Source organism: Eulemur rufifrons, chromosome 2 (assembly GCF_041146395.1).
Source record: "Eulemur rufifrons isolate Redbay chromosome 2, OSU_ERuf_1, whole genome shotgun sequence".
Classification (NCBI taxonomy): domain Eukaryota; kingdom Metazoa; phylum Chordata; class Mammalia; order Primates; family Lemuridae; genus Eulemur; species Eulemur rufifrons.
In genome coordinates, this window is record NC_090984.1 from 114,610,125 (window position 1) to 114,889,957 (window position 279,833).

The following is a 279,833-nucleotide window of genomic DNA, read 5'->3' on the forward strand; positions in this document are numbered from 1 at the left end:
CAAGATCCGGGCACTTGATGTGCTCATTCCTATTGGAGTGTTGCCGCTTCCAGGCAGAGCCAGAGGATATATGTTTCTCAAACACACACACACACACACACACACACACACACCCCCCTATGTGGTTTTTAGTCTATTCCATATATGGAGGATACAATCTTCAACCACAGGGTTTATTCTAGTTTTCTTCCATAGTTGTAACTCCCTTATCCAACAGTGGCAAACCTGGGTTCTCTCTCTAATTAATATAATTAGGTATTTGATCATCACTAGTATAGCTAATCTCCCGTCTCTACCGCTACCTCCTTCCCGAATGGCTGCCTTCCTCACTCCACTCAGACTCTCTCAACTCCAGGTCATTCCGGGACACATTCCCCATGTATATGGACACGCTCCTCACCTCACTGGGCTCTGGCACTCCCTGAGGATGTCCTCCTTACCCCACTTGGACTCTGACACCTGCTTTGGGCCACCCGGGCTTCCTACCCGCTTTCCCCACCATGGACTCCTACCTCTCTCTGTCCCACCTCATGGCTTTGGGATGGAATTGTTTAGGAAGAGGGAAGAGGAGAGACTACCATTTGCTTGGATTGAAAATATTTGTTTTGTTAAAAATCCTCTGTTTATTGGGAGCACATGTATTTGACCTATTTAATAATTGAATACTAATTATGACCACCAGCATTTCCCCAATCCTTTGTCTCTGTTATTATAATAAAATTTTTAAAATAAAATGCTGATACGGTTAGGATGCCTCCTTCCTTACAGCAACATTTATTTTGCAAATGTGCAGTCGTATTTAGGCTACCACCAGCAACTTTCTTGGCAAACATTGAGCAACTCCCACCACAAAGATTAATGAGTAGAGACAAGGTCTGCACACCTACTCATTTTGTTCTTCCATTATCATGTTGTAGGACTCTGGGGAAATGATCCAGGAGACATCCACAAAACCAAAAATGGAGTTTTATAACACTGAGACTTGTTTATTCTTGTGAACAATATGATCTTCTTGACTGGGCTGTGAACTTCATGGAAGTTGTGTCTTCTATTATTTTTTGGTACCCCTCAAGGTCCTAAACACAATCCTGCATAAATGTGAGGCTCTACCTGTGCTTGTCGGCTGGCAGAGATGCGGTGGCTTCATGGTGGTATTGCGGGAGAGAAAGCATGGGTCACAAAGTCTGGGGGTGCTTGCTGGCCTTTACCTTCCTTGACATCCATGGACTACAAATTCTTCCTGCAAACACTTGTTTTCCTTGGCTTCTGAACCACGTGGTTTCTCTCCTATCTCCCTGACTGCTTCATCTCAGCTTAGCTGCCTTTGTGCCAGCCGCTTGCTCTGCCTGTCCCCAGACAGTGAACATCTATTGGGCGGCTTCATGTGCCAGGCACTGTTGTGGGTGCTGGAGATACAGCAGTGAGTAGACCAGATAAAGAGCCTGTCTTCAGGGAACTGAAAGGAAACAAGGAACGTCCTGCGTGTGTGTGCTCTAGCATGTGTGCTGCCTTGTCCCCGAATCACAGGAACAACCTCGGCTGTCCCACAAGTGTGCTGAGCGCGGGCTGGTCTTGCAGGGCACACAAAGGGTTGAGGCAGCTTCTCCCCTGCAAGGTTCTTTCCTGGAGAGAGACTTTCTAGATGCTCCTGTCTCTGGCTTGGGCTCCCCTCTCCTCTGCCAGCCTCCCACTTTGGCTACCCTGTCCTCTGTCCCCACCTGCAGCCAAATGACCTTTATAAAAGACAAGTCTCACAAGTCACTCTGCTGCTAACAACCTTTGGCAATTTCCTACTGCTCTGGGATAAATCCAAATTTCTTGACCTGCAGGAGACCCCTCCTCCCCATGAGCTGGCCTCTGCTCCTGCCACCTCCCACCTACTGTCATAGGCCCCAGCAGCAGGAAAGCTGCGTCCCTCCGCGCCTCCCTGCTGGTGCTCAGGCTGCCCCTGGACCTAGAGGGCCTTCTCCCTCCCCGCCTTCTGCTTGGACCCCTACTCTCCTGTAGACCCAGCCCCTTCTCCTCCATCCCCAGTCCCCAGCCCAGGAGCACTAAGCTCCTGGTGTTAGAGTTAACTATTTTTTTTGTCTTTCTCTGAGAGAGAGAGACACAGTGGTAATTATGTATTTAAAGTCTGTCTCCTGGGGTGGTAAACCCCTGTGAGCGTGGGCTGTCTTATTCACCACTGTATGTGCAGCTCGCTGGGCGCGGAGTAACACACGTGGGCAACGCTTTCCATGGCGCTAGCCGTGGGCCGGGCCAGGATGTGTCCTAAGGATGTTATGCATGCTCACTAATTTAACCCATGGTACTGAGATACTGTGATATATGCATAGGTTTCCTGGCATTTGGAGATTCTTTGGAATCTCCAAAGTGATACATGTCTTTTTGTATGCTAATGAGATGACGGGCGCTGGCAGCCCTTAGGTAGCTTCAGGATGGGGGCTGGTCACCAGAGAAACCAAGGCAGGATTAGATGATTGGGACTTTCAGCATCCACCACCTCTGTGGAGGGGGAAGGGGCTGAAGATTGAGTCGATCACCTGTGGCCAATGACGTCATCAATCACGCCTACTGGAGGGAGCCTCCTTGAAACCCCAAAAGGACTGTGTTTGGAGAGCTCTGGGGAGCTGAACACGGGCAGGTTCCTGGAGGGTGGCCCATGGGGATGATGCGGCTGGGGAGGGTGCGGCTGGCACACCTGGGCTGATCCCCCTGCCCTCATACCTCACCCTACAGATCTCTTCATCTGTGTCCTTGGGAATCCTTTATTATAAACCAGTAAACGTGTTTCCCTGAGTTCTGTGAGCCGCTCTAGCAAATTAATAAAACCTGGGGAGGAGGTTGTGGGAACCCCGATTTACAGCTGGCCTGTGGGAAGTGCAGGCCACAGCCTGGGGCTTGCCATTGGCGTGGAGGGCGGCGCCGCCTGGTGGGACTGAGCCCCAACCCCGCGGGAGCTGACGCTGTCTCCAGGTAGGTCGGGTCAGAGCCGAACTGGAGGACACCCCGCTGGTGTCACTGCAGAACAGTTGATTGGTTGCTAGTGGGGAGAAGTCCCCACATCCTTTTTGGTGACCAGAAGTCACAGAAGCCTTCTGAGTGATCAAGTGAGAGTATAGGAGAAACTGAGTTTGGCTTTTCCCCTATGTGCTCGGAGGCACATACTATTATTGGTCCCATTTTACAGATGAGAAAATAGGCCTAGAGGGGTTAATGAGCCCTTTCTAAGTGTAGAGCCAGGTTTGCAATCCAGACGGTCTTTCCCGGTCTGCTCCTCACCCCAATGCCCGTTGAAGAGGTGGGTGGATTGTGTGTGGACATTAGCCAGTTGTGTGGTTGGTGGGCGTGTAGACTGGGCTGCAAACACCGTCCAAGCCCCCATGCCACCCCATTTCAGAGCGCACTCTAAGGCCACCTCCCCTCTCCCTCCCCAGTGCCCTCCTTGCCCTCCTGGCAGTTAGCGCGGAGCTGGGGAGGGCCAGTGTGTCCTCCCTGAGGCGTAAGTGGGGTGAGCTCAGAGCAGCAGCCTGAGGGAGCAGCAGGGGAGAAGGCCTGGATCCTTGGGGGTCGAGCTCCGTTTCACTCCCCTCTGCACACCCAGTGAGCGCCACACCACTGGGACCAAGTAAATACTTCTCGAATGAATGAAAAAGATTCGTGAGCGACCGAAATCCTCAGAATTAGAATGACTGACTCTATTTTAGGGCAATGTTTTGTTTCTTTAAACAGGGCCCAATTTTACCTTCCTTACACATTTTAAAATTAAATTCCATTTTTATTAGATAATACGTGTTATACTATTCAAAAGGTACAGAAAGGATGAAGAGCAGAAAATCTCTGTTCCACCACGGCCACCCCGTGGCACAGTTCCAGAAGGCGCCGTCCACTCACAATACCACGGAGCAGCTGCTGCCCCTGCTCAGGCGCCAGCCCCCCACTTTCTCCTCTGCATGCGCCCCGGGGACCAAGCCCCTCTCCCTCCTTCCAGAGATGTCTGTACAGATTGGAACAGAACATGGATGTGGTCGCCTATTCAGGGTTTTCCACCTTGCCCTGTTCGATTTGCATCGTCGGGGACAACTTCAGATGAGGTATATAGAGCAGCCTTGTTGTTTCTATTGGTTATGTAGCATCCCATTGTATGGTGTAGATGCACTATGGTTTATTTAGCTGCTCTTCTGTAATATTTAACCAGTCCTCAGTGTATTCAATCAACTCCTACTAGGTTGTTTCTAAATTATTTCTATCACAAAGTGCTGCCATGAACTCATTCGTTTCGCCCACTGCTTGAACACGTCTGTAGGATACAGTCCTCGAATCGGATTGCCCGGGTAAAGCAGAGAAATGACTTTATAATGGTGGAATTTCGGTCATCTGTGATAGGCATAGATGAGCTGTTTTGACACTGAAGTTTTGGGTGTGTCAGATCCTGCCGAGGAGTCAATGTCTGTGGGGCCCCTCTCCAGCGTATTTGACGTTAGAGAATGATGTTTGTGAGTTTACTGGTTTGTTCTTTTCTAAAGAGAAAAGAGAGAGCTCACAGCAGAAAGGTAGATTTTTGGAGAGCAGCCAAGGCTAACTGATTGGCTGCCATCTCACCCATTTCTGGAGGACGACCACGCTGGGGAACAAGACACCTGGGTCACTCAGCAGTGGGGTCACCAGAGACCCGAGTGGAAAGTGTGAAAGTCCAGGATTCGGTCCCCAAAGAAACATATGGGCTGAAGAGGCTCTGGCCCTAGAATCAGCATAAGGGCAAGGTCCCTGCTAGTCCTAAAATATACTGAGGATGTGATTCCTAACACCACAAGATGGGTGGGTGTGTGGGTGGGTGGGTGGATACACACATAGATTCAAAGACACAGATAGGTGGTTACCCATAAGCAAGTATGAACTTAGATCTGCTTTATTAGGTAACTTCTTTGACCTCCTCGAGCCCCAGTTTCCTTGTCTATAATGGGATTAACAATGCCTTTTTGTGGGGCTGTAATGAGGAACCAACAGATGATGTGCATAGAGGCCCTTGCATGGTAACGGGTACACAATGGGTCCCCATATACGGTGGTAGTTGCTACCATTTATGATGAGTGGGCGTGCTCTTGTTGGTATATTGAAGGCATTTTCTTGGCAGAAGCCAATTCACGCTCTGTTTGACCCTTGCCTTCAAAGGCAAGGTCTGCATAAGGTAGGGGTCCTCAGCCTTCTTTCCCTCCCAGCATGCATGGTGGGGACATTCGGGTGCCTGGCACACTCCCAGCATGCTTGGCAGGGCAGGATTTCTGGCTACACTGAATTATCTCCAGGCCAGGAAAGGAACCTAGAATCTGCTTACATTTATATTAAAACAAGAAATAGATAAATAGAGGAAAGGAAAGGCAAATATCCCTCAGACTTTGGTCTTACGGCTACAACTTCTTTGCACAACAGCACCCAGCTTGCACCCGTTGCCTCCTAGGGTAATAATGGGTGGGGGTGAGGGCTACGGGTACCCTGGGGTGTCTCATTTCAGTGGGTTTGGGTAAACTCTTCTCTCCAGATATGAAATGGGGACATTTATCAGAGGTGTCTGGCCGCTGTTCCCCACATGGTTGTGGAACTATTCTCTCTCCAGCCTTCGCTGAGTGCCAGGCAGAGGTGCTAAGTCCTCTGCAGTGACCCTGGGGAACCACAGACACCCAGGACCTTAGCTGGTGGCTCAGCTGCTTGGCCCAGGGGGTCAGGCCTCCCAGGCCCAGGCGGGCTCTCTCGGTCCAGCGGGCAAGTGTGGGCTTGACCTGCCAAAGCAGCTGCTTTAAGCCTCAGAATCTTCCACTGGGGTATGGAATCCAACCCCACCTGACCCCTCCCAGCACCCCCAGCCCAGCAGGACTAACTGTTCTCTCCTCTGTGTCCCTGTGGCACTTTGTTCCCGAAACTATGAAAGCATTCACTGTTGGCTCTAAATACAACTCTCCCCCTTCCAAGGCAGTATATTCTTTTTATTTTGTTTGTTAGAGATTTTATGCAATCTCAAATTCTTCATTGAAATGGCCCTGGGGTTTACATGGTTTTCTGTCTATGAGATTAGAGTTGAAAATGTAAACTGATGGTTTAGAATCCTATTTGGGTCTTGTCTTTAGGTAGAAAGAGTTGTGGAAAATCAGGCCTGTCCAGAACCTTCACTGTGGACACTGCCCTTAAATCATGTTCTCATCCATTCTACAGTCAGCTAGTCATTCAACAAACGCTTACTAAACTCCCACTTTTGTGGCACTGCACTAGGCACTGGGTATATTTGGATAAGTAGGACTTGGGCTATGCCTTAGCAGCCAACACAATGTGGCTATCTAGCCCCCTAGATTTTGCCGACATACTACAACCTCTCTGGAGTATAAGAAGTTGAAGAACAGGAATTGATAGTAAGAAAATGTGTCCTCTCTTTGATTCTAACTGATGCTATTTGCTTCTGTGACTGTGCTTGCTTTTAGTTGTTTGATAAATATAGTTAATCAGAATGAAAAACAGGGATAAGAGCAAAGGTAACTCCATGATAGGCTAGGCTTCCTGGATGTGAGAAGCTAACAGCCTAGTTCTGCTTCTGTATATATGGCTTGCTGGCTTGGTGCTTAGCGTAAGTGGAGCCATGGCAGGCTTCCCTAAAGTTAAGGAAAACAAGGCCCCGGGGAGGTAACCTCAAGTTACTTCCTGATAAAGGGCTGGGGAGTCCAGGGGCCCTCCAACCAACTGAGTAGATAAAGAAGGGCAAGACATGATCAGCGCATGAACGGCTTGTGCAGGGCGTGTGTTTCCAGTATCGCTTGTAACCAAAAACTAGAAGATATGCAACAACAGCCCCCCCCACCCCCGTCGGAGACCCTCCTATTCCTGGGCCGTGGGAGCCGCTGGAGCGGCCTGGGCCGCTTGGGCCACTCTAGGATTATAAGGTGGGGGTGTATGCCCCTCTAGGTCTATTAAAGCTGGATATAGATTAGAGTCTGACAGCACAGGTGATCCCGTGGGCTGCGGGTCCTGCACCCCACTTTTCTTTACCTCCTTGGTAACTAGGGCTTGTGTCTTCTTCCTCGATGCTGGCAGGAGGGTCTTTAGCCAAGGTGGCGGATCCTGGACCAAGTCCTGCCAGACTATAATATAGGGGGCTTGGTCCGGATGGCCATGATGACCAAAGACTACCCCTTTTATCTTCTCAATAAGCTCAGCATCAAATGCCCCTTCCCGTGGCCATCCCACCCCAAAGGTCGGCCACTCTGCCTCGCAAAGGGTGATGAATTTCTTTTTCTTTACTTTTAGGGAAAGGCTGTGCGCCCTTTCCCTAACATCCTTAAAATGGCCCACAAAAATGGACAGGGGAGTCGATGGTGTCTGTCCCATACCCGTGCAGCACTCCTACGAGGAAACAGACACCGTTAGTTGGTCTGATTTGGTGCCACCAGCTGATCTGGCGTCACTGACGAGTTCCTGCTGCCTGCTCTTGTTGCCCACTGGTTTTTCTGGTTCCTTGCACAAAATGGGCAGCAGGTCTTGGCCTTGGTCAGACCCTGTTTTAGTCTTATTTCTTTCCGCGGTGGGGCCTCAGAGGACGCCCCGTTCTCCTGAGTCATGTGAGGAGAAAAAGGGTTATTAATCAAAAGGGGGCAATAAAGACGTTCAAAAGACATCGAACGACACAAAGCCACTAGAAAGGGGGGGCAGTTCGCAGCCACACAAGGAGTCCCACCAAGAGCCAGTAGAGAAGTGTGAAGGCAGCCTTTTTTAGAGGTTCCCAAGATTGAGGGGTCACAACGTACAAGCCAATACCAAGCTGTAGCGCCAACAGGGAAGGAAGCCCCCAAAGGACAACCTGTAACCAGGAGATTGTAAATCCAGAGATTGAGAGGGCCATAGAAAAAGGAGAAGTTGTTGGGCTGTTCCACTCGGCTCAGCAGACTCACCCACGAATCTCATTCACCATTAGTTGCACCTACAGACACTCCACACAGTAATCATTAATTCCAATCACACGCCTGACCTAAGAGTCCGGACTCGTTTCTTGGTCTTTCTCCCCCCACCCCAAAAAAATTGGCCAATATCACTCGAACGAAATCCACAAAGGCACAAACAGACAATACTAGATCGGTCCTGTGTTAACCATCTAAAACTCAGACAAATAGAACCAGAATTTCCGCTGAGTGGCCCCAGACTTACCCCTCTCGAGTGCCTCCCACTCTTTGGAAAAACAGAGAATCAAAGGAACAACAGAAATCAACAGAAATTTTAGCCAGCTACTCCGCTTGGACTTCCACTTCAAACAGATCCACTTGGTTTCCCTTTCCCAAATAGAATTTCCACTGAGTGACCCCGGACTTACCCCTCTTGGGTGCCTCCCACTCTTCGGAAACCAAAAGAGAAACGGAAACCTACCAGGGGCGAGGGACCTCTCCCTTCACTCCCGACCGGCGACCCACCAGCGTGTCTGCCTAGGCCTTCTGCCGGTCACTTCCCAGGGCCCAGTTACCTGCACCGTACGGATTCTCAGAGCTCCAACTCCTCCTCGGGTCCAGATTCTGTTCCGGGGGTTTCAGGATCCCGGACGAGCCCCCAAAATGTTAGAGCCGGTTCCCCTTGGCCCCAGGAACAGAGAGGCAGAGTCATTGAGGCTGCAAAAAGGCAAAGGAGTTTATTGACTAGCTCGAGCTAGGGTCCAAGTTCCAGAGCACCAACGCAGTGGCCTCTCGATGAACTAGGACCCCGCCCTGGGGTAACACACGACATACTAGTCTGCACACGATATACTAGTCTGCACACAACATACTGGCCTGCACATGACACACTAGTCTGCACACGACATACTAGTCTGCACACGACACACTAGTCTGCACCCGACATACTGGTCTGCACACGACACACTGGTCTGCACACGACATACTAGTCTGCACACAACATACTGGTCTGCACACGACACACTGGTCTGCACACGACATACTAGTCTGCACCCGACGTACTGGTCTGCACTCTATCCTCCTTTAGTTTATTTGCTCTTTTAGAAGTGGCTGATCGCGTTGGCTCCTGATTGGTTGACTCTAAGCTTCGGGCTTTTCACGCCGGCACCAGTTGTAGTTAACGTCATTTAGGGGAAGAGGAGGGTCTCCAACAGGGGGCTGGTGGGGGCTGTTGTTGCATATCTTCTAGTTTTTAGTTACAAGCGATACTGGGAACACACGCCCTGCACAAGCCGTTCATGCGCTGATCATGTCTTGCCCTTCTTATCTACTTAGTTGGTTGGAGGCCCCTGCACTCTCCAGCCCTTTATCAGGAAGTAACTTGCAGTTACCTCCCCAGGGCCTTGTTTTCCTTAACTTTAGGGAAGCCTGCCATGGCTCCACTTAAGCTAAGCACCAAGCCAGAAAGCCATATATACACAAGCAGAACTAGGCTGTTAGCTTCTCACATCCAGGAAGCCTAGCCTATCACAGAGTTACCCTTGCTCTTATACCTGTTTTTCATTCTGATTAACTATATTTATCAAACAACTAAAAGCAAGCACAGTCACAGAAGCAAATAGCATCAGTTAGAATTAAAGAGAGCACACATTTTCTTACTATCAATTCCTGTTCTTCAAAGTCAACTTATAGGACTCCTTTCTGACTGTAATTTCCTAGAGCTTTGAGACCATCTCTATGTTTTAAAATAATGTCATTAAGTTTTTAATTGTGATAAAAAATAAATTCAGCTAGGCACAGTGAAATGCACCTGTAGGACAGCAACTCAGAAGGCTGAGGCAGGAGGATCGCTTGAGCCCAGAGTTCAAGACCAGCCTGGGCAACATGGTGATACCCCGTCTCAAAAATAGATAAATAGATCAATCAATCGATCAAAAAAAAAGGTCCCAGTTTCTTAATCTGCAATATCTATTCATTTACCAAAACCTGTAAAAGGCACCGTGCCTAGAGTGGGGTGGAGGGGGGCATGAAGAAGAAAATACAAAATCTCTACCTTCTGGGACCTGAATCTAAATATTAATAACAGAAGTCACATGCGGACAGCAAATCGGCCTGCTATTTTACCTGTGATTGCCAGTGGCCTTCATTCCTTTGTTCATTCGATCATAAGTATTTCGGGTACTTACTATGTTCCCAGGTGCTCCAGAGCCTGTGGAAGAAGTCGAGGGTGTGTCCCTGCCTTTGAGGCACTGGGGAGAGGAAGGAGCTAGAGTCCAGTAGAATTTGAGGCCACCGTGGCTCCAGGCCAAGAGCCCATTAAGTATGAGCCTATAGGCTGCTTCACAAGCAGAAGATTCCCAGAGGGTTCGGAGGAATGGAAAGGCCTTTGGGGAGGGGTGGAGGACATTCCAGGATGCAGAAGCAAAGGTCCAAAGTGTTTGGAATTTTGCATTAGAAATGGAGCCAGCAGGGAATGGGGGAGAATTTTCTGCCAACAGCACCAGCCACAGGGCAGGCCCAGGAGCAGCCCAGGATGTGGTATGTGATGTGGAGTCTGCTGCCTGCAGGGAGGCTGTGCTTTCTGGCAATACTTCCTTCCCCTCTTTCCTCACCCAGATTCTCTGCAGCCCCTTCAAGGGTGGCATGATGCCCTTCTCACTCCACCTGAGGTCCTGCCTTCCCTCTGCCAGAGAGGTATGTGATTCTACAAAAGAAATTAAGCATCAGAAATACATCCAGCACGCAGGGGGTAGGTCATGCTAGATGTTAAAAACAAACAAACAAACAAACAAACAAATAAAAATTCCTGGAAATACCAGCTGTGTAGGCCCAGAAATTCCTGAGACTTCTTGCTTCTGCATGGGAAATAGAAAGAAAAAGCAGAATGATATGATATTAGCTCCAGTCACTATTTCACTGTCCAGAAGGAATCTGCACCTTGGACCAGACTCGTGTGTGGAAATCTCAGCAGATGCGTCCAGCACCACCCAGTTCTGCCTGGTCACCTCAGCTCCGTGAGAAGAACTAGACAACCACCAATGGGCTCGGATGATGAAAAGGGTTTCCCCTCCTGGGAAAAGCACTCCCAGGTTACACTGAAGTTTAATCTGATTTTGCTACAGGCCAATTCTCCCTTCCTTGGCTGGTCTTATTCTCTGGGCAGCACCCGTCTCCCCACTGTCTCCCAGGAGTGACACACAAGGCTCTAAAGGGTCCAAGAGAAAACAGTTATCAAATGTGTTATTGACCTAACTCACGGCAAAATCTCACATTAAAAAAATATTTTTCTGGTTATGGTAGAAGTGACAAAAGGAAAAACCAGCAGCACTTGTTTAAAGTATCAGAGCAAGACAGTTTTCCTTCAGTTTATTGATGTGTTTGGCCTCTGTTGCTATTTATAGGTGAATAGAGTTATCTATTGTGACATAGGCTTAAAGTCACAGTTCTCATAATTCTGCCATTGAGGCTGGGCTCAGAGGGGTGGTTCTTCTGTTGCACATGGTGTCTGCTGGGCTAGACCATCCAAGATGGCTTCTTCCTCACGTGTCTGGTGTCCACCGGGGTGGCTGCGACAGCTGAGACTGGCTGAGCATTTCTCTCTCTCTCTGAAGCCTCTCCAACAGTGGCAGCCAAATTTCTTTACATGGTAGCTCAGGACTCCAAGAGAAAGTGTTTCAAGAGGATAAGCCCTAAGGCACAAGCACATGTCAAACCTCTGCTTGCTTCACTTACTAATGTCCAGGTGGCCAAAGCAAATCACATGACCAAGGCCAGAGTCAGTGGGGAAGGGGCTACAATGGGGTGTGAATACTGGGATGCATAGTTTATATATAGAGAGAGAGACAGACAGTAGAGAGAGAGAGAGAGATAGGGCCACCAAGGTAATAGTCTGTCACAACCTGTTATACGCAGTCAGCAAGCACAAGCTTAGCTCCTGGTTGACAACTGCTTGCTAGGACCTCAGGGAGGCAGCAGAACAGAGCAGCCCCGGAGCCTGGAGTCAGCCAGCTAGGGCGTCAATCCCGGCTCAGTCCTTACTGGTTACGGACCTGTGGGTAAACTGTGACCTCTGTAAGCCTGATCTATAAAATGAAAGTAGCAGCAGAATCTTCCCTCTGGAACTGTCAGGAGGGAACCTGGGCTAACTCAGGGCAAGTGCTCAATCCACGCGACCTGCTGTTGTGGAATGCTCTGCAGAGAGAGAAGCTCATTTTCCCGAACAGCTGGAAAACTGCAGCTTGGAACTGTTTTCTGGGGCTTTAAATCAGATCGGGAATGATAAAAGGCAGTTGTTTTCTCCTGTCATTATGTCTAAAAAAAAAATTAATTTTGGGGTAAAAGGGCCCAGAGGAATCATTCAATTTCTCTCTCCAAAGAGAAGTGTCATCACCTTAGGTGGAGCCCAGGGGACGCAGGGGATGCACAGATCATACCAGACCATGACGTACCCTCACCAAGAAAATCAGGCCTCTGTGGTCCACTGCTCTCTCCAAAAAGGGACCACGGAGGCTTCTATCCTGTGTCCTGTTGCTAATGGGGACAACTTGGGGACTTTTCTATTCATCTCTAGCAGTGGAGATGAACAAAACCAAAACATAGTGCCCTGTGAAGTACATTTAATTAAAAAGAAAACAAAGAAGCTTTGTGTGCATAATACCACCCTGATTTATTGTATTGAAAATCCAATTTATTCTCACAAACAGGCTTTGGAGGTAAGAAGTGGGTGGGTGGGGAAGGGGAGGCCTCTAAGCCAGCTGTGTCCCCCTCCTCCTCGCTCCAGGTCCTTTCTGGAGCCATGCTGGCCTTGCTTGAGACCTGCGGCAGCTTCCTTGGGCTTTCAGCAGCTGGGTGGGTGGCTGGGGGTGGGGGACAGGTCCAGCGTGTCCCCATTTGGGAAATCTGATTGCAGCGTTGGCAGGCACTGTCGCATTGGAGATAATGAGTCCCAGGCACTGACTGCCACTTGGTAGTAGGAGCTGGACTTTTCCCAGCAGATGGTTGCATCTGCCTGGCTCCACGATCCTGGAGGAGGAAGGTGCTTAGGTGATGGTGCATCCGTCCTAGGGAGGCCCAGTGGATGTGGTTCAGTGATGAAGTGAGAGGAACCTGGGGTCACCTGCCCCAGGTTGAAATCCTGGCCGTGCCAAGCACCAGCTGTGTAACCCTAGGAAAGTCACTTCATCTCTCTGAGCCTAATGTTCCTCATCTATAAAATATAGATGATTACACATGCAAATTACTTAGCACAGAGAGCCTGGCACACAATAACCACTCCATAAATATTAGCTAACAACATTATTGCAGAAAAGAAAGGCCTACACGTTGATAGAACGAATCTGGCAGTTAGGAGAATTGTCCCCAGGGTTATTTTTGCAATAGAGCATAATTATGTTTTTCTTTGGGATGATCTTAATTTCAGAATATTGAGAAAAGCACAGAGAAGAAAATTAAAGTCACCCAGTCTTGCCACCTGGAGACGACCACGATTAATACATTTAGATGTGTTTCCTTCTTGTTTTTTCTCTCGTTGATTTTTTTAAAAAGGAGAGTATGTCAAACATACTGCTGTTACCTGGTATCATTCCTTTAATGATAGGTCACAAACACCTTTTAATATAATTGTTAAGGGTGGGGCGTGGTGGCTCATGCTTGTAATCCCAGCACTTTGGGAGGCGGAGAGGGGAGGCTAGCTTGAGGTCAGGAGTTAAATATTTCTTCTGTACCATAATTTTAAATGCTAATACAGGATTCCGTTGCATAAATGTACAGTAACTCCAAGCCTCGCCTCCTGAACACCAATGTGCTAAATGATTGACACATATTAACTCACAAGGTCTCTTTGGTAGGTACGATGACCACCACCTTACAGATGGGAAAACTGAGGCTGATAGATGCAAGGCCACTGCCCAGGGTCACACAGCTGGTCAGAGGCAGAATCAGGATTCCAGCCCAGCTTTGTTATCTCCAAAGCCAAAGGACTTCCCAGTCCAGAGGGTGGCTGGCCGCCCCCAGACGAGGCCGTGGCGTGCAAGTGGAGGTCTCCCCCTACAGCTCTGTTAAGACTGTGAGCCTGCTCAGTCAGGAATCTGCCCTGACAAAAGATGTGAACAGTCTCTTTCCCAAAAGGATACCCAAATGGCCAGTAGGACATATGAAAGGTACTCAACCACATTCGTCATCAGGACAATGCAAATTGAAACCACAATGTGACACCACTGTACACCTGCCAGAATGGCTAAAATGAAAAGGACAGGCAATACCAAGTACTGGAGATGCTTATGCACCACTGGCGGGAGCGGAAATTGGTACAGACACTTTGGAAAACTGCTTGGCAGTATCTATTAAAGCTGAACATGTGTGTATCTTTCAACCACAGGCATACGCCACACAGAAATGCACATATATGTACCCCAAAGTGCATGCGTTACAACGTTCGTGGCAGCACCCCTTGTAATAACCTCAAGTCGGGAACCACTCCGATGTCCATCAGCAATAGGATCGGGTAACACCTGTTGTGTGAATGTACCACGCAGCATGAGAACAAACTGACTATTGCTAAACACAACAATATGGACAAGTCTCCCAAACATATTTTTCAGTGAAAGAAGCCAGACTTAAAAGACACGTACGTAGGGTATGGTTCCATTATATGAGATCCAAGAACAGGCACACGTAATATGTGATGTTAGAAGTCAGGATAGTGGCTGTTGTTTATCTGGATGCTGGTTACAGGGTGTGTTTGTTTTGTGAAAATTCATCAAGCTAGACACTTATGCGCGCTTTTCTGGGTGTGTGCAATGCTTTGATGAAGTTAAATTAGAAGTCGGGCACAGTGGTGTGCGGCTGTAGTCCCAGCTACTTGGGAGGCTGAGGGGGGAGGATAGCTTGAACCCAGGAGTCGGAGGCCAGCCTGGGCAACATAGTGAGACCCTGTCACTTAAAAAAGAGTTATATTAGGAAAGGTCTGTCAAGAACCAACTGGCTGTACATTTGTCCCTTCTCCCACCAGGGCTCCGGCCAGCCAGCATGGTGGCCCTGCCCAACTCCCTCGCTGCAGCCTTTGAAAGGTTCTGCCAGGTCAGCCTTGGTCCTCTGCCCCTGCTGGGCCGAAGGCAGCCGGAAGAGTGGATGTTGCCTGGCCGAGGCACTGTCCCAGACTCCAGGTAAAACTGGGTGATTGTGAGTTAAAACTCGGGAGCAGCCGGATGCGGCAGCCAGGTGTCTCTGTCCCCTTGGGGCTGCAGTGCCTGGCACAGAGCCTCACTCGTGACTGTTGCTCAGAAACAAGCCTGCCCTCCCCACCGGTCCCACTCCTTCCCCCGCCCCCTGCCCCTGCCCCTGCCCCAGGTAAAATCTCTGGAATCACAGAGAAAGTCCAGGCCTGGAGAAATCCCACTGGCTCTGCCATCTGTCCACCTTGTCACCCAAGCCAGAAACCTGCCTGCACAGTATTAAGAAGAAAATAAAAATACTTGAGTTACCAACACCCAGCGACAGACACGTTATGGTGTTTTGCTCCCAGACCTTTACACTACAACCTGTGGGATAAACGGCACCACTGATGCTGCTCTGTGACACCTCTCCAGTGAGTCACACTTCCCACCATGGCGCAGACTCGCGTCATCCCTCACCTAGACCATTAGGCATCTTATCTGGTCCTTCATACACTGTTTCCTCTGCCTACATGTGCTTTTCTCCTTGTCCAACCAGCAAACTCCTATTCACACCTCAAGACCCAGCACCTCCTCCTCTGTGGGAGAGAATGGATTTCTCCCTTCTCTGTATCCCTCTACCTAGACTGCATCTGTTCTCAATGCAACCTCATCTACCACCGTTAGATTACAAGGTCCTTAAAGGTTGGGACAGTGCCTTCTCCATCACTATAGCCCCATCACCCAGCATGTGCCTGGCATGGAGGAATGGCTCAGTAAATGGTTTTGGAGTGAGTGAAGAATAGGCTTTAACCAAAGAAGTCTTTCAGTGCTACAGAAGAGTTTCTCTAAGGAAAGAGAAAGGCCTCACCCGCCGCTAGCACTGAGAGGCTCCCCAAGCATGTGTCCTCCGTCCTTTTGGGGCTGCTGGCCCCCCTCCATGGCAGAGAGGGCACCTTATTTTTTTCTTTCTGGTTTGGCTGGTTTGGGGTTGAGGGTGCAGGAAATATGACTGGTGTGAGGCAGGGGCTGCATTACACACGTGCCAATCTAATAATAACAGTTTCTGATCTGCCACCGTTGGAAGGATCCCAGCAAGGCCCCTTGCTGAAAACTGTGCTCCCTATCTGGGCGCCAGGACTGGAAATGTCAGCACTAGACACCCTCTCCTCTCTCCCCAGTCCTTCTAACAAGTGCACTGTCAGGGCCCATAGTGAGGGTCTGGAGGCCTGTGAGGTTTCCCTTGTGTCCCCAGCATGGGCTGTCCCCAGTTCCGGAAATCCGAGTTTGGTGCCTGCACAGGCAGCCTGGCCTCACTGGAGGAGTGCTCGGAGCAGCTGAAGGACATGGTGGCCTTCCTCTGGGACTGCAGCTTCTCCCTGGAGGGGGTCTTGGAGAAGGTGGGGCTCCCCAGAAGAGACCCAGCAGGTCACGGCCACATAGGTGCATACAAGGTAGGGCCACACCCGCAGCCCACAAGGGCAGGATGGCTTGAAGATGTGTAATATCTTTTATTTTCCTGTCGTGGGGAGGACGTTGGCACAGGAGGCAGAAAACTTAAGCTCTCGGCCCAGCTCAGCCACTTTCTAGCTGTGCAACCCCGGACAAGTGGTCAGTCTCTCTGAGCCAACCTTGGTCCTGCCCTAGTCCAACCTTGGACTGCCCAAGCTTGGACTACCATGAATGCCCAGTGTGGCCCTTCTTGATGGTTCATTGCAGCTGTGTAAACCCAACCCATCTGGAATTTGTCCAGCTCCTTTAACTCAGGGCATCTTGGTGAGATTTTGAAGATCCTCCCTGCTCTGGTGGGCGGTGCCTCAGGGAGAATGTGCCTGACTCTGTAAATGCCCCGGGATTTGTGGCTCAGCCTCAGCCAGGCTGTTAGCTGCTGGGGTACGTCCCTGTGCGGAAAGCTGGGTCATGTTCCTGGCTGGGGGTGGCCGTTGCTGGGTGCTGCCTCCCTGCGGGCCCCTGAGTTTGCTTCCAGCCACCTCTGGTCAAGGGGACTGAACTAGATTGCCTCATTCCACTGACCCCTTCCTGGACATTTTTGGGGTAAAGTCTGAGAATTCACTCTGCTAGATCAGTGGTCAGCAGCATAAAAAACCACCAGGCTCCAGGTTTCTCTATTTATGGAGGACTCAGATTGGAGACTTCATCTAAAATGTCCTGGTTTGGGCTCCTGCCGGAGAGGCCCCAGCTGCCTCTGATCAGAAGCGAGGCTGCCCGCAGTCTGTTGTGTACAGCGTGTGCCCGCGTGGTTTGCCGGAAGCTGGGGAAGGGTGGGGACGGTTCCCCAGCTGCTGGTGGGGGCCCATGGCAGGGTCTGGCCTTAGACTGCACCATCATTAGTAGCAGGTGGGATCTGGGAGGGTCCTGTAGCATGTGCAACGTCTCATTTTAGATGAGGAAACCGAGGTCTAGAGAGAGCAAAGGACTTGCCCAAGTCCCAAAGCCACACCGGAACCCAGAACTCCCGGCTCCCACCTGTGAAATGTCAATAAGAGAGGTGTGATGATTAAAGGATGCTTTGTACAGAGGTGACAGTGCGCGCCCATAGTAAGTGCTCGACACGGCCCTTGCCGCCTTTCCACATCGCACTGACCGATGGTTACCAAGTAGCTCCTGGGAGAGACGGCCAGGCAGCCATCTGGGATGCCACTGGCCACCGCGACGGGATGAAGGGCGCCCCCAAATGGGATGTGCCTCAGCCTCGGGGAGCGGCCAGCTCTGAGTGGCCCCAACACGGTCCCTGTCCCTGGCGCTGTTAAGCACACCGCTGGCAGGCACACCGAGGCTCCATCCTCCTGCCGCCAAGGTGGTAAAAGCAAGCCCTTTTGGTGGCGGCCAAGGCTGTCCCAGTGGATTACAGTCCCGGCCACGTCCTAAATCTTTCATAAGCCCCATTGCAGGTCCAGAAACCACTCAGGGGAGGAAAACAGAGCACCAGCGAAAGTCACACGGATCATCACGGGCAGCTGCCATTGAGTCTGGAGGAATGAGGCAGGTCAGAGGGGCCTGGGACAGGCCTCTGTCCCTCGTGTGGATTCAGGAAGCAGAGTAGACAGCAGCTCCTCCAGCGACGTTCCAGCCCAGCGTTGGGCTCCCTGCCTGCCTCTGCCTCTGATCCTCCTACAGGTTCTTCACCTGTGGTCCACGGGCCCCTTGGAGTTCATGAAACTCTCAGAGGGTCCGTGACATCCCATTGGGGAAAATATTACATTTTTATTTTCATATCTGCAAACTGAAATTTAGCATTTCCTTCAATTATGAATGTGGGCAACAAACGGCCACTGTGTCAGCAGACCCTGTGACTTTGTGGCTGCCAAAGGAAATCACAGACATTTTCAAACCATACAACAATTCTTCCTGGTATCTCAAAAATATCCTATATGTCGATCACTATTTCAAAATTACAGTGGTAGTCGATGTGCCCTCTTTTTCCTTAAGCTGCTGATGAGACACACATATTGCTGTATCACATTTTTTTCATAATTTGATAACTGCACTTGCAATATAATTGTTTTCCTGTGGAATCCTAAGCTTTTCTTTTATGCATTTAAAAACATTACTTTGATCAGGGGTCCACAGCAGCGACAGACTACTAAAGGGGTCTGTGGCACATAAAAAGTTAAGATTCCCTTTTTTATACCAATAATTACCAGCAAATTTCCCCATCTGTATGTCACATAAAAGTATAATAGAAGCTAATTTTTATAATAGCTACTGGAACCTGCTCCTTCATTCAACTTTCTTGAACTCTTGGTGTTCAGGGCTTAGATCTGTACTAATTCCATTTTTTAACATTTTTCACTTGATTTTTTTTTTTTTTTTTTTTGGCAGACAACCGTGCCTCGCGCCACCCATGCTGGCTTTTGCTGCCCTCTGGTGGTCACGGTGAGGCCCGTTCCCAAGGACGAGCTGGGAAGGTTGGTGCCGGCCAGCTGCTCCCTCGGCGGGGAGCGAGGACAGCCTGTTCACATTGGCCCAGGTCACTGTCCACTCTGGCTCAGGACTCTGACAGCCTCCCCGGGACTTGGGGCTGCGAAGCAGACAGGAACTTGCTGTGTTCCTGGGCTCCCACGGTGTGTCCTCATCTTTTCCAGGTGGTTGAGGGGGTAAAGGCCCTGGACGAGGCTCAAGGACTCTAGCAGCAGGACCAGGGTTTACAGATGCCCCTCAGGCTTAAAGGGGCCACCCTTGGCAGAATAGCCAGCCTCACCCTTTGGGATCTTTGGTAAACATAAAGCTCCTGTGAACTTCAAATGAACTTGGGGTAGCAGGAAGCAGAGGGTGGCCGCAGGGCTCATTGTCTGGAGATTTGGGCTCAAAGCGACCTTTAATCTGGAATGCTGTTGATTGGCATTTTGGGGTACGAGAAGACTTTTTTTTCAAATGTTAATTCAGACTGAAACCCATTGATCCCAGTGTATGAATCCAATCCGAGTGAATGAACAGATCCGAGGATGAGGGGCTAGAGTCCGGAAGCTGCCCAGCCTCCTGGAGGTGCCCCAAGGCTGGATGAGAGCTCGGGATTGGGCCTTGGGTTAGGGTCAGAGTTCAGGGTGCCTGAACGTACTCAGCTGCCTAACAGGCAAAATCAGACAAAACACGGCATCTGTGAAAACGCAATCAGCGACTCAGCACTGGCCACCGCGTAGATCCGAGCGCCTCTGCAACCGCGTCTGACAAACCCGATATGGCTGAGACCGAGAAATTCGATAAGTCGAAATTGAAGAAGATAAAAACGCAAGAGAAAACTCCACTGGCTTCCAAAGAAATGATCCAACAGGAGAAGGGAGCAGGCGCGTCATAATGAGGCGCAAGCAGCGCCTTCTTGTTTGACTTCCTTTAGCTGCTTAACTCTGTAAGATGCAAAGAAGTTGGATCACGTTTAAATGTCTGTGCTGCCCTTTTCACGTCGAAGAATCCAGAACTACTGACAACAAGGCTGTGCCTGCCTCTCCCCTCTGCCTGTCTGGCTGGCAGGGAGGAAGCCGGGTAGGATGACAGTGAAATCTAGAGTAAAACCAAGCTGGCCCGCAGTTTCCTGCAGGCTGTAAAATGCAGTTTAATCAGGTGCCTTTTTTTGTTGTTGTTGTTGTTCAAATGATTTTAATTATTAGAGTGCACAATCTTTTAAATATGCAAATAAAAAGTTTTAAAACGTGGGAAAAAAAAACTGCAATCAGCACTTGCTCCCTTCATCATATCAGGATGATCTCAGGACCACCCACCAGAAAGGTGTCTGCTGAATGGTTTTATCATTACTGGGGATGGGTTGGGCCCAACACGTCCCTCTTTCCTGTCCTCATCAGCACTTTGGTGGCTGGCCAGGGTTAGGACACTGTTGGTGGTCCAGCAACAGAGTTTAGGTTTGTGTAATGTGACTCAGACTGTATCAAGATAAACTCACAAATGCTGGCTTTGTTAGCAATCTGTACAGTGCAAGAACTGGGCTAAATGCACCCAAGGCTTCCAGAAATCACATCACGGAGCTTGAGATTCCATGTTCTGAAACTGTACCACTCACCATGGACCGTAAGTCATGGAGTATCTAAGTTGTTAAAGCCTTGTGAGGGTGAGGAGAAACTTCCCCTTCCCCCTGCCCAAGGTCCGCTGAAAGATCAACTCACAATTAAGGCTGATTAACAAGAGAAAGAGGTTTATTTACCTTGCACCTGGGGAGAATCACGGAGTGATTACCCAGCTTCTCAGTGGGATCCAGGTATTTTGATATGCTCCTTTTAGAGGGGTGGGGGAGATAAGGAATATAGGTGATTCAGTTTTGTAATAAGTGGTTGCTAGGTAGGATGGAGGGATGGGGGAACTGACTATAAATTAACCTGAGAGACAGGTTTTATGTTTAAAATGATTTGGGCCAGGTCTGGTTGCCTAATTAACCTGAGAGACAGGTTTTATGTTTAAAATGATTTGGGCCAGGTCTGGTTGCCTTCTTGATTTTCTTTCCTGCAAGATGATGAGATAATAGGGAAGGGAAGGGAAGGGAAGGGAAGGGAAGTCAATAATCCTCTTGATGGGTCTGTCTGGTTCTGCAGATAGAGAGAAAGCCCCTTCCAAGGGCCTGTTGATCTCTAAGGGCCTTTAATTCAAAATATTCTTTATACCAACAAGTCATATTTTGGGGTGAAATTTCCTGAGCTCCTTCCGCCTCAATTCCTGCTCCCCCTCACCTCCCCCTCAAATGCCCTTTGAAATAATCCTATGACTGGAGTATCCTTCTGGAGAAAGAACCATAAACTACTCAATGAGTTCTAATTGGATGGTACCTGCCAAGGGAATTACATTTTCTTTTCCCATCTGCAGAACTGCTGGGAATCAAGGAACTTCCCAAACCTGACTACGGGGATGCTGTGGAATGTTCCGGTGTTCCGGCCCTCCCAGCTGACCAGGAAGCTGTCAGCAGCTGCAGTAGGTTGGGGTATAACAGGGCAGTTACTCTGACCTAGAATTGAACCCGGAGGGTCTCTAGTTCTTAAAAGCTAGGCTTACAGTACAATGGTTTTTAAAATAAAGCCACAAAACCAAACACAGGACAGAGCCCTGCAGCCTGCAGTGAATACCTCTCCGGTTTCCTTCTTTCAACCCCAGGGCTGGCCTCACCAGAGCAGCTTGTCTTATAACTCAAATGTTTTGATTAAATATATTTCTGTCTGCTGAAGTCTCATAACCCATTCTAACAGTAGGATAAGCCTTTACCTTGACTTTTGGAGATATTATAGAGATATGTGCGGCCTTGAAAACAAAGATGAAGCCAAGAAACACAACCAAACGAACCATTTCCACGGTATCTGCAAGGTGATCGAAAATGATACTGTCCGCATGTTTCTTTCCAAGATGATATTACAATGAAGAGACACACGAGGGCGCCCTCACTGCTCACGGTAAGATAGGAACGTGATAGAAACATTACAAATAACAACTGTTGCAGCCCATTGTCATAGACACTGGAAAACTCTGTCCAGGTCAGCCACATTTGCACTCTAAAGCATAGAATTCAATGTTACTGTAATTTATTTTGAAAGCATTCATGAGAGTTTAGCTATCAGTATGGCCTCATGAGAGGGAAAGATTATTTTTACTATGGAGAAGGCATAGATGCCAAGATCCACAGATTCTATTGTGCGTCTAGTTAATGTGCATGTATTGAGCACCTACTATGTGCCAGGCATGGGCCCAGACCTGGGGGATACAATGCTGTACAGGATAAGATTCAGTCCTCCAGGAGCTGCGGTCATTTCTGAGTGTGTGTGGGGTGTCTGTAGGCACATCCACACTCATGCAGTAAGTATCCCCCGGCACAGTGGCCCCCGCGCTCTCTTGCCATCAGCCAGGGGGAAGCCCAGTGGGGGACATCCCACTGCCACCGGCACCCCAGCACACTCCAGCCCTTTAGTCCTGACAGTGATAGCATATTTAACTATAAATGAGAGCAAATGACATCAGTCAGGGGCAATCTCAAGTCATTTTCAGATGCCAATATTTAAAGGCCAGGTGTAGTGGCTCACGCCCATAATCCCAGCACTTTGGGAGACCAAGGCAGGAGGATCGCATGAAGCCAGGAGTTCAAGACTAGCCTGGGCAACATAGCAAGACCCCATCTCTACAAAAAATAAAAAGATAAAAACTTCACTATTTAAACTTCTCTTAGCAATAGATTATTTGCTGCATACCTCATAACTGTTGGGGACAAAACCCTATGTCACACTCTAAGCCGACTGTTCTGATGTTTACCTGGCTTTAGGGTGACCAGTTTTAGGTGCTGTCCAAAACACAGAAAAGCAATGATTACATTCATCAGATTCATTATTTCTTCCCCTTATATATCACATCTAAAAGTTGTTAATCAGATCTGTCTTTTGAAGTATCGGCTGACTCTGGCTTCCTATTAAACCTAAGAAACTTTACTGCTTCTGTGAAATCCAAGATGGTATTTACTCAACTCACGTTTACTAAACACATTAGTGCAAGGCACTCTGTGAGATTCTGAGATGCATAAGCAATGGTCGTGCTTCTGCAGGAGCACACAGCGGGGGAGAGTCAGAGTACTCAAGGATAATGATGACACTGAAGAAGGCAGAAGAGGTAAATTAAATATAATAAGCATTAAGCACTAGTGAGCCAGGCACAAGGAGATAAAAATGAGTAAGATATGGCTGGTTCAATGACACAAGCCATCATTTATTGAGGACTTACTCTGAATCAGCCACTTTGCTAAACACATTTATGTGCATTTTTCAATTTAGTCCTGACAACAGCCATATGAGGCATGTCATTATTTCATAGTTGAGGAAACAGGTTTAGACAGGAGAAAGTCACATCTCAAACACAAGTGCATTTGCCACGCTGAAGCTATTTCTTGATAACTATGCTAGAGTGTTACTCGTTGCCTGTAGTCTAGAAAGGGAGAGTCTTTTTAGGAACAGAATTAGCATAAACCAAAACAAAATGTAAGTGCTATGAGAAAAATAGAAACTATGTTCACAGAGGGAACCAAATCTAACGTTTGCTGGAAAGCCAAGCGAGATGGCTTCGTGCGTCGTAAGAGCTCAGTAGATACTTGCTGGCATCCATGGGTTAAATTGAGGGAATCGCCTAGCGCTCCAGCTGCTGTGGCTGAGGCTGTGCCTCCCTTTTCCCACGCTCAACTCATCTTTCCTTTCCTAAAATTAGAGGCAACTGTTCAAATGGAACTAGATGTAGCCATAAGCCAGCTGGTTCTGACCTTGGTGCCAACAGGCGGTATAGGGAATGCCATTGGTAGGGGTGCCATCGTGCCCATCAGCAGTGCGCTTAGAAGGGAGTGGAGGGGGCTGGATGAACCGGCTGGGCTCAGTTCCTCCTGCTGTGTGTGTTAGAGGCCCCACTGGCTTTCGCCAGCCCGCCGGGCTGCACAATTATGACCGACCTGAAGGACACAAGGGCTCCAGCCAGTCTTCTCCGCCCTGAGAGAGTCCCAGAGGTCCACCGCATTTCCCAGGATCCTCTGCACTACGGCGTCGCCTCCGCCTCAGCCGTTCAGAAGGTCAGAGAGCTGGAGGCCGTGAGCTGCACAGACCCAGGTAGGAAGCACGCACACCTTAACCACCTAGACACGTGCAGCCCTGCTGTACCGTTCGGTGAAGAGGGCAGGATGCAAAGTGTGTCCACACTGTGATTTTTTTTAGATGTTTGTCCTGTTTATGAATCCCAAAAAGGTTAGAAGTAAATGCACCAAAATGCTGACATTGATGATCTCTAGGTAGTGGTATCATGGATGATTTTTGTTTTCTTCTTTATGGCTTCTTTTTGTTATTGTTATTCTAAATTTCAACATTAAGTGTGTGAAGGCGTCTGGTGAGTTTGTTAGCTGGACATGTTGCCATCCAGAACTGAATCGGATTAGGTAGGTAAGGAAAAAAAGGAGGGTGATTCCTAGTAGGCAACTGCCACCATTTTGAAAAGTTATCTATGTATTTAGTAATGTCCCTAATCTGCCCCTTTTGTGCCCTTGCCCTGGGGTTGGGCATAGCATAGATTTTGTTTAGACTGGGCGACAGGAGTAGTGGGTGGGGGCTGGATTTTTCTTTGGGGATCCCAGTAGGACAGGACCCTGCAGCTCCAGCCTCCAGCTTGCAGCCAACCTGTGTGTTACATGTTGTGTCTCCAGGAAAGGACAGCCCTTCTGGACATGGGACAGGGCTGGTAGGATCCACCAGGGCATCTGCTGATTCCCATTAGGAAAAGGTTTGCAGAAAGCTGGTTGATGGGCTTTTAACTTCTAATCCCAGGTAGCCAGCAGAGAGCACGGTATCACCTGCTGTTGTGCATAGTAAATTCAATTCATTTGTTGGCAAACACTCATGAGAGAATGACGGCATAGACTCTACCTCAGTTTACTCATCGGTATAACAGGAATAACAATGTGCACCCCCTGTTGGGGTTGTGATAGGTAATAATAATAACTCTCAACTATCAAGTTTTATTCTGTGCCAGGCATCATGCTGAAAACATTTACATTCATTTAACAGATGAGGAAACTGAGGCATATCAGGTTAAGAAACTTGCCCAAGTCCACATACCCAGTAGGTGATTGGGGTAGAACTTGAACCCACATCGGCTGCCGTCAAAGCCCATGATTTATAAATGTTGGCTAAATTAGACCCTGATTCTAAGCAGTATATCGCAGTCTTGCCTGGTGTCTCCTGGCTCACACCTTCTTCCCTCTTCTGCACCTTCTCATGGGCCGTGTTCCTAAACCTGGGCTGTTAACCACCCTTTGCACCTTGAATGTCTGGAGAAGGGACATGTGGCCCTCCCCTCTGGCCTTTCTGCCTCCTGTTTCCCCAGCAGCTACCTGGACCAATGGTGGGCCTCCGTGGCGGACAGAGAGGTGAGGCCCACCTGCAAAGGTTGACTTTCTGGGCCATACTCCGAGGACCCAGACAGAGCTGATTAAAGGGAACAGCACCTGGGCAGGGGCCTTGCCCTGCTGGCCACCCCTGTAGCTGAGAATCCCACAGGGTTAACCAGCCCTAGAAATGTCCAATTCTGTCCCCTGGGGCTAGGAGCAAAGGTTGTCCTCCAACAGTGGGTCTGCAGTAACTAAACTTCCTACTAAGCCACCAAGCATAGCTCTTTGCTTGTTTGTTTTGCTATTAGGTTGTTCATTCATTCTGCAGAATGAATTCCTTTTCGTATAAACACACAGCAAATGTGGGCTATATGCTCACCACAGACATACCTTTCAGGACGTATGCTCGTGGCTGTGTATACGTAGAGGCTCCTACATAGTTGATCGCCGGGTGGACAGTTTTCAAAATTTCTGCAATACCTTCTCCTTCGCCGACATTCTTCCCCGGGCTGTGGCTCTCCCACTTAGCGCAGGGTCATGAGGGAAAATGAATTATTAACTCTTCCATTAGCTTAGATGAAAAACAGCAATTGGGAAGTAAATTTACCGCAGACGGGGTGCGGCTAGTGCTGAATGAAGGGCCTGCAAGGCCACCCCTAGCGCCACCCGGCAGCGCTGGTGCAGACTGTGAGTTGAGGCTTGAAGGATGCGGCTCTCGGGGAGGCAGATTGATGACCGTCAGATGCGCCGATATCACTGTTAAAAACCATCTTTAATCCTCATGAACAACAGATACTTTCGATCCCCATTGTGTTAAATAAGCAGATACGAGATTAATGACAGTGTACTAAACATTACTCACTGGGCAAATAATAGAGCCATCAGTCATTGTTGAGAGGGTGTTGGCTTGCATTTGATAGGATTTATAGTAATGGTTTCTGTCCTGATAATAAAATCATCATAAATTTATATACCGCTTTTCAGTTGGCCAAATTCTCTCTTCCCTTCTCTCCTTTGGTGCTCACTTCGCCCCATGAAATATGTTACATCCCAATTTTTTTCTTTAAAAATGTTGTTATTCTTCGCCCCTTTAATTGACAGTACTTCATGCTCATTGTAGAAGCATCAGAACATTTATAAAAGTAAAGAGGCAATAAAAATTACCAGTATCCCATTACAGTGAACTGATATTAACAATTTGGTGTTTGACCTTGAAGTCTTTTTCTTCAGTCGTGAGCCTGTGCATGCAGATGCGCACTGGACTCATGCTGGGAGACCGTTTTAGGACTTGCTTTTCTCACTTTTTTATTGCGAACATCTTTCCTTGTCATTAAGTAGTCTTCTACAACATCCTTTTTCATGTTTGCCTAAAATTCCACTTTGCTAATGTCCCACTGTTTTATTAATACCCTATTATTTGACACCATAAACAATGCTGCAGTGAACATCCTGACTACATTTGTGTACATACCCATAATTACTTTATTAGGAATACTAGATACTAGAAGTGAATTTTTGGCTTCAGTGGAATGTACGAATCTAAGATACAAATCACCCTCCAGACAGAACTCTTGTAGTTCCCACTTCCACCAGCAGGAGGTGAGAGATGTGAGAGGCTATGTCCCCGTGGTCCTCCTGCACCTGGACCACCCTCCATTCTCCGCGTAGGAAAACTGAGGCTCAGAGAGGTCGAGGGACAAGGCCAAAGTCACACAGCTACGATGTGCCAGCACCTGGGCTGGAATGTAAGTTTCCATAACAGGAATCCAAACCCTGTGTCCTTCATATTCTCCAGGCACCTCAACGGCAAGCCAGTGTCCTCTCATGTCCCTCTGGCCACTGCTGATTTTACCCACAGCTTGGGCAGAAGTTCTGAGTCACGACTCTGCCTTCACGTGGCATTGTTTTGCTCTGAGATGACCTGAGTTTGGACAAGGGCATGATGGTGCATTCCGAGAGCAGCTGCCCGCATGGCAGCCACCGGTGCAGGCGGCTGCTGTGCTCGTGTCCCCTGGGCCTGCCTGGTTCACGGGCAGCTGCAGTGGGCAACTCCCAACATGACCCCAGGTCTCTCTGCTTCTGCAGCTGAGGATGTTCTCTGCACCTCCAGAGCCCCCTCCCCGCAAGAGGGGATGGGAGCCAGCGGATAAATGCCGAATGTCCCTGTGCTGTGTGTACCCCATGGCTCCTCCGAGCATCTGTGTCAAGCAGGATTGAGCCCCATCGCCTTTGGAGGTAATCTGCTCACTCACAGTCCTTTTGTGGAATTATTCCCTTTTTTCCTCTTCTGACTTACATTTCCTGGGATCACCTCCCACTGAAATGTTTATGCCCAAGTCCTTGTCTTAGGGTCTTTTTTAGGGAATCCCCAACTAAGATGGTCCCATGTCCCTTCCTCTGTCTATACTCCCTGTATTAGTTAGGGTTTGCTAAGCTGCTGTAACGAAGCCACAAGATGCTTTGCTCAAATACCATAGAAGTTTATGCCTGTCACATAGCAGTCCAGGTGGGTCTCCTAGGGTGAGTGTTCTGGGTCCACAGGAAGGTGGGTCTGCTCTGCCCAGTCACGCGGGGACCCAGCAGCTCTGCCATCACATCACGTGACTCCCAGGGGGCTCTGGCTGCCAACATTCCAGCTGCCAGGAGAAAGGAAGGAACTTGGAGGTGCGTGTGGGAGGTGCGTGGCCAGGCCCAGAGGTGGCACGAATCACTTTTGTCACATTCCAGTAGAGAGAACCTTGTCTTGTGGGCACACCTAACTGAGGGGAGGCTGGTCGGCCACCTACCCAGCTGCCCTTAACTGTGGCGGGGAGAGAAGTCATTCTGGTACATTCTGGTGGTGAACCATTCACAGTCTCTGCCACACTCTTCAAATTGACTTCGTAAAAGAAGAGAGCAGGCCGGGTGTGGTGGCTCACACCTGTAATCCCAGCACTTTGGGAGGCCAAGGTGGGAGGATCGCTTGAGGCCAGGGGTTGAAGGCTGCAGTGAGCTATGATGGTGCCACGGCACTCTAGGCCTAGGTGACAGAGTAAGAACCTGTTTCTAAAAAAGAAAAGAAAAGAAAGAAAACCAACCAACTAAAACCCTAAATTACTCTTAGTATAAGTTTCTACTTAAACAAAATTACCCACAATTGCTTTATTTTATGATTTGATCTGATTTGATTTGGTTTGATTTGATTTTTGTAATTTCAGGCAACTGCTCAGCGCTCATCGCCACCGGGTTCCCCACCCATCTCAATCACGAGCCTCCGGAAGAGACGGACGGCCCACCAGGAGCCATCGGGCTGGCCGCCTTCCTGCAGGCCTGGAGAAGGAGGTCTCCATGATAGTTGACCAGAGGGCCTTGAACTTGCACCAAAAGCTTGTTGAAGATGCTGGTGAGCAAGGTGGGCAGTGAGATAGGCTTGGTCCATTTCCCCAAACAGGCCTTTGTGGACAGAGGCTGGAGGGATCAACGTTTGCAGTACTTCTGCCGGGCACCCAGCACAGGGCTATGTGCTCGGCGCAAAGCGTCATCCTTTGAGCTCAGAACAACTCTTTGTTGTGAACCATTTATCCCTGTTTTATAGATGAAGAGACTGAGGTTCCAAGGGGCCCAGGTTACTCACCCAGGTGGGAATGGTGAACAGGCTCCAAAGCACACGATCTTTCCAATGCACCTACTGCCCTTGCTGTGCGATGAGGAGGTGGGGAGCGACCTGCCGAGTTCTCTTAGCAACCCAGGGCAGCCCTGCACCACCAGAGCCGGGGAGGGGAGGTGGAGTATAGAGTGGTTGAATGCTCAGACAGCCGTGTTCCACCTGGTCCACATGGGAAGGGATGTACCTGGAGCACCCAGGTGGGCACTAGGGCTGTGGGTATTAAAAACACGAGGCTGTGATACACTGTCAGTGTGATGAGATCGGCCTTGGGCTCAGTGTGAACAACTGCTCCTCCCCTGGCCTCTCTCCTGCAGAAGGTGTTACTCAGGCATAAGCTGGAAGCCTGGTGAATCTCACCTGCTTCCCACCTCCCATCTCTCTGTGTCCCTCAGATGCATTCTTCAGAGAAGAACTGTTTTCCTTTTAGCATTTAAAAAGGGCTTTAACCCCAGGAAGGCATACCCTAAAGCTCCCATTATGTGGGAAGCTTCAAAAAGTCTGTATCTGGTGCATTCCTGTATGTACCAGACACAGACTTGTATTGAGCATCTACTATGTGCCAGGCACTATTTTGGGCTCTTGAAATCTGTCCTTACGACAAGCCTGCCCTCACTGAGCATGTCTTCTAGTGGAGTGCGGCAGACAATAAACAACACGAGAAACAAGTGCACAGGGTGTTAGAAGGAGATGCTGCTATGGGGAGAGATGGACCAGGCTCAGGGGATTGGAGATGGGGTGGGGGAGGGGCCGCCATTTTAAACAGGGTGGGCAGGGGAGACCTCTTGGAGAAGGTGACATTTGAGCCCAGACTTCAAGTTGATGAGGGAGTGAGGCCCGGGCTGGCCAAGGGAAGAGCGTCCTAGGCTGTGGGCTGTGGCAACGGCCAAGGTCACTGGGTTGCTATAGAGACGGGGTGGAAGCAGGAGACTGGTCAGGTTATTGCAGGTGGGAGGTGAGAGGACTTGCCGTGGGTGGTGCCACGTGGCACATCCCTTCAGCCCCCGTCTGATGTCAGCCGCAGCTGGAGAGGAAGTTCTGAGTCACTCCGACCCGACCTGAATGGGCCCCACCACAGGCCAGGGCCCTGCGGGGCCTCCTCAAAGCTGTGCGAATCCATTCCACCCCGTGGGGCAAATGGCTTCAGGCACCTCAACCCCTGGGGGACAGGGGCTGCAAGACACACAGGTCCCCGTGGAACTGAGACCCCACTGCCTAGAGCAGTGGCCCTGAAAATGCACATTCCCTCCTCTTGTCTGGCCCTCCCTCCAGCCTCACTGTCCCTGTTCCCTCCTCCTGCTTCCTGGCGCCGTCTCCCAGGAAACCACCTGCGCCCAAGTCTCAGGCTGTGGTTTTGGGGAACCCAAACAGATGAACGGCACAGGTACAAGTGGAGGTGGTGGGAGGGCGCCGGATGCTGCGGGTATTCTGTAGGCAGAGCCGGCAGGGTTTCCAGATGCACTGGGCGTGGGTAGGAGAGAGGGATCAGGACTTGCTCTAAGGCTTCTGGCCCGGGAAACAGGAAGGACAAGTTGCTGTGAACTGAGATGGGGCCCTGGGGCGGGCAGGTTTGAGGGTGAATCAAGAGTCCAAGTTTGAGGCTCGTGCACCGTTGGTGGGGTTGTACAATGGAGCAGATGCCGTGTAAAACAGCATGGCAGCTGCTCTAGAAATCAAGAAGAGAAACCACCATATGATCCAGCAATTCCACTTCTGGATGCACACCCCTAAAAGTGAAAGCGGGTCCTCAAGAGATACTTGTCCACCCATGCTCACAGCAGCGTTATTCGAAAGTGCCAAGAGGTAGGAGCAAGCCAAGTGCCCCTCGATAGATGAGTGGATAAATCAAATGTAGTGTATACATGCAAGGGAATATTATCCGTCAGGAAATTCTGACACGTGCTACAACATGGATGAACCTTGGGGACATTATGCTAAAGTGAACTAAGCCAGTCGTATTGCATGAGTCCACTTCTCTGAGGTCCCCACAGTAGTCAAATCCGTAGGAACATAAAGTAGGACAGTGGTTGCCAGAGGAGGGGGGAGGGGACACTGGGGGGTTGTTGTTTTATGGGTACAGAGGTTCCGTTTGGGAAGATGAAAAAGTTCTGCAGATGGATGGTGGTGATGTTTGCACGACAATGTGCTTAGTGCCACTGAACTCTGCATACTTAAAAATGGCTAAAATGATAAATGTTATGTAATGTGTATTTTGCCACACACACACACACACACACACACACACAACACACACCCCGTGCAGGTTTGAGCCTGCTAAGTGTGCGATGTCTGTAGACACACGGGTGGAGAAGTCACGCGGACTGTTAGTTACATGGAGCGAGTGCAGGAGGGCAGTCTGGCCAGGAAGACGGATGGGAGGGCTGTTGGCATATTGATGGAGCCAGGATGCGGGCTGAGATCACCACGGGAACAAGTGGTGACAGCAAAGGACCTAGGATTGCGTCCTGGGACTTCCCACGATAAGAGGACCAGGAGAAGGGGTGCAGCCAGCAAGGGAGATGAGAGGGAGCAGTGGCGAGAGGAAAAGCCAGGGACCGAGTTGTCATGGCGCAGAGAAAGGCGCCAAGGAGGAAGGAACAGCCAACTGTCCACCCTGCTCCCCGGCCAAAATCTCATTTCCATCCATCTTTGGTGGATGCTTTTAGCCGCCCGCTTCCCAAGAGTAGCTTTGCCCTCTCTGCTCGCCTGCCAGCTGGGCTCGGAGGCCCCACCGGCCTCCACTCGGAACTGGGGCTCGCCCACACGGGCTCCGAGCCTGGGATTTGCTGTCTTGGATTTTGCAGACCTTTCATAACATTTGGACAAAGGATGTAAAGAGATTTGGCCTTTTAGTGAAAATTATTTCAGTCTTTTTTTTTTATAGCAGAAGCCTAGGAAATGTTTTAAAGGAGAAAAGACAGAGCCATTTCTTCCCTGTCTTGAGCATAAACCAACCAAAGATCTTTCTCTGTAGCTCAGAAACGAGACTGTCATCTTGCCCTGATCCTCCTTTTCCGAGGTTCTTGTGTGTCCTTTCTCATGTCTGCCTCCCGCTTTGGGATATGTTATGTTCCCGGGCCTGTTGGACTCCCTGGCGCCCTTCTTGCTAGTATCCTAGTTCCTCGATCCAATTTGGAGGCAGTGAGAAAGAGACAGCCTCCACTTAGCAGCTCTTCTGTGCGGGCGCCCAGCCGGGGACCTGGCATGCGTCACGTCGTTGTGCCCTCGTGGCAATCCTGGGAGGTTGGCATCGCTAACGCCCATTTTGCAGAGGGGAACTGAAGCCCGCAGGGTTTACGCAGCTTGCCCAAGGTCTCATAGCTGGGAAGTGGCATGACGTTCCCACCTAGGCTTGTTTGGCTCTAAGTTGAGCCCCCGTTTCTGGGTCACCTGGCTGCTCTGTGCAGCACAGAGAGGGGCTGGGTCCCTCCCCTTGTCATGACTGTCCCCTCACCCCAATTCCCTAGCTTGTGGCTTTACATGGAGGATGTGCTTGGTGAGCATCCCTTGATGGACCGGTTACCATCTCCTGGCCTTTCCCCCTTAGACGTGGGGTGGGGCTGGGGAGAGACGGGAGGGAGCCGGTGAGGGCCCTTTAGGATCCCTGACAGTGAGTCTTGTTCCTCACCTCAGCGTGCCCCATCCGCCCACTGGGGGGCAGTGACAGCTCCGGAGGGACTCAGGGGCAGCAACATGGTGGAGAAGCTGAGGTGGGGGAGCAGCTGTCTGGCAGCTGCATTTACAGGCAGGCACGTGGTTTAACGTGGACGCCATGGCTGTGCTTACCCGTATGTGAGGGAAGCGAGGGGCTGGCGATGCAGATTGTGGGGGTGGCTGAAGCGCCCCCAAGGCCACTGCTTGGCATACTCCTGGGCCACAGAGCTGTCTGGGAGCTCCTGCAGGACCGTAAGTGACGGGCCCAAGATCACCCACCTGCCCTGAGCTGTCTGCATGGAGAAGACTTTGCCCTGGGCCAGTGAACACCCTGGAATTCTACCCTAACCTGTGGGGTAGATTGGGTAATGAAAACCAAGTTCATTTTAGCTTATTTTGGGATTTTTGTGTATTTCCCACATATTCTATAACAATGTGTATTATTTTTATAATTAGGAAAGGTGCCATTTTTAAGAGTCAAACTTATTTTTAAAATCACTGCGATACAGGTAGCCAACCCAAGGCCCAGACTCTGGGAATTTCCCTTGGCTGTTCTTGAACTTCCCTGAAGGTGTGCAGGGAGGTGGGGAATGGGGCTGACACACAGGTGGCCTTGCCCAAATTGTTTGGTCTCTCTGAGCCTCAGTTTCTCCCCTCTGTAAAATGTGGATAATAATGGTTTTTATCCCACGGAAGTGTTGTGAAGATTAAATCAGAGTGCGCGGGTCAGCTGCTTAGCAGAGGGCTGGCCTCCTGGCTCAAGGGCACGTAAATGTGTACCCAGCGCTATGGTGGCCGTGGGCCAGAACAGGCTGCTGCACCGTGTGTTATGGGCACCTTACACGCAGCATGTTCGCTAGCCCGGTCCCGCCCCCGATCCCTGCCAACCCTGCGTTTGCTCAGGACCAAAAGGAAACGTAAGTATCCTCTGTGTCAGGGCCATGGCTTGGCTAACAAAGTGTTCTGCAGATGAACCTCATTCAACAACAGCAGCGATAGTCTCCAAAGGACCTTTGGAAAAGCTGACACAAATTCCCAAAATGCAACACCAGGGCTGATGTGTCCACTCTTTGTCTTTATTTCCAAGGTGTTCTGAAGGCAGAGGTCCCAATACTAACTTACCAAGGTGGGTCAGTGGAAGCTGCCCAGGCATTTCTTTGCAAAGGCGGGAACCCCGCGTCACCCAGGTATGTATGTCCCGTCCCAGTGTAAGTGGGTGGTGGTGGGAAAGTGCATGGACGCTTAACTCTACCAACTGAGCTGGTGCACAGCCCAGCCTCAGAGAGATCGGAGCCAAGAACCAAGGAAGGCAGGGGCCTGACCGACCAGACCAACCCGTGAGGCTGGGCTGGGGGCTCTCAAGGTACACAGGGGAACTCACAGAGCATCTGTGGAAGCAGCCGGTCCCTGGCCGGCAGGGAGAGATGGCATATCTTTCCGACAGAGGGAAGAGAGAGAATTATTTTTAAAATTTAAAGAGGCTAGCAGTGTCTCAAACTGTGGGTCATGACCCCCTGGAGAGGAGTGAAATCATTCCGGTTGGGGGTAACCAGCACCACTGGAAAATGAAATAGAAATACACTGTCATTGTCTGTCTTGTGTAGTAACGGCAAGTACCTCTTAGGAAACCGCGCGCGCGCGGGTGTGTGTGTGTATGTGTGTTTCTTACTGTGTATATGGTTCAACATTTTAAAAACTACTTCTTTATTGTACATAGAGATGTGTTTCAGATCTTATAACTTGTAGTACAGTGTTTTGCAAACCTTTTTGACAATAACCCATAGTGACACATTTTGTACTGCACGCCAGCACACACCCACAACTGAAATAGAAGTTTCAAAACAACAATACTGACTCAGTGCAGTGTACTCTGATATTTTCTATTCTAGTCTGTTTCATTCTAGTCTACTCTATTCTATTCTGCTTTTCAAAAAATGCTGATCTGTCCCAATACATTTCATAACCCACTAACGAGTGTCCACTTAGAATTTTAAAATACTGCTTTAATAGGCCTTGAGGGCATAGCTGTATGACAGCTCCCAGCAGAATCTGCTATTCATAATGAGGCTCTTTACTCTCCCCAAGGAAAAGTTCGATTGTGGATCCGATATACTATTTAAAGCTGCAAGAACACATGTGGTGCATATTAGAATGTTTCTATTCCTCCAGCGGTTGGCATACAACCATTAGCAGCTCTGGCTCCTGAGGGAGGAACTGGGAAATTCTCCTGGGTGGGAGCCCCAATGCCAGGTAATGTAGGTGTTGCTCTGTTTGCTGAGTGGAGCAAAGTGAGCCGGGTCTGCTCACTTTGGGGAGAGGATTCTGTTCACCTTGGAGCAGGTGAGTTACCTCCTCCCAGGGAGCAGGCTTCCCAGGGCTGATTCTCTCCCACCGTAGCTACGTGGAGCCTTCTGGACTCAACATTCAGTAGGCCTCCACAGTGTATGCAATGGCATCCTCCTGGGGGGAGGTCCAGAAGTAGTGCTCTCCCTCCGGAACAGAGGGGGATCTTGACCTTGATCTTGACCGTAGCTCTGGCTCTAACTGCCTTTTCATCGCTGCTGGTGTAGGTTTAGAGGAAATTCGGTGCCAAGGCTCCTTCCTCCTGTTAATGCTGCTTCTCAGTGTCTGCCTTTTCCTGCGCTGGATGGACACGTAGCCCAGGAGGACGTTCTAAGACCTACGCGTGGGCTGCCCATTTGAGGCATATGTGATGCCACCACATTCTAGCGTGACCACAGGATATGGACAGGCATGTACATTTTGTTTTTTAAAAACATCTATAGAAGAAGCCCTCACAGTTAAGATTTTTTCATTATGGCAAAATATGCACAACACAAAATTTACCATCTTAACCATTATTAAGTGCGCAGTTCGGTGGCATTAAGTCCATTCACACTGTTGTACAACCGCCACCACCGTCCATCTCCAGGACTCTTTTCATCTTGCAAAACTGAAATTGTACCCAGGATACATTAACTCCCCATTTCCTCCTCAGCCCAGCCCCTGGCAACCACCATTCTACTTCTGTCTCTGTGAGTTTGACTGCTCTAGGTACCCTCACAGAAGTAGAGTCATGCAGTGTTTGTACTTTAGTGACTGCCTTATTTCACTTAGCGTAATGTCGTCAAGATTCATCCATGTTGTAAAATGTGTCAGAATTTCATTCTGTTTTAAGGCTGAATAATACTCCCTTGTGTGTACGGACCACACTGTGTTTATCCATTCATCTGTCCCTGGGCACTGGCTTGCTTCCACCTCTCAGCTATTACAAACAATGCTGCTATGAGCGTGGGTGGACGAATATCTCCTGGGGTCTTCCACTACTTTTGCACATGTACCTAGAAGTGAAATTGGTGGATCAAATTTTTGTTTAGATTTTGTAGAACTCTATCCTAGGGGAATTGAGAGAGACGTAAAAAAAAAAAGTACAATTTTCATGTTCTTAAACTGGATTATCAAAACAATATTCCTGCTAATAATACTAGCAACAGCAGCCACAACAACTAACACTCACTGAGCACGAAGTGGGTGTGGGCTCTGCGACAGGCAGCTCTTGTGCCGTTTCTCATTTAACCCTTTCAGCACTGCACGAGATAGGTGCCGCTGTTACGTCACCTTACAGCTGCAGAAAATGAGGATTAGAAAGGCTGAGCGACTTGCCCAAGGCCAGGGGCAGGAGGACCTGGAATCGGAACCCAGAGGCCAGGTTCCGTGGCCCACGTTCTGAGCACCGTGCCGACTGTGGCTCTTACTCCTCCGTTTCTAGCTAAGAAGTTTATTTTTGTGTTAGATTTATTCATTTTCTGTTTCCTTTCCTTCTCCATTTGTTTTGTGTCTATAAACCAAACAAGGTCCTGGCAGGGCAGTGGTGGACCCACGGCAGCCGACACACACAGGAGCTGGCTGCTCCGCTGGACAAAGGGCATCTGGGTGAGCACCCGCAGTGTCCCTGTCCACCACAGTCACCCTGAGCGTCAGCCTCCCTGCCCACAGCCTCTGACTCTAATAAAGGGATTACTAAGGATGCCGCTGCTGTTTCTTAAAATGATCTGATAGGCGCTGGCACAGCGTAGCTGTTCAGGCAAGTTGTGTGGCACTGAAGGAGTGGGAGAAAGAGCGACCGTGACCTCCGCACAAACACACGGAGGCATGACGCAACACGTCCTCTCCGTAAGGACCCTTCGCGCTTGCTTCCTGGCAGATTCGACCGCCTGGTGGCCATAGAGCGCGCGGGCACAGCTGCCGGCGGCAGGTCCGGCAACGCCAGGAAGGTGAACATCAAGCACTTAGTGGACCCGTCCACGATCTTTTTCTTGCTGCGAAGATTCCTGGAATCTCGTCAAAGGGTAAGTAAGGAGCTCGAGCGCCGGAGCACTGAGCGTGCGACAAGCACGTGTCACCGCAAAGTGCCTTTTTATTGACTGGTTGAACATGTGACCAGAAAGAGTGACATGGGGAGGGACCGACGTTTTCCACTCCAAAGAAAATCTGTGTTTGTTACGGTCAGTATAGACACGAATGTCACCACCATTTAGAAATCCAGCATTCCCACGAGCAAGGAAGGGAAATGACACTTCATTGAGCACATTCTATTCCCCTGACTCTAGAGTATTAATAATAAAACTAATAATAAAATAATATCAATGGTAAAATTGAGGCGCACATGTTATTTTGGTCATGTAGGATGGAATGGACCATGTGTACCGTGTATCGTTTTGTGAAGCATGTTAATTTTTAAATATATCTAATATATGATTAGTGTAGTCTTTCAATTATTAATAATGTAACAATGTGATGATTTGTGTTTGTACAGAACTTTATAATCTTCCAAGAGGCTTCACATTCATTGTATTATATAAGCCCCTTTAAAACTGCGGGCGGGAGGCGGGGAAGGCAGTATACCGTCCAACACACCGAGGCCTGGGAGGTTTCTGGGCTCCAAGCTTATTAGTGACGCTGGTGACCTTAGGAGGACAGTGCAGACTCCCCTCAGCCGGTTATCACGGAATTGCACCTTTATGGATTTCTGAAAGGCTTAGTGGAACCCCCAGGGGGAACCAACTTTCCTCCGGCTGTGGGCAGGTCTCAGACTGGGGTAATCAGGGCTTGTCTGGCATCCGGGTCTATTTGTTCTCTCCATTCAAACACTTCAGTTGTTTCCCAGACTCATTAGTCCTCTTGGCTTTTGAGGTTTCGATGAGACAATGAAAGCCTTCTGGGCTGCTTAGAAAATTTCTGCAAATCGCCCCGGCCTTTCCCAGAAGAGGCTGTGGGTGTGGTGCGCACTGTGCCTTCCAGCTTCCTGTCACTCTTGCTGGCCAGGCGGGGACCAGAGGCCTGCTGGGGGGGATTCCCAGGGTGGAGGAGGAAGCCGTCTCTGTGTCTAAAGGGGCAACCAAGATCCGAAGGCGCTGCTGGAGCAAGCCCATCCCCCACCCCAAATGGAGCCCTGATCTGTGCTGTGACGCCCCTGGGACCCCAGAGGAGGCAGGTAGAGCTGGCCATTGGTGTCTTCAAGCTGCCCCCTTTGTAGACCCCTGAACTTTTCTCTCAGCCTCAGGACCCCAAGCCGCTCCTGTGGCCTCCTACACCCCAGCGGGGCTACCCTCCGAATGTCCCTTTCCCTCCTCTGCTCCATTGAAACCCCTGTTCCTCAGGCAGCACATACGGATGCCAGGTCATGGGCACAGCACTCGGCTGAGAATCAAGACACTGGGGTTTAAGTCTCCACCTTCCGCTTACTTCCCAGGTGCTACCCGCCCCAGAAACGTGCCAGCTCTGTGCCATGAGGACAACGATACCATGGGCAGGAAGGCTGTGAGGCACAAACAAGATGAAATTCACAAAATGCTAAAAAAAAAAAATATATATATAGACAAAATACCAATGTTAGGCGGTAGCATTATTTTCCTTCATTCAATGGCCTATCAATAGATCTAGAAAACTGTTCTGGAAAAATCACCAGGTGTGAATCTAAGGTGTTTGGTCATTCACAATTGTCTGATTCTTTTGGCCAAATCTAGTCCCTGATGCTGAGGTGGGTCAGTTCTATTTCCCACTTCACCAGCCCACGATGAGTGCCAGCCTCGGAGTAACCCTCCACAGAGCCCAAGCCTTGATGGAGGCAGACGCAAAAGCTATAAGGCCCACGCAGACATCTCTCAGGGCCTGGTTTTTAATTGAAAAGATGATGTAGCAGCAAGACTATAGACATCATTAAAAGGCAGGTAGTGAAGGGTGGGGGACAGCGGCAGAAATACCATCATCTCTCCTGAACACAGTGAGCGTTTTTAGTTTTGCATGTCAGCTTCATCCTCAATACATACCCATTTTATATCATTTCTGCCCAGTAAACATGCATTTTAACACCCTGTCCCTTACTAGTACTTCCAAGCACATGTTTTTATTTTCCACACTTGCACATTTGCATGGAGGTTGAATGTAGGCACTGGAGCTGTACAACAATGTGAGCACACTTAGCACTACTGAACTGTACACTTGAAAATGGTTAAGATGGTAAATTCTGTTGTGTTTTTTGCCACAATTAAAAAAATTTTTTTAGAGAGCTTGGGTCTTGCTATGTTGCCCAGGCTGGTCTTGAACTCCTGGGCTCAAGTGATCCTTCTGCCTCAGCCTCCCAAGTAGCTGGGATTACAGATGTGTACCACTGCACCAAGCTACATTAATTTTTTTTAAGAGTACGAGCTCTAGAGGCAGCAGCCTAGTGGTAGACATCTCAGGTCTACCCCTTACTAGCTGTGTGACCTTAGGCAAGTTACTTAACCCCTCTGTGTCTCCCAGTTTTCAAATGGAGATAATAATAATACTTAACACCTCACAGGCTTGTTATAAGGACTTCAGAAGCTAGTCCATGTAAGGCATTTACAATAATGCCACACATTGTAAATACGCAATAAAAAGTGGTACTCTATCCATCGAATCTAAGATGCCATTGATGACAAAAATTACCATTAATTTATATGCCACTAAATAAGGAAAACACAGCCAATTATAACTATAAGATACTATTGGTTGTAAGTCATATCTCAATATCAGAGATGTAAATGTAACAAAAATATATCTTAAAAATCAATGAAATATGGTATTAATATTATCATATGGTCTTCACTCACCATATTTTAATATGTGCTTTGTATTTTCAAGCTACATGTCTTTGTGGGTTGGTTTTTTTGGGTTTTTTTTTACCTGAATTTTCCCCACTCCGCTACCCCTTCTCTGGTAAAATCCTACCCAGCCTACAGGCCCCTGTTAAATGACCCCTTTTCTGCGAATCTTTCCTAAACCAGTCAGAATATTGACCCCTCCCAGCCCGACAAACATAGTGAGACCCCCATCTCTACAAAAAATTTTAAAAGTTAGCCAGGCGTGGTGGTGCGCACCTATAATCCCAGCTACTCGGGAGGCCGAGGAGGGAGGATCACTTGAGGTCAGGAGTTCTAGACCAGCCTGAGCAAGAGTGAGACCCCGTCTCTATTAAAAATAGAAAAAATTAGGCAGGTGTGGTGGCGTGTGCCTATAGTTCCAGCTACTCAGGAGGCTGAGGTGGGAGGATCACTTGAGCCCAGGAGTTGGAGGCTGCAGTGAGCTATGATGACACCACTGCACTCCAGCCTGGGCGACAGAGTGAGACCCTGGCTCTAAAAACCAAACAAACGGAGAATAATAGTGCCTCCTCCTCAGTGCTCCCATGGTCCTATGCGAACATCTCAGTCACGGGCTGCCCACCCTGGGGTGGCTGTGTGTGCAGTCCCTCTCTCTCCAGGCTGGGAGCACCTCTCTTTATGATGCTCTGGCACCCGGAGCCCGGAAAGCCCTCCATCAGTTCTTCTTCAGCTGAATGGAGCACCCAAGCAGGTTTCAGGGAAGAGCCAAGGAGAGGGTCCCCAAACCGGGGATGAGGCCCTGTGGGCCTGGCTGGTAGAAGAGGAGGGAAGTCTGAAGCAGACTTAGGCGCGACCTTCAAGCACATGAAAAGGTGACACAGTGCAGCCGGGCAGACAGCGCAGACCGGCCTCCACGCAGAGCGAGGGAGGCAGGTCAGCCATGAGGGAGCCTTTCTTAATGTGGAGCATCCGGAAGGGGTTTCTCGGTGGTTGCCTGAACCTCTTTCCCTGGCGGTAATCAGTCGTGTATAACTAACGGCCTAGAGCAACGGTTCTCAGCCTCCAGCTTGCAGCAGACGCACCCCGAGCTTGTTAACACTCAGCCTCTGCCTTCCGTCCTCGCCTGATGAGTTTGTGATGCAGCAGGTCTGGGCTCTAACGAGCTCCTGTGTGATACTGGTGCCACTGGTCTGGGACCCTTCCTGGAGAGCGTTCTGCGGCCTAGAGGCAGGCCGATGGACACGTGACCTTTCCTGTTCTGTGTCGGAATCTTTGTGTTGTCCGGTGTCTCTAACTGGGAGGCCATGCTTGGCCTGTGCTCCCTACGTCCTGAATTCCCGTGAGGCGCATGGACGCTACCTGAGGAAGGCAGCTGGACCCTCCAGAGCACCTGGGGATCAGGGCTGGACTCGGGCGCTCCCATCGTCACTAAGGTAACGTGCCCCAGCGGGCCACTCCCACGGAAGCAACTGTGAGCCATTAGGCCAGCACCATGCTGCCCTTCAAAACCCAGAGGCAGAGCCCGCCCTGAAGCAAAGGTCTCCCAACTGGAGTGGGTGACCTTTGACCTACAGTGACCCTGAATCACGTGGAGGGCCTGAGACGAATGACCATTTTCCTTCTAGGTTGACTTTAGGCAAGTTGCTTAACCTTTCTGAGCCTCGTTTTCTGCACCTGTAGAATGGGGGCAGTCAGCATTGGTGTTGGATGAACCGAATGCCTGAGCCAGGGTGGGCACCCCATGGCAGTGGTGGGAGTCCTATCATCCCCTCCAAGGAGTTTACCGCCCAGTGAGGGCACCGAAACCTCGGGGGTGAGACAATTAGCCACCCTCAGGAAGGTGCCACGGGGGCCAGGCAAGGTGGGAAGAGGACCCGGTGGGTCGGAGGCTGGAGGAATAAACCGGGTAGAAAGAGAGCAATTCCAGCGGGAGGAATGGCGGGAACAGAGTCCAGGAGATGAGGACAAGCTCAGTGCTGGTCCGGGGCAGGCCGCTCTCGGGTGGAGCGCAGGAAGCAGCAGTGTGATAAACGCAGAGGAGGGCGCTGAGCCCGAATCCACAAGGAGGGCTCCACAGTCCTCCTGAACCAGTTTGCAAAATTGTTCCTGTTCGTGCATTTTTCTGGGCGAGAGTCTGTGGTTTCATCAGATTCTCCAAGTAGTCTGGGGCCATTAAAAGTCCCTGGGAAGAGGCAGATCGTGTTAGCCGGGTCCAGGAAGATCATGCCTTTCTCACTGAGGATTCTATTAAATACGTGGGAGGTGATAGGAGCCACTCGAGGCCTTTGAGCAAGGGAATGGGGGCCGGACCGCTGGCCTTTGAGCTCCTACAACTGTGCAGAGCAGCTCTCGGAAGACTTGTGCACAGTTCTAGGCACGCACTGTCGCCAGGTGGTGCAGAGGAAGGGCGTCCACGCACGCTCGTCTAACAGGCACACTCACGTATGCAAATGGGCCAGCCCCAGTGCCCGGGCCTCAGTTTCCATGGCCCTCATGCAGCAGGCCCTGCCCCCAACACTGATTCCAGACGAGCCTGGTTCCTCATCTAGTGCTCACTGAGGGGGTGGGACCTGCCCCACTTGGTGGGCCAGACTCGGGGGACACACAGCGCACCTTCTGGGGGAATTTTCCAGGGTAATTTGGGCCATGGGAAAATGAAGCCAAAGCTCCGACTTCACATCTAAATACTGGCTCAGCTGTGACTTCCCCGTGAGCAGACAGCAGGGCTCAGGGATTGGAGGGTTGGTGTCTAGGGTTGTGGGGACACGGAAAGGAAACCCAGGGACAAGGGGGGGTTCCTGAGCACCGAGAGAGCCTGAGACGGGCGGGCGGTTGCTCCAAGTCCCCCCCACCCCACCCCCCCCCCGCCACACTGCAGAGCCTCCCAGCCGCGCAGCCAGCGTCCCGCACTGCTTCTTTGCTGTTTTTCTTTTCTGTTCTCTTTCTCCTTCTGCCTATTTCTCCTTCCTGCCCCAGCCTCTGCTTCTCTCCAGCACCTCCCGGACTGGTGGTGTTGTGCCCATTTTACAGATGACGGAGCCGGTGCTGGGAGAGGCACGGTGGCTTGCCCGAGACCCCCGAGAGGCAGAGCTGAGGGCTCAGTCTGGGTTTCTCTGACTCCATACTCTGGGCTTTTCCCAACATAGCTTGGAAGTTTTCCACTTCCTGGTGATGCCAGGGTGCCAAGGGGAGGGAGGAGCTTAGGCAGGTAGTGACATTTTTTGGGGGAAATGGTCAGCCCTAGAGGGGCCCAGAGGGCCTTTGGTGCTTTCTTTGTACTTCCTGGATCTGAACTGGAAAAAAACATGCAGGGGCTGCCTCACACATGATTCCTGATTCACACAGACACAAAAGAATGAGCCCAGACAAATAAATTCACGCAGCCCAACACACACCCTCCGGAGATGGAAAATTCTCCTTTTACATTTCAACCCAGTCCTTCATAAATGTATTAATAATGCACAACCCCTATAAAGAAAATAAAAGGGGATGTTTTTAAAGCAAAAGTACCAACACATGCTTGCTGAGCCCTCCCCATGGGCCAGGCCCAGACTTGCTCTGGGAGACAATGAGTCAGACATGGCCCCACGGTAGGGAACTCAGGGTCCACCAGGGAGACGAGGAGATGACACATGACAAGTAATTTCAGGAGCCAGGATGAAAGTGCGCACACCAAGCTGCTGTGGGGGCACAGAGAATAGCACTGAGCTCAGAGAGCTCCTGGAAGGCTGCCTGGAGGAGGAGGAGCTGAGCTGGGTCTTAGAGGGCCAGTAGGATGTAGTAGGCAGGTAAGGAAGGTTGGGAAGGGCCTTCCAGGCAGCAGGACCCACATAAGCAGAGGGGCAGGGACGTGGAGCCATGCAGTGTGCAGGGAAATAACTAGAATTGTCCCACTTGAGTTCTGTGGGTCACTCCGTGGGGGTCCCTGAGTTATCCAGAGATGCTGGGCAGAACTGTGGCCTAAGCTGGTGGTGAAGCTTGACTGGGTGGGACAGAGAAATGTCCCTCATCTCTGCTCAGTGAGTTGCTTGTAAGGAGGGCCTCCTGTGCTCGGGGACAGGAGGTTGTGGCAGGAGTGGGGACCAGGCTGTGGGGACCAGGCTTCGGAGCCCAGGGCAGGGGGACACCACTGGCCAGGGCCACCTTGCTCGCTCTGGCCCTTAGGGCTCCTCACAGTGAGGGAGAGGCAGTGCCCTGGGGTTTCACTGAGGGCAAGTTCAATGGCTGGAGAGCATTCCCCAGACTCCATCAGGTGCCGAGGGCCCACCTGACGGGGGCTAGGGTGGCACGTGCAAGGTCAGGTACAGGGGGGCCTGGGGGCACAGGGGCTGGGGAGCCCAGTCTTCCTCAGCTTGGACAGGTGGCCAAGGCACTGCAGTGTGGCAGGTGACAGAGCTCTGGGCAGGGGGAGGGGGCCCCGGGAGGGACTGAAGGCCACCAAGGACGAGACCTAGAGGAGCCCACTCACGGAGCCGTCTTCCCCTCAGCCCCGCAGGGCACAGACAGGAGCCAGCCACGCCGGCTCTGCCTGCTTGCTGGTCTGGGCCAGGATCACTTTCTTCTCTGTACTTCTGTGCTTTGTGGCTATCTCCTCTTTTCTTGTGACCAAGTCCTTTTTAACAATGTCCAGCCTGCCTTGGGTGAGTGGAGCGGGTGGTTAGGAAAAGCACAGGCCGGGCTGGGCTGCCTGGTTTAAGTCGCAGCCCCACCCAGTTTAGCCTCGAGCGAGTCTCCCAACCTCAGCTTCCTCGGTGGAGGTGATCATAGACCTACCTGTTGCTGTGCAGATTAAATGAGGCCCTTTGTGTAAAGCACTTAGCATGTAGTAAGCGTAGCGAGTCTGGCGTGTAGTAAGTGTTCAACATATGCTAGCCGTCATCATCATCATCGTCATCATCATTCTTGTTACCATGAAAAGGTCCTTTCTCTTCCTCAGTCAGGCAGGGGTGAGCGTCAGGGTGGCCTTGAAGCAGGTTTTGGTGGTAGCAGCAGGTGGCCCATGCCAAGGAGAGTTAGGTGCTCAGGGCAGATGGAGGGTGAAGGCCGGAGGCAGAGTTTACCCAGCGAGCTTGGGGTGACAGAGCTGGGGCCTCCAGACACCGTGTGGTGTCACATGGGACGGTCTGTCTTTCCTTTGTGTGGCCTGGGAGGCCGACTGAGCTGTCTCCCCAGCTGCTGCCCTGCCCAGCCCGGCCCAGCCCGCCGGTCCTCCCCTGCCTCTCCCAAGGTGGGGCCGTGCTGGTACTGGGCCATCCTGACCCACAGGCAGCAGCAGCCCCGTCACTGACTGGCCTATGCCAGAGACTAAGGCCCCCAACTCTGCCGCTAAGGCCAGAAATCATCCCGGGGTCTCTTTCCCCACCCACCACAAATGAGGTCCCAAGCTCTGTCCACTCTTCCTCTCCTGGGCCTTCGCTCCTCGCCCACCCCACTGTCTCAGCCCGGACTGGTGCAGCCACCTCCCGGCACTCTGCTTCCAGCTGCTCCCCGTCGCTCTCCTCCCCCACTGCCACCACCTCCGCCCAGCCTCTTAGCAGATGGTGTGGTTCTTCTACCATTCCTGGGAATTTACAGGGAGTCACTGTTGGCCCCTGTGGCTCTTCGCAGCTGCGTGCCAGCGGGCTCCTAACCTGTTGACTGATCACGTGCTCCCTGAGGACCCCAAGGCCCTCCCTGGTGAGGGAAATCAGTGTGAGGGCTGGGAGTGGCCCATGGTGGCAGAAGCATTGCCCCATAAAGAGAGGATATGACCGACAGGGAAGAGAAGTGGGAGAATAAAGCGCAAACAAAGGGCGGGAAATGCCATTCCGGGTGGGTATCCCCCGGGCAGAGGCTGTTGGACAAAGCCAGCGTGGGAAGTGGAAAAGCTCTTGGACCTCCCCGCAGGGAAGAACATCCGCCTTGGCCCCAGGGCAGAACGGAAATGCAGGTTCTCAGGCAGGTGTGGCGAGACGGTTCCCAGCTGACATTTGCCAACACTTTCCCCATTATTGTGAAAGGTTTTCAGTGACGCCCCTCAAGGGCCCTCGCTTGGCTCGTTCCTGCTCTTTCGTCACCTTGGAACCTAGTTGCCCCTTGCGGTGGCCCAGGCTGCTATAACAAAATACCGTAGACGGGGTAGCTGGAACAACAGAAGTTTAATTCTCACAGTTGTAGAGGGGGGGAGGTCCAAATCAAGGTGCCGGCTGTCCTCCTGGCTTGCGGGTGGCCGCCTCCTTGCCACGTCCTCACAGGGCAGAGAGAGCTCTGGTCCCCCTTCCTCTCCTGATCCCATCATGAGTGCCTCACCCTCATGACCTCATCTCAGCATAATTCCCTCCCAAAGACCCCAACTTCAAGTGCCATCAGTTGAGGGTTAGGGCTTTAATATGTGAATTTTGAGGGGACACAAACATTCAGTCCGTAACACCCCTCCTCCGGAAAAATCTTCCTTGAGCCATCCCAATAACCTGGGTTGGCAGTCCCTGCTCTGTGCTGTGACCCCATGTACAGTGACTGCCTGACCGGTCATATAGACTGTGAAGCCCCTGGCGCAGGGACCATGTCACGTTCGACACTGTACTCCTGGTTCAGGGCCTGGCACATGGCAGGTACTCGATCAAACTGATGGACGGTGGAATGAATGAGCAAATGCCTGCATAGGACGGTGACAGTCCCGCTCCTATCTGCCCCGATTTCCTCTTCTACATTCCTTTGTTGATGGAGGAGGAGGAGAAGGAGGGGGAAGGTGTGTTTGACTTGCCTTATGCCAGGGACAGACACCTTAGAGGCTTAGACAAGTGGCTCTTTGGGACCTGACTTTTGGAGGGAGAGGGAAGGAGGGGGATCAAACCCTGTTTTTTTTTAACCAGCAAGTGCACCGAAGGAAGAAAGCTCTGGGCTAAAGGCCAGGAGACCCAGCCCTGTCAATAAAATCAGCCTCATTCTTTGAGCAGCTGTGTGCCAAGGACCATGCTAGGTGCATTACTTGCATTAGCTCATTTAATCCTCTTAACTCTCTACAGGAGGCATTCATTAGTCTTAGTTGTTATTATCATTAACCTCCCTGTTTTACAGATGAGGTCACCGAGGCACAGAGAAGTTAAAGCACCTGCCAGGAAAGACTCACATCAGATCCACCTGGTCCCCACCCAAACCGCCGTGCCTGCTCGGCCCTGGGCGGCAGCATCAGGATGGGGCTGCGTCCCCCCCGGCTCTGCTCCCTCCAGACACTCCCGCATCCACGCTGGCTAGTGTCCAGGAGGTGACAGCAGCAGGACTTGGCACGAGCCCCAGGTGAGGCTAACAGTGGGGTCTCAGGAGGGAGGGGGCCGTCAGGCACCATCGGGGCTGGACGGGGCCCGTGCGGGAGGAGTGCGTCTCCGGGGTCTGTTAAGAAAATGCAGGTTTCCATAAAAGCACATTATTTAGTGACATGAAGGTAACTGCCGGAAGACACAGCCCGAACTGCTCAGGTAGTTGCTTCTGGGGAGTGGGTTTGGTGAGCCACTGAGCCAGTGAGCCATTGTTTCTCGTGAGTCTTCCAGTGGTATTGGTATTTTTAACCAAAGTTTTATTTTTTAAAAGGTGAGCATGTCAAAGCAAACGCTCCTTCTCCACTTACAAACAAATATATTTCTTTCTTGTTCTACCCCCTCCACTACTTCTACTTCTGTCCTGTTTTTTTTATTTTTTTCCAGGAAGAAAAAATGTTGCGTATCCTAGTGCGGCACGGAGTCCGGTGCGGAATCTCGGGCTTCGTGGGCCTGGAGGTGGACGGGCTGCCCTTCCACGGCACCCTCGGAGTGATGACCCAGAAGCTGGCCGACGTCACCGCAGTGCGCAGGTGACCGTCCGTGTTACGTGCATGTAGAGTCCCCCCACAGTGGCCAAGCCTGCGTCTAGGGAGGAGTTCCCTGAGGGCCCCCCGCTTCTTCCCACAGGAGTCTTGGGAGCAAACACTGGCCGTGGCTGAGCAGTGAGCTCCCCAGTGGCCTGGGAAACTGCAGGCCCCTTCCTGGGACCAAGGACATTTCTCTGGGGCTTTTTTGCTCCTGTTCCTCAGGTGCTAGAGGCATTGATTCAATCCTCCTTCACCCTGGCGGCTTCAGGCCACGCACGGGGTCTGCTCTGAGGAGCTTCTTAACAGTCACTCCTGGGACACCAGTGAGCAGTTAACTGCCAGGCAGAGCACAGGAGTCAGCGTTACCAAGGCCTTGAAGAACCCCCAGACTACAGCAGCCACCCCCTCTTATCCGCAGTTTCAGTTACTCATGGTCAACTGCAGTCTCAAAATATTTAAATGGAAAATTACAGAAATAAACAACTCCTGAGTTTTAAATTGCCTGCTGTTCTGAGTATTGTGATGAAATCTCACCCCATCCTGCTTGGTCCTGCCTGGGGCGTGAATCATCCCTTTGTCCAGGGCACCCACGCTGTCCATGCTCCCCACCTATGAGTCGCTTAGTAGCTGTCCAAGTGGTCAGACCGATGGTCCTGGTGTCCCAGTGCTTATGTCCAACTAACTCTCATTTGACTTAACAGTGGCCCCAGAGCACAAGAGCGGTGACGCTGGCAGTTCTCGCACCCAAGACAAGACGTAAAGCGCTTCCTTCAGGTGAAAAGGTGAAAGTTACTGATTTAAGGAAAAAGAAAAAAATCCTACGCCGAGGTTGCTAAGACCTATGGTAAGAACGGATCTTCTGCGAAATCATGAAGAAGGAAAACAATTCATGCTAGTTTTGCTGTTGCCCTCAAACCGCAAGAGTTATGGCCACAGTGTGTGCTAAGTGCTTCGTAAAGATGGAAAAGGCATCGGTTTGTGGGGGAAAGACACGGACAGAAACATGTGCCAGCTGACAGCCAGCAGGTTTGATACTGTCCACGTTTTCAGGCACCCACTGGGGGTCTTGGAACATATCCCCTGCGGGTGAGGGGGACCACCGTAATTAAGAAATGGTAAAATGAACAAATGTGGAATGTATATTTATGAAGTTCTGGGGCTTCATGGAAGGTTTACTCACTACCACCACCAAAATATTTATATCTTTGAAATGTTTTCTTTTTCAGGCAGCATTTTGTTTACTAAGGCAGAAGATCCCCTGAAAACCCGTAAGTTTGTCCCCATCGCTGCCCCTCACCTCCCTTCACCCCTGACACTTCTTCCACCGCCTCGCCCTGCTCCCGCACCCTGGGGCTGCACACTTGGCCCCCTGCGCAGGAGGCGGCCACGCTGTGGGTGGGTCACAGAGCCCTCCTCGGCGACTCCAGCCAGCCTGCCCTTATCTCCTGCGCAAGCTTCCTCTTCACACTGCCCCCAAAATTAGAAACTGAGTCACTGCCCATTGTCCCAGTACAATGTCTTGTGCTGGCACACTGCTGAGTGACGCCTGACTCACCCAGGCAGGGACAGCGTGTCTCCCCAGCTAGGGCCCCAAGTGTGGGTCGGGCCTGCTTGTTTTCCTTCATTTCCTTAAGCGCGTCTAGTTTGAGTCTATGCGGGCGACAGCTGTGAAGAATGGAGCCCGTGGTGTGGAAACGAGCTCAATCTGCAGGGGCTGTGCTTGTGCAGGCTGCTGGCGGGGCTGACGCTCCGAGGTCAGGAGAACACAATCCTCCGTCTGTGGCCTCTCACGGCTCAGGGAAGCCACCTCAGCTCTGAGCCTCGCTGGCCCGGTCTCCTACAGTTACAGTTTTTGTCCCTGATTTGTGACTGCAGAGTTCCGTGTAGTGGGGGCCTCTGATGATGGGGGTACCCGGGCATTTTTGAGATCTTGATGCTGAGAAGAGAGAAAAAACTCACGGTGGCGAAGCTGCCGGCATTCTTCTGACTCATGTTTTTGGGGAAGACACTAATGGGCCTTTGGTTTTGCAAGAGTAACAGCAGGATCCTACTCCGGCATGGAGAAGTCTGAGGCATAACCGTGTAATAGGTTATCTTCACCGTGGGCAGAAATCTATGGGGAGATGATTAAGTTGTTTGGGAAGGAGGTTTACAACCAGGCCGAGCCCGGAGAAGGCTGAGAATAGGGGTCCTAGACTTGGTGGAGCATCCAAAGGTCCCCTGTAGGGAGAGGCAGGCCCGTGGCCCTGCAGCAGGGGCCGAGGTGCAAGGGAGGGTCAGGAGAAGGTCCCTCAGCAGGGTCCAGCCCAAGGATATCCTGGAGCTGTGATTCCCAGGATACTTGTCCATTGCACAGTACGACTCCAGCTCAGACCTTCAGTAAAGTTTTGCTCAGCTTTGCCCTTTTGTCCTAGCCTTGACTGTGCTTTGGGGAAAGGTCTGTGTCCATGTCTAGGGCAGCATGGGGGCCATGGGTGCAGCCTGGAGAAGCTGGTTACAGGGGGACAAGAGGTGACCTGCAGGAAATGGTGGGGTGGGCCAGGGTGAGAGACAGGCCTGGTGCTGAGCAGAATGGATCTGTGCGGTATAGGCGCTCCCCTGGGCGTGTCCAGGAACAGTGTGGGGAGGGGATCCTGGTTAGTAAAATATGGGCTGCTCTGTGGATATCAAGGGCAGGCTGGAGACCGTGGGCACACGGAGGCAGCAGAGGCCACACAGACCCTGCAAGAAGCAGGACTCCAAGGCAAGTGAGTCAGCTAAGGGGAGCAGGGCTCCTTAGCCCCCCAGAGGTCCTCTGGCCAAGTGCTGCCCCACACCCAGCTGGGAAAGGCATTCCTCTGGGGACGCTATTTGCCTCTCATTGCACAGGCCCTGCAGACCACTAGCCCCAACTTCATCCAGCCCACTGCACTCTGCCCACCACAGGTGTCTTCCACTGGCTCCACAGTGAAGTCTCACTCTCAGGTCAAAAACCACTGCTCTCTAGGTGGGATGGAGGCTCACCAGCAACTCACATAAGCTCAATATACGTCAGTGATGTGATGTGATGTGCTTGCCAGAAGCAAAGAAGCAGAGAGGAGAATGGTCCCTTTCTCTTCGGAACAGGTCAGACGGACTTAGTCTCACTTCAGATCTGGGCATCACGTTTGAAGAAGTGGGTTTTATTCAAATGAAGGACCACGAAGCTAAGAGCTTAAAACCTGGTTAGTAGAGGTGGCTCGAAGAGCTGTCTGTCAGAGCCTGGCCAGATGCTCACCAACTCTGCCTCCTCTTCCTGCACACATAGAAAAACTACCTTTCCAAGCCTCCCTTGCAGCTAGGTTGGGGCCATGTGACTGGGATCTGGCCAAAGGAGTATGAGTAGCAGGGATATCAACCACTTCCAGACTTGGCAAAAAAATCCCTGTGAGATTCTCTTTGTGCTGCCTCCCTTCCCTGTGTGGATGAAAAAGGAAGACCCCAAGATGACAGACCCTCTAGATGGAAGGATCATGAGTCACTGCCACTGCTTGGGAAAACAGTTTCAAGAAAGCAGCCTCTCATTGGACTTTGCATGAACAAGAGGTAAACTTTTATTGTTTTAAGGCATTGTGATTTGGGTGTTTATTTGTTGTTGCTGTATACTCTAGCCTAAGAAGTAGGATATGAAAGTTATCTTCAAATACCAGTACCTCAAGGGCCACGTGGCTTCTGTGGGTAAAGTGGTTCCACTCTGGCTCACTGGGAGTTAATATTTTCTGCCCAACCCTGAAATGACTTATCGTGGGTAGTGAGTTAGCTGTCATTGGTGGTGTTTGTAGAGAGAATGGACTATTGTTTGTGAGGGATGCAGATACTTCATGGAGAGGGAGCTGGATAGTATGACCTGTCTTGTACACCCCAGCACTGATATCTAATGTCTAACCTAGGGATGTTCTTCTGATAGCTGTTGAATTAAAGCAAATGGGATTACAATTTCGTCATTTCCACCACTGTGACTCCAGGATGAATGCTATCTGTCTTAGTCCATGTTCTGCTCCTATAACAGAATTCTATGGACTGGGTAATTTATAAAGAACAGAAGCTTATTTGGCTCACAGTTCTGGAGACTGGGAATTCCAAGAGCATGACACCAGCATCTGGTAAGTGTCACCCATGGCAGAAAGCAGAAAGGCAAGCAAGCTGGCAAGACAGAGAAAAAGGGGGCTGAACTCTCACAATGACGGACCCTCTTCCATAATGCCATTAATTCATTCATGAAGGCAGAGCCCTCATGACCTAATCATCTCTTAAAGGTCCCACCTCTCAATAGTGTTACAATGGCAGTTACATTTCAACATGAGTTTTGGAGGGGACATTCAAATCACAGCACCATCAAAGACCCCTGTCTTGTCAGATGAATTCCAGGAATGGAGGCTGCAGGGTCACCAGCTGCAAGAAGCAGGTTTTTCAGAAAAGCATTGTGCCCAGAGTTCAGAGTGTGGTTCTCTTTCGGTTGTACTAGCCAGGGGAAAGGAGCAGATGGGGATATATTTCATGCTGAAATTTTCTCCCACTCTTATCTGTCCAACCTGCAGACCAGTGTGTGCAAACAGGAAGATGAGCCCTCCTCTTACTAAGCAAGACTAATGAAGAAGAAAGGAATCTTAATGGCTTCTGTCACCTTCAGTCCAGACCAGATGGACTTTTTCTTCCACCCATTCTCTCTGGAGAGAAAAGTCTTAATCCCCAATAATGTCCTTACTTAGTGTGTTTGGAAGAAGGATCTACTCTTCCGGAACACTCCGGCCTCCAGGAGCCTGACCTCTAGAGAGATTAAGTGACCATCACCAAATTTACATTTTAATATGATGAGTTAATCCTTAGCAATAAACACAAGAGTCTGCCACAGTGGAGAAGACGCTGCAGCCTGAAGAGGATGGTCAACAAATGTGGGCCTCTCAAAACAAAACCCAACCACCGAGGCCAGCCCCGAAGAGAAGAATCCAACAGGCCTTTCTGCTTTGGGACTCTTCTCGTCTAACTAGGAGGGGAAGGTCTGACTGAGCCCTCCCTTGCTGTGGGGAGCAAGTACCCAGCAGGTACCAGGGGTCCCGTAGTCGAGGACAGAGTGACGGTCTCCAAACCACAGGACTGGGCTCTGTCCTCAAAAGGGAGGTGGCCAAAGGAAGTCCCACAGTGGACCTGCAACACCATACAGACACTTCGTGAATCTCAAGGGGAGGGAGAGCAGACCCTCCTTCACTGGGGGGCTCCGTCCTCCTTGGCCACTGTTGAGTGATCAAGTGCAAATCCCCCAAGGGCTCTGCTCGAGTTTTCTCTGAGAAGGTCAATCCCTGGACCTTCCTTGCTCCTTTGGGTGTTTCAAAGGCCCCCTAGATGCCCCCGGTGTCGGAAGACTGCAGAGTACTCGCGCTGCGGTGTTTACTTTGCTTTATTTGCAGACTGAAGTTTGCTACATGAACCCATGGCACAGTCAGCACACACAGACTTGACATAAAAGGAGGACAATACAAAAATACAGTTCTTGACAGTAAATGGAACTGCCCTCAGCTCATCCCAGTCCATGCCAGTGGAAAGGCCGGTGTCTACGGTCAAAACAGAGGGAAACACTGTGGAATGAGGCGGCATGGAGGGTTCAGACAATGCCACTGGCCCCGTAAGATCCTGGGCTGGGGCCGAGTGGGCTCTTTCTGGCTGTGTGGCCATTTCTGCCTGCTTCAAATTGGGTCACTTTCTCCAGGAAGGGGAAGAGAACCACCCCAGGTCATTGGAGGCCCTCCACAAGGATCTGGGCAGGGGCTGCCCGCCCAAAGTAAGTATAGCCCTGGGACCACAGTGACCATGCCTCCCTGCGGCACATCCAGTCTGGGCTACCTGCCTCTGGGCACCTCTGATGGACGAGTTAAGAGACACTGGGTAAAGGATCAACCTCTTGGAGGTTGGGGAGAAGAAGGAAAGGGAGATTGAGGAAGGGGTTCTGCCTGGCCCCCTCTGGCAGATTCCAGAAATGTTCCAATGTGCCAACTTCTACTCCCTACCGCTGGATCCGCCCCAGGATTAAGCACACCTAGTCTCTTGGTTCTGAGGAACTCGAATCCCCAGCCTTCGAGGACAAGCCCTGAGAAGTGAGGGCTGGCCCCACCCCACTGACCAGAAAGTCTGCAGGGCTGGCATTTCTGTGGAGGTGGGCAGGTCTCCCAGAGCACAGGCAGTTCTTGGGGTCCTTGGCATGGTCACCAGAGCAGGGGCTGTGCCTGGCATGTTGCAGAGGCACAGCCCCTTGTGGTTGAACAATAGGAAGAGGCTGAAGGACCCCACAGCCCCTCCCTGCCACTCTCCAGAGACCGTCGAAGGGACAGGAAACTTTGTTGCAAAACTGAACAGGAGAAATCCGTGTGTGTGTGTGTGTGTGTGTGTGTGTGTGTGTGTGGTGGGGAGTGGGAGGGATACCTCAATGTGGTCAGGCACAAAGTTGCAGGAGAGGTGAGCCCCTACCCAGCCTTTCAGGACAGAACAAAAGATGGCGGTCAGGACTCTGGGCTACACGTGGCGCACGCACCTAATGTCGCTCTCCAGGTGGGTGAAGTGGGACATCCGGCAGCGGAGCAGAGATGGAGAACAGAGGCCACCTCTTCTCCTTGTCACGGGAGCTATTTAAACCAGAGCAGAATTGAAGCCCAGGCCTTTGGCTGAGAGCTGCCAGAGAGTGCACCTCTGCTGTGTTTGCTCTGTTACATCCGAGAAGTCGGGGAGAACACGTGCTCCTCTCCGAGACTGCTAGACACTCCACCGCCGGTGTGGAAGGGGACAGGGCGGAGGGGAGGGGTACTGTGGTCACAGGGCCCTAGCCTCAGGGTCTTGGCACACAGCTGTCATGGAGACTGTGGTATTTTAACCGTAAACACACACACTCTCCCCCGTCCCGCCCACCCCAGGCTTTCAGGTCTGGCCCTTCTGGGAAACAAATCTAATTAGGAGGAATCTGTGTCGGGCACTTGCTTAAAGACACACTGGCTTCCGGCCCCTGTCCCGACCCCTGAGCTTCAGTGCTGACTTTTTAAGGCCCATAGACATCTCCCCAGGGAGCCCTGGGGTTTGTTTTCCCTCAGCCTTCAGGCTGGGGATCTGCTCAGCCCCCTGTGAAACCGTGATGTGGCTGGAACTAGAGTCCTCCTCTGCCTGTCACACCCTCACTGTCCTCGCTCCACTCCCAGAGCCCCAGACGCCCCCCACCTTCCTTCTCCCCATCCAATCTTCCCTTCTCACCCTGTGTGGGGCGGGGCTCCAGTGTTCATGATGACAGTACACCTTCCTGTGTCCCATCGTGGGGTAACAGCAGTGCACTTGGACAGGTATCTGTGATGACGACGGCCCTGGAAGGCCCCGGCAGGTGGACATCTAGTTGCTCACCTCACCTCCCGATGCAAAGCTGGGGGCAGCCGGCCAGCAAGCTCAGGCGCCCGGGCCAGCGGCTGCAGGCTCAGGCCTCCCCTGGCCCCAGCGTGGGGGACCCAGGCTAGGCCGAGCCACCCATGGGGGACCCCCCTCCTGCAGGCGAGCCAGCGTGGAGCTTAGTTAACAGCTCGGGCTCCTCGCCCTGGACCCCGCTCTTTCCCGAGGCCTCGGGGGCGCCCAGCGGATAGGCCTCCCGCGCCCGGCGGGTCCTGGAGCAGGTGAGGAAGGCCAGGCAGGCCCCGCGGAGGCGCGCCAAGTCCCTGTGGGTGGTCTCGCTGACGAAGCAGTACAGCACGGGGTCGGCCACGCAGTTGAAGCTGGTGAGCAGCAGCGAGAAGTGGTAGGCGTTGAAGATGCCCTTGGCGAAGTCGCAGCTGGCCTCCCAGAGGCTGCGCACCAGCAGCAGCACGTGGTAGGGCAGGAAGCAGGCCAGGAAGATGACCACGGTGCTGAGCACCAGCCGCTGGATCTGGTCCTTGCGGCTCTTCTGGGTGCCGTGGCTGCGGCGCACGGCCCTCAGGATGCCCTGGTAGGAGGCCAGCAGCAGGCAGATGGGGAAGAGGAAGCCCACCAGGAAGCGGTAGTAGTTGATGCCGCGCTGCCATGCCTCTATGGGGTAGTGCTCGAAGCAGACGCGATGCTGGTTCCCGTCCTCGATGACCTCCTTGTGCATGAGGAAGTAGACGCTGGTCAGCAGCTCCTTGGTCCAGATGACGGCGCTGACCCCCACGGCCGCCTTCAGGGTCCGGAACTGGTGGAAGCGGAAGGGGTGGGCCACGGCCAGGTAGCGGTCGATGGAGATGCAGCAGAGGAAGCCCACGCTGATGTAGATGTTCTCGTAGAGGAGGATGCCGCACACCTGGCAGGACAGGTCCCCGTGCGACCAGTGGTCGTGCTGCAGCACGTACTGCAGCCAGAAGGGGAGCGAGCAGATGTAGAAGAGGTCGGCCACTGTCAGGTTGCACAGGTACACGCCCAGCTCGTTGCGGGCCTTGATCTGCAGGTAGCCAAAGTAGAGGGACAGGCAGTTGGCCGGGAAGCCCACCACCAGCACCGTGACGTAGACCACCGGGGCCAGCGTCTGGTGGATGGTGTGGTCGATGGTGCAGTTCAGCGAGGAGTTGTCTGCAGTGCTGTTCCCCATCTTTGGGCCTGAAGGGGCCTCCGCTCTCATGGGCTGCGGGACTGGGCCGGTCTCTCCACCGCCATCCTGTCCGTAGAAGGTGCTTCGAGCCCTACCAGGGGCTGGGCATCACTGGCGAGGGGTGAGCCCCTGAAAGCCAAAGGCAGGAAAGCCTTAGAATAACAGTAGCTGCCACCTGCATAGCACCTACCGTGTGCCAGGCCCTGTCCCAAATCCTTACTCATTTCATTTAGAAGGAGAGGTAGCAGCCAACCAACTCCAGCTCAACTAGAATATCTGAACGGGTCACCATAGCAGGACGTAAAACGTGATTTGCGTCTCCCTGTCCCTTTCCCTGGCTCCCCTTATTCACTCTGTCCCTTATTTATTTTCCCGGTCCCTTGGTGCTGCAGGTAAGGCCAGGGGTTCTCAGGAGCATGAGCCCCTCCTGAACCCGGCTCCCCAAGGAAGACTCGAGGCAAAGATTAATTCCGCATGTGACAGTGACGGCACCAGCCACCCTCGTCCCCAACAGTAAGCATCACCCACATTCGCTCTACTCGAATGGATGAATTAGTCCATTAACACTGAGGCCACAGCCCCTCCCTGGGGCCTCTCCAGGCGGCATCAGAGGAGGCCCGACCTCATCCACATGCTCCTGCGCTCTGGCAGGAAACAGCCCAGCTTCCTGCAGGCACCGCCCGGCTCCTGGGGCCCATCGGCGAGCGCCACCTCTCCTCTCCTCCATGGAGCCAGGGAAGGCTGTGGACCCAGGTGAGGGCCCAGGTGAGTCTGTGTGAGACACTTACTTGTCTGAGCCTCAGTTTCCTCACTGATAAAATGGAAATGAAAACATCCCTGCCCTCGGAGGTCAGAATCGGGGCCACGGGGACTGACGGGTGTAAAAGTGCACAGGGCGCAGTACAAGGCGGTGACCCGACTCCAATCAGCGAGACACTCCTGTTGCTGAGAATGTCACAAAGAACATGCCAGCTACACAAACAAGCTACACGAGACAGAATAAAATGATTTGTCATAAGCCTACTTTATAAATTAGTGTATCAAGATGAAAAGCCTGAGCTGCTCTATGGATTTAACTCCGCTCTCTCTCAGATGAAAAACTTCCCGGTATCTAAATCAGTATTTTGCAACCCTTTTTTCATGATCACTACTTTAAGGAGCCTTTTTAGACATTTTTCCCCCCTAACCACTCCCTCCCCAACCCTGATGAAATTGTAATATCACAGATCTACTGCTTCTGTACTGTGGTCCTTTGGAGGGTGACAGGTCACTGTAATATCTAAAACTTTCTCACCCCACCCCGGCCAAGAACGGATTTTCACCCCTGTTGGGAGTGCACGGTCGGTGTGGTTGCAAATTCTCAGCAAGCGGGTCTGAATGGGGCCGTTGCTCAGTATGGGCAGATCCGCCTGCCCTGTGCACTGTCTGGACCAGAGTCAAGCTGGGACTTAGGGACCCGGAAGGGAAACCTCTCAGAGTCCATGACCAACGTCTCATCAGGCCACTAGCCACGGCCCCACCCTCCACAGTCTTCCTCCTGCCCCGGCCTTGCCCAGTGGCCGCCAGAGCCAGAAAAGTGGGCACGGCGTGCTGGGAAGGGCTTGGAGACATCCACCCAGCAGTTCCAGCCCTGGGGTTCACGGTGGATAAATCTGAGGAGTTTCCCTGAAATCACACACTCAAGCTTGTAAATATACACGTCTGTGCACTTGTCCTGGGAAAAGGGACTGTAGCTTTCATGAGTGTCTCTGAAATGGGCAAGAGATGGGTCTGGTCCACACCCACGCCCCTCTCGCCTGCAATCCAACTTCCTGTAGCTCCCTCCAAAGCACCCCAGCGACACCCCCACACCAAGCTCTCCCCCGTGTTCTCCACCCCCAGCTCTCCTCTCTGTCTCAGCTCTGTCCCCCACCCGTCCCCGCCCCAGCTCTCCCACCCGGGCCCTCATCACAGGGCAGCCACAGCAATCTTTCCACAATGCCAACCAGGCCTTCCTCTTTCTTGCTTCAAATCCTCAGAGACAACTTTTTATCACACCTAGAGTAAGATCGAAACTCCTCGCCACACCTACAAGGCCCAGTGTGATCCGGCTCCAGCTCCCCCAGCCCTGCCTGCCGCCACCACATGCCAGCCACACTGGCCAGCTCGCCGTGCCTCAGTCACCTGACCTCGGTCCTGCCTTGGGCCTTCGCGTCAGCTGCCGCCTCTTCCTGAAGTTCCTCTCTCTGCCCTCCGCCCCACCCCAACACAGCATTGCTTCTTTTTCTGCCAGATCTCGGCTGAAACGGTACCTCCTCCCGAGGCCTCCCTGCCCACCCCACCTAAAGCAGCCCCCTCCCCGGTCACCACCACATCATCTTATGTGACCGCGCTGCAGAACTCCTATCCTCATCTGATCTTTCTCCTGTTTGTTTCTTTGCTCGTGGACAGCGGAGGTCTGTCTCCTCCATGACAACATAAATTCCACTGGGACACAGGCCTCATCCCCCTGTTCGCTGCTGTGTCCCCAGCAGCTTGAACAGTGCCCGAAACATGACAGGCACACAGTTAATACTTCGTGAATGAAGAGTGAATGGACTTCTCATTTTCCAGGTGAGGACACTGAGGCTCCAAAGGGGAAATGACTTGCCCAAAGCCAGCCTAGGGAGGGGAGCGTCAGCCTCAGAAACCAGGTCTCCTTGCTGCACACCCCAGCTCCCTGCCACCTGCAGTCCCTCCCCTGTCCTCTCCAGGGCGCTGGCCTAGAATCTCAGGGATGGTGGCGCTTCTTACTGTTTTTATTGTGGTAAAATACATGTAATATAAAATTTACCATTTTAACCGTCTCTAAGTGTACAGTTTGGTGGCATTAAGTACATTCACGCTGTCGTGCAGCCACCACCACCTTCCATCTCCAGAACTTTCATCGTGCAAAATTAAAACTCTGTACCCATTAAATAATAACTCCCAGTCCCTAGCAACCACCATTCTATCACAGTTTCCGTCTTAATGAATCTGACCACTCTAGGTACTTCACGTGAATGGAATCATACAGTATGTGTCCTTTTGTGCCTGGCTTGTTTCATTTAATATACTGTCTTCAAGATTCATCCATGTTGTAGCGTGTGTCAGAATTTCTTGCCTTTTTAAGGCTGAATAATATTCTATCACATGCACAGGCTACATTGTATGTATCCCTGAGTCAGTGGACATTTGGGTTGTTTCCACCTTTTGGTTACTGTGAATAATGCCGCAGAGAACATGGAAGTGCAAAGATCTGTTCAAGTTCCCACTTTCAATTCTTTTGGCTAAAACCCAGAATTGGAATTGCTGGATCATATGGTAATTCTATTTTTAATTTTTTGAGGAACCACCATACCGTTTTCCATGGTGGCTGCACCATGTCACATTTCCAGCAGCAGCACACAGGGTGTCTTCAGTCTTGTCTGCTTGTTGACGGCGAGAGGAAGGGCAGCAGACGCCGCTGAGGCCTGTGACCCCAAAACTCCGCGCACAGCCCAGCGCGGCAGACTCCAGCCACTGGCCCTCCTCTTGCCAGCTCTCCAGTCCCCGGATTCCTAGCGCACACACGTGGGGCCAAATGCTTCACCAGCTTACACGTGAGGAGGTCCCCCACTGTCCCCTGCCCAGGATAGTTCCTGTTTCTGAATTTACTTCAGTTTTCTGCAATCCACATAAAATCCACTAGCACAAAGATAAAATCCATTCACATGCACCGGCCCCCAGGCTCCACCAAAACAGGGTAAATGAAGCCACCGTGAAAACACAACCCATCAGGTCTTGGGCATTCATTGCAAGTCCCCAGGCCTGAACCCCGCTGCTTATCCGCGGTGGGTGTACATGTGGGGGTGGGGGTGGGGGGCCACAGTTTGGAGCTTCGTCTTCCCTAGGCCAGCAGTAACCTAATTCTGGCAACTAAAGTCAGAAATATTCATGCTTGCAAAGCAAAGAAGAAACATTTACCATGTTTAGATTAAAGCACCGCATACGTTCATTTTGCAGCAAAAAGAGGGCTTTGGTACTCTAGAGCACTGGTTCCTGAACTTAGGTGCATCAGAACCCGGAGGATTTGAGAGGGATTGCTGACCCCCACCTGCAGAGTTTCACACTCATTAGATCGGAGGTGGGGCTCAAGAGTTTTCATTTCAAACAAGCTGCTGGCCCATGGCCCACACTCTGAGTAGCAAGGTACTAGGAGAGTCTAGAAGATCTAGGGTTCAGCTCCTGAGGACGTGGCCTACACGAACTTCCAAGGCACGGGCAGAGGTGGCTGGAAGGGGAACTTCAGACCCAGCAGAACCTTGTGGGCAGAACCAGAACACAGACCTTGGGTGAGCTTCAGACCGATTCAGGCTCTCAAGAAATAGTGGCTGAGGCCGGACACGGTGGCTCATGTCTGTAATCCCAGCACTCTGGGAGGCCAAGGCAGGAGGATTACTTGAGCTCAGGAGTTCCAGACCAGCCTGAGCAAGAGTGAGACCCCGTCTTTACAAAAAATAGGAAAATTAGCCAGGCGTGGTGGCATGTACCTGTAGTCCCAGCTACTCAAGAGGCTGAGGCAGGAGGATCACTTGAGCCCAGGAGTCTGAGGTTGCTGTGAGCTGGGCTGATGCCACTGCACTCTAGCGGGGGCGACAGAGCGAGACTCTGTCTTAAAAAAAAAAAAAAAAAAAGAAAGAAAGAAATAGTGACTGAACCTGTGTCAGTACTGACACCTTTTATTTGCAGAATATCTCACAGTTTACAGAGCTTTTTACTTCTGTCCTCTTGTCCTATCTTCACAAGAGCCCTGTTGTCCCCATTTTAGAGACGAGGAGACTGAGGTCCGCTGAGCTAAAGCAGCTTGTCCAGCCCAGTACCTGTAGCTTGCACTGGTCAGGCACCTGCGGAGCAGCCACATGCTCATGGTACCGGGCTGGACATGGGGGACTTGGAGATAAACAAGAAACGGCTCCCACCCTCGGGAACCCCCAAGCACGTAAGACGGGAATGCCAGATGCACGGGTGACTACCACACGAGGCAGGGTGCGGTGGGTGCTGCGGGTCTCTCTCCCCACGCACGTGGAAAGTTGGTTCGCTGTTTTTACTGCGTGTGCACTCTGTGGGATAGCGTCTCCTACGCTCCGATGACTCCCAGACCTCCCCCAGGCTGCAGGTTGACATAAGCACCTTCCGCCCACCTCACGGGACATGCTCGGCGAGGCCCACGCCGGGTCCCTCATTTTCTTTGCTCATCCACTCTGGGAAGGCGCATCCCCCGGCCCGGTCACTCACATGGGGTGGCGGGCCTGCGGGTCCCTCCCTCAGCTTCGTCCTCAGCCGTCGCTAATTACCAAGATCTACGATTTTCAACTCCTGAGTATTTCCCATGTCCACCTCCTCCTCTTCGGCCCTCTCACCGCACTCTAGACGGGTCTGGTGACGACTTTGTCCCCAGAGGCAGCACGACAGCCTCCCTCCGGGCTTCCTGTCTCCACCTCGCCGCCCTCCCAGCCACCTTCTAAACTGAATCTCACAAGTCACACCTGCTGCAAATGCTTCCCCGGCCCTCCCGTCTGTCCATCCATCCGCCCAAGGAGTCATTCACACAACAAATACTCAGAGTGTCCACGACATGGGAGGCACTAGACCCTGGCCCCTGGGGTCAAGTGGCTTTTAGTCTCACGGGGGAAGGGAGAAGATAAGCGAAACTAGTTCATAAGGGGCGCACAGGGTTCTAGGAGAGTTCACAGGAGGGGCCCTAACCCGGTCAGGAAAGGCCTTCCTGAGCAGAGACAGCGACGCCCAGGTCAGGACTGGGTGCTGCCCAGGCGGAGGGGAGTTTCCACCGAGGAGAATGTGTGCAGCTGGCCAGATGCAGGAGGGAGAGAACGGGCACCTTTGGGGTGCGGCCAGTAGCCTGGCATGGCTGGAGCTAGGTGCGAGGTGGGCGTGGCCAGAGAGGAGACACAAGAAGCTGTAGGAACTGACAGGAGGGAGGTGAGGAACAGCCAGGGACAAATCTGAGATGTTCCTTGGTGCCTGGTCCTTAAAGGCTCTCAAAAATTACTTGTTAGGCAGACGGATAGATGGGCAGAGTGGGGTGGGTGGACGGATGGGCTGATGGGTGAGAGGCAGGTGGAGAGATAGATGAGTGAAGGGTGGACAGAAGGATGAATGGGTGGTGGGTGGGTGAGTGGATAGGAAGATGGGTGGGAGGTTTTGGGGCTGGGTGCTGGATCAGTGGGAACGTCACTAATAGAAACAGGAAAGTGAAGAAGGATCACCGTGGCCTCCTCTCTGCTCAGCTGGTCCCGCTGGTCCAGGCCTTACTGCAGCCAGCTCTGTCCTCTGCCACTCCCTAAGGACAGGCACCCCCAGCTGGAAACTTGCCAGGAGTGCCCCTTCCATACCTGGTCTCCACGGGAACCTTGCTCCTCAAAAATCAAAGAACACAGTGGATGCAAAAGCGTTCTGTACATGGAAAAATGGGGATACAAGGAAGAATCAAGCCACATCTGTCGAGGGCCCTCCACGTGCCAGGCAGTTTCTGTATGTTCACTCTCTCGGTACCAGTCTCCTCAGCCCCCATTTTACAGATGGAAAAACTGAGGCTCGGAGAGATGAACCAACATGCTCAGGACTCCACAGCTGGGCCACACTTTCCTTGATGCCACACTCTGTTTATCACGATTGTCCTTGAACAACCACCCTCAATCCCCAAGCTCAGCCAAGCTCCAGTCCTCACAGATGCCCCTGCAAGGGTCACCAGGCTAGTCCCCTGCACCTGGAGGATGCTCTCCCAGGTCATATCTTTAGCACCCAGTGAGGAAAACTCACCCTGATGCACCCCGTCCGTGGTTTCTCAGGGTGGAGGGTGTTAGAAAAAAGAATTAAGAAATTCTTAATTAAGAATTAAGAAACTGAGAAAAACTACACACACAGTGACTCAACAGCTCAAAGCAAATCTTTAGACAAATACTAATCGGTGTGGAGGCCTCCAAGGACTTTAACGATCAAGAGAAATTAAGCCCCTACAGGAAGGAAAGGGCTCATTGACGTAAGCTAGGAGTCTCTTGCACGTTCCAAGCCAGAAGGCGGAGGTACCTCAGTGCTAGATTTCAGCCGGCACATAAACAATAATCTCATTCGTCACCCTGCTCTTCCGTGTGGCGCACACCACGGCACGCACACAGACGGTTACTCACGGTGCCGGGGCTGCTCCCGGGAGCCCCAAGCCCACAGAGCTGAGGAGTGTCCCGTGGGCCCAGCTTCCCTTCCCTTTAGCTGGCCAAACCTCTCCCCGCTTTAGACCAGGCTATTTCATTTCCCGAAAGTACTTTTTTATTTCCCTCTCAGCAGGGGTAGAAATCAGGCTGCATTTTCCCTTAGTCCCCATCTTCCCCCCACATAACAGCCTCACTCCAGCAAGACAGCACAGATAGCAGAATCTCATCTCCAACACCCTCGCAACTGTTTCAAAGTTCAGTCCCACCTGGGCTCATGCTGACCCTGCGCGTCAGGTGGGGCTGGTATTGCTAAGCCATTTCACAGAGCCTGAAGCCCAGAGAGGCTAAGCCAGTTGCTCAAGCTCACACAATAAGTTTGGGACGGGGGAATCGGAACCTAGAACCCAGGCATCCAGGCACCAACTTGCTGCCTTTGAGCTTTTTTGACCATAGCAAGGAAAACACTTTACACTTCGACCCGGCACGCATAGACACGCACACAGACACGCACACGCATGCATCCTTACAAAGAAACAAACTTCCCGAAAGCAATACTTACCCTAGGACTTGCCATGCACCCTGATATTTTCTGTTCTATTTCATTTTTTAAAATGCAGGTCACGAACTACTAAATTGATTTCCTGACCCACTAATGGGTCATAAATAACCAGCAGTTTGGAAATAGCTGGAGGGAGCCCGGCCCGCACTGCTCTCCTGAGCCTCCCGGGCCCCAGCAAGGCCGCGTGGTCTCTGCAGCCAGGTGCAGGCAGGAGCGGCAGCTCCGGGAATCAGGCTGGACGGAGTCCTCCGAGGGGGGAGTCTGGCACAGTCCTCCGTGACTCTGCCCGCCCCAGCTGGGCTCTGCCCGCAAACCTCAAGCAGCCGGCTTCCTGCAGCCGGGCCCCCAGCTCTCCCTCCAGCGATTTCCCGCAGACCCAGCCTCCCAGCTCCATCTAGAAAATCCCCAGCTGGAAGCTGCCCATTCCTGTGCTGAGGCAGAATCATGTGAACTCCAATCTGGTGTCAGGCTGGGCGGTTGCTGAGGAACCGCTCGCCAGCCAGAGGCGGCGTCGGGGGAGCTGCTCCCTCCTCGCATCCTCCCTGCCTCCCACACCCCCAGAGTCCATGGGCAGCCCTGGGGGGGGGATGGTAGAGCCGGAATGAGGGGCAGGGACCCTCGGAACTGGGGGGGATGCAGGAGGAGAGGCTGTGCTAATGCTCTCAGGCAAACCACCTTTGTGCACCCGCAGGGTAGCAGGAGAGGCAGCATGTTGAATCCCTGCCCCGGGGGTCTCACCTGAGCCCCTCAGGCCTCTGCCCAGTAACTAGATTACACCGCGGTCACTGCTGTAGTGTGGACACCGGCAAGAACAACAGGAAAACAGGCAGGGACAGACGGAAGCTGCCAACATCTGGGTCAGTGGGTCTCAATCCTGGCCACGTGCATGAGAAAATACCTGGGGAGTGTACAAACACCACCAATGCCAGGCCCCACCCCAGAATGATTAAATCATGCTTTCTGGAGGTGAGGTGCCAGCATCAATGCTTTTCAAAGCTCCCTGGCCGATTCTAAAGTGCAGCGAGGGTGGGGAACCACCACGTGGTGAAGGGAGGTGGGACCTGCCCTGCAGACCAACAGAGCCAGGGCAGTGGGGGCAAGCCTGCGGGCAGGGAGCAGGTAAGTATGGACGTTTCAAACCACGCGGCCCACAGCAGGGACCACGCACAGGGCTCTGGGCTCAGCGGGTCCTCTGGCTCTCAGCAGCACTCACTGAACTCCCTCCCTCGTACACTCCCAGCACAGGGGCGGAAAGGACCCCCCCGGAGGTTTCCCAGCCCAGACTCCTCAGACAGACGCAGGCCCAGAGGGGCAAAGGCTCTTGGACAGGGCCTGACAGCTAAATGGTGACAGAGCCGTGACTGAAACCTGCTGCCGACTTCAGTTGCCATGCGGTTTTGGCTTAACTATCTCCCTCCAGCGGCATCTCCTCCAAGATAGAAGATGGTGCCGGAGCCAGGAAGCCAGCAGATACTATGTGTGGGTCTCACTGGGGCTGCAAGTTCTCTCTGCTCCATTGGGTGTTCTGTGGGTCCCGTCTTCACCAAGAGTCCCCTGTCTGGGAACCACGTTGGTAGGGGTCCAAGAAAAGTCCGCTTCTGTGGGGTCTGGGCCCTCCAAGCAAATCCTACCACATGAGCATGCCTTTTAAAGACTGTCTCCTAGTCAGCTGCTTCTTGTAGGCCTAAGGTTACAGGCAAAAGGCTGCAACTTGTTATAGCATAATAGTTTGCCTTTAGACACAGATGCAAGTTGTAGAAGTGTGGCTGGCTTTCCCTGACGTCATATGGAAGGACTGGAGAGTTGTAACAGGATCAGCTTAGTGGTGACTGCCTGGCTACCCCCCAGGACACAGCACACCAGAGAGAGCACCTCTGGCCCTCTCTACGGGACAGCCCAGCTCAGCACAAACAGGCCGTCTATGCCACCACTGTCTACACCTGCAGGAACCACGGATGGCACGGTGTCCCCTCCCTCCCCCTAGCACCTTCTGGGACCAGCAACCTGCCCCAGGCTGCCCAGCCTCTCTGCAGGCAGCAGGCCCCATACCTCACCTGGAATAGGGCCCCCCTCCTCCTTCCCTGCTGGACCCTTGGGATGCAGAATGAGGTGTGAAGCTTCCTTTGGTTTTACTCAAATTGGCTAAGTCCCTGTGCGCTGTGAAGTGCCCACCTGGGAAGGGGAAAAAGAGCCCATGCTGTGTTTTACGCTGGTGCTGGGATTTTGTCTGTAACCTAAACAGGAAGGGAGGATTAGAAGTAGTAGTGACACCAAGCAGAGGCCCCATGACCTCCACCCCCCTTGTAAACTTCTCCAGGTAAACCTACAACTAAGGAAAAGTAGTTTTGTAATAGAAACATAGCGTGAGGAACAGCCCCTGGCCCCCTCCTCCCATCCAGGTTTTGTCCTTCAGACCAAAGTGGCAGAATCCTGGGAGCAGCCACCGACCAGAGGATGAGAATGCCTGAGCCCCGTGGGGCACCCCCTCCCCCTGCGCTCCTCCCGTCCTGGAAAGACACACGGGCCTAAACTAGGCCAGGCCTGCCACGTGCATTCATTTCCCGCCCCTCCTCCTCCCATCTCCCTCTCCCCAGTGACGGTAGTTGTGAAGCACCTTTGACCCCCACTGGGATGGCAGCCCTAGGAGGTTGGACTGAGCCCTGGACAGCCTTATTGTGCCCCCAACATAAGCATCTGCTTCACACATCTGGGCAGGTGGACTTTTCTGAGCTTCTCTGGAGGCTGCCTTTGAGGACAAGAGGGCCCAAGACCACCCCTGGCCTCCCAAAGATCCAGGCAGCCTGGGGGTCAGCATAGAGAAGCCCCCAGGGTCTTCCCTTGGCTGGTGGCACCATGCAAGGCCTCCAGCACAGGGCAGCAACCCCAACGTCAACTGGGGGACAATGTGGGATGGAGGTTGAGAGCAGAGGCTCTGGGCCAGACCATGGAACTCAAGTCCCCATGCTGCCCCTTTCTGGCTATGTGACCTTGAGAATCACATATCCTGCTGCCCAGTGGACTCCTGTGAGAATCAAAGAAGATGGGGCCCAGCAAGTACCTGGCACTTAGTAGGTCCTTGAAGAGTTAGTACAGATGCAATGGTGATGGTGGTGATGATGACGATGATGATAATGACCATGGCAGCATCAATCCTCAGGCTAGAAAGTCCTGCCCCCATCTGATCCACCCTAGACCGGGGAGCGGGGGGAGGGTGGGCAGGCCACCTCGGTGAGATATCTGTTACAGAGACCCACCTTATTCCCCATAGGGCAATTGGAGGTTACTCAAATTACTCTACTGATTTGAGGCTAGTCGGGGTAGAGGCCTTAGAGGCTCCGCAGGGGCTTTGACAAATACAAGAGGTGTCTGTAATCAGTCATCTGCAGTTTGACTGCAGGGACCTTTACTGATGTGTCTAAAAGGCGGTCCTGGTCTTCCACTTCAGCACACCCTGACATCCAAGGAGCAAAGGTCACCTGGGCACCTGGGGGTGCTGCGTTGTTGCAGGTTCAAAAGGGGCCAGGTCTGAATTAAGGATGGCTCTGCAGGAAGCTTCAACAACCAAGAGGAGGACGGCAGAGAACTTAGCAAACTGTCTGGCACCAAGGCCCTTGTAGGTTAGAGAAGAGCCTGGAGCAACTGAGTTCGAAGAGCCGTCATCACCACTTCCTGGGCATGTCCTCTGAACCAGGTGCTGTGCTGAGTCCCTTCCAAATAATTTCTGGTTTTTTTTTCTTTTAATTCCTTTCCAGAGACAGGGTCTGGAGTGCAGTGGCTACTCACAGGTGCCAGGACTGTGCACTACAGCCCTGAGCTCCTGGGCGCAGGCAGTCCTCCTGGCTCAGCCTCACAATAGTAGGGACTACAAGCACGTGCCACCACCTAAGAACTTGTTTCAACCCTCTCATCAAGCCCATGTGGCAGGGATTATCCTTGTTTTATAAATGAGGCAAATGATACCCAAAGGTTACCGGCCACTTGCCCAGGTCACACAGCTGGTAAACAGCAGGGCTCTGATTTGAAACTAGGGCAATTTGACTCCAAAGACAGGGCTCTTGACCACTGTGTTAGTGTCCTATTGCTACTGTAACCAATTGCCACAAATTTAGTGGCTGAAAACAATCTTACAGTTCGGAAGATCAAAAGTCTGATGTGGGTCTTGCTGTGCGAAAATCAAACTGTCTGCAAGGCTGCTTTCCCGCTGGGGGTCGGGGGGAAATCTGTTTCCTTGCCTTTTCCAGCTTCTGGAGGCTTCCAGCATTCCTCGTGGTACCCTTCCATCTTCAAAGCCAGCAGTGGCAGATTGACTCCTTCTCACATCGCACGGCTCTGGCCTGTGCTCCCGTCACCGCGTCACCTCTGACTCTGACCCTCCTGCCTCCCTCCTCCACTTTTCAGGACCTTGTGATAACGTTGGACAATCTCCTTACTTTAAGGCCAGCTGAGCGGCAACCTCGATTCCACCCGCTACCTTAATCCCCCCTGCCACATAAGGCGACACAGTCTCAGGTTCTGGGAGTTAGGAATTGGGCGTCTTTGGGGGGATTATTCTGCCTGGCACACCCACCCTGTTACACTGAGACCCTGTACAGCAGCACTTGCCAAGGGTCAGCGTGCGCTCTCGTTAAAGTGCAGGAATCTCGTTAAAGTGCAGGAACCTCGTTAAAGTGCAGCTTCCGTGCAGCGGGTCTGCGGTGGGGCCTGAGATTCCGCACGTCTGACAGGCTCCCAGGCCTGAGCGATGCCCACCTTTATCTCTGTGTCACAGCAGCTAGCGTAGAGTTGCACAAGTGTTTGGACTAAACAAATACTTGATAACTGAAGGAAGGGGTGTGGGGAGGAAGGAAGGAAGGAAGGAAGGAGGAAGGGAGGAAGGAAGGAAGGAGGGAGGAAGGAGGGAAGGAAGGAGGGAGGAAGGAAGGAAATAGGACAATGCTCTCCACTCCTATTTCAACCAGGACGAAGTCTAGTAAGAAGAGAGAAAAGAGCAATAAATCCGAAGCCACACGCACCAACCAGCCATGAGCTGGGAGGGGGGTTGAGACGGAGCCTCCATGCAGGGGAGGGCTGTGAGCCGCGTCCTGGTCGGGGGGGCGGGCAGAAGGCTGAAGGGTGCAGGGAGGGAGGAGGCCCCGCGGGCCCTTGGCACATCCCGTGCTGTGAGGCCCCACTTGTGGCCCACCCTTTTCCCAGCCTCTATTCTCCCGAAATGTCCCTTATCCACCACCCCCACGTGTTTCTCCCCATTCCTCAGGGCAGTGTGCCTCATGAGCCTCAGGACAGCTGTGCCAGTATCCCCTGGGTGCCTGTTAAATGCAGAGTCCCAGGCCCTGCCCTGGACTCACTGAATCAGAGTCACTTAGGGATGAGATCCTACAGGCTGCATTTTTAGCAATTCCCCGGGTTTTTCGGACACACACCAAAGCTGGAGAAGGACTGTTTTAAGGCCCCGTTCAGATACCACCTCATCCACACAGCCCTCCCCCACGCCCAGAGGGAGAGCCTGTCTCCCTCCAGCGTGCTCCCACAGGATTAACTTGACCTTGATCCTTCCCTGGGTCCTTCTCATCTTCCTGGCCGACTGGAGACTTCTAAATGGTGATACCTTGTGTTTTATCACTGAGGCTGTCAGAGAGCTGGGACCGGGGCTCCTCACACAGAAAGAAGGTGGCCGGTGAGTTCCAAATGGCGAATGGGTGCTGAGCAAGGAGACATGGTGGGTGGGGGGGGTTGCTCACGTGCCCTGAGCTGCCACTATGTGCGAGGCGCTGTGCTTTCCATGGGTTGCCTTGGTCGTTGTCCCAGCAACCTGCCAGGTAAATGCTATCATCCCAGCTTCCCCGCTGAAGAGAACTTAGGGCTGCCCAAGGCCAAGGGTCACGCTGGCAAGTGGCAGCACTGGGCTTCAGGTCGAGGTCGGATTCGTTGTATTTTAACAATTACCCACGTAATGCGTGGGAATTTGCACGATTCTGTTAATGCCCATCTCCCCCTGTAGGCAGAAAGCTGCATGAGGAGGGAGGAACTGGGTCTGTTTCGTTCTCCCCTGGGGAAAATGCACACCAAAAACATGCAAACGTTGGAATGAATAAATGAATATATATTCCATTTCTTCCTGCAGCCTTCCTGGAAGGCCAGCGGGGCTGAAATTGAAGTGAGAAATTAACCAACTGGGGAGACAGGATATGGATGAGGCAACAGGAAGAGGGTGGGTCTGGACTCTCAGGGCGTGGGTGGGTGGCCGGGGGAGGGGATGCATGACCACAGAAGCCTGCTGTTGAAAGAGGGACTTCAGCCAGGAGAGTCTGTGCTCTGAAAGGGTCTGAGCTGTCCGGGCATCCTTCCTGTTTGAGGCCCGCAGCACAGACTGCAGGCCTGAAGATTGCCATGGCAACCCCTGGGTCTGCCACCCCCACCTGCCTCCGGAGTGCTCCAACCCATCAATTAATAGCCTAATAATGTATGACAACAGTCACTCCAAACACCCAGGCAGCAGCCCTCTTGAAAAACAAACAGACTTCTCCAGGGAATTAAGAGCCACAGAGATGCTCATTACACTCAACCCGGGGCCACCTGCTAAAATTTATTTTCCTGAATCCAAATTGCTCTCTCCCTGACTTCTCTCTCCTCTTTTAAAGGCTTGGGGTTGACAGAGCGGGAGCCTCAGAGGTTCCAGGGAAACAGTCGCTAGAGAGGCCACCACATAGGATGCCTGCTCCCTCAGCCCTGAATCGGACCCCAAGAAACTGATTCTGACCAAAACAGACCGTGCTAAGACCCTAGTCATGGATATCCGTATGTCTGCTGGTCCTCCCCTGGGAGAAACACTTCATGTTCTGCAAACGATTAATGGATTCATCACCATGGCACCCACAGGGGAAAAAATGAGAAAGCGAAAGAGAAGACTTTCAAGTTGTGGTAGATCTAAGATGGTTGCAAACTGTTTGATATTCTTCTCATTGAGAGGTAGGGGCGTAAGTCCCCTCCCTTTGAATCTAGGTAGGCTGCGTGACTACCTAACCAACGGAATACAGCGGAAGCAACACTCTCCAGGCCTGAAGAGACTGGCCGTTCCCCTTTCTTAGGATACTTGCACTTGAAACCTGAGTGCCATACTGTGAGGAAGCCCAAGCTGCCTTGTGGCAAGGCCCACACTGAAAGGAGCTGAGACCCGGGCCAACAGCCCTTGCTGAGCTCCTCGCTGACAGCCAGGTCAACTCGACTACCACGTACAAGTATGGGGTCTTGGAAGAGGATCCTCCAGCCCCCGTTGGGCCATCTCGGCTGATGCTGTAAACAGCAGAGATAAACCATCCCCACCAAGCTCTGCCCAAATCGCAGATTTGTGAGCAAAATAAATGGGTGTTATTTTAAGCAAATATCTTTTAATGTGGTTTGTTATGCTGCAACAGACAACTGGAACATAAGTATTATTATCCCCCCAAATCACTTTAGGGCCTATCATGTGCTGGATTCATTCATATGATTATTTGATTTTAACTTGTATAACAATTCTGCGAGGCGGGCATTATCTACACTTTCCCCGTGAGACACTAGGGCTCAGAAAGTTAAAACATCTTGTTTGAGGCCAGCCAGCTAGGAAGGATGACATAGGAATACTGATGCTCATGTTCATTGCTCCACCACCACCATCATCATCCTTATTGCTGCTGACATCGAGTGCTCAATCCTTCCAGAGTCCTCTGTCAGCCAGCCCCTCTGCAAGGCCCACCCCCACCCCAAACACCACCAACCTCTGGACGCCTCCACACTTATAGTTGTTGCCTTGAACCTGTTTTCCATTCTTTGTTTCCTATTAGATAGGTCTTCTCTCCCTACAGTGAGCACTTTACCCAGAAGAATGCAACATAACAGTAACAACAAGAGTGCTCACAGCTGACATCTGGGGGCATTGCAAGGCCTTCAAGGAAAGAGCTTTACCTGCATGGTCTTATAGCCACCCTAGGAAGTAAGCTCTACAGTTATGCCCATTTCACAGAAGGAGAACTGAGGCTTAAAAAGAGGTGATTTGCCCAAAGTAATGGTTCTAAAAGAGGGAAAAGCTGGGATTTGAACACAGGCCGTCTGGTCCTGGAGCTGGGCTCTCAAGTGAAAATACTCCAGTTGGTACAGACTGTGGCATCTATTGCCCAGCCGGGCTTCCATGTTAAGCCCAAGAATTCTCTTCCCTCCCTCCGTCTTCTGGAAGCTTATCCGTGTGCGTGGGGTGGGGGTGAGGGCAGGGGGAGTGACGCGGAACATAACCACATCATCTCAGATCTGCAGTTTCAAACCATTCTCACATCTTTTTCCTCCTCACACCCCTCTGTGAGGTGACCATGGCTAGTATTCCGTATCTCCCTTGTACAGAGAGGCCCAGCCACAGCAAGCGACCTGACCAAAGCCACACAGCGTCCGGCTCCAAGGCAGGGCTCTCTCCTCTGCCCACTGCTAAATCTGCTGCCTGTGCCCTCTCGCCAGGGCCACCGCAGTCACTGCTCTGCGGCTGGAGGACTACCGGCCGCTGCTGACTCTGTTGGACCATTTGATTGCCAGAGTGGGGGGCCCGGCAACCAGCGACCCCACCCGCCTCCCCTGGTGGCAGGGGGGCCGCCTGGGTCTCAGTGCCCCGGGCGTGACAAGCTGTCTTTCGCGAAGAGGGTCCACGGAGATGCGAGGGGAGGAAAGGAGAGACCCAAACGGCATCTTAGGGTCGCCTGTGCCCCGAGCTCCGGGAGATGACGGGTTAGCTGTCTTACACTTTTTGGGGGTGGGAGTAAATTACCAGGTGGCCACGGAGCCAGCCCAGGGGGTGGCTGCTAAACCGAGCGGCGACCACAGGCGGAGACACCCCAGCCGGGAGAGGGACTGGGACGAGCCGGCGCTCGCGGGCGGACAGACAGACAGACAGACACCCGGCGGTCCTGGCGGCTGCGGCGACTGTCCGCCCGCGCCACGCCCCGGCTGCGCCCGCCTCCGCCGCATGTGCCTCGCGCGCGCTCCCGCTCCCGCACTGGCGCTCGCCCTGCGCGCACACGCGGCGGCCGCGCGCCCGTCCTCTAGTCGCGCGCTCCGGAGCAGGCTGCCAGAGCCCAGGACGCTGGGCGGCCCGCACGCCGTTTTCCCAGCCTGGCGCGCCTGGGACCCACGACCGTGACGAGAGGAAGGGGCTTGGCCCGCGGGGGACACGTACCTGCGGGCGCCGGTCTGGGGCGCCAGCCGCTGTTACCCCGCGCGGTGCCGGGCTCCCTCCTGCTGCCTGCGCGCACGCGGCTGGCTGGCGGGGGTGGCCTGGGGACGCCCACGGGTCCCTTCCTCCTCCGGAACTCAGGGCCACGTTGTTCCCCGATTCCCCCAGCCCCACCCCACCCCTGTCGGACACACCCAGCCCTGCCCCTTCATGCCCAACCTTTCACTGACCACAGGCGCCTGCCAGGAAGAGCTGCGGTGGCTAAGTGGGGGCGCGTGCTTGTCTTGGAGGTACAGCACCCTCACCCCCACGATCCTGTCCTGGGGACGGGCTCTGGAGCACTGCGTGGGGCTCATGGTGGGCCTGGCTGTAAAAGGACAAGGGTCCTTCTCCAGCCACATCCATTCCCAGGGGCCCTGGCTGTCAGCAGCCTCTCCCCACAACCTCAAGTTGAGAAGCTGGGAGAAGAGTCCATGGAGTGGCCTTTCTGTCCCTTTCACTGCAGTGTCCCCAGCACGGGCACATCAGTAGCCAGGCAGTAAATGCAGTGTGGTGTTGCCGCTCCGGGCCCTCTCCACCTGCCCAGACCCCAGCAGGGGCCAGCCCAGCGGGGGCCAGCCCAGCGGGGGCTGTGCACTTAGGTTTGCTGCCTTCAGGGGCCCTGCCCTGGTGCGCCCCAGAGCCTGAGTGTGTCTGCAGCAGGGACAGCACGAAGACCTCCTACTGATTTTGTTGAGAATTCAAGGGGGCCTTGGTGCCCTCTGCCCCCACGTGCCCACTTTTTATACGTGGGGGAATGGGGCACAGAGAGGTCAAATAACTTGCCACATACGTAGTAAATAGAGGCCTTGGGATTCGAATCCAGGCAGCTGGGTCCAGAGCCCTCATTGCCATCTACGTCCTGTCCCAAGCGGCCCTTAGCTGTTCCCTCGGCTCCTTCTGCTCTTTCACACCTGCATAGCTTGGCTCCTGTGGCCTCTCCACTCAGAAGACCTCCTGTCCCCCGTCTCTTGAACTCCTGCCCCAGCTTTAAGAAACAAAAGCCACTTCCCTTATGGAGAATTCTTGGTTGCCCCAAGCAATGTGTGCTGAGCCCCCTCTGTGCTCCCTGGGCCCCCTCGCCAGCGTTCTTTGCCCACCGGGGTTGCTGGCACACAGCTGTCTCTGCATGGCTACTGCTCTCAGCCCAGTGCTCTGCTCAGGGTCCAGCGCCCCCATTCCTGTTCCTGAGATGAATGTCTGGAACTGTCACTGCAGGAGTCTGCAGAAGCTTGGGCAGTTGGTTGCGAGGACAGATGGCTGGTGGTTAGGGATGGAGGACAGTTGGAATCACAGGCAGGGGAGGTAGAGAGGGAGAGAGAGAGATCAACCATCTCACCTTCTGCTAGCCCCTCTGGGGGACCTGGCGTCTAGGCGAGTCTCTGGAAGGAAATGGACAGTGGGTAAGAGGACAGAAGGTTTGCTGGCAGGGGAGGCAGGGGAGGAGGGCGAGGCAGGGGGAGGCAGGGGATTTTGCTTTTCCTGCTGGACACCAGCCTGGCAACCTCCCGACAGGCTCTTTCAGAGGCTGGATCAGCCTCCTCTGCTGGGCCTCATTTTGAAATCCCTCCTTCATGCAGAGTCTTCACAAATGAAGTTTCCTGGATTAACCATTCATGCCATAAAAATGCACATCTGTTTCTAAGAATTGCCAAACTGAATGTAGTTGTTAAGAGTTTGGCTTTGAAAGCCAGAATGTGGGAGTTTGAATCCCAGCTCTACCACCTACGAGCAGTGTTACCTTGGACAAGTCTGTTAGCCTCTCTGTGCCCACTTACTCATCTGTGAAATGGGGACATGACAACAAAAGGGGGCTAAGATGATTCCATTAGTTAAATCAAATAAAGCCCTTAGCTCAATGCCCAGCACATATTAGGGTTCAATACATGTTGGCTGTTATTATCATTGTTGTATTAATACATTCCAATTAACCTCTAATATAGAGCTCTTGTCTTTCGAATGCTTACTGTGTCTTCAGTGTGTATGTGTGATCTCCTTTCATCCCAACAAGTAGTTTTATTCTCCCCATTTCACAGATCAAGAAACTGAGGTTCTGTAAATTGCCCAAGGCCCCTCAATTCCCAAGTGAATGAGCCAGTGCTTGAATGGAGTTCTGACCCTGAAGCTGCATCTTCCAACGATCTTGTCCCCTCCCTCTGGGAAAGAAGTGGATGTTTTGAAGCCCATTGTCAGTCGCTGGATCCAGGATTCCGACTCTCAAGAACACAGAGCACACCTTGTGGAAAGTTCATCCCAGAGTGAACCCTGCCAGGGCCACCACACTGCACAATTCCAGGGGGCCACACATGCCGTAACCTGTCAGTTGGTGTCCCCTGGAGTTGGTGCGGTGTGGCAGCACTTGCTGGCCCTGTCTCCCGCCTTTCTTTTTCTATCCCACAGTCTCTGTTTACAGGTGCCCGGACGTATCTAGTACCTTTCACAGACTAAATACTGTTAAATTAAAACAAGCTCCCTGTTGACTCGTGTATAACATTTTAGAGACAGACAGCAGGGCTCTTATTCCAGTGACTTAAAGATCTGGGACCGGTTAGTGGAATACAGATTTGGCATTTCTGGCCATGCTCTCCCTAAGAAATTGCTAGATTTAGAGAAGCATAGAAATTCATCACACTGCCTGCAAAGGCATCTTTTGGATGGACTTTGCTGTGTTTCTTGGTGTCAAGATGTCCAGTCCTTGGCAGGGACAGCAGAATTTGTTGTTTTGTAAATAAAAGCTGGCCTTATAAACAACAAGCAGCTCACTAAAGTAAAATGAAGCATACGTCGTCTTCCTGAGCCTAGAGAATGGGAAATTATGGCCCACGCTCTTGGAACGCTGATTTCAAATGCTGCACTAATAACTGTCTTTCTTGCCCACAGACATTAGCTCCCACATTGGGCTGGGCTCCAGAGACAGGGTCAGAAATTGTCTACTCCTGGTGCAAGGGACATCTGCATCCATTTCTTCCTTTCCAGTCTCTTGTGGGTCGTCTTGACATCTCGTCTAAAGGCAGAGTCTTTATGCAGAGCATGAGGACGATTCATTGTATTCTCCCAGTGTCAGACCCAGGGTGGCACACTGCAGGCTGTCCAGAAAATAGCGGCCAAAGGAACGTGTGAAAGTAGTTACTACACCAGAAGTGCGCTGTGCACTTTTTATTTGCCCGTCCACATTTAGTCCCCGCGCCCCTGCTCTGAGGATCGCATCGCACGGCTTCCTGCCCTCCGGCTTCTGCTGGGCGTGGCCAATGGGGAGCACTAATCGGAGATCAGAGGATAGGAGGAGAGCGAGGACTGGGTGGTATATATCTCCTCTGCCCCTGTCACTTCAGGTTGTCTGCCTCCCTCGGCTGGAGACGTCAGCTCCTGCCAGAGTCCCTCTCCTGCACGTCTCTCCCCTTCCTCCTGCAGGCTTAGGGACAGTGACGGCTCCCCAGGCATGCCAGTCCCAGGGTGCCGCACCATCCCATCAGTTCCCTCAGCGCTGTCCACACCTTTGTATCAATTACATGCTGAAAGTGCCATCTGTTTCCCGCGGAGACTCTGACTGATACAGAAGCACACGTGGCAGAAGCGCTGCGCTGCAAACACACTGATGGAGGACTGTGTGCGTTTTTAAGGATGTGCACTGATGATCTACTTCAAAAACTGTTTTTGCAGTTCATCCTTCCAATTAGCACAGCTGGCCAGCCTCAGAGGCAATCTCTCTTTCTCCCCCAAAGTACAGAATGAGTCCCCACTTCCCCCCTCGGTTCCAGTGCCAGCTCCTCTCTGTCCCTGTGCAGCCCCAAGCCTCCCTGCCCTGTGTGTTGTCACCGTCACCGTGAGCTTCGTTGGGCAGAGCACCCAGTTCTGGTTCAGGTGGACAACTTTCCCTCTGAGAAACACTCACCATCGCTGAGTCAGGTGCCTCGCAGGCAGGAAGAGGCTGGCTTTTCTGAGAATTATTGTTTCTGGCAACCACCACACGCCAGCAGGCTCAGGCCTGAGCTGATTAATCGGAGTCGATCCTGCTCCCGCTCAGATAATCCGAGGGCTCTCAGACAAACCGTGACTAATGGGACACCTGAAGGCAGGAAATTCTGAGGCCAGTGGGGAGTCAGCTCAAGCCCAAGTGACGTGTGAGCACACACTGTGGGACTGGGGAAGCCGAGTCATGTCCCTGGCTGGACTTTGGACCCAGGAGGAGGCCTTCAGGTTGGGCTTGCTCAGGCCCAGGCAGAGGGAGGAGTATGGGGGACTTTGGCATCGGGACGCTGGGTTTGAATCCCAGACCTGTCCCTTTCTGGCTATGAGAGCTCTGGCAAGTTATGCAGCCTCCCTGAACCTCAGTTTATTCTTCTTTAAAATGAGGCTAATAATGAAGATTGATACAAGAATCACATATAAAGATGTGCTCAAGAAATCTGGTTGTCACAGAGACTGGGAGCCCAGCCTGGCAGGTGTAAAAAGAACAGGTTATGCTGGGAAGGCACAAAGTGGGCTTTGCTGACTGGGGCCGTTCAGCCAGCCTTGGGCAGCCTCTGCTGTGGTTCTCTGCTTATGGGGAATAGATCAATCCTGGCTCCTCCACCTACTGGCTGTGTGACCTCTAGCAAGTTACATGACCTCTCTGTTCCTCAGTTTCCTTATATGTAAAATGGGGATAACTGTAACTACCAGGGTGGTTGTATTAAATGAGTTAATCAGTATAAAACTGTTAGATCTACACCTGGCCCTAGTGAGTGCTCAATAAATGTTAAACCATCCCCTCTTCTCCCACTGCCTATGGAAGGCTTGTGTGTTCCACTCCGGTTTAAGTGTCCAGAACTCTTTGTGATGGGGCTGGGTAAACGGTGACTGATTTGCTTTGCTTTGCCTCCCATGGGACTCATATTACTTGGGTGTGTGGATGCCGGGGTAGGACAGAGAGGGATTTCAGTGGTATTGGCACACAGGTACTTTTCCAGACTTAACTGCCTGGAGCCCCTAAAAAAATCATTAGAAGCTCCCCCTCCCGCCTTCCTGGGTAATGGCTCAGGTGCCTATAACGGGGCGTGGGTGGTAGGCTGGGGAGAAAGGGCTACAATGAGAGACGATTGGCAAAGAACTTGTAACCTACACGGGGGCCTCACCTAGAAAATTCTCCCCGTGAGCTGGCCTTTGGACCTTGCTTGGCCTGCTCCCAGGCCGTCGGCGCCCGTCTTCGGAGCAGTAATGGTGCCCAAGAAACAGTGTAGCCTACAGGCCAGGAAGGTGCAACCTGGAGCCCCACTGCCTGGGTTCACATCCCACCTCCGCCACTTGCCAGGTGATTTCACCTCGCGGTTCCTCATCTGAAAATGAACATCATAGCAATAGCATCTACCTCAGAGTGTCGTACAGTGTGCTTGGAACAGTAAATGTCAGCTATTATTAGCATATGAGGGACAGCCATTGTGGTAGGCAGAACAGTGAGCCCCCAAAGATGTCCACATCCTAACTCCTGGAACCTGTGACTATGTCACCTTACACGGCAAAAGGGACTTTGCAAATGTGATTAAATTAGGGATTTTGAGATGTAATCATAAGGATGGAGATGCAGCCAGGGAAAGACCCACCCAGCCACTGTCGCTTGGAAGGTGGGAGGGGCCGCGAGCCAGGAAATGCAGCAGCCTCCGAAGCTGTCTCCCCAGAGCCTCCGCAGACCTCAGCCCTGCTGACACCTTGATTCTAGCCCCAGGAGACCCATTTCTGACCTTTGACACCCCAAAACAATATATCTGCGCTGTTCTAGATGCTAAGTTTGCGGTAATTTGCTCCACAGCAACAGGAAACTAATTTAGCTGCTGAGACTCAACACAGCTGCAGCCTTGGAGGATGAACAAGCTTGAGTCACCCACGGTGCTTCTTGAGCACCTGTGGCTTTTGTGTCACCCACAGTCCTTGCCCTCTGGAGGTGTGGGGGACACACCGGACCATAGAACCGAGTGTGCCCCAAACATGGGCACTGCCCGTGGTGGAATATCCAGAGGCCAGAGAGCTCAGCGTGGGTCACTGGGTTAAAATAGGCCACCCGGAGAAGCGGGACCCGTAGGGCCCCTCAGCAGGGCCATGAAGGATGGAGGCGTGGATTTGCGTGATGGGGGAGGAGGGCAGGGAGAAGGAAAGAAGCGTTACTGGAAGGGGCTGGCAGGACCAAAGTCAAGGAAGCTCACTGTTAAAAGTTTATACTCTGGCATGGAAGACAATAAGCCATTACAATAAAACATGACAAATGTTATAGCAGAAGTACAGCTTTTTAAATGGGCATAGCAGAGTGGGCTTCCTGGAGGAAGTGATCCTTCAGTTGATACCGGATAAACCATAGGTTTGTTTATATCACTCCAGGCTCTGTGTGATGCTATGCATATGGCAGGTGCCGACTGAAGGAGTTTAGTGAGCATTTTTGTTATTCCTTGTCCAACTCCTTCTTAATCGGTCTTGTTACGCTAAGGAGAAAGCCTCAGTGGGTGCCAGCATGTCTTTAAGGCCACTCCAATTCCTGCTCATCTCCCTTTGTAACCTGACGCGCCAGCCTCAGGTGTGTTCTGCAGGCAACAGGTGCTAGTTAAAGTTCAATAGCACTGCGGGGCCTTCCTTGTTTTTATTTGCTTAATTACCTTCCTTCTGTGGCCGGGGAGACCGGTTTTCCATTTCTGCGAGTGGAATATAATTTACTTTTAAAAATATGGTCAGGTGCAGTGGCTCATACCTATAATCCTGACACTTTGGGAGGTGGAGGTGGGAGGATCACTTGAGGCCAGGAGTTGGAGACCAGCCTGAGCAAGAGCGAGACCCCGTCTCTATAAAAAGTAGAAAAATTGTCCAGACGTGGTGCTGCGCACCTGTAGTCCCAGCTATTTGGGAGGCTGAGGCAGGAGGATCGCTTGAGCCCAGGAGTTAGAGGCTGCAGTGAGCTATGATCATGCCACTGCACTCTATGTGGGGTGACAGTGAGACCCTGTCTCAATCAATCAATCAATCAATCAAAACAATGTATTTGTGCAATGGAACCAAGAATGGGGTTTTTCCTGTTGTCCTGGAATTGACCTCTGGGTCTGGGTGAAGATAAAGAGGCACTAGGTCCTTCTCAGTCGTGGGGCCTGACCTCTCCTTCAGGACCTCACCGACACCAGCCGCCTCCTGCCCAATCCCCCACACTCAGCACCAGGGAGCAGGTGTGGGGACTGGCGCAGGGGAGAGCAGTTGAGAGGCCGTGGGAGTCTCTGGGAGTGGGAGTGGGGCTGCCGTCTTTCCAGGGTGGGCTCCCATCCTCTTTGTCCTCAGCCCGGAGCCCCAAGGGTCCATCTGAAGTAAGAGAATTGTACCCCAGGGGCCTGGAACGTGCTGAACACCGCCCAGGCAGTCCTGAGGAGCGCAGGAGGGACTCTGAAACTAGTGATGGTAGGACATAAGAAAGTTTCAAGTTTGCATCCCCTGAATACAGGTTCCTCAATAATCGAGTTTCCAAAGTAAAATGTTCGAAGAAAATCAGTATGTTTGTAATAGAAATGGAACTTGAGTGCTGAGGTTTTTGAAACTCTGCTTTAGAAGGGAAACCCAGGATAAACAGAGCAATGATAACAATTATGGTTGGAGGATAATGGGCAGGGAGGGGCAGTCAGGGAAGCCTCCTTGGAAGAGGTGATTCTAAACTGAAGCCCGCAAGGAGACTAGGAGGTGTCCTGGGACTACTCCCAGTGACCAGTGTGTATGGTGCTGTGCATACAGAAGGGGTCCTTTGAATGTTGACGGTGGGGGCTTAGGGATTCTCATCGGTCCAGGGGCGTATTGCTGGGCGCCAGGTGCCCCTCAGTTTCATTCTGATCACCTTGGGCAGGAAGCAGAAGCAGTGCAGACCGCCCACTGGCTACTGCTCTGAATTGCAGCCTGTCTCCTGTCCAGAGTGTGAGTTCTGTGGGCAGGGACCTACTCTCTCCCACTCAGGCCAAAGCCCAGCAGGCGGCCTTTTTGCAGAATGAATGAATGGATGGATGATGGAATGTATGGAGGGATAAACTGAGACAGCTAAACAAAATAAGGCATGAGCAGTGCCTGGTAGCAGGCCGGCACTCAGTAAACATTAGTGTGCCCCTCCCTCCTCTGCCTGGGCCAGGGAAGCCGCTGAGCTCACAACCTCCAGCCTGGGACCGGGTCCTTGGCTGCTTCCCTGGGCTCTTCCCTGTGCCAGAGCTGCAGCTGTGAAGGCTCAAGGCATGTCCCCAGGGCACCTGGACAGTGTTGGACTTTGGAGATCTGTCCCCCTACCCGCCCCCCACCGCCAGGAACCCTCTGGCCTTCTGTCCCCCAAACGCCACTCTGGCATACACTCTGGGTGACAGGTCCTGGGCACCAAAAACCTGACCAATTTGTATCCTAGAACGACAGGGACCTACCTCCTATCCCTTCTCCTCCTCCACTTCCCCCAAAGGCCTTTATTCCAGAGACTGGATTTTGAATTTTCCGCCCTAGGAGCTGTCCCGGAGCCGGGACCGGCCTTGCTGAAGGTCAGCGGTCCCTGCGCTACCGGCCGGCGGTCCCGGCTGCACCCCTGCCCGGGCGCACTCACCTCTCGCGTCCTGGGCGTCTGCTGGGTCGGCCGGCGGGAGGGAGCGGCCGCGGGGCGGGGCGGGGCGGCGCCGGTCGGTGCCCAGGGAGGCGGCGGAGGCTGCGGGGCCGCCTGGCCGCCCGGATGCGGGGACAGAGAACAGGCCCCGCGGGGCACTCGCGCGGAGGGCGCAGGGGCCGGCACTCCCCCACCCAAAGGACCTGGTGGGGCGCGGCTTCCAGAACGGCTCTTTAGGGCTCTTGCCCTCCAGCGGGGGGAGCACAGAGGGGCCCAGAGGTTTCCTGCCCTGTTTCCAGCGGGCAGGGCTGGCTGAATCCCTCCCCCCGTTTGTCTGCGGTCTCTTTGGGGGAGGGGAGAGGAGAAGCAGGTGGCTGGTTTTGCCGCTGCCAGCTCTCCGAGAGATGTGACACCATGAACTTAACCTCAGGGGGCTGGACCCCAAAGCCGGATCTCGGAAAGGGGCCGTTTCTGAGCTGTGCGGCTCTGACGGGGAGGGGGGGGACCACAGCCCCACCTCACGGGTGCAGAGGCGCTGGGCTTGCCCCCTAGCCCTGGGGTCCGTCAGACCCCCCTGGCTGGCTCTGCTCTACTCCCTGGAGAAGGGCAAGGAGAGAGGGTGGGAAGAGAGAGACAAGCCTTGAACAGTTTTCCTCCAGGCACACCTGTGTGCCCTGGTGGGGAAAAAACCATGGGTCTCAAATCCAGGCTCTCAGGAGGCTGAGTTCGGGCCACCTGCTGGGCCGGCCTCACCGGACCTTAGAATGGGGTCCTTTTGTCTATCCCTCCCACCCTGGTGCCCTGTCTCTTAGGCCACTCCTGGGGCTGGGAGGGCAGAAATAAGAGGGAAACCAGGAACGAAACCTCCAGCACCCACACGTCTGCACCTACCAAGATCAATTAGGATGGTCAGAGCCACGCAGCTCCCAACTTCTCCCCACTGTCCTCCTTTGGCCACGTCTTCTCAATTGTTCTGTCCCTTCCTCGTTGGCCCAGCCCAAGCAGCGGTGCTCCCAGTGCTGTGCGGGAGCGTGGCCTGTACTGGCTTGTGAGAGCAGATGGATGAATTTCCAGGAATTTTGCAAGCCAGTTGTTAAGCACTGCTGTCATTAAAACTTATGTAAACCTACAACTAAATAATTTACATTAAAAACAAAGGCAATAAGTACTCAAAACTCACCATTTCCTCATTATCGAACTATCACCTATGCTTTCAGGTAATTTGCACCTATGTATCTGCAGCGGTGACACCGTGTCATGGTGCCACTGCGCATCTCTCCCTACTCCGTGTGTAGTGACGTGCTCGGTGCTGGCAGCGTGAAGCTGGCCACAGCGAGAGTATAATTTCCACCACATAAATTGGCAAATGTTACAAATCAGGGCTCGGCTGACATTTTCTTCATTGTCTAGAATCTCTAGATGTAGTTGAGAGTGATGGAGAAAATGTCTTGGGTGAATATTATGGTCTGTAAATTATATCTCACTTTTTAAAAAAATGTGTCACGTCCGCAGCCATTACAACGAGAACAGCAGGAAAAATTGAGGAAATAGTCGTCCAGCACTCAGAAACTACTACCTGATTAAGCAAAGTCACGTCGTCGGTGAATGAAGCTGGGACTTGTTTCCCTTTCGTCTTACATGTTAACGTAAAAGGAAACATCAGCCAGCATTCACGCTGCAGCCACACTCACTGGTCAGTTGCACTCGAAGGTTGGCTACAAATATACAAGTTTGGTAAAAAAAAAAAAAAAAAAAATCAGTGAAAGCTTTCTGTGAGAATCAATTGGCATTATGAATTTTACAACAAAGTATTGTGTATCATTTGTAAATTGCTATACATCTTTCATTTCTGTAAAATTTATACACACACACACTTCTCTCCTCCCCCTCCAGAGGTCGGTTGGTAAACATTTGGCTGGAGGCTCCCCGAGGGCTGTCCTCTGCTCTAATTTTCTTAGTGTTCTCCCCAGGGTGAGCCCTCTTGTCCCACAGATGAGCCCAGAGCTTTCTCTTGGCACGAGTATCCAGCTGCCACTTGGGTATGTCCCAGACACCAGGTCACACACCACACGGGAGCAGAGGGTGGGGCCCTGGAACGGTCCACCACAGGACCCATGGGACTGCCCACGGGGGACTGTCGCTGGGGACTGCCTGTGGCTGTGACACACGGTCTCAGAGCTGAAACCAGCTGGTGGAGTAGCAGGGCGTCCTCCAGATGTGGGACACGACGGCGTGGTGAGGCGGGGCACAGGCAGGCCAGGCTTGCTGGGGCAGGGAGGGGAGGCGAAGGCTGGGCAGTGTGAGTTCGAGCTGCCTTTGGGACATCCACCTTGGAGACTCAGACCTGGAGTTTGGAGGAGAGGCTGGGGCTAGAGATACAAATTGGGAGCCTTCTGGGAACAGATGGTGATTAAAGTTGTGGATGTGTCCCGGCTTGTCTACGGCATAGCGTGGTCAGATTGAGGTGAGCCCCGGAGAGAGGACCGAGTTGGCAAAGGGCTGGGTGTGGCTAGTGCAGGGGTGAGGATTCCCAAAAAGGTCACTTGAGATGAGTGCACCTACCCAAGAAGTGACAATGAGGCCTGAGAAGTGGCCTTTGGATTACTGACATGTGGGCCATTGGGGACCTTAGCAGGAACTCTCCTGCTGGACCAGGGGGACCAAAGGCCAGCTAGAGCCTAACTGGCCAAGAGTTGACCTAGGATAAAAAGTCCCTGGCAAAGAGGGAGCCAGATTCCAGCACATTCTCATGCTTGGGAGGTGGCCTATGAAACACGGGACGCAGCGGGAAGGCCCGAAGCTCAGGCTTCCACGACTGGGACAGATGGTCCCAAGCAGCAGGGCAGATGCGCTGGGGCTGTTGGGTGGGGTGGCCTGACCCTCAGGAGGCTGGGCTAGAGGTCATGTCTATGGGTGGTCAGTGCACAGGGAGAGACAGAGGTTGGGGTCGGGCCCCAAGGGGTTTATGGAGGGAAAAGCAATAGCTGAGGTGGAACCCAGGCTGAGCACACAGGCGGCTGTCCATGGGGAGAAACGAGTGAGGCACTGTCCAGTGCTGAGAGCTGTCCCCAGGGAGAGTCACGGGACAGAGGCTGAGAGTTCCAGGGAGTGACTGGCCAGGTGTCAAGTCCTGCAATGGCCGCACAGTATGAAGACTGCAGGTGGCCGCCACTCGGTCCAGCCCAAAGCAGTGAGGATGGCAGTTCCCACTGAGTGGCCAGATACAAAGACAGATTGCAGAGACTCAGGAAAGCCAGGCAAGGAGGCAAGAGTCTTAAAATAAGTTTGGTGAGGAAGGAAGGGGACAGCAGGTGGACAGAAACACCACCAAAGCCTTTGATCATGTGTGGATATTTATTTGCCTGCCTTCTTTCTTCTCTTCCTCCTTCCATCCCTTGGATCTAAGCACCCCACATTTACTCGCCGAGTAGCTGGTGGAAAATCAGAAGGAACCCTCAAGCTGAGCTGCTGTCACGACATGAGGTGGATCCCCAAATGGGGTTCAGTCTTTGCTAACTTAAAATAAATGCAGGCTGGGCACGGTGGCTCACGCGTGTAATCCTAACACTCTCGGAGGCCAAGGAGGGAGGATCGCTTGAAGTCAGGAGTTCGAGACCAGCCTAAGCAAGAGCGAGACCTTGTCTCTAAAAAAAAAAAAAAAAAAAAAAACAAAAAAAACCCAAAAAGTTAGCCAGGCGAGCTGGCGTGTGCCTATGGTCCCAACTACTTGGGAGGCTGAGGCAGGAGGATAGCTGGAGCCCAGTTTGAGGTTGCAGTGAGCTACGATGATGTGACTGCACTCTAGCTGGGGTGACAGAGCAAGACTCTATGTCAAAAAAAAAGCAACTCTGGGGTGCAGGGAAGGCGCTGTGTAATAAACAGGAAATCTCTGCGGTCCACATTTGTGCCTGGTTAGCTGGGTAACAGCTTCCCATACCTAGCGGCAAAGCAAGCGGAGGATTCCAATGGCTGAGGAAGAGCCCTGGGCAGGGGGGTACAGGGAGCCCCGAGTCCCCAGCAGCCCACTTGATGCCACTATCAGTGTGCAGTGAGGAAAACCAGGACTCGCTTCTCTTCCATTCCATTTTATTACAATCCTGTCCTTGTGTTCCGGAATGGCTAATACACAACCCAAACCACTCCTAAAATGGATCTTGTTAACATTCAAAAGTCTCCCGTTTCTTTCTCAGTATATTAAATCCAAAGGGGAAAAAAAAAAAAAATCTTAAAAAAAAAAAAAATCAATAGGTTTAGTTCACCCCAGGAAAAGCACCGTCACGACAGGAAACTAAATGTGTCAGGAATCTGACCGAACACAGAGCAGCAGGTAAGACTCCCGACGGAAAACAACATAAATAGACCCCCCAAGTATACATATATCACAGGAGTGTGTACATATGTATGTAATATATTAAAAGAAATTTGGTTTCTACACCCAGAAGTTATTCAGCAATAATAAATCAACATCCCATCTGAGCCGGGGGACGTCAGTGCCACGGTCCCCTCTGTGCACTATGTACACTTGCCGGGGGGGGAGGGCGGGCGGGGGCTTCTCTCCGCCCTGACCCCCCGGCTGGCAGATCCAGTGTTTGTGGATCTGGGAAGAAGGTGCCTGTGTGGCCCCCAGAGCCCACCGTGCAGAGCCCAGGAGCCAGCTGGAGGAGAGAGGCAGATGCCCAGGGCCACCCTTGGCCTCGGGGTAAAGGGAAGTGCTTGGGACCTCAGGAATGGGACAGCCACATTCCTGGTTCTTAACAGCAGGCCTGACCCTGGGGTCTGCCCACGGCCCTTAAGCTTTGTAGTTTGGCCGGTATGGGCTTCTCCTAGCATCAAATGGCTTTGGGAGAAGAGGGAGTGGGGTTTGCAGACCCACCAGGGCTTAGCCTTGTGAGCCTGTGTGTGTGTGTGTGTGTGTGTGTGTGTGTATGTGTGTGTGCATATGCTTTCATGGAGGTCAGGAAGTTGCAAACAAGTGTTTCTACTGGGGCACACTCGAATAGTGTCTGCGTTCGGGTAAGTCAGTTTTGTCATCGCATTCCAAGTGGTCCCCATGCCAAAGTGGATTTGTTCAAAAGATACCAGCTGCTGGAAGCTGCAGATACAGAAGACACGTTACACACCTGGGAGTGTGATCCCCTCAGGGCTTGGCACAGTGTTTTCGTTAACAAAACAAAAAGGGAAATGTGTGGGAACCCCTTTCCTCATTCCGAACCCTTCCCAGGCACCGCAGGCGCATGCAGGAGAAGAGGCCGTTGGAATCGGAGGGCGTGTCAGTAGTGTGACGACGCGGGAGCTGTCAGTCTACGAAATGAGTCACACGCAGCCATACTCGTACCACACCGTCTGCTGGTCCCCACCTGGCTCCGGGGACGCCGGCGTGCTCTTTGAGCTGCTGCCCCGACTGCAGTCCTCGGGGCCCCGGCTGGCGTGGGGAGCCGAGTCGGGGGACCTACCTGGGCTCTTGGCCAGGAGCCCCTCGATGTAGCTGTGCCCAGGGCCCCCGTCTCCCTCTGCGAGGCTGAGCCCTGCCCGGACAGGGGTGATGGCGGCCATCTCCCCAGAGTGTGGGGGCGTTTTGGGCTTGGTCCTGGCAGCTGGGGCTGCAGCAGGTGAGAAGTGCTGGGAGCTGCTGCCACCGCCGCCGCCTACAGTAGCGATGGCTGGGACGGTGGCGGACTGCTGCAGCGGGGCCAGCCTCTCCTCCTTCGGCGGAGCCAGTGAGAAGCGCCTGGTGTCCAGTGGCCGGCTGCGGGGGCCTGGCCCTTGAGAGGAGCTGCCAGCCTTTCCCACCAGTGGGGTCCGCTCCCGGGCCAGGCTGTGGGAGCCGGGGGCTGTGGAGCTTTGCAGGGTGTGGCTGCCTGTCTCTCTGCCCCCTGAGACCTCAGAGACCCCCGGCTTCTGAGGGGACTCCTGTTTGCAGGCCTCTGGCCCGCTGGCCCGGAGGAGGTCAGCCGACGCCAGGCTGAAGGCCCGGCTCAGGGAAGCACTCCGGCCAGGGGGCGTGTGGGAAGCTGGGGACATCGTGGCTTGCCGGGGTCTGCCCAGAGACAGGCTCTGGGGAGGCTGGGCCTGTCTCAGGGGCACACTGGGTGGGGCCTCGGCCTCAGCCGGTCTGAAGTTTGGCTTCACACACTGCCCGGGCTTCAGCAGCCTCCCCTCAGGGGTGCTGGCTGCCATCTTGATGGTGGGGGCCACAAGGCTGGTGGGCATCTTGGCCCCTTCTTTCCTGGTCGGTGGTCCCGGCTGGCCTCCGATGGCCGGTGGGTCACTGGCCTTTCGGAAGTAGTCACTCAGCAGGTCATCCCGGCAGCTGGGAGAGTCCTATGGAGAAGGGAGAGGAGGGAATGAGGGGGCCGGGAGGTGGTCCTCGGCGCTCCCTCGCACCCAGGACATCCCTGCGGAGCCCACACCGCCAGGACTGGATTTCTGTTCCCGCGTGGTCTGAGGCACACACGTCACCCCCACTGCACACACCAGCTCCAGTCAGGACGTGAGGGTGGCCAGGGCAGTACGTGAACCACCAGGAAAGACCCCCAGATGCCCCAAGGCAGCCCCCTAACTTCCCAAACAAGGAAACAGACCCGAGAGCGAAGTGACTCCCCACCAAGCTGACAACTTCACGGGAAGGTCGGCTCTGGAAGCCCGACCACAACCGTCTGCTTCAATCTGCCTCTCTGTTTCCACCAAGCAGAGCAGGGGCTAGAAATCTGATGCTGTGAACCGGGCCTTCCTACCCCGGTCACTCCGACGTGCTCGGGGACGTCCCAAGACTTCCCCTCGGGCCGCCGAGAGAAAGAGAAACAAGAGCAGCTCCTGAGAAGCTGGAAGCCCACTGCACCCAGACCTTTCTCCTGGTCCGAGAAAGGGAAGAGAGAGGCGGAATGCGGCTGGGGGAGCCGGGGAGGTAGAGGGTCCAAGGTGGGGACGGTGGGCGGCACGGAGAAGGGAAGCACACTGCACGGTCCAGCCCACCACCTGTCCCCGACAAGCTGTCGCCTGCTGAGCCTCCCCTGCCCAGGCGGCAGGCAGAGTCATGGAGGCAAATGTCTACGAGGCTGCTCCGGTAGCTGCAGCCTGCTGCAGGCTAGGGCTTCTTCTGAGGCTGACGGACACAGAAAGAGGAGGAAGGGAAGTGAGTTCATGTGGGACATGGGGGTTGGAGGCGTCAGTCTGGAGCTCAGGAGCCACCTGCACCTGCCAATACTCCTGCCGCGTGAAAACATACGGACGTGCTGCAACTCAGCAGAGATGCAACCTGTGGCTGTGTGCTAGTCTGATGCTCCAGATCGTGGGTGGCCAAGACCCTTGTGGGGCGCTGGCCACAAGCTCTGCCAGCTCACTTCCCGGATCTGGAGGAAAGCAGCCAGCTGGCGGTGACTGCCAGCAAGTGTTCTTGTTGTCCTCCCACGTCCAAGCCAGCCTTGCACCTAAGCCGCTCCTCCCCTGCCCCGTCCCTTTCCAGGACTCCCGTCCCAAGCCAGGGGGAGACTGAGAGAGAGAGGAGAGACCTGCATCCACTCACGTGGGTCGGGGAGCTCCGGTTGCTCTCCTCCAGGAACTCCTCCAAGGTGACCATCTCGCTGCTGGGGGAGGCAGAGCAGGGCCGCACCCCCGCATGGGAAGGGGCCGCACCCCTCTTCTGGGCACCCTCCTGGGGGAGAGGGCCATTCCGGGGTGGGGGGTACTCATGGCGGCCAAGTGTGCTGCGTCCTGGGGTGCTGGTGTCCCGGGGCAGAGTGGCCGGGTCCCTGCTGGGGATCAGGTCTTCGCTGCTGAAGCTCTCAGACCGTCCGTGGAGCTGGTCGGAGGAACCTGGGGTCAGGGCAGGTGACACAGAGGAGCACGCATCAGTCTCAACCGCCTTCTTGGGGGCTTCCCTGGTGGGCTGCCTCTGGCTCTTGTACAACAGAGAGAAAACCCTACCCCAAGCCCTGGGCTCACTCCTTTCAGGGGCTGTGATTCTGGATGTTAAAGGACCTTTTGGAATCCTTTTGAGTTTCTCACTGGCTTTTAAAAACTAAAAAAATGTGAGATAAAAGTAGAAAGCTTCCGTTAATTTATCAATGACTGTAAGGCACAGCACTCGTTAGCTCTCATTCATTCATGTATTAGAAGTTTATTCAGCACCTACCATGTGCTAGATGATCTTCTAGGGGCCAGTCACATGGAAGCTAATAAAAAAATCTTTTTAAGTCGGCACACACTCTTTTCAAATGCTCAGGGAACATTCACGAACAGACCAGATTCTGTACCAAAACAAACTAAAAATTTTCAAAGACCCAAAATCCTCTATATTAGTTCTCTAACCACAGTGGAATGCAACTGCCGTTACCATCCCCACCCACAGATCAGGTGACTGAGACTCGGAGGGCCTGTGCTCAGAGCCGGTCAGTGGGGAGAAGGGATGTGAACCCCAATCTATTGTAACTCCCAGGCCTGTGCTCAACACCACACTATGTGGCTCACAAACTCATCATAATGCACTTGAAAGTCTTATTAATTTAGGTATTTTTAAAATTACAAGAATACTCTGAGCCCAGAGCCAAACACCCAAATACATTTTTAAAAGTCCAGAGAAAAAGACTTGCCTTTTAAGTTAAGAGGTGAGCTGTTGCTGGATGTGTTTCTACTGCTCTCCAGACTGCTCGGCCGGGACGCTGAAAGGAAGTGGCAACGTGTAAGGGACAGGGCCACCCCAGCTGTGGCCCAGATCAAACCATCTCATCTGAGCAGAATCGTGTGCCAAAGCCATTCTGCACCAAGGCTACAGCCAATGTCGCAAGGAGGGAAGAACTCTGGGATTCTCTACACACTGTGATGAGAAGTTTAGCTTCACTGAAGAGTGCCAGGCACAGTATACCGCAGGGTACCAAGAAACGACAACCTTGGTTATCTATTTTTATTAGGTCTAGGGTTTTGCTGTTTAAAACAATCTTGCTAACAACGGAAATCTCACCCAGAATTCCAGCATAAAGAACAGACCAAACAAAGGGGCTGCTCTGGGTAAACCAGAGGTTGGGGTGGGGTGAGGCCCACTCCTATTACCGCACAGAGCTTTCCGGAACACGTGAGACCAGCCCCTGCCGAGGCCACGGGAGCAGAGATGAGGGGCTGTTCAGGGCAGCTCGTGCACACGTGTACTTGTATGCAAGCATGCGCCTGTGCACGGGGAGGGGGTCACGTGAGGGGAATCCACGGGGAGTGGGTGCTGGGGACCCTGGGAGGAAGGGAGCACTCGCTTCTCCCGGCTCTTTGCTGTTCTTCAGCTCCTTTGCGTCACTCGCCTCAGAGGGAAAAATCAAGGTTGACAGTGCCAAGTGCCAGGGAACCCAGCCCTCCTGGCCACCGTGGGTGCCTGCCTCAGTGTGTCTGTGCCACGCGCCTTGCTGCAGACTCGCAGGAAGGCTGCCACCACCCCTGCGAGGGGCAAGCCATCCCTTCCGGTGCCCGCAGGGCTCTCCTAGGCCATTCTCCCAGCAGCCTGCCCCGTGTCAGAGTATCTCGTAAGCAAACGTGCCTCCTGCTGGACTATGGACTGTCGGGGACAGGGACAGTGTTTCAGCCATCTCTGTGTCTCCCTAGCACACAGCAGATGCTGAGCTGAACAGCAGCCCGGAGAGCCTGCAGGGACACCAGGAGGTCCCCTGCCTGCTGTGACCCCCGGGAAAGCTTGCTTGGGTTTCCTGGTTCCCACGTGCTGGTGAGCTCTGCAAACAGCAGGCAGCTAGAAACGCTGGCTCGTTAGCACAGTGTCTGGGGATGAGCCAACACGCACTTGGTGTTCATGAAAAGTGTGAAAGCTGAGAGAAGGGAGAATTTGCAACAAACAAATGCACATCGCTCTTTCGAAAGGAAATCAGTTTCAGTACAAGGAAACGGTGACAGCAATCAGTGGGCCCCAAGAGCACCTTTGTTTATTCAAGTTCTGCATCAGAAATCGCTTTCCCTTCTCTCTCTTGATAAGACAGGCTCAGGAATCTGAACATTTGTGAAGAAAACCCCTTGGTCAGCTGACCGATCACAGCCAGAGCTACTCGGTGATACTGTCCCCGAGCAGAGGTGGCGCATTCTTGCTGTTGTGTCATCCTGTGTTCTGCAAGCGGCATACAGCTACGTGGGGCCCCGGCGTCAAACTGTCCCTATGAACTGTAGATGCCTACATCTGTATGAATGAGTGTCCGTATCATGGAACTTTTTGGACAACAGAAAGGACAGAGGATAATGCCGACTCCTGCACTTACTGACCACTTGAGAAGCAAGCAGGATTCAATGTAACTTTGAGAGTTTTTGTTTTAGGATTATTTTCCCATCCTTCTAGGGTTGCTTTTCAAAAATTAAAATAAACCAAAGCAGCTTTTAATTTTTGAGAAGTCTGGTATCGTTGACTGTTTCCCATCTGCAGAAATGTACAATATGCCTAAATCAAATGACAAGCGCTTCTAACAGCTTCTAAGACTAAATACAACTTACTATGGGCAACTGAAACCCAAGCGAGGACAGGGGGAGACTTTCTGGAAATGAATGCTCCCTTGCTTGGGCCACCAGAACTTCTCGGCAAACCTGGAGGGATGCTTGAAAGCAAAGGGTGGGGGGAAGGTAGGAGCGGTCAGAGCTTCCAAAACTGCTTGGGAGGTAGTGAGTTCCCCACCACTGGAGGTATGTAAGGCGAAACCACATGCTCAGGCCCCTGGGGTGGGCAAGGAAGAATGGGTCCCCGCCTCTTCCCACCTTCACCTATTTTGTGCTGGGCTTCCACATACGACTTGGCTTGAAGGAAATGTACGACTGATAAAATCAAGGCTGAGAACCCAAGCCAAAAGGCATAGCACCCGAGCACTCACCGTACTGCCTGTGGTTGCCGAACTCGAGCTCCGGGGACGGTTCGCAGAGGTTGTCATCTGAATTACAGCCTGCAGTGAAAACAAGGCCGGCGAGTCAGGGTTCCAGGACATGCACCGTCCACAGGGAAACCCCGGGCCAGCTCCTGGGGATCAGGGAGGGGACTCGGACCTTTGGGACCTGCCTCTCCCATCCCTCTGCGTTTCTCCTGCTGGGACAACCCTAACACTCTGGACTCCCATCCCTTTTAACTTTAATCACACTTCGCCTGTACACTGACTGTGACCAAGACCAAGACCAAGACCAAGACTGACGGTGAATTCTGGCCTAAGGGTGACATGAAAGGACTGAATATTTAGGACCCTGGGGAGCCCCTTCCGATCTCAAAGCCCAGCCCTGAAAGACTTCTTAGGGGTCATGTTGTCTTCAGGTGGCAGGAGGAAGGAAAACAAAGAGAAAGACGTGGAATCCGAATCCACCACGAGGGGACAGGCTGATTCCCGAGAGACTAAACCCTGCACCCGCCGCTCCCAACCAGAAGCAGACCCGGGAATCCCAGGGCCATCAATGAACCCGCCTTCCCTGAGGACTGGAAAATGCTCGTGCCTCAACCCTACCGGATACTATCTGAGAGTAGACCCTGGGCCCTCTCCAAAATGACAGTGGGGTCTCCATGCTGAAGGTAGTTTATGCTCCCGCCAGCTAGGAATATCTGGAGCTCGAAGGTCCCCAGGGCAGGGGCCCTGTCTGTGTTGCTTTGTTTTGTTTTGCTGGTCACACCAAGGTTAGGCACACCCAGGGCTTCAAGACTGGGTGGTGTTATTATGAAAAATACCCCTTCTTGCTCTCTCAGACTTCCAAGGCCCAGAGGCAGTAACTTTCAATTCCTTAGCCGTTTCTTTGCATATTTTCATATCTCTTAAATTATAAGCGGAATGTCTTTTTTCCGTTTTAAGCATTTTCTTTTCCTTTCTGTGCGCATATTTTAAATTTCCAAATGCTTCCCCTTCCCACTGCTCCTTTTTATAGCACCCTGTTCTCGTTTCATGGGTGCGACAGTTTCTCTCATCTCTGACGATATGAAGGACAGGCATCTTGAAAGTTCTCATCTCTGCGCCCAATGTCTGTAACTCCAGTTGCCGTCTGCAGCCGTTTTGATCTCTGGTGTTAGAGACTCTTCCTGAGGGGTCTGGGAATCCTTGAACTTCCCTAGGTGTCACCTGGCAAGATCTGACCGAGCCATTCTGGGAATCGCTCTGGGAAGCTAATGCGATTGCTCAAAGAATAGTTTCATCTTGTGCGGAAAGGTGTGAACACGCCTGGCTCTGGCATGCAGGAGACAAAGGAGTTTGCGAAGCCTTCACTGATCGCACTTGTTTTCAGTGTAGGACACCCGTTCAGCTGTGTCAGTGCACACCCAGCTTACAGTCTAAGTCATCCTCTCTAGAGAAAAAATCCTCCGAACTTCTACCAAGGAGGGGTGCGGGCAGTTGCCTGGTTTTGGCCCAAACTCTGGTTCTCAACCTAGCTTCACCTCCCATCTGAAGCCACTCGGTGCCACCACTTCCTGAATGCTGCTGGTGGGTTCCGAAGCTTTTCCCATTACAACCGGGCCTCCAGATGGTAAGTCATTTGTCCAGAGTCACTCGGCTGGGAAGCAGAGCCAAGGTTCGAACCTGTGTCTGTGACGCCAAAGCCTGTAGACAGCATAACCACTCTGCTCACTACCCCCTCCTGGCTTGAGAGGGGCAGACCCCATCCCTCCAGCCTCTGACAGCCTGGGGTCTTCAGGAAGGACATAGACCCCGATGCTCACCCTTCTGGAGGAGCCCAGGACTCACCTTTGGTGCGGCCTGGGTGCCGGGCGAGGGGCGTGGAGCTGGAAGGGATGGTGGTGGGGGCTGAGGCTGAGCAGGTCCGGGAGCCCAGCTCCGAGGGCCAGGACTTCGTGGCCGGGTCAGCGGAAGCATCTATGTGGTCAAGGCTGCCTCCGCGCGGGGACCCTCGCTTTGGCTTTAGATCCCCAGGGCCTGGGGCAGAAGAGGACATTTAGAAATGAGGCTGCCAAACCCTGTGCCCAGGCTGGGCCACCACACGAAGGCTCAGAAGCGGGGGCAGCAGGGCACGAGGACCACAGAGACAAAAGCTGAGCTGCCACAGCTCCTGGGCCACGATTTAAATGGGGGGGTGGGTGGGGAGGCTGACTCCAGGCCTAGGTCAGAGGCCCCAGGAGGCCACCTCTGGCTCTAATGATGGGTCACACTGCCAGCCATGAAAGGCTGGGAGAAAACAAGGGGAGAACTCAAGCAGATAAACAAAGTATTGAGAAGAGTCCACCCAACACACTAGCCATGGGGCACACCGCCCATGGAACAGTGTACAGGACACCAATCCCTGACCTACAAAGATCCTAACAGATGTCTTCCCAGGGCCACTACAACCCGTAGCCAAGGATCTGAGGGTTCCCCCAACTGGCTTTACTTGGGGCTTCAAATAGATGTTTACTGTCAACCTCACAATATACAGTTTTTTAAATAGAGAAGCCTTCATCTTTGCATGGTGAAACTGCCTGCAAGATGATTTTCACCGCGTATCTTGTGCTTTTCTGCAATCTCTAATTTTTCTACCATGAACATAAACTCTTGTCACTACTAAATGAAATCATAAATAAAAACATTAAAAAAAACCCCAAACTAGGATGGGCCGTCCAAGCACAAGATACAAATTAACATGGTTGGCGTTCCTAAGAGCTGGCAAAGCATTCTGCAAAACGTCCCAGTCCACGTGCCCCAAGGGCCCTGGACCCAGAGCCAGGACTCGGCTCCTCCACACATCTGCCCCATCTGCCCTCCCCGGTCCGGGCTCACTGAGCGCTTTTAAGTGCCCAGATCTTACGATGTGAAATCAAGGGGACGTTTGGATTCTGAAAGATAACCTTGATGAGAAGCAAGATTCAAGTCTGGTGGGATGGATCGGGAAGGTGAAGTTTAAATGAGGATCCAGAGGGGAGGCAGAGATGAGCGGACGGTTAGCACGAGCAGCAGACAGAGAAACGCATGGAAGCCAGGGGCCTGGAGGACCCGGGACCGCGGCAGAGCACGGTTCCAGAGCGAGGTGATGAGACGCAGGCAGCGGCATGTTAACCAACTTTAACATTTTTACAGTCATGTTTTATTCTTAGGGTTACCTTGTTCTTATGGTGATGCTCATTTTCCACTTATAGTACTGATAATCATCTTTCCTTTTAAAATAAATGTAACTGCAAACTATGAGTCAACTTAAGGGAACATATGGAAGTAATCACCCAGGTTGTGTACGGCTATGGCAAAAATCAAGAAGATGGCACAGGAATGGCTGAAGACGGGAAAGACTGCAGTAGGTCGTGACCTTGTTGGCCAGGATTTTTCCCTGCTCTGGTCGTGACTTGTGTGCTGACGTTCTTTCTGTCCCCTACGGTTTTAACTTCAGCATCTGGGATGTGAGAGAACCACAGCACAGTCATAAAACTTCATTCTGGGCTGAACTCAGGCTGGGCAAAATCAATCCAATTATTCAAAATGCCTGAACGGAGCAATCAATCCTTCAAAACACAGAACACATTCAAAAGGGCCTTCTTAGCAAAGCCAACAACTCAGTGCTCCGACAAAGGAAGAGAAGGAAAGGGCAGTGGTTTTAAATTTAGCTGCTTTAAAAATAAGTCTTCAAAAGGAAAACCTTCCTGGACAGAGGCTGTATGTTTTAGGAAGCGCAGCAGCCACTGACCGGCTCTGCTGGACACACAGGCAGGACATAAGCTTGCAGGTGCGAGAGAGGGGTGGACGCACACGGCCGCTTGACTTACTTAGTGCGGGAATCCCGGCCCAAGGACATGCACACGTATATCCTGAGGCTCCCCTACAACTGTGCTGCACTGAAGAAACGGTCCAGGGAGTGTGAGAACTCATCTTCTACTGTGAAATCAGAATCCACGCTGGCTACTTTAAGCTTGGAATTGGGGCAGGAGGAGAGTCCACTAGGGGCCAACTGGCCTTGAGGTATTGCCTTTTTTTTTTTGTTTGTATGAATTTCAGAAATGAAGACGGATGCATGATGCAGACACATGATAAAGGAAAGGGATTAGAAATCTCCAATGTCTGAGAAAGAGACAGGCTCGTTAGGAGAGGATGGGATGTCGGAGGAAGACCAGAACCGCAGGCGCTTAGAGAGAGCTGGGTGGGTCGTTGGAGACTTGTCTTTGTCCTTGCTTTTGCTTCTCAAAAAGGGACTCTTTTTGCGCTGGCACGCTAAATTGTTATCACCCGGATAACCCAAAAAGGAAGGAAGAAAAAAAAAAACAACAAATGAATGAAATGAGCAGTGATTACAAATGAATCTAAATTAGATAAACATACTTAGGAAATCAGAATCCTGTCTGGCCCAGGAAAGATGAAAACCACACCCAACACGCAGACCAGAACCAGGGCTTGGTGAACCATTTATGCTCTAGCTCAGTTTAATTCAGAGGCATCTTAACGCCAACGATTTACTTATTCAGCACGTGAGGACAATTATATACTGCCTAAGGGGCTAAGGGCTTAGACGATTTTTCAATTTCAGTATGTTAAATTATTAAATAAGAATGCTTATTAATTTAGGACCCGGCTTCTCTTACTCATCCGTTCTAATGATGGGGTCCCTGCCAACTCAGCCCACACGCTGCTCCTGTTTCCGCTCCCGAGACCTTGGAAACACCTAGTGATACGTTTCTGGCCCGCTGTAATGAAATACTCTACCCAAAGTGTTCACTAATAATTTTTATATTTCTAAAATAATCTTTTTGGGCAGGATGAATTTTAAAATGATTAAAATATCTCGTTTTCACACCAAAAACTCCTCATTGCCAAGAAGAATCACTTCCTTTTACATCCCCTTTACATCCTTCATGTTACAATGCTTTAAATTGCAGACTCTTAACAAAGCAGACATGGGTCTAACTTGCTGAACACGTTTTATACTAACATTAACCGGCCTAACCAATTTCCGATCTAGGATTAAAGTGGACGACAGAATCTCCGTTATTTCTCCCTCCACAGCACCACCTGGTGGCCGTAGCTCACACCACACAATAATTCAATGCTGGTGTCCCCGTTCAGCATCTTCAGGGACCAAAACAGCTGTAACTGGAGGACGTGCACGTTGTTAAGAGCTCGTGCTCCAGAGTCTGAGCAGACTGCCCTGGATCCCACCTGCTAATGTCAGCAAGCGTTTAACACACTGACGGCCACACTAGAAAAAAAAGTTTTTCCTTGGGGCCACGGTGTTTTATTACAAAAAGAGAATAAAAACTTCGAAAACAAAACGACCCTTTCTAGTTTTTTATTGTTTTCTGTGCACGAGTTACGTGCAACTTGAAAACCAGTTCACACAGTTGCCACGTGAAAAGACGTGAGTTGCATCCGCTTCACAAGCCCCCGGGGTCAAAACTAGCGTGAGTTAAATACAACTCACGGGGCAGTTAAGTCAAGCCTCACTTTCTCAACCCTAGCAGGGGACAGTGACCACGCCTCTCTCACAGGATAGTTAGGATTCAATGAGACAGATAAAGCCTAGAAAGTAGTCAAAAGGGGGCTGAGCCCAGAGAGTGGTCACAACATGGTGGCCACTGCCAAAACCGTCACTGGGCTGGTCCTTCACGGCCCAGCTCGACGGTCTGCACCAGTCAAGCATTCTTTTCTCTGTGAGATCTCCTAACTCAAGTAGACTAATCATGGTTAATTAAACTTACAGAGTACTACAAGTTGCGATGATAAACACCAAAAAATTAAACTAGTCTATCCAGTATGAAACCCTGAGCCAACTGAATCCCTCTAGATAAAAAAAAACCAGTTGAGTTTCATTATCATTCACTTGCACGTGAGCCCTCTACCCAATCTCATCCCCATAAGGAATGAGAGTGCGTGCGTCAGTCCCCGATGTCCGTGCGTGTGCATGTTTTTTTTTTTTGTGGATCTGAAAGTAACACAAGAGGTACTTGTAAGCAATGAATGTGACCCATGTCACACTTGTCCTCAGTCCTCAGTGCCACACCCTCAGCCCCGAGAGCTCATGGGTCTCAGGCACAGGCTGGATCTTCGGAAAGTCCTGGCATCCTGCATTAAGATTTAAATTACTCAGAGTGCAGGCCTGGCATAAATAATCCCCCCAAAAAATGATACTTAAAAGTAAACTTGAAAATTTAACAATGTTTGAGGTAGCTGCTATGTTTACTCGGTGCCAAGACACATTTTTTCTATACCTTAATATCTCTGGAATCAGAATGCAGCTTTGATGTTGTCTTACAGTCGCCACCGGCTGGCTAGCAACTGTGACAAAAATGTCTTTGTCACAACCAATTTATCTTGCTCATATTTTTCTTTAACGTTTATGTGCAGAAATCTGTGGAGTCTTTTAGAAGAGCTCTTTTGACAAGAGCATAATAAAAATTCTAAGTGGTAGGCTCTGCATCATTTGCCTGCCAGGGGGGGTTTTCTTAGTGGTATATAAAGTTAATTGTGCAGCTCATCTGACTTCTGAGATTTCCTAAAATACAGCACATACGACCAGAAATCCTCTTATTTTAGAACCTCTGGCGAACTCTGAGTGGCAGCGCTAAGGGGAAAGGTACACCGTGTCCCATGGCTGACAGGATGGGAAGCCAGGATTAAGCGGGAGAAGCAAACCTAACGTATCTTTCAAAGTGAGGACAGATTAGAACCACCCGAGGGCTTTCTGAAGATCTTACATGCACGGAGAGCTCGTTAAGTGCACCTGGGGTCTCCCCACAGAAACTGCTTACTATTCATCTCCCACACACGAGGGAGCCCGGAAGCACACGCCACCACTCGTCTCTGTGGCACCTGCACGAATATCAGCTTTGGATATTCAAACACCTACCGCAGCTTCCAGGAGAAATGCTGTTTCTGTTCTAAAATAAAGGAAGTGTTACAGGACACAACAGTCACAATCTTGACATGGGTTTCTTGCTACTTGGTCCACAGCACCCCTAAGCAGAAGGCACGTGCACACGTCCCCTTCCGTCCAGTGAACGGGTCCTCTGGGACACCCGTTCCCTGGCCTGGCCACAGTGGCTCGGCCACTCCTACCTTTGCCCACAGGCCCGCTGTGGGTGTCGCGCTCTTCTGCACAGTTCAAGCCCGCTGGGGGGGTATCGGGGTTCTCCGGCTGTGATCTGGGAGGCTGAGAGGTCGACGGTGAGGTGGGGTCTGAGGACTCCAGCTGCCAGGGGGGGCTGTCTGCGGTCGACTTCAACCGTTCTCTTGAACCCTCTTTCTTTGGTTTGATGAGTTTGACTAACGCTTTGGCTCCAATCCAGTGGTTCTTCCTAGTTAGAAATACATTTTCAGAAGGACACACCCAAGCACCCACACCCCACCCCTGGCAGGTGACCAGCTCCCTAACGTAGGCTGGGATTTCTGTCACCAGCCCAGGAAGGTTAATTTGAGGTTCAGGACGAGGGTGCCCCGACCTCATCGTATTCGGCGATCAAGAGGCGGAACTGAATTCTCAGGCACCGGGCCAGGAATGGTAGAAGCGGGTGCATCGTGGCAGAAACCCACACTAGTCTCCCGGGATGAAGGACGTGGTGCTGTGCTTAATTTACCTGGCAATTTTTTGGTCAAAAAGCCATTTTCAGGAATAAAGTTGGGAATCTCCTCATGTTTTGCTAAAGTTACTAGTAAGTGAAATAGCTGGCATTCTTTGACGACTCCCTGGCACTAATCCGGGAGAGGGGTAGAGGGCAGAGGAGAGTAGGCTGTTTGATTTAAAATCAGTAAATCGAAAGGGTAAGCAACAAAGCCACCGCCAGCCGGAACACGGTGGCATCCTGACGCAGCATGGAGAGAGACACGCCTGGGTTCTCACTCTGTCTCCGAACCCAAACAGCGCCCTGTTTGTACAAATCCCACCAGTTTCTCACCTCAGCCTCAATTTCCCTACATGTCAAATAGAAGATTGAGACTGAGGCTGTGAAATTCTGGGGTTCTGTGATTTCAACAGAGGGACCTCGAGGGATCTTGGTCATTTCAACTTCAAGGCTGCACTGAGCTAGGACAATCTGCAGGGATGACTTCTGGGGCTCCAGCACTAGGCAATGGGCAGTACTGCTAGACGGAGCCGGCCCCCCAGCTCGGGGGCTGCTGCTCTCCGGAAAAGAGACCATGTTTGTGAAGCCTCCCTGAGGTTCTGTGAATCCAGAGGAATTGGCAGAAGGCCAAAAGGTTCCCACGTCTGAAGACCGTGGGGCCAGGCCAGGCGTCCTGGCCATGTTTCCTTTCCAAAACAGGAATGTGGTTGTCCATGTCATGTTAAATCTTGAGCTAGAACCCTGACAAGGCGACCCTGCCATCCTGCTTTCACAGCTCCAGGACCACAGATGCTCTGTTCCCTTAAAAGGGCTCATGGCTAAATTAAGCCTACGTGTCATCAGGGTCACCTGGCGTTTGCCACCCATTTCAGAGGACAAGCTGGAGCACAGAGGCAGGGCTCAAAGGAAGTCTAAACCCCTTCTGATGTGCGAGAGATCTGCACACAGACGACCTGCAACACAGCGGCAGGTACAGGCCCTGCTTCCATGGCTGAGTGTGCGCCCCACTCATGGAAAAGGAAGCTTTTCTGTTCCCTCTTTATGTCACTGAACTTAAATCAACTCACTTCTTTGGAGCAGGATCATAGAACTTGTACTGATCCATGATTTTTTCTTCCAGTTTTTCCTTGTGTCTCCGTAAGGCATTTAGTTTGTCTCTGTGAACAGAAGGGAAAGAACAGCTGTCAATCCAGTTTTAAATAAAACAAGTCACTTACTGGTCGACGCAGCCTGGGCCCGTATTTTTCTGGGATTCAGACGTGAGGGTGCTCGTCCACACCGTGGTCACCGAGTGTGGAACACGGAAGCATCTGCCTGCATCGAGGGAGCCCTACGACCCTGCGATTCACTCAAGCGCCAGGACCCAGCCGTAAGGGAGTTCAAGGCAGCAAACCTCTAATATCGGAAAACTCAAGCTCAGAAGCACCAAGGATTCCCCAGCCAGGTCATTCAGGACGTGGGACACTCCCGGGGTCAGGCGGAAGCTACTCCGGGAGCGGGGGTGGGGGTGGGTGCAGAATGACACTCTCTGGGCATGCAGGTCGAACAAGTCAGTTCAGCAAAGTCAGACCTCTGATTTGAGCCCATTCCAACTCAGAAGCAAACGCAAAAGCTTTCAGGGGCCAAGCAGAGAAGATACCGAGCAAAACGGTGCCAGAGAGGCCAGAGGCAGTGGTGGGGACCGCAGCAAACTTCAGCCCACCAGTGCCAGCCAGAAGCCCAGGCGATGAGACAAAATCTCCTGACTTCTAAATGTTGGAAACCAGTTCACATTTTAAAAAAACACAGCAAGGGACCAAAGAGATGCCTTTTGAAACCTGAGAGCCACAAGGCACCTTACCGGAAAATTCTGTCTTTCCTGACATGAAGGGAAAGCTTTTGTTCGGGCTCAGGGAGTCTCGGGCTGTGTGTGCTCCTGCCCACCCCTGCCTCATCACCTGCGTGGTCTCAGCAGCTCCGAGCCCTGGTTTCCCTGTCTGAAAACAAGACCTTAGACAAGAGGCCGAGCTTCCTTGTTCTCAAAGCTGCTGAGGTTCTGGAGGCTTTCTAGAGGGTTCACCGTGAAGTGAGCTCCTGTGGAAAGTAACCCCAGCCACGCTCTGCTTCCAGACCCCTCGATGCCGCCCGGATCCTGGTGTCCTGTCCTCACAGCCGCGCTGCTGGGCCTCACGCTTTCATGGCCACGTTGGCCCCATAGACCCACACGAACTCACGGGGCCCGGAGCAGGTTCCAGGAAGCTCGCCAGCCTGCCGGCCTGGGGCAGACACTCTCTAATGCAAAACGTCATCAAATAATCCCCCTGGGTACCAGGCTCCTACTCCTTCCAGTCAGCACCTGCCCGACCTGGGCTGGTGCTGGGCTCAGCGGGATTACAGAGGGCCAACTTCAGGCAACCGTCATCTCCACCCCGCAATTGTAGCGCGGTTTCACACACAAACTATCCTTCGGTAGGTGGTGAGCTGCCGCCAGATGAGCAGATGAAGCCAGGAGGTGATGGGGAGCGGCGTTTCACCAGGGGAGCAGGGACGGCACACGGCACTCAGGTGCCCATGTCCCTCCACAGACGTGTCCCAGCTTGCCCTCCCCACACTCGCGCCAGCACCCCGGGGCCTCCCGGGATGCCCATCCCAGCCACTCCTGAGCACGTGGACGGACGGTCCAACCACCGCAGCATGGAGTGGTGAAAACCACCCTGGATTCTTGAACCACGAGTTTCCAGCTCCAGGGTTCTTCTACTTGTCCTATATTTCTGGCAACTTCCTAGGCCCTGCTAGACCACCATCCCTTCCCAAACGTCCCGACGAACCCAAAGTTTATAACGAGACATGGAGGCCATGCACAGCCCAGCGCCCACCTCCTGTTCCAGCCTTCTCTCCAGATGCCCCCTGCACACTCCCTGCACCCAGACTGCCGCCTACACCCCAGCTCCCAGCCCCACTGCCCCAACTTCCCATCCCTTGCACGCCTCCCCTCACCCCGTGTAGCAGCAGAACTCAACACCCCCCCCAAGCCTCCGTGTAGCCCTTCATGTCTGGCTGGTATTGGACAAAGCTCTGTTCACACCCTGCTACCCCTGTGGTTCCCGGCTACCAGGGAACTGGTTCTGTGCACTTGCAGGGCCTGGGCTTAAACTGGCACTTCCCAAACGCCAGCGGAGTGAGGACAAGCAGGGCACACCAAACCCTCTCCAAGGGAACACAGGTGAGGTGATGAAACACAGGCTTACGGCTCTCATTCTTAGCCTTCAGTCTGAATTCTCTCCCAGAGATACTTCTTTGTGGTGCTGTCGTATTTTTAAAAGTGAACTTAATTCCAAAAGCAGAAAAAGAAGCTTCTAGTAGTGGACAGTGCCTTTGAAAAAGCAAACCAAAACCAATGACCACCACTTTCAGAAGTGGAGGACGTTCCAAGAAGCCAGGGGAAGTCTGCCTTGGTGAGTGGTCTGTGCCCGGGACTGCTCTTTGCCCACCACGTCCAGGCCTTTGGTGTGGGGCAAGGGAAGCCAGGCCCGCCAGAGACTGCGGGTTCCCTGCTGTGACAGCTGGGGAGAGGGGCCCCCTTACATGTACTGCTTCTGCTCCTCGTGGTACTGCTCCTTGTTCTCCATGTTCTGCTCCAGAAGCTTCTGGTTCTGCTGGCTCAGCAGCTGGATCTGGCTCAAGAGGTGATGATTTTCTTCCTCCAAGTTCCCCTTGAGACGGGAGAGCAGCTAAAACACAGACCAACAGCATCTCAAACACCGCTGGGAACCTACACAGCTTCCCAAGGAAGGAAAGGGCCAAGTGCACAGAGACGTTCACCCCAGTGTTATCTACACTAGTGACAACTTGAAAGCACCGAAGTAGCCAGTAGTGTGGGAATGACTGAGTTCCCGCCACCACTGCACCGTCCAGTCCTGGTGCCCCTGACGACAGGAGGCTACCGAGCACTTAAAACGCAGCGAGTCTGAACGAGGCTGTACCGCAAGTGCAAGACGCACAGCAGATTTTGAAGGCCAAATGCGAACATCATTATATACAATTCATGTACACACAGGGAGAGGAAGTAGAAGGAAAAAGGAGGTGAGACGATGACATTTTATTCACTAAAAATATTTCTATGACTGTCATCGCTGCATTACTTGGGCAACGAGTAAAGTAAACAACGTAATAAAAATGCTACTTTCTGCAGCGTAGAGAACTGCACGAGGCCTGGGAGGAAAGCACCACGTGGCAAGTCAGCCGTCGGCGGGATGAAACACCAGCCCCGGACCTCTCTGCTTTGGCCCCGGAAACACCCCGTGTGGCCACAGGTCCCAGGGATCCAAGCACCGCTGGGCCCCTCCCTTCAGCCTGAGTCCACGCCTGCGAGGGCCACGTGCATCCCAACAGCGAGGGGGCAGCTGCTCTGTCACCTCATTAGACATTCGGCAACAAACAAACCCAATTCGTGACACACGGACCTCCCAGAAAGAGGTGGGGGCGGGAGAGGCGGAGAGCACAGCTCAAAGCCAAGCACACCTGTCCTTCACTCCAGTCACCCAGCTCAGCTCCGTGATGGGCTGAACTGTGTCCCCGAAATTCATATGCTGAAGCCCTAACCCCGGGTCCCTCAGAGTGCGACTGTATTTGGAGCTGGGGCCTATCGACAGGCGATTAACTTAAAATGGTGCCGCCGTGAGGGTGGGCCCTGATCCGCCCAACTGGAGTCCTTTAAGAAGGACATGCGGACACACAGAGACACGGGGGCTGAGCCCACAAAGACCACGAGAGGACACGGTGAAAAGGTGGCTGTCTTTCAGCCCAGACACCCATCGGGACTCAGCACCGCCTGGCTGGGCCCCAGGCTGTCACCCTGGGGGACCTGTTCCCAGTCCCCTGAGGCTCCGCCCCGGCCCAGGCCTCACCTCGCAGTGGTTGTCCAGCTTGGTCAGCGAGATGTCCATGCTCTGGTGCTGCTCCTTCAGCTCGTCGAACCGGGCCTGCCAGCGGTTCAGCTCCAGCTGCGAGTTGTTCAGCGAGGTTTTCAGCTCCTTGGTGTGGGCGTGCAGCTCCTCATACTCCCCCTTCAGCTGGTGGTGCAGGAAGTTGACCCTGGGGGTGGACAGCCAAGGGCAAAGGGGCTGAAGAGGCTTGAAAGAGATAATGGCAAGGACACTGGGGCTTGGCCCCAGCTCCGACAGTGGCAGGCTGTGCAACCTTATATAAAATCACAACCTCTCTGGGCCTCAGTTTTTGTCACATGTAAAATGACGGTGTTGAACAAAATTGCTGGTTTACAAACTGTGTTCTTTAGGGTTCCATGAGGTACCCCTGATGCCAGCACACTGGGCCTGGGGGAGACCGAGCAGGCAGGCTCGGACACCTGTATCAACAGAGCGTCATTGCCACCATCTCTTCTACGATATAGCTTTGGCATCTCTGCGTACTTGGAAAAAAGGGTTCTGCTGTTAAAAAAATTTTTTAAACACTGGACCAGAACATTTTTATGCTAAAATTCTGTCTCTGCCAAGCTCTTCTTTCCAATTCCAAGCCCCTTTCTAATTTCAACTCCTGGATAAATAAAATATGACACAGTGGGTATTATGTAAACCTACCAAAATTATCATCAGGATGATAACTATTATCTAACTGGCGTTTCTCAGATTTTATTCAGAAAGCTGAAATTACCAGAGGCTTGTGGACTCGATTTAACACAGATGTGTCTTACTTGGCCTGTATAATTCTATTTTTTAAAAACCAATTATTTTGCCAACATTTAAAAATTTGCAAGTTTCACATCAACATCCAAATAACCCAGGTTCTCTTAAAAAAATAGAAAACCGAAGGCTGACCTGGCAGCCCCGGGCCTGCCTCCCGCTGGCAACTGCCCTGCAGCCGGCTCTCGCCTGCCCGGTTAGACGGTACGTGGTCTGCGTTTTACAGTCCGTGGTCCGTCGCCGGCACTGTCACCTACGTGCTTTACCTGCCTGGTCACTGGAGGCATCTGAGTTTGGAACCTCCAGTGTGCAGTGACATGAGGATGTGGGAGGAAGAAGAGCTTTATACGGTGAAGCCTTTGGAATGAGACAAGACCTGGATTCTATCCTGACTCTGCCATTAACTGGGAACACTGACCTCAAAAAAGTTATTAAATCTCTCTGAACCTGTTTCCTCATCTTAAAAATAAAAGGCAAAAAGAGAAAAAAAAAAGCGGGGGGAAGATAATAATAGTACTGTCAATTCTCATTATTGACGGTAGTCATGTTCTATAAAGTCACCAAAATCACTGACTTAGTGAATACAGAACCATCATGCCTCAGGGAAAACACAGGGGTAGGTTCTTGGGAGCCTCTGGTCGACTGATCAGTACGAAACTTTGCTTTGTGTGCGTTTCTGTTTAAAGACACCCTATGTAATAGACAGCCGACAGCACTGCAACTCATGCCTGAACAAAGCTTATCTAACACACGTGTTTTCTCCGTAAGGCGCATCACATATGCTTGGGAACACTAGACGGCACTTAAGTACCATGCCTGGGGGTCGTTTTAAACAGCAAAAGCACAAAATATGAAAACGAGGCACTGAAGAGATTTCGAAAAGGACATTTGTCTGCAGCAGGAGAACCGAGACAAGAAGGCAGAGCATCGCCCTGCTCGACCTCAGCTGGGAACGCGGCCGGCTGGAGACGAATACTTCACCGCTCTGTGCGCGTCCACCAAAGCCCCGTGAGTACTGATCTCGGTGTTACAAGTTAGCAAGCAGGTAATTCACAAATGGAGATCTGTGAATCGTGAGGATCGGCTGCACCTTCCTCGTGAGAATGTTGTGGGCTTAGTCAAGTAATGGACACACCTGTGCCTGACGCAGCTGACAGTGTAAGGGCGGGAGGGGAGACCCACCAAACTTAGACAATGCACTATCCTCGCATCCCAGCAACCAGCTAGAGTTACCCTTTACTTTACTACCCAGCTATTAACATGACATGGTTTGTAAAAGGACACGACAGCCAGGAATCACTTGACCTTCTCCTAGTGGTTGCTAAGCGAGACTGGTCTGCACAGGACCCTGGGCACCAAATGCCGCTGCACTCGGGGCTGGGCAGGGTCGCCGTGGCGCCGGCACCTACCTGTCCAGCTCCCCGCGCAGCCTCTGGTTCTCGCCCGCAGCGATGACATTTGTCCTCTGCTCCTGCTGCAGGGCCTCCCGCTCGGCAGTCAAGACCTTCTCCAGCTCCTCCAGCTCCGCCTTGCGCTTCAGCATGTCGCCGTGCCTGCCGGAGGGAAACACACCGCTGGGAGTCCGGCCTGGGCCTTCTTTTCCTACAGGAAACTCACACCCCACAAGACCTGGATGACTCCTCTGAGAAAGTGGATTCCTCTGGAGGTTTCTCTGCAGAAGGGACAGGGACAGAGACAGGGCAGAGCGCAGGTGGGGATGGCAGCTGGATGGCAGAGAGTCAGGGAGCCGCTGCTGGGAGTGTGTCCGGGCCAGCACCCGGCCCTGGGGCCGAGGATCTTCTTCCTCTGGCCGGATCCGTCGCCACAGTCCCCTCGACACCCTGTCACAGCAGTGTCTTCCTTCAGCCACCTGGCAATGCGATGACTATATTTTCTGAGCTCCACGCCCTTCTCTCTTAGGGAGTTATCAACAAGCTACTAGGTGGTTCACTAAACACAAAGAGATCTAAAAGAAACCACAATATAAACAGCCGAATTCCACTCGCATAACAGATAATCTCTCCTCCCTCCCCTGGGAGCTGGTGTCTGCTTGTTCTCAGCTGCCCTTCCCGAGGGACAGAGGTAGGGACAGAGGCTTGCCCAAGAGCTGCTAGCGGCTATCACCCCGCAGCCCTCACCTTCTCCTACAGCTTTAACCCTCCCCTCCCCTCCCCTCCAGGCTTTAACTTTCTCCTCCAGACTCATCTCTGCAGGCCGCACAGCCGGCTCTGGAGGGCAGCAGAGCACAAGGACAGAGTCCAGACCCCTCCTCCTCCTCCCACTGTGCTGGAGCCTTGTGTGTTCAGGGATGACCCGGGTCTCCTCCCAGTCCCAGGGGTGCACAGAGACTGCAAGTGGAGAAGGGTCTGAGGCACAACCCTAGATCTTCCCTGTTCAGGCAAATATCTCTCTAGAGTCCCCTTCCTTTCTGAGGGTTTCACACTCAGAGACAGTCTGACAGAGACCGGCCAGTGCTCCAGGGAACCCATCCTTTATCTCCAGAACTCTACCCTGCCACAGCCCCCATCTCAGCTGTCCTTCTACCATCTGCCCGGAGCCCAGACTCATGGGGAACCAAACTTGGAAACCTGCTCAGGCAGCTGCTAAAAGACACATGTCTGTGTGGCCTTTTGCCATCACCATGGCGAAGCACACGGCTTTCAGAGTGATGACCTTTCTTATCCGGGCTAATGATTCTGGAAAAAATCATCCAAGTTTGACAAATAAGGGCCACGGGCAGCTCATTAAGTTTCCCCATCTCCTGTTCCCTTGCTGCAACATCTCAGAGAGGCACATTGACCAGGCACATCTCTAACCACTGGTAACCACCCAACTGTAAGGCAGAAACTTCACTAGTCTTGCTCACCACCGAATCAATCCCCCGTACAAAGAATAATGCACAGGGAATATCTGTTAGAGGAATGAATGGGTGAGCTTGTCCAATTTAAGAGTCAAATGAAGAGAATACAGAGCTATCACCCCTGTGCTCCAAATCCCTGCACTATTAAACCCGTAGCCTGCTGCAGACAGACCAAGGGGCTGCCACTCATCTGTCCAACCAGCAAAAATACTAAGTAACTACTCCATGCTGCAATGAGCAAGGAAGGGCAAGGAAAACACCACCTGTGAAAACCTTAACAAACGGACGTTAAGAATACACTAAGACACTGTTACAATATAACAGGACACTAAGAGTAAGATGCTTCTGTAAGTGCCTGCTGAGAGGTGGGCGTTGCGCCAGTATCAGACTCATGTGAATACTTTTTGCTCCACTTCATTAGTAAACTGTGTGCACCCCTACCATGTCTAGACACAGTACCATGCATACAGCAGATATGCAATAAACATGGCATGAATACAGGATGGATGGAGAAGGGAGAGATGGAAGGAGCAGAGTCTTACAGGTGCAGATGCCTCCGCAGCCCCTGAAGGACAGAGATCTGGATGGGGACAGGAGCTGGAGAGCTCTAGACAGGGACAAAAGGGAAGCACGTGATGGGTGAATAAATGAATGTCACCACCACTCACATGCCTGTGAGCATCATGAGCGCCATGCAAGGATCTTCTAGCTCCCTACAGTGGAAACGTCCTGCCTGCTCCCACCGTGAACCAACGTTTGCGTCGTCATCTTGCTGAGGCTAGATCAGCGGAAATGCCGTCAGCAGGGCCATTCACAAGCACGGAAAGTGTATCTCCTGCCCTCTGCTCTACTTCAGGTATTTGAGAGCCTCTCTTCAGATGCGCCTCTCTCTTAGGCATTAGATTCAGGTGCATGTCACATCCTTGCTCAGACTCTGTGGAGCAGCATCCTGTCCTCGCCCTCCCTGGATCCTGCCGCACCTGCCCAGGTGCCTGGGACCATCAGTGGTTTGCACAGGGCAGGAGCTCAGCTGATGTTGCTGACTTAATAGATACAACACCCAAACCTGTGCTGTCAAGAGTGCAAAGTTAAGATTTGTGCATTTTACCTCAAAAAAAAAAAAAAAAAAAAAAAAAAGAAGGAGTGTGGGTTGGAGACTGGAGAGTGGGAGGCGCAGATGAAACAGGGTGGAAGGACATAGATGACTGTGTGACTGTGGGTGCTGGGGGACAGGTTCACAGGGGTTTCACTACATTACTCGGTTTGCTTTCCATATGTTCAAAATTTTCCATAATTAAAGGTTAAAAATTTTAATAAAGAAAGCCAGGCTCTTACACAGAAGAGGCAGCCAGGGAAGCTAGACAAGCACATCCCTGCAAACTGGTGGCCACAGAGAATTTGCTCCTTCTTTCTGCTTTTGGGGGAAAAGGAGAGAGGAGAGAATCCCTCCTAGGGCCCCAGAGGCCACGAGGGGCTTCCCCAGCAGGGAGGGGCTTCCCCAGCAAGGAGGAGCCGCGGCACCCCTTCCCCCCTCAGTCTCCAGCTGCACAAACTCCAAGTTGCTGAAGGTGACGTTTTATTTCCTTCCCTTTGGGAAAGCTCAGGTGCCCTAACAATGGGAAGCAGTGGGCCAAGAGGAAATGCAGGGTGGGGGAAGGGGGAAGCCCCAGTCTTTCGCATCTGCGGGCCCAGGCCCCACCCACCTCCCGGGCCCCGCCCACTCTAGCCCCACCCACCTCCCCAAGCCACACCTCTCCCTCCCCAGGCCTCACCTCTCCCCCAGCTCCTTGTGTTCCAGCTCCAGGTTCCGGTGCAGCGTCTTCAGGCAGCTGTGCTGGCGGATGAGGGCCTCGTACTCTGCGGACTGCCGCTCGTGCAGTGCGCCCAGGTGCTCGTGGTCCTGGAGCAGGGCCTCGTAGGCCACCGTCAGCTGCTCCTGCTGCTTCTGCAGGTTCTCGTTCTCGTTCTCCTTGGCCGTCTGCTGGTTCTGCAGCAGCGTGTACTGTGCGGTGAGCGCAGCGCTCTGGGAGCTCAGGGTGGAGTTCTCCACCTGCAAGAGGGAGACGACCGCGGGCCTCACGGAGTGCAGACCCACGGGAGCCCAGGTCCCCACAGGCAGTGAGCAGGGCCAGGGAGCAGGTCAGGCGCCCCAGGCAGAGGAGAAAACAACGCGGACCCCCGGGCAGGCAAGACCCAGGAGGGCCGAGGACAGCAGTACCAGAACTTAAGGACCTGCCCTGGGAAGGGGTGGAGTATCAGATGGTGCTGCGGGCCTAAGCCACTCTACAAATGTGAGCTTTGGGGGTAAACTATTGTATGTCCTTTCTCTGGGTTACCTCCTAGTGTGCCCTCTTTGTATTTAAAGGCCTATTTTTCTAGAACAAGTAGACAGAACATCTGTAAAGATACAGACTGCCTGAAGAACACTATTGATAACATAAGTCATATTTACAGAACGCTCCATCCAATAACATCCAAAATCACCAGAAAATTGAAGAGAAGGGAATACGTCCCACATTATTCTACGAAGCCAGAATTATCATGATATTAAAACCAGACACGGACTTTACAAGAAGAAATAAACAAACCAGTATCTTATTTTCTTGTTTTAATGATCAGATCCCAAGCTCTGTGCCAAATAGTTTCCTGTTCATTATCCCTGTAAGTTACGTATCTTCAAACTCTTCTCAGAAACTGCATGAATAAAGGATAAATTCATCTTCCCACAATCTATTCATCATAAACAAGAACCAGCATCTGTCCTGGGTGGCACAGACGCTGGTTTGCTGGCCGCTCCCAACGGTCCAGCAGCCACTTCAGAGCCCACATCCCTCCGAGGGATTAAAAATTCACATGTGCTTAAAAAAAGCTCTGCCAGGTTCAGTGCAAAGAAACCTGGCTAATTCTGTTTAACCCAATTTATTTGATCCCCACACCTCTTTTCCAAGTCATTCCTAATTACATTTCAGGGAACAGACTTTGGGAAACATGGACAAGAATGCAAGGGAAGGCAGAGAAATGAAGCTTTGCACCCGTGCAGCAACACGCTCCATCACTGAAGATGCCTCGTAAACCATCACCACCTTCTCAGATCACTGTTTAGGAGCCTATTATAATAACAACAAAACAAAGCCCCAGATTTCCCCCATACGTTGTTTTGCTGCTGCTTAGGAGAAGTCCTGGTGCCCTCACTGGTCTCTCAGAGCCGCAGACAAATGTCTGCACGGGGCTCTGACCTGCTGGCCCTGGAGCCACGCGCTCACCTGCAGCTTGGCCGTCTGTGTCTGCAGCGTGGTGTTGTGCTCCTGCAGGAAGGCGCTCTGCTTCTGCAGCGTCAGGATCTGACTGCTGAAGGCCACGTTCTGGGTCTCCAAGTGCTGGAGCTGCTCCTTGAGCAGCTGCTTCTCAGCCTGCAGAGCTGCGTTCTAGAAGACGGGGAAGCATGAGCCAATCAACTGGCTGGGAAGATGCTCACTGGTCACAGGTCCTTGGCTTATAACGAACCCCCAAGAGTCGACACTTTGGGGGCCAAAGCCAGGGTCCACCGGGTAAAGGAAATACCATTTTCCCTCAACAGAATTTTTTTAAAAAAGACCACACACCATGGGAGACACTGCATTGCACCTGAGTACACGAGTGGGAGGCCAAGGCACGCTGGCGTTAAAGCCACTTCTTCCTTTCTCTCTTTAATGCTTTTCTTTGTTTTCTGCTGAACACCTGAGAGTGCATTTCAGGGAGCCAAATCCATCTCCCCGTGACAACAACCCCAAGTCTCTCACAGGACAGAAAGGCAAAGCCTTAGTCCATAGGTTCGCCCTACTTAGGAGTGACAGCAGTACAATAAGGAGCTTTGTGTTACAAGAGACTAACAAAAACCACGTAAAGTATGCCAAACACTGGGCTAGGGGTCGGGACCCTCGGGCCAGTCTTGTACTATCCCTTATTAGCACAAGACTTTGGGTCAAGTCTCTTAAATTCTAATCTGCCAAATAATGAAAATCATCCCTAAGGACTTCGTAAAGTCACTTGAGAGTCAGATAAAACCAGAGGTATAGACGTGCATTAGCAAACTTTTTCTGAAAGGACCAGACAGTAAATACTTTTGGGTTTGCCAGCCATGTGGTCTCTGCCTCAACCCCTAACACCGTCCCATGGGCAGGCAGACGGCAACGCCCTGCGTGGGAGACGGCGAGTTTGCCCCTGGTGTCGGAAACACCGAAGGCACCTCAAGTGAGGAGGAGGCTATCGGACCTTCCAGGACAACTCAAGAGGTGTCCGGCTAGATCTGGACAAACCTCAACGGACTCTGACGTCCTGCGTTCTTTACAGTAACGACGCGTTGTCAGTGGGACCACTCACAGGTCTCCCCCCGAGCCACTGCAGCCGGGGCAGCCCACTCACGTTCCGCTCCAGCTCGATGGCCCGGTCCTTCACTCGGAGCAGCTCCATCGTGGCTTCCTTGTGGCTGGGCCCCCAGGTCTCCTTCCCCTGGCTGCCTGCGCCCGTCTTCCCCACGGGGTGTTTGAAAGAGTTCTGCAGGTGCTTCCCCTCTTCCTGGCTCTGCCTGAGGGTCTCACACTCCTTCTTCAGCTGCAGGGCACGGCACCAAGAAAGCAGACTTCAGGCAGGAGGAAGCCTGGCTCAGGGCCCCGAGGGTGGCCCATGCCAGCCACTCCCCTGCCCTTGCGTGTGACACGCCACACACATTCATTTTGCTTTTGCGGGGAGGAGACATAAGCTCTGTCCTCCATGTTTCCCCTTCCCTTCCAGAGATGACAGGGCAGGGGCCTGTGACCCATTCCTGCCACATCCCTACTTTAGCCACGTGACTTGTCTTGCCCTCCTGGGCCTCAACTGTCCATTCCATAAAACGGAGATGAGGCCGAGGAACCGGGACCAGGGGAGGCTGAGGAACAGGGACCAGGTGATCGTGTACCTTCTAAAGCCTCTGTCGGCACTAGAACTGCTTTGTTCCAGATTCCTACTCATTCCTGCAGCCAGGAAACGTGGCCCATGTTCACAAAGGGGGAATGGAAGAGTATGTGTATAAGAGGGGAGTGTGTACACACACAGAGAGCACGTATGTGTATGTATGGAGTGTGTATGTGTGCAGAGAGCAAGCGTGTGTGAAGAGCATGCACATATATATGCGTGGAGAACACATGCAACAATGTGTGGAAAGCACCCATCTATATGTGTGAAAAGTGTATGCACATATGTGGAGAGCACATGTGCATGCGTGTGTCCAGGAGCAGACATGTGCACATCTTCATCAGCACCTGGGCACTGTCTATCCCACTTGAGGGGCCTGTGACCTCTGCAGGCTGCTGCTCGGTGCCTGTGGCTTGGTTTTGCATGGGGCTCTCAAGGGGTGTCCCCAGACCCCACTTGGTGCCGCTCTGAGCCACTGCCTCCTCCCCCCGCAGGCCTCTGGCTCTCACTCTGGCTCTGTCCTGCCCGGACGCATGTGATTCTGATGGCGGCTCATCCCCGCCTGCCCCAGGAAATCTGCCACACAGGCCAGGGGCTGGATGGGGTGAGGCAGAGACCCGGCAGCTCAGGCCCGACGCTCACCTCCACGGCGGCAGCTCTTACCGTCTGGAGCTCGTTCTGTAACTGGTGGTTCAGGCTCACTTTCTCTTCCATCTGCGCTTCCAAGAACACAATCTTTTCTTCTTTCATGGCCAATGTTGTTTTCAAGGCTGATTCATTTCTGCCTTCCAAAATCTTGTATTTTCTGAAAAATGCAAAGGCATAATAGTATCATTTATCTGCCTCTTCACCCGCAAGCTCCCAGTCTCCTGACTGCCAGCACCTCTCTCCTTCCATAAAGCCGGTCTCCTTCACCACCCTGCAGATTCGGTCGAGAAACTGGGAGCCCAAACCCCGCTGTCCATCGCCCTCCCCAGGGCTCCCCGAGTAGACACACCTGTGACACCTTCGAACACAACACCACTGATATGGTTTTCCAGTCACTGTCTTAGGGGGTATTATCATATCACGGCCATTTTACAGGTGGGGAAACTGAGTCTCAGGTTAAGCAATCTGCCCAAGGCCACAGTGCTAGCTAAGTGGTAAGTCCACGGCCTTTCCACCAAAAAGGTATCCCATTATCAGGTGTGTGCGTCTTGTTGGTCACAATCCTGGAAAAGTCCAAGATACTAAATGTCCTTGAAAAATGAGGTGATTTAAGGAAGCATTGCAGGGAAACGCTGCAATCGTCAAACTTTTTACAAAATTAAGAAGCCTTTTTATCAGACAAAAATCTCTTTCCACACCTGCCTGAGGGCCTCAAGGAACAAGACCTAGAATATAAAGGACATCGGCTTAAGGAACTACACTGAGGACAGTGCCAAGTTGCGGAGGGTAAGTGGAGGTCTCAGGCCGAGGCCCGGAGCCTGCAGGCCACACAGCAGCGGGAAGAGCTCCCGCGGCAGAGGGGACGCCCTCACGTGTCACCGTTGCTGTTGTCGTCCTGCAGCAGCAGCTCCTTGCTGAGGCCGACCTTCTCCAGCTCCTGGCCCAGTTTGTCCAGCTCCCCGCTCAGCTGCTGGCTCTTCAACTTCTCCAGCACCAGGTCCTGCAACGACAGTGGGACAGGTGTGTGGGATGGGAGCACAGCAGAAACACGGCAGAGAAGGGGAAAGATTTTATTTCAAACTCTGGCTTTGGTCTCCTTTTCGGAACCTGGGTGTTGAACTCACGCAGGTGCTTCCCTTCCTCCATCCCACTCTCCTTCAGCCCCCTCTGCAGCTCTCCAGCCAGTGACCACTCTGCCGGGTGTCACAGCTACTCACATGCATGCTCTTCCCTCCTGCCGAATCGTAGGACCTGCAGTGGCCGTGTGACAGAGGCAGTGAGGCTCACCACCTGCTCCCCCAAATTTTCTAGCCACCCTGTGTCAGCTGAAGCTGGGTGACCAGTTCCGGCCAAGAGGCTGTGGGTGGGAGTGACGTGGGGCACTTGCCGGCTAAAGCACAGCAGAGCACGTGTGTGACATTCCAGCTGCCTTTTCACCTGCAACAACCACCGCCTAGGCCTGGTGTTGAGCTGGTGCAGCTGTGAGATCAAACGGCCTGGACTGCCGATGGCGACACAGAGGACAGACCCAGCGGAGAGTCCCCTGGCCTCCGGTGAGTGAGAGGTGAGCCTTTGCTGTGCTAAGCCACGGGGATCCTGGGGTTGTCGGTTACCGCAGCACAACCCAACCCAGGCTTACAGAGACAGGGCCCTGACGTGTATTCATAGCCGAGATCTCTCCCCCACGGCTCACTGACTTGCTGGCAGTCAGTCAGACATCTTTGTCAAACGTAGAGTCCACTCTGCATTCGCCAAGGCTGATCTGGCACACAGCACCCCACACTGGGAGCGGCTGTGTCTCTGAGCTCTGCCCGCACAGTGTGATCTTCCTCGCAGAGGAGCCAGAGGAGGACTCTGCCAGGGGGTGGCCGAGCCACAGGATGGCAGAAGCCGGGCACTGGAACGTGGCCTTAAGCACAACAATTTAGGTACCCGCTTCTGCCACGTGGGCTTCTCTCGGTGTGGGAAAGCCCCCCACTAAATTCCTGCATGCGTGAGACTAAACTTGTGCCAGGCCACTCAGATGCTGAAGTCACCTCCTAGAGCAGCTATTCACCCTAACATACTGAACAACACTTGGGTGACCTGTGCAAAGGATACCAGGGCAAAGTAGGAGAATTTTAAATCCGTCAAGAGATCCTGTAATTCCATTCCTAGGAATATATTCTAAGAAAACTGTTTGATATATTCATGACAGTGTATGTGTACGCAAGGATGTCCAGTGTTATTTAACAGTGGAAAATACTGGAAAGCACCGAAATGTCCAAAAAATAATCATAGTAAACCTACAGGATCAAGCATCTTGAAGCCATTGAGTAACTGTGGCTTTAAAACCTATTTAATAAGACATAATAGATAAAAACCAGAGCAGCTCCCCAGTGTACACAGCACATCAAGTGTGTCTGCTCACACACACACAGGGGGGGATAGTGGAACGAAACAAGCCCAACCCCAGGAGCGACTCTCTCTGGGCAGTAGGGCCGGAATTCGTGGTTTTCCCTGGGCTCTCAGACCTTTAGGTGTTGCTCTGAGAATCCGGGAGGCATTTGAGGAACACAGAGTCCCACTTCCACCCTGGAACCCTGCCCACCCGCCACCCCCCGATAGAGGGGCCGCCTGCGCCCGCTCACCTCCCGCAGGGTGGTCAGCGTCCTCGTGTGCACGATGACCTGCTTGGTGAGGTCCCTGTTGTCCTTCTCCAGCTCCTTCAGCTTGCCGGCCGCGTCCCTGCAGCGGGCCAGCTCGCGGTCCAGCGCGCGGCTCTCCTTCTCGGCGGCGGACAGCTTGGCGGTGCTGTCGTCCAGCACCGCGTCCTTCAGCTCCACCTGCTGCCACAGCCGCTTGGCCTCCTTCTCCAGCAGCTTCTTGTCCTTCTCGAGCTGGGCCACCTCCTGCTCCAGGGCCTTCTTGTCCCTCTCGGCCCGCTCCAGCTGCACGCCGGTCAGCCGGAGGGCCTCCAGGTCCCGCCGCAGCGCCTGGTGCTCGGCCTCCAGCTCGCCCAGCTCGCTCTCCAGCGCCTGCGACTTGCGGCCGCTGCTCTCCAGGCTCTGCTGCAGCCGCAGGTTCTCGGCACTCACGCTCTGGTAGCTGAGCTCCAGGCGCTCCGACTTCTTGCCCAGCGCCTTCAGCAGCTCCACATTCTTCCTCAGCTCCTCCTTCTCGCGCTCCAGCTGCTGGTTCTCCCTCTCGATCTGCGCCATCTTGGCGCTGGTAAAGCGCATGGCCTCCACCATCTTGCGCAGCTCCAGGTTCTCCGCGTCCAGCTGCTTGTTGTCGCGCTCCAGGCCCTCGAGCTGCACCGACACGTTCTGCAAGGTGTCCAGAGACTTCCGCAGCGCCCGGTTCTCCAGCTGCAGGCCCTGGCTCTCGTGCTCCAGGGCTGTGGCTTTCTCGGTGGCCGTCTGCAGGGAGGCCACCTTGCTGGTGAGCTGCGCGTTCTCCTCCTGCAGCCGCTGCAGCTCCCCCTCCAGCTTCTCCGCTCGCTGCCCCTTCTCCCTGGCCTGCTCCAGGTCCCTGTGCAGCTGCTGCTTCTCGAACTCCAGCTGGCTGAGTTTGCTGCTGGCCTCCGTCACCGTCTGGTGCAGGGCTTTGTTCTCCTTCTCCACGTCTTTCACGCGGGCCTCGCTGCTGACCTGCGACCTCTCCCGCAGCGACCACACCGTGCGGTTGAGGTGGTCCTTTTCTTGCTCAAGGTCCTTGATCTATGGGAAAACACAACAGGCAAAACCCAGGCTGCTGTGTGAACCCATTTCAGTGATGTGGGTTCACACCAGGGGACTGGAAAGTGGAGGCCTTGAACGACCGACCATCCTACCTGTGCCCAAACGCCGTCTGTATGCTCCCCAGAGGCCTGACGTAGACTCAGGTCAGCAGGCACAGACACGATCACTTAGGATGGTTTAAATCAAAATACACTCAGAGCAACCAGGATGGCTTTAAAATGTAACCTGCATCTCTCTCTCTCACTTGAAAGTTTTACCAACTTCCCTTGTACTTTTGGTCACGGGACCAGGACCCTGATAACTGAGCCCTACCCACTTCTGTGGCCTCCTCCTAGGCCACTGCCAGCCCCTTCCTCCTGCAGACACTTTGCACATGCTGTTCCCTCTGCCTGGAGTACTTTCCCCAGGACTCCAGCCCCAGCGGCTTCTTCTTATCCTCAAGGTCGGGTCCGCAAAGAAGCCTTGCGTGACAGCTCTGAGGTGGCCCTGCACTCCAGTATTCTCTCCCTCAGCACAACACACCTGAGATCGCCTCACCTGTCACCTCTGTCTTCCCAGCTGAGCGACACCTGGGCAGGGCCCTGCCTGTTCACCATGTGCAGGGCCATCCCGGCCCTCTTCTCCCATTTATCCAGGAGCGGCCAAGATCCCCAGCTCTCTCTCTCGGGGTGGGGGCGGGGGGTGGCGTGGCGGCTCCAGGGCGGCACCAGCTGTGGGGCACCCACCTGCCGGGCCCTGTCGGCCTTCAGGGCCTCCATGTCGCTCTGTAGCTGCTCCTTCTCTTTGATCAGCTCCTCGCTGAGGGTCTCCAAATCCTGGCTGCTCTGCTTCTCTCTCTCCAGCTGCGTCTGCAACTTCTCAATCTGCAGAGCCCACGGACCCGGCAGAAGTCAGTCTCGCTGAGTGAATGTTCCGAAACAAAACCAAACCCTCTCAGCCCCACACAACACTTTAACAGGCCTTTTCTCAAGGAAAACCTCCCAGCGTGGTTCTGCGGCAACCTCCTCGCCCCCTCGAACTTCTCTCCTAGAGAGGAGGCCATCGGGCACGGACCTGCCCCCAGCCTCCCTCTGCCTCTTGCGGCTGCCTGTGCTCCACGCCCAGGTCCACCACCGCTGGGCACCCGGTGGAACCTCACTCACCCATCTCCCTGTCCTCCTCCCTGAGACTCCCTGCCTTAGGAGGTGAGGTCACCCAGCTGCTCGAGTGGTCCTCCTTTCTCTTCCACCTCCACGCAAGTTTGTTACCACGCCCCGTCCTTCCTACATGCTGCACCCCCCCCAACACCCCATTGCCTCTGCCCCAGGCCAGGCCACATTTTGTCCTGCCTGGACAGCTGCCCAGGGATCTCCCCGATACCAGGCTCCTTTGCTAGAATCCACCTGTGCCCAACCCTCCCAGAGAACAGGGCCTGAGAATCTGCATTCAACATAATCCTAGTGATCCTGGGCTGCTGGGTGGGGACCATTGCTCTAAAACCATGGCACTCAAGGAGGACGATCTGGAAAGCTTTGGAAAACAGAAACTCAGGCCAACAGTTAAATCAGAACCTCTGGGGGTAGATCCAGAGACGGCCAGGTGGCCCAGGTGAGCAGCCCAGACTGACACACTGCTCTAAATCAGCTTGCTGGGGGCGGGGCCTGCACGGAGAGTTTGCAGAGCCCCTCGGGTGACACTAAGGCTCACGGTCTGAGGTAGCTCAGCCTCACTTCTCTCGTGAGGGGCCACCAGCCTTCCTGCCTCCCGGGTCTGTGCAGACTCAACCCTCCACAGGAGGGTGCAGGTGTAGAGTCCACCGGCGGGCACGGGTGGGCCCAGTGGGGTTCAGACTCTGTCCCCTGCCCCAACCTGGGGAACCCCAGGACGAGAGTGCCTCCCCCAGCCAGGCTGCGTGTGGGTCCCTCTTAAAAGTGGAGTCTCTTTTTATCTTCCCTGTATTTGCCCCATTTGTTTCCTAGCACAAGGCTTGTGCCCGGCGGGGAGCCAGGGATCGCCTCCGAGGAGCCCGCCTGGAGAGCACGGGGCAAATGCAGGAAGCAGCAGTGGTGCCCGCTCTCGCTCCCAGGGGGGCCTGCCCCTGCCCCCCAACCCCGCCCCAGGCTAGGCTGGCTCGGGGTCTGGCTTTCTCTCGTCTCCCTGCTTGCTGTTCCTTTTTTTTTTTTTGAGACAGAGTCTCTGTTGCCCGGGCTAGAGTGCCGTGGCGTCAGCCTAGCTCACAGCAACCTCAAACTCCTGGCCTCAAGCAATCCTCCTGCCTCAGCCTCCCGAGTAGCTGGGACTACAGGTGCATGCCACCACACCTGGCTAATTTTTTCTATATATTTTAAGTTGTTCAGCTAACATCTTTCTATTTTTAGCAGAGAGGGGGTCTCACTCTCACTCAGCCTGGTCTCGAACTCCTGAGCTCAAGCAATCCTCCCACCTCGTCCTCCCAGAGTGCTAAGATTACAGGCGTGAGCCACCATGCCCAGCCATTGCTGCCAATTCTTGGCCCCTTACCCTTGCTGCCCCTTCCCTCCCACCCTTACATTTCTGACTGTTGCTGCTTCTGGTCTAAAGATTAGTTTCCCAGGTCCCATCCACCACTGCCGGACCCTCATCTTTCTCCTCCTGTGGCGCTGTGCCCCCCACTCCTGTCCACCTCCAGAGGAGCCAGTGCCCCCGAGGAGCTCGCTGTGCGGAGGCGTGAGCTGGCTGCAGGCCTTCTGGCCCCGAGAGGGTTTCCCGTCCTCCCCAAAGCCCCTGGCTTGGGCTACGGGCTCCTGTGGTTCGGCTCTGGGTTCCCAGGACGCCTGGGCTGCGATGTCTCCAGATGGGCTGCTCCTGCCTCGTTGTGACAGGCCCCCAAAGTGTCACCCCTCTTCCCCTGAAAATGAGGATTCTTTCCTTCCTGACTCAAAGAATGCACTCGTATGAAATCAACACAAAGTTCCAGACACAGAGGAGTGAGACAGCTCCTCTAGGACCCATGGAGGTGCCACGAGTTAGAGGGACGATGTTTTAACTTCAGGGAACTACGGTTTCCACAGGTGTCTCAGACCTAAGCCAGCTCACAGTTTGGGTTACGCTCAGGGTGAGGCAGGAGAGCTGGGCTGGCTCCCGGGGTCCCTGTGGGGCCCAGCGGGACCTGGTGGGCTCACGGACTGAGAGACGCTAGCTGGGTGGCTATGGCTGGGGAGAGCAGCTCCAGGATGGGCTGAGCTGGCCGAGGGGCAAAGGGGCCGGAGTGTGACCCTCTGCTGGTGCTAAAGTGTTCCTCTGTCAATGCCGGGGAGCACTGTTGTGTCTCACTGTCCCTGACCTGGGCCAGGCATCAAGGACAGTAAGACAGTGCAACACGTACAGAGGGTGAAAGAAGAACCACTCTGCTGGGTTAGGCCGGATTCCAGCCAGGCCCAGGGTGGGCTGAGCAGGACAGGGAGGAGACGGGACAGCTCTTGCCTGGGAACAGTGAGTGGCCCCTCCCTTCCGGCCCTCCCAAGCCCCAGCCACCAGGGAGTCTGTGCCAAGACGTGGCCTCCCAAGGGCCACACCAGGAGAGGGCTGGTGTCAGGCCAGGGAGGCAGGAGGGTGGGACCTGAGGGATGAGGGTGTAAGGAGTCATGCTGGGTGGGCAGAGGAGGGGCCACAGCAGACGGGCCAGGGTGGCAACACGCCTGAGAGCCACCCGTGCAGCCTGCTGGGAGGGGACCCACAATGTCCCTGGGCCAGTGAGATTACACTGCAGGCTTTCCGGGGCAGAGCTGAGAGGACCTGCGGACTTGGAAATTCTCGTCTTCCTAAAGGTCAATTCTGTTTTATGTGGCCGTGGGTGGACTGCCATGCATGAAGTCACTTCCTGTGCTAGGGCCCTGTGAATCTAAGAAACCAAGACGGCCAAGGCACTTTCCCCGCGCTGCCCCGCATCAGAAGACGTGGCCTGAGATGGGGGTTTCTTTTGTCCTATAAAGAGACGACAAACCACGTGGCAGCTAAAACGCTGTAAGGCACACAATGCTCCAAAGGGACCAGAGAGAGCAGCCCAGCAAGGGAGGTCCCAGGAGGGGAACCCGAGGGACCAGCTCACAGAAGGGGGGCGAGTCCCACAGCTCACTCAGAGGTGAGGAGACAGCAGAGCAAGACCAAGGGGACCCAGGAATCCTGCCTGCAGCCCACACTCCTCCCGCAGCCTGTGATGCCTCAGGACACGACGCTGCCAGGACTCAGGGCGGGTTGGGAGACACCCGGACGCGCCCGTCCCACATGGGGCTCAGCCAGTCAGAGGGTTTCGCCTTCTCCCTTGGCTGGAATCTGTCAGCCGGTGTGTCCAGAGCCCACCATGCACCTGTGCCATCCTCGGTGTGGACCAGATGGATCCGATCCTATAGGCAACCCCCAGCATCCCAATGGCCTGACACCGAATCCTCTGAGTGAACGGGATCCTCCAACTGCAGAACAGGACTGGCTTGTAAAAAAGTCTGTCTGCTCTCCCAGATGTCTAGGTTCTACTGTGCGACCAGGAAGACCCAGTAGCTGTCCTTAAAAGCAAATACAGTTTCCCCTGGCTCTTCTTCCCCATCCCATAAACCAAGAGGAGGGACTGAGCGTGGACTTGCTTGTTTTTACCACCAGCAAGATCCTAAAATGCTCTTCAACAGTCTCTCACACACGCACAGCTCTGCGTCTGGAATTCAGAACCTCACATTAGTGCTTCCTTCCTCTCCCTTCCCTACTTCACGCCTGTCGGCAGCGCACCGCTGTCTTCACTGAGCGCTTACTCCGTGGCGACGTGTTACATACACTAGCTCCCGCCACCCTCACTCGCCCATTCGGTAATGTGACACAGGAAGAAATGCATTTCTGGTCTCTGCCCAATCTCCTGGCATGAGCTCCAAAAACCCTCGGACTCTCCAAAGTGGCAAGTGTCTTTCGTGTATGCTAGTGAGATGTCTGGGACTGGGGGTCCCTGGACAGCCTCAGGATGGGGGCTGGTTGCCAGGGGAACCAACCATGTGATTAGAGGGTTGGAACTTTCAGCCCCAGCCCCACCCCAGGGAGGAGAGAGGGGCTAGAAGTCGAGTTAGCCACTAATGGCCAGTGATTTATCAACCATGTGTAGACACACAACCCCAAGGGACAAGGTAAGAGCTTCCAGGTTGGTGACCACGCGGAGGTGCAGGGAGCGGGAGACCCAGAGCGGGTGTGGGAGCTCCCCAGGCCTGCGTGTCTGTCCACCTGGCCGCTCCCCTTACAATAATCGAGTACAGTAAGCTATTCTAGCCAACGGCGGACCCCAGGGAGGGCAGTCTGGGAACCTCTGCTTTAGTCAGTCAGAAGCACAGGTGACAACCTGGGCTTGGACCAGCATCTGAAGCGGGGGGCAGTCTTGTGGGGCTGAGCCCTCAACCTGTGGGGTCTGTGCTAACTCCAGGTAGACAGCGTGAGAAGTGAGCAAAACTGGAGGGCACCTGGTCGGTGTCCGCCGAGAATGGAGAATTGCCACACACCTACACCTGGCGTCAGAAGTGAAGCACTGAGAGCAGCGATGTGGAAGAGACAAAGCTTTTCTCTCTGCGGGCAGGTGGGTAGGTAGGTACCCCACCAACCCCACTTCACAAGAGACAACAACATGACACACGGAAGTCACGTGTCCAGTGGAGCAGGGACAAGGCCATGCTGCCTCTGACGCTCCTCCGGTGTCACTTGTGTCCCTGTTGCAATCGTGACTACACCTGGATGCTGCCCTGTCCCAGTGGCGCATCCTCCCCCACGTCCCAGCGTCCTGCCTGGACACCTTCCTGCCTGTCTGTTCCAGACAAGGACTGTGGCGGGAGGGTGGCGTCCCAGGTCTCTGTGCCTGCGCCACCCCAAGCAGGCCGAGGTTACCTTCTTGCTGAGCTGCTGGTTCTCCTTCTCCAGCTCCCCACACTTGAGGCTGCTCTCTTCCAGCGACAGGGACGCGTCCCGCAGCCCCTGGATGGTGCTCTGCAGGCTCTGGTTCTCCTTCTCCAGCTTGAGGATGCGGCTGGAGGCGCACTCGTTCAGCTCGAACACGAACGACTTCCTGGAGGCTGGAGCACAGAGGCCGGTCAGAGCCCGGCTTCCCGGGGGCCTCGGCTGCCACTCTCTGCCCCTGCGCCCAGGATCTGAGGGGCCCGGGAGGGGCTCCCCCAGGTCAGCTAGGCAGCCCCTGTGCCCCAGGGTCCCTCTGCGGCACAGCTGGGGACTGTCGGGGGGCAACCCAGAGCCCAGGAAGAAGCAGGCTCCAGCTGAGGTGCCAGAGTTCAAGACTATAGGACTTACAGGAAGCATTTGTTTACCAGGCTGCCCACCTGTCTAACTCAAGGATTTCAGAGGCTAACAGATGACGTTTGCTGTTGCTGCTCAGAGTAGTGGGCGTCTGGGCTGCTCGGCAGAGAGGGGCAAGGGACCCGACCAGTCACGTCAACTGCAGGTGACAGGAAGCTATGCTAGGACACGTGCCGAGCACCTGCCAGCCTGAATGAGAGTCTTTGCACAGAGATTTTTTTTTGTGATTTCATAATTATACTGGAGAAAAGTGACACGCATATGCAAATTGCTTAAACAACGCTAAATGAAATGAAAAAATCAGCTCAAGATAGAAAAAGGCAAGTGTCTACTCTGCTTTGAAGCAGCTCTGATGCAGATGGAGAAGGAAGTAGGTTCCTGAGTGACAGGGATGGGGGTTCTCGGCCCTCTCCTGCACAAGCAGGACGTAAGTCACAGATCGTCTTTGGGAGGGGAAAGAAAATGTATAGGAAAGGCCCCGAAGAGCGATCAAGTTGTTCCAGCCCCGACCTTTCCCATCAGCGCACGCACTCACGTCCTGCGGCCCAGCTAACCCCGCCCCGGCCTCTCACTCATGGCCCCGGGGCTGTGGGTCGCAGAGGGTGGTGGCTCTCATGGCACACACACCAATCGGGAAACAGAACGTGTGTGTTCAGATGCTCATAAGGATTGAAAGGCGTCTGTCTTCCCCTTTGAGTTTCCATCCTCCACCAAGGGCAACAGCACAGACCACCCACCAGGCCAGGACATTCTAAAGACCCAAAGCAACAGCAGGCAAGGCAGCAGTGGAGGGGCCGGTGTGTCTGTGGCCCTGACCCAGGTCCGGCGCCGATGCACACACAAACGCAGGCACTCGACATACGAAACCTGGAGGGCTTCGTCCTGACTACACTGAAGTCGAAACTAACCTCATCTAACACGCCTAACCTGAAATTAACTCCACTAATTCAGAACCCGTCACCGTTTTGGACAGCACCTCTGCAGCATTTGTGAAAAAATATTTTTTTATTATGGTGAAATCTACGTAAAATTTACCACTTTAACCATCTTTAAGTGCACAGGTCTGGGCATTAGGTACGTTCACAGGACCCTACAACCATCACCAGCGCCCATCTCTCTTTATCCTCCCAACCTGAGGCTGTGCACCCATAGAGAACAAGTTTTAAGGTTCTAGAGGTTAAACAAGGGAATTGATTACAAACCTTGTTTCCTCTTCTATAAACGTCAGTGAAGACTATGACTCCGACACAACTCAGTCTCTATTACTAAGACAACCCATGGTTCTTCACTGGGGCTTCTCATCGGCACCCCTGCAGTATAACCAGGGTAACCAGCTGTTTTAATACACTGACTGCCACACTAGAAAAAAAAATTTTTCCCTGGGACCATGGTGATTTATTACAAACACAGAATAAAAATTTCAAAAAACAAAATGATTCTTTCTAATTGAATGAAAAATCTGTTTTTTTATTGTTTTCTGTGTGCGAGTTATACGCAACTCAGTGCTAGAATCAATTTTTACACCGCACGACAACTGAGTTGTATGTGACTCACGACACACTTACTGAATTTGTTTTGGAGAACTGAGTCTTCATATGCTTCGTGAGGCCCTGGGCTCAAAACTAGCGTGAGTTAAATACAACTCACATGGCAGTTAACGTGTTAATAAGGCAACAGCAATACGAGCAGTTGCCCCCATTTTGAGCTGAAATTTAAAGAGGTTTAGTACTTGCCCTCGGTCACCCAGCTAACCAGTGGAGGAGCCAGGACTTTGTCAGGTCTTTTGACTCAAAAGTACATTCAGGCTTTGCTGGCATGACTTCATCATTAAGCCAACATTTATCAACTCCACTAGGTACTAGGGAACACTAAGAATTGACCTTAAAGGGTCACAAATTATCCTGAATAGTCTGAACTGGTGAGGCAAGTTCATTGATCAGAGACAGGCCTCGGCAGCCTGCGCCACCTCTCTGCTCCACCAGGGGGCAGCGCCCCCCTACAGACTTGGACTTCCAGAAGCCGGGAGTTTGGGGGGGTCCCAGCCCTGTGCAGCCGCCCTCAGGCCTGGCCCCATGCACGGGTACCAAAGCACAGGCAGAACTAACTTCCTACACACACTAATAGTTGAACTAACTGATTTTAGATTCAGAAGTGACAGGACCCCTTGAAGAGAAGAAATAAATATTCAGCTGCTTTCAATAACCTTTCCAACATGCTTAGGAATGTTTAGCAGAATTTTAAAAAGCCAGCCCTTAAATAAGCCAAAAGCCCTATCACACTCTGAAGTCCCGAGTAAACATTAACTTGCATTATCAGGTGCAAGGGAATGGTGAGCGTGTGCTGTTTTCAAACACAGGAACTGGCTTATTGTTGGCCGGGCGCTGAGGCTTCCTGCTCAAGGGCCGACGGCTGCCCCACCCTCCCTCCCCTCGCCTGGGCAGCGGGCAGCAGAGCAAATCCGGGCGGGCGGAGAGGAGGAGGCCTGGCAGATCAGCTGAGAAGCCGGGTCTCAGGAGCAGCAGCCACTTAGCACCCCCACCCGGGGGACAGAGAACAGGCTGCATCCATCTTGCCCAATTATGTAAATGAACAGAGGCAGTAATGCCCAGGGTCCATTTATAGTGGGGATTAGCGACCGCTGGGGACGGCTCCTGCCATTCGGGTCTTTCAGCCATCCACAGACGGCCTAAGACGTCCTCTGGGTGTCAGCAGGCTATGATCTGGAAGCTCCCGGGAGTGTCCATATGGGAACTGGGAAACCCGGCAACACTTAATTTGTGTTTAACGTCCTGACATCAAGGCTGCCAGACCCCTCGTGTTGCCCTTGGGGAGAACCGTAATGAAACAGTTCCAAATGGCACTTGAAGGAAATCATATTTACTTGAGGCGAATGGATGGGCTGACACGGAGGGTTCAGAGCCAAGGGCTCAGCCTCTCGGATGAGGAGGTGCCACGGCCAGGCTGGTCCCAGGCACCAGGCACTACCCACCGTCTGACAGGTCCGCATTCTTGGACAGCTGCTCCAGCTCCCAGCCGAGGTGGGCAGATTCGTTCATGCTCTGCTTCTGTGCAATCTCGAGGACCATGTTTTCTTCCAGCAGTTCCTCAATTCGTTTCTTATCTGTGTCCCGGTCCTAGGGCAGGAAGAGGGAAGGAGTGAGGATGCAGCTGGGGGAACCTTCTGGACAATCATGGCTCAATCCACACTATAAATGCCAGCAAAGACCCTTCTTGCAAAAGACACACATACATTCATCCTTACAGAAGAGCAATACCGAAGTCAAGTGCTGCCCCCACTCCAGCACACGGATCTTAGCAAGCCACTCCCCACAGTCAGTGCGTTATTGGCGGCAGCAGCAACAAACCCAGCAGCTAAAGCAGCAGAGAAGGGCGCGGCATAGACCTGAAACGGCCCCAATCTAAGTCGGTGGCCACCCAGCCTGCAGTACCAATTCCAGGTCGTGAAGTTTAGATTTCAGCTGCAGGTTCTCCTTCTCCAGCTCGTGGACTTTGTCGCCCCGCGTGCGAGCAGCCGTCAGCTGTTCCTCCAGCATGGCCTTGGTTTCAATTAAAATGATGTTATCTTCTCTGAGCTCCTGGTTAGCAAAAACATACAGGAGAACCATCAGATAAAGGCACCTGGGTCATTACAACGGAACTCTTAAAGCCAGCTTTTCGGCCATCTAGATTCAAACAGGCTAGAGATAAGCCCGTAAGCAGCAGGAAGTTTTGTCTCCACTTTTTATCACCTTCACCTTTTTTCATTAGGCAAGCACAGATAGACTTTCTCTGCTGTAAGAGAAAAAGATCCATGAATCAAGCTAAATTCGGGAAGGCAACACTTTCTGAACGCTTGCTACAGCCTCTAGTGCTAAAGGCTTTGACGTAACCGCATTTGGACGGACAAGTGGGCTCTGCTGACACACACAACCTCTGAGCCCCCGTTTCCTTAACAAGGGAGGGGTAGGGCTGAGTCCAGTCCTCTCAATTCAACATTCATCCCACCGATCAGGGTCCTGGGAAAAAATGGCTACTTAGACAAGATTTCATTCAATACACAGTTCCTATTTGAATATTTTACAAACATAACTCTTGGAAGAACAAAAGTTCTTGGTAGTATCCTAGAAACGGGGAGTCCTAAGATAGTTAAATTGCAGCGTAGCAAACCAAACAAATGTCAGCCCCGCAAACGTGCACGGGTCAGGGGTCCGCTGGACTCTGCTTCCGTCACAGGCAGCGGCGAAGAGGTCAGTGTGTGCCCCATGTCGCTGCTGTTCCCCTTGGTGGGGGCCCTCCTGGTTTCTCTTATCCGCTGAGCCTTTCCAAGCACCACTTGTATCTTGGAGGGACTAGATTTCCCCCAAATGCCTTTGCAGTCTACACAGAGCCCACACTGGGAATCTGCCCACTTTGTCCCGTGGGCAGAGCTTTCTAAGGTTTGTCCTACTCACAGATTACAACGGGAACTAGGCTGCGAGTTTCTGCTTATCGACTACGTGCTCGTCTTCCTATGTGGGCCAGAATCCAAGATTCTTGGTAGAGGGGAAACCACACGCTTTCCAGTCAGTGGACACGGTTTCGATCAAAGCCTGGCAGCCGGCGAAGAGCTGGCCATTAAAACTCTGGATTCACCTGTGTGCCTTCTCGCTGCCCGTCCCTAGCAGAGACCACGTCTGCTCTGTGGCTGGCCCTGCACTCAGCGACCCACTTCTGTCCATGTCACTCACTCCTCACAGCAGCCCTCAGAGGAAGGCAGGGACAGTCCTACCCTGCAGATGAAGGACTAACTCAGGAAAATTAAGGAATGAGCTCAAAGTGTCAAACCCGGTGAGGGGCAAAGCTGGGGCTTGAACTTGGGCCAGAGGGCCCCAGACCGTGTTCTCTCCACTGCCCTCAGCCCCCTGAACCATCCTCAAGGCGCTCTGTGCGAAAGAGAGGCACAGACTGCTGCTACTAATGACATCAGCCAAAGCACAACGAGGAATTTCAAGTGGAAAGAAGATCCAGCTTCCCCTCTCTGGCTGCTGCCCCCACTGTTCCCACCCGGCGTTCGGGCAGGGTCTGCCCACCAGCACTCCCCAGGATCACTACTCTCAGGCCCTGAGCAGCCACTGCACAGGCTGCCCCCTCATCCTCACAACCAACTCCTATTCAGCCTTCAAGACCCAGCCTGAGTTGCCCCCTCTGAGAAGTGCTTGGGAATTCACTCCATCCCATCTGCTGTGTCAGGTATTTGGGTTCCCAGCATCCCCTGGGCCCGCTCTGAGCAACAGCTGGCTGGTCTGTCCTCCCCCCCTCCCCGCCTCCCACTGGGAACCCCTCGGGGCAGGACTGTCCCCATTCTGCTCCCATGAGCCTCACGTAAGTGTTTGATAACACTAGTTGGCCAAATCATGCTCTAGGGTGGAGTCAAAGGTGGCACATGAGGTGGGCCTTGGCGGACTCAGAGACCTGATAGACAGGAAGGGACAAAGGTGCCAGGAGCAGAACACAGCATGGAACAGAATGATTTCTAACCACTATTCAAATATACCTCAATTTTCTGGCAGTTTCAACCGCCACTATGTATTAGGCAACAGAAATACCTCAACTTGCCTTGCACACCCCTCCACCACCTCAGCCGTGAGAAACTGGATCCGGAAGGAGCTGTGCCCAAGCCAGCCCAGGGCTCCACCAGGGGGCCGGCGTGGAGGAGCGAGAAGCCCGATTCCACACCTCTGGGCAGCTGCCCAAGGCCAGCGAGCCCCACCACGGCCCTGACCCCAGCTGAACCGGGAGGCTATTTAAAGCCCTGACCCAGCCCAGCAAACAGCTGAAGGGGCCACATTTATGATGCCACAGGCCAGACCTGAGGGCTGGTCCCCAAGTGGCTCGAGAGCTCCAGTTCTAATCCGCCACTGTGACTTGGAGTGGCAACGAGCCACATGGGCTAAGCGATTCCCAGGTCTGCTCTGAACTCGAGCCGTGGGACCTCTCAACCGCGGGTTCCTCCTTTCCAGGACACGCACGAAAACAGGGTGACACGGGCTTAGAAGACGCACGGGAAATGTCCCCTGCATAGCACTCGAGGCCCATAAACTCACCAGCTGCCGTCATCACCACCAGTTCAATCGGTGCCACCAACGAAGCACCCACTGTGTTAAAACAGACCTGCCCGTTTCTAAACTTTTGATTTGAGAGTATAGGGGACTGAACCCTAAACCAATCATCAGGTCTGTCCTGCTCACCTTAGTGTGAAGAATCTTTTCAAAACTCCTTACAAGTGATAAAGAAACACAGACAGACAACAAGTCCCAAGTTGGAACAGAAGGTCTCCCTGTGTTCAAGGTGCCCTCAGTCAGTTCCCCAAATTTCAATGTTCCCTGCTTACGACACGAGGTCTCAGTTCTGATGTGAGCTGCTGGGGGCTGGGGCTCCTCCTCACTCCACGGCCCCCCAGGACAGCGGCAGCCCATCACCCCTCCCACAAGCACCTCCATTTCTCTACTCCCCTGCACCCCCTTTGTGTCCTGCCTCCTGGTGAAGGCAGAGGCCACGGCCACTCCCTGGCGGGCAGTCGAGGTCTGGAGGGGGACAGCCACATTCCGATCCCGGTCCTCCCACTCAGCAACCGCGGCGCTGGGCAAGTTATTTATTAATCTTCCGTGTTCTCATCTGAAAAGATGAGAGGAACTAACAGTGGCTCCTAAACCTCACAGGGCCACCGAGAGGCCTAAACGCAATGATCAGTTAGAGCTTGTCACCGTCCCTGGCACGTGCAAAAAGTTTCCTGAACGCATAGCCATCACTGCTCAGGGAACCCTTGCTGCGCACACGCTCTGGGCCAGCCCACGGGTGTGTGAAGGCCCAGATGGTAAATGTTTTCAGCTCTGCAGGTTGTAAGTCTCTGTCCCAACTACTCAACTCCGAGGGGGGAACACAACAGCCGCCAGAGGTGATGAATGGGTGTGAGCTGTGTTCAGACAGAACTTTATTCATAAAAACTGGTGGTGGCCGGATCTGGCCCATGGACTGCTTTGCTGGTTCCTGAGCTAGAGAGCATGCTGGGCACAGAGGACTCGAGGGCAGTAAGGCACAGACCCTGTGCTAAAGAGCTCCTGCCGTGGGGGGGAAACAGGAAAAGACATCACCGCAACGCCCTGTGATGAGTGCTGCCTGGAAACCCCGAGGCGGCAACTGCAGGGCCGAGGTCTGCAGACCCCAACACCCCCACCCCAGACCCTGGGCCTAACCCCGCAGGCTGGAAGAGTGAACAGGAGGGGAGGGGGCTGGGACAATGAAACACCCGCGCATGGGGGACCAGACAGGGACGAGGGGCAGACAAGGGTGCAACATGGACTCTGCCCCAAGAGCGGTGCAGAGGTGCCTGAGCAGCTGCTGCAAAGTGGCAGCAGGAGAGGGGGGTGTGAGCCAGGAGACCGAGGAGCGGGCAGAACGGCCAGCCTAGATCTCTGGGGACGGCATTCCGTGGGCGGACTCTGGAGTAACACAAGCAAGGCCAGCAGGCGCGGCACGAACTCTCCAAACACCCGCCGCTGGGTGGCGCCGTGCTGGGCGCACCTGGGCCTGGTACAGCAGGGGTGGGATGGGAGAGAGAGAATCAGGTGGCCCTGAGCTCTGGCTTGAGCGCCGAGTGAGTGGATGGTGACTCCAGGCCAGGTAATACAGGCCAGCCTGGAGGGAGACAATGAAGCCGGACGTGCTGACCCCAAGACCCTCTGACCACCCAGATGGACTGAGGCCTGCAGTGCAGGGCAGACCCGGCCTGAGGGGTAGGATTTGGGACCCGTGGTCTGTGCATGGAAGCTAAAGGAAGGGGGTGGGAGGCAGGTGGGCCAGCCATGGAGGAAGCCCGAGGAGGGGTGAGGGGCGCATGGGGGTGGCCCAAGGAGGGCAGCCCCGAGGGCTGCAAGAGCAGGGTTAGAGTCAGGGGCAACCCAGGAGTGAGGAGGGCGGCGCCCAGAAAGGCAGCAGCTGGGCCCCAGCCAGGGGGGGCTGGGGGTGCTGGGGGTGCTGAGAGGCGCTCGCCGGATCTGGCAACCGCGGCACGGCACCCTCCACTCGCAGGAGAGTTTCAGTGAGTGGAGGTGCAGGCGGCAGGGGACGAAACGGGGCCACAGCAGACACTCTTGTTCTGCCTGCAAAGGGCAGCCCAGGAACCTGGCAGCTCCAGAGACTCAGAGAAAGTGGGAAGGTTTTTGTTTGTTTGTCCTACGTTAATGATGGAAGAGTCTCGAGGATCCTAAGGCACTGAACGCAAGTCACCAAGCGTGTCCCGAGCACCTCTCCTACTGGAGATGACCCGGGTCTCTGCAGGAGCCCAGGGAGCGGGTGGGAGACCCTGCCTGGGGACAAAGGGGGCCGAAGGAGTTCGAGGAGCTGGGGTCCCATCTCCCAGGCCCCATGGGCAGGACAGACCAGCCCCTCAGCAAACCTCCTCTCCCCCTTCCTGATCCTGGGAACCCCCAGTGTTATCTCAGGGGTGTGACTTTGGATTAGGGGGCAGTGTGTGTGTGTGTGTGTGTGTGTGTAAGAGAGAGAGACAGACTGACCAACCCACCCACCCAGACCCTCTGGGACTGATCATTAACCCAGCTCCTAACCGGCTTGTGCCCAGCCAACACCCCACCCACCCCACCCACCCCTCTCTGCAAAGATCTGTTCCCAGGGCTCCATCTCCTCTTTGGGGGTTCTCTCTGGAGAGGGGCTTACTGGGACGAGCTTGTTGCAAACACGCTCCTATGCCACAGGATGCCAGGGTGTGAGGGTCTGAGATGCCCAGACCACCCCCTCCTTTTACAAGCAAGACCTGCCCAACACCCAGCAAGCTGGTGTCGCAGCTAGGACTGCGCCTGGCTAGGTCTCTGCCTCTCGGGCTGTTTATTTTGAAACAGGCCCAGCCTAGAGAGCTGTGAATCTCACAGGGGCAGAGGAAGGCCGGTCCGCTCTGCTCAGGACACACAGGGCATCTACACATCTGCCCTTTGCCTGCTGCAGAAACTTTCAGCCAGTCACAAAGTACGGGAACAGAGAACCTGCCAGGCGATTTCTTTCTGCCTCCATCCTCCCCCCACGTGGCCCTGATGGCGCTGCCTGGGACTGCTGTTTGCAAAGGGAAGTCCGGGACCACCCCACGCCGCCCCCAAGCTTCCTCCTGGACCGAAGGATGCCTCCTCTGCTCTCCTTTTTGTTGTTTCAACCCTTATGTAAACTAGACTAGAAGCCACAAAAAAGCTGCCAGACGTTTAAAAACAAATCGTGTAAATTGCATCCCATGGTTTTCTAACCAAAATTAACCTGCCCTCACCCTGAAGCCTTGGTCCGTGATCTTTTCCTCCCACATGGCAGGAACCGTCTTTTGGTGAAGTGCACTGATGTCTTTTCAGGGTTAGACTGGGCAGCCTCCCAGGGAGGGCCCAGCCACCTGTCGCTGCCTCTGTACCTAGAAGAGCATCACACACGTGGCAGGTGCTCACGAACTCGAGACGGCACGAACGCAACCACCACGCTCCTCTCTGCTCTCCTGCCGTCACGCCAACAGCACCGCTTTCAATCCCAAGGAGACAAAAAACTCAGGATTCCTCCCCTGCCCCCACCCCCAAACTGCACGTCTTTCAACTGCAGAGCAACGAGCGGAACGATTCCCTCGCGCCTCCTGTGTGCCGGGCCCCTCGCACACCGTCATGTCAGAGAGCCGTCACCCGCAGAGGCTCAAGGCCCACAAAGCCAGCCTCTGGCCACGCTCCACCCACAGACAGGCCCCTCTCCAGAGGGAAGCCAGCAGGGAAGCCTGGGTTGGGGACAGCGGGGAGCGCTCTGTCCATCTGCAGCCCGGTCCTCCAGCTCGGGAGGGCAGAAGAATCAAGGAAGCAAAAGGGGAGAGATGTATGCAGATGTGCCCGCATTTACATTCTGATGACAGCCACTGTGTATGTGCATCTCTTCTGGCCACACTATAAAAACACATTTCAGTAATTCAGTATAAACATACCTTCTTGTTAATATTTTAATGCCACAGATCTGAGTCCTCTTAGAAACACTGGTGCTTTGTCTCATTTTAAATTGAGCATTAAAGGAATATAGTATTTTAATGTAACTCTGCCAACACTTTGATCTAGAAGCCTGTTGCCATTTTTGTCTTCTATGAAATTTCTGTCCAAAGAAAGGCAAGATTACATTTTTTTTTTTCAAACAGATTGAGTTGGTGTAGTGTATTCTCGGTTATCAAAATACTCCTATAGCTTTGAGGATTTTGAATTGGTAAATACGCACGATGTGTGAAAAAGCACGACGCACACGGCACCATCACAGTCACGTAGAACTGGATGTTGTGTACGCACAGAGGACCGGGAAGGACACGTCGAAGTGTCAACTGCTTGTGACTGTGGATGACTTTGTTCTTCGCTTCTTGCCTTTTTCAGTTTCCTAGAATGAACGTATTAACCCTTAAAAAATAAAGATTGTTGTAAAACCTTTGCAGGAGAGGGAGAATCGCCTAGGAGAGAGCCAGTCACAGACCGTATCTGGAGAAGATCTAGGACTTATGGGAAGCTGTTACACAGCTTTAAGCCAATTAATATTTTTAACTGTTTCACAATTAAATTGATACGGTTAACCAGGATTGAGCTTATTCAAAATGGTTAATGTCCTGTTGTCCTTTTACTTGGATCATCCCTTCCACTACCAGTATTTTATTGTGAAAAACATAAAATTTACTGAAAAGTTGAAATAACTTTATCACACACATACCACCTAGATATTCTATGATTTAACATTTTTGCTACATTTGCTTTATCATGTAGTTATCCATCCATCTAATCCCTCTGTCCATTTTATTTTTATTTTCTGGATGTGTATGCCTCATACTTGTTTTTTTTTTTTTTAATTTCAAGTTTTATCAGCTGCAGGCCAACCTCAATTCAATTCACAGATGCATTTCTTCAGGGCGCTGCTTGCTTTTAATTGCACAGAAATTATTCTTAAGGAATCTCACAGCAAATCCCTTGGAAATGTGCATCACTGTATCCTGAAAACATGGATGTGCATATAAAGCTGGGTGCACTTCTTCACTGAAACGCAAACAGGGACCCATCAAAGTCACACGTGCATTAAAACAGGGACTGACTGGCCCAGGTCCCCATCCTGGGGTGTGGGGCTCACCTCGGTCCCTGGCTGTCATCTCAAAGCAACCTGTCCCCAGGTCTCTGAGCTGCATTCTCCACTAACTCCACCCTACACCCAAGTGCTCAGGTAGGGGACTGGCTGGGGAGGTCTGTGCTCCTGCACCTGCGTCTGTGGGTATTTGAGAAGGTAGCGCCTCCGCCGCAGCACAGCAGCCGCCATCTGCCACTGCAGCAAACACAGGGCTGCCCAAAGCCAACCCCAGGCACAAGTCGCCCAGAAAGTGATTTTCTAACACCTCCCATGGGCCAGGGACTCTTCTGGACGCTGAGAACGTATCTGCAAGTAGCACAAAGCAAACTCCTGTTCCAGGGGTTGTAGTTCAGTGTCTTCAGGGAGGCAGTGGCAGAACGCTGGGCTCACGCGCCACGCAGACCTGGGTCCACGTGGCTCCCGTGAGCTTCCAAAATACACCACAATATCCCCCTCACAAAGATGCTGGTGCCTGAGGCTGGGGCACACTGCACACCTTCCATGGCTGGGTCCTGCCACCCGGAGAGCCTCGTCTCTCACTGTTCACGCTGGACACAGCAGATCCTCTGACCCTGACCCCAGGTGTCCTCCTGGCATGACGCTGTCTCGGGCTTCTAGGCCTTGGCTTCTCGCTCTGCGTGGTGGCTCTCCCTGTTTGGTTAACTCCTCCTTGCCATTTTAGGTGTCACTTTCAACATCGCCTCCCCAGGAACGGCCCCCTCCCCCCAGTGGGGCCCCCAGCACAGCACTTATGGTGCTGTGTTATAGCCTGCGCCCGCCTCTCTCACCAGACAGCAAGCCTGGGAGCTCAGCTGCCTCTTCCATTGCTGTACCCATGCTGCTCAGGTACCGTCACTGCATGAGGGACACAAAGTCACTCATACCCACAAAGGTGTCAGGCCTGGGAGAGGGACAAGGGAGGGAATCAGAAATCATTCTAAGCATCTTGTAGGGATGGAAGACAGTGTGCAAGGCTACTGCAACTACTTCAGTCCAGGGGTAAGTGTCCGCCACTGTTTATCTGAGTCCTGACAGTGTGGGCGTCAGAGAAGAGGACAACTCACTCCTGTCCACGCCGGCCTGGACTCCACCGACCAGGCCTGAGTCACCCGCTGCCTTGGCCGCTGCGTATCTGCAAACCCACGTGGGTCACCACCTGCCCCTGAGCAAATGTCTCACGCAGACGGGTAAGATTTCTCTTTCTCTTGTGATTAATAAAACGAATACAAAACTGAAGGCATTATTAACCTCATGGTAACTTTTCACTATGAAAATTATTAATCAACATGACAAATGTCGATATTACTACCAGAGGCGTGAAATTTGAGAACATGAAAAAGGGGTCCCCACACTGCACCTCTCTCATAGTCCGAGAGCTCCCCACGGCGGGGGGCACAGCCTGTCTGTTTCCAGACCCTCCGCTGCCGGCGCAGGGCGTGGCACCACGCTTGCGGGGAGATGTGTGTGCGTGATCGGGCGAGCACGCTCGGGCGAGGCCGGGAAGGAACGTGGATCCTGAGACCACCCACCACCCCAGGACAGAGTGTCGGGTGAGACTTGGGAGCTGCAGTCCACTCAGGACCCTGTTTGGGGGCTGCACGAGGTCCCCACGGAGCAGGAGGAGCGTGTGTGGGACAGTCCCTGGCCCTCCCAACTGGGGCATCTCCAGGAGGTGAGGACGACCGTTCAGGACCTGCCACATCCTGGAGCCCATCCGTGCCGGCATTTGTGCCTCTCGTTACTCGGCAGAGCCAGTGGGTCATTTCCAGACAAAGCGAGAACCGGCTCCCCCAGCAGCCCCCTGCTCAGGCCCAGGCTGCCTCTGCGCAGCACAGAAGGTAACGTGAGTCACCCTGTCGCTCACAGTCCTCAGGAGACACTCGCAGAGTGAGTCTGAGGAGCGAACGGGCCCTGGGCCACAGCCGCCTCCAGCCCACCTCGCCTGGCCCAGGGACCCGAGGGTCCAGGGGCAGCACGAGAGCACGTCAAGTGCCTCAGCCAACCGCCGTCCCCGAGCAAGCCTGCCGCACGCACCTCGGCAGCGGCCCCGCCGGACCATTCCGTGCTCCCCAGATCTGCGTCCAGTCGCCCGAGCAGCCTCCTGGCTGGCAAGAAGGGAGTTGGGGTCATCTCTTAGCATCGAACGAGTCCGCTCAGTACAGGCTGGGCTGGCATTCTGCACCCGCCCAGCTCCAGTCTCCGGAGCAGAACAAGTTTCCTCGAGCCATTTCCAAATCCCTCAGACGGGCAACTGGGACACAACTCCCAAAACCTAAGAGGGTCCCGGACGCCGCTGCTGGCATGAGGCCGTCTGGGCGGGTGGTCAACGCATCGGTCACCTCACCCAGGTCTGGGTCTCTGTTTACCTTTGACCCCTTCACCCACAACCTGGATACAATTTAACGCCTGTCAGGGCAGCTTCCACCAGCTGGGGGTTACCATGGGACCTGCCCAAACCACTCTACAGGGACTGCACAACTTTCATCTCACTTTCATCTTTAAAACCTCACAGAGCGGTATTATTCCTAATTTGTAAACAAGGAAACTGAGTCCTAAAAATTAGCCACAGAATTTTGCAAGAAATTAAAAAAAAAAAAAAAAAAAAGATACGTGCATAGAAGGTCATCACTGTGGCACAGGGTGGGAGAAGGAAAACCATAAATGGAATCCTTGCTTTCCACCAGCCAGGCACACCCCTCTGTCACCTGTCTGATGCCGTGGGACAGAGGTGGGGGAGCCTGGGAAGTCCAGGTAGGCTGGGGTGCTGGACTGTGGCCCCCAAGGCCCCCCGGGGGCAGCCGGCAGCCTCGCCGGAAGCCGTGCGGTGTGGCACCTACCTCCATGCGAGCCTTGTAGAAGTCCACGTCGTGCAGCTTCTCCTTGCAGCGCACCAGCTCCATCTCCAGCCTCTCCACGCGGTTCGCCTTCTCCCTCAGGGAATCCAGCTCGTCTCGATAGGCACGAGCAGACCGGGCGTCTGCCGCCAGCTGGATGTTCTGGAAAGTGAGCGAAGGCAGGGGTACCCAGCTTAGGGCATCCCTCTGCGGGGGAAGAAAGGCCAAGTCCCTAACATGTGGCGTCTCCAGGATGGCCGAGGACGAGCCAGATCCTGGTGGCCGCAGGGCTTGGGTGTGTGTGCCACCAGTGGGTCTCCGCACGCTATCACTAGGAAACGGTCATCCCCACGGCAGAGCTCGGGACAACGGGCTCTCGGGGCTTCGCTGGAAGCACTGACACTGCATTCCCGACCCTCCAGCCGCATCGCCGGGCACCCAGCACTGCCGGCCCTGCCACCCCTGGGCGCAGGCTTGCGCCTTCCGCTCACCTCCTGCTTGACTTTCTGCAGCTCCAGCACCAGCTGGTCCACCTCGTGTCTGGTGTCCACAAGCTGCTCCGTCTTCTCCTCCCTGCGAGAACAATCAGGAGGAAGAGCGTGGGAGGAGCTTCCTGGGCAAGCCCTCGGGAGCAGGCTCCCACTTCCCTAGACCGCAGCGGGAAAGGAAGGGACCCGGCTTCGGGTGGCGGGGAGGAGATCCGCTTACGGAGCCTGCAAAAATGTTCCCAGCTCAAAAGTTTTTCTCTTTTTAAGTTTTCAACACTCACCCTCAAATTATGTCCACCCAGGTTTCCCTCTGAGTGTGCGGGGCAGGTAAGGAGACCCCAGCCACAGCTATGCCACTCGGGTGGGCGGCGTGCGCCTGCCGATGCGAGGGCAGGTGGGTGGCTCCTGACGGGCCAAGTGACAGCCACCAGCTGCAGGAAGCTGGGGAGAACAGGCTCACCAGATGGCGTGAGGCGTCTCCTCCCTCCAGCCAACAAAACACACCATCGTGTGGTCATTCCAGTCCCCAAATGGGCTGGAGAGTGGCAGCAGTTTACTTTGTAGACGACATGTAACGTGTGGGCTGGCAGGAGCCCTAGAGACCGGGAAGAACCCTCCCTCCCTGTGCAGGCCCGGGGAGGGGAGGTAATTAGCCAGTGGTCAAAGAGTGAGCTCAGGGCAGACCCCAGCTGACTCCAGGGCCCACGTCAGAGCTGTCCCATTGGCAGCACCATGTGTGAGTGGATGGCACGCTGAAACGTGCTGGCGACACACACGTAGAAGGAGCAGCTGGGGACTCACAGCTCCTGCCTGACGCGCCGCAGCCTGGCCTTGGTGTCGGCCAGCTCCACGGCCAGGTGCTGCTTGTCCTCGCTGGAGAGGCTGCTGGTGGGGCTGGGCGTGGAGTCTGTGCTGGAGGACTTGACGGGGCTGGAGGGCTGCTGCGCCTGCAGGTAGTCCCGCTCCTGGGTCAGGTCCACGATCAGCTGCAGCCGGGCAGGAAGGGGGACAGAGAAGGAAAGGGGTCAACCAGTGTGTGCCTGGGCCTGGCACAAGTGCCCGAGCTCAAAGTGGGTGAAACCACCACCATAGAACACGAGAGGATGTCAGCTGAGACTAGCAAACCAGGAGGGAGGCAGAAGAAGGGTGATACAAATTTTCAAAAAGACGTGGCATTCTGATCTCCTCCCCAGGTGTCTCTGTGGTGACCATTCACTGTAGGAGACACAGCCAGGGAAAGTGCCCATGTCCCACCCCGACTCCTCTACAAGAACCTAACCAGCAGGACCCGGAGGCATCCAGCTGGGAGACAGAGAGAGGAAAGGAGAGCGACGGGGTCCCCTGCACCCCAGGCCCAAGCCCCTCCCCGAGAGCTGGCCCAGCAGACGCACCTCTGTGCACTCATCCCGCTGGTCAATGAGCCTCCGGAGATGAAGCACCATGTTCCTCGAGAGGGCCTCCAGCTCCTCCGGGGCCACGTCGGGCAGCTCCAGCCACTGCAGGTCAAACACGTTCTCCTGGTTGTGGGTCACCTGTGGGCACATACGGTCTGGCACTGCAGGGGCTGGCAGGAGCTCCCAGGGGCTCCCAAGAGCACCCATCTGCCCACAGCCACATGGTGGTGGCCCAGGCAGAGGTGGGTACCCGCTTCCCTTGAGCACCGCAAATGGCATCTCATTCCATCAACATCATTGACCCCTTATCGACACATCCTCTGTGGCAGGGAGACGGGTTCCCTAAGCAAGCACAGCCAAACCCTTCAGCAGAGCTCCGTTAACACAAACCACTTCTACTTTCAGAGCTGGTTCAAAAGGACACTGATTTTGTTTTTTAGCACCAGAAAGCACTTCTTACAATCATTCCCCTAAAAGATCCTGAGATGAGGTATCTTTATTGGAGCTACATCTATTTACAATAGGATAAATTTTATTGCTGAAAATAAAATCTAATATAAACAGAGCAGAAATATTAAGAATCTTATGTCGAGCTGGGCAGCATGGTGGCACGTGCCTGTTAGTCCCAGCTACTCTGGAGGCTGAGGCAGGAGGATCACCTGAGCCCGGGAGTTCGGGGCTGCAATGAGCCATGACTGGGCCACGGCTCTCCAGCTGGGCAACAGGGTGAGACCCCCATCTCCAGAAAAAAAACAAAACAAAAAAAACTTACATCAGAATGTTGGTACTCGGCAATCTTGGGGGGTTTCTGGGAACTATTCAGAATCTAGAACCACTTTCAGGGGAAGGTGTATCTCACTCCCCAGGCCATAGAAGACGGTCTGGTGTGTCCGTTTCCCTGGACGGGAGCCCACAGCCCTGTCCACACGGAGCAGCCTCTCGACTGGCCTTGCTGACCTGACCTTCTCAGTCCAGACCCCAAATCCGTGAGCTTCTATCCTCATTTTTGGAAGAAAAATATTATACTGTGGAGGCCTCAGAGGTGGAAAACAAAAACAAAGAAACCAGGACTATCTACTCACTGAAACCCACCAAAAAAAGTCCTTAAAATACTCAGAGCAGTAAATGGAGGCAGTGAATGGCTTTAAAAAAAAAAAAAAAAAAAAAACCCTCAAAAAAATAAAAAGCAAAAACAAGGCCCTTTAGTACCTCAAAAGACATCCGCTTCCTACCTCTCCCCACCTTAAAAGGACAAGTTTAGATACAGCTGATCTCTGAGAATTAGGAGAAATCTCATCCCAGGATACAGGGCACCCCAAAGGCATGGGTTTGGAGGCCAGTTCTAGGCCTGCCCTAGGCCCATCCTTTGATGTCTCGGGCCTCAGGACGGTGGTGTGGCTGGGCTTCAGGGGCTCAACCTGGCTGCACCACGGTCACCTGCGGAGCTTTTAATTAAAGCCTCGTGCCCCTCCCCGCCCCACTCTGGCTCAGTGTCTCTCATGGGGCCTGGGCGCCTGAGTTTTACAAAAGCACCCAGGGAATTCGGGAGCCCGGTCCCCACTGCCACCCACTGAATTTGACAATCATGCAGGACTCTCGGTGATGTACTTTGAAAAAAAAAAAAAAAGAAAGAAATTCTGCCAGCTGGACAGGAAAGACAGCAAATAGTGAAGAACTGGCTTGTCTTTTGCTCTAGGTAGACACACTTTCAAAACACAGAGACACGCAGGGAAACTAAAAGGCAGAATGGTTCTCAGGCTGACGGGTGGCCAGTGCTGGCTGCGAATGCTTGCTATTAATACGATACTGACTCCCCCTGACGTTGGCTTCCCTGGATCCCCTCCCCACAACAAGCCACGTCTGCCTCCTGCTTCAAATCCCGGCTCAGCACTCCCTAGCCCACAGTGCCCGGCCGGCCAGGGAAGCCCATCAGCCCACCGAAGCCCACCACCGACGTGACAAGGGGAGTTCACTGCTCAGCTGCCTCTGCCAATTACACACCAGCTCCCATGTGCTCACATCATTTCATGCATTTATCTCACCTGTCCAATTAGATGGAATGCTGAACCCATATTTCCTAAGATAATTAAAATACGCGTTTATTTTGGAGGAAGGGTGGCGTGGCGGTCAGGGAAGTACACTTCCAGGTAGGCACCTGCCCCATAGGGGAGCCACTTTTCGGCTGAGACCACCTCTGCCAATGTCACTGGCGCCTCCTGTTCTACCACCCCCTTGACCTGCAGCAGCGTGGAGCCCTCCCCACCCACCCCTGGGGCTTGAGCCTGGGCTGGGCCGGGCCTCCCAAGGCAGCCCTTCTGGGACTCTCTGGTTTTGATTCCCAAGTGGTGGCAGCTTGTTTCTCTGCCATGTCAATGACAGAAGCAGAGAATCTCTATAAAGATCAGCTGTTCAAAGCTGGGTGACATTTGCCAGAATACATTTTCAGGGCCTATAAATCAAATTCTGAGCCTAAACCACTTGACAGCTCTTAAAAATAGTCTGAGTCCATATTAGGTAAGAAGAAGGAGGCAAAAGAAGACATGATTGAGGTGTTATTTTTTTTTTTTTAATTTTTTATTTTTACCCCCATTTTATTTTAGCTGGCTGATTGATGGCTACCTTTCCAAATAGAATCGATGTGTCTGAAACCTACAATTAGCAAAATCGTTAATGGGTGATGCAGTCTTTCAACTTTTCCACTCGGGGAGGGGTTTTGCCCCCGGCTGCCACGGGGGCAGCAGTCCATGCCGGGCCACGCGCGGCCGCACACCTACCTCCTGGATGTGGGCCACGATCCCAGCCTGGGTCTCGATGTCCAGCTGTTTGATTCTCTCAATAAACTCCTCTTTCCTCTCACACTGCGGAGGGTCACATGTGTTAATGGAAGCATTTTTCAAGTGAAGGTAAACTTGAGGCCACCACAGCCACAGAAGTATAGTTTCAAAATGAACTGCCCCCACCCCTGCTTTCTCCTTTATAACCAGGACTACTTTTGTCTTTCTCCCAGCCCCGACACGGTGTTGCCAGGACCACCCATGTCAGAATCACCTGGGAAGCTTGTTTTCAAAAAGCCCATCCTTAAGCCCCCTCCCAGATGGAACATGCCAGGATGGGACCCACAACTCCTCCTTTTAAACAAGCTGTCCAGATGATTCGTAAACATGTAGAGATGGAGAATGCCTGGGTTAGGCCAGGGGGTGGCAAACTTCATCTGTAAAGGGCCGAATGGTAAATATTTCAGACTTCGCTGGCCGTTTGATCTGTCACAACCACTCAACGCTGCTGTCGTGTTCAGAAGGCAGCCACAGACAGCGTGTGAAGGCAGGCACGTGGCTGTGTTCCAATAAAACTTTATTTACAAATACAGGCGCCAACAAATATAAGCGCCAACAAACATAGGCGGCAGGTCCAATCCGGCCCATGGGCTGTAGCTTGCAGATCCTTGCTCGGTAAGTTTCTATACTGGGGACAATGTGCTCATGGTGCCCTGGCCCGACAGATCCCCACCTGGCCTCCTGTCCAGGGTGCCCTGGTAGTAGACACATCTGCCACCTAAGATGATGGCCCTCTCTCCCAGGAGCCCAGCAGCCTTCTGTCATACTGGACTGAAGGCAGCATCACTCCCACCTAAGCTAAGGGCTTGTTTCGCCCCCACAGATCCAGACACGAGATGGCCAAGGGGGCCCCTCTGCGGCCCCTGCACAATCCCCACCTGGACGGCACAGCCCAGCACCAGCAGCAGCACCTTCTTGATCTCCTCCATGCTCTTCCCTGCATCAAAAGAACAACATATTTAATTAATCCCAACTATTTATGTAATTTCACCGTTGACACACGTTTGCTCTAGGGGAAAAAAATTATTAGATAAGCTAAAAAAACAAACAAACCCACCTCTCTACCCAGTGACAGCCACTCAGGTGTACACACTCCATCTACTTTCCAGCTATGGATTTATTTATATTTTTAACCCAAAGAGAATTCTGCACGTAACTATTTGAAGCCCTCTTCCATTCAAATACATCATAAATATCTCTTCATAATTAATGAACCTTGAATCAGTACCTCTTTTTAGGTGGACGGTAAGCAAAGTGCAACAGGACAGAACAATCCCCACAGGAAATATGGAGTCGACTCTAAAATGAGGCCGTATCCAACTTTACCCTTTTCATCATGCAAACTTCCAAACAGACGAGGAAGGGCAGCATAACAAACCCCCACATACTCAGCTTCACGTCATCAACATTCTGCACATCTACCTCCCTCCTTTTCCCTGTTTTATACGTTTCATTGTTTGGGTGCAGTACTCTAAAGGGAATGCCAGAAAACACACAGACATCATTTTTGATGGTTGCATACTTACTTTGTACCAAGGCCACTAACTTATTCAAACAATCCCCTTCCAGAGGTTTAACTTTTTGATATTTCAGTCTAAGCAATGCTTCGAAGAACATCTTGGTGGTGAATTCTTTATGCATATCCTTACTTCCTTGGGGTAAACTCATCTCTCAAGCTTTTCATATCACCCAACTGCCCTGCAGACAGGTTTTAGCACTTTGCCCTGTGCAACAGGAGCTAAGGCCCATTTTCCTACTCTGACCAACACCTATCTTGTCACTCTTTCTCAGCTTTGCCAATCAGACAGGCCAAAGATCCTATTTCATCATTTAAAATTGTGTCTCTTTGATTATGTTTAAGGCTAGATGTGTCTTCATCTGCTCATCCATCTTCATCATTTGAATAAACAGTGTGATCTGGACAAGCCATACCCTGTCTTCAAGCCTCAGTTTCCACATCTATACAATGGAGGCAGCTGGCCTGGGTGATGAGCAGGGTTTCCTTTCAGGTAAAAACAAAAACAAAAAAACATTCTATGATGTTCTGCCTTTCTCATTATATCAAATATCCATTATATTTGGAGAAGGAGGGACATGCCAGAAATAGCATCGTTTTCTTGAAAGACTTACCATCTCCCATCCACACTGTGCCAAAACGCCCCAAAGTATCAACCCAAGACTGCTGGGATGAAAAAACCAAGTTCCTGTCCTATGAACTAACGCTGTGGTTCATTTCAAGTCCTGCTCCATAAGGAGCACACGAAGAACATGCAACCTCCTCCTAATACCCCTCGAGAAACAGCTAGAAACTGTTCTCCCGAGATGATGACATCATTGTCGAGTCTCACACCTAGGGCCGGAGTTCACTCAAGCAGAAACAGCTGCCCCCGCCTAGCCCGAAGGCAGGGCAGGTGGGGCTGGAGGGGCCGGTGGGCTGAACCACAGGGTCAGAGGCCACTTTCCTGCTCTCGAGAACATACCTGAGAATCAATCTACTATGGCTAAATCCTTCCTCTTGCTAATAAGTGTGGAAATTCATCAATATTTGAAAAGAAAAAATTCCCTTACGATTTTAACTTGAGGCGTTTTATTTGGCACAAGAGGCTCCAATCCATAGCATATTAATACATATCAACACAACGACTCACTTCTCTGTTAGCACCGAGCTATTGATCAGGCGCTTAGTTTTAGTTTCGAGAAAGAGGAAAGGGGAGCCCGCCTGAGCACTAACAAAGCCTCGGATCGGTCTCACCGGCAGCGCCTCCCGTCAGTACACACGTCACTGGCAACTGCCCATCGCGTGTCCTGGTGGACATAAAAGATAAGACCCTTCCCAGCCATCGAGGGCTCATCTTCCTACAGGGAGACTCACCTTCTCCAAGGCCATTTACCTGGTACTGTAACCGCCAGGGAAATGAGCCACAAGGAAGCCTTTTAAGGGCCTCAGATCAGCCCAAACAGAGAACAGAGTTAGCGCAGGAAACCTTTACGCACTCTACGCCCAGCAACGGCCCCAAAGGAGCTAATTATATCATACTTTAGAATCATGTAGACAACTCTGGTGATCCAGTTTCCCAGCCCCCAGCAGATTAAAACAGCAAGTTGGACCGGGCGCGGTGGCTCATGCCTGTAATCCTAGCACTCTGGGAGGCCGAGGCGGGTGGATCGTTTGAGCTCAGGAGTTCGAGACCAGCCTGAGCAAGAGCGAGACCCCATCTCTACTAAAAATAGAAAGAAATTATATGGACAGCTAAAAAATATATATAGAAAAAATTAGCCGGGCATGGTGGTGCATGCCTGTAGTCCCAGCTACTCGGGAGGCTGAGACAGGAGGATCGCTTGAGCTCAGGAGTTTGAGGTTGCTGTGAGCTAGGCTGACGCCACGGCACTCACTCTAGCCTGGGCAACAGAGAGAGACTCTGTCTCAAAAAAAAAAAAAAAACAGCAAGTTAAGAGTGGGAGCAAGTGCTGGAGGGGGAGGCCACGGGGCAGCGAGAACACACGCCGTGCCATGGGAGCCCTGCGCACGAGAGGGCTCAGTGACAGCGCGGAGGTTCTACCCGCTCGGCACCCTGCAATGACACACAGGGACAGCCCTGGGTCATTCATTCATTGACTTCTTCATCCATTCCAACCCCCACCAGACATCAAGAAAAAACTAAATCTGACACAGAGCACTGTGAGGAAAGCATGGATTGCTGTTCGCTAAGTTTTGTTAACAGAAGAAAAAAATGGTTTTAAAGGTAGAGAATGAAGCTTAGAAAAAATTTCATGGAAAAAAATAAATAAACTCTTCAGTGACGAACAGGTTACTAAGAAATTCACGCCCGCCCTCATTCCAAGGAAGCAGAGCTGTGCTCCTTCTCACCAGGCTGAGTGAATAAAAACATTTGCTTATAACAAACGCATCCTGTGATCTCCACCCCTACAGATTTCCACAAAAGATAAAAAAGTGTGTGTGTGGGGGGGCGTGTAGCAGAAGTTCCTTCATTTCTCATGAGACGCTGATGCCCAATTTCTTTAAGGATTTCAGTAGTAAGAACGGCTATTTTCATAAATCTACCAGATTGTAGGTTTTGAATAGTTTTAAAACATACCAGAGGACTCTCTCCTGGGTCCCTGCCAGCAAGACTGGCTCAGCGACAGAGTCAAGCAGGCCAAGAGCAAACAAACTTGCAGACAACTCCTTGCCGAGCACCTACTGTGTGCCGGGAGGCAGCGCAGTGCACCCAGCTCAGACCAACGCGGAGACTGACAAGTAAACCAGCGATTTAAAAGCTGATAAATGCTATGGGAACCTGGAAAGCGGCCAAGGATCAGGCAAGGCTTCCAAAGGGAGCTGAGCTGACCCCCACGGATGAAGAGGAGACAGACTCGGGGGTAGGGGGCAGGCAAGTGAGGGTGCTGCAGGTACAGGGAACAGCACGTGCAAAGGCCCGGAGGAAAGAGAGCCTGGTGTCTGCCGGATTACAAATGTTTTGTGGTTAAGCTTCCTCAAGTTGGTGTCCAGAGAGAGAAATGGGGAGGGGGGTGATGAAACCATGTGGATTTCCACACCAAGTGAGTCACACGCAACCTTGGGGGCGGTGGCGGAGAAACACCAGCCACCCTCCACACCCACCCACAGCTGCACCTGCTGCACGCAGGGGAACACCACGGGGATCCCACAACAGCCTGAGCCAACGGCCGAGTCTAAGACAAACCTTCCTTCACTGCCATTTCCTGGAGTCTTGATGCAAAGAAACTAGTACTCATCTCAGCCTTTCTGAACAGAAAGGGAATGCAGATAAGCTCGTCTGAGCTGTCTCTAAAGCCACCGATGTTTACAGAAAGCAGAAGGGAAACTATCTCACACATGCTGTAAGGGGAGACCTGGGGACAGAGATGTGGCTGGGCAATTAAAATACATAACCCTCTAAAATGTGCAGGTTGGAAAATTCCCTGACTTTCTAACCCTGAGTCCGTGGCAGGCCCGGTCCATCACACCCATTTTTTACTCGGCCTGGAACGAGGCCTCCGAATCCTTGTGAACCCAGCACTCTACTGACTACCAATCCATGGAAGTTGGTACATGAAGCAAAACCTATTAATATCTTCTGGCATATAATCTCTGGGGTCCCTTTGACTCTACTCTTTGGTTCTTGAAGATACAGCCAGGTGCATGTTCAGATCACACTTTCTGGATGCAGAAAATAAATGCTGTCATTTATAAGTGACTACAGAGGCATGAAGAGGGGGACTTAGGCAAAGGCAGGCAGGCATCCCTTTCCAAGAGCCCTTCCTGCCCCCACCTGCACACCTTCTGCCTTGCTGAGGTGGAAGGCACAGTGATTTCTCTGTCTTGCTAACTCAGCTCCCCACAAAAACAGAGACCCGGAACCCACAAATCACCAGCCACACTGGGCCTCACAACCTGGAAGGACTGACCCAGTTTGGCAGAGCTGATTCTGCCCTCCCCATGTGCCCTTCCCGCCTACAGACCATCCTTACTGCACAGTAACATATAATGTGCTATCATTTGATTTAACCCCCAAAACAATCCCCAAAGGACAGCTTTATTAGCTCCATCTTACACACAAGAAGAACAAGGCTTGGGGGGCTGTCACAGAACTCAGGTCTGGTCCCGAGTCACCATCACCTACCGTCTCCTAACTCCTACCATCCCCAGACTGTCATGGCTTATTTACATTTCCTTCTAACACAGAGATCTATGAGATTTAGCTTCTGACCCCAGTGTTACCGTGCAGGTATTTAACCAGTGTTTGCTGACTGACTGATTGATGGTAACTGTTAGCATCAAGTACCTGGGTAGAACAACAAAGAGAACAGCTTCAGTTTCCTCTCTTGTTAGCATATATGTATGTGTTTTTCTTAATAATTCTATATTCTGGGCTGGGTGCAGTGGCTGACGCCTGTAATCTTAGCACTTTGGGAGGCCGAGGTGGAGGATGGCTCGAGCCCAGGAGCTGAGGCTGCAGTGAGCTATGATGACACCACTGCACTCTAGCCAGGGCGACAGAGCAAGACCCTGTCTCAAAATAATAACAATGCTACATTCTCCTCTCTTCTGACTTATAAGCTAACGTGAAACACTAACTGTGCTTTCTCTGGTTTTCTATTTTGAAATGAGTCATGTCATCAGGATGATCATGGGGCTGTCCCACTGATTGGAAGGACAGTGCACTGAAAGTGTCCTGGTCTCTCCTCGATGTGCAGGCACATCCCAAGACTCACCCACGTGGGCACAGCTCCAGGGCCCTCCAGGGGGCTCTACCTACAGCAAGAGCAGCTGTTTATTATTATTTTAACAGGAAGAGTCACATTCCACAAGGCACCGCCCAGGAATGGCTGGGGCCACGGGGACCCTCCATTCTACGTGTCCCCACCCATGGGGTAGAAGGCAGGTGTCTCTATACTCTGGCTCACATCTAGGGAGCAACCCCCACGAAACTCTCATGTTACCACATGTGGCCCCCTACCAGGCATTAACATAACTAGGCATTTCCCCATTCGCTCCTTTAGTCATTCAGCAAACATTTATCAACCATGGAGTCTGTGTGAAATGGTGCAGGGGCCTCCCAAGGGCACCCTGACCAGTGTCCCTCACGTCCCAGTGTCTTTCTACGGCCTGTATCAAGTTGGCCCCACCCCCGCAGATCCCCCGGCACCATCACCGTCGTGCCTGACAGAAGACAGCTGTCCCCAGGGCGTGTAGAACAATTTAAAACCACCACCTTGAGCCCCTCAGAGCACCGTCACCCCAAAAATGACTCCTACCCCACCTGCCTGCTGAGGCTGCAGAGGTTGAGAGCTTATTCACTTCCCAGCACCGAACAACTCAAGACAACCAGAAAAGTAGAATCAACCACAAGGCTTCAGCCTGCAACCCAGAGTTTGCCCTGGGAGGAGGTGAGGTGCCAGGGCAGACAGGAGACATCTGAGAAATGGCCACCCCCAACCCCAGGTGGAAAACTCCAAACATAAAGACCTTTGACAAACAACATCTCTTCCCTCCTCCTCGGACGGCCGCGGCCGCAGAGAGCAGTCCTGCTGGAAGCCATGGCGTGGCTGCCGCAGCCAGCGGAGTGTTTCTCTGCGCCCAGACCATCGCTAAGAAGTTTACCAAACAAAGTCTGGTATCCAGGCAGATCCCGAGGGCTGCCCAGGGGCCGGCCTGGCGGCCGTGCTGTGCCGCTCGCCTGGACTTGGTGTTAGCCAAGCCTTGCACGTTCCTAGAAAAGGAAGCCCTGGCCTTTGGCTCCAGTGCCCGTAACCCCAGCCCTGCAGCAGGACTGAAGAACTCATCCTTGAATCCGACAAGCAGCGCAGGGCAAAGGAGCAGGCAGCGTTTGGTTGCTTTTCAGGACCTGCTCTCTCAAGGACGAAACAGGAAATAGAACAATCAAAATACAAGATTGGTTTTCAAAGGAAAAAGAAACTGACTTATTTCTTCCCTCCCATTCAAAGGCCCCAAGGTTTTTACAAATACAAAATTAATAAAAAATATGTATACATAAACAGGATTAGAGAATTAGGGCCAGGAGAAATAAAATAAAAACAAGAAAGGGCTGGGGAAAAAGGCACACGATGGCTCATTAAGCCTGAATGGTAGACCCCAGACTCTGCATGTCACACAGCAAGCAGGGCTCGGGGCGGGAGGGGAAGGGCCCCCTGACCTGGGAAAACACAGCCTCAGCAGCAGGGACTGCTCCCCACGAGCCCCGGTGGCCACCCAAAGGCAGAGCTGCGCAGCGTGGGCTGCCAGAGGGGAGGTTTCCACGGGAAACACACCGCAAGGACGCCCTTGGCAGGAGAGCAAGTAAATACTGAGAAGGTTAAATATTAAATTCCAAGGAGTTTCAAGAGTTCTGTCCCCCCTCCCCCCCCCCAGCCTTTGAAACCTGAACTTGAGCTGTCACAGGAGACTTCCTCCCTGCCCACCCCCACCCCGCTGCTACTCGTGGGACTCCCAGCACATTTCCACTCCCCCCAGCTCGTTCCACCTAGGCCAGCTTCCTTCGCCTTCTCTGTCGAGCATTCCTTGAGGCCATGTACAGACACCACCTCCTCCAGGCAGCCTTCCTGACCTGCCCAGGCAGAACTCGTGAGCCCCTGTGCACTGTGTGTGAAGCACGCTCTTGCCACCTTCCATCCTGGAATAGCCATCAGCCTCACACACAACTGTCTTCCTGCCCCCCCTGCCCGAATGCAGGCTGGGGGCTTCCTGAGCAGAGGCGGCCTGTTCATCTCAGCAGCGCGGTGGGCGTGTGGACAAGGAGAGCTGGAGCAGAGGCCAGGCTGAGCTCCTTCCACGAGCCTCTGGCCGAGAGGCGCCCAGCAGAGCTGAGGAAGGATGCGAGGGCATTCCAGTCTGCTGTCTGGGGAGGGCAGACAGCGGACCTTCCTCAGTCACAGTGGCAGGCGTAACAGTGTCCTGCATGTAGCTGGGAGGGAAGGACATCCACAGCATTTCCTGTGCACAGAATTCTGACTCCCCAAAGTGCTTTCTCTGCTGCTAGAAGCCTCTCTGTAATCACCCTGAGAGGGAGGAAACTTAGGACCAAGGGCCAGATCAGGCCCTGCAGGGTGTGCGGATGGGCTCCCAGGAATCTTGCTTGGCATTTATGTGAGACACGTTGGAGCAGTACAGTGACAGCGGCCAATCCTCCTGCTTGGGACCAGTGGCTAACTGTCCACCAATACAACCGTCTGCACAGTTTATGGTGTTGAATCCATCTTCTACACTAGGATGCCATGCTGTGTGTCTCTGAATGAGCTCCTCCCCTCTCTGGGCTGGGTTTCTGCACTTATACGGCTCATGCCCTTCCATTCTGAACGGCTTAGGGGATCGGCAATTTATTAACCTGGAAACCACTAGTGCACTTGGATATAAACCTTGGACGAAAAAACAATGCTCTCTTCCAGCATGACTGTCCTATGATTCATCACAGAAATTAATTTGTTAACACCCTGGCTTCCTGTCTGACAAATCTAGTCTTTATTTGTGTGTGTGGCACCGCGACAGGCCTGACTGCCGAGAAGCCAGAGCTGGAGGGAACCGGGGCCGGCCCAGCTCTCCAACACCCCCTCCTTCTACAGATGGGGCAGATGTGAGCTCTTGGTTTTCATAAGGCTTCTTGTAGAACACACTCATCAGAAAACCGCAGAAACATGTTTAACTAATGAGCACCCAGCAAGATGGCTGGGTGAAAGGCGGTTTTCAGGGGGTCATCTCCAGCCCAAGGGAGACACGTCCGTGGTGCTGGCCAGGGACTGAATCTCATTTGACCTTGATCACTGACACTTGACCTTTTTATCCACAAGATCATGTGGCTAACACCGGGGAGAGGAGGAGGAAGAGATAAAGGCAGGCCTCCCCCATCCTGCCTGCTGTTTACTGCGCACAGGCTCTAGACACTCACAATACATTGGCAACAGCAACAAAAGACTCCAGCACTCAACAGAAAGTCCACCCTGGGGGAAAGTAAGCAAGGCCATAGACAGGAAAAAATAAGTAAATTATAGAGTATAGTTGCAGGTGAGAAAAGCTTTGGAAAACAGGAGAACAGAGTGGCGGAGAGAGGATGGGGCTTGCTGCGGGAGAGGGAGGTGGGGGGGGGGCACCCCGACAGGGCAGCATCCGAGCAGGCAATTGCAGGAGCTGTGCAAGCAGGTACCCGAGGAAAGAGCACCACAGGTGGTGGCACCCGCCAGTGCACAGGCCACGGTGCAGGAAGGGGCCACACAGTGACATCATCAGCTGACTTTAGAGAGGGCGCTCGGGCTGCCATGCTGGAGCAGACTGCAGGGGCCGGAAGTGGGGAGGGGGCCCTGGTGGCTGGACTCGGGGGGCTGCATGGAGGAGGAGAGGAGAGCTCAGCTTCTGGGGTGTGCTGAAGGCAGAGCCCAGGGTAAGATCTGGCCGACAATGAAGAAAACAAAGGACCCGATGACACTCGGCCCTGAGAAGCCCGCCCACTGCCCAGCTACGGGGGAAGCCTTTTCTGCTCAGTGCTGTCACAGCAAAGTGAGGGAGGGGCTCCGGTGGGCTCCCGCCAGAGCCCAGGCTGTGCCCCGAGGAGTAGGGTCTACAATAAGGCACCAGACAGAGCCTGCCCGGGGACGTGGGTGCAGCTGAGAGACAGCAGCAAAACCACAGCACGATCAGAGAGGAAATCCTGGACGTCTAAGGCACACGTCACAGCATAAGAGGATGAGGAGTTCTGGCCAGGAGGGGCAGACACTGGGGAGAGACTTCAAAAGCAATTTAAAGTGTGTGTGTGTATATACCCCTTCTGGCCACACTGTCCAAAAAAATAGAAAATAAAGTATACGAAGTGCCGTTTCACATCCACTGCACCGTCCTTGAATTCCACCCAGCGTGGGAAATGCGAGAACATTCTTCCGTCTGACGAGTGCAGGAGGCAAGTCAGACACACAGAAAAATCTCGTCGTAGTGCAAGTTGTGACATCTCTCTTTTAGGTCACAGAAAGGGGAACAAATGCTTGGCCTCTCAGGATCTTTGGTGTCATTGTGTTGTGGGGAAGAAGATGAACCAGATGCTCTGTTGGGATCTGCAATCTGGGACCTGGTTCCACTGAGATATATTTGCCCCAAACAGAAAAATGACCCAAAACTGTAAAATGTTATAAATAACAGCATGTTGTCAGCATCCACCAAAAAGAGCACAAGTATGCCCCTCATACTCGCGTGTGACGGATTTAGTTAAAAGGCATACCACCCTAGGCACCCTGGCAACCACACAAATAAAAAAAAAAACAAAAACCCCAACTTTGTTTAAAAAGGAACACAAAAAGCTTCACACATCTATTTTTAAAATTTAAAACTGAAAGCACTATTTCATAAATACGTCTCTCTGCCTCTGGCACTTGTGTCTGGGTCTTCCGGCTGGTGGATGTCCCCTGCCGACCTCCTCTGCTCTCGGAGCCCCGGGGACCTCCGTCAAACCTGCCCATCCGTGCACCCGGCTCACATTCCCCCACCTGACATTCTGCCCTCTGTGTGCAGCCTGCTGAGGCCACTGTCTGGCACGTCAATCAGCCCTGCCTGGGGACCCCCTGAGCTGGCTGCAACAGGTGTTGTTCTCATCCTCAACTTTCCCAAAGCTCACCTCTCGTCTCTCCAACTTCTTCTTTGGAGGTGGGACAGGAACCTCTTGGATCAATGTGTACTGATTATATTCTATGCTGGGTCCCAGGGACATTTAATTTACCGGTCAACAGTTTAAAATCAGCTTCCCCATAATGTTCTAAAACTAGATTGTGTGAGGGTTGCATAACTCTCTATACCTATATGAAAAAAAACCCTGAATTATACACTTAAAATGGGTGAATTTTATAATATGCAAATTATACCTCAATAAGGCTGTTTAAAAAAAAAAAAAAAAATCACCGTCCACATCTCAACAGATGTTCCTGTCTGGTGCCAGCCCCAAGGTGGGGACCTGTGTTCTCTGCCTGTGGACAAACTCTCTGCCACGGAAGGGGCACCCAGCGGAGCAGGGGCACAGGGAGGGAGGGCTTCCGGACGGCAGTGGGGAGGGGGACATCTACTGGGACAGGCAGAGAGGGGGCGGGAAGGTGGGCAAGTTATGCAGCTGACACGGTAGCTGAAGGTGGGGGTCGGGGGAAGAATGTGCTTAATACGAGGTTGGACCATATACCTCTGCCATTTGTGTAGGTCAAAAAGGCTGAATGTTGCAACCGCCCGCAGTTCGGCCTAACACTTAATGTCTGCATGCGACACAGACAGGAGCTCAGGCTTCCAACCGCCCCTCTGCTTCCGGGCAGAGTGAACAAGGGCGTGTTACCTAAAAACCCTCAGTTTTCTCATCTGTAAATGGGGATGGCACAGCCACACATCAGAAGCACATTTTTATTTCCATTTTTTAACATACGTGCAATGCCTAGCTCACGGTGGGCTCGTCACGGGCTCAAGGAGCACATGTCCTTCTCTCCCGCTCGTCCGCCACCTCCAGAGGGGACAGAGCCGCAGACCTGACCTTGAACCACCAGCCTCTCCAGGCATCGCTCTCATCTCCCCCTTGAACAGCAGCCCCCAAATGAATCGGAAAGATGGCACAGTTCGCACAGAGAAACTGACCCCGCTTGCCTGAAGTAACCAGAAATCACAGGAGTCCCAGCTTCCCTGGAGCCCAGCACTGTGGCCAGGCTGGGCCGCATCTGGCACCCTCTGCCTTTCTCTGGGGGAGCCGGGGAACAGAGCCAGAACACGCACGGCCCAAACTCAGAGCTGGGGGGTGAGCAGAACCGAAGGCTCCCTGCCACTAATGCTCGGAGCCACCAGGCGGGCCTGGGTGGACTCTGCAGAGCCACCGTGCAAGGCGGTGAGAGCTCATGGCCCAGCCTGCTGGAAACCAACAGGAGGTCAAGGAAACCTCTCCCCTTTGGCTCACGCAGAGAAAAGGCGAACACATCAGCCAGCTGGAGCCCAGAAAGAGGGCCCTCCCCCCACTGCACAGACAAGCTGCTGCCGACGCTCTCAGGGCCATGGCACTAAAACAGAACTACTCCGCTGCGAGTCACGTCCTCGGCAGGTCTCAAGGCAACTTTAGCTACTGTCACACCTACTGGAGAAAGGACGGCCAGACTGCAGTGAGACTGGGGCGAGGAGATGTCAACAGAGGGAAGCCCAAGTCCCTTCTGCAGAAGCAGCTAATGTTTGGGACCCCCAGTCTGTTCCCATCCTAGAGGTGTGAGTCTCCCTGCCTCCCTTGACCCCTCGCCTATTCCAGGAGGTCCTAGCCCTAGGGGTCCAAAATGATCTCGAGGTCTCCACCGGAGCAAGGGAAGTCCTGGCCGTCGAGTAAGTCTGTCCCGGGGCCCGTGAGCGGAAGTCCGTAAGCCATGGGTGCAAGCAAATGCACACACTTGTGACCCCCACCCCTCAACTCTGTTTAACGCACCCAGGGAGTTACCTGACGGGTATGAACTAAGCTCTGGCTTTCTGGAAGATGCCAGGGGGACATTTCATCCGGTCTTTCAAACTCACACAGAGCATCAGAGACCAGGAGGAGCCAGCTCCTCGCCTGCCAGGAGCTCAGAGTCCAGCGGGGAGACACATAAATGACAACACACCCTGGGGAAGCTCTGTCACCGAACATGAGTGAAGCCTCCTGGGATCCCAGTGAAGACAGACGTTAGTTCCCTGAAGGGATCTTACTTTCTTGTCATCTGATTCCACATTCACTGAGGAGGTGAGAGCTGACCACACAACCCAGGCACCTGAACCCAGACCTGTCGTTTTAGGAGGAACCAGGCTGTGGCCGGATCTGCCTCCGCACACACATCTGAGGCTCAGGGAGGGTTCGTTCTTAAGGAAGAAATGTGCTCTTGGCGTGAAGCCTCAGGGTAATGAAGCCACTCTTTCAAATCTCACCGAACGATCACGTGTCGTCACCGTGCTGGCCCCAAGCTGGCAGCCGGTGCTCTCGGCCGACAGCTGCCCAAAGCCCGTGGCACTGCCCAGGCATGGGGGCGGGGGCGCGCCCACTCACCAGACAGCGGGTCTCTGCCAATCATCAAGACATTGGGCAAATTCATTACAATCAGCTGCTGGAGAACTTCCTACAGAAACAAAAGGGAAAAGATACCAGTTAGAACATGAAAAAAAAAAGAGTAACTAAGTAAATCACAGTTAATCCAGTCAGTGGATGAGTGGGTAGCCATTAAATGGTAACTATGAAGATACTATATAATAGGAAAGAATATTTAAGATACAAATATACATGACAAGTACTAATTGTACTTCTGCCTTAATTGTTATCAAATAAGAATTATGTCCGCATCGGTAGAGACCCTGGAATAAAGGAGATACACGACAGGCCAGGAGAGCAAGAATACAAGAGCTGCCTTTTTAAAGATATCCTCAACTATTTCATTGTATGGCTTGTGCAATTAAAAAAGAATAGGGAATAAAGATGAAAGAGATGCTACCGAGCCTGTGTAACCCGACGATCTGGGATGCAGGCGTTAAGCAGGGCTTTGCTACGGGTTCTCGATGAGGAGACTTCCTGGGAGAGGGGTAAGTCAGAGCCGCCTGCACAGTCAGGGTGGCGCACGGGCAACCAGCTGTCTCGTGGCCCTCACACTGAGGGGCTTTGAGAGAAGGCCCCGGCACCAGCCGCCAGTCACACACGCCCCTCTGCACGCCTTCCACCAGCCCTGCAGGCCGGCCCACCGCAGACACCTCCCAGAGCATCTCCCAGGGCAGGTGGGTCTTCCCTGTCCAAATGTGTCTTGTTCACAAACGAGATGATAAAAAAAAAAACCAATTTTACGGAAGACAAAGAAGGGGATCCTAAAAGTAGTCACTATAGAAATTCTTCACCACGAAAGCTCCTCTGGCCATTTTAGATGCATTTCCACTGAGACACTTGTTCAGGGAGTCGCTCTACTGCGTAACGTGCAGGATCTCTGTGCCCAGCACACTGCCGACCAGCACTCACGAAGAGAAGGGGGATAATTACACAACCAGCTAATCCCGCATGGCTGGGGTGAGCATCTCAGAGCCATCTCTGAATCACGAGGTTAGAACAGGAGCCTCGGCAAGCCTGGGCAGGGGCCAACACCTGCTAAGAATGTATAAAATGATTTTCTCTTTCCTCCTCGTTACCTTTCTACGGCTCCTGTCCACACTGCAAATCGGGGGGAGGGGATGCTAAACCATGAGGATCCGGAACACACGAGCCCCCCTCCACTCAGTGCCGGGGACCACCCTTCTCCATCACCCAGGGTCACATGCCGCCGTGTCAGAGACAGCTCATGCTCTCTCAAGCATGTCTCAGTTGGTAAACACCCTTCAGTGCTGGACAAAGTGAGTTGTGCAACAGCCTCAGCCCTCCTTTAGGGCTTGGAAAAAGTCAACATGAAAAAACTGTCTCTCAACTGCATGAGCTCACCAAAGGATCCCTTGGTCTCCCCACAAGCCCCACCAAACCCTGCCCCAGAGCAAAATGCGCACCACAGGTAAGACCAGCAGAATCCACTTTGCAGCTAACTCATGCAGTAAAAGGAGGGTCACCAACACGTTCGCCTCGCCTGTCTCGTAGCTCCCTCCCCTGCCGCAACACTGAACTCAGTGCTCAGACCAGCGTGGGAAGGAACTAAGTCATCACACAGTCCCGTTCAAGTTCCTGGCTGATGTCCTCCTGCCATTGTCTTGAGTTTCTGGACCACTCGGCCCTATTATCAGGACGCACAAGTTTACAAATGAGATACGGTATGTGAAATCATCTAGTTTGGTTTCTGAAATAATCTGAAGGCCACTGCAAAAATGCAAAGTGGTATTTTCATCCCAACGTTAATCTAAGCAAAATATTGCTGGAAATATTGCCAGAAAACTTACATATTCTCCTGTAAAATAGGATGTTTAATTTTGTCTAATAAGTACTAATTTTTCCACAAGAGACATGTCATTGGTGCAATTAAAAAATAATGTTGGCTGGGCATGGTGGCTCATACCTATAATCCCAGCACTTGGGGAGGCTGAGGTGGGGGCATTGTTTGAGGCCAGGAGTTTGATACCAGCCTGGGCAACATATTGAGACCTCGTTTCTACCAAAAAATGTTTAAAAATTAGCTGGGTGTGGTGGCGTGTGCCCATGGTCCTAGCTATTAATACTTGGGAGCCTAAAGTGGAAGGATTGCTTGAGCCCAGAAGTTTGAGGCTGCAGTGAGCTATGATTGTGCCACTGCACTCCAGCTGGGCAACACAGACCTTGTCTCTTTAAAAAAAAAGTTTTATGAATAATTTTTTTTAAAGTTATTCCTTTCAAAACACCATGGGTCTCCTAAAACCTAATCCTATGGCCAAAGCTGCTCCCAAGCCATTAACTGGTCCCTAAAGGACCATCCATCACATTTCCAGCAAAAACAGGTTCAGATGCCAGGACTGTCCAGTAATATAATCGAGATATATAATAATTTCAAATTTTCTAGTAATCTCCTTTACAAAAGTAAAAAGAAACAGGTGAAAATATTCTAATACACTTTAATTAAGCCAATATACATTTATCATCATTTCAACACATAATAGGTACCAAAAATTATTAAGATATTTTACATATTTTTTCATACTAAGTCTTAGAAATCAGTATGTATGTTACACTCATAGCACATCTCAATTCAGATAAATCTGCACCAGAAATACTTGATCTGCATTCATATTTCATGAAATGTGGAGTTGAAAAAGTAGAAGTGCATTCCCAGGTTGTTCCAAACACACCTGAAAGTTTTCCTACAACTGAATGGAGCATAGGTTTTTAAGTCTAAACTAATTAAAATGAAAAATTCACTTCCTCAGTCACACTAGTGTGTCTCTAGGTCCTGACAGCCACGTGTGGCTAGTGGCTACCAGGTCCCCAAGGGACCCCGCCACTGTCCCTCCGCCCTCCCTAAGGAAACCGAGCAAACGCGGTGGTGGTGACAAGGCCTCCAGGGCGACAGGCCCAGCCCTTAGCTTATCCGGGACGTGAGGAGGCTGCTGACAAGGGGACCCTCCGCCTGGCACTTGGAACAGAAAGCCGCTGTGGTGGCTGCAGCTGACACAGAGGTGTCCCATGCCAGGCTTCACGGGTGGGCGAGCTCTGCAGTGAGGGGTGATGGGCCAGTGATGTTGGATCCCAGAGGGGCCTGGTCAGGAGGGTGAGTGACCGTGCTGGGCGGTGGGGCCTCTGAGCCACCCAAAGTACAGCAAACAGGACCCAGAGCCCAGGACACCAAACACTCGTCACCACTGACACTGCTCACTGCTTCTCAGAACCCGATACAGGACCTGGCTGCAGGGAGATCACACTGCGCCCCCTGGTCCCCTCCTGTCACCAAGTGAGCCTTCCCACTTGCTGGGCCTCCAGTCTAAATGTTCCTCCCCTCCCCAAACTCCCTCACACCTCCCTCCTCCCAAGCCGGGTTCACAGTTTACTGAGTGTCTGCACCTTGCTGGTGTCGGAGGGGCATCCTGCCCCCACCCGAGGCAGAAGGACCGAGTGAGGGGCAGGCAGAGGCCTGGGCGCCTCCCTGCTCCACCTGCGCCAGGGCTTGCAGAGGAAGCTCATTCTCTGTGCTTGGTCCAGTAAGCTGTCAGGTCCCTGGGGGGGACAAGCCTCCTAACTCCTTTTCAGCCAGTCTCCATCCAGGACTCGTATCCACTCAACCACTGCAGCCGAATGTCCTGGAAGCCCTAAACCGAATCGGAGATTTCTCCCAGGACCTCCTCCCCTGGTCTGGCAACAGGAGGACTCAGCTCAAGCCCCTTGAAACGACTGCCTTAACTCCCCTCTGAGAACAAGGACGTGCACCCAACTCTTAGTAGACTGTCCATGATGCAGCAAAACTGTCAACCACAGGATATTAAATGAACGACTTGAGGCTCTTACCTGCCCCCAACCTCAAAATACAAACAAAGCTGATGGGGGTGAGTGGTAAGTTCTCTTACACTGTTTACAGTCTAGCTGCAAACCAGCGCGGGGAGTGGCAATGAAAGATGTGGCCTCTCATCCCAGTTGGGGGGACAGCAAAAAATACTCGAATGTGTAAATGGACACTTAATTGTATGCACAGCATTAAATGTACGTTGAGAACAGAAAAAACCTCAAAGGAAATACAGTACACCAAAATGACAGAATTGTGTTTATCAGAGTGACTAGGACAAGAGCAAGTTTACCCAGCATTTTCTAAATATTCTATAATATGAATTAGAGCAATTTAACCCTGTGGCATAGAGAATGTGTAGCCAGAGGCATCTATTTACCAAGTATTTCTGCTGTGAACATGACAGACCTACTTTAAAATAAAAAAGTTATCCCTTCTTTCCTCTGAGACAATTCACCAAGTCTCTCAGATGAAAAGTGAAATGGATTACTGTTTTTTTTTTTATTTTTATTTGTACCCACACAAAAGCAAACCACACCTCCAGCATCCCCTCATCAGGAAAGAACAGACGCTGTCGGGAGAACCAGGATGGCAGCAGGGCAGGGCAGAGGCCCTGGGGGGAGAGGTGACTCCCAGGCACAAGCCCCTGAAGACAGAGGTTCAGGGGTCCCAGAAAAGGTCCACCCACCACTAGGCAAAGTAAGGGCGTCACTGAAAAGGCTGAATATCCTGCCAGGGCCCGTCTCACCCCCTGAGCCTGCCCAGACAGAAAGGTAATTTTCTCTGCAGATGGAGAAACGTTAAGGTTCTGGAAAAGATTCAGGGTGGAAATACTCTTATTGTGCGTGTGTGGGAGGGGTTAGCTTCGGTTCCCACCAGAAACACCGGGATTGCTGGATCACAAACAATGATTCCATGAAGAAAAGGGAAGAATTATTTTTCTCCCCCCAAATGAAACTGAATCTCACGGTTCAATATTTTGCCAGGAAGGAAAAATAAATGCTACCAAAACCCAGGCGTCCACAGAATGACCTCCACGGGCTTTGAATGGCAGTGGCTGATGCAGAGAAATGAGAGGGGAAACCCCAGAAAAGTTTAAGACAAACACCCTGCGGAGGCTTCCAGGTATCCAGGAGGACAGGGATGCTCCCGGTTGCCAAGGTGACCGAGATGGTCCAGACAGCAAAGTGAGCCTTCCACAGAGCCAAAATAAGGCCACCAAGAATGCCGCTGTTGACCTACCTACACTCTCAAAGTTGGCGTTGTGGGAGCCCCAGCACACCCTTAGGTCTGGTCTGGGGTTCAGGCATTCACAAGACACACACTGTGTACTCTGCAGTGAGCTGAGAACTCTGCCTGGCGGAGAAGGCAGGGAGGCAGACAGTCGCAACCCAGCACAGGGAGGTCTGGGAGGGCTTCTCGGAGGTGGCAGCTTCTGAGCTGGGCCGTGGAGAATATTTAGCAGTCTAAATAGGTCAAGGACAGAGCTGGGAAATATAACTGCCATGTGTGGGCTGTAGGGAAAGCCTTTGGTTACACTGAGCATTGAAGTGAACTATCCACACTCTGCATTTCCCACTGGGGGGCCCTTCCTTGCACATCCCACCACCTGCCAGACTCTGCCTGTCCTCCAACGCTCAGCTAAAACACCGCCTCCTCCATGCAGTCACCTAATGCCTGTAATCACGTGTGATTTTTCTCTCCCCCGAACTCCTAATGCTGCATCTGCCCCTCCCGTGGCCCTTTCTACAACGTGCCTTGTCAGTCAACTCCCCACTCAGGGTGGCTAAAAGCTGCTAACAGTGACAGGTGGGAAAATAAGACAGATCAGAAAATATTCCTCAAAATGTATATTGAGTAAGATTTTAAAAAATCTCTCTTGTGGAGGAGGCGTTTTCTCTACCTCTTCCATACCAACAGGGAACCAACTTCTGAAAACCAGCTGCTCTGCTCCCCCAGGCCGGTGGTTTCGTCCTATGAAATGGACGGACGGACGGACGTCCTATGAAACAGGCGGAGTTCATTCCTATGCCTTGAAACCTGGCAAAATCTGACACCATATTGCTTAAGAGTCACAGCTTGTAGCTGTTAACAAAAGTTAAAGACATTTCAAAGCAAGAAGAAAAAATCTGAAATCTGTTTTAGAATGTTCCATTAAAACGTGTATAAGTGGAATATTGAATACAAATTTTAAAAAACATTCCAAAGTAAATTTGTAACGTTGGTTTGAATATATCATGCTTTCCAACTGTAAAATCCCAAATGTGAAAGTTTTATGAGCAAAGGAAGCAAAACAAAGTTCACTTAAAATTCCTAAACTACAGAAGTGACTTCAGACAGGAAAGGTCCCACACGTATCCCAATGTTCCCAGTGTCTACTCCAGTGCTCTACGAGAGGAGAGACGTCTAAACCCCACGGCGGTAGCATTTCCAGAAACTGCATGGCACTAGCTGTGGTTCAGGCAAGCGAGATGCTCCCGGGGAACCCACAGAGACACCCCTACAGTCAGGAGGAATAGCCCACAGATCTCCTTTGCACATGTCACAACGCTGATGCCCTCAATCCCCACCCTCCATGTGACACATCTCAAAACCTCTCCCCTGGATTCAGCCACGAGGGTCCCTGAATGCACCTCAGTAACTCGTTGGCCAAACCAAAAACTGCCTGACAACCTGGCATCAGCAACCAACTGACCTTGTGCTCTGTTACTAGAAACACCCAACCACAGAGAGGTTCCCGTCCCCTTTATCCTCCAACATTCACATGGGACGTCCAGGACGAGAATTATTAGCATTTGCAGTCTGAGGGGACCGTAGCACTATGTTGTTAATGGAGCCTAGTAGCAGGGTCCAGAGCGAGGGACCTGGGGCCAGGGCTGGAACCTCGGGTCTGGGTAGCTTCCCCACCCACCCTGTACCACACCATCTCCCCGATGCCCCAAACCAGGGTGCTTGTCACAGCAGATGCCCACCCCATCCCTTCAATACTAACTGATGATGCTCACAGCCTGCCGCCCACCCCAGGCATTCACGCCCCTCCACAGTGTCAGTCACCCCAGGTAGGGCAACAGGAGCCTGGCCCCCAAACCAAGCGCCACACACACTTTCTAGGATCCTACAGCCAGAGCACAATTTTCCAATTTAGCCGCCGAGAGGAAAAGCGAGCAATGATTTAGCCTCACCGCCCCCCCAGGCCCACGTGCTTGTAATTCCAGCAGACAAGGGGCTCCCCGTCTCTGCCACCTTCCTTCCTGGATGGGGGCAGGGAGCCCTGGTGACATGAGTGGGCCATGAAGTGCTTTCATGTTAAGGAGCTGTCACATAAAGCCGCCGATGGCTTCAATCCATCTGTTCCACCTCATTTCAATTAATCCTGGGGTCCCTGGGGCCTGAAATCAGCTCCAATCTTCACAAGCCCAGGGGCACCGGCTCCCCTAATTAGGCCACACTGTGTCTGAGTCCCCAGTGACTTAAGGCCACCAACTCGGCCCATCTGAGGTTACCACGTCATCAGAAACCCCCTCCCACGGAAGACTTCCTAACTGCCTGTCCTCATGGCTGTGTTCATGGAAACAAGCATAAGCCCGTTCTTTGTTCACAGAAAGGAAAACAAATATTTCCCCTGAGCTGACCCAGGAGGAGGAGGACTGTCGAGAAGGAACACCTGGAAACTCAAACACCACCACGTGAGGGCACAGCCACTAACCCTGCCTGTGCTTGTAACTTGCTGTGTGACCTCAGGCAAGTCGCCGTCCCTCTCTGACCACACCCTCACCTGTAACAGTCTCTTAGGGACTTCTGGCTCCTTCAGAAGAGGGAGGAGTGGCTGGAAGGGGAGACGCGTGCTGGCAAGAGGCGCACAGCACAGCCTCTCGCACGCACTCAGGGCTGCCAGCTCCGACAGGCAGGCAAGTGCACACGCGTCCGGCGGGAGGAACTCAGGGAACCCGACAGGCACAGGATGGAGGACAGTCCAAGTCCTCCAGGAGCGCCCGCCACCTTCCCTTTAGGGCTGTGTGAGGCCCGGGCTGCCCTGTGGGCAGAGCTGTCTTACCGTCAGGAAGCGCCTGTTCTGAGCCCCGGTGGCACGGGCAGGGCGTCCCCCCGGGCAAGCACTTCCGTCCGTACACGGAGCCTCAGGAGCTGTTCTGCACGGCGAATGTGGGCCTGGCCAGCGGCAGCCAGAGCTGGGTTTTGGGGACGAACTTCTGCAGTGAGGCCGCTCACAACACAGGTGCCGGGGCAGGGGCCAGGCCCACATCCTCGCACACAGACCCAGGCCAACAGCAGGGGGGCAGGGGGAATCCACATTTTAAAAGTGGAAGAGCCTCACAGGTTGCCTACAGAGCAGGGAAACTGAGGCCCGGGGTGGAAAACAATGGGGCGCAGCTCCACATTCAGGGCTGGAAAGCCAGGTCTCCTGGGACTCTGCCCTAAGGCCCTTAATGCCACACGGAGGGGCTCGTGTCTACTCAACAGTGCCCGTGAGGGCCTGCTACCACCAGGACCACACTCTAGGTGTGGGTTCCAGGGGTGGAGAAGAAGAACTTCGAGGACTGGTGGGGGGACCCTGACCACACTTCAGCACTCGGAGTGGTTCTGGGCTGCCTGTCCTCTGTGCCCCTCCAGCCCACCCCTGCTGGCTAGGACAGCATGGGCACCCGGGGCTGGCACAAGGGCCACAACTTACGGCCGTGAGGGATCTTGCTACCGTGAACCAGTGGCCATCAAGCCCGTTTCTTTGAGCTTCCTGGAAAAGTCAATATTTTTGCTGACGGATAAGCAAGAAAGGGGCAGAGAAAGTGTGCCCAGAGACGACGGCAGCTTGCGGGGTGGCTGGGATGGGAACAGCACCGGCTAGCCAGTGGGTCTGGGGGTCCAATGGGAGGACCTCACCAGTGGTGGCAGGAGCACAGCACAGCACCAGCTCCACGGGAGTAAGGCTGCCTCACGTGCCCTCCAGCCAGGGGTGGCCCTAGCCGATTTCCTGGGCGGGCACCTTCCACCCCGAGTGCCCACTGAACTCAGGGGGAGAGGCTCGGCCTTCCCCATCCCAGGAAGTGCCAGGCCAGGGGAACACCGTGCCTGTCCACCCGGTGTCCCCCCACCACTCACCCACCCAGGGCCTGTAGACACCTGCCCAGGGCAGGGCTGGGGCCACACCACACCCCGCAGCCCTCGCCTGGCTGCCTGACAGTGCCGCTGTCAGTTCCTGCACTCCCAGGCACACGTCAGTGCAGGAGCGACAGAGGGTGCCTGGGGGCCGCCTGTGGCAGGTGGCAGCCCAGACCACTGCGGCCGGGGCCTATGAGGGCAGGAAAGGCGGGGGGGGTGGCCCTAGCCAGCCCACCGCCCCGCTCCCCAACCCTAACCCAACCTCGGGACGTGAGCCCCACAGGACAAGGGATACCAACGGCCAGAGTCAGCCAGGCCTCCGAGTCCCTGTCCCCAGGGCAGGCGCCTGCAGGGCAGGGAGAGCTCCTCACAGGACAACTGCTCACTCTTTCCCTTATGCCACCGCATTCCTGGGCACCTGCTGGCTGTGTGATGCTGCGCTGGGTGGGAGGCGGAGAGTGGGGAGACAAGACCTCTGCCCTGAAATCCAGGACATGGAGACAGACAAGGAGGACAAAGCCCGAGGGGCCAGTGAGGGTGCTCAGGGTGTGCACTGTGGGGCCAGTCCCTGCCCTGGGGAGCTCACAGCCGGGGAGGGGACAGTCCCACCGGCAAGTCCGGCACCCGAGCAGACGGCTGGGAGGTATCTGAGCTGGGGGATGATCCAGGAAGCCTCCAAGGAAGAGGTGGCCGGGAGCTGAAATGGGAAAGGACGAGGAGCACATGCCGTGCAGGTAGGTGTGTGTGTGTGGGGCGGGCATGCTGGTGCAGGGGGCGCTGGGAATACAGGCACAGGGAACCGCAGGAGGTGCCCCCACCTTGTGCCTGCCATGCAAGGGCAGGAGCGACACCCCCACCGCAGTCCCAGCACGAAGGACAACTGAGAGCCAGATGTGCACGGAACCGCTGCTCCGGCAGTCTGGGCCCAGCCTGCACTTATCTAGACGGCGGCAGAAGTGGCTTTGGAGTCCCCTCGGCAGCTCCACTGCCAGCCCGATGCGGCTGGGCCTCGGCTTCGACCCCTGCCAGGGTGGGCAGGTGGGCAGGCGTCACACCTCACCTACAGGCGACCAAGCACTACACATGGCACCTGCCATCAGGCTCCAGGAGGGGTGGCTGAACCTGAGGCCTTCCCTATACTCTCGGTGGTGCTGGACACTGCTGTCCACGGGCTGAGGGACAGCACCCCTCCCTCCTGCTTCCCAGGGCAGCTCTGCAGGGGGCAACAGAGGAGGCCTACGGCCACCTGAAAGTGGACCACAGAGGAAGACAGGCCACAGCTGCCTGTGTGTGCATGAGGGGGCCCATCCTAGAGATCCCCAAGAACACAGAGACCCTACGCACCCCTGGGCTCACCCCACACCCCCTTCCCTTCTCCACCACTCGGGGTTCAAGACCCGGAAGGAGGAAGAACTTAACAGGAACATCGGTGCATAACTTCTTTTCTCTAAAAACACACATAGCTGCCCCAACTGTCTCGGGTGGTCTGGACTCCCGAGGGCGGGTGGAGACACCACGCTTAGACCTTCAGGGGCAAGTCTGGCCCCATGGCCTTTGCCCTCCTTGGCTGATTCTCATGCCTGCCTCGGGCGGAGTGGCAGAATCTGTGCGTGGGTGAACGGCAAAGGCTGGAGAAGTTCTCCAGGAACACAGAGGATGGGAAGTGCGAATCTCCAGAGTGGGTAGGTGGGTAGGGCTGTATTACCGCCTCCTGAGACCCCACTTGCCATTCCAAAAAAGTTCTACAAGAAACCAACCTACAAAAACAACAGTCGAGTAGCCGTATCGTGCAAACCGGTCACCTCTAGTTACAGGAGTCTGCAGCCAAGGGTCAGACTTCACCTAGAGCAAGAAACTCTATTACCAAGAATTTGTTCTATAGCAGGAAACTGGGGGAGGGCAACTCGAGACACAGTTTAAAAGCTGGAGAGGAGGAAGGTTGAGAAATGACAAGTTTGTAGTGACTAATATCTCAGCAGGAAGTGAAAATCTCAACAGATGTTACCAACATCGGGGCAGCTGTCTAGGTTGGGAGGTGGGCAGGGGTCGGTGGTGGCTACACAGCCCAGCCTGTCCTCGCCCCCCCCCCGCCCACCTGACGCATCCTCCTGTCCTGCAACACTTCCCTCCAACGCCTTCCCCTACCCAGAGCCTTCCTCAGCCCCTTCATTGACAAGAGTCACCTCTGCACCTGTGCCCCAGCCCCTCTCTCCCTCCTCTCCCACCGGAGTCCCGGCACGGTGCACCTGTACTCCAGGTGAGTGGGAACCTCAGCGTCTCCAGGGCAGGTGCTGCAACGTGCTCACCTTGGAATCCCCCCAGGGCTCTGTGTGTCCCGGCCCACAGTGGACGGCCACCAAGTGCTGGCCAAGCGGAACTGGCTGCGGGGAACAGGTGTCTGGTGAGAACAGAGGCCCCGGGACCTTCAACCAAACACACCCTCCCCCGTCTATACTGCAAAGAAAACTTTATTTTGAGCAGGGATCAGAGTGCCTAAGAAAGCAGAAGCTGGGCTCGTTTAAACCCTAACTCGGGAAGGTGGGCCTGGAGTCAGGTCCCCCAGCCAGCGGCCAACACAAGACCCATTTCACCCGCAGATTTTCCCACTGCTCTGGACACTGCAGGAAAGCCAGAGAGGGAAAGGCAAATAAACATGCCACAGGTATGCGCTAAAGAGAGAAACAAAGGAGAGCAGGCCCATCGAGAGTGAAAACAAAGCTATTACACACAGGTGTCAAAAGAGGGCCCTTGATGAAGTGACAGGTGAGCAAAAGCAGATGACCAGCACAGACGACTGATAGTGGCTCCCTGGAGTGCCGTGTTGAGAAGGATTCTGAGGCCAGCTCTGGGCTCAGAGGCAGGGGTGTGCCTGTGTGCATGCGCCTGTGTATTCTAAAGGACAGGGACAGAAACCATGCCCTTCAATTAGCCCAACTGGGCCCCTACTGTGTGAGGCTCTGATCTCAGGACCAAAAAAAAAAAAAAAAAAAAAAAACACAACAAAGGCCTTTTTTCCTTCCTTTCTTTTTCATTAAAGTAGGGACAAATTTCTTCAGACATGGCTAAGGTGGGCATGAGGGAAGGGCACCACAATCAAAGAACATTGTCGAAGAGGTAGGAAAATCAAGGCACACAGACCCGCCCCGGCACCTGGTCACGAGGCAGACCAGCTGCTCCGGTTCCCCCACAGGCCCAGCCGAGAGCCCACACTTCAGGCAAATGAAGGCACCCTCGCCAGCTGTTCCCGTGCCCAGGCCAAGCGGCAGGGCAGTCTGCGCCACCCCTGCCTGGGCGGCAAGGGGACTCTTCCACCCAAGCCAAAAGATGAGAGGAGACTCCACCCTGACAGCAACGGAGCACCTTCTACGTGCGAGACTCCTTTAGGCCAAGGGGTGGGGGCGGGGGGAAGCATGAACACCTCGCTCTGGTCTAATGCTTTCCAGGTGGTGTCAGTCTTCTTGTGTCCGGTGGGGCAGGTGCTTTACTGTGCCCATTATACAGAGGAATAAACTGAGATGCAGCTTGGGGTCACATGGCCAGTAACAAGGCTGGGGCTGGAAATCTCGACTCCAACCCTGGCGTCCACAGTGTTGCTGGTGAGAAGAGGCACGAACCCTCAGCGAGCCAACAGGCCGCAACCCAAGGTGTCCACAGAGGGGCCCTGCGGAGTCGGGAGGTGGGGAGGGCCCTGCAGGCTGCGATGGAGAGGAAAGGCCTCCCTGGTCGCTCACAGCCGACGCCCCAGGGAGGGGCTGACGAAAACATGCCAGGCTTCCCCACTGTGCCAGCAGAGCCACCCAACACCTAAGCGCTTCTCTTAGAGCATCTTGCAGTGAGGGTTCTGTCTCCACCTGCCTCCCCAACCTTGGCGGTGGTCCTCTGTGTTGTCTATGCCCTTGAACTGCCTCACTTTTATACCCATTCGTGTGTTCACTCGCTCACTCCCCAAGCACTGCGCCCCCAGGCTCTTGGTGGCAGTGTGCCAGGAGTCTGGGGTCTGATGGTGACTGGGGGCGGACGGGACCCCGGCCCTCCCGGAATCAGGCTCACCGTGGAGGAGGCATTATCAAGCCCCTCACTGGAGAGCTTGGAGTCGGGGATGCGGCTTGGTGGGGCACGGGGAGGCTCTAAACAAACGTTTCCCGCATGAATGCAAAGCGGAGAAGGAACGCTGGGAAGCCGGCACCAGTCGCCCACCTCCCAAGCAGGGGGGCAGAGAAGACAGATGCAGAAGAGGGGGCTGTGCTGTCAGCAGGGAGGCCCAGGAGGTCCCCTGGGCAGTCCCTCCCACCAGAGCCATGTGCCCCAGGTAAGACAGCGGCAGCCCTGACAGTGGCTTGGCCCTGGGCTGGTGCTCACGGACACCCCAGGCCTAGGGGCCTCTGTCCAACAGTCACACTGCCAAGCCCCCGAGGTTAGTGTTCCAAAGTGACTGCCACGGCCCCGCCACCCAGCCCCGGGGAAGCCAGGCTGGACACAGGGCACCCTTACAGGACTGCTCCAGGCAGGCTGGCCGCCGCTACACTGCCCCTGCGCTGCCATGGAGTGGCTCTCATCCTGCACCCACCGTGGTCTCCGTGAGAGGAGGAAAACTGAGGAGAAACAGCAGCCATGATAAAGTGCGCTCACCTGACAAGCCCACCCATCCCACCTCGGCCTGCTGCCCCTGAGGGGTGTCAGCATCAGGCCAGAATGGGGCGCCGTCAGCAGGGGCAGGGGTGTCCTGGGAGCGCCTAACTCCACTCCTGCGAGGCGATGCCACTGCTCGGGGCAGGCCACGAGATGTGCTTACTTCCCCGTAATGCAGCTCCCACGTCGTGGCCCGCTGTGAAGATGACAGCTCACGCTGATGTGTGCAGGAGTGCGTGGTACTGAGTCACTGACAGTCTATGCCACTGGGCTCCGATGTTAGCGGGCAGGGTCACTACCTCCCTGAACTGGGGAGCAGGGGGAGCTCAGGGGGGTAAGTGACATGCCGGGTCGGTGAGCGGAGCATGGGACCCAACGCCAGTTCCTGCGCACCCGCATCTCGTGCTAAACGCAGATGGTCCCAAGAAGTCCAGACACCAAGTCAAGGTTCCGCTGATGTTTAACCCACAGGGTTCATGGTACAATCACCACACACCGAGCAACGCTAAGAACCATGCAAGAGTGGGTTACAAGGAGGCACATCGCTGAGAATTACGTTCATCTGTGAGTTAACAAAGACCTGAAAAACAGCAACCTACACAAGACTCAAGTTTATTGGAAGACAGGCAGACCACCGCTGCCGTTAGAGCCCCCTGCCCAGGTTGTCTGGGACCAGTCTCTGTCTGGCTGCCCCTCCAAGGAGGCTGGGACTTCGGCCACTACCCTGCACTGCCTGAGGCAGGAAAGAGGAAGGGAGGAGGCAGGCAAACTGCCACCTGTTTCTAGGAGGCTTCCAGAGGCAGCAGGCAACCCTGCAACTTCTGTCTCACATGGCCTGGCTGGGGGGAGGCTGCGGGTTCTTTAATTAGGGAAGAACGGGAGAGTGGCACGGAACTGGGCAGTAATCTGCCACATAAGAGGAGATAAAACATGACCTCTGGCCCCATGCAGATTAGCATCTCATTAGACAGATACACGCACATGTGGAAATGATTAGCAGGCGAGGCCATATATAACAAGGCACTAATTGTGTGACACAGATAGGAAACAAGCAGTTAAGGAAGAACAGAGCCCCAAGCTGCCCGAGGTCACCGCAGCCAGCAGGTGTCTGCTGTGGGGAGACCTGAGCTGGAGAAGGCCAGGCGGTGACGAGAGAGCAGGGGGGAGGGTAACTCTAGAAAAGCAGACCCCATCCCACCCCCCAGTGAATGCCGGGACATCACAGCCTTTGCTAAACCAACTTGGGTTAATTATTAATCATGGCCCTTCGCTCCGACACACATCTTTGGTCCACACAGGGCCCACTTGCATGTAGTCACTTGCACAATGTAATAACCACCTGCAAACCCGCCACCCAGAACAAAGGCCGGGGCCTTGACAACAACCTACCACTAACCAGATGGTGCCCCCAGCCAACCCCCACCTCCTCCCACCCCAGACACCTTAACCCAAATCAGACGTACACATTCCCTTGCTCCTTTCTGTACAGCTTTATTGTATCTGTAAATATTCCTAGAGAGTAGATTCATTTTATTTGCTTTTAACTTTATAAAAGAGGAATAGTGGTGTATTTGATCTCTGGGAGCAAGCTATTTTTAACCTAACATTTATGATATTGCCAGAATTCATCTACATCATTGCATGTTGCTGTAGTTAATTTGTTTGGACAGCTGTATAATATTCCATTGTGTGATCATGCGTTAGTGTATTCATCCCTTCTCCCACTGATGGGCATCTGGGCTGTTTCCAGGTTTTTGTTATTGTGCATGGAAGTGCCCTGGACATTCCTGTACAAGTCCCCCAGAGTCCCCATGCAGGAGTTTCTCCGGGGTATACACTTCGTAATGAAATTAGTGTGGCTACGAGGTAAATGGATGTTGAGCTTTAGGCGTTAATGCCAGACTGTTTTCCCAACCAAAGACGCCAATTTGCACTCCCACCAGCAGTGGATGAGCAACACTGGAGTTCACTGTGCGCTCTGATCCTTCCCCACCCCCTCATGTGAGTGTCCCCAACACAGGGAGCAAACAGACCCATTATGACCCAGCATCATAAACCAGTGTGTGGAAGAGCCAGGTCTCGACCTGGAGCCAACCTGACTCTAAAACCCTGTGCTCCTGCCACCAACGCCTCCCACCCGACAGGGCCAGAAACCCCAAGCAGCTCTTGCCGCAGCGGAGGCCAAGGATGAGGCTGCAGTCGGAGGATTACATCAAGTCCACGCCTCCACCAGGTCAAGTTCAGGGTCAAGGGCTGAAACACAGACACTCCCACCCCAGTCCGTGTATGACTAGGCCTTGGTCATCCAGGGCGCCTAGGGACCGGGCCCACAGATGTGCCACTGCAAGGTTTACTGCCCCTGATTCATGTGCCTCCTCAAGGCAGGACAGTGACGGTGCCCACGCAGAGAAGGGACTGTGGCGGCAGGCTCGCGTCCTTTCGCTCCCAGGATGGCAGGCGGCGACGGCCTTCCATGGCCAGGCCCGGTGCGGAGAGCTGGTGCTCGGGCCTCCCACTGGAGTTCCCTGTTCACTGCCCACTTCCAGAGAGTCTGCTTGAAGCCAACATGAAAGAACTTGAACTCTGTCTCTGCCCTCAAAAGGTTTAGTTACTGGAAAAACAGGTCCACCCTGAGAACAGGATGAGAGGATTTTAGTAAAGCCAAGGGGTTTGGGGTGGAATACAGGTGTGGCGGGATATCAAAATGGGGCAAAATCGCCAGGGACTGGACGAGCCCACTGCGAGAAAGCACCTGCAGCCTGCGGGACGGGACCCTCCGAGGGCCCTCCTCCCGGGGTCTCCCCGTCCAGCTTCCCACGCGGGATCCTGAGACAGCCAGGGCCCCTTCCCCGCCGCACGGGTTTCCTCCTGTTTGTTTTGGTCTTCAAAGATGCTTAATACATGTTTGTCTAATAAAAACAAAACTCACATTACTATTTATACAAGAAACAAATAACCTTTGTAACACTGTGCAAGCCAAGATTCCAGCCATTCTGGGATGGCGGGATGTACTGCAACTTCTCAAAAACCTTACATAAAGCATCTCAGCATTCAACGAGGAGGAGGGGGAGGAAGAGGAGGAAGCAAAGACCCAAGAACAAAGTGCCGGCGTAGGAGTCAGACATGCATTCCTAAGCAGGCAAGTGAGATTGATGGAGGAGCACCAAAAATATTATATGCAAACCAATAAGTTTTCAGTAGAATCCTACGTACTTTAAAAACATTTTTATTGTGAAAAATCTCAAATGTGAACGAAAGGAGACAATGGCACACTGAGCCCCTGTATGCCCGTCCCTCCAACTCAGCAATAAGCAAGATCTGTCTGCTTCATCCATCTTTTCCCACATCTGCTGTAAAACAAAGAATTTTAAAGCCAACTCCAGCATCTTGTCATTCCACTCCTCCATCAGAACACACTGCTAAAGAATATTGGTGTTTTCTTACATAGCCACAATGACATGCTTTAAAGTGTTTTTCCCCCTATGTGCTTCTTAAAATGAAGGCCTCTGTATGTGCTTGGAGGTCTGCCCAGAAGTGGGACATGGGTGGAGGGAGGGGGGCGGGGGTGACCACGGACGGAGAAGCATGTTGGTGAGAGCTGCAGTCACAGGGGCTGGGGTGTGACTTGCACGCCCCGTGTAGGATTGTTTTCTCCCTTCCGTGACTGTAACCACTAACCACCAGCCGAGGACAATGTGAAACTGCCCACCGATCCCAGCAAGGGTACGGGAGCATTGTTGGTGGGAAAAAAATCAACCAACTCTTTTAAGTGCCAAAATGATGCCGCCTCCTGCAAAACAAAACAAAACAAAACATAACAAAACAGAAAGCTACAAACCGGGCTGTGATGCAGTGTGCGCCGTGGTCCGCCCTGTCTAACCCGCTGAGAGCTACCGCTCCCGTCACGGGAAATGTCACACCCGCATCACTCAGGGGATGCAGAGGAGACCTGGGCGGGCAGGAGCTATAGGTGCAGGGGCTTTCCTCGGACAAAGTCTCCTGTCCCCCGGATTGTCCTCTGAAGGGGACTACGACCCACCAGACCCACCACATGTCACCATAGGGCCGTGCAGGGGACAAACTCCAAATCTCTAACAAGCAGTGCACCGAGTACTGTGGCCGTGGCAGGTGTGACCAAGCAGCTGGGAAACACTGGAAGATTCCTTTGGGTCTAGGATTTTATCTTCTCTGCATTCTCTCCGACCATTCTTCTTGCTACTGAAGGAAAAGGCTTTAAAAGCTGACACACATGCAGTTGAGGGTGGCAGCTTTTGCACTTTCTGCCCCACGTGGCCAGCCCGGCTGTGAGACCCTGGAGGGGACAGCAGAATGGTCTTCTGTCCAAATCAGGCCTCTCCTGCAGACCCAGCCCACTCCTCTCCCGTCCAAGCCCGCCTCCCTCCTGGTTCCTCCACATTTTCTGAACAGCTCATTGTATCGCAACCAGTCGGATATTCTGTCCTCACGGCTTCAGGCTCTGTCTGGCCTCTCTAGCTAGGATGATGCTTTGATGTCAGGGCAGCAGAAAGAGCACTGGGTTGAGAGTGAGCAGCCTTAGCTTCTTCTGGTTCCAGACTTACCACTAAACCCAGAGACAAGTCAATTTTTCTGGGGCTCAGTTTTTTCATCTGTAAAATGGGAGACTGCAAACACTGCACCTGGCGTGTTGCTGTTGACCTCCCCCCGCCTCCACGGCAGACATTGCTAACTGGTGAAGCTCTCTTTCCCACACACCAGGGCGGGGGGCTCCTGGCCCTTCTCCACACGGGCGCTCTGCGCAGCCAAAACCCGTCAACCCGAGATTAAACCTATTGCCATTCCCTGGACTAGATGGTTTCTACTGCATCGCAGCACGTTGGAGAAGATTAAACAAAAAGTGGGAATGCAATCTCTGCAGTTTATCTAGGCTCTGAATCGGCCGGCTTCCTTAGGAATAACAGACTGCGAAGAGTTCTTCAAATCAAGGCCTGCACAGAGCTGTTCCATCTCCAGCCCAGCCTCTGCTTCCCTTCGTCCTGACGTATCCTGACTGTGAACTCCTCCAGAGCAGGGACGACGTCTGTTCACCTCTCACCCCTCCTTGGGGCCCAGGGCCAAGCTGGATCCACAGCGGGTCCTCCGGAAGCCATGCAGTAGGCAAGGCAGAGAGGACTCAGTGGAGGGAAAATACACAACCACCAAGGTTGGGGATGAAACAAAATCCGACCACAGCCTAGAAGTGGGTGCACACACCAGGAGATGCTCCCTGGGTCCCGTGGACTCTCTGGCCGCCTGCAGAAAGTTCAAGGGCAGACCGCAGCCTTCCTGGACACGTGGCACAGACACAGACGCACCCTGCAGGCCCTGTCCACACACCCGTTTTTTAAATCCTCTGCTTCAGCCGCACTCGGGGCCCAGGTGTCATGTGTGCTCTTCAACAACCAGAGGCCCAGCCCCAGAAATCTGTCAAGCCCTGGGCTATGACTGTCATCCTGATCACCCAGGAGGCCACAAGTGCTGAGGCCTGTCTGTCACTGTCCCTCCCACCACCCTCCAAGGCAGGGGTTGTTCTTCCCTCCCTGGCAGCCTCCTCTTGGAGCCGGACCCTACTGCCGGCCCCCGGGGCTCCATTCCTGTGCTGGTTCTCAGCAGCCATCGGCCCAGGGCCTCCCTGCCGGACCGCAGCCTCCAGCCTTCTCCTAGAGCCGGTTCTCCCCGCCGTCCGCCACAGACTTGGAGCCATGGAAGCTGCATCTCGCAGGAGAACGAATGAGTCACCTCGTGCCCTGGCTCTGCCAGGCCCAGAGCAGTCCCTTCCGTAGAAAGGCTCTTCTCCCAAGGACTTGGCTCAAAGCCCAGCCGGTTATGCTCAGTAGGGGGGTCCAGCCAGGAACCTCCAGGGCCATGAACAGCATGACTGGCTTTGTTTCCACCAACCTACTTTGATCGAGCCCTCCTCCCAACACCAAGGAAAGGGAAGGCCTCCCTCCTTCTGCTTGAGCACCCAAGTGTGGAGGAGCCAGGAGGAAGGCTCGGTGGGGGAGGGGCTGAGGAGACAGGGCTGATCTGCCTCCCCAGGGGTAACTTATTAAACCGCCTCGTCCTTGCTCACTGAGGATATTCAAGGGAGGTATCAGTTTACTTCGCAAAACCAGTTCTTGCTGCTCAATAGCATGGGCTTGGTGAATGGCCGGTGCGAAACCAGACACTCCTGGGAACGACGCCATTCCTGGGGAAACGGAGCACTGGGGGAAGACACAAGCGCCCCTGTGGGTTACACACCGTTTTATTGTCGGCTGCGTGCTGGGACAGGGAGCCGGGGTCTCCCGGGAAGAGGATGTAGCGCCGTAATGCGATAGCCTCAAAAGAGACGAGGCCCATTTTTCTCACCGTGAGACACAAACAGACTTATCTGTATGCAAACCTGTCTGGTAATGGGGGACGCCCTGAAACCTGCAGAAAGGCAGCGTCCCTCTATTTCCACTGCAAAGACAATTCTGCACGCGGTGTGAAGGGGTGGCCTTCTGGAGTGACACACACAGGCACCACGGCACACTGGCGCATCCCAGAAGACAACCGCAGGGTATCACAGCTGGGTACCACAGCACACTGGTGTATCCTGATCAGACATTTGGAGGACACCACATCTGAGTTCAGAGAGCTTGGTACACCCTGGGAAGACACTCCAAGGGCACCTCACCTGGATAGCACAGGACACTGGTGCATCCTGGGAAGACGTTCCTAGGGTACCGCACCTAGGTACCACGAGGACTGGTGCATCCCATGAGACTGACGTGAGAGTCAATGCATCCAAGCCACAGGGTTCATCCAAAAATCCTCAGGTGGAAACACTGGGACTTTCACTGCTGTGCTGTGACCCCCAGGCTGGCCCAGGAAGGGGAGGGGGGCCAGCCTATTCCCCCACCACACACCTTGTGCGCCCATCTGCCAGCCTCTCCTACGCCTGTGGCCGCTCCACAGTGCAGGGCCGGCTGACGAACTAGGCTTGTCAATGTGGTGCTAACAAGCCCACTGTGGTGCTGGACTCTGGGCCCTGTGTCCTCACTTCCCTCCCTCCCTCCCTGGTCACGGGCAGCCCCGAGGGTGGATCCAGGCCCACTGGTGTACCCTCGGTCACCGGAGAAGCCCAGGGCGGGACATATGGTGGCTGCTGATGCCCCAAACCCTGCCCCTCAAACCCAGAGCACGGGGGTGGCTCTTAGGGCACCACCCACCCAACACCAAAGGACAATACAGTTACTATCCTCTAAAGATAATGAACTTTTTCCTTTCTTGTTTTCTCTCAAAGCAACTTCTCCCTATGCAGCAATGCAATGTGATCCTTTAGATCACCAGGAGCCTTTTCTAATGCCCCACGTGGCAAACCCAGCATACCAATCCTTTTCTGAGACAGAGAAGCACAGCACCCTAGGTTAGTTTTGCTCTGAGGTTTAGGCTTACAGGTCTGCAGCACCCCGAGCATCAGCAGCCCAGCTGGAAAGTGCAGTCTGCTGGCCAAGGGTTTCACCTAAGAAGTCTACCAAGGAATGCCAGGCGACCACAGTCAGGGCTCCAACATGCTTTCCATCTCTCCTCCACGCCCAGAGTTCTCTTGCCAACGAGGGCTTTCGCACGAAAAGTGCCACCATGGCTGTACTCCCAACCCAGGCCTGGGGTCCACACCACCACCAGTTCCGGCCACAGCACCCAGGCACAGATCACAAAGGTGGGAATCAACACGGTGCCAGGTGTCTTGCAACGTGCCCAGCCCTCGCAGGTGGGGTTTCCAGGCCCATCTGGCCCACAGAAATCCTGTGCCTGGAGAAGGGACTCAGGTCACACAGCAGAGGGTGGCAGGGCCAGGTGTTGAAGCCAGAGCTGGGGCCCCTCCTGGGTAGTCCAGGGTGTGCTGAACAGGGGGCTGGATATTCCAGGGTTTTAAAAGCTTGGTTTTGTCCTGGGCAGGGTACAGGCTCTCTGCCTGTGGCACATCTTCACCTCCTAGGAGAACTCCACGCACGTTTTTACTTCTACACAGTAGAAAGGAAAACGCTGGACCAGCAGCAGAAGGGCCTGGGCTCTGATGTCAGCCTCACACCCACTAGCTGCGTGTGACCCTGGGCAAGCCACTAACTGTCCCCGGGCCTCATTTCCTCAGCTGTAAAATGGGAATCATTCCTGAACCTTCTACCTCATACTTTTCATAGATCCTCTGATGACTCAGTTCTCTCTCTCTCCTATGACGAACCTACAATTAAAAAAGCAGACGGCGTACCCGTGCCAGACAGCACCTGTGCATATTTGCACATACGTGCACACACACGCACTCAAGGTGGTCACAGCTCGCCCCCCGTCCTGCTTCGTGACCCTGCTCTGGGGCTCCATTCTCAGGGCCAGTCTGTTTTCTGCCCATGCAGCCTGTGTGGTACACGTTAGACATTCCGTCACGCCCACGGCACAGCGTGGGGCGTCGCTGTTCAAATGGGAGGGAAGCCCTGCCAATGCCATTAGAGGCCGGCACACTTCCTCCTCGTGCCCAGTACCAGGACAACCCCAGGGCCCTGTGATCATGGGCTGTGAACCAGCCTAGCCCCACCTTGGGGGACTGGAACCAACTAAGGCATCTCTGCCAGAGAAGGTGGCCAGAACCCACTGTAATGAGCCGCGTCTGGGTATTCGCTACTATTACTGTAAGAACGGTGGTGATTGCTAATATTTATGTACTAAGTGCCAGGCACCATTCTAAGTATTTTAAATATATTGACTTATTTATCCTCATTCCAACCTTGTTGTGATTTGTATTTTATAGACGAGCAAACTGAGGCACAAAGATGCAGAGACCAGCCCAAAGTGATACCAGCTTCTGATGCAACTGTTCACATCCAAAAATGCACGGCCCCCAACACAAGGACTTGTTCTAGGGGAAAAAAAAAAATCAACCACAGGGTTCTAAACACAAAATTTTTATGCAAAGATTATTTATTTATATTTGCTTATTTATTTTACCTCAAAATATTAAGGGGGCACAAATGCTTTTGTTACATGGATAACTTGTATAATGTTAAGTCCGGGCTTTTAATGTGCCCATCACCAGAATAGTGTTCCCTGTACCTGAGAGGTAAGTTTTTACCCCTCATCTCCTTCCTGCCTGTCCTGCTCTTGGTTTCCAATGACCTTAATATCTCTTTGTACCCGTGTGTGCCCATCGATTAGCTCCCAATTATTAGAGAGTACGTGTGGTGTTTGTTTTTCCATTCCTGAGATACTTCACTTAGAGTAATGGATTCCAGTTCCACCTAAGCTGCTACAACAGACGTTATGCGTTCAATTTTTTATGGCTGAGGAGTACTCCACAGTGTACTGGTGTATATGCCACGTTTTCTTAATCCACTCATGAATTGATGGGCACTTAGGTTGATTCCACATCTCTGCAATTGTGAATTGTGCTGCAACAAACATTCAAGTATGGGTGTCTTTGATAAAATTTCTTCTTTTCCTGTGGGTAGATACCCAGTAGTGGGACTGCTGGGTTGAATGGTAGGTCTATATTTATTTCTTTGAGGAATCTCCACACTGTTTTCTATGGTGGCTGTACTAATAATAACTTGCACTCCCACCAAGAGTGTAATAGATGCTCCTTACTTTCTACATCTATGCCAGCACCTACTGTTTTCTGACTTTTTAATAATGGCCATTCTGACACGGGTAAGGTGGTATCTCGTGGTGGTTTTAACTTGCATTTTCCTGATGATCAGTGATGTTGAGCATTTTTTCACATATTTTCTGGTCATTTGTCTATCTACTTTTGAAAAACTTCCATTCACGTCTTTTGTCCACTTTTTAATGGTGGTGTTTTTTTCTTACTGATTTGAGTTCTTTGTAGATTCTGAATATTAGCCCTTTATTGGATGTATATAGTTTGTGAATATTTTCTCCCATTCTGTAGGTTGTTTATTTATTCTGTTGATTATTTCCTTTGCTATGCAGAAGCTTTTTAATTTAATTAAGTCTCATTTATTTATTTTTGTTGTTGCTGTATTTGCCTTTGGGGTCTTAATCATAAATTCTTTGCCTAGGCTGATGTCTAAAAGAGTTTTTCCTATGTTTTCTTCAAGAGTTTTTATGGTTTCATGCCTTACATTTAAGTCTTTTATCCATCTTGAATTAATTTTTATATATGGTGAGAAACAGTGGTCCCGTTTCATTCTTTTGCATGCGGCCATCCACTTTTTCCAGTACCATTTACTGAATAGGCTTCCTTTCCCCAGTGTCTGTTGTTACTTGCTTTGTTGAACATCAGCTGGTTGTAGGTAGATGGTTTTATTTCTGGGTGCTCTATTCTGTTCCATTGGTCTATGTCTTTACTCTTACACCAGTACCATGCTATTCATATTTTGGTTACTATAGCCTTGCAGTATGATTTGAAGTCACGTAATGTGATGCCTCCAGATTTGTTCTTTTTACTTAAGATTGCTTTGGCTATTTGGGCTCTTTATTAGTTCTAAATGAAGCATAGAATTATCTTTTTCTAGATCTGTGAAATATGATGTTGGCATTTTGATGAAGATTGTGTTCAATCTTTAAATCACTTTGGGCAGTACAGTTTAATGATGCTGATTTACCAATCCATGAACATGGGATGTTTTCCCATTTGTTTGTGTCATCTATGATTTCTTTCTTCAGTGTTTTGTAGTTCTCCTTGTAGAGATCTTTGACCTCCTCAGTTAAGTATATTCCTAGGTATTTTATTTTCTTTGTAGCTACTGTAAATGGTACTGAGTCCTTGAATTGACCCTCAGCTTAACTGTTATTAGTGGATAGAAATACTATTGATTTGTGTACACAGATTTTTTTTTTAACCTGACACTTTGCTGAATTTATTTATCAATTCTAGGAGTCCTTTGGTGGAGTCTTAGGATTTTCTAGATACGAGATCTTATCATCAGCAAACAGGAATAGTTTGACCTCGTCTTTCTGAATTTGGATACCCTTTATTTCTTTCTTTTGCCTGATGGCTCCGGATAGGACTTCCAGTACTATGTTGAATAGAAGTGGTGACAGTGGGCACTTTTCTTGTTCCAGTTCTTAGGGTGAATGCTTTCAACTCTTCCCCATTCAGCATGATGTTGGCTGTGGGTTTGTTATATATGGCATTTATAATGTTGAGTTATGTTCCTTCTATGCCTAGTTTGTTCAGGGTTTTTATCACAAAAGGGTGCTGGATTTTATCAAATTATTCTTCTGTTTCTATTGAGATGATTATGGTCATTATTTTTGCTTCTGTTTACGTGGTGAACCACGTTTATTAATTTGTGTATGCTGAACCACCATCGCATCCCTGGGATGAAACCCACTTGACCATGAACTATCTTTTTGATATGCTGAATTCAGTTTGCTAGTATTTTTTTGAGGATTTTTGCATCTATATTCATAAGGGATATTGGTTTGTAGTTTTTTTGTTTTTGTTGTTTCCCTTCCTGGCTTTGGTATCAAGGTGATACTGGCTTCATGGAATGAGTTAGGGAGGATTCCCTCCTTCTTGATGTTACAGAATAATTTCTGTAGGATAGATACCAATTCTTCTGTGTAGGTCTGGTAGAATTCAGCTGTGAATCTATCTGGTTCGGGGCTTTTTTTTTGTTTGGAGATTTTTTTATTACTGCTTCAATCTTGCTGCTTATTATTGATCTGTTTAAGATTTCTGTTTCTTCCTGATTCGGGCTTGGGAGGTAATGGGTTTTCAGGAATTTATCCCTTTCCTCTATGTTTTTTAGTTTGTATACACAGAAGTTCTTGTAATGATATTCATGGCTGGTATTTTATATTTCTGCAGTATCAGTTGTAATGTCTCCTTTTTCCATTTCTGATTAAGCTTATTTCAGTCTTTTCTATTTCTCTTCTAGTCAATCTGGCTAGTGGTCTATTGATTTTGTTTATCTTTTCAAAGAATCAACTTTTTGTTTCATTGGTCCTTTATATTGTTTTTTTTGGTTTCCAGTTCATTTAGTTCTGCTCTGAGCTTTGTTATTTCTTTTCTTTTGCTGGCTTTGGGTTTGGTTTGCTCTTCTTTTTCTAGTTCCTTGAAACATGACATTAGACTGTTAATTTGTGATCTTTTTGATGTAGGCATGTAAGGCCAAAGCCTTAACTTTCCCCTTAGGACTGCTTTTATTGCATCGCACAGATTTTGATAGCTTGTGTATGCTTTGTCTTTCAGTTGAAGGAATCTTTTGATTCCCATCTTAATTTCATCATTGACCGAAGGATCACTCAGCAGCAAGTTAATTTCCATGACTTTGTACAGATTTGAGTGTTTCTCCTGGAATTGATTTCTAGTTTCTATGCCACTGTAGTCTGAGATGATACATGGTATGATTTTGATTTTTTTAATTTGTTTAAACTTACTTTGTGGTCTAAGATATGATCAATTTTGGAGACTGTCCCACGTGCTGATGAGAAGAACGTATATTCAGTAGTTTTGGGGTAGAATGTTCTATAAATGTCTGTTAGATCCATTTGTTCTAGAGTTCCATTTAAGTCCAGTGGTTCTTGAATGATTTTCTGCTTCGATGATCTGGCCAGCTCTGTTGATGGGGTTTTGAAGTCCCCAGCAATTACGATGCTATGGGAACTCCTGTGCTAGGTGCACACATATTTAGGATTGTCATATCTTCTTGTGAATTGCTTTCTTTACCATTATATAATGATCATCTTTGTCTTTTTTTTGCCTTTGTTGATTTAAAGTCTATTTTGCCTGATATAAGAATGGCTACATCTGCTCGCCTTTGGTTTCCATTTGTGGGGAATATATTTTTCCATCCCTTTACCTTGATTCTGTGTGAGTCCTGGTGAGTTAGGTGTGTTTCTTGGAGACAGCATATACTTGGGGGGTGTTTTTTCATCCGTTCATCCAGCCTGTGTCTTTTAGGTGAGGCATTAAGACCATTCACATTCAGTATTAGTATTGTTATGTGGGCTAATGTTGTGCTCACGTGATACTTTGTTTTTCCTCTTGTGCTATTGTTTCATGAGAGCTGTGCACTTTAACTTTCCACTATTTTTACATTGTGAGTACCTACTGTGCTGTTCCACATATTAACAGAATGCAGTTCTGAGTATTTCCTGTAGGGTAGGTCTAGTAGTGACAAATTCCCTTAGTGTTTGCTTGTCTGGAAAAGTATTTCTCCATCATTCATGAAATTTAGTTTTATGGGATATAAAATTCTTGGCTGGCAGCTGTTCTGTTTGAGAAGACTCAAAATGGGACCCCAATGTCTTCTGGCTCATAGGGTCTCTGCTGAGAAGTTTGCCGTTAGTCTGATAGGTTTTCCTTTGTAGGTTAGTTGCTGCTTTGGTCTTGCTGCTTGTAGAATTTTCTTCTTCCTTTTGGCTTTGGCCAGGTTGATGACCACGTGTCCTGGAGGTGTCCTATTTGCTATGAATCTTCCTGGTATTCAATGACCATCTTGTTTCTGGATATCTTTTTTTTTTTTTTTTTTTGTTGAGACAGGGTCTCACTTTGTTGCCCAGGCTAGAGTGAGTGCCGTGGCGTCAGCTTAGCTCACAGCAACCTCAGACTCCTCGGCTTAAGCGATCCTACTGCCTCAGCCTCCCGAGTAGCTGGGACTACAGGCATGCGCCACTATGCCCGGCTAATTTTTTCTATATAGATTTTTAGTTGTCCATATAATGTCTTTCTATTTTTAGTAGAGACGGGGTCTCGCTCAGGCTGGTCTCGAACTCCTGACCTTGAGCAATCCACCCGCCTCGGCCTCCCAGAGTGCTAGGATTACAGGCGTGAGCCACCGCGCCCGGCCTTGTTTCTGGATATCTGAATCTCTGGCGATACCAGGGAAGTTTTCCTCAATAATTCCCTCGAATAGGTTTTCCATGCTCTTTGCTTTTTCTTCTCCCTTGGGATACCTATAATTCATATATTGGTTCGCTTCACATAGTCTCCTATTTCTTTCAGTGATTGTACATTCTTCTTTATTCTTTTTTCTGCATCTCTGACTGACTGGGTTAATTTGAGAGCCCTGTCTTCAAGCTCTGAGATTCCTTCTTCTGCTTGGTCTTCTAGCCTGTTGTTGAAGCTTTCTGCTGCATTTTGAAATTACCTAAGTGACTCTTTCATTTCCTTAAGTTCTACTTAATACTATTCTTTCTTATGTTGTCTAGCTCTTTAGCAACTTTTTCATTTACATTTTTTCGTTAACGTCCTGAAATACTTGGCTTCTTTGTGTTGGTTTTCAACTTTTTTTCAATCCCATTCATCTTGTTTCCCATCGATGTTCTGAATTCTATTTCTGCAATTCCACAATTTCCTTTTGGTTGGGGTCCATTACTATAGATTCACTGTGATCCCTTGCGGGTGTCGAAATAGCTTGTTTTTCCATGTTGCCCGAGTTCTTCCGCTGGTTTCTCCTCATCTGAAACCCCTTCTCTCAGCTCAGGGCAGGTAGCTTTGCAGCAGATCTGTTCTCCTTTGCTGGGAGCTTTCCTACTTAATAAGCAGAAGGTGAGGTCCCTAGACGGTGCTTTTGTGACCTACTCTGGAGGACTGACACGGCAGGGGAAGGGCGGGTGCACCGAGAGCCCGTCATGCAGCTGTTCTGCGCCATCCGGTTCTCCTGTGATTGCCACAGTCCAAACTGCTGCTGGATGGTCTTTGTGTGCAGTGGTGGGTTGTTCCCCAAGCTGATGTTGGAAGCTCGGGCTGGGGGCTGGGCAAGTCCCTCTCTATGGAGGCTGGTGCTATGGGAGATTGCTCTGCCTGGGTCTCCCCAAGGTGGTGACAGTGGCAGCTGGGCAAGGCTATCTAGGCAGTGATCGTGGGTGTCAGGGCTGTAGGCATTTGCTCCAACCAGGTCCAGGTGCAATAGGGGCTTGAGAATAGCAGGTCCCTGGTGGAACACTGGATCGCACGGGCAGTTCCTGCCAGGCGGCCAGTGGGAGCCAAGGGGGCAAGACCATGGGTTCTGGCGGCAGCACTGGCACCTCAGGGGTAAAACTGTAAGGCCCAGCAGCAGCACTGGCACCTCATGGGCAGGACCGCAGGGCCCGGTGGCAGCGTTGGAGCCCCAGGGGCAGGGCCGCAGGGTCAGACAGCAGTGTGGAAACCGTGGGGCAGCACAGGCACAAGAGTAGAGCCACAGTGGCACCATGGGTACCATGGGGTCAGAGACGCAGGGCCAGGTGACAGCACAGGGGCTGTGGGGGCAGTGCTACTGGGAGTCTCCTACGGAGGTAGTCACTGCAGGGCTTCTCAGGTGGCATCCCTGGCACCAAATCCTCCATATAGGGGAGGGGTGCTTAGCTCCCAGTCACCGGAGCATGTGCTCTCCCTGCTCCCTCCCCAGCCCAGGGCAATGCAGAAGCAGCTGCAGCAAAGTTGAGCCCTGTGTAGACCAGGCACTATGGACCTGACAGCTGAGAACGGCATCAGCTGCAGCAACCCAGGAAAGGAAGCCAGCAGGTCCGTGCTGTGCCCACTCTCTTGCTGCACAGACTCCAAGCAGCTCCCTGATGAGTCCGGACGTCTATGGTATGGGGTGGGGTGGGGGGGGCTGACAGCTCAGGTCTCATTGTCTTCGGGGAGTAGGGAGCCCAGGGCTCCCTCCTCCTGTCCTTTCCCACATGTGGACGCCTCCTGCAGGTACTTTCCAGTCTTGCCAAGTGGATCACCCTGTCTCCCTCTCCTTCACTCTGAATGTCCCCTGTCACTTCTCTGATGATTCACAATGCTCTTTCCAAGAAGGCCCATGCGTAGGTGGGCAACTGTTCGATCTTCTCCTTGAGAATGGCATGTGTGGGCTGCCTCTAGTCCGCCCTCTTCTCTGATGGCACCAAGCACATTGCACTGATGAGTAAGTATGATCTGAGCATATGGAAACTGGAGACAACATGTGTCATGTTCACAAAAAGAATGACACTTTGCAGAGCCTTTACAGTTTCCACGGGCTTTGCTCACAGCGAGCTCAGACAATGCACTGAAGATAATTTAATTCCTCTGTGGAATTTGCAGTCAGAGAGTTCCAACTCCGAAGCTGGTGAAGTGTGTCCCAAGTGATGTTCCTGCAGCTCTCGGCTGAGTTTCTGCATCCACAGAACCTCTCAGGGTTGCCATGGAGAATGCCGGGCACACAGTAGGTGCTCAGGGGAGGCAGGACCTTCTCAGACACAGCTAGCGGAGATGAGTGGAGATGGGGGCAGGGGCATCCAGGCTTCTGCAACGGCCTTTCAACACAGAAGGGGTGCAAAGAGGCCAGAGGCACCTGACACTCTGGAACAACCTCTCTGGATGGGTGAAGCTTAAAACATAAGATAATTTTACCAGATGACAACCAAACCAGGGCCAATAAACCCAGGCCTAGGAAAAACTTCCAAGGTCACTAATTTCAGGGCTCATTTTCTAGCGTCACTGGGGGCTTTGGGCCAGTCAGGTTCAAAGGTGCTATGCGAACAAGGTGAGTGCCTGGGAGCGGTGCGAGTGTGTCTTCTGCTTTCACGCCACCACACTCTCCTCGAGGTTGTGTCGAGATGACCAGGCAGAGGAGGCCATGCAGGACTGGCAAACTGGCTCAGATGACAATCATGGCTCCACTGCGTCTTCTTCCAAGGCCCAGCCACCTGTGCAGCAAGCATGGTAGGAACCACACACACAGTCTAGCCAAAACCCTTCCCGGGAAGGCGCTGAGGGCTGCTGCTATGAGAACCCCCTTTCCATCTCCCCCAGGTTTCCAAAGCCAGATCCAAATGGAAAAACCCAAACTCTCGTGCCTGCTAGGTTAGGCCCTGCACAAAAGCCCTGGGAGGCGACTCGAACACGCAAGAAGAGCACAAGCAAGCTGTCGCTGCTCCAGGGGCTTTACGATGCCACGGGAAGATTCCTGGCTCACGCCTGACAGAGAAGGCGAGGAGGGGAGGGAGCCTGAGGGACAAGCCCTGAGACCTCAGGTCCTGAACTCAGCTCTGGCTGCAGGGAGGGACGAAAACCACTTACTGGCCCGTGTTTCAGTTTTCCTGCTTGCTAAAGGAGGAGCAGGCTGGACAGGATCAGTGGGTCTTAACCGTGGCTGCACATCAGAATTCTCTCATCAGAAGAGAGCTGTCCAATATAACCAATCCATGCACTCTCCCACTAGGGGGGTGTTCAGGCAATGCATTTCCAGGGCTCCGCGGTGGTTCTACTGTGCAGCTGGGAGTGCGAGCCATCACACGGGGGTGACTCAAGTCCCTTCGAGCTTTAACCTTCTCTGCTGCCAAACAGCAGAACCACACGCCCTCAGGACTTGCTCTGAAACCACCCCCATTACAGCCACCACTGGAGTCTTAAAAACACAGAGGAACAGTCGTCAAGCCTCAGGGATATCCCCAGCATGCCTCAGCCAGCAAGTGGGAGCAAATGGGGGTGTTGAGTGAGCCCTAACCAATGTACAACCAGATTTCTGTCATCCGTCACCTGGGAGCTGGGTTCCAGCCCTGTTATTAATTCAGCCAAGCCCCTCACCCCACCCCATGTAAAACGAGAGCTGCCCCTTGCAGCTCTGGGCTGCCCTAGCCCAGCTTTCCAAGGCCCTGACCCCGACCCTATAAACGCTGGGCCTCCTGCACTCTGAGGCCCAGGCAGGTACCAGGTAGCACCTGCTCTGGAAACATCCCAGGCTAAGGTGTCCACCGTAGCAACTCCAGATCCTGGCTGAAGGCCCCGCTTTTCCTGGGAGACACGAGCTACAGCAGGCGGAGCTACCCGAGCAGACGAGGATGGTGTTTGCCACGCAGGGCTTAACTCAGACGCTCATGGTAAGCCTCAAACCCGTGTGTAAACAAGAAATACACGTGGTGAGCTGTCAGCCACTTCAGCAACAAAGAAAATGTCTAAAAAAGGACCGAAACACTCAAACACGTGATGTTTCGACCAAATAAAGACTGGGATCTGTTCTGACAGTGGGCCACGACTCAGGCACGCCTGGGGAGAGAGATGTGTACTCCTCCTTCCTGGGGCTGGTGGAAGGACTTCCCCGGGTATTATAGCCCTCAGCTGTCCCCACGAAAGCCACAGATTCCCTTCCCAGGGAAGGGCCGGGCCCAGCAGGACAGTGAACTAATGAGCCACTTTAACAAGCGCTGAGGTGGCAAGATGGGGAGTATCTGTCTTCTCTCTTTTCACACAGTTTTATTCGGATGCCTATCATGTATGTGACAAAAATAGAAAGGAGAAAATAAAGCCTCCAGGTTCCCGGTTCTGCTTAGCCCAAGGCAGGACATCAGCCTGGATGCCAGCCCAGCACTAGGTCCAAGTAAAACCAAGGTACGCAGGGAACACTCCTGTCCCCCACCTGAACGAGGGTCAAATTAATTTGTTTCAAGGCCTAACTGGCCCTTACGGCCTCAGCAGCTCACAGCCAAGTGCAGTGGGGTATTTACAAATCACATGGGGGGATATAAGGTGAGAAAGAAAAAATGACCCATTCCACGCTTCCTCCAAGTCCAGATGCTAATGGAAGGAAGGGTTGTGTGGCCTGACCTCTGTTCTGCCTTCCTCCTGGCCCTCGCCGGCTCCCCCAGGGGAAAGTCACCAACTGCTCTTCTAGATGTGATTCCAAGTTCAAAGCCAAAATCACTGACCTAGAGCCAGAAGGCTTCAAGTAGAAAGGGATGCTTCAGGTAGAAAGGGATGCTTCTGTGTGTGACAGTTTAATCCTGCTTGATTTAAGCACAGACTTCTAAAAAGTCATCCTATCCTAGGACTATCCATCATCAACAGGAGTATCTTAGCTGCCGGGGCTTAAGAGAAATTGCTTCAGTGTAGAAAAACCCCTACGCTGACTCCAAGTAAAAAGGTTTTTCCTTTAAAAAAACAAAAAACCAGAAGGCTGTGCACGGTGGCTCACACCTATAATCTTAGCACTTTGGGAGGCTGAGGCAGGAGGACTGCTTAAGGCCAGGAATTCAAAACCAGCCTGAGCAACCTGGTGAGACCTTGTCTCTACAAAAAATAGAAAAATTAGCTGAATGTGGTGGTGTACACCAGCTACTTGGGAGGCTGAGGCAAGAGGATCACTTGAGCCCAGGAGTTTGAGGTTGCTGTGGGCTATGGTCGTACCAATGTACTCCAGCCCAGGTAACAGAGCAAGACCCTGTCTCAAATATAAAAAAAAAAAAGAAGAAGAAGAAAGAAAAAAAGGAAGAGAAGAAAGAGATATACTGTCTGATCTTGCTTAAGAGCCATGGTTACTTAGTCCCCCACGCGGGGCAGAGAGACGCCACTTTTAAGGCTGGAGCCAAGGTTTCACACCCGCTGCAAGTAACATCACACACGTTCTTACTAGATGCCCATTTCACTCTCTGATGCATATCTGAGCACAGCATCTGGCACACAGCCATGTGTTCCACAAAAACCTTCCATCCTCTTAACTTATGCTTTTGGCATTTCCATCTCATTATCAGACTAGAGAGGGCAGGGACCCATCTCACTCAGTGCAACACCGGAAGTGTGCCCGTAACTCTGTGCTAAATGAAGGAAACACAAGCTGGCATCTCAGCGGCACCTGTATCCTTAAAGCCTCCACTGCAGGGAACCGCTGGGAGGCAGAGGTTGCCCTGGGGTGTTCCCCATCCAACCTCCCGGCTCTCTAACTGGCCGCTCCAAATCGGCGCTACTGGACAGCAGGGGGCAAAGCCCACAGGCAACCCGCTGTGTCCCCTCGGTGATGGTCCCAAAGTCACCTTCCATGCACCATATGCAAAAAACCAACAGCTGGTCTCATTTTACTTCAGGATTCCCAGGGCCTAAGTGAATTAAAAAGGAAATAAAACAAAACCAAAAAACCAGAAATTTCCAAAGCCCAGAGAATGGGGTAGCACAGCCTGAACTCCCATCACCTGTCAGAACCAGAGTGGAGGGAACAGGAACTTCCGGAAAGAAAGGATGTGGGTTCGGTCCTCTGGCTCTGCCACTCACTGTTTTAAGATCTTGGACTTTGTGACAAGGCTCCTAAGGTCCTCGGTTTCTCTGAGCTTCCTCATTGTTGAGACGGGAATAAATGCCATCCTGTGAAGGTGAAGGCTGAACGAGGAAGGTATGTAAGGGCTCCCAGCGGCAGCCCAAGGCCTGCAGCCTTGAACACCGAGCACTTAACACAACAGCAGTCACAAGACAGAATGTTCTGGAAGCCTCAGAAGCTAACCTGTTCATCAGGTACCTGCATGTTGGGCCTCAGACCCTGGACACAGGTCTTTCCGTTCACCATCATCCTCACAGTGCAAATCCTCTCGCTGTTAAAAAAAAGCTCCAGCTGGGCTCCCTGCTTTTTTTCTTCAATTGTGATAAAATATTCATACCCTAAAACTTGCCATTTTAACCCTTTTTAAGTGTACGGTTCTGTGGCATTAAGTACATTTACACTGTTGTGCAACCATCACCACCACCCATTTCTAGAATTATTTTCACCTCGTGAAACTGAAACTCTAGTCCTTACACAATAACTCCCTGTGTCCCTGGCTTTTTAAATCGGATGATTTCCAAAATCAGGCAGCTTCCTAAAAGACTCAAAATTAAATATTCCTGAGTGTACTATGTTCCTTTTTCTCGTTTTTTAAATTTCTGCTCTACTCTGGAGTTGAAAGTCTAGTTACCCTCCTGCTTTCTAAACTCTTTCCAACCACATCTGAACGCACTCTTGGATTTCAAAGTCACATCGTGAGTTTACCTCCTCACTCCACTTGGCTGCTCCAGACCCTGCAGCGTGGCAGCCACCAGGGCCACCACTTCAGCTGCTCGCGGCTGACCCTGGTCCCACCAGCACAGCCATCTCCAGGGCTTCTAGCTCTCCCCTCCTGAGACTGTGCCTCGGAGGGGTCCAGACACACCGAGGATTATGTGACCCATAAACTTTGGCATCCATCACCCCTTCCTACCACATCCCTCCTCTCAAATCCCCAACCCAGTACACCTGGAGGTGCGGGTCAGCCGTGAACACGGAGCTCCCAGCTCCTGATATCAGCCTCCCAGAGCAGGAGAGGAACCTCAATTAGTCAGAACTAGAGGAGGGGAATCCTTTCAAAGGGAAAACAGGAAGGAGGAAGGCTTCACTGGTCACATTCCCAATTACCTTCTGTTTAAGAAGGCTGTTCGAGTTTAAAGAGACGAGATCAAAAGGCCTGTCAAAGTGGCTTTGCCCTTAGAAATTCAATTTATCTCGTCTTCTGAATTCCAGAGTCGATAACAATCCAGAGTTTCAATCAGGCGAAGCATAAAAGGAGGAACATTTTAGAGTTCACGCTGGCCCATCCCATATAAACCTGCCCCCGGGAGAGTTCTGCTGCTGCTTCCAGAAAGTGCCAGCTCCCGGGGCCACGCCACAGGGACCCAAGCAGAGCTCAGCAGGCGTCAGAGTGGCCCTGCAGCCGACACCTGTGTGCCACCCAGGAGGGGCACAGCCACCAGGGCGCCTGCCCAGAGGAACTCTGCACACCTGGCAGGACGCAGAGAAAGCAAGTCAGAGCGGAGGGGAGTGACGATGGCAATAAGGAAAGTAATAAAACCTGGGTCACAGAGTCTGTGGGCTCCACAGAGGCGGACAAAGGGAAGGTGTTGGGGCGGGAGACACTGCAGAGGCAGGACATGGGCGGTGGAGGCGGGAGGCAGCCTGGAGGGGTCTGGTATTAGCCACAGTGCACAGGCGCCGGGGAGCATGTCACACGCGCACGCGCGCTCCTGCACTCTCTCTGACTGTCACAACCCAGGGAGGTGAGTGCAGCTATTACCCCCAATTGACAAAGGAGGAAACAGCTTGGCCCCAGGTCACACCAGTGTCAGGGCCGCCTGGGAGTCCTGCGGGGACTGACTCCTGAGCAGGGAGGGGACAACAGACCCAGCTGCCTGCTGTTTTGTTTGCAAGAAGTTGGGGGCATGCGCCCAACACCCACAGGTAGGGGGACAGAGGAGGAAGAGACAGCCTGGGTGAATTTTACCTCCTCCCAAGGAAGAAACAAGGGTAAAGGCAGGAGACGAAAGAGGAGGGACAGATCTGAGCACCTCTGTCTGGCCAGGTGACCCACACCTCAGCCCCTATCTGGTTTCCTCTGAAGGTCTCGACAACCTGTTTGGGATTAACTGCCCAAGGTTATCAAAACAGCCCAGAGTTATCAGAAATCACCAGCTCTTCTTTCTTTTGGCATCTAACCTGGAGACATTTACTTCTGCAACTTAGTCCATTCGCATCTGAAAAATTCAACTTTGCAAGCTCTACTCTACAAAACCCGAAAGCCACGAACTCTCCCCCCAAAAGCGGGGAGCTAGGAGACCAACTGAGCACAGAAAGTGCCAGAACTGCTCCAGAGCCTCAGGTAGCCACAAATGCACACTTTAAAAGGATGTAAGTCTGACTCACTAGACAAGAAGATGAGCTTGTTTGGTTACTAAGTTTTGGAAAGGAGGCAAAAATTTTATTTTTGAAGTTTTAAAGTCATTAAACCTAAACCTTAGAAAGCTCAGGGGAGCCAAGCTGGCTAGACGAGGTTGAAGACAATCAATTTAATTTCCACCCCCCAGGGACTGAGCCTCCCGGTACCTGACATATGGCATTTCCATCAACAAAGCACACACCACATGAAAAGCCTACAGGTCTGCGTGAAGACAGCAGGCGACCCAGTAAGGCAGGACTCAAAGGCTCCAGCCGCCCCCCACTGCACCTCCATCCCGGTTTGCCCCCTCTTACCCCCAGTTAGGGCCCGAGTCCCTGCTGTGTGCCCGGGACAGTAAGGAAGGGAGACCCCTGACCTCCAATCAGTCAACAGTCTAGAAAGGGCAACGGGTCAGGGGCCTCGCTAGGGTCATTTTAGCCTAGAAACAGGACTCCCGGCCCCAGCCCGGTGCAATACCCAGTGCAATACCCAGTGCAATACCGTGTTCCCTGAATGTAACGACTCAGTCTCTGAATTATTTAGTCCACTGAGTTGTGGCTTATAGTGTTATGTATCTTGTTATTAACCCACGCTGACGGGAGACACGTTTCCATGCCGGTGCGGCGCGAGACAAACAGAAGAAGAGGCAGCGCCTGCGTTTAAGGAATTTCATTACTGGTGGGCAATAACATCATGAGGCTCCCTCGGTGAGATAACATGAGGAAGTCGCTCAGCACGCCGCACGCACACAGTAAGCTTGACATACAAAGATCACACAGGAGAACGACGTGCAGGGCAAGGGACAAGCACACATGTGCACACGTATTACACTAATCCAAATGAACCAGAAAGCATTACTCTTGGAGGGGCCCCGTGATAATCCGCTCAGTAACAAATGAACTCAGCGTGGTGGGGGTGGGGGGGGCAGGCTGCCCACCCCCCTCTGCCAGACGGGTGGGCACCCTGTTGTCCCCTGTCCTGCCTCGCTGAGCCCTTACACGGCTCTTACTGAAGCCTCCCTACATCCTCCCAGGCAGGCGCTATTAATAACCCTCCTTTGCAGATAAGAAAGACTCTCAGAGATGAAGTAACTCGCCCAAGGCCACAGTCTGAGGGGTGAGCTCAAAGGAACCCACTATACTCGACCTTGTGCCTCTCCAGATGGAGAGGTTTGTGGTTACTTTTCTTACTCTCTTCCTATTTTTATTTGGACTCTTCGTGTCTCCTGTCTCCCAAGTCCTCGATCTACAAGTAACTGTGCCCCCTCCGCCTGCAGAATACAGGCTAAGAAGAGTTTCCACCGGGAATGTGAGCCATCGTTATTATTGTTGACTGACTCAAAAAGCTTTCTGTTATTTCATTTGAGCCTCACAACAACCTATACGGTAATTACTACCCAGATTTTTACAGGTGAGGTTAAATGAGGCACCCTAAGTCTCACTGCCAGGAACAGGGTCACACGGTTCTAGCCCTGCAAGAGTTAAATGACCTCAGCTGACAGGGCAGTGGAGCTCTCCCTCGTTCCTGCCCTCCCACCTCCCATCCCACCTTGTTTGCCGGCCTCCGGGCCTCTGGGTAACCAAAGAGACCACCCCACAGGGCTAGCTCATCCACTTCCACCAGGCAGTGGCTAATCTCCTGGTACTCCCAGCTGGGAAAGCAAACCTGCCCGCTCCATCCCCAGCCTGGCAGGCAGGGCTGTCCCAGCTGCAGCTAACAAAGCCACACGCTACTTCTCTCTGGAGCCGCTCTGCGCCCCATCTCTTCCCAAGGAGAGTACCCCTGCATTTGGACTACCACCCTCGGACCCTAAAACTGCTGAAAACCCAGTCCCAAACCAATAGAACCCGAGCAGCGCACACACAGCAGCCTCCACTCTACCTTCTGAAACCTCTACCTCCCCCCAGGATATCTCCAACAAAGTCAGAGTCCGCTGATACAGCGTGTGGCCTCTTCGCCCTCTACAGTCCTTGGCTGAACCCACCAATCTCAGCTAAGCACTTCCTCATCCTCTCATTACTGGAAAAGGGAGACTAAAACTGTATCGTGAAGGACCAAGGCCCCGAATGCCATGGCAAAGCAGCAGAAAAATCTCTGCCTTTCCAAAAAGAACAGTTGAATAACAAAAACTGTTACTAGCCCTGGATGGGAGCCATGCAGCCGGCTTTTATGGAGAGGCGAAGCCTGCCTGGGCACGCTCTCCAGAGACTCCTTCTGACAAACCAGCTATAACATCAAACATGCTGATCTTGGCATTTAACACCAAAACCCAAGGCGTAGAAGGGAATCTTTTTTTTTTTTTCTCTCTCTCTTTTTAAAAACTTGAGAAATCCATGTCCCTCCTTTTTGTCACAAAAGGACCTGCACTCTCAGCACGCCCTGGCTCTCTGGTGTTTAGGACGCTGCCGTGAGACCAGCCGTGTGTCTAACCTGCAGCCATTCCAGCTTTGCTTGCGGCTCACGACGCCGGACACTCGGAGCACGGTTTGCAACAGGAGCCGAGCGAGGCCTAACTAGAAGTGACGCCCATGAGGACCCACGACCAGAAAGCACAGCTCACTGTCGGCCCTCGTGCGCGTAACAGGCACGGTTTCACTGTAACCCCTCTGGACGCACAAACTCAGGCCTCCTGCCCTGTGATCGGGGCGACCACCCAGCTCCCACCCCCGACCGCCTGGCTGCCCACTTGCGAGCCCCGCGCGTCCCAGGACAGGCTCCAAACACAATTCTGTTTAAACAAAGGGCTATGAAATAAGAGAAAACCGAGCAAAAGGTGGAAAAGTCAATCCTTGACACGGTGAGAGAACAGAGGAAGGCGAGGAGCCGGGGCGTGAGCAGGGCTTTGGGGGACTGTGCGTTCTGAGCCCTCAGCTCGGTGCTGTGCTGAGTGAGCAGACCAAATACTGGGCGGCAGCCACAGGGGTCTGGGTGGCACCCTCAACACCCGGGAGCTAAAGGTGACACTCCTGAGCCAACAGCTCCCTCCCTCCCCTTAAGGCAAAGAAAAGTGTGGTGCTCCCGGATGGAAGGGAAACCCCTAGCCATTCAAGGTCTGGAGGGGGAGCCCTCAGACACCAGAAAAACCTTGTCTATACACACGTGTGCACACACACACACACACACACACACTCTTTGTCTCTCTCTCTCTCTGTGTGTCTCTCTCTCCCACCCCCAATCTCTTCATCCTGGCCAAACTCCAACTCTGCTAATTGCATCAGACCCACTTTTCACCTTCCACACCCCCTGAAATTAGCCCTGAATCTCCGCTTCCTGCCCCTCTAGGGGGTGAGGGGTGAAGTCTGCGGCCAGCTGCTCCCTCCTTCCCACCCTCTGCCCAGCCCCAGAAATTTCAGAGGTGCCTGAAGCAACCCAGTCCCCTCCTCTGGGGCTCCAGGCTGGTGTGAAGCCTGAGTGACAAGGGGGGGCCCCAAGGAGGCGGCGCTCCCAGCCTGGCACGCCCGAGGCTCCCACCCTACTGTGCCTGCAGCTCCTCAGAACAGTCGGTCCCACCCACAGCGGTTATCCCCCACACGATTCTGGGAAGCTTCATGTTTAGAAAAAAGCTTCTCCAAGCAGCCAATGATCAAGAAAACTTGCAGCTTTCTGGGGCTGTTTCCTCATCTGTAAAATGGGGCCAGCAGTTTCTTCCTCAGGATGCAGATGTAACAGTGGGAAGGGACCAGGCTCTAAGGCTCCCAGCACAGGCGCCCAGCAAAGACTACTCTCCCTCTCAGCCTTCTGGTTCGGGCACAGATTTGAGTCCCAAAGTTTCTGGTTGCTACTCAACATTTTTTTGAGATGGGATCTCTCTCTTTTGCCTGGGCTAGAGTGTGGTGGTTTCGTCATAGCTCACTACAGCCTCAAACTCCTGGGCTCAAGCGATCCTCCTGCCTCGGCCTCCCAAAGTGCTAGGATTACAGGCTTGAGCCACCGCGCCCGGCCTAGGCAGCATTTCTTCTGACAACAAAAAGAGAGAAAAGAAAGGAAACCAAGTCCAACTGGCGATCTAACATCTGGCAGAAAAAAAAAACCTGCCTCCCAAGAGGTGTGGGGCTCAGAACAGCATCAGGCATCCTCGGTCGTGTGCTCCCTGGCCCACGTCGGGGCCACTGAGCTCAAAACACAAGCACCAGGAGCCAGCAGGGCAGCAGCAGCACAGGCTGGGAGTGGATGCCTTTTGGTGAGTTCGGAAAAGGGAATTCTGGGGGCCCTGAAGCTGTAGCCCCTCTCAGGCCCCTTCTGCCTGCTGGGAAGCTGCTGCAGCGCAGCTTTCCCAGCCTCAGCGCTCGCTCCAGGTGGGCACTGAGCTACTGAGTGGCGTGCAGGGTGTCCGGAGCCGTCACTGCCAACCTCGCCCCACCACCGTCCTCCCACCTGGGGGCTCCTCACTGTCTCCGGGGGGAGCCCCCTGTGCTCTGCCCACCCTAATCCTGGGAGCCACACCGACATCCTTACCTGGTTATGTGATCTCGAGCCAAGCCCCCAACGACGACTCCTAGGGTCTGCAACCCCAGCCTGTCCCCCAGACCCACCTGCCCACAAGGCCGACCGACACCAAGCAGGCCTGCACCCTGCCGAGCCCAGTCCTCCTCATCCACAGCCTTGGCCTCACCACCCACCCACAAGTCAAATCGGGAACCCAGGCACCCTCACCCCTGCAGCCCCACGCCCAGGCTGGACCCACCGCAGGAGTCTCCGGGAGCTCGGCCTGCTCCCCGCTTCCTGCCAGGGCTACATGGGTGCCAATGTTTCTTTCTCAAACTTTCCTTCTTAAGAATCACCCCCGCAAAGATACCCGAATCCTTCAGGATGAAGCGCACATTCGTTAACACCAAGGTGTTTAACCACCTGGAGCCTCCCCCCTACCCTGCCCTGCAAAAGCCCCAGCCTCCAGGCTGCTTTCTGTCTCCATCCCCTAGGACACCCCCTTCCTGCCAGTCTGGTTCCCCCAACCCCTCCAGAGACAGGCCAAGCACATCCTCAGTGTCCCCTCCCCCCGAAGAAAGCTCTCCAGGATCCCTGCCTGCATCCCGAGACACCCCATCCTGTGCACACACAGAGGTGCACACACACGGGTCGCAGCGGGTCATTTACCCAGCCTCTCCCCCACCCCACGAGACGTGGAGGACATAGTGCCCAAAGGACAAGGAAGAGAAACAAAGGGAAAAGAACCGGGTGACCTGCTGAGTGACACCCACTCTGGGCCTCCAGAGCTTCCACATCCTGCATTTCGACACTCCACAGACAACTAGCGAGAGAACAGGGAGACAAGAAGAGGAAAGGGGGGGCCCACGTAGACCACTGCCCTCCCCAGCCTCACTTCCCAGTGCAGCCTGGAGGGTTCTCTCCTGAACCTTAGACTGACTGCAAACGTTCACATGGAAGCCCTGTAAGCTGCTGTGTTTGCCGAGTCCACCGGCAAAGGCTCCCACTGCCCATATGGGGACGGAGCCCAGTCCTGGGGCCGGACCCCCCGCCCCAGCCAAGCTGTGTCCCACAACACGGAGGTCTTGTTCTCTAACCACTCCATGACCCCTCAGGCAGTCTTTGGAGAGATCCCAGCTCAGCACGCAATGATCCTCTGCACAAGGGAAGTCCACCCCGGCACACGGCAAAAACATTCAACCGCAACAGAGAACACTGCACAAATACTGTCAACAATGGGCAATTTACCAAAGAGAAAGAAAAAAACCATTAAATAAGGCAATTCTGGCAATAAGCCGGCAGAAGTCCTCAAAGTATTCATGCCCTTTGACCCAGGAACTCCCTGATAGGAATTTACCCTAAGGAAATAAAAACATTTGCTGAAAGATTTACATACCAAGTATGTTCATGGTGGTATTGTTTATAATTCTGAGATAGAAAGAACTCAGTATCAATGATAGTAGTACAGCCACGGGACGAAATATCACATAGACACTAAAATTCATATTATAGAACAACGCTTAGTGGGCCGGGCATGGTGGCTTACACCAGTAATCCCAGCACTTTGGGAGGCCAAGGCAGGAGGATCACTTGAGCCTGGGAGTTCAAGACCATCCCGGGCAACTTACAGAGACCCCATCTCTACAAAAACAAAAAACAAAAAGTTGCCTGGACGTGGTGGCACGTGCCTGTAGTCCTAGCTACCCAGGAGGGTGAGGCAGGAGGATAGCTTGAACCCAGGAGTTCAAGGTTGCAGTGAGCTGCAATCATACCACTGTACTCCAGCCTGGACGACAGAGTGAGACCTTGTCTCAAAAATAAGTAAGTATTTAATGGCATGGGAAAATGCTCACTACATGGTGAATGGAAAAATAAAAAGGTTACAAACTGTGAAGAGTATGATCCACACTTTGAAACATACACACACACACATAGCAAGCATTAAGTACCAAAATGTTAATAATGACGTCCCTAGATGGTGAGAAAATGAGCAAATTTAATTTTCTATCTCCTAATCTGGAGTAAGAACATATTTTCATAATCAAATATGTTATTTTTAATTTCCTCAGGACATGTATGTAAGCTACAAAACCAACAATGCAGCCCTCCTATTTAACCTTTGAAGTCAAAGGTAGAGAAAGTAATTTCTCCAGAGCAAATTCAATACAATGTGTTATTCCTAAAGCAAATTCCTCTTGTACCTACAGGTATGGCCTGGGTGGATCATAAGTTCCCTTGAACACCGTCCCTGTCCATCAAAGCAGTTAAGCAGACATAACTTTAACTAAACCCCCTAGACCTGCGGTCCCCAACCCCGAGGCTGTGCACCTCTACTGGTGGTGGCCTGTTAGGAACCAGGCCACACAGCAGGAGGCAAGCGGTGGGCCAGAAAGTGGATCTATTTACAGCTGCTCCCCATTGCTCACATCATCGCACAAGCTCCATCTCCTGTCAGATCAGCTGGGGCATTAGATTCTCACAGGAGCACAAACCCTGCTGTAAACTGCACACGCGAGGGATCTAGGTTGTGGCTCCTTATGAGAATCCAACGCCTGATGATCTGAGGTGGAGCTGAGGCAGTGATGCTAGCGCTGGGGAGCAGCTGCAAATACAGATTATCATAAGCAGAGAGGTCTGACTGCACAATAAATGTAATGTGCTTGAATCATCCTGAGACCATCCCCCACCCCACCCCACCCCTCCCTGGTCTGTGGAAAAATTGTCTTCCATGAAACCGGTCCCTGGTGCCAAAATGGCTGGGGACCACCAACTAGACAGATGAGAGTTTAATACGTTATTCCCAATGATGCCAAATGTACATTTCCTCCTATTCTTACTTCTGACAAAAGGTTTTCACTCTTCAAACTAAGTGTACACATTTCTGAAGATAATTCTAATTTTTAGGAAACAGCCCATGTACACATATGGCAAGAGTACACACACACACACACACACACACAGAGCTTTGTGTGATCTTTAGACTAAACTTCCATGAATGGTATTACAGCACACCACCTGTAAGTTTCTGTCAAAAGTAGGAACAGAAGGAAATGTACACTTGACATCACTGGTAGAAATATCTTCAGGGCCGCTTTCCAAAGGGACCTACACACACACACACACACACACACACAAAGAATACAGAAATGATAGCTGGATACCACCAAGCTAATGACAGGTGCTACTCTCAGAAGGGACAGAGGGATAACTGGACTGAGTGACATGCTGGGGACTTCTACCTCAGAAAAATTTTATTTCTTAAAAAAAAGGGGAGAAAAGGTCCAAAGCAAATATGCAAAATATTTACATGTTCATATTTGTTTTGAATGAAAAGTACATGAGTGCTCATGGTAACCATCTGCACTGTTTTATTTTCAATTTTTCAAAGCAATAAAGGAAAAAGAAAAGAGCTTTCGGAGGATAAGGCACCCCTGGGGCTATATTTATTCCGCTGTTTCATTTGTGACAAATAATAACCTTCTGGGTCCATTCTGACCTGGTGACCACACAGCAAGAGCCCGGAAGTCAGAGAGCTGAGTTCCACGGACCCACACAACTTCGAGGTGATCTTGAACTCTCAATCTTGGCCGTCCCTGGTCACGATGAGACTGTGGAACTTCAGCCCAGCCCCTTCCCTGGACGGAGAGTGCCCAGGAGGCGCAGGGAGAGCAGCCTGCCCAGACGGGTGGCGAGAGGCGGCCTCGCAGTCACGCACGGCCAGCGAGGAGAGGCTCGCAGAAACTGGGCAAATTCCCTGTTTCAGAGTAAGCCCTCGGGGTAGGTCCCTGCATGCACCTGAGGGCCCTCGTTTCCCCAGGGAGGAAGCCACACGTGGACTCGACGGAGAGGTCAATCGGCACACACTGAATCCACCCAGGCCACTGTCTGATGAGCTTTCCACCAGCACCAAGCCAAAGAAACCTCAGGAACCTCCTTTGACAACTGGGGCCTGTCGGGAGAGGGAGCAAGACCAAAGGTGTCCAGGACGCGGAGTGGCAGCATGTGCTGCACCAGGCGGACGTCTGCTGTATCAGCCTGACTCTCAGACGCGCTCCACTGTCCACGTTTAATGTAAACATTCAAGGTTCCAAACGGGAAAATAAACCATCATATACACTCAAAATTTAAATTTGGTGAGTAAACATGTGTCCTGTGACGCAGGGTCCAAGCCCGACCGGTGGGTTTGGGCCCAGCCCGCCTTTCCTCCAAGCCCCGTCACATATGGCCCGTTTAGGGGCTTGTCCTGGGGCTGGTGTCCCCCCCACCTTCAGACTGATCAGCTTTTTCTTCCCCAAAATGCAGAGACTGGCTTGGGTGGGCGCTCTCTCCAAGGCCCTATCCTCCTCTGGCTTTCTCTGCCTTTCCTGTGACTCCCGCGATGACAACCCTGCCCCCTCTGGTCACCTCCCCCTCACAGCATCCTCTCCTTCCCCTCCTCTGACAGCGCATGTGATGGAGAAGGGTCACCTGGTGAGCAGTGAGCTCCCCGGTCCCAGGAGATCTGGCTGGAGGGGACGCTTGTAGAAATCACCAGGAATGCTCTAATCCAGTGGGTTCCCACGGGAGGTGCCTCGGAATCAGATTACAGACCCTCCACTTACACAGCAGGTCTGAGGAGGGGCCTGACCACTGCATTTCTACCCATTTCCCATGGATGCTGCTGCTGCTGACCTGGGACCACACTCTGAGAACCAGCGCTCTCGCCCACTGATCCTCAATCCTGCCGGACGGTGACTCAGGCAGCTGGGGAACTTTTGAAAATGCAGATTCCAGGGCCCCAACCCCAGAAGAGTCCAACACAGCAGGTCAGGAAAGGACTGAGACTCTGGCTTAGATGCTGGTGGCCAGCCAGGACCCCAGTTTTCACCCACCTTCTCGTCTATGTTCCCCTGGGAAAAGGTCAAGGACCCTTTGTCTCTATAGGTTTTCAGAGCCAGACGTGAGCTTCAGAGTGAAAACAACTCATGCTTCTCAGGAGAGGCCCCGTCCTACCAAACCGCCACTGCCCCACTGTGCTGCAGAGAAGAGGGGACAGTCGGGGGAGCAGAATGATCTCCTGGCAGACAAGACCCAGGGCTAGACCTCGAGGCCTTGAGGTGTCTCTGGGAAAGGCACAGGCAGGAGGGAGCCCGGCCACCCCATCAGAGTAAGGAACGACATTTGTCCACTTCCTTCCAAGCCCTCCCAACTGGCAGGGCTATTTTCCAAAAGGCAAGTTGGGCAGTGGTTCTTTTGGGGAATGTTCTCGAACACCCCTTTACAATAATAACCAATTACGTTTGTGCTATGATGTTAAGTGGGAGAGAAAAAGGCCGGATATGCAATTGTATGTACGGCACGACCACAATGGCAAAAAACAAAAACTATTCACTTGAGAGCTGAAAGGAAACACTAACAATGTTAACGGTGATTGTCTCTGCGGGGTGGGCTTTACCAGTTCCTTTTTCTTGCTACTTGTTTGTTTTCCAAGCTGTTTACAAAGAGCACGTACAGTATTACTTATATGTCAAGAATTTGATTTACCTTAAATCAGAAGGAAAAAACACGCAGAACACTGTCCACACGGGACGTGCCAGCCCTGAATGCAAACATCTTGCCGGATTTCTCCAGGCAGGCGGGGCGGAGGGGCGGTGACCAGGCCGTGGCTGGCAGCCAAGTGCTGTCAATAAATGTTTAGTGACCAGTTGCGCTGAGCGGCCGAGGCTGCCAACACACACCAGCCAGTCCCCAAAGAGCTATGAACGCAGGAGGAGGAGGAGAACAAGAGTGCTGGGTCCTCTCTCCCATCCATAAGTCCTCTTGGGCCCTGAGTGTGAACTAGCCATCTTTTACTTTGTGTGACCATTTCTTTCTTTCTTTTTTATAATTAGAGATGGGGTCTCGCTCTTGCTCAGGCTGGTCTTGAACTCCTGGCTTCAAGCGATCCTGCCACCTCGGCCTCCCAAAGTGCTAGGATTACAGGTGTGAGCCACCACGCTCTGTCTTGTGTGACCATTTCTCTTCTTCTGGAACCCTACACGGTACCCCATCTGCAAACTGCCTTGAGACATAGTCTCAAGAGGGTGTGAAGCCCCTTCAGCCCGGCCCAGAACTGGACCCTCAGAGGTGCTGTTCACCAACAGCAGGGGTGCTACTGGGTGGGAAGACGGCATCTTCATGGCCCGACAGCTTGCAGTGAGACCCTGCTCACAGAGAGCTGCGAAAACTTACCTTCTTCTGAGACTTTCATCCCTGCCACTGGAGAGAGGTTATCACCACCCAGCCACAGCTGGGGCAGGGGACACACCTGTCTAGTGTTATGCCACTGGCTCTGGCCAGCCTTGCAAGCCTGTTCTAACCCACGACCCTCCAAACTGGAAACTCAGTCACCCACCAAAACCCCACTCAGGCATCACCTCCTCCAAGCAGTCTTCCCACTCCCCCCATGCAGACTGCGTTAGAGGGTCTTGTTTCTCGAACCTTCAGCACCATCTGCTTCCCTGGAACTCAGCACAGTCCTGAGAGCACCTGCTCAGCACAAATGGCACTTGCAGATGGGACCATACCCTGAGCACCCACTGAGCAGCCAGCACAGCCCCAGACCCCTCACCACAGACGCCCAGCTCCCCAGCAGCACCACGACCTCTGCCCACGTCCCCTGCATGTGGCTGTCATAGAGAGGCACCAGCTGAGAAGCCCCTGCCTACCGCATGCCCACCCCAAGTGTGGTTCCTCTTAGACGAGGAAGCGAACCTGCTCTGTCCCCCCACAGCCGACTCCCACAGGGCTCCCAGACACGCCCTCCCAGGCCTCCCCCTGACCCCCAGCCCCCTCCTCAGACATCTGTAACTAAAGGGAAGGCCAGTTCTAAGCCTCCAGAGGTGACGCTCAGGGGGCCCACGGTGCCACGCTCCCACGGTCTGCGGACTGAGCACAGGCGGATCTCTGAGCCGGCCCACGCGGGCAAACCACCCCAGCACCCCAACTCCAACGGGAGGAGGATGGAAACAACCACCTCAGAAAATCCAGGACACTGTCCCCTCCCTCCCCCATCCTGTTTCAAATCCATGTTGAAGCAGAAGCAGCCACAGCCCTCGTGAGACCCGGGCGCAGCACACAGCCCGATGCCACGGCACAAACTGCCCAGCAGTCCCCCAGCTGAGCCCAGAACCCGCGCGAGGGCTTCCTCATGCCAGCAGAGACTTTGCAACGTCTGCAGATACTCCCGAGTTTTAGAACCAAGACTAAGTTACAGCCCAAAAAGCCGAGTGCGAGGAACAAGGTTTCAGAGGCAGAGTCTGGTGAGGGGTTTCATGAAACCCTGGCACGAATCTGGAAGGCACTTGTTCTTGAGCAGCAGTTCTCAAATTGGGTTCCCCAGGGTCCTGGGCACCCAGAGAGATGCCCTGGAGGGAGAGGACGCAGCTGAGCAGAGCACACTCGGGCCCCCCAGTCCCTGAGTCAGAGTAACCAGGGCTTCACCTGGGGTCTCAAGAAAAATCATACGGGGCAGGGGGAAAGCTTCACTGCTGAGGAAAGGCTTGAAAGCCGGGGCTCTGAGGTGCACAGCTGCCATTTCCCATCAGAAATCATAAATACCATCAAAGATTCAAATCTGCCCTTCCCACGGCCGGGATGGGGTTTTTAAACAGCCCTTCCCCCTCGCCCCTCCTCCCGCCGTGACCCATCGGCCACACAATGACCAGATGCAGCAAGTACCAGAAAGGTGGACACTCCGCACCCTGAGCCCGGCGCACCTGCTTGCAACCTAGAGGCGGGATGATTACGTTCTCGGCCCCTATATATCCCGTCTGTGGTCCCCTCTTTCTCTCAACCCTTGAACGGCTCCTGTACAAACAGCCACCAAGCCGGGGCTACGGACAATGATGACACCAGGGTGCCCCTCGCGGAGCCACTGCCCGCGAGCCCCCATTTGGCCGCGTGCTTGGGGCAGGGGCTGCAAACCAAGGCTCCTCCCTGGGACTGTCACAGCATAAAGCGATACTCAGCTCAAGGAACGTTTGCTGAACAGAGTAAAGTGTGGCAATATCTCACCCCCACACGATGCCCCAAGAAAGGGTTCACGTGAAAGCACACACAGTATCAGCAAGCAGCTGCCTGAACTTGAACACCGTTTCCTCTCGGCTTCCTGTGGGGAAACTGCTCCAGTGGCGACACCGCGGAACACACATCGGAACTCCCGGAGACAGAACTGCCCTTACCTGGTAGTAGGTCTTGATGTTTCTCACCAAGATGGTCAGGTTCTGAATGCGAAGGTTCACGTCGTTGTTGACGTGCTTGTTGATGCGCTGATTTGTTGGTCTGGGGTCTCTAGGGGCAGAAACACGAGAATGGAAATCGTACCTCCCAGCACTTGTCACACTTCCTCTCCCAGCTCGATGGGGCATTGCACCCCATAGTCCCTAGGTGATAAGGCTTTGGCAGTGTGGTTCAAGTCAAATCCTAATTCTGCCACTGCCAAGCTGGGACTTTAGGGAAGCCCCACCACCTTTCTGCTCCCCAACCCGAGCACCGGCCCTTAATTAATGCTGTTTCTGTTCCCATAGTTCATAGCACCCATAAAGGACAAGTGAGTGTCAATTATATTAATCATATTATATTTTTACATTATATAACAATCAGGCTCAGAGTGGTGGCTCACGCCTATGATCCTAACACTGAGCTAGGAAGCTGAGGCAGAAGGATCACTCGAGGCCAGGGCTTTGAGACCAGCCACAGCAAGAACCTAAATAGGAAAATTAGCCAGGTGTGGTAGCACGTGCCTGTAGGCCTACTGCGTGAGAGGCTGAGGCAGAAGGATTGCTTGAGCCCAGGAGTTTGAGCACCACTGCACTCTAGCCTGGGCAACAGGGCTGGACCCTGTCTCAAAAAAACAAAATAAAAACAAACAAAAAAACCAACCTAACCAAAATATATTTCAAGATCAAAAACAATTAAAAGCTGAACAAAGCAATTGGTCTTGGGCTGGTCCTGCCTGTGATTTACATTCCCGGGACACAATTCTACCTTGAAAAACTGACATTATCAGCCTATGACACTACATGGTCTACAACACACCCTTATGAGAAATGCTAAGAGACACAAACAATTCAGGTGGGAAACCCCCAACGTGTCATTTATTTTCCAACCTCAGGCAAAAGCCAGGTCTGGTAGTGATAAAACTAGAAATCTGCATCAAGTGATTTACAATTTCACTCATCTACACACAGGACATTTCTCAAAATTCTCAGGGTCGGAAGATGTTTCCTATCGGGAGAGCGGGCTCCGCAGACCTTGGGGGGGGGGGGCACCCCACAGACTGCACGCTGCTTTTCATAACAAAGGCCTCCTTCCATCTGCCTGTCCCAAGACACCGCAAAGGACGTCTAATTCAAAGGAGGGCCTGTCTTCATGGCTTCATCTGTCATCCCAGCCCTGCGGAAAAGGTGTCGAGCCTCCTGGGGGCTGGTGTGGGGAATTAAGAGGAAATCAATCTCAGTGCCACTCAGTTCATGCAAAGCCGCTAATTAATAGAAAATTGACAAATAGAAAAAAAAAAAATCCTACAAATCAAAATCACTTTAAATGCCTCTGGAAGCATAATTTTTTCGGTAATACAAGCTGTTTAAAGTTCAACCATGAAGTAAACATTAGACATACACACTCTGAGGCCTTCCACGGTGTCATGCGTCTGCAAACCCTTTCACCCACTACACGCGACCAGCAGGCCTGCCGTTCATCCAGGCATCCTGCAGCCCCTAAAGTAGTCACACGGGTAACTGGGGCGCAACCGGAGGACCTCTTTTCAACTGTCAGATGACAACATTTCTTATTGTCACCGTACAGTAATGGAGTACGGCCAAGCCTTTTACACGTCACATGTTTCACTTAGAGCCATTCATCACTGACTGAGAAAATAAAGGTTAACAGTTGCGTGGGAATTAATTTAGGAAAAGAGGAGGCATTCATAATTTAAACTGCAAAGGCATCTTTAGCTATAGAAGTGTTCCTAGCATTAAGAAATAATTTATCTTAAAGGTGCAATTCTTCTCTCTTTACTGTACAGATACTTTAAGAGATGAGAATCAGTTTCATAGTGACAAATGAGCTTCTTAAAATAGCAGAACTTAGAGAACATGCAGGGCCTTTTTCTGGATTTCTTGTTTTGTTTTGTTTTGTTATTGCGGTCCGAGCTTTCACGTAAGTCAGACGGACCACCCCAGGAGTGCCAGGAGCTGGAAGCCTCGGTATACACTGTGGACGTCCACAGCACATGCAAAGGTGCAGCACACACCCGGGTGTCCACACATCACAGCACGAAAGCCTCTGACCATCCCTGCCACTAGTATTCCCAGTTTGGGGAAAAAATAGCTAACGGAAACAATTCTCTAAAAGAACCATGACATTTATTTACCGTATAGGTAATGAGACTAAATATTGTGATCTTCAGTACTCTTGCCTTTAACTAAGGGTCTCTGGGTAAACAGAGGTCATTAGGACATAAATCGAAAGTCTCAACTATGGTTAAGGAAGGCGTATCTCCGTCTTCACTCGCTCAGCACCCCCAAAACTCCCACCGCTCCATGCAGCAGGAGGCACGGATTTCAGTTCAGGTCCCAGGACTGCCCAAAGTTCTCTGGGGCTCAGTGTGCACATCTGCAAAGTGGCTCACGACCCTCCCAGCCCTCAAGGCTATGTTCTACGAAGCCCGGGCCTGCATTAGCAAACTTGGACTGTACTTGGCTGTGTATCGCAGGAAGACATTATTATAACCATTACACAACTGCATTTTCCTGAAAGCTGTCATTTAGAACAATAATCTGCTTTACACGATAGCCCTAAAACCAAAAAGCCCCAACAGTCTTGCATCAGGAAGTCAGAGGACAGGAGAGACAGGGACGTGCCTGGGGGCTGGTCTGAATTTGGAGAGTTCCAAGTCCAAAGTGTGGGGCTCTCAGGGTTTCCTTTCCATAAAAGCATCTAACTAGAAGAAAGGACATCAACTCTGGCCAGAATTTTAAAGAGAGTTATAATCTAGGTTTATAGCAATCTTGTCACCTCCCCTTTGGGAAAGCCAATCTCCAACTTTTGGTCATATTCCAAAGACATCCTAAATTTAAAGCTGAATCAAGAAACCATGTTTTGACACAGAGAAATGTCCATAATATAACACAGGTTAAGAAAAGATGTTAAGGACAGAAGCATCCATGTTTGTATAAAAATACATTAAAGACATATATTAATACATACCAGAAACAACATGGGGAGGTACCATAATATTAACATTATTGCCTCAACGTGGTAAAATGATAGGCGACTTTTATTCATCTACATGTTCCTCTTCCCTAAGTACGTTTTTTGTGTAATTTTTAAGAACTAGAAGCCCCATGAAGAGTGCTGCAGCCGAAAGAGGAAGTTACTTAAGTTCACAAGTAAAAATCTCTTTTCCAACATTTTTGTACCAACACATACACATTCAGCCAAGCATTTGCCCTTTTATCCTCAGCTTCTGCATCTGCAAGATGGGAACATACACGCCTCTTGGGGCACACTGGGGGAAATATTATCCTTTTCAAACGCTTTTTTAGAAGCTGAAAAAACTCTCCCACTGGCCTGAGGACATTTCCAACCTCTGAATAACTAGCATATTCTCCTAAATTTTGCAGCTAGCACCAGGGGTCAGAAAGCAGCCTGAACAAAGCAAACAGCGTTGAACTTACTGCAGGCCCTGCAAGGGCCCAAGCTCTCAGCCCTGGCCCCGAGTCCCCAACCGCACTAGTCAGCCACTGCATCAAAGCTGCTCTAACCAGCACAGATGTGCACAGACACACACACACACACACACACACAGCTGCACAAACCCAGCTCGGGCCTCACTCACACAACAATGATTGACATTTCTTGGTCATTGTCCACACGTATCTTATTTAATCCTCCCAAAACTCTGTAAGATACCACCCCCCTTACCACAGATCAGAAAATCAAGGCTTAGAGAGTTTAAATAATTTGTCCAATATAGCAGAACTAGAACGTGGCAGAGTGGGGAGTTAAATGTGTCTGCCTGATGCTAGGGTCAAGGCTCTTAAATAATTTACCCAAAAGAGAGTAAAAAACGCATCGGAAGTCAATCGGAGAAACCTTGTTCTCCCTCGGGCACGGGCAGGCACTGCGCTTACAGGGGAGCTGCGGGCAGGCTGTCCCACGCAGCCCCAGCCAGGCCACTCAACGCCTCATCTTCATTCACGAATTCTCCTAGCCCTGGGCCTCCCGTGAAAGCTGAGCCCACGGGGCTTTCCTGCTTCCAGGTGCTGATGTCACCGGGAGGACAGGGCCAAGGGATTACTACCACAGCCTTCTACAGTTGCCAGAGACAATGGCCAGGTCTAGTCATGTGATCCCAGCCAGCCTCCATATGGCTCTGAAGTGTTAGGTGACACACCTCTTATCTGAGCTCCAGCAGCCCCGTTGGGTTAGCAAGGCTGCGCCCCACAATTTGCCCGGGTCCTGCAAACTTGGGGAGAATTTATCAAACAGGCAAGCAGCACGGGTCTGGGAGCCACCAGCATGGGAGATTAGGAGGAACAGCCTTATCGCTTATCTGGTTGGCCTGACGTTTTGCCATTTGGCAGAAGTGAAGACGGAAGCGGGAATGAAGCGTAGTCTAGATGGAGGGCTGGACCTGGGCCTCAGAGTCCGGTTGTGCCGCGGACCTCGTTGGGAGAGGGCCACGGCTGAGAATTCCATGGTGATCTAAAGGACTAAGAATGCGGGGGAATAGGTAGGCTGGGGAAAATAAGACTCTTCTGGGGTGCCTCAAATCACTTCTGGATTAAGATGGCACCTATCTAAGTGAATAACTGACGCGATTACCCACTACGCATCAAGCACTGAGCTAAATGTTAACACATCATTTCATTTAATTCTCACAACCATCTCTTAAGGGAGGAGGCCTTTTATGTCCCATTTTACAGAAGGGGAAACTGAGGCACTTGGTGACCCACCCAGTATCACACTGCTGGCATGAGGGAGATCTAAGGTTCAAACCCAGGCTGGCTGTGAAGGCTGTCCAACGCCGGGGCCAGGGTTCTTTTATTTATTTTTTAATTGAGGTAATTTTACATACAGTCAAAGTTACAGCTTGAGGAGTTTTAGAAAAAGAAACTTACTCCAGTCAATACATAGAACATTCCAATGACCCCCAAAGGTCCCCCCATGCCTCCTTTCCAGGCAATCCCCACCCACTTCCATCACTGGGGTATTCTGATCACCTAAGCTGCTGGCACTCTGCCCTGCCCACTCTGTCCTCGTCCTGGAAAGCCACCCATCTGGCTTCCCCAGGGTTCCTGTCTCTGTGCCCCACCTGGTCGGAGGGACCCAGGAGCCCTGCTTGAGGCCTTAGCAGCTGCAGGGGTACAGTTCCCACTTCCAGAATGACTGCCCTGGCATACCACAGAGGAGAAGGCATTTCAAATTGCCCAGGGAAGGGGAGAAGCCCTTCCACTGAATTTAGCCATGGGCCAAATGCGAACAAGTGATGAGCTGGCATTTCTCAAAGGAATGGCCCAACAGGCTTTCCTGATTTACAACCAAGTGGTAACTGCTGCAGGAATTCCAAAGGTCAGGGAAGAAAGAGAAACAGTCCCAGGGCTTTTGTTCTCCCCTCAGCCTGGGTGTAAAAGCTGAATGAAAAGGCTGGGGTTACTGCTGCTTTTTTTAATTAAACAGTCTTGGGCTTGAGTAAGGACAGGTCGAAGTTTCACTGGTCATTGCACCAACGGAATCCAGCAATTTTCGAAGTCTAACAGAATGGGGGGGAGAGTTGCCGGAGCTCAAATATGCCACTAGACAGCCCCAGGAAAATTCATTTTCATCAGTGTTCTCTGCGAAGTGCTGCCAAAACTGACAACAGATTTGTTTTTAGAACCTAATCAAACACTGAAATTGGTAAGACTGGTAATGTCTTTTATTTTTTTTTTTAAAACATTAAGACTGCAGCGTCACTCCTACAGCACGACACCAAATGACTTAGTAAAACAAAAGGAGCAATGTTCTCAGGAAATTTTTTAAAAGCAGACCTTTTAGGTAGAATCTATTTAAGCCACTTTCTGGATGTGCCAAAGCAAACTGCTTCTCCTCCTTTGTGGGCCACAAACAAAGCTGAGTCTCATTAGCGAGTGGATTTATGCTCAAGTATGACAACTTGCTCAGTCGTCAGCGAGTAGGTCAGCACCAGGGGCTGATCCAGAGAACATTACGATGTTTAATTTTGTTTCAAGGGCCTGTGAATCATACTGACACTCAGTTCCAACATGTTCCCCGCAGTTTCTGAGCTAAAAACAGAATGCAGGGTAGGAGCCAACACCTACCTAGTGGCAAGCTGTCAATCAGACAGCAGACAGGCTCTGCAGAACCCAGCAACAGGAAAGGATGTGGTCAGAGGTACTCCTAGCAAGCGAACTTCCACCCAGACCCTGTTTAAGCCCCATGCTTCCAAACTAACAGTATCCCCCATCTGACTCCCTGTGCGCCTCCTCACCCAGTGACTTGAAACACAGTTCACGTAATGGCACTTAATCAACTGCACTTGCTCTGGGGCAACTGTAAAAGGAAGACAAAATGTAGGAGAGTTCAGAAACACAGGCATCCTAACCTAGAATGAAACTTCACAGTCACTCTCGGATGCCAGGGCCCACCCCTGACACTTCCTGTAACCAGACACTCTGTCACAGTTCCGTGCCCCCAAAAAGAAAAGGGGCTTTTTGATGTCACTGCTCAAACCACAACGAAGTCCTGGAGTTTGAAGTCAACTGCCCCATCTACACCATGCGGATGACAATTATTGGATTCCAAATTTCCTTCATCAGACTGCCAAGCCACCCTCTTAAGAGTTCTTCAATGTCCCTCCCTTGCAACCTTACACTCCATTTCTACACTCTTAAACTTTCTAAAGCATCAGTCTTTTCTTCCTCTCTGAAGAAGGTAACTTACATTTGCAACATGATTTGGTTCAAAAAGATGCCGTCCACTAAATCCATGTACATAGTCAGGTTGTCCTGGTTGCTGCTTCCAAACGGGCCAAAAGTTTTCACCTGCCGGGAGGTGGGTGAGGAGAGAAAACAGGAAGTCACCCCATGTGCACCAACGGTCTGAGATTCTCCCGAGCAAAGGCGGGCCCCCTGTGAGCCGAAGGGGGTCACCCACGCCCACCCCACCCGTCAGCAAGCAGCAAGCCCACCCTTATCCCAGAGCCCCTCGCCCCTCCTCGCACAGGCAACAGACGCGAGACAGGAGGCAGCAAACTTGCTCGCCACTTCTCTCCAGCGTCCCAGAGAGGAAAAAAAATAAAAGGGACTTTTCAATAAATTCCTCACGTCTCAAATCCATTGTAAATCAGCGAGCCCACCCTAGTCTGTTCACGTTCCCACTCGGCGCCCCCCATTCCCCAACCGTCACCGCCATCCACTGGCTGGTCTCAGGGATCAGAAACCACACTAGGATGTTTTGGGCGAGCAGGGTCCTTTTCGGGAGTGGTTAAGTTCGATCACTCGCACCCCGTCCACCCCGGGGCCGCCAAGCCCAGCGCCCCGGTGGGAACAGGTGTACCCGCTCGGCTCCCGGCCCAGCCGAAAGCGCGGCGGTGTCCTGCGCCGGCTGCAGAGCTGGAAAGGCTCCGGACTCCAGGACGCTGCCCCAACCCCGGCCGGGAGCCACTTGCTGCGTCCGCCGCCCCCCCCCCCACCCCGCCCCGGGGACACGGCCGGGTCGGGCCCGCGGCGCCCCCAGCCCGGCGGGAGAGGAGCCGGTGCAACAACAAAGGGGCGGGGGAGCAGGGCGCACTCACCCAGGTCACCAGCGGGCTCTGCAAGAAGAGCTCCAGGAGCTCCGAGACGGTCACGTCCATGCTGAGGCTGCACCCACCGGCTCCGCGCCCCGCGTCCCCGTCCCCCGCGCCGCGGCACAAAGCGGCTCCAGCAGCAAGCTGCGGGCGCGGGGCTGCGGCGGCTCGCGCCCGGGAGACAAAGGCGGGGCGCCCGAGCCCACGTTCCGCGGCTTCGGCGGCCCCGCGCCCCGCCCGGGGCTTGGGGAAGGGGAGGGCCCGCCGCTCGGGGAGGAACAATGCGGGCGGCCCCGCCCCTCGGCGGCCCTGGGCGACCCGCGCGCCGCCTCGCGGTGCCAGCCCGGGAGCCCGGGAGCGCGGGGCGCAGCTGCGCGGGTGCCCGGCGGGGGAGGGAGCGGCGACCTGCGGGCCGGGGAGGCTGCCGGGTCTCCGCACGTGGGGCCGCCGCCACGCGCCCACGCCGAGAGCAGCCTGCCCGCGCGTGGGGCCCCAGCACGTGGCGCCTCCTTGCGCGTGTGCGCCTGCGGCGGGGCCCGGGCGCCACGTGCGGGCCAGAGCGCGCCGGGCGGTGGGACGCCCTGCGCTCTGAGGTCGCCCCCGGGACTGGGGGGCGCAACCCTGCGACTTGGCGGGCCCCAAGCAGGTGCAGCCCGCCGTGCGCACGCAGCCGCCGCCTCCTAGGTGCCACTGAGAGGCCCGGCCCGGGCTCGTGGCGGGAGAGCCAAGCCCACGCCCCTTAAGGTGTGCCCGGCCCGAGGGTGCCGAGCTCCGCCCGGAGGGCAAAGGAGGAAACTTTCTTCTGAGTTTAGACCGTAGGAGCGCCACCTTTGCGCCCCACCCGTGCCACCTTCCGGGCTGCCTGCCTTCCAGAGGTTCCTGCAGGAAGCCCGCGATGTGGCCGCACCGAACTGGGCCTAACCCCCGAACCACCAGCGCTTTGCCGGAGGGAGCCAAACTTCAGGCTGCGGCCGGTGGCAGCAGCCTGGTGGCGGGCGACAGGAAAAGGGGCAAGGACCCCAACTGGGTGGAAGGCCAGCCCTGGGGCCACACCTCCCTGCTGAGACAGCTGCGACACCGGACGATGCGGGAGCCGAGGCCAGCCAAGGCTGAGATCCACGCGGGTCTCTGCCACCAGACCTCGGCCTGGTGATAATTTCGGGCCACGATCCAGTCGTCGTTAAAGCACTTTATACGATTTAACTAATTTAATCCTAACAGAAACGCATTTCCCGGATGAGCCAACTGGTGCAGGGTTGACCTGAAGCGCCTAGCGCATGCTCGGCAAAGCATACAGCAGGCACTAAATGGCTGTTCGCTAGTAATTTTGAAAGTTGGCTCTGTCAAGCGTTGGGGCTGCGACATCTGCTGGTGACGGGCGGCATTACAGCGCGGTTCTGGCGGCCCTGGTGGGGCGGCGAGGGCGTGAGACCAGGGCGCGGGGAGGGTGGCAGTCGGTGACACACGAGACAGTTCCCGCCGAGGAAGTAAAGTTCCGAGGCGACGTGGCTTTGTTTTACACCAGAAATTCAACAGGAGAGTTCCTTAGCTGCAGTTCGAAAATGGGCATGATGCATATTCAATTCCATCTGGGCGCTGAAAAGTAAGGGGTGCCCACGTGGCCGGAGAGTTTTTCACACTGACCCAATTTTTTTTTTTTTTTTGGAAAGACGGGGAGGAGGGCTCTTTACAGTTATCCATTTAATAAGCCTACTCTAGGAAAGACTCTTACAGACATTGGCCTAGGCAAAGAATTTATGAAGAAGACCCCCAAGGCAATCACAGCAGCAACAAAAATAAATGAATGGGACATGATTAAATTAAAAAGCTTCTGCACAGCCAAAGAAACAGTCCAGAGAATAAACAGACCACCTACAGAATGGGAAAAAATTTTTGCATACTACACATCAGATAAAGGACTGATAACAAGAATCTATTTAGAACTCAGGAAAATCAGCAAGAAAAAATCAAGCAACCCTATCAAAAAGTGGGCAAATGACATGAATAGAAACTTCTCGAAAGAAGATATAAGAATGGCTAACAAACATATGAAAAAATGCTCAACATCCCTAATCATCAGAGAAATGCAAATCAAAACCACAATGAGATAGCACTTAACTCCAATGAAAATGGCCTTTATCAAAAAAACCCAAAACAACACATGTTGGCGTGGGTGTGGAGAGACAGGAACACTAATACACTGCTGGTGGGACTGCAAACTAGTGCAACCCCTGTGGAAAGCATTATGGAGGTATCTTAAACAGATTCAAGTAGACCTGCCATTTGACCCAGCAATCCCATTACTGGGCATATACCCAAAGGAAAAAAGGTCATTCTTTAACAAAGACACATGTACCCGAATGTTTATAGCAGCACAATTCACAATAGCAAAGATGTGGAAACAACCCAAATGCCCATCAATACATGATTGGATTAGTAAACTGTGGTATATGTATACCATGGCATATTACTCAGCTATAAGGAATGATGAAGATACGACATCTCTATGGTTCTCCTGGAGAGAGTTGGAACCCATTATATTAAGTGAAGTATCCCAAGAATGGAAAAACAAGCATCACATGTACTCACCAGAAAATTGGTTTCCCTGATCATCACCTAAATACAAATCTGGGAACGACACCAATTGGATATCAGACTGAGGTGGGGGGTGGGGGAGGGGATGGGTGTATGCCTACACAATGAGTGCATTGCGCACCGTTTGGGGAGTGGCAACACTTGAAGGTGCTGACTCGGGAAGGGGGGGTGGGGAAGGGAGGGATATATACCTCATGATGGGTGCAATGTGCACGACCTGGGGAACAGACACGCGTGGAGCTCTGACTTGGGGGGAAAGGCGGTACAGGAGCAACGTTATGTAACCTGCAATTCTGTATCCCCCATAACAAGATGAAATAAAAAAAAAAAAAATAAGCCTACTCTCTCACACTAAGAAATACACTGGATAAATGCTTTCTGACAGTTGTGAGACGTTTCCCATCGTCATGAGAGAATTTTCCCCCGGGGATGTTGACAGTCCCTGGGCCGCAGCCACGTCAGGAATTTCTGTTCGGGGTCAGTTAGCAGCTGTGTTGGTTCGTGATCACTGATGTATCTGCCACCATTCCTTGTCCGGACCACCGGGGTTGAAAGGATCCATCCCAGCTCCCGTGTCCCTTAGAGTGCCAGGTTACAGGGTGACAAGGCTTCCAAGGGCTGGGTGGCTGGGACAAGTTACTAACTACAAGTCTCTTAAACTGTAGAATCAGAGTAAGAATATTTTCTTGCATATGACTTTGCAAGATAATTTTGAAGTTAAAGGTGGTGCATGAAAAAGAGTTGTGGAAACCAAAAGCTTTATAAAGATAGATAACAACTGTCTCTTCCGAATCTTCTGCCCCATTCTTCTCCTCTGCTGAATCGTTTCCCTAAGTCTCCATCTGGCTGGGGCATAAACGTCAGGAAGCGAACACACAGACCGTCCGCCCTCCGTCCTTCCAGAACACCCCATGGCTCTCACTCCATCTGTCTAAGCTTTAACTCTTCATTTTTAAAATTTTTCTTGTTCATCTCTGGATATAAATTCATATATTGCATTTTGCGTTGCTTCCTGGACAGAAGCACTGTTTTAATTATGTTCTGCATTCTGATAAAAGAATCCTCCCTCCACCCCCACCCCCACCCCCGAAAATACCGACTCCACAGTGTTAGCTAATGGCATTTCTACATTACCTGCCAGGAGCCTAAATTGTTTGTACAACTTGGGGCAGGGGAGAGTTGGCTATTTTTTAAGGTGTCTCTGCATTTGATTTTTGTTAAAATGAGCTTATGTTACTTTTGTGATCTAAATTTGTTTTTAAAGTCAAACACACATAAGAAAACTTGATCTTAAAAATGTAAGTTCAGTGGATATTTGTGTCTGCAGAATTTGTCACAAATATCCTTTAAATGGTTAGTTCTCAGTCACCTTTAAATGGTGACTTCACTTAACTTTGGCATTTAAAGGTTTGATGTAAATACAACTTAAAAAAAAATTTTTTTTTTTTAGAGATGGGGTCTCACTTTGTTGCCCAGGCTGGTTTCAAACTCTTGGCCTCAAGTGATCCTCCCACTTTGGCCTCCCAAAGTGCTGGGATTACAGACATGAGCCACTGCACTTAGCCTAAATACAACTCTTTAAGAATATATTTCTGCATAAATTGGTATAAAATAAATAAATAAATGAAACAAACATATAGCAAAAGATTATATTCTGTGATAGTTTTATATTCTGTCACAGATCTGACATTTTGGAACATTCTTAAGATATTGAAAGAAGTTCATGTTATTGACAAATTCAGTAACCAAATTAAGGATTCGAGGTCCTTTCAGATGCAGTGCTTAAGGGTGTGTTCCAACCTACTCCACGGTAGTCTGGGACTGATACTTTGGGTAAAATTTCAACAAACTATTTCAAAGAAGTTTTTTTCAGAGAATAGGAAGTAATACACTAAACCGTGGAAATGCTGAAGTGTAGATGTAATGTTGAAAACCAGGATGTTCCAGTAAACATATTTTCAACCAATTTATTTTTCCTGTAACTTTCTCTTAAGGGAATAGGTTAAACCACATAAAATTGCTGATATTTGTCAATTTTTGGCCTACAAAAATGGCAATTTCATATGGTTCAACCTAAAGACTAACAATAATTTATAATGAATACTTACTGAGTACTTACTCTAATAGCCAGTGTTCTAAGCACTTTCATTACTAATATAATCCTTACAACAACCCCAGGAGATAGGTACTGTCGATATTCCTGTTTTACAGGAGTGGAAGCATTTCATAAACATTACCGAGTATCTGCTAAGTGCTAAACGCCATGATAAGCAATTTGAACAAGATATGAGCCCTTTCTCGACGAGTAAGAAATGATTACAGATAAAGTTAAATCGTTAGCATTTTAAAAGCTATAGGCAGACCAATAAAAATAAAATTTAAATCATTTATTATGAAGCTGATGCATTTGAAGCTGGCTGATGGATGCAATATAGTTTTATGTAATGAGAAAATCTCATTTGAACAATATAGTTTTATGTAATGGGAAAACTTCATATGCATGACTTGAAAATGCATAAATTTGGAGCCAACAGAGATATGAGTTTGAGTCCTGGTTCTGCCACCTACTAGCATTGTGACTTGAAACTCATTTCTTAACATCTCTTAGCTGTGGTTTGCTTGTCTGCACGGCGTGGCGCCTACTACCTCCCTCCCGGGGAAGTTGTGAGGATTGGGAACAACCTGTGGAGAGTGCCTGGCACAGCCCAAGGGTTCCATGAAAAGTGGCTTTTTCGCTTGTTAAAATTATTAAATTGTTACAATTATTATAGCACTTGGTATTTTTCAAAGCAGACTCCCTTATAGTGTCATTTAGCTTAGCACTTTAATGGAAGAGCTAGGTTAATTAACATGATGTGCCTAAATTGGCTGAGCAAATTTAGATCTGGGACTAAGAGCCAGGCAACCTGAATGAGTCCTGAACGAGTCTCTTCCTAGTTACACGTACCAAAGACACATGTTGTATTGTAAAGCCATGTGTCAGCTTGGCACTATGTGTTCAGTGAGAACATAGTGGAGGCTGGGACATGGCCCTGACTTTAAGAGCTTTGTGGCGCATAGGAGGGACAGCATGCAAATAAATTATTTGAAAAGAGCATCTCCGTGTGTATAAGTTACAGAAATAGTACAAAGGAGAGTGTATTTACACCTTTGCTGCTTCTGGGGAATCACGGAAGGCTTTGCTGAGGAGGTGATATTTGAGCAGAGTTTTAAGGGTGAATAAGAGTTTGTCTTGCAGAGCGGTGGGAAGGGTATTCCAGACGGAGGGCGCACCATGTGCAAAGGCATGGGGGGAACTGCAAGTAGCCCCACATTGCTGACATTAGAGGGAGGTGATACTGGTGCCGGTTTATGAGGGGCCTCGTGGGACCAGTCAAGGAATTTGGACTTTTAAGGAAAGAGAGGAGTCATCAAAAGGGATGAAGCTGGCTGGGACTTGATTAAGTTTGCACTTTAGAAAGATCATCTCTGTGCAACCTTGAATAATGGAGTAAAGACGGAAAAAGGCAAGGAGATAAATCGGGGCACTTTTGCAATAACCCCTTTGAGGGGTAATTAGGGTCCAAACTAGAGCAGGGAAGGTAGAGAGGAGGGTTGGTGATTGTTTGAAGGTGTAGGGATGCGACGGGGGAAGGAACCCCAGGGAGCCGACCCAAACTTCTTTCGTGGCCTCTTGCTTCACAAAGCCTCATCTGTGCACTAGCCACAAGCTTGGTGCAAATGCAGAATCTTGGAACTTTCCCAATAGCTACTTGAATCAGAATCTGCATTTTAAAAAGTTCTCTAGTTGATCCTGGGCACCTTCAGGTTGAAGACATAGAGCTCTAGAAAGCATTGCTTCCAGGCCAGGCATGGTAGCTCACACCTATAATATGATCCCAGCCCTTTGGGAGGTCAGGGCAGGAGGATCGTTTGAGGTCAGCCTGGGCAACATAGCCAGACTCCATCTCTAAAAAAATTTTTTTTAAATTAGCTGGGTGTGGTGGCACACTCCTTGTAGTCTCAGCTACTTGGGAGGCTGAGGCAGGAGGATGGCTTGAGCCCAGGAGTTCGAGGCTGCAAAGAGCTGTCATCATGCCACTGCACTCCAGCCTGGGCAACAGAGTGAGACCCTATCTCAAAAAAATAAAAAAGCGGGGGGGGCGTTGCTTCCATTCACCCTTTCATTGCTAGCTGGCCTCTAGCATGAGCCTCAATTGGGTAGAGGTGGGATTGCTGTACAGGAGCAGGGTTAAAGGACATATCGCAATATTAAACGTGTTCAGTGGTGTCTGGCCTCAGAAGTATATGGGTAATGGAAGAGAAACAGGTTTGACATGCACAGGGCTGGCCAAGTGACACGGAGTAGATTAATGGCAGGAAGAAACAAAGAGGGTGATTCCTTTGAACCCCAGCCGTGCTGGTTCATTTCAAAACTCCAAACTTGTAGCATATTTTCATGTGTCACAATCAATAGGTGAGACTAATGTTTATTGTTTAACAATAAGAGCGAGCACATATTCAACAAAGGCACAAATTGTACCCACCCAAATTCAATTTCTGTAATAGATACAAACTAATCAGGTTGTCTGTTTCTTCTTGATTAAGCTTTGGTAGTTTGCATCTTTTAAGGAATTTCTCTATTTCATCTAAATTTTCAAATTTATGGGCATAGAGTTATTCACATTATTCTCTTAATATCTTTTGAATGTCTACAGTGTCTGTATTGCTGTCCTTTCCTCTTTCGTTTTTGTTATTGTGTCATCTCTCTTTTTCCCCTTGTGCAGTCTGGTGAGATGTTTATCAACTTTATGGATCATTTTTTCCGAAGAAAAAAGTTCTGTTAATTTTCTATTCTTAATTTCATTGATTTCTGCTCTTTATTTTATTCTTCCTGCTTGATTTGGGTTTAATTTCTTCTTCTTTTTCTAGTTTCTTAAAGTGGAAGCTTAGATTATTATTTTAAAACCTTTCTTTTCTTTTTCATAAAAAGAGCTTTAGGCTGGGTGCAGTGGCTCACAACTGTAATCCTGGCACGTGGGAGGCCAAGGCAGGATTGCTTTAGGCCAGGAGTTCAAGACCAGCCTGGGCAGCACAGCAAGACCCCATCAAAAAATTTTAAAATTAGCTAAGCATGGCGGCCTGTCCCTGTAGTCCCAGCTACTCGGGAGGCTGAGGCAGGAGGATCAGTTGAACCTAGGAGTTCAAGCTTGTAGTGATCTGTGATCATGCCACTGCACTCCAGCCTAGCTGACAGAGTGAGACCTTGTCTCTAAAAAATATATATATATATATAAAAGCCCCAGTTTTACTGAAATATAATTCACATATCATACAGTTCACCCATTTAAAGTGTACACCTCAATGTATTTAAAGATACATGTAACAATCATCAATTTTAGAATATTTTTATCGCCTCAAAAAGAAACTTCATATCCTTTAGCTATTTCCTCCTTACTCCCCCATTCCTCTCAGCAACCACCAATCTACTTTCTGTCGCTATAGATTTGCCTCTTGTGGACATTTCATATAAATGGAATCGTGTAATACGATTATAGGCATGTGAGATTGGGGTCCTTTGTGACCTGTGTCTTTCACTTAGATGTTTTTAAAGTTCCTCCCTGTGGTGGCACGTATTAGGACTTCATTCCTTGTTGTGGGTAAATACTCCATTTTGTGCACATACCGCGTTTCGTTTAGGCATTTGTCATTGCAGGACATTTGGGTTGTTCCCACTTTTTGGCTCTTATGAATAATGCCGCTGTAAACGTTCATGTACAAGTTTTGTGTGTACGTGTTTTCATTTCTCTTGGGTGTATACCTAGGAGTAGCATCGCTGGGTCATATGGCAACTCTGTCTTGTACCATTTTAAGAGCTGCCAGGCTATCTGCTGAAGTGGCTGCAACATCTTACGTTCCCACCGCCTACATGTGGGGGTTCCGATTTCTCTGCATCCTTGCTAATACGTGTTGTCTGACTTTTTTATTCCAGCCGTCCTAGTAGGTATGAAGTATAATCTCATTGTGGTTTTGACCTGCATTTGCCTGATCGCTGATGACATATGGCATCTTTTCAAATGCTTATGGGACATGTGTATAGCTTCCTTAGAGAAATGTCTATTCAGATCTTTTGCCATCTTTTACTGATATATAATAATTTACATGTTTTCAAGGTACACGTGATATTTTGATACATTCATATAATGTGTACTAATCAAATCAGTGTATTTGGAATATCCATCACCTTAAATATTTTATCTTTTCTTTATGCTGGGAACATTTCAATTATTCTCTCCTAGCTATTTTGAAATATAGAATAGATTATTGTTTACTATAGTCGCTCTACTGACTTATTGAACAGTTGGTGTTATTTCATCTATCTATAACTGTATTCTTGTACCAATTAATCAACCTCTCTTCCTCCCCCTCTCCCTCCTCCCCTTTTTGGCCTCTCGTAACCACCAATCATCCTGTCTTAGCTCCCACAGATGAGTGAGAACATGCAACATGTCTTTCTGTGCTTGGCTTGTTTCACTTAACATAATGACCGCCAAGTTCATGTATGTTGCTATAAATGGTAGAATTCCATTCTTTTTTATGGCAGAGTAATATTGCATTGTGTATATATACCACCTTTTCTTTATCCATTCTTGGGTACTTAGGTTAATTCCATATTTTAGCTATTGTGAATAGTGCTGCAATAAACATAGGAGTGTGGTTCTCTCTTCAATATATTGATTTCCTTTATTTTGGATATATACCTAGGCGAGGGATTGCTGGATCCTATGATAGCTCTGTTTTTAGTTTCCTAAGGAACTTCCATACTTTTTCCTTAGTGGCTGTACCACTTCACATTCCCACCAATAGAGTGTTCACTCATCCATTCATTCTCGCCAGCATTTGTTAATCCCTTTTTGATAAAAGTTTATTGTGGTTTTGATTTGCATTTCTCTGATTAATGGTGTTGAGCATTTTTTTGTATACCTGTTGACCATTTGTATGTCTTCTTTTGAGAAATGTCTATTCACGCCACTTGCCCATTTTTTAATCAGATTGTTTTATTGCTGTTGAGTTACTTCTATATTCTGGTTATTAATCCCTTGTCAGATGGATAGGTTTGCAAATATTTTCTCCCATTCTGTGGGTTGCCTTTTCACTGTTTTGATTGCTTCCTTCCCTGTGGAGAAGCTTCTTGGCTTGATGTAATCCCATTTGTCTATTTTCTGCTATTGTTGCCTGTGCTTTTGAGGTCTTACTAAAAAAAAAAATCTTTGGCCAGACCAGTGTCCTGGAGCGTTTGTTTCCCCAGTGTTTTCTTCTAGTAGTTTCATTATTTCAGGTCTTAGATTTAAATCTTTGATCCATTTTGATTTGATTCTTGTATATGGTGAAAGATAAGGGTCTAGTTTTATTCTTCTGCATAGGGATATCCAGTCCTCCCAGCATCACATATCAAATAGACTGGCCTTTCCCCAGTGTATGTTCTTGGCACCTCTATTAAAAGTGAGTTGGCTGTAAACACGTAGATTTATTTCTAGGTTCTCTATTCTATTCCATTGGTCTGTCTGTTTTTTATGCCAGTACCATGATGTTTTGGTTACTATAGCTTTATAGTATAATTTGAAATCAGGTAGTGTGATTCCTCCAGCCGTTTGTTTACTTATTTATTTATTTATTGGAGACTTGAGACAAAGTCTCATTCTGTCACCCAGGCTGGAGTTCAGTGATGTGACTGCAGCTCATTGTGGCCTCAAACTCCTGGGCTCAAGCAATCCTCATCCTTCAGCCTCCCAAGTAGCTAGGACTACAGGCATACACCACCGCACCAGGTTAAGTTTTTAAAGTTTTTGTAGAGATAGAGTCTGGTTGTGTTGCCCAGGGTGGTCTCAAACTCCTGGGCTCAAGCAATCCTCTAGCTTTAGCCTCCCACAGTGCTGGTATTACAGGCAAGAGCCACCGCACCTGGCCTGTAACTTTGTCCTTTTTGCTCAGGATTGCTTTGGCTGGAGCTCGGGAAGAGGAGAGTACCCAAGATGGAACCCTAGTGAGTCTTGGCATTTAAAGGGTAAGGAAGGGGACCATCAACAGACAGATCGTGGCTCACACCTGTAATCCTGGCACTTCCGGAGGCTGAGGTGGGGGCGGAAAAAAAAAGACATCAACCATACTAAATAAAGTACGTGCTAATACTGAAAGCAAGACAAAGGTATCAAGAAGACAGTATTCTTGATAGCGTCTATGAACTTATAAGAAAAACAAAAAAAAGAAGACAGTGGTTGGTAGCCAATGCTGCCTGAGTGTCAAATAACGTAAAAATGGAAATGAGTCCACTGCATTTGCAGGTAGAATGTGACCTATACTAGAACAGTTTGTTTGAAATGGTGGGGGGCAGGGGGAAGTTAGACAAAAACCCATGTTGCATCATGTTCATGACCACTATTTCCTATGAGTCCATAGAAGAACTTTTTATCTGGGAGACCGAAAAAGTCAAGGAAAGTTTTGTCTCCAACTACAACTATTTTAAGAAACAAGACTACTCCAGTAGTTATCTGTTTGAAGAGGCTTTCTACAATTTTCTTTCAGATTTATCATTTTAACAAGCCATGATGAGGCACTAAGGCCAAAGAGAAAAATCAAACTGATTTAGCACTAGGAAGCACAACACACTGATGACTACCCCATTTCCTTGTTTGTTGTCTCAAAGTCCCAGTGTAATGGTAGACAATCCATCCCGTGAAAGTTTTTAATAATCTTCTTGCTTGAAATAGGTATTATGGCAACAGAAGTTTTAATATAACCTGTGTGTAAGAATTTTGAAGGTCCTAGATATTCCTCCAAAAGGAACTTTGACAATGCTGTTTTAACAGTTATTCACGATAAACACTAGACATGTGTTGACCTGAAAAGTTTTCCACTTAAAATATTCCAGCTTAAACAAACTTACTGCTGTTCTAATCTTGCAGTCTTAACAAAGACCACTGCTTACATCAATTTGAGAACAAAAACAGCAGTAGGAATTTTCCCTGACCCATGCCTCCCCTTCATTTCCAAATTCACAAAAATTGACTTGCAAATTTGAGTTCTGGGGAAAATTTCATGCAGGATGTGAGTACGATCGGGCAGGGGAAAACCATCAGACATCATTCTATTGAAAAACGCCAGGTGAGCATCTCTGGACAAGACAGGATGCAAGGTGTTTCCTGCAATAATTGTGTATCTCTTTGCCAGAGATTGTTGAATCATCACTTTGGGAGGTGAAAAGTTTTGTTTTTCATTTTAAGTATTACAAAGTGAGCAAAAGAATTAATTGGTATCATTAAAGTAGAAAATAGTTTACACCTGTATTCACATCGGTTACCAGAATAGTATCCATCATTAAGAGCATGGACTTTTGAGGCAGATGGAACTATGTCAATTCAAGTGCTATATTTCTAGCAATTTCGTGCTAACAGTATTCCTCCAAGAGATGACAAGCTATTCTGGACCTCGTTTCTGTTGTTGTAAGGTGTCAAGTTTTTGTTTCAGTAACCACAATCACCAATAGCTAAGGGAATATAACAGTCTACAGTGAAAAGGCATCTCAACTGGGAAAGCCCAATAATTAAGACCCATTTTTCATATAATAGGCCACAATTTATGAAAGCAAGTGATGCTTCTTACCTCTATCCAAGAATCATCAGAATACCGAGAAAAATAAGTTTTTCAAAAATCAGTCAGAAAGGTCAGTTTAAATTGTATGTTTAAGGCACATTACTTGACATAGGACTTTCTAGGTAACAAAGGAAGACATTATATAATTGACTTAGATCCTATTTTTTCTTCTCTTTATTTGCAAGATAAGTTGATTAACTTCAATTATTAATAGCCAAAACTTGTGACTCGGAATAGAACCATATACTCTAGTGAAATATACTTAATCTCTTAAGTTAATGATGTATCCAAAGTTTCTCTTGTTAATAAAATTGGTCAGCCAATAATAAAACTCTTTTCTAACCGTAGCAAGCTGTCACTTTCTCGATTTTTATTTAACTATTCAGTATAGCCTTGTTTTGGGTACCACAATTAGAATTTACTGAGGAATAAGAAAAGCTAAGATATTAATAGAAGCACACAGTGCTTGCTACATACTCAGTTAAAGTATATGATCCTTAAAATAGTATCCTTTCCTGGATATGAATTTTGATTCACATTTACAAATATTACTACATTCAGTAAGTTCTAAATTGTTCACTTAAAAAAGTGAGAGTATGTGGAATTATTTCCTTGAAAGAATTTGATCACATCTAAGACAATAAAAGAACCTGTTTAAAAATAAGCTTGTTTTCTTCAAGCTCTCAGGTGACCGGAAGAAGAAAAAATACTGCCTTCATAAGGTGATATCTGATGGTCCTTTGGCCACCTTATTTATTTAGGAACCACCACTTACAACTCAAACTGGTATTCCAAAGGGAGTGGTTAAAAAAAAAAAAAAAAAAAAACCCACAAGAAACATACAACTAATACAATTTCTCTTACTCTTCACTTTTCTTTTTATTATTCAAAAGTCAAATGTTATTTTTAAATCATCCATCCTCAATTTTGATTTAATGTACCGTCATTTCCCCAAGATATGAAATTTCAGAATCTCTTTGGAATACTAATTTCACGTTTCTAGGTTTAACAAAACTGTTGAAGTTTTAAATTCCACTCTATTTCCCTGAATTCTCAAGACAGTTGCTGATGTAAATTTTAATATAAAATATTTAGTCACAAAATAGTATTGCTTTTGTATGCACATAGTTGTAAGATTACTTTGCTTTTGTCAATAAAAACTATACCATCTTTCATAAAACTCTAAACAAATTAAGAACTGTGATGTAGAACAAAAATTACACATGGTAAAACAGGTACCAGCACAACGTTAGGTTATATTACATCAAAAAAAGTTTTAATGGTCCCAAATATATATATTCAACAACTAAGCATACACTCAGGGGAGGAAAAAAAAGTCAAAAACAAAATGAAACAAAAAAATTATGACACAATTGACCACATCTAGAATTCCACTCAATCTTTAATCAAGCAGGGACAAATCCCCACTTAAAAAAAAAATCTGCAGTTTGAAGGGCAAAGGGAACAGATAAAAAAGAGGAAAACTTTATATTCGCCCCTCCCCCACAGAGGTTTTCCAAACTTGTAGCTTGACTAAAATGTTCAGAATGTACGATTTTAAAGGCAGGTCTCTTTATACAAAGAAACTGCTGGCATTCTTAACTAGTGAAGAATTATGGCAGAAAGGCCCATTCTTCTGAGTCTTAAACATGGTCCAAGAAAGCATATTCTGATTGTAGCAACTGACCAGTCAATCCAGAGTTCCACTTACAAAACCCCTGCCCTGTTGGCTTTTTGTTTCCATTTCCTTCCCTGAGAAAAGGGCAATGTGTGGTCCAAGCTGGAGAGCTCAAAGGCTTAAGTCTTTCCCCTAAATGTATGATTTCCCCTCCTCCTGCTCCGTTCAATTGGCACTTGATGAGCAGAAGCCAAGTGTGCAAGGCTGATCTGTGTCAGTCATTCACAAGAGACCACTGCACTTTGTTGTGGATTTTGTAAGGGGGAGGGGTAGAGAACCAGTTTTTTCAACAGGTACTGATCGTAGGCAGTTGCTATTATTATGAATCAAATTTTGCTTTCTTTGACAATGGTAGCGCATCTTCCTTGTCTTCATCCTCATCGTCATCGTCATCATCATCATCAGGATAATCTACCAGACCCACGAGGCCTCCCTGTTCAGAAATAAGGATTATTTAAAGAACAGAAAACAACACACTACATTTCAAAATACCTGTGTTTTAGGTAAAAACTTTTAAGTTACCTAAAATTAAAACAAAAATCTTTAGTTTATAAATTCTAGCAAATCACCCAGGAGACAGAAACAGTACTGAATTAAAACGTTTCAAGACTTAACAGCACATTAGCATCCTTTTAAAGCATGAAAGTCTAAAATATAAAATAGTATCAACATGAAAACTGCAGAAGATAAACAGACCACCAGAAATGAGGACAGACAAGCTATCAGAGGTTAGGAAAACAATCCTACGTTGTCTCATCCTCATTATTTCATCCAGGCTTCCTTGTAGCCCTGCTCCTTCACCAGAAACTGCGGCAGCTCTCGCTACTTAGCTGGCCATGGGAAACAATGCTCTGCCCCTCATTTCGGCATGTCTCAGATTCACTTCTTAGTCTTTAGGAGCCTCCTGCTCACAGGACAGTAAAAGACTGTGATTGGGCATGAGATTCCTAATTTAGACGAGTGATTCCCAAATGCCAGTCTTTTAACTGATAGTCCAACAATTAGTATGTTTTTGGTTGCAGAATACAGCAACCAAAAAAACTGGTTGTACTCTGAGATTATGTCTTTTTTACATTTTTATCATTAAAACATTTCTTATATGAAATGTTATAGACGGTTTTTTTTTTTTTTTTTTTTTAAATAAACCTTGCTTGACAAAAGTATAGTTGGGAGTATCCAGATATTTAGGTTATCTTTCTCCCACAAAGTCTCTACCTGGGTATTAATTGAGACAGCAGACTAAAGAATAACTGAAAATTTAAAATGTCTGTGACTGTCTTGATATAAAAATCTGCACCTGTAATTCTAAAATGCAAAATACCAAAATAAGAATGTATTTGGGGGCTTTTTTGTTACAATGTATTTGGGGGCTTTTTTGTTACGACAAGAGGTCTGTTCACAGTTCTGTGACAAACATATCTCGTTCTTACTCTGTAAACCTATCTTGTCCTTCCTTCCTCAATAAACTTTATTTCACGCTTGACAAAAAAAAGGGGGGGGAATATATTTATTTGGATTTTTGCATTGGTCATAAAAAACTTTCAGAAATTTCTCAACATTTTGTTAAGTTCTGGTGTGATGATGGGGGACTCATTATATAGTTCACAAATGGTAAGTCAGTTCCAGAAGGCAGTAACCAAAGGGAGTCCCAGTCACAACAGTTATTGTTGAGAAAGCCTAAAGGGGAAAAAACAGCAAAATCGGAGTCCTGGAAGTGAAAAATGTACCTTTGTAGTAATAGCTGCCGTCTGAGATGTATTTTTAGGGACGGATCCAGGAGAGCCTGGAGACCCTGGGGACCCGGGAGAGCCTGGAGAACCAGGCAGGTTGGCTGCAGATGACTGGCTGGTGAGGTTAGTCTTTGTTCCGCTGGACAAGGAAAGCTTGAAACTTGGGCTCTGCCGTCCAGAAAGATTTGTTTTCAGAAGCACCTCCTTTTCTTCACTTTCTTTTACTAAAAACGAGAACATTGTCAATAGTTATTTGCCTATACTCTTTCTTTTTTAAATTCCTCCAAAAGGCCTGACACTAAAACACATTTACCCAGCATACTCCTTTGTGGGGGAGAAACACCGAAGTTCAATTTATGAACAAAGCTTATGAAAATACTAAATATCATTATATCCATTGGATTTTAGTCTGGAGAAGAAACGAAACCTTCAGTATCATATTCAGTATTCCTACTCTTCTTGAAATACTATATCCTTACTTATTCAACTCAAATTAAGAAAATTTAGTCTATACCTTTACAACAGAGCTATCAATGCAGGCACATCCTATAAAGCAATGGGGTCTTTAAAATCTATGTCACCACACATTCCAAGTAGATACTAATCATTTTGTCAGGAAATAGAAAATAAACCCAGAGTGAGAAAGCCTTCATTTTTTTCTTGCCCATTTTTTCAACATACATTTCTTCCTTTCCATGAATTTACTTATTGGATCCATAATATCATCATCGTTTTTAGTTTTGTCAGATGGAGATACTACAGCTTCTCCATCTTCCATGTCATCTTCATCTGTGTTAAACCACATCTCTTCTTCATCTTCTAGTGTTCTGGCATCCCTTCGGTATCTATGATTCCTCAGAATGGAGCGCATACTATGAGTAAAGAAAACAAAGTAGAATAAAGAGAACAAAGTAAATATATAAGGACTTTTATTTAGCTAGTCTTCAAGTATTGCTCTAGAATTAGATACATTCTTAATAGGTTAATGGAGATGAACAGACATAAACACATAAAGACTGATGGAAATCAGATTTTACCAAACATGTTATCAACGAAACACACTCCACCTTATCTAGTATTAGTGGAATCAAACCCCTTATTATAAAAATTGTACTGTTACAGGTCACTTATTCAACTGCTAACATTGGGAATTAATAAGTAATAATTTTCAGATTTGAAAATGTACTATTAATGTAAATTCAGTTATTTAGAAAAATGCACAAGATTTTTTAGAATTTGTAACCTTAATAAAATGTACATTCAAAGCATAGAAGATAATACTCGATCTTATTTTGAACACGTGAAGCCTCACTGCCACGTAAGTGTTTCTTTAGATCATACTAATATCCCCCCAAACCTTCAGGAAAACTTTTATGTTGACCTTTACAGAAAACTACAACTTCTGTTCACTAGCTGCCTATGTGCCCTTTCCCTAGTATCAAATAAACAAAAAAGCTGCCACCACACAATTAACGTTGAGTGAACAGGTTCAAACATATGTAACTTACCTGTCAAGTTTAGGATTATCTTGCCTTTCTCTTTGTTGTTCAAATCGAAGTTTTAATCCTTTAAATGTCTGTACATAATCTACATCTTCCAGTGCTTTCCAGTAATTTTCAATTACATGAGCAGTTAATGATTTTATATCTTCCTACAGAAAAGAATTATAATGAAAAAATGGTAGTAAAATGTTATTTTAGCAAGATGAAGCTGAATTTAGCAAATTCATAAAACTCACCAAAAATAATTTTATTTCATAAAATTATTACACAATCTTAGAGATAATCAAGCAATGAAAATGGGAGTAACATACATCGGCTACTACAGTAGTCCTAGATTTATCTATGAGTCTTTCCAAAGTACTTGCCCAGGTTCCACCCTACATGATTCTGACTTCGGAAGTCTGGGATGGGATCTGGGTGTATTTCTTTTTTTTTAAAGTATGCCACAGAAAAGCTCTGGACATAGATGGTGATGGTTGCCCAATAATGTGAATGTGCTGAATGCCATTGAATTATACATTTAAAAATAATTAAAATGGCAAGTTTGATGTTAAATATATTTTACAAAAATAAATCATCCTATAGATAATTTTACATAGCACCAATGTTTGAGAGCCACTAGCTTATTACAGTTCTAAAGACTGAAGAAAAGTCTACTATGAAATTGTTCTTCAGAAACCCGTGAAAGTCAAAAAACACATTCAAATGCTTATCTGTCAACTGTACTTTTACTTTATTAAAATGATTACCATGATAGTGTTAAATCAGTTTTCAAACCATTCTATGAAGGATAGCTGCTGAAACATTATTTTGGTTTTTATTACTTTGAATCAAATCTCTCACAGGCTTTTGGTATATTGATTTTTCTTTTTAAAATTCTCTCCAAATATTCTGAAGCCAAAATACAAGTAATGCATATTCAATTTTCTCAAACAATTAAAACCAAAATTCTGACTAAAAAAATACAGAACCTACCACTCTAATAAATTCAAACATCTCTATTATGGCAGAGTTCATCAGATTGTAGCGGGATCCATTGTTGAGAAATGCTTTCACTACTGGTTCAAACAAAAAACTTTTCATTATGTAGCGGTTGTAAAACTCATCTTTTAATCCAATAATCTTTCTCTTAAAACGAAGGGCACCTGAAACACAGAGGCATTGCTGTTTAAATCACACACCACACTTCCATAGTCTTACCAAAAAAACAAAACATAAAAACCCCCAAACAAAAACAAAACAAAAAACCTGTTTAACACCTATCAGTAATTCTTCGTGCACACTGATGTTAGCACTTCCAGAAATGTGAACCTGAAGATAAGGATTATGAAAGTGTTATCAAAGAAGTGTATTCTATAAGTAGTAGATGTTATCATAGAACACAAGTCTTAGAAAGCCAGAGAAAATTCTGGAAGTAAACCAGTTACTAATGACCAAAATGTAATTCATATCAGCAATAAGAGTTTAGATGAATGAACCTATCATACTACTTAAGATGAAAAAATTCAACATATCCTTTTATATACACCTTAAAAACTATTGTTTTATTAGGGCAATCCACTGTATAATTTGGTCTTCAATATTTATGGACACTCTCATTATTTGCATCAGAGTTCGTGGGTTTACATTATTTGTGGATGTGCTTATAGAAATGCTATAAACACACAAAAATCTGCATGGCCCCAAATTTGCCTTCCCATAGTTTAGAAATAAATTTAGAGGATGATATTAAAAATACGTGGTTCTCTATATTGCAGCGAGTATGCTTTTTAATTTTTTTCCTAGTTTTTCTTTTTACAATTAATTAGGCTTTAACTTACGGATCAAAAGGTATATTTACATCTTGAGGTATGGGGAGTTACTGAAGTCACCATTCATCAAGATCCAAATATACTCAGACATCTAGACTTCAACAAAGCCCTCTTTACCTAAGTGGAATTATCAGTAAGTTAATGCCCCAGTTATTGTAAACAGTTCAAAAAAGCATACTCACTTCATGCAGTCACATCGTCTTCGGTTGGCAAGATTAAATATTGTGTTTGTATTTTGGTTTCTTTGGAGATCATAGAAGTGGCTCGTTAAATTGCCAATTTGTTATTAATCAAGTCCTTCATGAGCAGGTAGCCAGGCAACCATGCTGACACGGTTTCTGGGTGGGAAGGCAGAGGAGTAAAGCAGCTCAATTTTTCTTTAGTTGGCAGAAAAGAGGTCCACAAGTGAATGCCCAATTAGGTACAGTTGATTATAAACTGCCTTAACAATGCAACTTATTTAAGAGTGTATCTTTCTAAAGAAACACTCTGGGCAGGGAGTTTCAAAATATTATAGTTTATAGAATAATAATTGCATTTTATTTTTAAACTACTGAATATTTTTAAAAACATAAGCATGGTGAAATAAGACATTTTAAACAATGAGGCATCTTTCTGTGTGGTAAGTCAAAGCCTAACAAGGGTTTGTTTTCCCAAAACAATATTCTCAGGGTTTTTTTTAAACATTAATTGACAAAGGAACTTAGTGAAAGCAGTTCCATTTGTTAGGAATAAAAATCAATACTTTAGAGCTCATGCTAATAGGCCGAATTTCAAGCTTTTAGTAATAAAGGCAAGAGTAGTAGTATTTTAAGAATTAGCACTCCTACGTCGCAGGCTTTGTGGAGACTTGTGTCCTACCATAACAGGCACTCACTGTCCCCTCTGGTCTGAATGCAGTTCCCAGGTAAGTGAAGAACTTCCCGGAATTCCCCAGTCCAGGGTACGCAGATGGCATCATTACACTTCTTTGAGAGCACTTCTATCCAGAGACTGCTGATGCAGATAGAAGGCAGTTCTAGTGGTCTTTTTGGTTTGGTCCCCATTTCCATTTGCCCTCATTTATTTTTATCAACTCTGTGACACAATTTCCACTCAAACCCATCCCTGAGAAGAAACTTGCATCAAAAATATCAAACCACTGTTTGCTGGTGAATAAAAAGTTACTTTCAAAATTTTGCCAGTGAGTTCTATGAAGTCAAGTCACTCAAAGGAGAGTCACTAAAAGGAGAGGATGCTTTGGGGATAGACAAAGTTGGCATAACCACTGGATTTTTATGTACAGTGCACTCTGCTTCCACTCACATCTGCAAGCTTTTTTTTTAACATGCCAGAAACCTCTTGTACTTACTTTCAAATATCTCTTTAAAAAAATTATTCATCTTTACCTTACTCGACATGAAATCTCATGTACTAAGTCTGAGACTTTTTGCCTTCCATGTCATTACTGACAGCTGAATAAAAGCCTCTACAATAAAGCTTTCATTTCATTCCTTTTTCAAATTTCCATATGTTTAACAAAAACAAAAAAACCAAACAACATAAAAGCACAAGCTAAAGGGTTGCAATGTAAGATCCAAGAATCTTGAAAAGGCCAAGTAGACAGACTGATGAAACCGGTATCTAACCCGTAAAGACTGAATTTAGAAAAGGATTGCTGGCTTCACCTACAAAACTTGATTAGTTGTCTTTAAATATGACAAAGTATGCCAATTAAGTGGCAGCAGATATAAAAAATAAAGGTTCCTTAAATCCCCAAACTGTTTACATTTAACTGCTCATTATCATTTGTACTTACATGTGTGCACCTAAACTTAAATTTTATAAAACCCTTCCTTAAAAAATACTATACCTAATATTTTATTTCAGTGTATACTTGTCTTGGAAGAACCACAAATACCTTAAATTTCCCCAAATCTATATTTAATTTTTAGAAATCCTTCATAAAAACTCCTGCTGTAAACTACAAAGCCAGTCCTAAAGAACTTCTTCCTAATGACTGGCATCTTCTTTAAGAAGATACTCATGTTCACAACCCTGGGGAGAGAGGTACACTGAGAAGTCATTTGAGAAAGAGTTAGGTTTAACTATAGCCTGATTCAGTTAGGAATATATCAACAATAAGAAAACGTAACGGAAGATTCTGCTAGTGTACTTAGTTTCTGACAATACAAACTTTTATTTACTTGTAATGATTCTCTCCATAGTTCTCATTACATTATGAGAATTTTTTTTATAATACTGCAAGCAAAATAAAATGAGGAACTTAACTAAAGAAAAGGCCTTCCCTTTCAGCCGTATATCCTGCCACTCTTCACTGGAGTCACTGCTCCTACCTATAGCAAACCCACACATCACACTTTTTTTATACTTAACTGTATTCAACCAAGAATGAACACCACGCTCTCCAATGATGAAGATACAACTCAAATGACCTACTTTGTAAAATTTTCCTGACTTGCCTCATTAAATTGTAATAAATTATTTCCACTATGTTTCCAAACACACCTCTGTAATATAGTGATTGTGTTGTATTTTGATTTTCACATGACCTTTTCTTCCTAATGAATTCTGATTCCCTTGAAAGCTGAATCCAGGTCTTAATCATCTTCATTTTTCTAGTATATCAAGTACATATCATACTTAAATCTAACATGCCACTGATTACAACTTTATTTTTTTCTATTACTAAGGAAACAAAGTGATTATGACATGCCATAAATTTTAAGACTCACCTTGATTTCAGGGGTGACAAATGTATAAAACTGCACATTTTAGAATCAATGAAACACAGTAGGTAGTAGGTGTTTAATATATTTGTTAAAAACTCATTTATTCAGTTTTTCCATTCTGTTCCATCTGCTCACAAACTCCCTTTCCTACACTGGAACAAACCCTCTATGTTGACACAGAAGAACAATTCAAAGAGTTATGAACTCCCTTCTAAATTTGGCCTTGGTGCTCTCCCTTTTTCTGTGACAGGTGTATAAGGAAAATGAATATGCTATATCAACCTGATAGAAAGTTTAGTGAATGTAACAAACTTATTTCCAATACTGTTTTAAAGATAAAATGTTGACAGACTAAAACAGAAACATCCTTAAATTATAAAAATGTTTTATAATTTAATAAGTTTTTAATTTATAATTTTTTATAGTTTATAACTTTATAATTTAAGGACATCTAAAAAATCAATTAAGCAAAATAATTTAAAATGAAATAGATTAAAGATAGCAAAAATGGAGATATTCAAGTCTCTAATTAGTGGGTGACTATAATGTCTTAAAAAAAACAACAAAACACCCAAACTTACCTTTAAAAATCAAAAGGCAAAATCAGTTACCAGCAGACATCTCTTACTGAGCCTTGTATCCCTACACTTGGTCTGCCAACTCGCCAGTAAGAAGAGTTTAATATGGAAACTCATTACCTAAGATGTCTGGCTGCTGCATGCTCAAGAACATTCAGGATTAACCTGATTCCAACTCAGAAATATGTTTTACTACAACAAACTGGGGTCCTAAGAACACTGTGAAAGTCAATTTTTGAAAAACTTATGTACAACTAAGAACGATCTTCTTAGAAGACTATCTGTTGCTCTAAAAGAATATGTAATTTCCATAAAGGTCCACAGAGTACATATTTTAGGCTTTGTGGGTCACATATGGTCTCTGTAGCATATTTGTTTTTCTCTTTTTAAAGCCACCTTTTAAAAACAAAAAAATTTTTCAGGTTGTATAAAAATAGGCCATGGGCTGGATTTGGCCATAGCTATAATTTGCCACTCTTGCTTTAAAATAACTGAAGTAAAATGACCAAAGCTGCTGTTTTAATAATGGAATTTAACACTCTAGATACACTCTGACCCCTTTGCTGTATGTTAAGAAAGAGGAGAGTCAGGAAAATTACCCCGCTTAATGTGGCAAAACTATATAATCCATGGCAGAGCTAGTTTTAGGACTTAGGTCTCTCGACCTGTAATCAGTGTGCTCTTTTCTTCTCTGGGAGTAAGATCTAAAGATACCAATAATATGATAACATAAAGACAGTAATTTTATCAGAAGCAACACTTACATAACGCCAAGAAAGCATGCTTTGAGGCCATAAGAACTAGCACTCTCCGGAGGATATCCTTATTAATAATGTAGTTCTTTATGTGGTAGGTATGGTGCTCTACACAAAATGTTAACAATTCCAATACAAGTGCCAACAGCTGGGCAGTTTGAAAATCATCTAAAAGAAACAAAACACAATTATATTTACTGTCTAACATTCTTTTCCTTCCAAATGTAAGAACTCAAATTCTAATCAAGTAAAATCCCTTCTTCTATTTACCCAAATACTTTAAATACTTGAAGTGAATGCCTACCATGTGCCAGGAACTGTGCTTTACAATATTTATTTATTTATTTTTTGAGACAGAGTCTCTCTCTGTTGCCCAGGTTAGAGTGCAGTGTTGTCATCATAGCTCACTGCAACCTCAACTCCAGGGCTCAAGTGATCCTCCTGCCTCAGCTTCCTGAGTAGCTGGGACTACAGGTGCAGGCCACCACATCTGGCTAATTTTTCTATTTTTGTGTAGAGCCAGGCTTTTGTTAAGTTGCTGGGGTTGGATTTGAACTCCTGGCCTCAAGTGATCCTCTTGCCCTGCCCTCCCACACTGCTGGGATTACAAGCATAAGCCACCAGGTCAAGCCTCTTATTTAACTTAACCCTATGAGGAATCAGCTTCACAATATTATGAGTCTATTAGCTAATTAGACCCAAGTCAGAAAAGTTAGTCAGGCAAAGTTAGGATACACATGTGGAAGATCTGCTTTATTATACAGTTCAAGAACCCTCTATCAAGTGTCTCAACAGGCACCCACCACTGATGTACACAAAGCACAGGAGGTTCTGCCAGACACTATCTCATCTTAGGTATAATAACTCTCTCCTGGTTCCCTTGATTCCAGAGTGTTTTCTTCCCTTTTTTTAGAGACAGAGTCTGTAGTAGCAAGGCACTCACTACGTTGCCCTGGCTGGTCTCAAAATCCAGGCCTCAAGCAATCCTCCTGCCTTGGCTTCCCAAAGCAAGGAAGGGATTACAGGTGTGAGCCACCGTGCCTGGCCTCGTGTCTCCTTTGCTAAATACAATGAGTCCACACTGAATTACGATTCTTGGCTTTATTCCTCACCAGGCAGCCACCCCTGAAAGGCCCATTTTTTTCATTCCCCCCATTTAGCCTCTATAGATTATATATCACAGTCCTTCCACACAATGAATTTTCAATAAATGCTGAATGAATTGAACATGTAGGTTTGGAAAGAAGCTTTACTCGGTATGAATAAAGTAGGTAGGAAAAAGATGAATATTCACATTGACCTCACTCTACAGTCACACAAAAAAGCCAATTTAACATGTATTTTCTGTAAGTGATATGCTATAAGTTAAACACATAGTACACTCAAAAGGCATATGGCAAAATAATGTATTCATTCCTGGAGCTTCAATAAGGAATTTCCCAATGAAGACCCTAAAACTACTTCCTAAATTAAACATACACATACACAAGCTAAAGCCCTAAGAAATAAAACACAAAATTAACAAATAATCCTAACACATCCTTAATGCAAATATAACAGCTTAATATTGAGCAAAAAGCTTAGGTCTACACATCGAGGACAAATAACGTAAAATGAATTTTTTCATAATTTCTTCCTTCTATTTCACCTGTGTAGATGTAGTCCACAAATGTTGTTTCATTAAAAAAAACTGTTTAAAATTTTGGAAGCAACAATTGTCTCAAATTTGTTTCTGTTATATCTGGTTATACCACCTTTAAAGAAATTTTACCATGAAGATCTCTTTTCAAAATACATTATTAGACATCTAATAGTTCGAACTTTTAAAGACTGTTGTTTTCTTAGGGCACGTCCTGACACTCCGTCCCTAACCCCCATCCCTCCCAGTCTGCCTCCCCGACTGCCTCCTATAAAGATTGTTACTCAACACCAACTTTGAGTTTCAGAATTAAAGAACAAAGAACTCTTAACTACCAACCTGTATTATCTTACCTTTGCTAGGTTTGTCTTCTGTTGTATTTGCTAGTAAGGGAGCAGTGAGAACATGCATACAGTGCTTGTAGAAGAAACCCAGAAATTCAGTCTTTTCTGTTTTCTAAGGAATCAAAAACACCTCCATGAACTTTAACTGCACTGGTTCCTATCAGCAATAAACAATATACCAGCTATAAAAAAGAGGAAAAACGCCCATGGCTTACGTTGGCAGTGGCTAGCATGTTCTCTGGGTCAACTAAAGTTCGAAGCAGTCCCATAAGTTGGACTGCTCCTCCAAGTTCAGGATCTGTATCACAAATCATATGTTCTATAATGAGGTTGATGAGCAAAATATCCTGATGAGAAAAATACACACAATAAGGACCACTTATTACAAGAAAGAATGGAAAAAGCACAAACTAAGACATATACTACAGCATTACACATAGCTCTAGCTGTCTTGTTAACTGCAAACAAAATGAAGTGATAAACTCACTTCTTTAATAGGTCATCTGGCAGTATTTCTTTTCCTGAAGTGTGGTATAGGGACATTACACTAAATAGTACTGAAAAGATGACAAATTTCTTTTCTATTATCTTTAAGTTCCTCTGATTAAAGAAAAAAAATGAAGCTTCAGTTTGGTGCTAACAGTCTTTCAACATCTCTAATAACATAATCTACCTTCTGAAGAAAGCTAGCGGGCTTTAGGTTCATAGCTTTAACAGTAAATTTTTTTTTTATAATTTATTATAACATTGTTCTACTTTCCCTGCATTTATTTTTACAGATTCATTCTATTTATGGCAAATGAACTCTGTTCTCCATTTGTGGAAGTGATACACAGTTTCCTCTCAATAAATTCAGGAAAGTCAGTACCTGAACGTCTGAAATTGGGAAAAATAAGACTACTGTATTTAGAGAGTACACAGAATAACAAATGGACTAAATAGATTCCAAATGTCAAAAAACACAGATTGCTGGTTTTCCTGAGGCCCTATTATAACTGGTGTTCCTAGCCCAAGGAATAAATAAAAATTCAGAGGGATTCAGTGAGAAATTCCCTGCTCTTGACTATATATTAGGTCATTAAATATGAAATGTCCGATTTCAAATCAAAAGTTTAATTATATCTCAAACAAGAAGTGGTACAATTAGTCAAAGTATGTGCCTAAACTATCAACACAGTTTTGCCATCTTAACGTAGCTTGTTTATGCCAGCAGCAAAGAAGCCTGGAGAGTGTCAATGAAATTGCAAAAGGTATTTTCCACAGCTTGTTGAGAATTGAATACTTTTCCTTCCAAGAAGTGTTTCAAAGCCTGGAAGAAGGGGTAGTCAGTTGGTGCATGGTCTGGTGAATATGGTGGATGACAGAAGAGTTTCCAAGTCTAGCGTCTGTAGTTTGAGTGGCATTATTTGTGTGACATGTGGTCGAGTGCTCTCTTGCAAGAGGATTCGCCTGTCTCTATTGACCAATCTTGGCTGCTTAATCGCAAGCATCCTCATCAGTTCATCCAATTGGTTGCAGTAGACATCCGCGGTCATCAATTGACCAGGTTTCATGAAGCTAGAGGGTCCCAGCGCTGGACCCCGAAACAGACACCATTAGCTTTTTTGGATGTATATTTGGTTTTGGACTGTGTTTGGGCACTTCATCTTTATCCAACCATTGTGCTGAACACTTGTGATTGTCAAAAAGAATCCATTTTTCATCACACATGACACAACAGTGTAAAAATGGTTCATCTTTTTGTCATGACAGCAAAGAAAGGCAAGCTTCAAGACTATTTTTCTTCTGATGCTCATTTAATTCATGCAGAACCCATCTATCTATCCAGCTTCTTTACCTTGCCCATTTGTTTCAAATGGTCCAATATTGTTGGAATAGTAACGTCAAACCTTGCTGCTAATTCACACGTAGGTTGAGATGGATTCACTTCCACTATAGCTTTCAGCTCATCATTATCCACCTTTGTCTCAGGTCACCCATGTGGCTCATTTTCAAGATTAAAATCACTAGAATGGAACTTCTCAAACCATCAACATACTGTGCGTCTATTAGCCACATCTTTCCCAAACACTTTGTTGGTATTTCAAGCTGTCTATGCAGCACTGGTTCCACGACAGAACTAATATTTGAAAATAACACAAATTTTTGATTTATTTATGGTTTCACAAAAATTGCTCTAAAAAAAATCTGAAAGATAATCACAAGCCAAACCATGCATTTGAAAGGATGAAGATGTACCTTCACAATAAAAATAAAAGTGCCAAAGTGAAATGTCAGCGATATCAACTGTCAAAAACAATCGGACATTTCATACTTAATAACCTAACATTATGCAATGGTACAATGGACAAGGACAGAGAAAATGCAGACGGTGTATGGAGATGATCCAGAGTGGGAATCAAGAGCCGTACTGCATGTGGATAAAGTATTTTGAGGTGTATCAATGTATGTTCCACTAGTGGGTTGTCAAAGCCAACAAGAGTAGCCTTTATTTTCAATAATACAGATATTTTTGTTTTCAAGACAGGGTGATTTTATAAAAGAAAAGCATGACATAACATTCAATAGTCCAAACTGGTATTTTTCTGCACCTACCCTGGCACTATAATTTAAAAAGAAAAACTTAAATATTCTACTTCATTTTGTCACCAGAACAGGTTAATTAGGATCTTTTCAAAAAGTAACAAAGTCTATTTTCTCATTTTGTAAAAATACCATAGGCTAGAATTCCACATAGATTTTTTTCTAAGTGGATTTCTTTTTTCCCCCTTCTCCCTTAAGGAGTTTAGAGCAAATATCTTACTCTATTCTTAACTAAAAAGTTACTTCCAAACATGAAAAATAAGAATCATTCAATTATCCAAAGATAAAGCAGAAGAGCACACACATTTAGGGCTCCCCACACATGACCTGGAAGTGCCCTTCACATTTACCAGCATATAATTTCTCAATTACTTGAGAACTGATATATCTATTATAATATCTCATAGACACCAGAGTGTGAGAGTATATATAGTGTGAACAAGACAACAGTCTGTTCTCCACGGTCAGGGAGTAAAGAAATAGTACTCTAAACACTTTCCAAGGGACTATGTTTCATTTCTTCATTTTTGATGATTTTGAGAACATACTCCTAGTAAAGTCAATGCTTTCCTAGGGAAATTACTCATAATTGCATAGATAGAAGAACGACTGACTAAATGATTTAAATAAGACAACACAGCAAATTAACTTCAGAATTAATAAGAACTCGATGTCAAAAATTTTAAAGGAAAGTTAAATTGACCATTAACAAATAATTGCTATAAAACAATAAATTTATAAACAGAGACAGGAGCCAATTTAGGGTAAGAATAAGCCATTTGATATTATGGCTACATTTTTCCCATAGCCACAATTTAAATCTTAAAAATAAATAATAAAAACAGTTATAGCTTCCTATGTATAAATACTTACTATTAGTGCAAATAATATTTACCTTGCTGGTTATTTTTTGCTCTGTTAACTTCTTACTTACATCATCATTCTGTTGTGCCTCCTGCATGACAAACTCTCGCACCATGGATGGATTATATTCAACCAAGTATGAGAATATATCAGTAGCAGCACTTCGCACCTGTGTATCATCCATGCCCTGTAGATAAAAAGCACTTATTTCTGCTCTAATTATAAAAATATGGAACTTATAGCTATGTAAAAATCCAAACCAAATTATAAGAAAACATTGCAATGTAAAAGAAAGGTCAAATAAATTCCATTGCATGTAAAACTTATTCAGCGGGTAAAATTATACTTTCAAAATCATTTAGTCCTGTTTGCCTTAAAAAAAATTTTTTTTGAGACAGGGCCTTGCTCTATTGTCCAGGCTGGAGTGCAGTGGTGGCGCAATCATAGCTCACTGCAGCCTCCAACTCCTAGGCCCAAGTGACCCTGCTGCTTCAGCTTCCTGAGTAGCTGGGACTACAGGTATACACCACCATGCCCGGCTAATATTTTTAAATTTGAAGAGAACGTTTTTTATTTTGTGTAGAGACAGGGTCTTGTTATGTTGCTGGTCTCTAACTCTTTGCCTCGAGTGATCCTCCCGCTTTGGCCACCCAAAGTGCTGGGATCACAGGCATGAGCCACCGCACCTAGCCGGCCTTTCTATTTTAACACTTCATCTAATAATGCTGCAAAAAATTAAGAATTATTAAAAATATGGAAAATTCCTCTGACTGATCATTCTTTTAATACTGTATGAAAACTAATACTGGAATTTCACAGCTTCTTTAACTTAACGTAATACATAACTAAATATTGGCTATAATCTACTATGTGCATGTTACATAAAAATATAATTTTTATGGTTTAAAAAACAGCAATTAAAAATGAGGAGAAACAAACTTACAAGGATGACTTCTAAAGCTGGTAATATGCCCATGTTTGACAAAGTCTTGAAAAAAGCATCTCTGTTTTGAGGTTGTAGCGTTTGGGAAAATGCACAGAATTCTTTTAAAAAGTTAACCTGAAATTAGGAAAAAAGATAAGTAAAATATAAAGTTTGTCATTTTATTTTCATGCCTTTCCTTACATCTAATTTCTTACCAATTCCTGTCTTTTTTCTTCATCTGTTGCTTCATCTGTTAGTTGTGCAAACAAATCTGTCAGAAATTTTTCATCTTCCTATGAAATAAAGAAAAGTTTTAATTATGTTAACGGTAAGCACATATTCAAATATCATTTCAGGATGCTATAATATAAATAACTGGAAAAAGACAAGATGGCACTAGCAATGCTGTTCTTTAAAAGAGAAGGAAAAACCAAACTATTAATAAAAATTTTGGCAAGGCTCTATTTCCTAAGCCTTTTTTTTTTTTTTTTTTGAGACAGGGCTGCTCTGTTGCTCATGCTAGAGTGCAGTGCTATGATCATAGCTCACTGTAACCTCTAACTGCTAGGCTTAAGCAAGCTTCCTGTCTCACCCACTCACATAGCTAGGACTACAGGCATGCACTGCCACACCTGGTTGATTCTTTTTGTTTGTTTCATTTTGTTGTAGAGATGGTAGTGGTAGCCTATGTTGCCCAGGCTGGTCTCCAACTCCTGGCCTCAAGCAATCCTGCCTTGGACTCCCAAAGTGCTAGGATTACAGGGGTGAGCCACCATACCTGGACCTATTTAAAGGCCACATAGTAAACATTTTAGGCTTTGTGGGCCCATATGGTCTCTTCTACAACTATTAAACTCTACTCTTACAGTATGAAAGCAAAGACAGTATGTAAATGAATGAGTATGGCTGTGGTCCAATAAAACTTTATTTACAAAAATTGGCATGGGCCAGTTTGCTGCTCTCTCATGTTTATAGGGTTTTATAACCTTAACTTTTTTGGAAACAGGGCGAGAATGCAGTGGCACAATCATAGCTCACTGCAACCTTGAACTCCTGGGCTCAAGCAATTCTCCTGGCTCAGCCTCCCAAATAGCTGGGACTACAGGTGCATGCCATCATGCCTGGCTAATTTTTAAAATTTTTTGTAGAGACAGGGTTTCGCTACATTGGTCAGTTGGTCTCAAACTGCTGGCCTCAAGTGAGCTTCCCACCTCACCCTCCCAAAATGCTTAGGATTACAGGCATAAGCAACTGTGTTTAGCTAACCTGAAGTTTAAAAAATACTTTTTGACTGCTCTAATAGACTTCTAGATTTGATAAACAAATTCAGCAGTCTCAAGTTATAAAAATCAACATACAAAAATAAATAGCATTTCTACACACCAGCAAAAACCAAGCTGATAATCAAATCAAGAACTCAATCCCATTTATAATAACTGCAAAACAAACAAAAAACCCTATGAGTGAATTTTACCAAGGAGGTAAAAGATCGCTATAAGGAGAACTATAAATCACTTATGAAAGAAATCACAGATGACATAAACAAGTGAAAAATTACCCCATGCTCAAGGATCAGAAGAATCAATTATTGTTAAAATGACCATACTGTCCAAAGCAATCTACAGATTCAATGCAACTCCTATCAAAATACCAATATCATTTTTCACAGGATTAGAAAAAACAATTCTAAGATTCATATGGAATCAAAAAAGAGTCCAAATAGCCACAGCAATCCTAAGCAAAAGGAACAAAACGGGTGGCGTCACATTGTCTGACTTCAAATTATACTACCAAGGACAGAGTAACCCAAAACAGCATGGTACTAGTATAAAAATATACACATAGATCAATGGAACAGAATAGAGAACCCAGAAATAAAGCCACATACTGATAGGCAGCTGAACTTTGACAAATAAGAAAATACACTGGGGAAAGGACACTCTTCAATAAATGGTGCTGGGAAACTTGGATAGCCATATGCAGAAGAATGAAACTGGGTCCCTATCCCTCACCTTATACAAAAATTAACTCAAGATGGATTAAAGTCTTAAACAAAAATCCTACAAGAAAACCTAGGGAAAACTTTTCTGGACGTTGGCCTAGGCAAAGAATTTATGACTAAGACCCCAAAAGCAAATTCAATAAAAACAAAAATAGACAAATGGGACTTAAACTAAAAAAAGCTTGTGCACAGCAAAAGAAATAAAACAGTAAATACACAACCTTACAGAATGGGAGAAAATATTCCCAAACTGTGTCCAACAAAGGACTAATATCCAGAATCTATGAGGAACTCAAACGACTCAGCAAGAAAAAAGCCAAACAACCTTAAAAAGTGGGCAAATGACATGACCATTTTTCAAAAGAAGATATTCAAACATACAAAAATATAGCCAAACATACAAAAATATACTCAACATCACTAATCATCAAGGAAATACAAATTAAACCCACAATGAGATACCAGCTCACTCTAATCAGAATGGCCACTATTAAAAAGTCAAAAAACAATAGATGTTCGCATGGATGCTGTGAAAAGGAAACACTTAACATTTATACTGTTCATGGCAATGTAAATTAGTACAACCTCTATGGAGCTCAGTATGAAGATTTCTCAAACAACTAAAAGGAGATCTACCATTAGATCCTGCCAATCCCACTACTGGGTATGTACCCAGAGGAAAATCAATCATATCCAAAAGATACCTACTCATATGTTTATCACAGCATTATTCAATACTGCAAAGAAAGATATGGAATCAACCTAAGTGCCCATCAAACATGAGTGGATTAAAAAATGTGGTATACATACATCATGGAGCAATGCTCAGCAGTAAGAGAGAATTAAATAATGTCTTGCAGAAACTGGATTGAACTAGAGGCCATTATCCTAACTGATGTAACTCAGGAACAGAAAAACAAATGTTCCATGTTCTCACTTATAAGTGGGAACTAAACTATGGCTACCCAAGGGCATACAGAGTGGTATAATGGACAGTGGAGATTCACAAGCAGAGGAGGGAAGGAGGAATGAGGGATGAAAAATTACCTATGGGGTACAACGTGTACTATTCAGGTGATGATGCACCAAAAGCCCAAACTCCACCACTATATAATACATACATGTAATGGAATTCAACTTGTACCCCCTAAATCTATTGAAATAAAGAAATTTTAAAAAATCTTTTATTTAAAGATATCCATATATATATATATATATATATATATACACACACACACACAATAGTTTAATATACATTAAATTATTTTTAAAGGGATTCAAGGGATATCCTCATAGTATTTTTACCTAGGTGAGTAAATCAGAGAAGTACAGCAATTGAAAAGAACCTCAGATGTTACTTTATCTGACCTCATTTTATAATCGAGATTCAGATAAAAAAATTTATTGAAGCCCAATCAATCTGCAGGTAGCAGAGCCTTCCTGATTCCTGTCTCATTTTTCTCATTCCTATTTTTTCATCAAAACTTTGTTTTATAGTAATTACATACTACCTGAGCTAGAAGTAGATTCAACACTACTGCATCCCTACACATGCCTAAGTCAAAGTACACATGCACACTCACAAACACACCCCGGTATACACAAGTGTGTATGCAACCTCCTACTAGATTATAAAATCCATAACCACTGTTGTGGGTGCCCAGGAAACATTTTCCCTGTGATACTAAATTAGTTTAGTTATTCTCACCTTTATTTTTTCTTACATATAAGAATAACATTGTTATTCTCCTTACATATGATTTTGATCATATGTTTGTTACCAAATGACATCCAATTTCATGATACATCTAAGATATAATATATTCCACCAACTAGAATTCAAATGGTTAAAAAAGAGATTCTCTGAACTGTTGCAGTTGGGGGTACAGAAGTAGAGAGACTAAGAATGTTTAATGGTATTACAGAGGAAGCAGTCAATAGTAAGGGGATGCTGTGATATTGTGTGTGTGTATGTGTCTGTCTTCAAAAGATGGCTAGGAACCTGCTTTAAATTGTACCTCAATCACTCCTTGCCAAAGCATTTGTAAAATGCTCCTGCCTTCACAGAAGTACTTTAGATAGAAGTGCCCAGCATCGAGAGAAACACATTAACTACAGCATTGGCAGCCAGCATTTTACAGAGCATATTGTAGAGAAGCAAAGATTTAACAACTTGAACTCATTCATACTTAATGAGTAAAGCTGGCATTTTACATGTATGAGGACCAAGAAAACATAGAAGTGACAAATCTCTATGTAACAAAAATAGAACCATATGGAGCTAAAGAAAAGGATTAGAACTCTGGACTACACAAGAAAACTAGGAATCAAAATTGGACTAGAACAAAGGCTACTAGTTAGCAAAAACTAGTTCCTTATCAAAGAACAAATAGAAATTGGTACCAGAACCCTACGATTTCCTCCATAATTAATCACAATATACTATATAGAGGATTATTATTGTACTTACCAGACAGTATCGCCTATCTTATTTATTTACATGTCTGTCTTAAATGAATGGAAAACATGTCAAATTAGTCAATATGTTCTGGAATTATTATTAGCTCTAGGAAAGTAGTTACAGGTAAAATTTATTTTTCTACTTTAATTTAAAAGGTGACAAAGGCAAGGACACTGGAAATACAGACATTTTCTAAAAAGGAACAGGAATGAAGACTAAACATACTGATTTATTTGTAACACATGCTACCAACCAGTACTTACTGACATTTATTGGCCTTTATTCTATATTTAACAAATATAGGTTTTAAGTAAGTGTTTTACTTGTATACCTGAGGTAAAAGTCTGATAATATCTTCCAAGCTGTATCACAATTATCTGTTATTCTTACAGTATTATGGGCACCAAAGAAACAAAAAAAGCCTGGGGGGGTATGCAAATAAATCCTTCTTGGCACCATGTAAACTTCTGTTTCAGTCAGAATAGATTAATTCACACACCGTGGGATGACAGAGTGAGTGCTCTAACTTTGGGGGCGTTACAACAAATGCAAATTGGCCAGCTCTCAGAGACTTAGATTCTGTATTTTGTGCAGAACCAGGATATTGCACTCTGGTCAACTGTGATGCAGGCATCCTAAAATACAGACCCGAGAGACTGAGCATACTAAAAAAAAATAATTTTTAATAAGCAATTATCAATAGATACTTTAAAAAATTTTCACAAGTCCTGCATTATGTTAAATACTTTACATGCATGATTTCACTTAATCTTCAGACAACTTTACAGGGTAGGCAGTAATATCACCACCCCTCATATGGGGAAACTGAAGCTTTAAGAAATTAGGAAGGCTGCCCAAGTCACATAGCTTTGAGAGCTATTAAGTGACAGATGGAGCTGAAACTCAAACTCACTTGAACTCCCCCACACTCTCACCCATTACAAAAACGTGCCTTTTCGTAGGGATACGTGCAGTTAGAATTTGCCTCCTCTGCTATATTCTCTTCACCTTAAAAATGGGCCTTTACTATGCCATTACCTGGGATTTTCATAAATTCTATATTTAATAGAAATTGGTACCAGGACATATTAAATATAGACATTTCTCTTGGCATCCTTTTCTCCTTCCTTTTCCAATCTGTTCTATTGTATGCATAATTCATAGATTAATAACCCTAAAATTCAACATTCAATCATTTCATTAAAATCACCCCCTTATAATTTCAAGCTAAATTTCTTTAACACACTTAACCTGCCTACCCCAAACACAACAACCTTTTGGTCCAATAGTATTTATTGTATAGTATAATCTCTTACAGTATAACCAAAATACTGAATTTTAGATTTTAACAAAATCAAAACTCAATTTAGGTATTTACAAAGAAGAGAAAATTATTTTTGCTGAGGGCAATTAACAGTTTAAATGGTATCAATCAAGTAGGGTATCTTTTGAAGTAGCAAAAAAGGAATGATCTAACTCACCTGTAACATACCAACAATTTCTACCTTATTGAAAAAGATAAAGGAGTGAAGTGTTGATAACATGTTTTCTTCAAAGACTGAAGGGGTAGGTAGAACCATATCTTGTATATACTGAACTCTGTATGTTTGATGAATTTTTTGTTTCAGCTCAGGATCTGATATGGGAATCACTTCTTTAAACTTGGCTGTTTTTGTTAGAAATTCCCTGTGTTTTCGTGGTTGAGACAAAGCAGGATCATATTCTAAACATCCAATGACGTCCATTATACATTCCTCAGAGAACATAACTTCAAAAAGAGCAGTTCGATTCAAGAGGAAGATGCCTTTGATAATTTCATACAAGTGGTGCAGTCCTTCAATATTTTCCAAATCCTCACACACATGAAAAAGCTCTAAGAGCTTTTTAATATAACCCTCATTTTCCAGTGCCAGTGCAAGTTTTTCACGACGAAGGGGGGAAGGTAAAGATGATGCCACAAGTTCTGCAATTTCCTCGAGGCGACTTAATTCACAAGATGGCAATTCTAAACCTGGCGATGACATATCATCAAAGCGTTCCTCTTCAGATTCATCCACAAGATCCTGAGTGATGTCCACTGAAGGGTCCTTCCCTTGAACCTATGAAAAATAATTTGTAATAGCTGACAAAATGTAAACCAGCAAACTTAAATGATATTCTAAGATGAATACAAGATAGTACAAGCAAATTATAATGATAATTTCCAAGTTTAAGAATCTTTTTCAAACTTGACAAAAACTGTCTACTTTTTAAAGCTATATTTCTCCAAATAACATAACACTTCCAATTTTAAGGAAGTTAGTTCCAAGTTCAAAGATGGAATGAGCTTCCTCATAATGTACAAGGTTTGCTGGGAAAAGCAACTTTCTAAGACAGGCTAAAATGACACTGTGATGAAAGAGTCCCCTGCAGACCTACAGCACAGAAGCAGTCTTAGGACTGTGCTACAGGACAGCTTGTGCTACGGACGGTGCTATAGGACAGCCACCACCAAGCTCTTCAATATTAAACTTTAAAAGAGGTTCAAATAAATATCAAATATCCTAATGCTGTTATCATAGAAAATATATTATTATAAGCAATAAAAATATTTAATGTCAACTGATTCTAGAGACCAATGGCCAAAGAGCATGAACAGACCAGCTTTGGACCAATTTGCTATAAATGCTGGATGTTAGCCAAAAAATATGATTTAGAAAAACTAAGTAGATTATAAGTGCACCTACACAAAAATGAAGCCATATATAAAGTGCAACCTACATGTAGTAGAGCTATGCCCCAGGAATATTTTCTGAAAGTTAAGAAACCAAACCATGGAAAACCTTTCTTTTCTATACACCCAAACCTATAGTCTTCATGATCCCCCATATGCCCTAAAATCTGTCATAAAGCCCAACTTTCTATCATTATAGGGGCTCTAATTATAAAAGTAAACATTTAAAAAAACAAAAAAACAAAAGGTCAGGATAGATTTTGAAAAGAAACAAGTGTTGCTATCTTGGCCCTAAAATTCAGGACACTGAAAAATTAGGCCTACATGAAATAACCAAGAAGCTGAAACTGCTTATCATAATGAAGAGATACTATTGATGGATACTAAAAGGGAAGATGGCCTGGAATATGTCTTGAAATATGTTGCAAGGTGTATTTACACAGCACTACTAAAAGGAGGCAAGGCACATTCACAGCTTGTACCTGGCAGGGTCTCAACTTGGCTCTAGATTTGTTAATTATGTAAGTTCTCCTTATAGCTTTAAGTCCCTAATACCCAGACTATGACTTTACCTACAAAAAAAATGGTAAGATTTTTTTTTTTTTTTTTTAACAGATCCTGCCTCAGATTTATTCATACAAATAGTACAGGAGGACCCCAGCCCCATGCAGACAGCAGCCCAGGGGTCACACCAGACCTTCTGTCCTCATGTTGGCAGACAGAGGCCTCTACTCTGGAGCCTTTGCAGAGGCCTGGCACCTTTGGGAGCCTGAGCTGGAGCTGGAACTGAAGTTGGTGCTGCAGCCAAAGCCGCAGATTGGACCTTGGACTGAGCCTTAGACTGGGCCTTGGTTTGATCCTTGGCCTTTGGCCGGCAGAGCCTGAGACCCTTGGCAATGCACGCACGAGCACGCTTCCCAAGCTAAGGGTGGGCAATGTAGGCAAGTCGACTGAGCTTGCGGCTCATGCCCTTTGGGATCTTAGCCTTAACCTCCTTGGGCTTTACGAGGGCCTTGATAGCTTCAGCACATGCACTCATGGCCTTGGCGTTGTTGGCCTGCATCTTCTTCAGGCCCTTCTTGTTGTGCTTCTTGGCAAAGTGCATGTTCCTCAGGAACTTGGGGTCACCCCCTTAAGAAATTCATATTTTTGTGATCGGGGTTTCTTGATGCCATTTCTGTGCCACTTTCGGGACTGGTTGTGTGTGGTGTGGTTCTTGGACTTGGCCATGTCTACACCGTAACCCGCGGCTCACTGGTAAGATTTTGATTAGTAAATCAAAAGAAAAGGGATGAGAGCCTTATTGTAACGAGAATGCCATCTTCTTCAGTTCAGACATAATAACTGCTATCAAGGAGGGTACTAGAAAAATAGGGGAGAGTTTTAGCTGTTTCTAGATCAGAAAAAGGTAAATAGGATTCAAGAAACGGAGATCTCAGAGATCAAAATGTAATGACTTCCCTGGAATGGAATCAAGAAACATAGAACCACAAAAAGAGTGATTGAGAAATGACCCCTCAAATATTAATATAAACTTCATAAAAGTTGAAGGTGAATACCAGGAAAGAATGACATAAAACAGCCAGTGACTCCTAGGTAAGAGAAAGTACACAGGCTCTATTACCCGTGCCTCAAGGGAAGATGACTAAAAAATTTATGGCCTTAAAGACCAAGGAAAAGTAAAGATCAGACAATATTAAAGGAGAGATGGGCATAACAGTTACAGAATGAGTCCAGGTTTGAGTGAAACATTGGCCTAAGAGAAGACTATATCCAGGGTGGGACCGTTCAACTCAGAAAGATGAAGAACAAGATTTGTCTGAATAATGGATGCCTTTAGCATAGCCTGAATGTATTAATGTCATCTCTCTTTCTGTGGGAGAACTCTACAAGATAAAAACCTAGAAAAATATACTAAAAAAACTGTAGGACAGAAAGGAAAGAAAAAGTAAAAAGAAAGATGGCATTCAGATGTAAATGTTAAGTTTTTTATGTTTTAAGAGAAGGAAAGGAACAGATTAACAGGCAAGCTCGTTTTATGAAAAACACAGCTCAGTAGAATATATGGCAGAAATAAATTCTGTAAGTTAAGGAAAATTGTTACCTCAAGGACACTGTAGCTTCTATTAAGGCTTTAGTGTGCATTATCAAAACCAGACGCTGACAAACTATAGCCAAATTTGGCCCCCCCACCTGTCTTTGTTAATAAGTTTTACTAGAAGACAGCCACACCCACTCATTTATGTGTTGTCTATGGCTACTTTCAAACTAGAACAGCAGGGTTGAATAGCTCTGAGACTGTATGGCCCCAAAAATCTTAAATGTTTACTATTTTGCCCTTCACAGAAAGTGTGACCTAGAGAGCTTCTTAAAACATAATTAATTACTAGACCCTACCCAGAGTTTCTGATCCAGTAGGTTTAGTGTGGGGGTTGGGGTGTCTCAGAATTTGCATTTCTATCAGTTCCCACGTCATGCTCATGATGCTGGTTTGAGGACCACATTTTAAGAACCAATGAATTAAAAAATCAGCAGAAGATTATTGTTCAGCTAAAATAAATGTGGAGATGGAGAAATCTTCCCAGAAAAAATTGGCCTAAACTAAGTCCACAACAAGATTCAATAGCTTTAGCCACTACAGCACATTAAAAAATGCACATTTACAAGACTGTGGAGATTATGTCACTAGAATAAGGTACCAGAGTCACTACAGAAACTCCAGAATAAATAAAGAACATTCAAGCTTGGAAGCAAGGTGAAGTTGGATAGTCAAGAGCCATACTGCTCAAGACTAGTGCCAAGGGTAGGTTTTATTTCAAGAGCCACAAGAGGATACTGAACAAAGAGTGATGTGGATTTAGGAAGACCAGTCAAGATGAAACCAATAAACCAGGCAAGAAATAATGGTAGCTTAGAAAACCATGATAGTGGTGAAGATGAAAATAAGTGAATTATTATTGAGGGACTGAATGGATATATAAAGGATGAGGGAAGAATAAACATGATCCAAAGTTCCCGGTTTCAGCAACCAGAGAGCATTTACTGAGGTGAGGCAAATGGGAGAATGAATACATCTAGGTAAGTAGATTATGTTTGGTTGTGGGCTATTAAGTTTAAGATGCTAGCAAACACTCAAAGAGGAGTTCTCAAGAAGGCAATTGTTCTTAGAAAAGTTAGCAGAAGAAAAAAGTAAATAAAAAGAAGGAACAAAGGAGAATATAAAAGAAAAAAGAAAACAGTTGGATACAGAACTTTTGACTTTGGCAAAGGTCTAGGCTGGATAGTTTGGTGTCAATAAATTATACCTTCCTTTAAATCAAGCTTTTCACAGGCAGCAATGTATTTAAAAGATCAATTTGAAATTTATTTAAATCCTTAAGCATTAGCTGAAAAGCATGAAAACCACAATACTTAAAAAGAACGTGTCCATTTTCTATTTTTAAAATTACCTGACATATTTTCTCCCAAATTTCATCACATCCAGCTTTTTCTTGAAAGCTAAGAGCCAAGTCATAGTTTTCTGCTTCAGACCACACAATCAGAGTATCCTTTAGAGATAAAAAAGGAATCTGAATGATTAACATACATTTTCACAAACTCCTTCAAAGTATAAGTCAAATGAACACGGCAATAGGAATTGAGAACAGCACTCATTTTTGCTTTTTGCAATATGTACTGATATTACCGGTGGCCACCCCTACTCTCCGCCTTAACTAACGCCTTTTTACACTATACTTTGCCCAATCTATAAAATGAAAGCAATGTTTTCCTTAAGGGTAAGTTTAACCGACATATGAAAAGCAAGACAAAATGAGTACACAATTCTTATGTACTAAAAGATAACAAATGAAACATTATGCCAATCCTATCCTTGAACACTGAGTTACATTTTATGCTCTCATTAAAACACCAAAAGAGGAAGTCAAAGCATATTAATAACTAAGGCATGTCTGAAGTATAGGATTAATATAACACCTTCTTTCTTCCCTCTATTGTCAACAGGTGCTTTCACCTAGGGCTTCTGAGGTCCATGAAGCCCTTGAAATTACTGGCTAAACTTGTAGTAAGTGAGCATTTATCTGGACAGAGGCCATTTTTTTTTTTAACTTTCACTAAAGTACTATGGTTCAAAAAGCAGCAAACTTCTAATACCTACCCTTTCGCTTCTATTCAGGCAAAGTTTATTTTTTTAAACAACAGTTAAGTTTAATAAACAGTTTAACAGTTTTTATTAATATGTAATTTCAGCAAGACACTCTACATACAATACTGAGACCATCTTTTATATTCTTCATAGTACAAAGAGTCTATTGTACAATATGCATGGTATAATAAAAATATTGATAGGGTCCAAGATATCCTTTCAAACTTTCTGGCTGTGAATAAATATTAATATATACACTGTTTTATAGCAATCAACCATTTCAAAAAAGGACCCGCTTAGTGAGAGAGTTCTATGAATCATCTCATACAAGAAATGTTGATGGTACTAGGGAGAGTTATGTTTAACAGCTATGTGCAAAATCCGAAGGGCTGTCAGTCAGTATTTTGTTTAAATTGGTTCAAAGAGAATTAGTTAGGAGAGCAGAAGTAGATGGATTTCACCATAATATAAAGAAAAAATAATTCAATTTGACTAATAAGTAACTAAAAGGAGCCATGCAAAGGTTGGCTGAGCATCCACTAGGATGATAAAGGTTCCTGTATTAAGAATGAAACATGACTCGATTATCTTTAAAGTACCTTAAACGATCTATCATTCTATTGTGGCAGTGTCTAATCCTCTTCACTAGCAAGGACACTTGTTAATGTAAACAAATGGGTTCCATATTAAAAATCTGTCTAAGCTGGGCACAATTTTGTGGGTCTTTAGTGCTAGCTACTCAGGAGGCTGAGGCAAGAGGATGGCTTGAGGCCAGGAGTTTGAGGCTGTAGTGTGCTGTGACTGTATCTGTAAATAGCCACTGGAGCCTAGCCTGGGCAACATAGCAAGACCCTGCCCCTAAAAACAAAAAAAATTATCTACTAAACTATTAACTCTGTGCAGTCATTTGTGTAACTGTCATTGTGTAACTGTCAGTGGTGAGTAGTCTCTCACTGAACTAAAGTGATACCAGCAAGAAATAAACAACTGATAATCTGATTTGGCTATGCAACACTACTAATAGGACAAATCTATAATTTTTATAAAGAATTTTTGAAAATAGCTCAAAGTCACTGTTTTTGCTATCTTCAAGGACTTCCAGAGATCACAGATTCCAGGCAGGCAAAACAGTGACTGAGTAGCTATTCAAGCTCAAAATAATTTACACATCAACATTCTAAGATCAATATGACACAAATTAGTCAGGTTTCATTTTTAGTGTACCTTGTATTTCACCAAAGCAGAACAACTGGTAGAAGAAGAATGTGCAGTTAACCTGGAATTCTGGCAGTCTAAATACTTCACAAGGTTATTTGTTCAGAAGATATTTATTGAGCACTTATGTATAAGGCTCCATGTGAGACAAAATTAAATTTACGTTACCTTCCCTCAAAAACGTACAGAATAAAAATACCAAGATTTAAGAGGTAAAGAGGCCAAAGTATAAATTCTAATACCACTGTCTACTTGGTGGGTGATGCTTAGAAAGTTAAATAACTGAGTCTCTGTTTCATTACCTTTACAATGGGTCCGATACATACTGTTATGAAAATTAGGGATAATCTAAGTACCATTTGTTCGTGATGGGAATAAGGTTGAAGGAAAATAATCATCATCTGGGGAGGAAGGAGGGGGGTCAACTTGCCCAAATTAGATGACTCCTAAAATTCTGATAAATATTTATAAATATCAGATCAATAAGGGCCATGGGAATAAGTCTAGAGCCAATACTACATTAGTAACAAAATAAATTTAACACAACTGTAAGCAATTGCTCTGCTACAATGTATATCCAGATCATTTGGATGCTGATGTTTAAATCTGGGTGTAGTTTAATTACCCATTTGACAATTTAGCAAGTTTGAAAAACTTTAGAAATTGCTCTTTTATCTTCCTTGAACAGCCTGATTTTCACCAAGTCATCTTGTTTATCATCAAACCACCTATAGCCTGAGACATATGAATTTGTTTACTCTCAAAATAGGCTTACCCTTTCTTTTTTCTCAGGATGTGCTTTTACTCTTCAGCTGACAAAAACCTCAAAATATGAATTTAATGTATTCAAGTATGGAAGATCAAAGCCAAATATTCTAGTCTCCAGCTATTTCAATCATACCTAAAAGTTTTCTTAAGAACACCAACTACAACAAAGTGCTTAACAGACAATTATGCTATCAAGAAAAAAAAAATTTGAGATAGGGTCTCGCTGTCACCCTAAGGCTGGAGTACAGCGGTCACATTATAGCTCACTGTAGCTTCAAACTCCTGGGCTCAAAGTGTTCTTCCTTCCTCAGCCCCTCAAATAGCTAGGACCAGAGGCATGCGCCACCATGCCTGGCTAATTTTTAAAATTTATTTTGTAGAGACGGGGGTCTCACTATATTGCCCAGGCTGGTCTCTTGAACTCTTGGCCTCAAGTGATCCTCCTGCCTTGGCCTCTCAAAGTGCTGGGATTACAGGCATGACCCACCACACCCGGGTAAAAATATTTTATGCTGTATGAATGTTTGGTGGATAAATAAATCACCACTAATTAAATTTAAGAGTTAATACTAGCTTCCTTATCTACTTTCTGTGTGCCATCAAGCAAGTCATGATCTTTAAGCATCATCTAATGGACAAAATAAAACCTCCTCCTAGTAGTATTTTAATGGTCAATGATGAAGCAAAGTACTTTATTTATGAACAGATTGGTAATATTTTTTCTTCTAATTATTCTGTATTTGCATCTTCAGGGCAATGAGAGAACTGATATTGATTTCACTGGCTGTATAGAACACTCCATATATCTTGTGTGTACTGAATAAATACCATTTGATGATAGTGCTAGTCAACACTAATTATCACATCAATGGTCACTTCTGTAGGCAAAAATCAGGAAACTTTAGGGCTCAGTTGCTACGATATATGGAACACAAACTCAGCTTGAGGTAATCTTTTTTTAAAAAATTAAAATTATTGTGTTAAGCACTACAGAAATTGGCAGAAATCCTATTTTAGAATTAGAAGGGCAACTTGTAATCTTTTTTTCATTGTAAGGAGTCAGATGTCAACTTCCATTTAATTATCAAATGAAAGGATAAAACACATCTTGAATATTTTACCTGTTGTTTCTGGTATGCAGTGTTAGGATTTATTTTGGACTCTAAAAGTAGAGAACCTAGGAAACAGAAAAAGAAGACATCCCATTATGTTATTGCAAAACAACAAAATTATATTCCCTTACATACACACACATTTCCTTTTTTAACATCTGATACACATACAACTTCGGTTAAGAAAATATTATTTTTAAAGCAATTTATGTTTAAATACAGTAACTTATAACCTAAGAACTATTATTTTATATATGCTTACTTTTAACAAGACATGATAATACGAAGAGTCAAGACTGGACAGTAATAGAAATCTAACAATTTATGGGCAGCACAAAGTAGTGAAACAGTACAGTGTGAAGCCAGATATCTGGGTTTAAATCTTTGATATACTGTGTGACTTAGAGAAATACTTTGAAATATGCAAATGAGGATTATAATAGAATCTGAGCTATGTCTCAAGACTAAGAATAAAATGAGAATTCGTCTGCAAAAGTTTGAAAACAGATTCTTAACGCTGAAGCAGGAGGATTGCTTGAGACCAGCAGTTCGAGACCAGCCTGGGCAACATACAAAGACACATCTCAAAAAAAAACAAAACAAAACAAAAAAAAAAACATTGAACCACAGGATTTGATGATCTTCTGGTTGCTGAACACATGGAGGTGTCAGGAGGGTGGCTCCGCACCCCCCCCATACCTTGCTCTACATCTCTTCACCCAGCAGTTCATCTGTATACTTTATAATAAACCAGTAAACATTTAAAAAAAAGTTTGAAACCATAAAGCATAAGCCACTATCCAAGTACATCCCCAAATTCTGCCTTTCCAAAAGTCTCATATTTCTATTTCTTAATACAGGAATTGCCATGCTTCTCCATCTTCAAATAATCAATTTATTCCTCATAGTAAGCTAATCTGCACATTTGTCTTTTCCCTGGCAGTATCCTATGACTCATGATATTTAGAAAATAATTACTGCTTTGTGAGAAAAAGCAAATTTTAAAAGACTAAAATTATACCTCTCTCCTCTCATCAACCCTGGAAGCACTCATTACACCTGGAAGCACTACCGAAAGACAAATTCTGGCCCAAAATGCTTGAGAAGCAGCAGTTTTCTCTGCAGCTGTCTCTCACAGAACTTTCATTTCTTCTCACATTACATTTAACAGTTGCTTTACCCATTCCAAATAGCGGCTAGATGTTTGTGAAGAGTGCTCTTATTTCCAAATTTAGTTTGCTTTTATGTTAAAATTAGTTTGTTTTATAATGCTGTCCAATATTAGTGATTTACTATGTGCTCACAACAGTGCTAAATGATACTGAATATAGCAAAAGGTCAGCATTTACCAAGTTGTATGACTCAACTTGTGAGCTTTCTGTGTACAAGAACAGCTTCCTACTTGATACGAATCCTCATACTATGTCTAGCACAGATGACCTGATTAACTCAAAATCTGTTTCTTATGCTTTCTGCACTTAAGGTAACTAAATATTCTCTGTAATTTTTTCCACCTGTGCCCCCCAAGTCCATTTCCTTCAGCCTTTTCTTTTTTTAAAAAAAACTATTTTTGGCTTATTGAGGTTCAGATAAGCATTCTCACATTTTAGAGAAAATTGTTTTTATCATCTTCCTCTTCTTCTAACTTCTTCCAACCTTTTGCCAGATTAATTAAAACAAATTTTCCAGTTCCCCTTCCATTCTCTTTATGCACAATTACTGGGCTTTTATTCTGGTGATTATTAAGAGCTGCACTAGAGATACATTCAAAACAAACAAAAAAAGCAGCAGGTGAATTAACAGAATGAACTCAATACCTAGAGTCCCTTAAAAGTATAAAAGACTTTAACTATCTTTGTAGTTTTCCACTGTTTTTACCACTAGAACAAAAATTGTGTTCTATTATTTTCTATTGAAATCTTAAAGTATGTCAGGTACACTATAGATCAAATTTACTTTTTAAAGATCAGTCAAGGTATATAATTATACTTAAAACATGGTTTTGTTAGAGTAAGAGGCTAGGAGACAGGGCTGAGACCGGATACAGGGGCTTGCAGAGCAGGTGCAGGTGTTAAAGCAAACAACCCTCAAACAGAAGCTAAGGGGTGTGGGGGGCCGCTGATAAGCTCAGGCAAGAACCAGCTTGTCATGAACTTTGGCTAATTACAGTATCATTTACATTGTTTTAAAATTTCTCTACCCTTGAAATCACCACAACAGTTCTGAGACAACCATATAAATTATAAAAATGGGAAGGAACCCAATTCCAGGAATTACTATGCAAATTCTTAGTAAAAGCCAACCCCTTAGCCTTGAATATTCCTCCCCTCACTTAGACTTTGAAAGACCAAAACCCACTTCCTCCTTTTCTTTGAGCCCGCCCGCTCTCCCCTTAGAGTGTACTTATGCTTTCAATTAAAAAAAAAAAAAAAAAAAAAATCTTTCACTTGCTTGGCTTACATAGTGCATCCTGAAATTCCTTTCCTGATGATCACCAATAACTTGAAAAAAACCTCCACTTGGAGGCTGCTAACAGTTTCTATGAGAAAACACATTCGAACAAACCTACTTTGAAATACAACTCATGCCCTTAAAAACAACCCATCACTAGAAAACTAAGTAAAACAGAATTGATGAAAGAATTGATTACTTTATAAAATCATATTCCAGAGCATGCAAGAGGTCTAGTGGCATAGAATCAAATTGAGTAATGCCTCTTTAAAAGCTAAACTACTCAAAAGTACAAGCTACTCCAAAGAAAAACTTGGACATCATTTGATAAATGATAAATTGGACATCATAAAAATGAAAAACTTTTGGATGTTTGTGCTGCAAACAATACCATCAAGTGAAAAGATAACCCAAAGAATGGGATAAAATATTTGGAAATCATATATCTGATAAAGGACTCATATCCAGAATATATAAAGAACTCTTACAGCTCAATACTAAAAAAACACAATTAAAAAGTGGGCAATGGACTTGGACAGTTCTCCAAAAAAGATATACAAACAGCCAATAAGCATATGAAAAGATGCTCATCATGTCATTAGGGAAATGCAAATCAAACCCACAAATGACATACCATTTCACATGCACTAGGATATCTATAACCAAAGACAGACAATAACAAGTGTTGGCAATAATGTGGAGAAATTGGAACTCTCGTATATTGCTTGTGGGAACATAACATGAGGCATCCCCTTTGGAAAAGTTTTGCAGTTCCTCAAAAAGCAGAGTTACCCAGCAACTCACCTCCTCAGTAACATACCCAGGGAAATAAAAACACACCCACGCAAAAACATGTACATGTATGTTCATAGTATGATTATTCATAACATTAAAAAATGGAAACCCAAACATTCATCAATCAGCTGATGAATAGATAACATGTGGCATAGCCATACAATGAAATACTATTCAGCTATACAAAGTAATGAAATCCTGATACATGCTACAACATGGATGAACCTGAAAAACATTATGCTAAGTGAAAGAAGCCAGTCACAAAATACCACATACTGTATGACTGCACTTATATGAAATGTCCAGCATAGGTAAATTCAGAGACAGAAAATATTAATAGATCAGTGGTTGGTTAAGGATGGATGAAAAGTGGAAGTGAATGAATAGTGACTGCTTAGGGCACATGAATTCTTTTGGGAGGGGACAAAATGTTCTAAAATTAGATTGTGGTGATGGTTGCATAAACCTGTGAATATACTGAAAAACAACAAATTGTACACTTCGAATGGGTGAATTATATAGTATGTAAAAGCAATTAAAAAAGTTAAAGTGTAAATATTCATAGAATGGAATATAACAGTGTTAATGAATGAACCAAACATAAGTGGACACAACAACAGATATGAATCTTATAAACATGAGTGAAAGACACCTGAGACAAAGGCATATACCATATAATTCCATTTATACAAAGTTCACAAAGCGGCCAAATTAATCTCTGGTTTGGCCAGCAGTTATCCCTGGGGGAAGAGTGATTAGGAAGTAACATGAAGTGGGTATCTAGAGTTCTGTTTCTTCATATGTGTGCTGATTATTTTGTGAAAAATTCATCAAGTTGAATACTTAGATTTGTTTACCCTTTTGATGTATTATACTACCATTAAAAAGCAATTCTTTTTAACTTTAAGAGAAGTCAACAACACATGGGCACAGGGGATTGAAGTCACCACTTCAAGTTGTGCTTTCAAGAAACACACTTTCTCTGAGCATTCTTGCTGCTATAAATAAATAAATAAGAAACACACACTTGACTTGGCAGCTGCAAAAACAAAAACATCGGCAGTTCAGTGGTATGACATTGTAAGTTACCTAATCCCTATTAGCAATTATTTTTTATTTTTTAAGTACCAGTCCTTTTTGTATTTACTTCAAAACCCCCAGTAGGGATAATTAGAAAGGGAAAAAAAAAAAATCACAAGTTTAAAGTTTGGAGTGCTCCCCTCCCAAAGTCCTGGCCAAAACAAGAACACACTGGAAGCCTCTGGTGTTAGCAAATTTTCTCTGGGTCATTCAGGATGTTAGGGGAAGTATCTCTCCTGAAACTCATTTCAGCCATACCCTGTGGCATTGGTCTGAGATACCATTAATATTTTAGAAAATCCAGCTCTGGTCCCTGATACCATATTCCCTAAGAGAAAAGCAGGCTACATAGGCTGGAACATGGGAAGCAGCTTATCAATTTGGGGGCTAAGTAAGATAATAACTAAAAGACACATTACTAGTCTTACTCCTCCTCCATCTATAAGGTTTCTCCCCCACTGTCTACTAGTTTTTATTGGGCCAAGTTAGGAACGCTTCACCAGTCAACTGAAAAAGATCAGCTGAGTGTTAATATGAACTAACACACTCCTCTCTGCAACAGGTTTATTTGTATAGGTTGCTATAGCTATAGTACTGGACTAGTAATTCTATCCTATTAATGTATAGGTATGGATGAGGCTATAGAGTTCAACTTTAGATGGGAAGCATTTAGCATGGTAGCAAAGATGATAGGGAAGAAATGAAGATGATCCTTAGGAGACTTTAGCAACATAAAAGAAGAGGCAGAGAAGGTTCTCACTAAGTGTAATACGTGCTTCTGACTGCGAGTACATCCAGTATAACTTAATAATCTAAAGCACACGTTCAAGACAGCCCCTCTTCTCACTCTGACTCATTTGAGAAACACATCTATCCTCCCCAATGAAATAGATACCCTTATCCCCTGGAGACACCTCCTCCCTCAAATCTGAGAAAGACACTCACTCTGTCACACAGACCAGAGAAAGACAATGCTATACAGAAAACTCCAATATCAAGACTTGAGAAAGGCCTCCCTACTTCAACCTGAAATCTTATGAAGGAAATATAGAGATGAAGAAAAATCAAGAGAAAGTGATCAAGCTAAAAGGAATGCATCAGTACATGTAATTAAATTTGTCATTGTGGAATGGATCATTTCAGACCACCTACAAACCAACAATCCTCAGCAAAGGTAAACTAAAGAGTACTTCTGCACAGCAAATGCTTGTCAGAGTCCGTATTCCAAAGAAGTTCTGATAAGTCTACTAATTGATATTTGTATATGTATTTCCTCAAAAAAAGGGGGGAGATCCTTAATACTCATTTACTACTACCAAGACTGAAAATTACCACAACCTTTTTAGAGGGCCATTTATCTTTACCTACCAAACTTTTAAACACATACTATGCTTTGATCCAACAATTCTTCTAGGAAATTGTCCTACACCTTCACATAGGTGCTAAGGTATATGAATAAAGATTTCATTATCAGTGTCTGTAATGGCAAAAACCTTCAGAAACAATCGATACCAGGTGTTCTCAATGTGTGATCTGGGGACACCAAGAGGTCTGGGAAGTCAAAACTATTTTCATAATGACACTAAGAGGTTATTTGCTTTTTCTGTCACTCTCTCTCAGAGTCCACACTGAAATTGCAAAAGACTGAATGCAGAAGCAGATGAAAATCTTGGTTTTTAAAAATTAAGCCAGATACTAAAGAGATCCATAAAAATATATAAAAATGACACTCTTCTCACTAAATTCTTTTGTTTTAGAAAAGTTATTTTTCTTAAAAATGTTATTTGGCTATTACGTAAGGTTAAAACATTTTAAAGTGAAATAAATGTCTTTTAAAGTCTCAGTTTTAAGTTCTAATATGGCAAATATTGATAGATACAACTCCAATGAACAAAAGCTTTTGGGGACCCTCAATTTAAGAGTATAAAGGTAGCCTAAGGAAAAAAGTGTTTGAGAAATGCTACTCTAAGTCACCAACAGGGTACTGTGTGAATTAAATAATGCAGTAGAATACTATGCTATTTTTAAATGAGATAGATCTGTGTATCCTGACACACAGATACCCCAAATAATACTAGTAACAGAGGTCTGTACATTCAGGAAATAGGGGACCAGTGGTACAGGAGGGGAAATGCCACTCAGAATATCACCAAGACAACTGCAGGTAGAAACTATCATATACCAAATTGCAAGAAAAAGTGACAATAGTACAATTATGAGTATAAATAATTAGGTCATTAAAAATGTTCCCTACCTGCTTCATGACATCTTGGTTCTTCCTATAAAACGAAATGTGAAGGCCTTTCTTGTATCTCCTTGCTAATCCCCACCAAACCAAACCAAAACACCTCGATTGGGGACGAGGGTGAAGGTAGCTGGTAACGCAGAGTGTGGTATCAGTCTCAAAAAGTCTAAATTAGAGAACTCAAAGCAGTGCCTACAGCAAATATTTTAAAATGGAAAGATTTCACATAAAAAAGTCTAGATTTCTTGCCGGGTGCAGGAATAAAAAAAAAAAAACCCTAAACTATTCAAAGAATCGATACACCAAGACATAAAGTTAGGAAAAATATTAATAATACCTCAGAGATGCAATGCCATGAATATTAACTAAGAATTTTTATTAAAGTGCCTATCCCAGTATCTAGTGCATAACCAGCACTCAACAGTTGATTTTTTAAGGCATCAACATACTACCATTTCATTGGCACTGCTGTACTTCTGTACAGTAGGAAAATGAGTATTGGTAATGATGATCCATAAACACATTGCAAGTGAAAGGTTAACCAACACAGGTTCATTATACTGTTTAGGAAAAGCATTCTAGTACATTTTTAGTAAACATCACATGAAAACTACTGACTTTTAAAACTTCTGGTACACAACTTTATTCAGCTGGAAAATTCACTTCTTTAGAAGATCTCAGTTCTTTTCACTGGAGAAATGAGAGAGTACAGAGAACTCCTATAATACTTTTATGGTTGTATATTCGATATCAACCAATCAGATTCAGACAGTATGGGAACTATAAGGGAGTGTTTGGGGGTTAAGAAACTTCGGTCCTGGCTTTAGTACTGACATGGGTAAATACTGAAGGATTTCAGAATGAATGGCTCCAGCTCTGTCGTTTCTAAGTAAGCAGCTCAACCTCTGAGCTTCTCTAGGACAGCGTTCTTACAAAACTCAAAGCTAAGGGCTGGGACTTAGGTACTCTGCTTCAATAGTAGGAAGAAAGCACATTAAAAATGAGTTAATGGAGGCCAAAATCTCATCTGGGTGGGAGACTATGCTTTAAAAATGTATGCTTTAAACCTACAGCAGGTCTGTGCTCCAAGTGCATCCTTCCTGAATTTCTGGAAAATTTTTTAAATGTCTGATTACACAATGGCATTTAAAAACTAAAATAAAGGCTCATGAAAAAGAATTGGTAGCATTATACTGAAAGGCAGCACACCTGGGTTAAGCATCTACTACGTTCAAACCCCTTCAGCTGTATCCAGTGTAGTGACAGCCCTCAAACTTTCGTAAGTTATCACATGCAACAGCTGAGTAAGAGTTTGGCCTATTAATTTTCTACAAAGCTGGTGTATACAAGAAAAACTGTTTAAACTTTTCCAAGTGAAGTATTTCCCCTTGTACTGATACTGAGCTCTTTTTGGTAGCTCAATATACATCTGGAATGCTTACCATGCGCAAGATTCTAACTACTTACTGACGTATAACAATAGCTACAAAAAAAAGTGCTGATGCTATCTGTTCATTTCTCTCACCACAGCAGTGCCCCCCCATCCAAAAAAGCTGTTTTGCCCAAAGTATTCTGATCTCCTCTCCTAATTACAGTAGGGGTAGAGGCAGACCCACCTACAATAACGAGTTCTACAGCGGCAGAAGCACAGGATTCCAGTTTTACCATTAGCTGCTGTGCTACTTTGTTCAAGCCATTTCTCCATGTCTCATTTTCTTCATGCCTCAAGTAACAGCGAGAATTTAACCTGCTTAACTCTGAAATAGGCACGTCAGATAATAGATAAAACTATATTGAAATGCAACCGAATTTTACTTTATAAAATTTAAGATAAAAACCAAACATAAGTATACTATTCTCAATGCTTGGCAAGTAATCCAGAATGAAGAGCATGGATATGATTTTAAGTCTAAAGATACCCTTCAGTGTGTGGAGAAATTCCAACTTCTTTACATTTCTTTATCAATTCTAAAACTGGCTGGTAGAGGTAGTAAAGACATAATGGTGAAAAGAAGTAGAATGACTTGAACACAAAGCAACTTACGCTTACTTCGGTACAGCATAAGCTGCAAGAAAAAACAACACTAAATAATCTGCATTGGAAGATGGAACTTTGCGGGTACATGGCCACCACAGAACCTGAGAGAAATGAGGTAATCTATCTTCATTGAAGAAAAGGATGTGTTCCTACAACATATTCTGCCAACAGGAACCTACTGAAAAGGATGCAATCTAGGAAATGGCCTCAGTAGCTTGGTGGGACACCCCTCTCCTCTAAAGCAGGGTGGGCCGCTAATTTGCCAAATCACTAACTTATCGAAAGGGAAACGCTACAGCAGTTACCCAGACACAGTACTTGCATTTAGAAATTGCCTTCCTTCAAAACTAGCAGTTTTTCAGGTCAAAGAGAAAACAAATTGTCTTCCTTATTTTCAGGTAAGTCTTAAAGCTCCAACAGGAACTGAGTCTACAGTTGAGACAGTCTCCCTTCCTCAAACATAAATTTTACAACTACCTAGCCTTTCTATACCTATGCTGAAACTATAAACGTTTTTTTATTCCCAAACAATTTGTAATTACTAAGCAGTATGTATAGTTGACAATGCTCTTAGCTTGAAACAAGAGCCTAATTTTGAATCCCAGCTCATACCATCTCAATAGATGAGTGGCTTTGGACAAGTCAGTCAACCTTTCTTAGAGAACCTATTAAAAAAAAGATACCACCACCCATTTCACGAGTATGCAAAAGCTATCACCCTACCCAGCACTGGGCAGCTTCTCACTAGATTAGCTGAACTGGGAAATAGCCTATTTCTAAAGTGGATAATTAACACATCACAAAAGCTTATTAATTTTACAGACTATAAAATATTTCAAAAGTGTTAAGAATCAAGTATTTATCTTGTTTTAAACAAATAATCTGGAAAATTTAAAGAATCTTGGGGAAAAAGCTATGAGTAAATTAACATTTATACAGTCAATCCCTTTGATTTGAAAGGTTTTAGGAAAAATAAGAAACATTTAGGCCGGGCGCGGTGGCTCACGCCTGTAATCCTAGCACTCTCGGAGGCCGAGGTGGGCGGATCGTTTGAGCTCAGGAGTTCCGAGACCAGCCTGAGCAAGAGCGAGACCCCATCTCTACTAAAAATAGAAAGAAATTATATGGACAGCTAAAAATATATATAGAAAAAATTAGCCGGGCATGGTGGTGCATGCCTGTAGTCCCAGCTACTCGGGAGGCTGAGACAGGAGGATCGCTTGAGCTCAGGAGTTTGAGGTTGTTGTGAGCTAGGCTAACGCCACAGCACTCACTCTAGCCTGGGCAACAGAGTGAGACTCTGTCTCAAAAAAAAAAAAAAAAAAAACAAGAAACATTTAAACGCAATGACTAGCTCCACCCCAAGCACAGAAAAACTCAATAATTTTAAGTTTCTATTGGACAAATGACTCACTTTATGGAAAATCGGAAATACTTTCCATTTTGCTCATCATAATAGTAAGAAAATTCTCAATTATCCTATAATGGAGAATGGGACAAGCACACTATAATGGGTGGCCCAAACTATCAGTCAACACAAACACTTTCATGGCTATCTTGGAGATAAACTACAATATTGAGTATCTGTAGGCTAAAAATCATTTTTATTTTTTTTTGAAATAAATCTTCAGGATAAGAATAAAGAAGCAGATGGAAGCAGACAATATGGACGTTGAAAATGTAATGTACACTATTAATGATAATACCAATTTCAAGCCATAGACTAGATTTCTCACTCAAACCCATACCACCACACCCAGCTTGAACACTGCTTCTTAACCTGTGTGATCTTAAGTTACTTAGTCTCCGAGACTCAGTTTCCCTATCTGTAAAATATGGCTAATAATACTATACATCAGATGACTGTAGTGAGAATTAAGTAAATCAATACAAGTAAATTGCTTAAAGAATCTCTGGCACATAGTAGGCACTCAATAAATTTTGACTATAATTCCTATTTGGAGTTCCTGTTAGAAAAAATGTTAATCATCAAACTAAATATTATTTACAACAATATTTCACAAATATTCAAGAATTTTTCTAAGTCCATTCCTTGGATTCAGTTTTCCTTACAGCTTAAACTTACTATGGCACATCAGTAATTTAGTGCAGCAGCCTTCCCCTGCTGGATAAAAATTAAAGTCACTTTGTTTTAATCATTCAACCTGCTTTACAGCACAGCCCCCAATCTTCCAAATGGAGGAATGGAGGTAAGGGGCTATTTCCAAATCATAAATTATAAACAGTAAAAAAGAGATTTTTATATTACCACGTTAGAAGAGTATGATTCTGTGATAGCAGGACATTAAGCATTAATGGTTAAAAAATTTTATACAAAGGATTTTGTATAATGAATCAAATTAAGCACATGATGTGAAGGTTACATGTATTATTTTTAACACAGATTTCAAAGACTTGATTACAAATCTACACATGCTTTCAATCTCAAAAGAAGCTACGTGAACCTAAAAGCCCACACTTTCCAACTCACTATGTAAAGTTTTCCAAATGGCAAAACATGCAGAGGTAGAGTACGGTTATTATGTGTTAGTCACACATAAAAGCACACTAACACTTGACATTCTACTTGTTTTTAAAAGGCAAATAACAACTCAGTCTCAGAAAAATATACCCAATATGTTAAAAACTTTTAAAACGCCCCCTTAAAAGGAAATAATTTCTCTCCAATCTTAAGATATTTTGGGGAGCCTTATAAAGATAATCCGTGGGCAATGTACTCTAAATCACCATTTTTCAATTCAAATTGAACATCAATATTCTTATTAGAGTATTCAATTACAGATACGTGAGTCTTGTTGTTCAGGGAATTGGAGTTCTGGGTAGAGTCCAATTGAAGAAAATTCCCTGAAATGAGTTTGTAATAATTCAGATACAGGACCACAACAATCATCATAAGCTGACATAGTTAGCTACTGTAAAATTATAGACTAATGTAACAAGATAGGTGGGAGATAACTCTTTTCATATTCAGAAGAAACAATTTGAAAATAGTTTTACCTAACTGCTAACATTTTCAAGGGAAGTGAAATTCACAGAATGTCATTGAGGAAAGTGGCAATCTCTACAGAGTCTTTTTAAAATGTGAAACACTTATTGTCAAACAACTTCGTCTTTGAACCTTGAGAGCTGCTTCAAAACACGTGAAGCACAAGCATTAGGGCAGATTCAAAAGGTTCTAAAAACATCTGTCAACTTCTCCCCACCTGTTAACCAAATTTATGAACATCCATTTACATAAACCAAAAAAGCTCGCATAAATTGATTCCAAATTTGCAGGACGTTTATACAGTGAAAAGTACAAACAAAATTCTGCATTATTATGAAAAATAGACAAGCAACACTGGAGAACAAAAAATCTCTTCGCAAGGCAAAGAAGCATTTTCTCTGCCGAATGCAGAGTTGCCAGATCCATGAACCAGTATCGCCAACCTGCAACAGGATCCGAAAGATGTAGCAAAAATACGTTTAAAAAGAAAAAGGGAAAAAAGCACAGCAATATGTTCTTTGAAAATGTCAAACAGCCAAGAACTTTCTTAGCGCTAGCAGTTTCATGCCTGCTTTACAGATGAGTGAACTAAGGCAGAAGATCGGATTAATCAGTGCCTTCCTCAAGGTCACTCTAGTGCAAAAGAACAGCACACTCCGGACTCCTGATCTCAGGTCTCCGACCTCTCCACGCTCCTGGGCGGCAAAGCTCAAACCTGCTCGGCCCCTACTCGTACCCAAAATGCCACCAGGCACTCGGAGAGAGGAAACATTTTCGAGCTCTCTCGGTGTAGCTCCTGGAAGACTGGGGTACCTGTGGCCCGCCTTCCCCCGAGGCGGCTGCCGCCCCAACCCCAGGCGCCCCACCCGTTCTCGTGGAGCTAAAGCCACTGCCCCCAAAGAACCGGGGAAGTGGCCCAGGGCCGCGGAGGTCCCGCCGCGAGGGGCTTCACTTACCATCGCTCTCGGCCCTGACAAGCAGGGACATGCCCTTCAGTCGCTCCACGTAGCCGGACGACACATGCCCGGTGCCCCGGTCGTCCCACTGCCGGTCCTCGTTGAGCGTGTAAACCTTCACCCGCCGCCGGGTGTCGGTCATCGTGCCGCCCAGAGGCCTGGGCGGGGGCCCCGCCGGAGACGCCCAGGAGCGGGGTCCGGGAGAGGCGGGAGCCGAGGCGGGAGGGCGCCTGCAAGTGGAGGGCTACCCGGCCTCACTGCCGCCGCTGGCCTCCGCGGGGCCGCGCGGCCGCCTGCATGGCCCGCTGCCGGGCCGGAGCTCTGGGCCGCCGCCTCTCCTCGCCTCCGATTCCTCGGCGCTATTGTCCAGGCCCGGCGAGCCCGGCAGCCCGGCAGCCCCGAGGGGGGCGCGCAGCGCCTCGTAGCCTCCTGGCCCGCCGCGCAAGGAACTCGAGGTTTCGGTCACTGCCTTGCTCCCGCCTCCGCCATGATCTCCGCGAAACCGCTTCCCGCGCCTCCACCGCCTCCTCAGGCCGCCGCCGCCGCCGCCATGTTTTCCTTCCTTGTACCTGGCGCTGCCACCGCGGACTCTGTTCCGCTCCCCCTGTTTCAAATGTCCAAAGCCCGCGGGCGCCTGCTCCTGCTGCAAGTGCTACCCCTGCCCGGGAGACTCTGAAGGCCCTGGGCCGCCAGAGCACCGTTGGCTACTGGAGCCGCCTTCCCTCTGCCGCCGCCGCCGCCGCCTCTTCCGTCTTCCTCACGGAGCCAAAACCGCCGCCATCTTGGTTCGCCCCTCAAAAGCGGCGCGCGGGGCCACCCAGGCGGCAGCTGCAGGGGCGGCCCGTTGGCCCCACCATTTAAAGAGACAGGAGCGAGGCCGGCAGCCTCACTGCGGCGGAGGCTTCGGACGGAGGCGGGAGGAGGGTGCCGAGTTGTCGAGGTGGCGGGAGCGCAGGGAGCGGAGGAGGCGGGACGCTGGTCGCGCCGTGACAGCCCGAGGCTCCCTCGCGCTTCCCAGCACGCACCGTCGTGCGAGCGCGGGGCGGCGTGTGCGTCCGTCGCGTCCTATGTTCGTCATCAGCCCGGCTCCGAGATGCGAAAGGGGCGTGGAGTCTGCCTCCGGCCTCGGCGCGCCGGGATCTCGGCTTGGAGTCCGCCCGCCGTGCCGCCGCGCTGCCCGTGCCCTGCAGGCGCCGGGCAACTTGGGCCTGGGGCTCTGTCCGCGGCTCGCCTCCTCCGAGAGTGGCCTCCGGGCTGCCTCTGGGGTTGGACTGGGCACTCGGGACCTACCCGGACTTTTTCGGACTTCAGGCGGTTCTCCTTTGGGATGAAATTGAAGGGCTTCTGGGAAAGGTCCCAGATTTGGGCATCGAGATCAGTGACTGATGTGGCGAGTGTAGAAACTTGGGACACTTTTCGTCTTCTGGGCCTGGGACTGAGTCCCAAGTGACAATTCTAAAACTTCACCTTACAATCCATCTGAGCCCCAAGTGCTCCATTCGTTTATCCTTTATCAGAACTGTTATTTTCTGGCCCTCCTCGTTGCGAAAAGAACTCGAGGGGTTTACAAAAACAAAGATGATACTGTATAATTAGGATGAGTAATTCTCAACGTTAGATAATACCGTGTTTTGAGCACCTACTTGATGTTAAACACTGTTAATCTTCACAAAGAAGTAACATTCTCATCACTATCATGCAAAGAATAGCCACCATTTGGGGGGCTTTTACTATTGTCCAGGCTGTCTAGATCAGTTCTGTCCACTAGAAATATAATGTGAGCCACATACGTAATTTTAAATTTCGTAGTAACCACTTTTTAAGAAGTACGAAGGAACTAATGATTTTAATAACTATCACAGTATTTTCAAAATACTTTATTAGTCAGTATAAAATTATTATGAGATTATTTTACATTCCTTGTTTTCTGTGCCATGTCTTCACATTGTGATGTGTCTTTACCCCTAGTCCAAATCCCTATTAGGATGCTGAATTTTCATGGATAATGTCTGATCTGTATTTGGATTCATTATATCAAACATACAGTGCAGTTTGTATTACAGCCATCTATTCAGAAAGAGGTTAATAGCTTGACCAGGGCTGAGAGCTTTCCTGGGATCTGGTACTTTCAGTTTTAAAATTAGAAGTTGAGACCTTTCCCGCCCCCCACAGTTTCAAATATATAAAGAAGTGCTTGCAGAGGATGCTGGTACTTTAAGACAGGAGTTTGCCAGTGCCCTATATGCTGACAAATTAATAAACTTCTCTTTCCTTCTCCTCAAACCACTTCTCGTTCTTTTGATGCAGCCTCAGAGACAAGTACCGATAGGTAACAGAATTTGGCACCCCTGGGTTGGCCCATCAGCATCCCAGTGGAATGGTCCCCCATGACTGCTAGAAGAGGCAGGGAGCAGCCCCAGGTCAAAGCCGTGGGTCTTCACGGGTAGGAGCAACTTCTTTTCAGGGTGAGAGAGCAAGGAACGGCCCCAGCAGCTGCTGGGGAACTCCCATCTCTGTCTCCCTGAAGGAGACACAACTCTCTGCATCCCGAACTGAACTGAGGAGAAGGAAATGGATTTGGTAAGTGTCCAGATGCCAGGCCTTTTGTTGGGACCCTTCCCCACTTGGAAGCAGAGAAGGGACAGGGACCCTATGAAGTGCCTCTGACAACTCATACCTCGTTAAAATTGTCAGAAGTGAAACCTGGGGTCCCTCATACCAAAGCTGGATAACTCCTTAATGAGGGTTTCCCCAGGCTGTCTGTCGCTGCTTCTGTTGATCTGTCTTGCTGCTCGGCGTGTTATCCTAAACCTCATTTGGTACTAGTATTTCTGTACATGATTTCTGAATTTGCAGAAGCTGGTCTCTTGGATCACCTACAGGGTACAACTAATAGCTGTGCGCTCAGAGGTCCCATGTTTCTTTCCTAACCCAGCCCTGTATTGGACATTGTGTGCAAGGTGAGAGTCCATTTCACATGTCAATCCTCACGGTTGTAGTAATTGCTTATGCCCTTTTCACCTGATTATCAGCAGGCAAGAGCTTGATGGGTACGTCTTTCCTCCTCCCATAGATATGGAAGGGTAAAAATGACAGTGGGGAATATGTAACAGAGAGAATGGCCTGAAAAAGGGTAAAAATATTTTGTCTCTTCAAAACCTCTTCATCCTTTTTGAGAACTAAAACCTACATCCCTGCCTCAGGCTTGTGGTCGGGAGGGACAGAAGAGTGTACTTTGTTCTTTGTGCCACAGGAGATGACTCAGGGGAATTGCCCAGGCAGAGGTCACGAGATCATCTTAGCTAACGATGGGATGAGTCCGGGGCGGAGGCCACGAGATTGTCTTAGCCAAAGATGGGATTATGGGATTAATCAGAACATTTAAAAGCTCTGTATATCTGCTCAGAGGCAGGATGCTGGTACTTCAAGATGGGACTCTGCCAGCCTCATTTGCTGGCAACTCAAAAAAAAAAAAAAAAAGTGCTTACGAAGACCAGTCTGACCCAATTTTGTCAATTTTTGATGCAACAAGACAGACATCAGTACATTTATTCACATGTTAATAATTGATCCCCAAACCAAACATGAAATAATTTGTAGAAAAATCATAGTTCTAAAGTAAATTAAACAGCAGGAATTATTTATTAAATGAAAGAAGGACAAAAATTTTATGTATAGTCTGATGTAGTGGTGGGCTCCTGTAATTCCAGCTATTTGGGGAGACAGGCGGGAAGATTGCTTGAGGCCAGGAGTTCAAGACCAGCATGGGCAATGTGTGAGACCCCATCTCTACAAAAAATAAAAAAATTATCTGGGCATGGTGACACACACCTGTAGTCCTACCTACTCAGAAGACTGAGCCAGGAGGATCACTAGAGCCGGGAGTTGGAAGTTGCAGTGATCATGCTAATACACTGTAGCCTGGGCAACAGAGCAAGACCCTGTCCCAAAAAGAAAGAAATAGTCATTTTTGTGTGTGCCTCCGTAAATAATAATACAGTCAAGATTGATAGAAGTCATTATTTTATTAATAATATATATTAAAAGGAAAGAGTAAGTGGCTTAAATATTTGGATAATTATTTATTTAAATGCTTCCCCTTCAATCCAGGGAATGCCCTGCTGTCAGAATTATGTATTTTTGAAACATATATCCTTGTGTACAGTGATGTACAGTTTATGCTAGAAACTCTTCAACAGATTCTCATTTTACTTATAGGACAAAGGCCAAAATACTTAACACCTCCCTTCATGATCTATGACTTGCCTCTTGAATTTCATACACCAGGGATGTTGCCTGCTTTTAGTTCCCCAGGTAGTTTTTATTTTGTTTCTCCAATCCTTGTGGCTTTGTCTAGAAAGTCCTTTCCATCTTGTTTTGTTTATTTTTATAAAAAATTTTTTTCTTCTGTGATGTGGTCTCACTATGTTGCCCAGGCTGGTCTCAAACTCCTGGGTTCAAGTGATCCTCCCACCTCAGCCTCCCCAGTATCTGGGATTAGAGGTGTGTACCACTTGCGCAGCCCATCCTATTTTCTTTAAAATCTTGCATAGGCATCACCTACTTTGCCACAACTTCCCTGACAGCTCCCATCCCAGATAGCCTTAGTCATTCCCTCTTTTACAGCATATCCATGCCTTTTCAGTACTTGCACTATCACCTGAATACTCTTCGTTTATTTACATGCTTGATTCTTCTACTGAACTCCAGCCTGGGTGACAGAGTGAGACACCATCTCACTCTGTTATTTTATTTATAAAAAATAAAAATAAATAAAGTGCACTATGTGTACAAAAATGATTGCTATGGTAAATTTTATGTTAAATGTATTTTACCACAACAAAAAACACTGCACTTTGGAAGGTGAATTCTGGTGGCAATATTAAAGACAGATTGGAGTTTGGAGAGACCCACTTGGAGATCATGTACTAGCTAGTTAGAGATTCTCAAGAGGGCCTGCACCAGCACTGCGGCAGAGTGTTGGAAAGAGAGGGGTTGCTACAAGAGCTATTGTAGATGTACAACTAAGAAGAGCTGGACACTAACCGAACATTGAGGTGGGGAGTCACATGTGACTAAGGTTTCTAGTCACATGACAGAATATGGGAAAGGGATCACAGGAGAAAATTTGGTAGGAATTGCATAATATACAAAATAAAAAAATATGAAATCCATGCTAATTAAAGGAATGTGAAGCAATCATTTGCCTCCTCCTCTAGGTGCAGTGCAGTTAACTCCTTCTGTTCTGGATTATTTGCAGTACCAAAGTTCCAGTGGCATGATCACTGTAACCCCCAGCTCCTGGGCTCAAGCAGTCCTCCTGCCTCAGCCTCCCTAGTGCCTCCAAAGAGGTAGGACTACAAGTGCATGCCACTACACCTGGCTAATTAAATAAATTTTTTTTTTAGATATGGGGTCTTGCTATGTTGCCCAGGCTAGTCTCAAACTCCTGATCTCAAGGGATCCTCCCATCTTGGCCTCCCAAAGTGCTGGGATGACAAGTGTAGGCCACCACACCTGGCCACATTTTGTTTTTTTAACCCTAAATTTCTTGACATCCAGGGTATAAGAGATAAGTCTATGAGGCGAGTCTAAAGTCTATTTTAAGTTATGAAATGTATCATACATCCACAAAAATATATAAGCATATTGTACAGTTTATTGAATAATAATACAATGAACAACTGTGAATCACCATCGAAAGTAGATCTTTACCATCTTAGAAGTACCCTGTGTCATCTTACCCCTCCGTCTTCCCTCAGGAGAATCACTTGTGCCTTTGCTTTTCTTTTTAGTGTTACCTTCAATATATGAATTTCTAAACAATATGATATTTAGATTTGAAAAACTGAATAAACACACATTTAGCTGTGTAAAAAAAGATTAGTGCCACTATTAGAAAAATACTCAGTCATTTCTATGGACTGAATGTTTGTCTCTCCCAAATTTCATATGTTGAAACCCTAATCCCTAAACTGATAGTATTTGAAGATGGGGACTCGGGAGATAATTAGGTCATGAGGGTGGAGCCCTCATGGTGGGATTAGTGGCCTGATAAGAAGAGATGAGAGAACTTGCTTCCTCTGTCTTCTCAGCCATGTGAGGACACAGTGAGAAGGTGACCAGTGGGGTGTGATGGTACATGCCTCTGTAGCCCCAGCTACACAGAAGGCTGAGGTGGGAAGATTGCCTGAGCCAAGGAGTTTGAGACCAGCCTGGGAAATATAATGAGAGCCCATCTCAGGGAAAAAAAAAATGCACACTGAAAACCAGATTAAAAAAAAAGATGACAGCATCTTGATGTTGTACTTTCTAGCCTCCAGAACTGTGAGCAATAATGTTGCTTACATCACCCAGTGTATGGCGTTTTGTGGCAGCGGCCTGAGCACACAAAGACAGTCATAGTCTGGGTAACTGTCTGGGCTCAGCTTTCTTGAGAGTTCATCAGTGCTCCCTGTGGGGAATTCAGTGTGCAGGGCTATAAGCGAGTCCCGGGAAACAAAAAGCTCCCACTCTGGGAGCATCTGGCAGGGCTGAGCATGGGCCACGTGCTGATTGAATCTTAGGACCCCTGATTCAAGGCCTCTTCCTAAGCAGACAGTTGGCAGGCTCTTTTCTGAAAAATCTGATCATAAAGGAAAAAAGTTTTAGAGATGCTAAATCATTGCATTTCTCAACAAAATGGTCCAGCCTGATCATTCTACAGTGCATCCACAGTTGACAAATCCAGTCCATTCAAAAAGTTTCCAAATGGGTATTTAGTGCCTCATTCTTTACCATGAATAGACAGGCAAGGATCACCAGACATTTGAGAAAAGCCCTTAACATGGAAGACAGATGCCAAAGCAACAAACAAACAGGAAAAAGTAACTTGGAAGAAACAAAGACTATTCTTAGAAAAGAAAATTTCTAAATGCCTGTCAATATCCCAAGAGATAGAAGATGTGGCACCCATGAAACAAAAATGGGATGCTTTAAGAAAGGAATATTCAGAGAATGAAAGAGGGGTCCTGGAAATTAATAGTATAATATGATAACAAAAATGAAAATTTCAGTAGATGATAGGAAATCAAAGTTGAGAATATCTCCTGAGAGTACAGCAAAATGATGTACATCGGAGGAAAATGATAAGAAAATTAGAGGAGCTTCCTAGGCAGAACAGAGTCAGATGTAGGAGTTACAAACAGAAAGGAAATAATGAAATGAAGAAACTTATTAATTACATGACTCAAAAAGATGTCTCAGAATTAAAGGACATGAGTTTCCAGATTGAAAGCCCAACCACAGTGCCCAGCCCATGACATGGATGTAGAGAACAAACAAGGCACATTCATGATGAAATGTCAGAACACTAGGGACAATGGAAAGATATTTAAATCTTTCCTTACAAAAGAATCAGAAAAAATAATGGCATTAGACTTCTCAATGACAATACTGTAAGCTAGGGGACCATGGACCAATGCTTTCAAAATTTTGAGGAGAAATGGTTTTCAATATAGAATTATATATCCAGTCAAGCTATCAATCAAATGGGAAGGAAGCAGATACATTTTCAGACATGCAAGATCTCAAAACTCTGGCCACCCATAGATTTTCTCTCTAGAAGTTACTGGAAGATGGGCTCCATCTAAATGAGGTATTATCAATAAATTAGATTATTTGGGAGCCAGCAGAGGGAGACTATGGGCACAAAATAGTGAACAAAATGTTAACAAGGACATTATTAACACCAGGGAAAATAAAAAGTTTATCTGGGAAGGAAAAGAAACATGGCTTCACTCCATTACATTGCCATAGTATTGCAAACAAAGAATATTGATCTGGCTACACTTTTGATAAAACTGTACTTGGGGGGGGAGGTGAGAAGAGTGTTTATGGTGATGATGGTGAGGCTTCTATAGTGGAATGTTAATAGATTACACTTACAACTTCTTTAAAAGTAGCAGTATAAGCAGGTTATTTAGAGATACAGGGGGTAACATATCCAAATAAACAGCTAAGAGAATTTTATGTGGTTGCCTCTGATGGAAGGGAAATGGGAGAGGCATGTATACAGGGAACTGTTATTTTTTATAATAATTGTGGAATCATTTGACTTTTTAAACTGTGCAGGGACACATTTAATGACAATGATAACTAAATGAAAAACTTTAAAAGAGCAGGCTAGGGCTAGTTCAGGTCGGTAAATGCTTTATAAAAACTTGTAGACATCTGAAATTACCTATAAAGTTATTTACTAAAAGTCTATTTGGTAGAATCTTGGTTATTCGATTGCAGTTAGTCTGAGAAATCTTGCTTTCAAGTTTTTTTAACAACATAAGTCCTTAATAAGTATTTAATATTTACTTAACAGCACATAGAGCTAGTTGCTCTGCTTATGGATTCTAGCAGCTATTGTGCAGCACATAGCTACGCAGAATGGCCAGGGTATCTGTTTGTCTAAAACAGTAGATCTAAACTACCCTGCTGAAGATTAACTTTTCCCCTGCAAATTGTTTTTAGAGTTCTATATCCTAAGAAATGACTACTGTGAATGGGACAAAAAGATGTTTTAATCAGTGAGAACAGTTGAACATATTTTTAATCATCTGTATCATAGCAACCAGATTTTGATCATGGTAAATCCTTTTTGAGAAATGAAGAATTTTGAAATGATGAAGAGCAAAGTCATGGTTCTATCCATAAAATGAAAATGTAATTTTGTATAACACATTTAATATTATTTGAATTAAGACTTGGGGTGCTTGATGAACTCTGTCAGAAAATTTCATGATCTTGGCAGACAGGAATGGCATTTGGCAAGATGAGACTTTTGGTTCATAGCAGCTCTAAGAGTCAGGTTGGCTTGAAGTTCAGTGTGCTGGGTGTTCTCCGTTTGGCTGTCCCACCCTTCCCCTAGAAACATCCATTCTTTGCTCTTCTCTGCCCTGTTCTGTGGCCTGGGAGACTGATCCCCATGGCGTGTTTCACCCAGGCTCTCTTGCTCTCTGCTTGCTTTCTGGTAAGGCTCAGCCAGTAGGAGGAATGGCAAGGGATTGTTGAGGGTAGGGAGATGGGAAGAGAAAGTGGTTGCAGTACAGTCGTCTTGGGTATTCATGAGGGATTGGTTCCAGGACCCTCCACAGCTACCAAAATTCATGAATGCTCAAGTCCCCTATACAGTAAGTCCTCACCTAATGTTGTTGCTGGGTTCTTGGAAGCTGTGACTTTAAGCAAAACAATGTGTAATTAAACCACTTTTACCATAGGCTAATTGATATAAACAAGAGTGAAGTTACTATGGCATATTTCTGGTCATAAAAACATCACCAAGTATCTAAATGAAGACCCCAAACACTTCTAATATTAAACATTGAAAAAAATGTGAGCTATACACACATTTAAGAAAGATTAATAAAAATAAGTGAGATAATTATTTACCCAATTATTCCGGTTTAGGGTCTCGGGTGGCCAGAGCCTATCCTGGCAGTCCAGGGTGCAAGGTGGGAACCCAGCCTGGACAGGACGTCATTCCATCACAGGGCACACTCACACACACTGGAACAGTTTATTTTTTTATTTTTATTTTTTTTAAACACCACAGATTGATACCAAACACTGGGACAATTTAGACACACCAGTTTACCTAATGGGTACAGCTTTGGGATGTGGGAGGAAACTGAAGTACCTAGAGAAAACCTACACAGATATGTGGAGAGTGTGCAAACTCCACACAGACAGTGGCCCAGGCCTGGAATAGATTTTTTTCTCATCAATGATGTTGAACAAAATGACATTATTCAAGGATCTGCTGTATAAAATGGTATAGTATTTGCATAGAACCTACACACATCCTCCTGCATGCTTTAAATCATCTCTAGATTACTTATAATACCTAATACAATGTAACAACTATGTAAATAGTTGTTATACTATATTGTTTAGAGAAAAATGACAAGAAAAAGTGTCAGTTCCTGTTTAGTACAGATGTAACCATTCATTTTTTTCTTCTTTTTTTGAAAATTATTTTTGAGCTGTGGTTGGTTGAATCTATGGATGCAGAACCCATGGATATGGAGGACTGACTGTACTTCTTGTTCTCTTCTTGTCTAAGGACCTCAGTTCTGTCAGAGACTGCCTTCCGGGACAAGTATTAGTTTGAGATAGCTGGATTGCAGAGTTCTATATTGGAGTAAGATGTTGTGGGAAAAATTGACATGGACCAAATCCTGAAAGCCTCCGTTTGTTTGGATTTTATTCTGGAGAGTACAGGGATTCATGAAAGGATTTTAAGTAGGGGACTGTGATGACTGGGTTTGTGTTTTAGAAAGATCATTCTAGAATGGCTGGGTGTGGAGGCTCATGCCTGTAATACCAGCACTTTGGGAGGCCAAAATGGGAGGATCACATGAGGTTAGGGGTTTGAGATCAGTCTGGGCAACATAGCAAGACCTTGTGTCTATAAAAAATAAAAACTTTGCCAGGCATGGTGGTGTGCACCTGTAGTCCTAGCTACTCAGGAGGCTGAGGTGGGAGACTCACTTGGGCCCGTGAGATCGAGATCATAGTGGTGCTATGATGATGCCACTGCACCCCAGCCTGGGTGACAGAG

General features: G+C 49.3%; 5 protein-coding genes and 1 pseudogene across 7 annotated transcripts; 2 read left to right on the top strand and 4 right to left on the bottom strand.

Annotated features, from left to right (window-relative positions):
* The first annotated feature begins 10,565 nt into the window (after positions 1 to 10,565).
* Positions 10,566 to 47,677, top strand: DGLUCY (D-glutamate cyclase). The gene is given in 16 exon segments (XM_069493059.1): positions 10,566 to 10,607; positions 10,609 to 10,672; positions 14,929 to 15,082; positions 16,326 to 16,498; positions 18,209 to 18,219; positions 18,914 to 19,061; positions 21,398 to 21,502; positions 23,950 to 24,153; positions 28,622 to 28,729; positions 28,732 to 28,815; positions 33,809 to 33,908; positions 36,926 to 37,020; positions 37,023 to 37,070; positions 40,825 to 40,837; positions 41,150 to 41,286; positions 47,532 to 47,677. Coding segments are annotated over 16 exon segments (1,632 nt in total).
* LOC138380918 (thymosin beta-4-like) lies at positions 19,537 to 19,887 on the top strand. Its single transcript, XM_069465354.1, has 2 exons — positions 19,537 to 19,543; positions 19,732 to 19,887. The coding sequence occupies exons 1-2, from the start codon at positions 19,537 to 19,539 to the stop codon at positions 19,884 to 19,886; spliced, it is 162 nt and encodes a 53-aa protein (XP_069321455.1). The 3' UTR covers position 19,887.
* Positions 47,678 to 55,168: 7,491 nt separating the features above from the next.
* Positions 55,169 to 56,281, bottom strand: GPR68 (G protein-coupled receptor 68). The gene has a single exon (XM_069493073.1). It carries the CDS (start codon positions 56,279 to 56,281, stop codon positions 55,169 to 55,171), a length of 1,113 nt encoding a protein of 370 aa, XP_069349174.1.
* A 30,647-nt stretch (positions 56,282 to 86,928) lies between these two features.
* Positions 86,929 to 212,955, bottom strand: CCDC88C (coiled-coil domain containing 88C). Its single transcript, XM_069465226.1, has 30 exons — positions 212,896 to 212,955; positions 212,043 to 212,143; positions 205,277 to 205,385; positions 156,647 to 156,716; positions 143,987 to 144,045; positions 143,049 to 143,132; positions 140,272 to 140,412; positions 139,682 to 139,866; positions 138,884 to 138,965; positions 138,396 to 138,554; positions 127,854 to 128,000; positions 127,394 to 127,538; positions 123,982 to 124,166; positions 118,842 to 118,979; positions 117,025 to 118,095; positions 115,267 to 115,394; positions 114,410 to 114,551; positions 113,216 to 113,404; positions 112,078 to 112,239; positions 110,587 to 110,864; positions 107,364 to 107,507; positions 105,163 to 105,349; positions 103,841 to 103,986; positions 101,344 to 101,433; positions 99,774 to 100,012; positions 94,494 to 94,682; positions 92,655 to 92,723; positions 90,402 to 90,470; positions 89,336 to 89,625; positions 86,929 to 88,134 (listed from the first exon to the last, which is right to left on the bottom strand). Exons 1-30 carry the CDS (start codon positions 212,953 to 212,955, stop codon positions 87,127 to 87,129), a joined length of 6,066 nt encoding a protein of 2,021 aa, XP_069321327.1. The 3' UTR covers positions 86,929 to 87,126.
* A 12,895-nt stretch (positions 212,956 to 225,850) lies between these two features.
* PPP4R3A (protein phosphatase 4 regulatory subunit 3A) lies at positions 225,851 to 269,384 on the bottom strand. Of its 3 annotated transcripts, none has more exons than XM_069489234.1 (15): positions 269,243 to 269,384; positions 256,680 to 256,735; positions 252,881 to 252,979; positions 248,200 to 248,817; positions 242,471 to 242,548; positions 242,274 to 242,390; positions 241,401 to 241,517; positions 238,099 to 238,230; positions 237,893 to 237,995; positions 235,910 to 236,068; positions 231,000 to 231,169; positions 230,031 to 230,173; positions 229,204 to 229,394; positions 228,520 to 228,746; positions 225,851 to 227,225 (listed from the first exon to the last, which is right to left on the bottom strand). In XM_069489234.1, exons 1-15 carry the CDS (start codon positions 269,382 to 269,384, stop codon positions 227,112 to 227,114), a joined length of 2,466 nt encoding a protein of 821 aa, XP_069345335.1. In that variant the 3' UTR covers positions 225,851 to 227,111. The 3 variants fall into 3 exon arrangements, with proteins under 3 accessions (XP_069345335.1, XP_069345326.1, XP_069345341.1); XM_069489225.1 differs by having other exon boundaries at positions 241,362 to 241,517; XM_069489240.1 differs by lacking the exons at positions 248,200 to 248,817; positions 252,881 to 252,979 and having other exon boundaries at positions 241,362 to 241,517.
* Positions 250,138 to 250,678, bottom strand: LOC138380919 (large ribosomal subunit protein eL29-like; annotated as a pseudogene).
* Positions 269,385 to 279,833: the final 10,449 nt, after the last annotated feature.

Bases quoted from the DNA above. Each gene is read 5' to 3' on its own strand.
- GPR68 (XM_069493073.1), bottom strand. From the start codon at position 56,281: ATGAGAGCGGAGGCCCCTTCAGGCCCAAAGATGGGGAACAGCACTGCA.
- CCDC88C (XM_069465226.1), bottom strand. From the start codon at position 212,955: ATGGACGTGACCGTCTCGGAGCTCCTGGAGCTCTTCTTGCAGAGCCCG. The intron at 127,539-127,853 runs GTACTGCAGGCT...TTCCTGCCCTAG, and splicing joins AACTTCACGACCTGGAATTG to GACCGGGACACAGATAAGAA. The intron at 110,865-112,077 runs GTGAGCGCGTGG...TCCCTCTTGCAG, and splicing joins CACAGACGGCCAAGCTGCAG to GTGGAGAACTCCACCCTGAG.
- PPP4R3A (XM_069489225.1), bottom strand. From the start codon at position 269,384: ATGACCGACACCCGGCGGCGGGTGAAGGTTTACACGCTCAACGAGGAC. The intron at 242,549-248,199 runs GTGAGTTAGATC...TTTATTTCATAG, and splicing joins AAATTGTTGGTATGTTACAG to GAAGATGAAAAATTTCTGAC. The intron at 237,996-238,098 runs GTAAGCCATGGG...TTGATTCCTTAG, and splicing joins ACATGCTAGCCACTGCCAAC to AAAACAGAAAAGACTGAATT.